This window comes from Chanodichthys erythropterus, chromosome 13, assembly GCF_024489055.1.
Source record: "Chanodichthys erythropterus isolate Z2021 chromosome 13, ASM2448905v1, whole genome shotgun sequence".
In the NCBI taxonomy this organism is placed as follows: domain Eukaryota; kingdom Metazoa; phylum Chordata; class Actinopteri; order Cypriniformes; family Xenocyprididae; genus Chanodichthys; species Chanodichthys erythropterus.
This window is the reverse complement of record NC_090233.1, coordinates 38,106,913-38,395,270: the sequence shown is the minus strand read 5'-3', so window position 1 is coordinate 38,395,270 and position 288,358 is coordinate 38,106,913. Positions and strand designations below refer to the sequence as shown.

Sequence of the window (288,358 nt, the reverse complement as noted above, 5' to 3'; positions counted from 1 at the left end):
CAAACAGGACCTCCAGTGTTCTCATTATTAAAACAATTTTACATCCAAAAAATGAAACACATATTTATATGTTGCATAAAAATGGCAAGGTTGCATGTTTTCTTCAAACTGATTGGTTAAACTCTTTAAACACCTTTTCTAGACTACAAAAACACAGACCACTTTTAGTATACATTTGCTCCATTGCCCTCTATGGCTGATTGCAACATAAATTAAATAAAGTTTAACTTCCATATTTCTTAAGCACTTTCATTAACAGTCTTCTGAAGAACATATTTCATTCTTCATTAAAAATTTCCACCACAGAAAAAGCAGTCTGTAAAGCAGTGTGTAAAGTTCATTGGAAACCGTTTTTGTAGACCTGTCATATTTTGTAGAAGTTCAATATTACATTCACAAAGTTCATGAAGGAAGGAAAAGGAAGGTAAAACCGTTTCAATCAGAAGAAACTGAATCCATTTCAAGATTCAGGATTGTTAGCTGTTTACATACGGACAGTTTTTTCAACATGATAATGTCTGTGTTCTTACAGGAGGGAATGCGGTCTAATGATTTCACCACAACTCTCACTGTCTTTGGCCTGAAACCAAGATCAGGTAAATCTTTGGACCCATTTACTCTTCATTTCACTTAATGAGATTTTACTGATCAAATAGCTATCCGATCTGATTCATTTACACTTGGCCACATTAATGTTTCACTACAAAACTCCAAAAAACCAAGTTCGCATCACCAAATGCAACATTTATGCACCGCAATTTATTTTTCATCACTGTGTTGAGCTTTCAGTATGTGACGCTGAACATAGAATTTCATTTGCAGCAATTTGCATCGGAAGCGGAAGCTGGTATAACAAGCTATCGTGTTGATTTATTTATTTTTACCATTTTGGTAGGAGTAAAATTTACACATGTGGCTTCAACAACCAAATGCATTTACACTTGTCCAGTTTCATCTGGAATGCATCTCAAACTACCTCCTAAAGTGGTTTGATTGATTTCAGAGGGCGTTTATACCCCATCTTTTCACGATCTGATATCCGATTGCATGAAGTGAACCCGCCCCCCCCCCCCCCCCTCCCCTCACCCACACACACACACACACACATACACAAAAAAACTGCACTCAAATTACACAATCTCTTTAATAGAAATAAATAAAAAAAATAAAAAAAAATCCATTACTCTTGTTTAATGGGAATTTAGAGGTCAAGAACAGCTTTTCTTTGGAAAGATGTCATCATGAACTGTGGTCTTGAACTTTAGTTATACCAAGGTTTGTAGAAATAGGTGGTATTTCTTTACAATTTTTTTCTCATGACTTTGTAATTCAGTGGAAAGCATAAGGAAGGTCTGTGCTTCCTGTCTCACAGAAATACAGTTGACCTGCATACAATACCAAAACCGCTTGTTTTTGCAGTGTAATCAGTCTCACAAATGCTTCTCTTTTTATAATCTGAGTCCGTTATATTTTAAAGCATCTTGTGCTCTGAGACCCACCAATAGCTGCTGCAGAGGTAGTGCTGCCATGTGAACAATCATTAAATCACCTTTTGTTGTTTATCATTTGCATAATCATAAAAACATCAACAAAACATGCCTCTTTATATTTTTTGTTCATGTAAATTAGGCCTCACACACTGTTGCAATGAGAAATACGTGTACCAAATGCTGTGAAAAATGGAGTGCTGTAAATCCATGTAATTTTATCCAGTAAATCTGGCTTGAGCAAAAATACCACAAACAGCTGAAAACTGTTTGAAACTGTAAAGTCTATATGTGAGGTTAAGTTTTTTTTTTTTATTATTCCACATCAAAGTGTGTTAATGCACATTTATTTGTTTTAACCAGGGCTGCAACTGCAAACTGATTAAAATGTTTAATTATGGAGTTATTCAACAGTAAATTTCATTATTGATTTGTAAGATGTGCATGAACAAACTTGATCTTTGAAGGGCAACCATGGGAGACTTCTATATAAGCTAATGAACAGAAAGGAGACATTGAGCTACCAGGTTTACACAGTGTGCAGATTCAAAGATTTACCAGACTTAAAGATCAGACAGGATAGTTCATAAAGGAAAGTTTGAATGAAGAAAAACATGATGATGATGATGATGATGACGATGATGACTGTGTTTACTACTCAGCCTTCTCCCGTGGAAACCGTCAAGACTTTAGCTCCACAGACCCAAGCTTTACCATGAGGAGAAAGATGGAGCACCTCAGGGAGGAGATGGAGCAGATCAGACTCCTGCGGCAGGTCAGAATTCCACCGTAACCTCCCTTGCATATTTTACAAAGTTAAAAGTATAAGCAAAAATGATTGATTTATATCTCTATGGTAAGCCAAGTGAAGCCAATTAAACACGCAAAATTCCCTTTAAATCTATTATTAGTGTTTTTAAAACCCATCTGTCATAACAGTGATTTCTTGTTTTCTTTGGATAGTCTTCTATTTTAGCTGCTCCATGTTTCTACTTGTCTCTGTCAAGCTGTCATCAATAGTGTTAAATATACTTGAGTCATTAAATAAGAAAAGAAAGATCTAAGGCATTAATTAATACCATGTAATCAGACAGGCAGGAATAAACATTTCCTATTTAATTCTGAGAATGGGAATGAAGATTAGATTTTGAAGCACTGTATATATGGATTAAAACAATTTTTTGACATGCGCTTCACAGGAGGGGTGCTATTTGAGTCGCTGCCGATTCAGAGCTTCAGTTCAGTTCACCACAGTTCATCACTTAATGTATAGCATTGCATTTCAGTTAGGGTGCTGTCTTAGACAGTAGCTCCCTATTTAGGCAGCAAGACAGACAAAATTGCTCTCTTTGGTGTGGAGTCAAGAAATCTGGAAATATGATTAAAAGAGGAATATGAGACAAAAACATATAAATGTTTTACCAACTAAGAACAACAGCACTTTGTGTGAGCATCAAATGTGAGCATAAGTATTGAGACAATTTAACTTAAAGGTTTAGTTCACTTTCTAATTAAAATTTCCTGATAATTTACTCACCCCCATGTCATCCAAGATGTTCATGTCTTTCTTTCTTCGGTCGAAAAGAAATTAAGGTTTTTGATGAAAACATTGTTTTGGGGAGTTTCTGCCTTTAGTCTCCTCTTCAGCTAGTGAAAAGCACAGTAAGATTTAAATCTGGAGATTGACCTAGCCAATCTAAGACCTTTCATTTCTTTCCTCTGATAAACACCTTGATTGAGTTGGCAGTGTGTTACGGTTCAGTGTCCTGTTGCAATACCAAGTGCTTTTCTACGAGTTTGGTTACATTTCCTTTAACATTGGTAGCCAGTATGGTTTTGTGCACTTGCGAATTCAGTCTGCTGTCACCATCATACATTAAGGGTGCGTTCACACTTGGCATGTTTGGTTCGATTAAAATGACCTGGTGCGATTGCTCTGTTGGTGCGGTTCATTTGAACATGTGTGAACGCTGCCATCCGAACCCTGGTGCGTACCAAACAAGCGGACTGAAACCGCTGAAAAGATGGGTCTCAGTCCGCTTCCAAATGAACTCTGGTGCAGTTTGAATGATATATGAATGCAACACAGACCAAAGACATGTAAACGAACCAAAAACAGGAAGATGAGACCCTAAAAAGTACACAATACTCACGCATATCGTTTTTTTCTTGTCATAGTCGTGAATATGGTCATGGCCAACCTGGTCATTGTTGATTTTCTGAAGTCGCTGGTGGAGACAGATATACCTGACTCTTATTTGGAATCAAATGAAGTAAACTGAGTGGTTGTGTGTGTTTTCAGAACCTCGAGTCTAGGTTGAAGGTTTTGTTGCCAGATGATGTGGGTGCTGCCCTAATGGATGGTGTTGTTTTATGCCATCTGGCCAATCATATTCGCCCTCGTTCCGTGGCCAGTATCCATGTACCCTCCCCTGCTGTGGTAAGTCCCACTTTCATTTAGACTTTCCTGGATCTGTATTTTTTGGAAATGATTAAGGAAATGTCTTACATTATTTCTGTGGGTTCAAATTAGATTCTCTGCAGTTGTAATTAGCATTCAAAACAAACTCATAAATTGTTTAATGTTGTGTGGATCTGTTTAGTGCTAGATACTCTACTTTCTGAAGGGTTTATAAAGGACATTGTCTGTGTCTGTCTCTAATAGCCAAAGCTGAGTATGGCTAAGTGTCGGCGGAATGTTGAGAATTTCTTGGATGCTTGTAAAAAGCTTGGAGTGCCACAGGTAGGATTGTTTATTTCTTCATTGTATGAATGCATGATATATCTGTTTTCATCTGATATCTGCATTTTTTTTTTTTATCATGTAATCTGAAATCAAATATTTAAATCTTTATTTAAATATTTTAGATTCTACATATTTTAAAATGAGAACATAATCTATTTTTTACTTAAAGGGATATTGATCGATAGAACGTTAAAGATGTTTCATGCATAAAAAGTTTAATTATTTATCCATCTGTCATACAGTATATATTCAAAGGTTTAAGGTCAGTAAGATTTTTAAGAAATAACTACCTTTATTCAGCAAAGACACTTTCAATTTATCAAGAGAGAGTATTTATGTTGTAAAGATTTTTCTTTCAAATAAATGCTGAATCTTAAAAAAACGCATCATGGTTTCCACAATAATATTTGGCAGCACAACTGTTTTTAACATTGATAATAATAAGAAATGTTTAAGCAGCAAATCATCATATTTAAGGATCATGTGACACTGAAGACTGGAGTAATGACAGCAGAATATTCAGCATTGACAACTCAGAAATAAATTTCATTTTAATATATTCGAATAAAAAAAGTTACTTCAAATTGCAATTAATATTTCACAATATTACTTTACTGTGTTTTTGATCAGATAAAATCTTTCGAGGGGAAAAAAAATAAAAATCTTACCAGCCCCAAACTTTTGAGTGGTAGTGTACATTATAATGTTGTATTGAAAAACTTATTTTTGTTTTACTGTTATCATTTTTATCAAGGTAGTATAGATTTATAATATTGGCCATTTATCTGATCTATATTATCTATCTATATTTATGTTTACATTTGTTTGTGTGTTTATGAACAGGACAAGTTGTGTTTGCCACATCACATCCTGGAGGAGCGAGGTCTGGTGAAAGTTGGTGTCACTGTACAGGCACTGCTGGATCTTCCATCATCAAAGCCCAATCAACTTTCTACCATGTAGCATCACTTGATCATGGGACGTCCCTTCACCCTGCCTTACCACCTCATCCTCACTCCTCACTCTCAGTGCTGATCTTTGACCTATTATGGGGAGGTCATGGCCCTAACTCAACTGTGGTCGACAGGCCGGCTTCCCCCTACCTCTTATAAGCCTCTATGGAGGGGTCTAGACATTTTAAAGCTCCAATATTGTGCCCTATTGGAGGGAAATTGTACGTTAAAGCCACGCATTTCATTCTGAGAGGAAATAACTGTTTCTAGTCCACCACTGGCTATGCCATCTGTCCCCTCTTAATGCTGGACACCTCTGTCTCCTTTCTTTTGTATCTCCTCCTCATCGCTCTTGTTCACTCTTCTCTTGGACCGGTGAGCCCAACAACAGGCGAGGACATGGGAAAAGTTTGCAGCTTTCTGGCTGATTCTGGACCAGAGGGATGGTGTCATTTCAGTGTCACTCCAGCCCTCTCCTGTATGAAGTCACTAAGAGCTGTCAGTCATCTCGTTACATTCTGTCTGTTTCCTGTCTGTCTGAGGAAATAAGTGGGTCAGAGACATGTATTGATGTACATGTAATCATAACCAGACCAGCGATGAGGACACCTGCAAAGGACCAACAAAGATGCTGCCATAAAAAATGATCATGGCTGTCATAGCTGTTGATACTACAGTCAGGTGAGTCACTGGAAGTGTGTTAGAAAATATGAATTTCTTCCTGCATCCCTGAACTGTTTTCTTTTAACCGTAAAGACACTGCTCACATACTATCTTCTTTTCTTTGTACCTGCAAATGTTTGTTTTTATTCATCACTGGTTTCCCCACAGGTTTTAATTTATTGCTTCAGTTCTCGTGAACAGTATGAGTCAGGTATTTACAACAGAATTCTTGAACGTTCTGCACGTTCTGGTGTAATTGTTTGTTTTGCAGGTATGAATAGTTTCAGCAATAAAAATAGACCCAAAAAAATTTATTGCAACACCTAATTACATAGAGTAGAAAAGAAAATGTCTCATGGATAAACAATTGCTTGGAGAATTTAATCAAGTTGTAAAGGATCTGATGTGCAGCAGTTCATTTACTCAAGACTTTTTAGAAATTTTAGTATGTACAAAGAATTATTATTTGTTTTATTAAGAAATTTATTTATTTACCTTTATGTACTTTTGTGTGTTTTATTTATTTCTTTGAGGTCTGTTTACTTCATCAACCTCTGAAAAACATTAATTGTATTGCCCAAAAAATCAGCAATACCATTCAAAAAGTCTTGAGTGTAATATATGTTTCCAAACAAGAAAATCTGAGGAGGCATCTTGACAGGTTTTAGCTCTTGAAGTTGCAATTTCTGCAGAACTCTGTGTTTACATGCACACCAGAAAGCCGTTTATTGTGAGAAAGCAAATTAGGATCAGATGAGAAATCAACATTCACATGCCAGGTTTTATCCCATTATTTTCACATCAACCAAAAGTTGGTGTTGGTGTAAACCAACTTTCATGCCTTAAAGGATTAGTCCACTTTTAAATAAACTTTTCCTGATAATTTACTCACCCCCATGTCATCCAAGATGTCCATGTCTTTCTTTCTTCAGTCGAAAAGAAATTAAAGTTTTTGATGAAAACATTCCAGGATTTTTCTCCTTATAGTAGACTTGAATGGACACCAAACAGTTGAAGGTCAGAATTAGTTTCAGTGCAGCTTCAAACTGTTCAACACGGTCCCAGGTGAGAAATAAGGGTCTTATCTAGTGAAACCATCGCTCATTTTCTGAAATAAATTGAAAATTATATAAGTTTTAACCTTAAATGCTCATCTTGAACTAGCTTTCTTCTTCTCCTCTATTAGAATTCCAGCAGTGTAGACACTGCTAAGTGTATGCCAAAGTTTGAACTTATTGTTATATACTATTGAACTAGCATATTGCATATAAAAATTTGTTCAAACTTTGGCCTGTGGAGGGCAGTATTACGCTTAGCAGCATCTACACTGCTGGAATTCAAATAGAGAAGAAGATGAAGAGCTAGTTCAAGATGAGCATTTCTGGTTAAAACTTACATAATTTTAAATTTTTTTCAGAAAATGAGCGATGGTTTCACTAGATAAGACCCTTATTTCTCATCTGGGATCGTTCTGAACAATTTGAAGCTGCAGTGAAACTAATTTTGACCTTCAACTGTCTGGTGCCCATTCAAGTCTACTATAAGGAGAATAATCCTGGAATGTTTTCATCAAAAACTTTAATTTCTTTTCGACTGAAGAAAGAAAGACATGGACATCTTGGATGACATGGGGGTGAGTAAATTATCAGGAAAAGTTTATTTAAAAGTGAACTAATCCTTTAACCCTCTTTCTCATAGTAAACAACTTTAGTGTGCATGTAAGTACTGTCACTCAACATTTGCCTTTTTTAAGCTTTTTCTGCTCACTACCTGATCATTATCCATATCAATAGCTTTAACAGATTCAAGTCAGCATGAAACATCAGTCTTTCTTTCCTATTGTGACAATTCCGATTGAAACCGATTCTCGAACAAGAAAAATTGTAGGGCGGGACCTGATTTTGTCCATTGGGAATTGATTGGATCGTTGTGTTTGCTATTGCTGTGATCTCATGTGATTTGACAATTTGTCAATCACATCAAGCCACTGAACACATCATCATATGAGATGTTGCTGCAAGAGGAAGGGGAAGTGCACATGAATTCTAAAATTATAATGATGCGCACGGATAAATCTTTTATAATAAATACTGCGGTATGAAATAAATAAGAATTGTTAATTTTGATTACATGGTGACTTCAATAGGCCTGTCTATCTGTATCGGAGGTCTAAACACAGTTTACAATCTTTTACCATTCATAACTTTACAGGTATACAGGTATTTTTGCCTCTCATTGCTGTTGTGCCTGAATAACACATCTTGTACAAGCACATCTGGTAAGTTAGCCTACTTGATGTTTTGAAGAGGCTGATGAGTAAATATTGATTTATGCCTTTCAAAAACTCACATGCTAACCTGGCGATGGGAGCAGCTGTTGACAACTTTTCTGTGGAAAGAAGTTTCCAGGCATACATTTCCAATAATTAGTAATGTTGCTCCTCTACCATAGTCCATTTATCATAGCAGCTTTGCTTCTGGTTCAAGTCTGATTGGTGATGGATTGATGACTGCAGTTCCTCAGGCTAATTGCCTCCTTGACACAATCTCAGCCAAGAATCTAAAATGTTTTCTACAGTTCTTCTCAACAAAATATTTATATAATTTTTTTATTTTCACTCTGTCACCCCCATTAAATAAGATCTGTGTGAATTTCATGATAAAAGTACCATAATAGATCGGTTTAAAATCTAAGTTGGCTGTTTCAACCTGTTTAGCATCTACATTTATGACAAGATTTTCCAATTAGCCATCTGTCACTCCTACACACCCATGTATGCTGTCACTTACAAGATTCCACAAACTGGTTTCCTTGTACAAGGTATAAATTGCATACTGCATGCTACTTTTTAAATATGCTATAGTACTCAGTATGCAACAGTAATGACTGAACTGTAGAAGAGATAATCTTTGCCATAAGACTTAAATTGACTAATTTAATGCTGAAAAAGTTATGACAGACTTAATTCTTTGTGGGAAACAAGTAGACAGCTCATGCTGAGTATGCACATTTACACTGTTGATTGTGAGGAGTATGACAGTATGCTGTTTTGATGAAAGCCATTCTCATGCTATTTTTGTCCCCTTTCCCAATCTTAGCAAAGCTTTGAAATGATCTCACCTGTCAGCTCTGATTCTCATTCATGTTGATGAGAAAATGTTCAGTTTGTAAAAAGAAGTCTTGATTCAAAAGTAATAGACAGGAGATGCCTCCTATGCAGTGTGTACTGTATGTATAGATGTTTTTGTATGACACAACTGGATTGCATGTCTGGATCATACCATTGTACATAATCTCTGTTTCAACACATTAGGATGTTTCTTAAAAAGGAAAACTGAAACATTTCAAGGGTCAAAATACTGGAATAAAATGACCTTTTACAATGTTTCATTGTGTCCTTGTCCTTTGCTTTGTGCTTCTCTTTCACTGCAGGAATGGTTCTTCATAACCCTTATAAATAAAATGTACTTCAAGTTCATTTTATTAAGTATGCTTAACTAAGTAATATCAATATATTAGAAGTATACTTGTAAGTGTACTGTCACTGTATTAAAGATTATTATTTCTTTTATTTTTTGTTTATCATCCTTTCCCTGCTTTGCCTGAGGCCACGTTCACACAGCAGCAGAATACGGTTATCAGTCCTATATTTGAAGTACGGTTATTTACGGGTGTGACAACCGCATTCTATAACCGAACTCACAGCCGTATATTTTCAGGACTCACAACCGCATTCTCGGAATATTCGCGCTGTGTGAACGGAACCGGACTGGACAACTACGTTAGTTGTCTGTCACGTCATACAGTGTGAGAGAGCCGCTCTGCTAAGGTGTTTTAGTGTGGTGGTTTCGCTTTCGGTAACTTACTGAAACAGAGATGTGAGCTGTGCGTCATCTTAAGGTGCTAGATCCAGTCACTGTTCTCCACCGGAGCGGCTCATGTCAGTTTTGCGTTTCTTTTCAAATGCCGTGTCATGCACGAGACGTCGCAAAGGACGTGATAGGTGTGCACTGCAGCGGTTAAACACTCCGGCTAGTGCATGTTGCTCTTGGTTAATGAAGTTTTGATGGATGAACTCGCGGTTCAGTTAGTCTCTTGTCATGTGAAAAGTGATAATACTTTTCAGTTTTATGGACATCGCCATCTTTAATATTACGTTGGTCACCGTCGTTATGGTTACTATTAAGAGAATGTGACAGAGAGATGAGCTGAGCGTCATCTTAAGGTACACACCGGAACGAATATCGCACACGTTTATCGCCAGTGTTTTTCGAGACGTTTTTTGTGTTCATCATACCCAAGCGATTTTCAGTGGCGATGCGCAAAGTGATCATGCAAATTCATTTCCTGACAGTATGTGGCGCTTGTGTAAAAATAAAAATACAGCAATAATACACATCTATTGGTGTGGCCAAGAACTGGCAGAGCACCCATAGTGTGCATCTCAATCAGCTCTCTCTAGTTCAGTAGTCAGGGCACTGATCAGGGAGTTGGCCACATTCAATTACACGGTACACTGATACACAACCTAGGAAGCTAGGGAGCTGTTTGAGACGCAGGGATAGTTTGTAGGGGCCTTCCTCGTCTACTTACTTTCTCTTTCGTCTTTGTATCAATGTGTGCTCGGCAAGACCGTTTTGTGCTTGAGTGCCACCAAGTCATGTTTTACTGTAACTTCAGCAGCTCCAGGCACGTGAAAAAAAGCGCCAATCTCATTGGTCTGCCAGTTTTTAACGCGGCATGTCAAACCAAAAAAACTAACCCGATGCGTTTTTTTTTTTTTTTTTTTTTTTTAATGACGCTTTTATTCCTCACGTTTTCCGCGTTTGTGTGCACACTCACATTGGCGCCTTTGTTTAGTCATGAGGCATTAAACATCGGCAATAATCGCGCGCGATATTCGTCCCGGTGTGTACAGGCCTTTAAGGTGTTAGATCCAGTCACTGTTCTCCACCTGAGTGGATCATGTCAGTTTTGTTTCTTTTACAAATTCAAATGCTGTGTCATGCGCAAGAAGTCACAAAGGACGTGACACGCGTGTGCAACGGTTAATAAAGTTTTGATGGATGGACATTGCCATCACACTCCTTGCACGTTCATACAGACAGTGTTCCAGACTCTACTGAAAGTTGCTGTGTGAATGAGACATTTCATGAATCCTGTAAGTAAATGCGGTTGTCAATCCCAAAAACTGACAGTGTGAACGTCAGTGAACTTAGTCTTGGTTCCTCCCCAATTAGCTGCTCAATGATTTGTACACACCCTCTGTTAATTAGCCATTCACTGCAGCCACATACTAAAGCCCAAGTACTGTTGCACAGTGAGAGAGGTTCAAAGACGCCTGTTTTCCCAGTCTTGCGACCAAAGATAGCCTACAATAATTTTCTGACAGTGTCAGAAATTCAGCTCGATCAACAAACAGCGTTTGCTGCTACGACCTACATTTACTGACCAGCCAATAAAAATGCGACATGAAATCAACGCAACATGGTGCTAAAACAGAAAACTGCTTACCTCAAGCTCTTTTCCCTTCTTCTTTTGCAGCTTCCTTTTTTCCCCCAGCGCACATAAAAACTACAACTGCCAAAGTGTGATTCAACATGTTTTTTTGTTTACCACTAGCCCATGCTGATAACGTTTTATTCTTCTATAGAAACTAGTGTCATCATCGTACAGTCTACATGCATGTCATGCCCAAGTTTAGTAGATCCATGTCGCACAGTGTGATAAAGTAATGATCTTATAGGACTGCTAAAATCGTGCAGTGCATCCGGGGCTTTTCACAGGGGTGTCTAAAGTCCGTCCTGGAGGGCCACTGTCCTGCATTTTTTAGCTCCAACTTTCTAGTATGCCTAGTAGATCTTGATTAGCTGGTTCAGGTGTGTTTAACTTGGGTTAGAGCTAAACTCTGCAGACACTGTTGCCAATTCAGGGATTTTGTCACAACAGACTGGGAGATTTTGGAGCTGCCTGATGTTTGTAAGGTGTGTCCGTATTCATGAGCAATGCACATTTGTTTTCTTTGTTTATATTGTGTGTCTTAGACTGTGTAATTTAGATTTAGATTTAGATGTTTGTATTTCTTTTTTTGTTAAGAAACCACACACCAACCCATATTCACATGATGTAATCCCTGCTTATCTTTGCTCTACCTGCTTCAGTGGACGAATAAAGTGGTCATATGGAATTGTATTACTGGACTCTGTGTTCTAATAGATGCCCCTGCTGGACACAAGCCAGACTGTAGTAATGATCAAGTTTGTCATGGAAGGAAGAGGACAAGGGTCGGCTTTGACTGTTGACTGAGTTTTTATTTCACCAAGAAAAATAAACAAACCAAAGTCTGTGCAACGCATAATCAAACAATCCACATCTACAGACGGGCTTCACTCCAGCATTGATCTCCTGATCAGCTCCAGCAGTCTCAGTCAGTAGTCCCTCTTTCTCGCACACAGCCATCTGAACACCCGGCCTGTGGACCACCTTGAACTTAAAAGGCTGTAAAGCCAGATACCAATGAGTGATCCGCACGTTGGTACCCTTCATGTGGTGGAGCCACTGCAGAACACTCCTTCTCCACAGTGCTATACATAGCTTCCCTCTTAGAGAGCTTACGGCTAATGTACAGCACCGGCTGTTCCTTCCCCTCTATCTCCTGGGACAGGACAGCACCCAGCCCCCTGTCCGACGCGTCCGTCTGCAACACAAAGGGGAGAGAGAAATCAGGAGAGTGAAGCAATGGCCCGCCACATAGAGCAGCCTTCACCTGGGTAAAGGCCTGCTGGCACAGCTCCGTCCTCTGGACCGTATCTGGTGCATCCTTTTTAGTTAGATCAGTCAACAAGCTGTAGAAGGTACAAACCTTCTATAATATCCCGCCAGCCCGAGGAACTGTCTAACCTCCTTTTTGGCCTTGGGGAGTGGACAGGTCGCAATCGCTGCTGTCATATCAATTTGGGGATGCACCTGTGCATGTCCCAAGTTGGAAGCCCAGATACCTTACTTCCACGTGCCCAATCGCACACTTCTTCGGGTTTGCCGTGAGCCCGGCTCCTCTCAGCGATCTCAGGACGGCCCTCAAATGCTGCATATGCTGCTGCCAGTCATTACTGAAGATAATAATATCATCCAGATAGGCAGCAGCATATGCACCATGGGGGCGCAAAATTTTATCAATGAGATGCTGAAAGGTAGCCAGTGCCCCGAACAGCCTGAATGAAAGTGTAACGAATTGGTGTAATCCGAATGGCGTCATGAAAGCTGTCTTTTCTTTGGATAATGGCGACCAGGGGATCTGCCAATATCCCTTCGTCAAATAAAATCGAGCCGTACCGAGCCGGTCAAGCATTGGATACGCGTAGAATTTCGACACTGCGTTCACCTTGCGATAATCCACACAGAACCGAACTGAGCCGTCCAAAACTGTCGGGCTCGCCCAGTTACTGCTGGATTCCTCTATTACTCCCATTTCAAGCATTGCCCCTAATTCTGCCTGAACTACCTTTTTCTTGTGTTCAGGAAACCTATACGGCCGGCTGCGAATCACCACGCCCGGCTCCATCTCGATGTGGTGCTGAATGAGGTCTGTACGACCCGGTAGGGGAGAAAACACGTCAGCAAACTCTGCTTGTAACTTAGTCAAATCAGTGAGCTGGGAGGGCGAGAGGTGATCTCCCCCTGGGGCCAGAGCGAGGGATTGTTTTTTGACATTCGCTTCTGGCCCGAGATCATCCTCTCCGCTAATCACCGTCGCCAGCATCACTGATTCTGCCTCATTCCATTTTTTAAGGAGATTGAGGTGATAAATTTGACATGCTCCTCTCCTATCCAATCGTATTACCTCATAATCGAGATCACCAACTTGCCGTGTAAACTCAAACGGTCCTTGCCACTTTGCAAGTAATTTTGAGCTTGAAGTGGGGAGCAATACAAGCACTTTATCTCCCAGTGAAAATTTGTCCAGATTAGTTCCCCTGTCATACAACCGGCTCTGTCTGTCCTGGGCTTGCAACAAATTCTCCATAGATAGCCGCCCCAAATTGTGGAGTTTTGTTCTCAAGTCCAGCACATACTGAATTTTATTTTTAGTTTGAGACGGTCCGTCCTCCCAAGACTCTCTTAGGACATCCAGCACCCCACGGGGTGGCGTCCAAAGAGAAGCTTGAAGGGGGAAAACCCCGTGGAGGCTTGCGGGACTTCTCACACAGCGAACAACAGGGGTTCCAACCATTTATCCCAAATTTTGGCGTCTTCCTGATGCTCTCTGCCATTGCAGACTTTGCTGAACCACGCCCCCCTCGCCACACAGACATTTCCTGAAATCTAACCTCCCTTACATGGTCTTTTGAGTTGGCACTCACTGACTAGCAGCAGGATATGTCCAGTCAGTCAGCCATCCCTTTCCCATAATGACCGGCCACGTAACCAGATTCAACTCCTAGCCCATTTTAATGAATTTGTGATGAAACATCCTGTCTTATCACATTCACCATTGGCTAGTGGAGAGTTTTCTCCTGAGGATTGTGATGCACAGTATCATCCACAGAAAGAGGAAGCCACTCATCCTTCTCCTGTACACTCATCCTTCTGCAGTACACTGACAGAAATAGGGGTACAGTAGGAGTCCATTTCTGTCCCCTAAGGTACAATCTACACTAACATACACCATAGGGCTTGTTATTGGACCTCAAGGTACATGTATGTACCTTTTTGGGGTCAAAAAGGTACATATATGTTCCCAAGCATATGCCAAGGGTACAAATGCTGTAACCTTGAGGGTACAGCCCCAGTGACAAGCCATTGTACCCCTAAAGGTACAATTATGTACTTTATTTTCTGAGAGTGTAGTCACAGAACCTGACCGTCAAACTGAAGCAGTTGATTACAGAAGTCAAGATGCAAGGTAGATTAATCCAACAGTGCATGAATGCTTCAAGGTCCTCCCCCTATGAACATTCTACCCCTAGACCTTCAGAGCCTGTTTTTGTTCCACCACCTAGTAGAGTTATTCAACAACTCTCACCTAAAGGTTCAAGCTACTTTCCAGCTTCAGTCTCCACCTCCTGTAAATCAGTCTTCTGCTTAGATCTAATCTCAGACTGAACAGTAAAAATATCACGTTTTGTTGGACCATTTGAACGTGAATCAAGCTAAGAGACTTGCATTGGCTTATGTCCACACACCTCAATCTTATACTCAAGCCATCAGAGCTCTTGATGAATGTTATGGTCAGCCAAGACAGCCTGCACTGAAAGAACTTTGAGCTATTCTTGATATGCCAGCTCTTTGTCCTGGAGATGGTCAAGCATTAGATCAGTTTTCCCTGAGTGTTCAAGCACTCGTAGGACTTCTTCAATCCATGGGCCATGATGGTCTTTCTGAGCTCACTTGTGGCTCTCATGTAGAGACTTTTAGAAAAACTACCTAGTGAGCAGTTCTGTGAATCCAATAGATCCATGAAAAGATCCAACCAAGGTCCATTCTCTTACAATCTTCTAGATTTCTCCAATTGGTTACAAGTTGAGTCTTGATGCCAGCCAAAAGGAATATGTCTGCCTCCAGCTGATAGACAAAAGCAGGCATCTCATTCAGTCAGAGCTACAACCGTTCTTCATGGTGTTTCTCATGGTGATTCTCAGAAAGAAGGTTTTTTTTTTAAAAGCTGAAGTAAAGTCTTCCACAGTGAGTAGTATTACCCCTCAACTAACTTCAAAGCACCTTCCAGTTTGTGCTTACTGCAGTACAACTGAGCCTCATATCAGTAAATGTGATGATTTCCTAAAGCTCCCTAAAGATCAACAAGTCAATTGGATTCAGCAGAAAGAAATGATGTTGGCAGTGTGCCCTTGATCATATGACAGTATACTGCAACCTGAAGGTTACAAACCCTTGTAACCTTTGCAATGGGAAACACTTGCAGATTCTTTGCCATGTTAATCAAAGGCACATTCAAAACCTGTACCTTGATCATACTAGTGACAGAGTGCTGTTAAAGGTAGTAGCAGTAACGCTGACAAATGGGGACAAAACTTTGGATGCCATATTAGACAATGGGTCTGAAAAGACAATCATCTTACAACCAGCTGCTCAACAACTATGCTTTGAGGGTAAACTAGAGATTTTAACATTGAGAACTGTGTGTCAGGATGTTAAGACCCTTGAGGGTACAGCAGTAAGTTTGGCCCTCCCGGAATTCCTGCAGCCATCAGAACTTGACTTGTTTGGACACTTCAGGGCCAGTTTTCCAAAACCCACCTGCACATGGTCTAATTACACCTCTCTCAGCTCTCTGTCAGATGACTTCTCTAGGGATGTAGAGAAGCAGTAGCAATTTGATGCTGTATCACCAAGGAGTGAAAAAGCTATCCGTTCCAAGCAAAATCAAAAGGCAGTTCAACTTCTGGAAAGTCAGACAACCCGAATTACAACAGATGGAATTGATAGGTATGCTACACCTCTCATTCATTCAAGTATTTTGGGCATCCCTGAGAGTCCCAATAAAGGAAGTCTTGTCCCTACTCTTTTCTTTGTTGATTCCCTTTAAGACACTATAAGGCCCAGTCTGACAGGTCAGGGCTTAGATTAAACCGGGATTAGGCCTTAGTTCAATTAGGACATTTAAGAAGTTTTTTATAAATGTGCCTTAGAAAAAAAAAAACATTACTAGTGTGCATCTTGAGACACTTCAGGCAGCTCCATATACCACAATGCAACACGATTGTGATGTCACCACATATTACATTTAATTTACCCCCACCACATTTTTTTTTAAATATATAAAACAACCCAAACACGTATACATATAGAATTCTGGACACCAAAACCGTTTTCCGTTTTTAGCTGAAAACAGTGTCGTGTAAACAGCCCCTCTGTTCCTCCCCAATTAGCTGCTTATTAACTTGTATGTACACACCCTCTGTTAACTAGCCAATCACTGCAGCCCTATACTAATGGGGTCGTGATTTATAAATGCCTGCATCGATGCACAATAGACTAAGAGACTTTGGAGCTGTATTTTTGTAAGGTGTGTGCGTATTCATGAGCAATGTAAGTTTGTTTTCAGTGGGTTTCTTTTGTTTATATTGTTTATCTTTGAATGTGTAATCTTAGTGTGGTTTATTCGGATTTAAGTGTATTTCTGTTTTTGTTTAGAAACCACATACACACCCTCCCATAGGGATGGAAAAATAAAGCCTCTTGATTCTTTGAAGCTTTTCTCTGAATGTTTTGGGAAAAGATTCGAAGCACCAGGAGTGTTGAAAACAGTGCCATCTTGTGGCAGGTCAAATTTACAGCAGCCATAAACCACACCAAAGTGGGCACTCCCACTTGTCATTTTTAAGCAGGATGCCAATAGTCTAATCAGATTCAATGAACTATGCTAAGCTATGCTAAAAGTGGTACCGCCAGACCCAGAGATCGGCAGAATGGATTCGAAAACGGTAAAAATCAACTGTTTAACTCTAGGGGAGTTGGAAAATGAGCCCATTTTCAAAAAAAGTGGAGTGTTCCTTTAAGTCTACAAGAACGAAAGTCCATAGAAGTGTGCCATTTGGGATTCAGCCAGAGACACCTCTGCTGCAGACATTTCCTAAAATCTAACCTCCCTTACAGTTTCAATACTACTTGGACTAAATTGGCCCATTTTTAAGTGTATAAAGTATACTTTTATGCGTAACAGTTGTAAACTTTGAGTACACAACTATTTTACAACTAAGTTTTTTTTTTTTTTTTTGTACTATAACTGTACTACAAGGTATACTGTTAGTTTACTAGTCAAATACTTATAGCACATTTATTTTATGAAAGTACACTTTGAAGTATACACTCAGCTGCTAGTTTAGTAGTTTTATACTGCAAGTATACATCTAAGTTTTCTTTAAGTGAACATTATAGTTTACTATTTATATATTATTTTTGCAATTTAAGTATACTATGTTCCTATTTAGGTATTAATTTTTTTATACTTGAAATTAACTGTATATATATATATACTATATATACAGTTACTACTATATACTCTATATATACTAGCTTCATGCATCCTTTTTTTTATCAACAGTAAACTAAAAAAAAAAAGCATTTTAAAGAAAAGGCTAAGAAAATCGCATTTTTGTCAAAGACTATCAGCTATCTATTTAACCCTTCCTGGGTCAATATTTCATTCAGTAATATTAGGCAGTTTTAAACTTATGCGGTTAAATGTTTGATGATTGTGTAATTTTACATTTGCTTAAGCAATTTTTTTTATCACTTGTTTCTGCTTCTTCTTCATCATCCGTGTTTTGATCCAGAGATTCTGTACTATTTCAGAAGATGTGTAATAGCACCACCTACCGCATAACAGTGAAAACATGGATAGCCTGAAAATATGCATGTTACCAGTGGACTAGTCACAGCCTCAGACGTCATGGCACAACCACAGACTGCTGGCTGAACGTGTGATGCATATGGCACGCATAACTGGAAACACTTCAGGATTTTCAAAGTCGTCATCTGATTGGTTGAATCCAACAGGATGTCCAGGAGAAGAGTGTGTTGCATTCTTTAACAGTCTGCCTGGAAAAAAAAGATGCCATAGAATGAAGCCATTGTGTTTACAACTGTGACAATGAACACTTATCAGGATCAACTAAACGGTGGACTTTCAAACGTATATGAAGTATGCAAAATTTGCGGCATGGACTCTTTAAAATACGTCCAACACACACCAGTCTGTTATTGCAGGGACATTAATGTTGCATTTTCATGCCCCTAAACATGACCCAGAACAAAACGAATTGTGACTGGTTGGATGGCCTTCGGGCAGTCCTTGGCCAATGAAAGCTATTATGGAGTCCAGATTTTCTGCCTTCAGCCTGAAGATCTGGTGATGCAAGACAACCAGTGGACTAGCCAACAAAAAATTCAGATACTCAGAATTAGAAACATACTGTATCTGTTTTCTTTCAATCTTTTTTTTTTTTCGAACAATGTAAGTTTATAAGACAGTATGTAAAACTATCTGGAAAAAATATTTAATAGGCTACTCAATCAAAAGAGTGAATACAACTACAAACCAAGTTCAATCATACTTTACATATATCTCGATCAAAAGATTGAGTTAGTGTAGGTCAAATATACTTATTCTTGACTTATACTGACAGAAAAGTCTACTTAAGTGCAATTTTAAGAATATTTCTGAGAAATACATATTTCTGAGAAGTATATAAAGGCCTGTCCCAAATGGCACCAGGCCACGGACTTCCTCTGAGTCCGCACTTTCACAATGCCGCTTTGACTGCCGGGTAAAGTCCTCTGGGTAGCTCACAGTCTTGCGGGCTCAGGGGAAGTGCACATCGAGGGCGCATAGCAGCCGCAAAGGGGACGCTCATGAGCACCCTTCTTTAAGCTTAAATGACGAATGGTATGAATGGGTCTTGTGGACTTAACGGACATGTGTACTCAGCAGCCATTGTAAGTCCACAAGACCGAAGGTGCACATGTACTTTATTTTTTAAAAGAAGTATACTAATTGCACTTGAATAAACTTATTTTTCATAATGGAATGGGAGAAAATACAAACACTAAGTGACAAAATAAAATATGAATTGTTTAAAAACATCAAGCAATAATGTACAATAATATCTGACCATTCTTCGCTCTGTGTCTGCTTGATGATTCAAGAACTATGAATCCATTTCCAAGTAAAGCTTTTAACTCTCGTCCAAAGAATCAATCCCAAAGAAGGCAGAGGGTCAGGAAGGAAGTGCTGTGCTTTCTCGAGTTACACTCATGAACAAAGATGAGCAAACAATATTAACTCCACATTGTTCACAGCTCTCATTTGGGAATTTTCAGGTCAAACCAGAGTGTATCAGAATAATCTGAATAATTTAAAACCGCTACAGATGACAGTTTTTATCAATGAACAAAATAGAGAAAAAAAATAACACTATTATCCAATACAATTTGTAATTATAGGAAATTATGAGGCCTATTTATGAAATATGAACCCATTTATACAAGCATTAACAATTTAATTTTACCACATATATTTGTTACTGCAAGCTAATTTTTGTTGAATTTATGCCATATTTTGGATACTACATGTGTACTGCTACAACCACTATATATTATTTTATATTAAAGGGATAGTTCACCAAAAAATGAAAATTGGCAGCACCTTAAGTTGTTCCAAGCCTGTATAAATGTATTTCTTCTGCTGAACACAGAAGATTATGAAGAATATGGGTATAACCTAAATACTATGGAAGCCTGGAAGTCCCAGAGGATACATATTTCCATTTACGAAAATAAATGTCTGTACTTCTGAGAGCTAAAACGGCTCAGTGCTCATATTCAACATGAACATTCCTCTACAAACAGATTTTTTTTTCTTGCTGCCTTGTAGTGGCCATTATGCACACAAGGGGTGAATAAACAGAGTAAATCTAAATAAATACTCTAACTATTAATGATTCACAGAGCAACACACACCGACGGAACACAAATGATCTGTGCCAATGGAGCTGCAGCAACAATAATCATTTGTTACAAATCGTTCATCTCGAACGATCAGTTAAACATAACAGTTGACAAATATCAAACGACAAAACCAAAAAGTATTTTATTAAACTTTCAACAGTATCCGTTATAATGCGTTTAAAAAGTCACGTGTATGCGGTTCAAAAAAGAAGTAGGTATATAGGCTACTAGGAAGACAGTCTGTAGATAACAGCGTGCTTCCACACACGCGCGCGCAGACGCACAAATGACGCACATTTTACACACAAGAGAGCGCTGTACGACATTCAAGAACCATGAGATGATTTCATTCAGTCCAACTATATATGAGCTCATAACATCAGGAGTTTCTATCACAGGACAGTGACAGTGAGTATACTTTTTCCTCTAATCTTTTGTAGCTTATTGTAGCCTAGTAATTGTTTGTTTGTCATATGAGGATATTTTGTCTTCCCATTTATCAACATAGGTTTTTGTTCTTTATTCATAAAGGTTGATTTTAGTTGAATTCACTCTCTCTCTCTATGTTTTTGTGTGTGCAGATATCAATATTGTTAATATATAAAATAGCAGCCTTTATTATAACACATTATATATATGGCAAGGCTATGTATTATAGGCTATATAATGTACATAATATAATGTATAATGTACATTTTTTAAAAACCAGAGCTCCTAAAAAGAATACAGAATAACAACACTTATAACTATATAACTGACACAATTTTTATATTTTTTCTCTGATTCTCTGATCATTTTTTTTAAATTTTGACCATCTTTTCATTTTGAACACAAAAGAAATTCTAACATAATATTTGATATAATATCGTAATATTTGTGTATTTTAATTTATATAAAAAAAATTGTCACATCAATATTAGATTCTAACAACATATTAACATTTGTTTTTATGTATTTTCCATTTACATGCTGAATTAATATGGTTTGTAATTTGCTTTCCCTTATACGTTGTATTAATATATAAAATCATATTTGCGAATGTGTTAACGGTTAGTTCACCTGTAGTCAATATGATTGAAATATGAATTTTTTCCCTTCTTTTTTTCTGTGCAACATTAAAGAAGATTTTTTTGTCCTTCTCTGTCCATACATTGAAAGTCAGTGGACACTGAAACTTTTTGGTTACCAACATTTTTTAAAATATCTTATTTCATGTTGTGCAGAAGAAAGAAAGCCATGCAGGTTTGAAAAGACATGAAGGCAAGTAAATGATTTTCATTTTTGGTTGAACTGAGAACTAATCACAGTGATCCAGAACAGCTGTTTTAGGAATAAGATGCCAAAGAACTGACAAAATATTGCTCAGACTATAAACTCATCTGGCTACAACCAATAAAGGTGCCACACCTTATACGTGAACATTTAATGCGTTCGAACATTTAGTCATTTTCAAACCACATGGATGGGAAAAATGATGGGTGACTGTGTGGGTGATTTAAACACCTCCCTTTCAAAAAAAACCGAAACAATGCGCTGTTTTGTTGAGCGTTTAGATCACGGAAGCATTCCGTCATCTTGAAAAGGAGTTCAAACAAGTGTTAAGAGAGATAACTTATGTAGATGTTCTGTGTTTAATCTCTCTCTAGATACAGATAAAGAACATGTTCCTGCGGAATATTGTTCCTTTGTGGCTCTCTGCATTTATTCTGCTTATGCTGACTCAGGTCTCCACATCAGAGGTCACAGCCTGTGAAGTGGCGGGTAAGCTTCCAATGAAATGGTTAAACAAATAGGCACAATTCCAGACTTTTGCCCCTGCAGAGTCAGATAAATACAAGACAGTTAAGTATTTGCATGAACATGACATTTATCAAAGCTTTAGTAGGTAAATACTAGCAATTAGATAACTTATTTGATATTTCTCAAATATAGTCTATACATTGTCTTCAACATTTGTTCATTTGTTTATACAGTACAATACAATGATTATTTATATAGCATGTTTAAAAAAACAACCAAAGTTGACCAATGTGCTGCACAGAGAATAAAAACTGAATGAAGTTTCTAGAAAAAAATGGGCAAGGTTAAAGATTAAAAACTCATAGAAACAAGGAATATTAAACACCAGTGAAAATAAATATGTTTTAAGAGTAGATTTAAAAATGCATATAGTTGGGGCAGTTCAAATGTAAGACGAGATACTATTCCATAATTTTGGTCAAAAAGCACAATCACACCTCTATTTTTGAGTTTAGTCCTGGGAACATAAAGTAATTCCGAATCACCTGATCTAAGTGATCTCAATTGAGTGTACGGGTGCAATAAGTCAGATATTGCGGTGCCTGGAATTTAGGTATGAATTTATGTTTCCTTTGACAAAATGTTCTTGATTGCCTAACTTTATGACTAGACAGACAGAGGTTTCAGCATGACATACAGATCACTGATAATTTGGCTGAATTCACTGGATTTCACAACTGTTGTCCTAATTCACACAAAACAGTTTGACTCAAGCGATTGACTCTTCTTGAGCTCAGAATTACTGCACAACTAGATGTTTGTTGTAGGTGCTTGGTCTGTCTTCAAGCCAAGTGTTATCGTGTTCATAGACATACAGTATTAATTTTCCACAGTGGATCCACCTGCCGATATTGAGATAAAAGACTCTGGCTTCCTGGGTTACCTCAGTATTCACTGGACTCGGCCAGCCAGTCTTCAGAACCTTACAGATTGCAGAGTACGATATCAACTCCAATACTATGACACCTATGAGGAACGTTGGAGGGTGAGAATCCTTGAGAATCAGCAAAACACCCCGTACACACACTTACAGTAAATATTTACTTCTCAGGACAAGTGTATTTCACACTTAATGCATGCTTCGCTTGTCATTTATAAATGTTTTGAAATAACTGTGCTCTGAAAGTGGAATTTGTTTAATTTCTGTTAAAACATCGTGGACCTGACAGTTTTGTCAAATTCAATCTGTAATTAGCATTTAGGCTGGTTTCAGAGCCAAGTCTCATTTCATGCTGTAAATGGTCCATTCTATAAACAGAGTTCCGTATTCCATGGAACTCCTAAAAATTCAGTCTAAACTTGTTTATCTCAGAGCCAAAAATCTGTTTTCATTTAATGCAACCACTCTCCCTGAGGTGATATACTTAGTATTCTGGAAAGACACTTTTGTTCTACAATATCCTCAAAACAATTTTTGATTTGTGCCCTCTTTTTGTGTTGTACAGAGTGTCCGAACTGTTAAATTGACATATGCTGCCCAGTTTGACCTTGAGAAACCAGTCAAGGTGAGAATGCTCACTATGTTAAAGTGTGCCTGCACCAATGGGACAGAGGTCCAAGGGGAGGAGACAGAGAAAGTGTACACACCTGAACCTACAGGTAAAGATTTAAGAACTATTCTACCCCATTGAAGTGAACAAGAGCAAAGACCAGCCATACATAATTTGTTATTGCACGTAATCTAACTGAAACTCTAATCAAAATCCTTATATTGCTTTGTAGCTTCTTTTAAATATGTACTCGGTAGTTTAATTAAAATAATTTTACCTCTAAAAAATTGTACTTTAAATAAACAAAATGTTGAAAAATCATGCAAAAATCACTCCAGTATGTCATAAAAGCAGCTTTATTTGACATACAGTGGGTTGTCTCATTGTGGTTGAGATCACATGACCAGTCGAGTTCATTTTCATTTTATCTTTATCTTATGACACTTTTGGTGAAATTATTACTCATGGTGGCAAATAGCACATTTCTACAATCGTATCTTTAACTGTCAGGTTTTTTTTTGTTGTTGTTTTTTTTGCGAGTATCTGATTGTAAGATCCAGATAAAAAACAAAACAAAAAAAGGAATAGAAAAGGTCAGTCAGACAGACTTCACAGGAATACTCAACAAACATCAACAAGGCATGTTGATACCTTGGCTTCTTTGTGTGTGGCGTAATGACTTTCAGATGTATACATTTAATGTTGAAACATAAATAATTACACAAAATTGCAATCTAAACTAATGCATGTGAATATTTTCCACTTCTCTGTTCCCATGCGGCCTTTTTAATCGGAACTTGATTGCATAAGCAAACTACCAAAAAGAACATTTTTAAAAAATGCTAGTTTAAACACCCATCTGGAATCAATTCTATCTTGTTTATAATAAAAAAATATGATTTTGAAGAGTGAAACAGCTGTTGAACCATTTAGTTTGAGTCATTCTAAGAAATTGGTAAAAAACTATAGCTCTGACTCTTTCAGATTACATGTTACCTTAAATATAATTGATGGTGTTTGAGGAAACCATGGTTCATTGTTCATCTGTAAGCAGAATTGTCATTCCAAAGTTATCCATACTGTTAGAGCATAGCATCACTCTAAAAACTGCTGGGTTAAATATGGACAAAACCAGGGATTGGGTTGTTTTTACCCAGCCATTTTTTTCCAAGCAATTTTGGCTGTATTTTTTTAGCCAGCAATATATTAATATGGTAAAAGGCATGTTTTTGCTCATCCCCAAATAGGGGCAAATTTGTGGGGTATTTTAAGCTGAAACTTGACCAGACCAGAGACTTATATTACATCATGTGAAAGAGGGCATAATAGGTGCCTTTTAACCCAACCTGCTGGGTTTGTCCATATTTTACCCAGCTTGGGTTGTTTTTAACCCAGCATTTTTTTAAATGACATGAAGAGTGAATTCTAATCACAAGTGAGTATCCCTAAGCCTAAGGAGTCCTTGAAGTTTGAAATCTAAACGGAGCATTCATTGTTGCAAATGAATCTACATTATAATAGTTTTTAAATTGCCTTTGTGTCTTGAAATGGCTTACTCTGTTTTTATATTATATTTATGTTGCTTCGCTTTATGCAGTGTCACCAAACAATTAATCTGAAATGCTTGTTTGATCTACAAAATATATTTTCTGTTTAATTTCTATTTTAAGTATTCTCATTTAACTAAACATGTTCTCAACTGTGGTTTTGTCCCAGGTATGGCAGGATCAAGAATAAGAGATTTTCATTGTGTCTACTATGGAAAGGAGTACATGGAATGCACCTGGGAGTCAGGACCTGTCCAGCCTCCAAATTCACAGCAATACCTCTATTACTGGTGAGCTTTTCCATGTGAATGTTGCTTAAAATAAACCATTAAAACATTCCAGTTTAACAGATGGATTAAGGGTTGTAGTGCTGTGCCTCAGGGAGAGGAGAGGACAGGTTGAAGCACAAGTCATTTTACTTGGAATTACCTGAATTTGAGAGACGTTATAGACTAAAAAGCTTCTGCTGTTTTATCTGTTCCATGGAACAATGCTCACTAAAGTATACACACATTTGAATTTAGCAAAGTTCAACTTAAGCCAATTTGGTTGTGGTCATGGATGAACCTTTATGATCTAAGCACATTCCACTGCACTACAGGTCAAGACAGGACTGCCTAGCTGTTTTTGTTTTTGTTTTCTGTGAATGCATGTAAAAGTTGGTAATACAACAGAATCTTCAATTTGATGCCAAAATACCATTTATAACTCAAACAAATATTCATATTCTGAAGGGCCATTTACACAACACCATTTTCAACTAAAAAAGTGAAACTTTGTATGCATTTTGGCCGTTCATTTACAAGACAACGGCATTATGGAGGCATGAAAACACAAACGTTTTAAAAAGTGGGTTTCAGAGTGCAAGTCTGTGAAAACGGTGATATGTTCAGTATGGAGTGCTACAGTCAGGAAGTAAAAACTCCATCCCTAGGGTAATTGATATTGAACAAAATCTTTTAAACCTTTAAAGACATAACTATTGTGCGCTACGAGGTTGTTAAACCATGGTGTTTCTGTTAAATCCGTCAGCCCGCATTATTTCACCTTATTTTTAAAATAATTATATTTAACAGCATCATTATAGTGAAAAACTACATTACCCATGATGCTGTACAGAAAATGACACCAATCAGTGAGTCGAAAAAAGCGACATGCTAAAAAATAGCTCTTTAGCTCCGCCCACTCAGTGAATCAAGTCGATCTTTTTAAAGGTCCCGTTCTTCGTGATCCCATGTTTCAAACTTTAGTTAGTGTGTAATGTTGTTGTTAGAGTATAAATAAAATCTGTAAAATTTTAAAGCTCAAAGTTCAATGCCAAGCGAGATATTTTATTTAACAGAAGTCGCCTACATCGAACGGCCAGTTTGGACTACATCCCTCTATTTCCTTCTTTAATGACGTCACTAAAACAGTTTTTTGACTAACCTCCGCCCACAGGAATACACAAAAAACGGGCGTGGTCTTGTTGCGCTCCCACGGAGAAGAGCAAGAGTTGCGTTTGTAGAGTGTGTTTGTCGCCATGTCGTCGAAACGGTGTTATTTTCATCCCGCAGTCCAATCAATTTATGTTTAACTCGGTTCCCGAAAATTATAATTGTGGTATCCTTACTGCAATAGTTAATGCTGGACTGCAGTGCACATAATGGCCACAAGAGGGGAGTATGTTTATGTATATGGCTGTTTTCCGTATAAAGTACTCTTCTGAGTGAGTGCTAACGTTGTACGTTTTCTGTCGCTGCTTGTGGAGATTAAAGAGTTCAGTCTCTCGGGAATTATTGTCTTTTGAGTTCATTCGGCACAACACCACAATAATCCACATGTAAAACTATGTGCAGCACACGTCATGGTAAGAGGCATGACCTCTCCGGGCAAGGTGCGCTCTCTATGGCTCTGGGTGCGCTAAGCTGCTGTCGAATCACAACACAGGAACCGCTAGCACAATCAGAACTCATTACGTATTTCTGAAGGAGGGACTTCACAGAACAAGGAAGTCATCAGCCCGTTTTTATGACAGTGGAAACAGCGGTATACAGATAAGTAAATTATGTGAAAAATACTGTGTTTTTTTACACGCGAAACATGAACACATGTTATATTGCACACTATAAACACAATCAAAGCTTCAAAAAAACACGGAAAACGGACCTTTAAGCTCTCTGAATATTTAAATATTTGTATATATGCATATTTTGCAATAAACTTAAAATATGTTGTTTATATATAAAGGGGGTGGGAACTGTCTTAAAAAGTGACATTGTTTTGACAACGTTGTCGTCTATATGCGAAAAACGCAAAGGAAAAATGTTCTCTTTTTAGTATGTTGTCGTGTTCCCTGAATATAGTCATAATTTCTTGCTAGGGTCAATGACTTGCACCATTTTCTCTTCAGTGATGCAAATAAAATACATATCAGTTTTATGTTGATATCCCACATTTTTGAATAGCGAGAACGTGTGTATCTGTTTTCCAGGCACAGGGAAATGGATGAAACAAAGGAATGTCCAGAATACATCGTATTATCTGAGGTTCGGAGAGGATGCAGGTTTCCTCGAGAATCGCTCTTAGAGTTCTCCAAGTTTAATATGTGTGTAAATGGATCCTCTCCAGCAGGAAGTCTGAGAACAGCCTACTTCTCTATTGAGGTTCAAAATCATGGTAACTAGACAGTTTTATACCTGACAGAACAATTCTATATACTACAAGTCTATATACTGCAAACTTGACTAACTAGGGAGATATACAGAATGAGCGCCTGACTCAATAATACAATGCATTAAAGAACATATTCCTCATTTGCTTCTTATTTTCTTTCTCTCTGCAGTAAAACCAGCAGTGGTATCCCCTGTGCATGTCTCAGAGATGGATGGACTGTTGAAGTTAGCTTGGTTGCCACCTAGTGGTCTGGTACCAGAACACTGCTTGGAATATGAGATAAAGAGCCGCACTCTAATGGCAAATGGCAAAGAAAAGCAGGTATTCCAAACATTCTATCTTCCTTTCATCTCAGTTCATCTATCAGTTGAGATTATAGAGTAGCCGGCCAATGAGCTGATATGAATCAGATGTAATATATAAGGGATACATCTAAAATGCCTTCAGGAACATGACTTAGGAACACTGGTGACAAGAATCTCAAAGTCGTTTTATTGCTTTGTAACATCCAGTAATTTGTAAACAACACATGTCGACATGAATAACTGACATTCAGTTCATTTCATTCTGAATCTTGGCATGCACCGTTAAACCAAGATCTGATTTAGGTTGTGTGCCAACTCAAACAAACGAAAAAAGAAAAAACAGGAATCCTGCCTGTCAAACACATCTATGTTATCTTTATGTCCCCTTCAGCAAAGGAAGATTCTGGAGAATGTAGTTCTGGACACATCTTATGACCTCCGGAAAGAAGCAGAAAGTAAGCAAACTTGCTTTCAAGTCAGGTCAAAGGTGAACATGTACTGCGCTGATGAAGGATTCTGGAGTGACTGGAGCCAAGCAGAGTGTATAGGTTAGATTTACTGATTTTGTTTTTGTGTGTGTATGTGTGTGTGTGTGCGCAAGTGCATATTATGCTGAGAAGTAATCAAGCAAATCTTGGACAAATTATGCAAAGTCTGTTATTTCGATCTTTTAAAATGTTCATAATTGAAGTGTGTTTTTTGACTATTTAAAGATAGTTATTGTAGCTCTATTTAATGTGCTCTTTTAAGCTTTTGAAAATATGTATGCTTAACAAAGCAAAGGTAGCTCCTTAGATGTTAGGACATTAGACATTATCCTTTGATTGTAAATAGTCCTTTGCATTTTACACTACTATGATAGTTTTAATCATATGTTGTTGTTTTTTTATTGCCACCATCAGAAGAGGAGGAAATACAATGCTTTTCAATATGGAATCTTCTCAGTCTGGTTGGCCTGGTTGTTACTGGAGTCCTCATCGTCCTTTGTCTTTCATTATGGATATTAAAGAAGATGTAAGTATACGGCAAATAGTGAATAAATAAACAGATGCACATCCAGATTTGTTGATAGGTTTATACTTCATTGATGATGTTTTAGATTGACTCTAAAACCCATTTCTGTTCACCACAGTTGCATAAAAAAGAACAGCAAGAAGGATGCCCTATACACTTTGTACAAGCAGAAGGTCAATGAGACCGTGCCCGCAATCCTCAGTCCCATTTTCAAGTGATCTCCCTATGACCTGCTATGCTGCATTACCGTTCAGCAGTTCTAAACTGTACCAAAAGCACATTAATCAGAGAAATAATCACAAGGATTGACACTTCAATGCCCTTCCAGAGTTTATGTTGTAGTGCATGTACTGATAGCTGTTAAGACCACAAATCTTGTGGAACACATGTGGACCTGACTGAACCACAGCACTGACCTGAATGTATGAGGCACTTTGTTTACCGAGCCACTATGCTACCTGATGTGTTTACACACATAAAATGTCACTTAAAGTTACTCATAGATTTTTCAAATGCCAGTGATCTTGCCAATTTTGCCTCTCTTTATTTTTCTATGAGCTTTTTTTGCTGTTTTACCTTGATGTATGTCTTTTTCAATATTTTAGGAATATTTTAGGTTATTTTGTCTCATACATCACGAAGAATAAGATTATTCATTCGGAAAAAAAACTTTCATATACATTATTAAAATCGTTAAATACGTTTTCTGTTATGATTTGTTTGTGTACGTTTTTATAATACATACAATCAATAAGAAGTCTATAAAACACCTACTACAGCTAATGCAGTGCACACACGGTTACAAAACATATTTCCATTCACACTCACTTCCTAATCAGAACATTTCAGCCCTTCCTGGTGGACATCATCATTTCCTTAGCTGACTAAGTCTAGTGAGTATGTATGGTGACTGGAATGATGATGTTTGGGTCATGACAGTATAGATGATGCACTGCATTACTCAAAGAAACAGTGTCACTGTATTCGCAGAAAGCTTCTTCAAGGGAACAAGCAGTGTTCTTCTGAGAATGTTCCACAGTTGTCCAGCTAAACCAATTTACTTTCTAGCCTCTTGATTTAATATTTGTACATTCTAGAGTGGTATCCACACCCTACTCACGTCATGAAAGCTTGCACCAAGAAGTCATTAAAGAGTTTGATCTCTTACAAATTCTGTCATCATTTACTGTTATCATTTACCCTCTTGTTCTTCCAAACCTGTATGACTTTCTTTTTTTCTGTGGAACATAAAATAATTGTGTTTGTTGTTGTTGTTGTTTTGGAACCCATTGACTTTTATTGTATGGAGAAAAAAAGTTAAAATATTGTTCAAAATAGCTTTTTTAATTTCTGATTGAAGGTAAGTAAATGTATGTAAACATATTCCAAATTACCATATTGCTCTATGTGGTATGTCTAAGCTAATATCTATTATTTGAAATCAGTTCTTATAAAATGTATATTAGGTAACAGCAATTATCATCCCGGACTGCCTCTTGGTAATGAATTTCTTTGAACTATTTTTGATTTTTTTGGCAAAATGCCTCTCATTTGTTGGCCAGTGTGTGGAACAGATCTTTGGACTTGTCTCATTCATTGTTAGAATTAGAGTCTTAAAACTTTTTTTTTTTATTTTTTTTTTTTTTTTTTAGGGTAATGGAAGTACACAGCTGAACGAAATGTATAACACTGTGCAAGTGGTTTTTGGATATTTTAATATAAAAATCTTACATATTGTGCCTTTAACAGTCATATGTATGTAAAGTAAAGGGAGCTCTGAAATGCAGGCAAGCATGTCAAAATAAACATCAGTGAAACTGTACACTCAACCTTAATGCTTCACTGGTTCATATTCAGGCATCACACAAACTATTAGTTAACCTGAATTGATAAAGATCATTATAATACTGTAAATCTTTCATCCATCAATCTCGCATATCAACTATCTTGTTCACCAAGAGCTACAGTATTCACTGGAATAAGGGAAATGAACATTTCCAAGTAAAGCTGCACATCAACCTTGACCTCCAGCAAGCACGACAGCTACATGCGGGTGACCATTCATCAGACAGTAGAAGACAAAAACATTGAAATGGTGACTCGAGATGAGCGGAAGATGAGCCATCTAGTGTGACAGTACACTCACAAATGATGATGCGATTCATGAGCTCAACACTAAAAAATAATTCTCAAAATGAGCCAGGCTCTGCTATCAGCAGCTTGAACTTCACCCTGACAACAAGTAGGGTGAGTCATCTCAATTGCAAAAAGTGTCCCAATCATTCAAAAAGCTTTGTATTTTGTTAGGATGACCAAAAAAAAATTATTTGAGATGGCCAATCAAATCAAAGTAAGCGGGATTTGCTGTTCAAAGAAGCAGGGCGTGAATTCCAGCAAGAGGCGTCTGTTTAGCGTTAAGAGTGAGGTAAGATGTAAATAGCTAAACATTTAATGTAAACTGTTTTAGGAAAATGCCTGTAGAAATGTCAAATAACCGACCATTGATGCACTCTACTTTTTTCTCAAATATGGCCGTTTTGAATTGAAAATGTATGCTATTGATGTAACTGCGTGTGATGATACAATTAAGGAATACAACAAATACTGTTTGTCAAGTCAAGTCACCTTTATTTAGCTTTTTACAATGCAGATTGTGTCAAAGCAGCTTTACAGTGATAACTGGTAAATAATTTTGGCTGCACAGCAGCTCTTAAAGAAAATGGTGGCATTGTCCAGCTTAAGTAAATTCAGTATTGATTTATTCAGTTGTAAAAATCAGTAGTTATTTATTTAGTTAATTTATCTATATCAGCACTGGAGAAAACAGTGATGTTATTGTCCAGCTCGGTTCTGTTCACATACAAGGGTGTCAATGCAAGCAGATCAAAAACATTGTTGAATATCAAGTGTCCCCAACTAAGCAAGCTAAAGGCGACAGCGGCAAGGAACCCAAACTCCATCAGGTGACATCAGGTAACCAACAAGTGATTAAAATGGAGAAAAAAAAAGAAACCAGGCTCAGTTCTGGCCAACAGCGAACAGTGTGTGATTATGATTCAGGCAGCTTTAAAGGTCATAAGTCCAACTGGGATTGCAACAGTCAAATTATTTAATCCAGTTCCATCTAGTTGAAGATCATTTGTGCATATTTTAATGCATATGAATATTATTTGCGAATAGTTCAAAATGATTATTTGCCAAATAGAATTCAGCCGTGACTTATTTACAATACAGCACAGCCTCTCGTACCTTATTGCTTTTATAAAACGGTTACCACATAATACAAATATTAAAGCAAAAAATATGTATCAGCGCAACTTTCATGATGTAAACTTTTACTAAAAGCCTTCCTTCCGCCAGAAAAAAAGTCCCTGACTGTGAACAGCAAAAGAAGTCACATTATTACACCATTAGATGGCGGCAAAGACTGTCTTTGTGAGTGTGTCAGTCAGTAGCGAAGACTTTTACACTGAAAAGACTGAAATGTTGTGAACACGGAACAAGACGCAACTTACAAAAGCTTTGTCTAGCGCTGTCAGTCATGGGAAACCGTTAAACTGTTAAAAGGACAAGATAATACATCGGACATTTAAACAGATTTTTTATTATTATTATAAACATAGGACTGACCTGAAGGAAAATGCTAAATCTGAATGAAGGTAATACACTCGCTCTCTTTTTTTCAATACTCTTCTACATAGTACTGTAAGCTTCACTGAACAATATCAATTGAGAACATACAGTTTGCGTTGCTAACAGTGGTTGCTAAGGATGTTGTGTAGTGATACACAGAACCATTGGGTGAAGCGATCATAGCCGTGTTTTATCGTGAATAAAACACAGTTATTGACCAATCAGAATCAAGGACAGGAACTAAACGTTTTACAAGTAGTTTACTATAGCCTATTCTTACTAAAAAGGCGGAACGATTAGAATAAATCAAGTCATTAAAAATACAATAAAATAAAAATGACGAACTATAATTATCATATAGTTATGATATTTTTAGTGTTTGCCGGAAATAAACTTTTTGTGTGACTGGCGCTTCCATGGCGGCCTCTTTTTCTTTTTCTTTTTTTTTTTTTTACTTACACGCTCAAGACACGTTAGTTTAGCTCCGAACGGAAGAAACCCGTTTGGAGTAGGTGTTTAGCCTACATCATACGCTTTCATTTTACATAAAGGTAAGTTATGCGGTTTATTTACTACGTGTAAGCCAGTTTTACTCTCGACTGTTAGAAAGATGATGAATTATTTTTTGCTGGGTCCTGTTGCTGTTGTGACTGCAGTTTTTCGGTGATGGTTGATGTAATTCTTGATAGGAAACAGCTTATTTATTATTTTATTTATTACGTGCGCGCGTTTGTGTGTGTGTGGGAGAAAGAATGCTTGTTATGATATATATGATGTGTTGAACATCGCTTTAACAATTTTTCACACTACTTTTAATTTCATTTCTTTGTGCAGTACAGAGAAGTTCTTTAGGCCTGTGTATTTCTACAGGGAGCTCGCTATGTACATGGGGACATTGCGTCATGCTGAATTAGAAATGGGTCTTTCCAAACTGTTGCATGTATCGTTTCACTAGAATGTCATGGTGCAACATAAATATTTGTTTGCACTGGGGTTTGAACTTTCAAAATTACAAAATTCAACTTTCAAGTTCTTAGCACATTTCACAATTTTTCACATTTTATTAGTATACATTGAAACAAAAATAATTTAAATAAAAGGAAACAAAAAAAGTTTAACTTAAAATTAAAGGGCATCATAAACATGTGTAAAATTTATTTAGCAGAGATTTACTGGAAGAGCAAAACTATTTAAAAGGGGGCTTTCCCGTGCTTTTGGGTATAAAGTACAGTCCTGGTGTGTATTCCAGAAAGCAGGGTTAACTTACTGTCACATATACCCTGAACTTTCGGTTGATTAACCCAAACCTTGCTTACTCGTGGTATGCTGTTTCCAAAACTGCACCCGGGAGTAGGCCTACGTTCAGCCAACCCAGAGTATTGCTGCATTCCAATTCGCCTACTTATAGTACGCCCTAAAAGTATGTACTCTTTCTGTGAACAAAAAGTACTTACTTTTGAGTGTGTAGTAAAAGCGTAGACAAGCTTTGGGACATACTAACACGTCATACAAGTTGCTATGGTTACCCGAAAAGTTACCTCCGTTTTTTGGAACCGAAAGTTGAGGTTATCCGCTTACTTACTCTTAAACATAGCCAGGTATGTCACATAACCTGCTTTTTGGAATACCCCCCTGCTCAAAAGTTTACATACCCATGTTAATTATTTAAACAAAATAAGAGGGATCATGTAAAATGGGTGTTATTTTTTATTTAGCACTGTGCTGAATAAAATATTTTGCATAAAATATGTTTACATATAGTCAAAAAATAGCTGAATTTATAAAAATGACCCATTCAAAAATGTTCATAGCCTTGATTCTTAATACTGTGTGTGGTTAGCTGGATGATCCACGACTGTTTGTTTGTTTTGTGATGGTTGTTCATGAGTCTCTTGTTTTTTCTGAGCAGTTAAACTGACCAACTTTCTTCAGAAAAAAATCTCCAGGTCCTGCAAATTCTTCAGTTTTCCAGCATCTTTTGCATATTTGAACCCTTTCCAGCAGTGACTGTGTGATTCTGAGATCCATCTTTTCACACTGAGGACAACCGAGGGACTCAAACACGACTATTAAAAAAAGGTTCAAACATTCACTGATGCTTCAGAAGAAAACATCATGCATTAAGAACTGGGGGGTGAAAACTTCTTGAATTTGAACATCAAGTTAAATTTTACTTAATTTGTCTTCAGGGAAACATGTGTGTATCTTCTGTAGCTTCTGATGGGAAGTACTAAATGAAAAAAAGTAGATATTTAAACAAAATAAGACATCTATCATTTTGGACATCTTCATCTTGTTCAAAAGTTTTCACCCCCCAGTTCTTAATGCATGATGTTTTCTTCTGGAGCATCAGTGAATGTTTGAACCTTTTTTAATAGTTGTGTTTGAGTCCCTCGGTTGTCCTCAGTGTCAAAAATCACACATTCACTGCTGGAAAGGGTTCAAATATGCGAAAGATGCTGGAAAACTGAAGAATTTGCAGGACCTGAAGGATTTTTCTGAAATGTTCAGACAAACAAGAGTTCAGGACAAACAAGAGACTCATGAACACCATCACAAAACAACAACAAAAAAAAAGTCGTGGATCATCAGATAACCACACAGAATTAAGAATCAAGGGTATGTACTTTTTTGAACGGGTAATTTTTATAAATTCAGCTATTTTTTGACTATATGTAAATATCTTTTATGCAAAATATCTTATTCAGAACAGTGCTAAATAAAAATAACACACACTTTGCATGATCCCTCTTATTTTGTAAAAATAATTACCCCTTGCAGAAAATGCAAAATGTAAACTTTTGAGCACAGCTGTATGTATTCTAGCTCACTGTGCATAACTGATGTAGCCTACTTGTGCAATATCAATAATAAAATACAATATCAAGGTAAGCAATTGACAATAAAATACAAATATCTTTAGCTCAGTAAACATGTACTTACTTGAAGATTTGTAATTGTAGTATGATGAAATGTTTATTCTTCATCGAGGTTCAGCCAAGGGCAACAGCATCCTCTGTTGGTGACTGATTTAAGTTGTAGGTTACAGTTAACAAAGGGTTTTGCTGGGTTACCAAAGAGTTCTATTAAACACTTACAAAGAGTTCAGAATGCAGCAACACAAAAGCTAACTCACATAAATGAGATACTGACTGCCTGTATCATTCAGAACTGAAGAGATTCAAGATCCTCTTATTAGTTTTTTTAATGTCTTCATGGTACTGGCCCAAGGTACCTTTCCAATTTGTTGAATACATTTAATCCAGCTCTGAACATCCAATAGTAACTTGTTGGTTGTATCAAAAACACGGCTTAAAATTGGTTAGTCAGCCTTTAGTCATTTCGGTTCCACGCTATGGAACTCTCTTCCTGATAACCTACAAGCAATCGCTCACTATGCACCTTTAAAAAGTATCTTAAAACACATTTGTTCACTAGGGCTTTTCCTTGATTTATTTTATTGTTGTATTTTGTTTGATTTATGTTATTTCTATTATGTGTGTATGCATGTTTTTTTTTTTCCTTCTCTGTGAATGCACATGTATTTCTCTTCTGTAAAGCACTTTGCAAACACTGGGTGCTATATAAACAAAGCTTTACTTACTCACAAAGTTTGTGTGTCTGTATTTACATAAACAAACAAATACAGTGTTGTTTATATGAATTACATTATTTAATAGCATAGAAACCATGCTGAAAGGTCACTGAACCTGTCACTCTTTTTTTTTAGATTGGTGGTATGAGGAATGTTACTGTCACTGAATATAACAGCAGGGGGCAGCATAGGACAGATAATGTGTCCATGCTTATTGTTAACACCCTTACCACATGTTTCTTGTTGTTTTCACAGTGGTCATAACAAGTCGTTTAGTTGCATGAAAAATACTTTTGTTCTGTTTGATTAAGCATCAACCACAAAATCATAATCATTATATTTTCCCGTTATTAATGTTCCTTCTTAGCCTGTGGGTTTTTGTTCTGGAAGTTGTTGTTGTTGTTGTTTTAACATGAATGCCATTGGAATTTTTTTGTTATGTAATTCTGGTTATCTGCTGAGCCACCATAGATGCATGTTTAATCATATGATGGACAGAGTAGGAAGTGTGAAGGCAGGATGTAGAGAAGGAAGGAAGGGGAGGGCGAAGGGATGTCAGTAATAAATGTTAAGAGTTATAGAGTTATCAGATGTGTTTTTCTTGTTTATTTCTTTTGTATTGATCACAATGACATTCTATGCGCTTCTGAGAATAGTGTTATTTTAGTTACAAACTATTTTTTCCTGCATCCCCCTAAAAATAAAACATTTAGACAAAAACCCATCATGTCAGAATACTCAGGGTCATAATGTGACTTGATGTATACATTCAGGACTACTCTATATCAAACCTTTTTTTTAATATATATATATATATATATATATATATATATATGGAAGTAGCAACAGATCTTATCATCCATATTGTGATGTACATCTGGGTGAAACAGATTATCAAAAAAGACTTATTCAATCCATCAATTGTTGATTGGATGGAGGCAGATCTAAATAAGATCTTGTCTGTCATTTCACCAGAAGACTAAAAAATGAGATTTTGATTAAAAATAATTAAATAATAATAAAAATGCATGGACAGATTGGATTAATAACATCAATAACAGGATGAATTTCCATTTCATGCAGACTTTAATTCAGAGACTGTTGTGGATTAGATGTGTTTGGCTTTGTTTTAGGAGGTATGCTAATGAGTGGACATTGATCAGTGTGTTTAAAGTATAGTGAATATATAACTGTATTTGAGTGTGCAAATATACCCTACCAGTCAAATGTTTGGACACCCTTGACTGAACATTTGTTTATAATGATCTTGAAAACCTTGGTGTGAAGGCATGGAAACAAATATAATTTGTGCCAACATATAAAATCCTTTAACCCAAAATTTCAGTTTAAAGAAACTGAAATTTTTGTTACAATTTTTGTTTATGGAAATGGTTCAGAGAGTGGAGAGCTCCTTCATCCATATGAACTCCTTCAATACTTTTTAATAGGTATCACATGATGCATCTCTTGTTGACTGAGAGAATGAAGAGTGTGCAGAGCTATAATCTAGACCAAATCATTAGCATACCTCCTAAAAACACAGCCAAACACACCTAATCCACAACAGTCTCTGAATTAAAGTCTGCATGAAATGGAAATTCATCCTGTTATTGATGTTATTAATCCAATCTATCCATGCATTTTTATTATTATTATTTAATTATTTTTAATCAAAATCTCATTTTTCAGTCTTCTGGTGAAATGACAGACAAGATCTTATTTAGAAAGATAGTATTGATTTGTGTAGCTTTCTATCCCTATATAATTCCAATGCCATCCATTAATTTTATTTTATGGTTTTATAGACTTATTTTAAAATGTAGTGGGAAAGAATTAATAAAGAATTAGAGTAGATTTAGAGTAATTGTTTGTAAACTTTTGACTGGTACTGTATGTGTGTGTTAGTCAGGATCAGATAAAAAACTCTTTACTCTCATGTCCATGAGTTAATTATATTGCGCACATTGTTGCCATGGTACTACTGGTTTGACTGAGAAAAATAATGATTGTAGGGGAAAAAGCTGGACTCCACCCTCAAACTCCGAGTACAAATTTCCCCATGTTTTATAGCATTTTGCAATTGCTGTGGCATTCCAGTCAGTTTTCACATCTAAGATCTGCCTCTGTCTCACTCCCTCTGTTTCTGTCATGTGTAGTAAAACATGCACAAAATCGAATGGAGTTCAGGGTCTTTAAATAAAATAAGAAGAATACACAGGAGAATGAGAACAGCAACTACACAACAACATAAACAAGACAGAAAAAAGAAATGAGGAAACTAAGGGCTTAACACAGGGAGAGTTAATTACGGTTGCGGGATTAATCAGAAACTGATGAGCAAGAAACGCAGGCAAAATGGGAACAGGGAAAACTAAACCAAAACACAGTGAAACTAAACAGACATAGGCATAACCCTGACATTACCATGAGGAGGAGCTGGTGGCGGGAGAAACCTTACTTATGGGTAGGGTAAGGTTTAGGGGTATTTAGGGGTATGGTTAGAATTAAATTTTCCGACAGGAATGTTGTTCCAGGATCAACAAAATATGTTGACCCAGGAATACGTCTAACTCTGCAAAATCAGGATATGAGGAGGGAGGTAGTGCAGCCAAAAGACTGGAAGTCCATGGTGTAGGCAGAGTGATGACTGACCAAGGCGAAGCTGGAGGGATGATGGAGCCCGATTAAGCATACGGATGTCAGCCCCAGGTGGAGCCAAGTGAGGAAGGAGCCAAGGTGGAGTAAAGTGGTTGACGGCTGATGGCAGGGCCAGGGGATCCCCTTGCCAAGGTGGAGCTGGAGGCTGGAAGACTCAATTCAGATCCACACAGCACAGTGAAGGGAACCAGTGCAGGCAGGCCCAAAGGACTGTCTGTCTTTGGTACAGGAGGTGGGGAGAGGGATGCTCACTTGAGACACAGGAAACTTGGAGCTGGGCAGAACCATTGGAGAGGCTGGAGACTTGGAGCTGGGTGGAACCATTGGAGACTCAGGAAACTTGGAGCTGGGCGGAACCAGCGGAGATGCAGGAAACTTGGAGCTGGGTGGGATCGGCAGAAACTGGAGACTTAGGGTATTATCCTCTTCAAAAACCTCAATAACCTCAGAGTCCAGCTGCAGCTCAGCCTCACTGGCAGGAGTATGGGCAGGGCTCCATTCCATTCCCTCGTACCCCACGAGCAATCCCAAACAGATAGATGATGTAGCGGACTCACACACCTGGTCAGACTCGTTGTCAAGTGCAGGCTCTGGGGTGACGGTGGTCGCAGGCATCTGCTCTGGCTTTGGCATCACAGCAGGCTCTTTGTCTGCGGTGGGCTCTGGCTTAAGGCCTGGGTATACTTCATTTTCAGCGTTCTGCTCCATCTCGCGTACAGTTGAGTGTGTGAGCCTTTCAAAATATACTCCTTTGGCTGTGAGTGTGGAAAGACGCATTTGGCATGTGCACACTATCTAGTGGATTTTGTTTTCAAGCACTCAAGTCACTCGCACATGCGCTGCTGTACATGGACCGTCCGCGTGTTCTCAAAAATTGGGCTGCACGTGGATGAGGTTTGCGGACATCTGCGGATCCTCCTGATGACAAAAATTACATCATGTGGACGGTGCGCGGACACGGATGGCCAAAGTATACTTTGGGCTTTAGACTCTGTGCAGAGTGAGTGAGGCGGCTGGCTGGGATCAGGATTTGGAGTGGTGTCCTCTTCCGCTGGGCAGATGGTGAAAGGCCAGCACCCACTCCACATAGACAGTGAAAATTTCCCGGGGACCATCAACGGGCAGGAATGCCTTGGACTTCTCGATGAGGGTGGTGTAGTAGAAATTGCAGAGCGAGAGGTCCAGGTTGTGTGTGAGGCACACCAGACAGAGAAAATTCCTCATGTGGTCCTCCAGGGAATGGTCCTTCTGCTTTGGGCAGAGTAGCTGGATGGCAGGTAAATCCATAAGGAGGAAAAAAGAAAAAATGTTGTCTTTCGGTTCGGTCTTGAGTCATGTAGTAAAACATGCACAAAATCGAATGGAGTTCAGAGTAGAGGTCTACACGGGCTTTAAACTGAAGCCCGAGCCCTGTCCATAACCAAGATCATTTTACCCGACCCAAACCCGACTGGTACTGTTAAAATTTAGACTGAACCCGACCTAAACCCGAAATCCATCGTTGTAGTGATGTACCTGTATTCTTGCTTCCATAAGCCAAGACAGCTTTGTAAGACATACACTGCACATAACTGTTATTTTTTAATCTTTAATTTTGTACGTTTCAGAGAGACGCACAGAGACGGTAACGCGACTGTTTGACTTGGTCTATCGCATTTCATTCATATAGTTTGCATTCATTCATTTATCAAATCGTGTTTTAAACATTTAAATACATAGGTCAACTAGTAGAAATGTGTTTTAGTTGATAGCAGCCTACTTTTGACAAAACTGATTTCTGAGAGACCCGATAAAGACACGGCTATTGATTTTACGATAGCGCTATTTTATTGATGGTAGGCTACTCTTGACAAAGCTTTCTGAGAAACATGAGATGATGGATTTTGTGCTATCCCTTGGCTCACCTGTTATTCTTCTTCAACCGTTAGCAAACGCTTGGACAGGGTTTATCCTGAAGCCAATAAGCTGCTGTAGGAGCCGCTGGCTCACAAAAGTTTTATACAATGTTTTCCAGTCTTGGCGGTTAAAGGATTTATATTTGGCATCAGGGAAGCTAAGTTGTTTGTTTTTAAGGTCAGTCTTGATCAGTTTTGCCCAGGTTTTCTTGGGTGCCATTTGTCGAACCTTCCAGTTCGTTCATTCAGCATACAGTACGTCACCAAACCACTGCAGCCTGCGCTGTTGGATTTCTTCTTCGACTGTTGGCTGATTCTCACACCTAAGTCTGATATTATCATTTCAAAGTCGGTCACATAAAGAGACAGGAACAGCAAAAACTAAACCAAAACACAATGAAACTAAACAGACATATACATAGACATAACCCTGATTCCTGAACCCAGTTTCTTCTTCAAAATTCAGTTTTCTTTATTTCGAAACTAAAACATGGATGTTGTCACTAAAAGCAGAAAGCACAGACTGGATAAAGAGAGAAAGTGAAAAATCTGTTGGGATTAAAAGGGTGAGAGAAAAACTGTTATCTGGCATCTGTAACTGCCAACATTTTTGCATAGCTCTCAGTGGCAAAGAAACTAAGCCAAGGCTAGAACACAAATGAACACAAGGGGATTTCAGAATGTAACTGAATTTTATTAGCAAAATCAATTATTAGTGACTCATGTACAATGTATTAACATATCAATGAAAGGGCCTAGATTCATGTTGATTTGTAGATCAGGGATGTAGAGCGAATTTGGAGCACATCATACAAATCAGATCCACAGAAAGACAAGACAAACAACTGACTGCAAGGCCGAATTCCATTTACATTCATTTTGTTCCCATGGACTGCAGCAGAATGCATTTCTTTGGAATGTATGTAATAGAATAATGGAATGTATGTCTGTCTGCGCCCTAATAGAATTTAAGGCAGACTTGATTCTAGTGGAATGTATTGGATGTCATATGTGGGGAATGGTTGGTTACTGAGGCAAGTTTTAGGTTGAAATGATACAATGTGTTTGTAAACTTTGGTTTAAGCTGTGTTCTGTTCATTGTTGTTGTCCAGCTGGGGTTTGCCGAAGGTTTAAGTGAGACTATACTTCTGGACCACCCCCAAGAAGGATAGATCACTGGTTGTCAGGTCTTTATTTGTTGTTTAAGATCTGTCGAGGTCGACCATAACCAGTCATGCCTGCCTGTGATGCCCCTTTGTTAGTGCCCATCTGTAGGCCGATTACACTCTGACCCTCTTTCAGCTGATCCTCAGAGAACTCTCTCTTGTTCTCCTGGGCTTTCCTGATGTAAAGATTAAAACAAACAATTCAGTACGCACACATACAGTAGTGTACCATTCAAAAGTTTGAGGTCAGTGAGATTAAGGATGAGCTAAATTGATCAAAAGTTGACAGTATAGACATTTAGAATGTTACAAAATATTTCTATTTGGTTTAGAAAAGCATTGTTCTTTTGAACTTTCTATTCATCAAAGAATAAAAAAGTGTATTACGGTTTCCACAAAAATCTTAAGTAGCACAACTGGTTTTAACATTGGTAATGTATAAGAAATGTTTCTTGATCAGCAAATCAGCATATTAGAATGATTTCTGAACGATCATGTGACACTGACGACTGGAGTAATGATACTGAAAATTCAGTTTTTCCATCACAGGAATAAATTACATTTTGAATATTAAAATAGAATCCAGTTATTTTAAATTGTAATAATTTTAAACAATGTTACTGTTTTACAATGTTACATAGTGAGCATTTCATCGACCCCAAACTTTTAAGCAACTTTTACTCTTGGCTGCCAATGAAGTTATATTTGTTTATAACTGCTGTTTGTTTATAGCCATCTTTTCTTTTGAATAAAGTTTTATAATACCATATTTCTGTGAGACTACCGTAATGCTGCGTCCCAATTCGCATACTATGCGTCCTAAATAGTATTCGAAAAAAGAATTAGTATGTCCCAAATCGTAGTATGTTGAAATGAGTATTCCAAAGATACCCGGATGGTGTACTTTTTCCGGTTAGAATTCGACGTGCAGATCCGTGCACACTTCTAACGGCTAATATTGCCCATAACACATTGCGCTGATTAGAACTACAAATACGAATAAAAAGTGTTTAAAAACTACAAACATGACAGATGTGCGATGTACAACGGTTAAGGTAAAGGGGCTTGAATGATTAATAAGCAGTGTCTAACCTGACAAAAAGATATTTATTAAATGTTATCCACATTATATTTCATCTGCAACAGCATTGTGAACTTTTATAACGATGTGTTTGGTCATTAACTTTTAAATGCATCATAATGCAAAGATGAGGAGAGTTCTCTGCATGAAAGACCCATGACTAGCAGATCAACGTGCGACTACATTTCTCTCCGAAACGGTAGGAAAATAAATTTAATTCAATGTGGAGGATTTTAACTGTGACAAGATGATTGACAGGGTAGTTTAAACAGTTACAGGTTGAGTAACTAAGCAACAGAACGTCCATTAAAGACGCAGTTATGACGAGGTAGTATGTCCCAAAACTTGCATACTCTTCTACTACACACTCAAAAGTATGTACTTTTTCTTTACAAAAACAGTACATACTTTTAGGACGTAGTATAACTAGGCGAATTGGGACGCAGCAATACACTTATCTGTGTTTCCTGATCTCATTTTGGACACATTAAAAATATCTGGCCAATAAGTGTTTGTAATCATGTTGCTATGACGATAAGCCACAGCTGCAAATCGGCCAGTACAGTGGCTTGTTTTTGTTATCTGGTTGCTATGGTGCCGGGGCAGCCGGTTCATTTTGCGAACAGGAAGAGGAAACTACAACAACACTTACTTGTGAAACCAACTGGGGTCACCGCGGTAACAGCCATCACCCTTAGTAACAGCCAGACTCCCCAAAGACATCAGCGTCATTTGTACAGCGGCAAGGTCCTTACCTACCCAGACACAAACATGAAGATCAACAAATGATTGCCATTTTTGGCAGTTCCTGATTCAGACGAATCAATTGTTGATCTGATTACTTCATGATGTGAGAACAGGCGCTCACCCTCCCAGAGGTCAACAGTTTGAAACATGTCAGACTTGGTGACTCCATAGCGTTCAGCAGCACCAAGGAACTGAGAGATCTGCTCCATCTGTTTAAAAGCCATTCCAGAAGCTTGGATCTTTTTCACAGGCTTTGAATCCTTATGGAGACTGTTAATCAGCTCACATAAAACCTACAAAGAAGGAACAGAAAAAGAGATGATTATAATTTTGAAACGGTTGTGGTGACATAATGTAACCCCGTATAATTTAAAGATTTCAAGATATAAAGATATAAAACTTGAATGTTTCTCAGATACACATTGACTGTGGTGACTTACACATCCATCCTTAAGCCACTGCTGAAAGCCTTGTTTTCCAGGTTGAGGTCTTCCTACAGAATCCCCACACTGAGCGACTATCCACTCCACCAGCCGCTCCTCCAGCTCTGGATCGTACTTCTTGTCAATCTTGCTCTGCACCTCGCGACTCAGACCATAGGATGGACCTTTATTTGCCATTTTGACTGAGAAAACACACCCCTTTTTAGTTTTTATGAACTATAACACTGGACCAAACCTGTACAAAAATAAGTAGGTGTTCTTTGTGTTTTTAAGCTGCCACGCTATTTTGCATGATCTGTTCAGGCAGGTTTGGTTTTACTGTTAAAAAGACTGAATCTGTGTAGGCAGAGGATTGAGCTTTGTAAGAAATATCTAACTGTGACGAATACCATGAAAAAAAAAAAACGCAAATATTGGATGCACTGTTCACTGAAGTGTATCTTCAGACAAACCATGTACTTAACAGAGCATGTAGCAACACAACCTCTGAACTAGCAAAGAGACGGACATCTCAGATTTTAATCAGAAACTGATGACCGCTGAGTTTTAAGAATGCTGCAACTTGCTTTTGTGTCAACATGTCCTTATGACCTTTCAGCTTTTATATTGGATTTATCAGGCCTTCATTTGAATTCATTACTGTTTCAGGCACCACATCATGAACTAAAATGCAAACACAACAGTATAGGCAAACTCATACAGATAGAAAGAGAGATACGAGCTAAAACTCGAAGGTGGATTTGTCAAAGTCCAACCCTCATCAACTAAGGAAAATTGTGGCCTGTTTGCTAGTCAGTGAAGAGTCAAAACTTCCAGCTGACTCCTTCTAACATTCAAACATAAAAAGCATACACTCTGTCTTGCAATTTTCCTGCCGTTTCCTCCTTTTTCTGCACTCTGTTTATTGCACTTTGCTATGGGTGAATATGCACAATGACAAGTTACATCTTGCCCTGCCCATGTTTGGAGGTGTGTTGTGTTATGTTGTGTTGTGAGAGTGTGTGTGTGTTCCTTTGTCGTGATGAATTAAAAACTGTGCATATCACAGTTCAATTTGTTCACATCCGGTGAGCATTTCCTTTATTTGTAAGCCGTTGAACACCATCTGTTGGGCCATGTATGACTACACACACAAGCACACCTGGAGTCTCTGATGCAATCTTGATGAGTTACTAAACTTGCGTAAGAATTTTCACCTTATCTGCTGTTTGGCTTTAGGCTCGATATCATGCAACTCTACGACTCCCTCTTCAATAATATTAGCTGTGGATGAGGTGTGGTATGTAAGGAAACACTTCTGAATGGTAAAAGCAGGGACAAATAATTAAGAATGACTTTATGTGATATTCAGTCTAGTTATGGTTTGTCAAATCAAAAAATCAAATTGTCAACTGAGCTTTATCCACTAATACTTAGTCTTCAAACACAGGAAACCAGAGGCTATTAGAGGAACTGGTTTCAGAACCAAAAGCATTTTTGCAGAGATCCGATACTCTCACTTGAATCTCACAAAAGAGAGAGAGAGGAGTAATAAGGACAACCCTCATTTGCAGAGAAAAAACATGTGCGTCATGTAGCCAGATTATTATTCAGTTTGGTAAGATGCAGTTTGAAAATATGTGTGCACGTGAAAGACAGAAAGAGCTTGCAACATGTCATCAGCTACTGCCAATAAAAAAAACTTTACAAACACAGAACATGTGAAAAGAGGCAGAGGCATTTGTCAGAGAACAAACTAAGATCATGGGATTTCTTCATTCTTGGCTATAGACCACTAAAACATCACTAAATACTTTCTTTCTTTCTGTGTCATTCTTACTCTATTGTTCACTCTGTCTCTCTACCTTGGTTTATATGACATATTTATTCCTTACAAAATAATTTTAACATAGCAGTACGTAGGTTTATATGAAAGTACTTACCAGTTTATGTGTAGAAACCCTGCTCAGTAGTCTTAATATGGAAATGCGTATTCTGTGGTGCACACAAACTGTGTGTTTATATAAAAGAGAATCTCTTCCTCTTTATGACAGAGTTCAGCGTCCAAGCTCAGGGAGTGCCACCTTCATGGAAATGACTTCACCAAGAGCGAGCCGGAGCATGAGAGCGAGAGGGAGTGAAGGACAAGAGCTAGAATGGCAAAAGAGGAGGTAACCACATCCATAAAAGGTCATGACTTTTTTTGGAGTCTCTCTCTCTCTCCACCGTTTTCTGCCCCTCCCTTCCTCTCTCATTTCCCTGTATTGCAATGTGCGTCCTTATTTGGGAGAGGGAAAAGAAGCGGTCTGGACAGAGTGAGGAATTTCTTCACATGCCTTCTCCTCCACTCCGCCCAGAGCAGAGTGAAGAGGGTGAGAGGAATGACATGGGCATGAATGAGAAAATATTTTAGCATTTTCTGTGGAGGCTGATGATTAAAGGGTTTGATGAAACAGGAAATCACTGAGTGCACACATGACAGCTGACAGAAAAAATTAAACAAGCCTCAGAAAGTAACTGTGGCAAAAGTGAGAGAAAGAAAGAACATCAGACAGACATGCATACCATTCCTGACATGTCATGACATCACTGGACAAGTAATGATATCATCATCTGACTTCTGCTTCTGTAGCAACACAGAATTGAGTCACTTCCCTTTGCTTTTATGTTTAGTTTTGATGACCTTCTGGTACCTTGTCTATTCTCTGTACGTTGTTATAGGCTACATTAGGTTTGTTTTCTAAGCATCAAATATATCGTCTCAAGTTTAGGAATATGATTAGTTCAGTATCTATGATATTCAATAAGTCCAGAGTTTTCCGTGTAGGGGGTTTTGGACTGATAAATTATTTACCTGTAAATTACTCTATGTCAAGGTGTATTTGTCAACTTAGAGAGTGCAGTAAATGAAGGCTATGAGACTGCATTGTTGGTTAATGTAATGGTTTAAGGATGGATATAGGCATATTAAGTATCTATTGTTGGAAATCAAGTAACTTTTAATTGTAGTTCATAAAATGCTGTTCATTGTGTTAACTTGTAAACCAGCACGTTGAAGTCAAGTCTCACGCTGAGCTTGTTCCTGTTGAGATTCATGAGTCGCAGGGGTGTGTGTCATTCACTGGTCTGATGTGAGATGAGATAACACAGTGGCTCTGGGTGTGGTTCCCCATTTACACACAAATGAGGGTTTCACTACACTGTCATTTAAAAATGTGGGGTCAAATACGTTTTTTTTTCTTTGAAAGCAATAATTATTTTATTCAGCATGGATTTAATTCACCAAAAGGGACCGTAACATTAAATAAATTCCTAACATTAGCCTGCAACTGTGTGAAGAAAAAAAAAATCTGCTGTGATACAACTGCATGTGTGTAAATGTATGTCTGAATGAATGTATGTCTTATGAGAGAGGTGTATATGTCTTAAAGAGTAAACAGAGGCCATAACAATGAGTTTGTCTCCACTAGTCCTAGTTTAATCTATTGAACATAATGAAAACATTACTGTCAATGTGTCTGTGTGTGTTTGGAAGTGTTTGCAGCCATTTTGTGCTGTTTTAGCTCTCAGTAGGATAAAGCAAGTATCCGCTGAAGATGTTTTGGCCCCACATGTCCCCGCAGATTTCTCTGCCGGACATGAGCTGTACATAAACCTGCTCTCCAGCACTGAGACTGAATAGGACAGTTTGGGTGGCGCTGTCTTCGGCATCCTCTCTGTTGTCCTCCCACGTAGAAGCCTCAGAACGGCCCTGTCTCACTAGTGCCACCCGCTGGTACAAACGCTGTCCTTCAGATCCCTTGTTTGAGTACACAGTGAGGCTGAAGGAGAAGACGCCCGCACAAGGAGCCGTGAAGATACCTGAGTGAGTCAGACACAGATTGATTATCTGTGCATTTTAATACATTTGTGTGTGTGTGTGAGAGAGAGAGAGAAAGAGATGCATCATATCAAATTACCACATTTGTATGTGTACACTAATAACGTTCCTTATGTTATTAGTGTATTTGCTGATTTATTTATTCGAAATAATTTGTATTTAATATTATTAGCATATTTATTTATTCTAATTTTGTTCCATATATATTTTATAACATATTGATATTTGTTACTTTATTCTTTATCAGCGTATTTATTTATATATTTTACTTTTTTAACAAATATATTAATAGTGTATTTAATTTTAACATTTTAACATTTAAAAAAAGTATTAGTTTATTTATTTATAATTTTTGTTTGTTTGTTTGTTTTTTACCATATCCCTTTTTTCTCCTTCACATCCTGTGGGCCTGTATCTTTATTTTGATTTCTTTATGTTTTGTATTGTTTATTTCAGTACTATAAGTACTGTATACTCTTTGCCTGTATTATATATGTTTACCAGAGAAGCTTTGTTGACTTACTTAAAGGAGACCTATTATGCCCCTTTTTACAAGATGTAAAATAAGTCTCTGATGTCCCCAGAGTGTGTCCCCACAGATGATTTTTTCATAGTATGTTAAAATTGGCACTTTTTCGGGGTGAGCAAAAACAGTTTTTGTGTGTGTCCCTTTAAATGCAAATGAGCTGTTGTTCCGGCCCCCTTTCAAGAAAAGGGTGGAGGTTCAAGAGCTCATGCTCCAGCATGCAGACAACAACAAAACAAGACAATCTCACGCACTGAAAATGTCAGAAACTGTCTGTAGCGGTGTTCAGTTTGAACCGGAGTCGGTCAATGATGCCTACAGAGCCAGAGATTATAAGATGCATGGAGATAGAACAGGTGTAGTTTAGTTTAATCACAGTTATAACTTATGTTGATCTTGCTTTTATCCACTATTAGTACAAGCCTCTTGTAGGGGACCCCATCTGAATGATAGCCAAAACTTTACTTATGAGTTTTATGAAGTTTATTGTACATCACACAAAAGATGACACATCGGTTAGTGTTTTCACTACAGAAAATCACCGCAAGCGCTGAATAAAACACAGTACAAGAAGTGCGCATTAAAATCTTCGGAAAAACTGGTAAACTTTATATCCGTAAAACAACTCATATGAACTGTAATAAAGTGCATGCTCTCCCTTTCATTGCTCCCATAACCAGTATCGCTTCGGAGACTATAAGCTGGATCGTGAACAATTGAACTTTTTAGCGAAACCGGTGTTTTTTTTGTATTTACCCTTTGTCTGGTGTAAAATTATTCACGCAGACATAAACGAATTTAGATATATGGGGGCGCATTCCCTTCAAAAATAAAACTAATCAACTGCATCTTCAGCGGCTCTGATGCCTAGAGTACATGAAGACCGTTATGTTCACTCTTACATCCAACAACAAAACACAAGAGTTGCTTAAGAGACATTCTTGTCGCTACAGCTGCTCCAGCCTGGAGAAAATGGTGGACAGTGCACAATTCGCTCAGGGTGGAAACTATGCTAATACGGCAGAGACTGTCAGCAGTCGTGGATGTTGGCCTAGGCATGTTGTCGTCAAAAAACAGCTTGTTCTGAAACACTGCTTATGATTTATGGGGATAAAAAAATAAGTGGGTGGATTTGTATCATTATAAGGGGCCATTCAAATGTCGCGTCCAAAAACGTGTGGAAAGCATGGCCGTGCCATTTTCTCCTTCTTTCCAAAGCGCTCAGGAGCTTGCGCATTCTGAAAAGTTGAGATTTTTTTCATCTCGATGCACCTGGAAAACCCGAGCGCATCTTCTGTTTTGAAATAACGAACTTGAGTGCTCAAAAGATGCAATATTTTAACGGCCCGATAGAGTAGTTGTGTACGCACACTGCAAACACACATTTATGTTCAAACACCATGTAAAAGTGAATTTCGCATAATAGGTCCCCTTTAAGAGAGAGCGAGATAGAGGTGTTGTTGTGTACCTAGTGCAGGGTTGTATCCATTGCCGTGGTTGAGTGTGACATTGCCATAGGGAATGGGCACATCACAAGTAAAGGGGCCAAAACATCCAGACATCTGAGACATAGTTGCAGTAAATGCCACCATTCTGCCACCTGCAATAACAAATAGAGAAACGTAAACTTTTGATAAATAAGAATCAACAGATTCATGCATGTACATAAAGTTGTGTCATATAAACATCAGATAAACACAATGTGATCTGTAGAAGGAGTCGAGTGACCTGCTGTCTCCATAATGTGCTTCTCAAGCTCTAACAGTTCAGTCCAGACGTTCATGAGGCGATTAAAAATGTACTCCTCAAGATTGTCCATCATTGCAGCTGCACAACAGCAGCTCTGCTTGCTGAACGCGCACTCACAGTTCCAGCCTCCACACGGCAGAGAGCCCTGCCATGCATCTGAAAGAGAGAGGGACGAGGGGTCAGTGATGTTTAGTTAGAAAAGAGAGAGAAAGAATGAAAGATTCAGACCTGCTGCTGCTTGCAGTTCTGGAGAAATGCTGGCTGTCTCTCGGGTGACAAACAGCACAACCGCCACACACACACTGATGACTGCGGTGTTCATCTTAACATCCAGCAGTGCTTGAAAACACACAGATGAATGCAATGACAATATTCATCTTTTTACAGTTTGAACATTTTATTTAAGCTGCATGTACTTTCTTGTGTCATTTGAGTTACCGAATGGAATTGCAAAAAAAAAAGGTTTTCGAACACCCCTTTGTCCTTAATTGGTGGGTCAAACACATAATCCCACCCTGGGGCATCACTAGACCTATTTTTTAAACTGATAAATCCTTGCCTGACAGTGAAGATTACCATATAATATAGTGTCATTTTCACTGGTAAAATTTCAGCACTCATGCCGTGTGTTTTTTTTCTGTTAGCTGTTTAGAATCAGAACTAGCGATGCTAGATTCAAAAACGAATCACTCTTTTGATCTAATCTGTAAGAAAAGGTATGAAATTGTTTGTGATTCAATTTGATTAATTCAGACAGTTCACTCATGCACTGAATTGTTTGCAGCAGTACTTAAAACAGAAAAAAGAACACTCTATGTGATGGACATATTTCCTCGATTTTAGGAAACAAAACTTTATGGTCAACCATAAAGCAGCTCTTTATTGCATGTACACCTTGTGAACATTTGCACATGATGACACTTTATATCCATAAATGTATATAATTTGACTGTACATCATTTGACTGTATATAACTGTACATAATTTGAGTAACAAGAGTGACCTCTTCAGAGTTGCAGTTCATGATTCAAAACAACCAAGTCTGAAATTGTGCTTATTTTACTGATATTCAAAACTCAAAATCTTTCAAATATATATACATATTCAAATATACATGTACATTTCTCCAAATTTATTTGCAGCTTTATCTTCAAAATGGCATTACCATTCATGCTACAATTTTAGTCATTTGTGTTAACTGAATTATATTATCGTCATCAAATCTATTTTGGTGACTTTGATAAGAAAGCCTACAAAGAATAATTGATCATATATACACACATTTTCTTTGGAATACTCACCTTTTCTGTGACCTAGTGTAACCTTTTACTCCAGTCAAATAGCTTTGTTGTTTTTGGCGGTGTTTAGGTTTCTTCAAGTCCTTTGTTAAGTTCACAGCAATGGCACTCCTTATTGGTAAAAAACACCCCTGTTAAACACCCAAACTGGCTTTAAACATATGAAGAGTCCTGCTCACTCACTGTGTGGTGGAGGTGTGAAGAGCAGTGATATCTGCTCTGTTCATTGTTGGTGCTTATAGCTTTGATTTGTGTTGATATAGGGCACAGAGGGCCGTCCCACCCTGATGCCCATCAAACTTGATTGTGTGTATGTGTGTGTGTGCATATTTGTACACATAGCTGCTCTGATATAAAATCCCAAGGAACTGCAATAAACTCCCAGATGTGTGTTATGAGGAGATGAGAACTGATAAAAGGAACAAGAGTATCAGTAGGTCAGCTGGTTCTGGTTGCACATGTGTTTGTGTGAACAACTGGTTGATCTTATCCGTTATGGGTGTATCAACAGCATTATTATCAATGGAGCAGTAATGTTTTGTTCTTTAGTGAGATCAAAAATAGTACATGTTTGTGTATTGTGTTGTTTGGTGTAAAATGGTTCATCCCAACTTGATCTGCGTAATGTTAAAAATATTAATCACACAAAAGTTTCTCAAATTTCAGCATTATCATATGGCAGAATGAAATGGGAAATGAGAGTAACTGGCATTTTGTGTGTTAGTTTAGACTACTGATGCCACTCAGGAAAAAGATAGGTAGGTCTCTATGTTGATCAACATTAGCCATAATGGCATAAATAGAGACAACCAAAATATGGACTGTAACATAGTTTAGTGATTTTTTTCTTGCTTTCTAAAGACATTTTACAAAAGCAAACATTGTATAATGCTGCCTGTTGTTGGTGTTTTTTTAGTTTGTTGTTTTATAAGTGACAAAGTGTTTGTTGAATGACAACTTTTGCTATTTTTATGGATGAATGAGTTGATTTGACACATGTATGAAGTGTTTTGGTAGTTTTAGTGCATTTTGAATGTGAACTTTTTTTCAACTGTTTATACGCATTTTCAAAACTTTGCCTAATTTTTTCAAAACTTTACATACAAATCCAAGAATTGCACACACAACATGCAAAATTCCTCAGATCTCTTGCCAAATGAAGCACTGAATTCAAAATATCACAAACACATCTCAAAAGCAAACATTTGTCTTACATTGCAAACACTTTTGCCATAAGATTGAAACCAAACTATTTTTTACTGTAAACATTTGTGGTTGTGATTACAGTATTACACAGTACCAAAGAAAAGAAATACATCAACCATGTGTAGTTAGACAGAAATAATGGTTGTGTTTGAAAAAGGAAATCAAGATACTTCCTGTTAGATTTTTGTGTTACATAGAGAACTGTGTTGTGTTTTGAAAAAAGTATTTCATAAAATTGAAAACTGAGTCGAAGGCCGAGAATTAGTGTATGTTTTTGCAGATTTGGTGCGGTTCTGGTGTTTGAGTGTCAGGTTTCAGAAATTGTGTGACAAGTAAGGATTTTGTGTGTAAGCAGTAAAAAAAAACAACTGTAGCTGCTGTGCCAAAGTTGAAAGTTGGTTAGGAGAACTGTGTGAAGAGTTTTGTAAAAAGTGACCAATAAGGAAATGTATCGTATGGCAATTGTAAAAAAACAAAAATAACAACAACAAAAAATCTGTATTGTGTTCAACTACATGTAATTGTTTTGATAGTATTTTATTTTTTTGATTCAGAATATATTTCAGTATGGTATATTATTTTGTATTGTTTTTGTATTATGTTTTCAACTTAAGTTTACAGTTTTGAGTTTTGGTCGTGTTTGCGTCTGAGTGAAAAAAAAAAATAAAAAAATCATGTAATTTATAAGTAGTAGTCATTGAATGCATTTCGTACCAAAGCAATAATAAATGATCCACACTTTAGCCCACATACACTGTAAAAAAAATCCCAGTAAAATTTACGGTAAAAAAACAGCAGCTGTGGTTGCCAGAACTTTACCGTAAAAAATGTGAATGTAAAATGTAAAATTATCCAACCTAATGAAGTACTAATATCTGTTTTGTACCTTTATAATACACTGACAGTCACCAAACACAGTGGTGATAAGAGTCACATGATGAATCAAAGTTCATCACAAGCAGATTTTCCACAAGCTGAGAAGGACAACACTAACATATAGAAGGTGCACACAGTGTCATTCACACACACACTAAACACCATCATGGTAACATGCATGAAATTTTAAAAATGCAATAAACATTAATTTAACAACATTAGATGTAACATAAAACCCTAATGTACATAGCTGATTAGAAAAAAATATTGAGTTATTTCAACGAAAATATATGTGAAGATATGTATATTTCAACAAATGTGAAGTGTCACGCAGGGAATTGTGGGAATGTCAATTTACGGTTATTCATTGTAAATTTTTCACTTCCAAAAACTGTGAATTTGACGGTATTTTACCGTAAAATTACATTAAATGTACCGTTAGATCTATTACAGTTATTCACCGTATATACAGTAGTACAGAAACTTTGTTTTTCACCGCAACATTTTTACAGTCTTTTACTGTTAAAATCACGGTCATTTTTTACAGTGTAGACTGATGTTGTGCGAAGGGTAAAATACAGTAAAATAAAAATATTGACAAATGTACCTATAGCTGAGTGATTAATTATTACTAAGTGAAATGAATGAAATATGGGAAGTTTAGGATCTTAGTTTTTTTTTGTGTGTGTATTGACTTTTACCTTTTGGTATGTGTTATCACAAGGCCAGTGATGTCGGAATGTTTTGTTACATTTACTTACTGTACATAAACCATAATATTAAAATAATATAAGAGGCATATTTAAAATAGTAAATCTAGTTAAAGAGAGGATGGGTATACAGTATCAACCAAACATTTTATATAGAGATGAAATACTGAGGGAAGGAGAAAGTAAATGACGACAAAAACAATTACAAAATGTCAACATTTTATTAATGTTAGTTCAACATCTGTGCCTTTTACAACATTCTTCTATCTTACAATAAGTGTTTGTGAGAGAGTATGTCAAATAGTTGAAAACTACCCTTACAAGTATATTGAAATATGCTGAAAAGTGATGACATTTAAAGTCAACTTTAAAAAAAAGTGATCCTCACAAACTGAAACTAAATTTTCAAGTTTTACTTCAAATTTAATAGCGTCAACAGGTTTGTGTGATATTTAGGTTTTGGATAAATGATCCTAGTATGAAAACCATTGCATCTATGAAAGCTCCTCACTAATATAGGTTTCATAGTCTATGTTTGTGTGCTTCACTCTGTAGCATACAGCAGAAATCCACTGAATGTGTTATAATGATTCTGATCGTCACAGAGCCAGCAGCCAGGTTGGAGACTGATGGTAATACGGTCTCCTACGCCGAGCTGCGCAAGTAAGACCGCTGTGGCCTGGTCCTCCTGGTCTTGAGCATACACCTCCCTAAGTGCTGCTAGAGCCACACCATTCCTCCTGATACTGGCACAGACGGAGAGCAGTGCACCGGGTGAGCCTGCGTCGCTGAACACGGTAAATGCCAGGTTATACACGCCTGACCGTGGAACCGTGAACACACCAGTGGATGAGTTATAGGCCTCTCCAATGTTGATAAAGATGCTCTGATAGACGACATTTATCGCCGTCCTCGCTGGACCAACACAACGTCTCCTGTCAGTTAGAGCGACAGAAAATGCCACTCGATTCTCTAAAGAGTAACAAAGAACATGTATGACACACATGTAAAAATATAAACACAAAATAAGGATCAGATGCAGTTATTTCTAACCAATATATTGTTTTCTTTTAAGAAGACTAGTCAGTTTGTGCATCAAATAAGTCTGCCAATTTTATTTTGCCCTAGTTAAATAAAATATCTGCTCTCTACATTTTAATATGTTTTTTAAAAAAAACTAAAGATCCATGGAGTCCGTTGAGCTTAAGATGGTGTCTGTGCTCAAAGATAGCAGTGTGTGTGTGTGTGTGTGTACCTCTTATGTTTCTCAGTGTGTTTTGTGCTCTGGCCAGCGAATCCTCCAGTGAATTCATACTAGAGTTTAAATATCCTTCTAACTGCCATTTTTTCCTCTGCATCACACAACAACCACATGAGTCCTGGTCAGTCAGGCACGCTAGGTAGAGAGGAATAAAGATATTAGTCGCTAAAGGTATCTGTCTCTGCTGTTAATTTACACATTATTACAGTATTATAAAGACTTTCAAGGAGACTTGCGAGGATTCTTACGGTTGATGGGATCTGGGGGGAGGGTTTGTCCTGGCGTGTCCCAGTTGAAGGTCCTTTGCTGGCCGAGCACCAGCGGCAACACAAAGAACAGCACAACACCTTTTCCTGATTAAAGTTTTCACAAAGGGTAATTGCATGCTGTCATAACTGTGATGATTCCATTATACATTCTGTATGGCTCCGAGTCAGTTTAGTTTAAGCCTCAGACCTCATGAAAACAGAACTATTAGACACATCTGTCACTTGGAAACTACATCTGCAGACTTCCTCTTGAGCATAATTTAATCATTCTTTCAGCTACCAATAAGAGTGCAGTCATTTCAGTTCCATTAAACACATTTTGCGAAAATTGATTCCATTAGAATTCCACATATTTTTTCCTACCAGAATCTGAGAAGTCTGCAGATTCCAGCACAATATAAACAAATTGAAACAACAATATTATGCTTCTGCCTTTTAATTTTAGATGCGTTTATTAGTGTTTAAAATCATTCTTGATGGTTTCCTGATGTTTATTTTGTTAAAACTGTTTTTTTTTTAATTAATAATTTCTGAAGTATCTGTGAGTTTCCAATAGACGAGTTTCAGAATTAATTGTAAAATAACATTTTATATAAAATATTACCAAAATAAATATTATATTATTCAAAACTATATTAATTATAAGACACACAAGCAAAATCTGAATGGTATTTTGTCCCTGAATGTTTATCAGGTCCTATGATTTGCCAATTTAGTTAGGTTAGGCACTGTCCGAATAATTATTTCTGTACAGAAAGTGATTTTTTTGTATTTTTTTTTTCTCTCACCTTTCATGTCTCACAGCTGTTTCTGCCTTCTGAGTCTCAGTGGGAGCAAGTGAAAATCAGAGTCTGTGTTGTGTTCAGCTTTATATCCTGACAGCACTCCTCCTTCTGTATTCAAGGAGGGAGATTCAGGTGTATGTGTGGCAATATGAATTAAAAAAAAAAAAAAATTCAACAAGGGGGAAATCAGTCTGTGTAACAGTGGGGTTTTGTATTTCAGTGCAAGTCAGAGAGTTTTAAACTATAACACCACACAATACAACACAATGCCATGTATCAAAGCCATGAAATATGATGAAACTGACCGCAAACTGCTATCTTTTCTGAGCAATCAAACAGGCTCTTTCCCAGGAAAGGATCTCTGTTTCTTATTGAATTAAGCCCCAGAACAACTTTTCAAAGGAACGCACCACACCTCTGTCTACAATACAACACAAGACTGTCAGAAATGATGCAAAACATCACAATAATGTGTTGTAATTTAAGTCAAGTATTCCCACGTGGCATTTCTTTATTTGACTTTATTTGCGTCGACTCAGTTTAGTGTTTACAGTCTGATAGAGATCTCAGTGCAACAAAGCTAAAACACACCATAAAGCTCATTTATCCAGCAAACATATTAACCCCAGCAGAAAGACAGTAGCACTTAATGGTATAGTTCAACCAAAAAATGAAAAATTTGCCATCATTTACTCATCAAACCTGTAAGACTTTCAGGTTACACTTTATTTTAAGGTGTCCTTGTTGTAGTGTAATTATAGATATACTGTAAGTACTTTGTAATATTAATTAACAACATGTACAGACTATAGGCCTAGGGTTAGGTTTGGGATTTGGTTTATTATGTAATTATGCATAATTTATAGTTATTACTAACTACATGTAATGAACAAAAAGTACACTGTAAAAGTATTACAGACTTTCTTTCTTCTAAATGATTACAGAATTATCCCTTCAGCTGTTTTTATTTGGTTTTATTTAGTCTTAGACTTAAATGATGTTAATTTATGAAAGGCAAGTCAGTCAGAGACAGTGCTTTTCACCACATGGAAAACTCAGTAAGATGATGATAGATTGTTGTATGACTTCACATGTCAACTCCAATCTGTTGCTTATTTTAAAAAGGAGTGCTGCTTTATGTGTTGAATGTTTCACTCATGTACGCATTTGGCAAACGCTTTTGTCTGAAGCATTCAGGGTATTTATTTTATGTTTTCACTGGGATTGAAATCAATGTTATCTGGGTTGTTAGCAGGAACTGAGAGACAGGTTGCTATGGTGGTAAGAAGAACCGGTCTCAAAACAAACACAAGCATCACCAAAGGGTATTTATGATTTATAACGGCAGCACACTATTAATTTTGAAGTACTCACTGATATAAAAGTCATAAAGACACAGGTATCCGTGCAAAGTTTTAGCCAGGGGTTTGTTTTTGCAGGCAAGCCATGACTGCTGAAATAAAACCAGGAAGACTTCAGACATACACATTATGTCATGCATATTATTCGTCCTTTCCTCTCTCATTTGTCCTCTTTTATTTTGCTGTCATAGGTGCCTTGGCCTTTGTATGTCGAGACGTATCCACTGGTGTCAGGGATGTCTTCCCTCCCAACACGGCCTTTTCCTTTTCCAGACGCATCAAAACGCTCCTTATGAGAACCGGTGAACTTACTGCTGTCTGTTAGCCTGTCCACAGCAGAGGCTTTTGCCACTTTCTGTGGAGAGAAACAGATTATGCATGGTTATTGTACACGGTTATTGCTTAATCTATGAAAACAGACTGTTTTGATTGGCTGGTATACTCACAGTGACACCAAAGTTGGCAGGTTCTTTGCCGGCAATGAGACCGTAGAGAAGCTGCACTGCCTCTTCCTGGCTCTTCCCTTTAAAACGTTTTGTAGCCAACTCGGCCATGGCTTGAGTGAACTGCTCAAATGTGATGACACGTGCTGATTTAACCCTAAGACACATGAGCAGACACAAAGTTAGGCCCAGTCATGCACACGTCCATTGTAATGCACAGGATTCTATATAAAACTGTTTGCAAATAATCGTACTTGACTTTGCTGAAGACGATGTCCACATCCGTGCTGGTGACATTTTTCCCATCAATGACCTTGCAGTCCTTACACAGCTTAACAAAGTTTTTCCCATTCATCTCATTCCCTGTTGCTTTGGTGTCTCCATAAACTGCAAATTTACGAAATGCTGTCTCCAGCTCTGCCAGGGACACCTCACCTGAACCCTCAGCCATGCTGTCAGATCTAGCATGAGAGAAAAATGAAAGATGTTTTGAGGGTTTTTTATGTAGTATTATGATGTTTTATTGCAACTGATCTTTCCAGTCTTGGCTTTTGATTGGTCAAGATTTATCTTTATATAGCCTACTGTTATAATTACTTTTACACTATTATTGTTACTTGGAATTATTTATTATTATATACTAATATATCTTTACTAATATCTTTAATTGGCTTTTTTTAAGTTTAAGGTTTTCATGTACTATTTATATTTTAATTTTATTTCAGCTTCATTTCAGTTTAAAAAATAATAACAACACTGGTCAATACAGCATTCCAGCTGTACTGAAATATATGATATGGTAACATCTATAAACAACTGTTCATCTTATCAGTATACATATCCTTAGCATTTTGTTATGTGAGGGATTAGATACTGTAGCAAAAAGATAGCGAAAAGGCCCTCTAGCGGTCAATAAACAGAACTGCACGCGTCTTGCGGAGGAACATTCTAGCCGGAGCTACTTTTCTCTGTGTATGTCTATGGTGAGTCACGCAGTTACTGTGATACTCTGCGGCGAGTCCTACCAGTCTGGTCTGAAATAGTCCGAATATAAACACTTATTATAAGTGTACCGTAATGATTCAGGAAAAGACAAACACACGGTTTGGAAAATGGATTCATGTTGTATATTCTCATTATATCATTTTTGTAAATTTTTAACACCAAAAAAGTTGCGGACTGCAGCTTTAATGAATTTAACATCTTAAAGGGTTAGTTCATCCAAAAATGAAATTTTTATCATTAATTATTTACCCTCATGTCGTTCCACATGCGAAAGTACTTTGTTCATCTTCTGAACACAAATTAAGATATTTTTTATGAAATCTGAGAGGTATATGACTTGTCTATAGACAACAATTTAACCACCACTTTCAAGGTCCAGAAAGGTAGTAAAGGCATAGTTAAAATAGTCAATGTGACTACAGTGGTTCAACCTTAATGTTATGAAGCGACGAGAATACTTTGTGTGCAAAAACAAAACAATTTCTTCTCGTCTGTGTCATTTTCATACGCCGCTTACCTTCAGTGCTTCCAGGTTCTACATCAGAACACCAGCTCATTATTGGCCGATGTTGGTCACGTGAAGAGCACGACACATGCGTGTGATACTGACGCAGGAGCCAGACAATAATGAGCCGGTGTTCTGATGTGTGCTGGTTAAATTGCTGTCTACGAGTCATATACATCTCGAATTTCATCAAAAATATCTTAATTTGTGTTCTGAAGAAGAACGAAGGTCTTACAGGATTGGAACGACATGAGGGTGAGTAATTAATGACAGAAAGGCTGTACTACTTTATCTCATTTACTCCACACACACACACACACACTGAGGCACAGTTAAGAGCAAGTGAGTAGCGGGACAGTATGGTACAAGAAGATCACTTATATATCTTGGTGTACGGCCAGACAATGCCTTGTAAACAAACATAAGGATCTTAAAACCAACTCTAAATTTAATGAGAATCCAGTGAAGGGATGCTAAAATGGGTGAGATGTGGTCCCTCTTTTTAGACCCAGTCAGAAGTCTTGTGGCTGCATTTTGAACAACTTGCAAACGTGATAATGAAGACTGAGGGAGACCAGAATAAAGAGAGTTGCAATAATCTAAACGTGATGTTACAAGAGCACGAATCACAACTTCTAAATCTGTGCTTGAAAGAAGATGCTTCAACTTTGCAATTGATCTTAAATGGAAAAAACTTGTATAATAACTCTAATAACAGCACTAATTTGTTTATCAAAAAATAGTGAAGAGTCAAAGAACACTCCATGGTTTGGAGACCTAACTGGGCTTCCAGAGCAGGAGAGGAGTTTGCAGGACAACCTAGAATTAAAACCTCTGTTTTATCCTCATTTAGGTGCAAAAAATTGTTTGCCATATTGATATCATTTACACATTTTAATAGCACATCAGATGAACCAGTGGTGTCAGGCCTTACTGGAAGGTAAAACTGGGAGTCGTCTGCATAACAGTGATATGAAATGTTGTATTTCTGAAAAATGAGGGCCAAGGGAAGCATATAAAGACCACACAACACACCACACAAAACAGGTGCAGATGAGGAGGAGAAATTCCCTAAATTTACAGAAAAAGTCCTATTCTCGAGGTAAGAAGCAAACCATTGCAATACAGTGCCTTTGACACCTACCATGCATTCTGAATGCTATGGTCAATGGTATCAAATGCTGCACTCAGGTGCAGCAAACAAAACCAGCACAATGCAAGAGCCTGAATCCAGTGCAAGCAGGATATCATTTGTGACCCTCAATAGAGCTGAGTGCTATGTAATGATCTAAAACCAGATTGGAACATGTCCAAAATATTAAAAGAATCCAAATAAGACTGAAGCTGTGAAAACACTACTTTCTCCAAAAGCTTAGAGATGAAAGGCAGTTTAGAGAGGTTGATTACTGGACATTTCTGGATCAAGCTGAGGTTTTTTCAACAGAGGTTGCACAATTGCATGCTTAAAACTAGCTGGAACAACACCTTTGGCTAAAGAACTGTTAACTATAGCTGTTACCATAGGACTAATAGTAGAAAAAACATCTTTAAAAAGTCAAACGGGGATAATATCTAACTTGGAACCAGAACACTTCATTGTAGAGATTATATCTGCTTACTGTATTGGAGAAACAGGTTGTAAGTTATACAGACAACTCATAGGGCAAGGCAGTTGCAATTGAGAGTGAACAATAGAGAATCTAATATCATTAATTTTTTGAGTGAAGTGTTTTAAAAAAATCATCACAAAGGCTTCAGATAACACAACTAAGTACCTAACCTACCCTTTACCCAAAACCTTATCCCTAAAACCAAGTCTTGACCCTCATACAGGCCTTTAAAGGTCTCAGAAAGTGAATGTCCTCTCTTTACTCTCTTGGTCCACATTCTGATCTTTGATTATGAAAGTGAAAGTGCCCTTTGCGGTCGCATCGCGGTGCCCCCACGTTCCCATTTCTCCTGCCCTCGTGAAGGTGTGTGCACACCACTGTTTTATGGGGACACATTTCATAGACATAATGTTTATGTATATTACTGTATATTATATCCCCTAACCCTATACCTACCCATCATAGAAAACTTTGCAGTTTTAAGTTTTCAAAAAACATCATCAATGATGAAAAAATATCCCCACAAGGACAAGTATTTTATATATTGATATCTTTGTGGGGAAAAAGTAGGGTTTACCAGGAACAGACACACACACACACACACACAAATGTATATTACTCACACTAAAAGCCGTAATTTAATGAAGTCCACTTTACTAAATTAGCTTCAGCTTTCTTTGCTCTCTCTCTCTCTCTCTCTCTCCCTCTCTCTCTCTCTCTCTTTCTGAGTCTGAGAGGGTTGGGTGTCCGAGGGTTCCCACGTGGAGAGGGCGACTTTTTGGTTTTTTCTATTACTATTCTTTCGTTTTTCTACTAAAACTAAATTATTTTTTTGTAAAGGAGATTATAGTTTATTTTTGAGGGTATTTGTGTTTTGTTTGGGATCGGGATGGCGTCCCTCTCCATGAGGGTGACGCCACCTGTGTCCCTCCGTCATGGCGTCAGGTGTGTTCCTGCGTCAGGTGTGGCGGTGGAGGATGTGTTGGTCGCGGTAGGAGAGGAGATTGGATATGAGAATATTACATCTGCGTCTCGTATGAATAAAGCGGTGGTGGTGTTTGTGAAGGAGGAGGTGCACGTAGGCCGGTTGATTACAAACGGGATTGTGGTAAGTGGAGAATTTATTATTGTTTCACCGCTTGTTGCTCCAACCACAAAAGTAACCGTGTCAAACGTGCCTCCATTCATTCCCAACGAGGAGATTGAGCGTGGACTTTCGCGCTACGGGAAATTCGCTAGTGCAATGAAAGCGCTTCCACTCGGCTGTAAGAATGAGTCGTTAAAACATGTAATGTCTTTCAGAAGACAAGTGTTCATGTTCCTAAACGAGCCGAGTATTGACGTGTCGTTTAGGGTGATGCATGAGGGGAAGGCTTACATGATTTATGCCAACACAGGGAGTATGAAGTGTTTTGTATGTGGGGATGTTAGCCATAAGCGATTAATGTGCCCACATAAGGTTGGTGTTAGCGGGGAGAACGCGTCCGAGAACGCCGGGCCGAGTGCCGCGGGCGTTGGGGAGAACGCGTCAGAGAACGCCGGGCCGAGTGCCGCGGGCGTTGGGGAGAACGCGTCAGAGAACACCGGGCCGAGTGCCGCGGGCGTTGGGGAGAACGCGTCAGAGAACGCCGGGCCGAGTGCCGCGGGCGGCGGGGAGAACGCGATAGAGAGCGCGCTGCCTTCAGCTGTGGAGGAGCGGGAGGATCACAGTGGAAAACAGGCAGAAAGCGTAATTAATGACAGTCATACTGAGGAAGCTGGTGCTGAACCAGAAGCAGGTGAAAACAGTGTAACGAAAAACGATGTGAGTGAACGTGGAGATACTAAAATGGAAAGTGTTGATCTATCAAAGAGTCAAGAAAACTGTGAGACAGAAATGAAAGATGATGATACTTTTTCTGAGGTTTCTGATGTGGGCTCGCAGATAGAAAGGGACGTGTACACTCTAAAAGAAATAAATGATTTTCTAGACATGACTTTTGGCAAGGCTTTCGATGTCACTGATTTTTTCCCAGACCCTGAGAAGTTCATAGCGTCGGTACTGTTATTTCAGAGAACGGTTAGTTATGAGGCTTTAGACAAGAAAAAGAGGTTTAGACTGAAGAAAATGGTAACAAAATTGAGAAAAGATAAAGTTGTTTCCCAAAGACACCAAAATGTTTAAACATCACGTGGTGAACTTTACTTTTTACTGTCTCTTTCTGTCTCTGTCCTCTTTATTTTTATATTCCTACATGGATGTTTTAAGGGTGGGATCTCTAAATATAAACGGTGGACGAGACCGGGGAAAACTAGGAATGGTTTCTGAGTTTATTAAAATTAAAAAGGTTAACGTTTCTTTTTTACAAGAAACCCACACTAACAAGGACAATGAAATTGAGTGGGGAATGTGGTGGGAAGGCAAGTTTGTTTTAAGCCATGGCACAAACAACAGTGCAGGAGTTGCCATTTTATTCTCTTCCAACATGAATATCAACATTTTAAATATAGACAAGATTGTTGAAGGCAGATTGTTACTAACAGAAATTGAATATGAAGAAACTGTGTTTGTGCTGGTAAATATATATGCTCCCAATAACGGTCCAGAACGCAAGGATCTGTTTAGGAAATTAAGAGATGCTGTCCAGAAGTATGATGAGAGTGTGTGTCTGGTAATTGGTGGTGATTGGAATTGCACAACTGATTTTATTGTAGACCGAAATGGTGAAGAGCCTCACAGTCAATCTGCTGCTACCCTGTTAAGTTTTATTCATGAATTTCAGCTAATAGATGTGTGGAGAACAAGAAACACGGGTGTGAGACAATACACATGGCTGAAAGTGTGTGATGATAGAGTCTCTGGAGCAAGATTAGACCGGTTTTATTTGAACGAAATGTGGAGTAATAGAGTTATTGATGCTTCTATTTCTCCCAATGGTTTTTCAGATCACCACATGATTACTTTGGTTTTAAACATAAAGAAGACACAAAAGTGTAATTATTACTGGCTTTTAAATGTTAAGTTTTTAAATGATGTTTTATTTTGTGAAAGTTTTAAAGTGTTTTGGAGCAACTGGAAGTTGAAAAAGTCTTCATTTGAAAGTCTGTGTCAGTGGTGGGATGTGGGAAAGGTGAACATAAGACTTTTCTGTCAGAATTATGCTTCCCAAACATCAACTATAGTGAAAAACACAGTAAGGACTTTACAGAAGGACATTGAGTCGATGGAAAGAAATCTTGTATCCAGTAGTGAAGCTGTGCATTGCGATGTTTTAAAAAAGAAAAAACAAGAACTGAACTCTTATTTGCAGGAGCAGGCAAAGGGAGCGTTGATAAGAGCCAGATTCTGCTCTGTCAAGGACATGGACGCTCCAAGTGCTTTCTTTTTAATTTAGAGAGAAAAAGTGTCCATCAGAAGCAAATGTGTCATCTCCGTCGGCAAGATGGATCGGTGACTTCAAATCCAGCTGAAATGAGGAAGCTAGCGAGAGACTTCTATAAGCAGCTGTTCAGCGCTGAGAGCTGTGATGCTGCAAGCGTTGAGGATCTGCTGGAGGAACTGCCTCAGCTCGAGCACCAGCAGAAAGAGGCACTGGACACTTTAATCTCTTTTAAAGAACTCACGGAAGCAGTGCATCAGCTACACACTGGCCGTTCTCCAGGGATTGATGGCTTATCTGTGGATTTTTATCAGCAATTCTGGGATATAATAGGACCAGATTTTTATGAAGTATTGTTGGACTGCATCAAGAACAAAACACTTCCCACAAGCTGTCGACGAGCCGTCCTGTCTCTCCTTCCAAAGAAGGGGGACTTGGGATTTTTAAAGAACTGGAGACCTGTATCCTTACTGTGTTCGGACTACAAAATATTCTCCAAATGCTTATCAAACAGGCTGAAAAATGTTTTAGACCAGTTGATTCACAAGGACCAGTCATACTGCATTCCTGAAAGATCAATTACGGACAACCTGTTTTTATTAAGAGACATGATCGACATTAATCAGTTTTATCATGGAAATCTTGGGTTTTTATCGTTAGATCAAGAAAAAGCTTTTGATCGAGTTGATCATGAATATCTTTTTAAGGTTTTAAAGTGTTTTGGATTTGGTGACAGTTTTATATCTTACATTAATTTGCTGTATTTTAATGTGTCTGTGCTGGTGAAAGCAGGAGGTGGTTTGAGTGAGCCGATCCTGGTGTCCAGAGGCATCCGGCAGGGATGTCCACTGTCTGGACAACTATACAACCTGGTCATAGAACCTTTGTTGTGCAGGTTGAGGAAGAATCTTAATGGAATAGCAATTCCTAATTCACAGGACAATTTTAAGTTATTTTTATCAGCATATGCAGATGACATTACTGTTTTTATTTCAAATCAGGATGACATCACAATTTTAAATCAAACTCTTGGTTTGTATGAAAGAGCTTCCTCTGCAAGAGTCAATTGGTCCAAAAGTGAAGGTTTTATTGTTGGTGGGTGGGAAGGCACAGGTTTTCCTCAACTCCCGGGTGTGTTACGCTGGAGACAAGATGGGTTTAAAGTTTTAGGTGTTTTTTTAGGTAATGAACAGTTTCAGAAGAAAAATTGGGAGGGTCTGCTGGAAAAGGTGTCTGCCAAACTGACAAAGTGGAAGTGGCTGTTGCCACAACTGTCTTACAGGGGGAGAGTCCTGGTGATCAACAACCTCGCTGCATCGATGCTGTGGCACAGGACTGCAGTCATGGAGCCACCTGAAGAACTCATTTTAAACATTCAAAGGACACTGGTCAACTTCTTCTGGAGTGGACAGCACTGGATCCGTGCAGCTGCCCTGTATATTCCAGTCCAGGAGGGTGGGCAAGGCTTGGTGGATTTGAGGAGTCGGATCCGAGCCTTCAGATTACAGTCTGTGCAGAGACTTCTTTATAAAGATGTGACATGGGCCAAAACAGCAAGTGCTTTGCTGAAGCAGGCAGGAGGACTTGGTCTAGACAAACATTTGTTTTTAATGAAATTAGAGGAAATAAGCCTGTCAGAGCTTCCACCGTTTTATAAGTTTATGCTGCAGACATGGAGAACTGTTTTTAAAGTGAAACGAGACATAGATGAGCAAGAACACTGGACTCCAGAGGAACCGTTGTTTTTTAATCCGTTGATCCAGACCCGATTGCTCTCCTCCGTGACTGTGCGGAGAGGCTTAATAAGGAATGGCATCTACAAACTTGGACATCTTCTTGATGAGAGGGGCTGGAAATCTACTGAAGAACTCCAAGAGTTGACGGGTTTAAGGTCCTTGCGTCTTGTTTTTAAACTGAAAGAAGAGATCTCCAATGCGCTACCAAGTGGCTGCAGGTCTTGGATTGCACGGAGACAAACACTGGACATGAGAAATAACCAAGACTTCCCAGACATTAAGATCTCACCTATCATAAATGAGGAAGATGGTGAAATTGCGGACTCGATTTTATCTTTCACGACCCCCCAGCTTGATCTTTTTAAAGATGCGTCTAAGAAAGCCTTATATTGCACTTCAGTGAAAATGACACACCAGGAATCACTAAAAGGAATAAAAGCATCTAAATGGCCTGAACTGCTACAGCCAGACTTCCTGGTGCGGGACAGGTGGAGGACGCTGTACAAACCCCCGGTGGAGAAGAGAACGGCAGACCTCCAGTGGAGGATCATCCACGGGGCCATCGCTACGGACCGGCATGTGGCGCACCTCAATCCAGCAGTGGGGGGGGAATGTCGGTTCTGTGGGATTGAGGAAAACCTGGAGCATTTGTTTTTAAAGTGTAACAGATTACAAGGTCTTTTTAATTTGCTTGAGATTTGTTTTAGAAGATTCAATGAGGATTTTTCTGAAGTAGTTTTTATTGGGGGTCTGAAATACAGTTTTTTAATGAGAAGGAAAATGGTTTTACTAAATTATTTGATAGGAACTGCCAAACTGGCAATCTGGAAAACCAGAAAAAACAAAGGTTTGCAACTCTCTACAATAGATCCTGAGATGATGTTTCGGCATCTGGTGCAAGGAAGGCTGAAACTTGAATTTGCATATTACAAACTTACTAATAATTTGGTGTGGTTTTGCGATGTTTGGTGTTTTAATGAGGTGCTATGTACAGTTCAGGATGATCAGCTTGTTGTGAATTTTTAGGAATTTTTTTCTTTTTTCAGTAATGTGATGTAAGGTGTAATGGAAAAATAAAGTGCTTTAAACCTCAAAACCTCTCTCTCTCTCTCTCTCTCTCTCTCTCTCTCTCTCTCTCTCTCTCTCTCTCTCTCTCTCTCTCTCTCTCTCTCTCTCTCTCTCTCTCTAATATTGGGTATTTTGATTCGTAAAAACATTATATAATCCGTAAAAGAGTCATAAATTTGCATCTGCATTTACCTTTATAGACCTACAGAATAATAAAGTAAAAATACATTACATCACTCAAAAATTACTCAAAAAATGCATGAAACTCTTGCATTATGAGAAATTAAAAGGTTCTGGTAAACCAGTAATGCAGCCTATTTTCCTTTTATTCTGTATGTTCACAATACATAATCAGATGCTCTGTATTATCTGAAAACTGTACTATTAAAACAAGCTAACTATGTCTCAAGCATAAATCCCTGCTGGGCTTGTTTGGCCTTGTATATATAACACAAAAGCTTCCGGATGGGTGTGTGTTATTGAGAATGAAAGAGAAGGAGAGATTCAGCCTACCTGACAGTGAGGTGGACAATCTTAGATACTGATGCTAAGCTGCTACTGAAAGGATGCTGAATGTGGGTGTGTGTTTCTCTGTCTTCCTCTCTGCCCGTTCTAAGTGTGTGTGTGTGTGTGTGTGTGTGTGTGTGTGTACAATGACGCAAGACAGAGGGGAGGAGAGAGCACAGCCCAGCACAAATGATGACTTCACTCACTCTTCTCTCTTTCTGCCACATGTCCTCTTGTCTTCCCGCTATTTAAATTTTCTTCATATTTGTCCTCTTTTTTTTTTTACTCAGCTAAGTACTCCTTCACTTTCAACCTTCTGTCCCTCCTCCTTCTCTCCTCCTTCTGTCTTTGTTTTTGTCTCTCTCTGCTGCCACACCCTTTCCCATCAGTCTCAGTGGAGCAGCATTCAGATGTTACACAGTGAACCCACACACATGCACACATGTTGTTGGACTGTGATGCTCTAAATGTTATTTGCTCTAATGGCTTCAGTGCATCTCTGTCTAATGGCTCTGAGCAGCTTACTGACAACACAGCCACAGATGGAGACCCACTTACAGCAACTCATCATTTCTGACAACACAACTAGAGGAACAAGACTGTGTACATGCACGAGAAAATTCTGAAATTAGGTCATATATTCCAGTTAATGTAAATGTGTGTAACATGTATGATATGTTTCATTGTGTTCATCCCTGCTTACCAGTGTGTCCTAGTTTCTAGTCAGTGTCAGTTTTAGTTCGCCTGTTGTTCGTTAATTAGCTCATTAGTTTGTTTGGTCTTGTATATACAATATGCTCCCTGTTTGGAGAGATGAAGATTCATTACAGTTAACCTCATAGCCTGTAATTTGTAACTCACGCTGTGTTATTGTTAAGGAAACAAGTGAAAAATAATGAGCTAATAAAAGTACAAAATAACTAAAATGCATTAACAGAGATTGAGAATGAGCATTTCCAGTATTTCCTCTGACATTTAACCATAGTATAAATGGTTTGTTTATTTATTTATTTATTAATATATTTGTATCTGAATAAATATATTTCTTCTGCAGTGGAACAGTTTAAAACCAGTACTGGAAAAAGACCTTGCTGAATTATAAACAAACATAACATAACCTTGCTTTGCAAGAACTGCAAGAGCTCCCTCTACAGCATGCCAGAAGAACTGCTAGCATATTACATCCAATGGCAGCAAAGACAATCTGAAGAAGCCTGAGGGTCAGAATTATTAAAAACATCCATTCAGGTCATAGGTTACAGTATTATTTGTTCAAGCTATAGATAACCAAGGTGCAAGAAGCTTTAGAAATGTCTACCCACATACTTTCTCTAAAAACATCAAGAAATGTCTGTGCATAGTAAAGAACTGTTGCATATTGAAAACATGAATATAAGAGTACTCACTAAAACTAAATGTATCAATTTACTAACAGATATTACATACACATGCAATTTTGACTTTATTAGGTACACATTTCTAAAACTGGGTAGGGCGTTGACCCCAAAATAGCTTAATTATTGGTGACATGGATTCAACAAGGTACTGGACATATTCCCTGTGAAAAAAGAAGAAAAAAAGCATTATGTATGTATAGCTGCAGCATATTCAAGAAGACGGATACTGTGATAATGAAAGGATGCACATGGGCTGCTACATAAACAATGCTCAAATTATATAAGGGGATGTTAATGTGTGCAAAGAATGTGTGTCTTTTCTGTGAAGTGCAGGTCTGGCAGCTCATCCAGATGGCGGCTCAGCATCATTTACCATTCCCTCCCTGGACCTGCATGGACACCATTGTGAATGCTCAGGGACACGGATTATTAGTAGGCCTAATATATCCACGTTATTTTTAACTTTATTGTGCAAGGCTTCCGGTATCATCCACTTCCAGTTATTTTAAAGGGATAGTTCACCCAAAAATGAAAATTTGATGTTTATCTGCTTACCACCAGGGCATCCAAGATGTAAATGACTTTTTTTCTTCAGTCGAACGCAAATTATGATTTGTAACTGCAACCGCTGCCGTCTGTCAGTCAAATAATAGCAGTGATTGGGAACTTGAACAATAAGAGTCGAAAAAACTTCCATAGATAAATCCAAATTAAACCCTGCGGCTCGTGACGACACATTGATGTCCTAAGACACGAAATGATCAGTTTGTGCGAGAAACCAAACAGTATTTATATAATTTTTTACCTCTAATACACCACTATGTCCAACTCCGTTCAGCTTCCGGTTAGTGAGGTCAGATCGTGCTCTGACAACGGAAGTGATGTCTCGCGCTCATTGAAGTATATGGGCGAGACATCACTTCCGTCTTCAGAACGCGTTTTTTGACCTCCCTAACAGGAAGCTGAACGATGTTGGACATAGTGGTGTATTAGAGGTAAAAATTATATAAATACTGTTCGGTTTCTCACACAAACCGATCGTTTCGTGTCTTAGGACATTAATGTGTCGTCACGAGCCGCAGGTTTTAATTTTGATTTGTCTAAGCAAGTTTTATTTACTGTTATAGTTGAAGTTCCCATCTACTGCTATTATTTGAGTGACAGACGGCAGCGGTTGCAGTTAAAAATCATAATTTGCGTTCGACTGAAGAAAAAAAGTCAGCTACATCTTGGATGCACTGGGGGTAAGCAGATAAACATCAAATTTTCATTTTTGGGTGAACTATCCCTTTAACAACAGTACAAAAACATTGTTATTATTATTAGGGGTCCAAGCACAAAGTGCTAGAACCCTATTGTATTTGTTTTTAGATAAACCAAATTTGAAACAGACAACAGGATTTTGAGGACACACACAAAGATTAAAAAAAAAAAAAAAAACACTAATAGGGGCGCTACAACTGAAAAACACTATAACTCTGCAATAGTGTGATCCTGAGGTGATCCAAGAAAATTGGTATGCATCTTCTTGATCCCTTTAAAGGGTTTGTTCACCAAAAAATGAAAATTCTCTTTAACTACTGACCCTCATGTTGTTCTAAACCCGTAAGACCTTTGTTCATCTTCTGAACCCAAATCAAGATATTTTTGATGAAATCCGAGAGCTTTCTGACTCCTCCATAGACAATTTAATTATCACTTTCAAGGCCCAGAAAGGTAGTAAAGACATTGTTAAAATAGTCCACGTGACTACAGTGGTTCAACCACAACCAAGTGATGAGAATACTTTTTTTGTGCGCAAAAAACAAAAATAACTTAATTCAACAATTTCTTCTCTTCTGTGTCATTCTCCTGTTTACATTCAGCACTTCCAGGTTCTACATCAGACCAGGAAGACTGTCGTAATGTTACAATATAGCCAGACGGAGACAGCAGGTAAAAGTTAAGGTGGTTTATTAGACACAAACAGAGTGGATTCAGAAGACAGGTGAGTAAATGGCAATGGAAGTTTAGATGAATGAACGGATGGTAATACTGTCCTATGTATTTGCAGGTAGATCACTGGAGAACACAGAAGATGATGCTGGCGGAAGACACTCACACACAGACTTGGAGCACAGGAGGGAACACAGAGACAGGTTGGTATCAACTGGAGTCCTTAAGGTAAACATAGAGGGAAGTATCCTGTACTGCGAACAAGACCAGACAATGTGACTGTGTGTGAGTGTCTTAAGTAGTGCTGGTGATGAGCGTGATGATGAGATGCAGGTGATGGTGATTATTACTCAGGGGAAGGTGCTCGCTGTAATTGGTGGAGCCTGGCTTGTCTGTTACACGTAAGACAAGAGCAGAGAAATATGCTGAATTTCCCTTCGTGACACCAGACAGTTTGACCTTGAAATTCTTCCTCTCTCAGATCCAGCATGTATGTGTGTTTGTGCTCTACCTGCATGACACTAGGCTGTGTGTACAGTACACACTGTGCTGTCATGTCACAGTGGTTTACTCACAGAACACAAGCGCTGACTAGACAAATTTATTCTAACCTCTTTCCATGTTTACAGACAAAACAGTTTCACATTTCGCTGCAGTGCATGTATGCAGAGAGAGGTTATCTTTGAGTTTTATTCGAATTTGCACTAGTAGAACCTTAAAGTGCCGAAAAATGAAACTTCTGTTTTCATGGCATTCCACTTTCTTTTGTGTAATATAAAAGAAAATATTTTGGACATATCTTTTTTTTTTTTTTTTTGTACATACAACGAAAGTCAATAGGATACGGTGTTGTTTTCACTGTATAAACAAATACATTCTTCAAAATATTTTCTTTGGTGTTCCGCAGAAGAAAGAAAATCATACAGGATTTCACTGTCAGTTTAATGCTTGCTATAACAGTTGCTCTAATTGTTATAAGTGACTATAAGTGACTGTTATAAATGTTATAAGTGACTTCCTGAAACAGGATACATGTGCCTCATAAACCGTCATCTAATCTCAAACTGTGTTTGTAGTTCAGCACTATAAATACAGGTGTGTTTCAGCTTCAGTTGGTCTTTCAATTCACCTGTCTTTCTCACAGCTTTCTTTTAGGAAAATGGCAGAATCCGAATACCTGGACTACACCTGCTCACTCTGCACAGACACCCAGCAAGACCCCGTCACCATCCCGTGTGGAGACACCTTCTGTCTGGAGTGCATTAAGATCTACTGGGACCATTCTGACCACCTCGGCGTGTATAGTTGCCCGCAGTGCCAGGCGACCTTCACTCCTCGGCCCATACTCAGACGTAGCGTACCCCACGTAGGTAATCCGGAGCCTCGGCCGCCCCCACGTGAGCTCAGCCCGTTTCCGTACTTCAAGCGAGACGCGCTGTGCGATTTCTGTACCGGTCGGCGGAGCAAAGCGGTGAAGTCGTGTCTGATGTGTCTGGCCTACTACTGCGAGACGCACATCAAGCCTCACTATGAATCAGCCACGTTTAAAAGACACAAACTGGTGGACGAGACAGGACACCTAGATCGGAAGATCTGCCCACAGCATGAAAAAGGCTTAGAGCTTTTCTGCCGCTCAGACCAGATGTGCATCTGTGTGCTGTGTACAGTAAGAGAACATCGCAGCCACAACATAGTCAGTGCAGATGATGAACGCACAGAGAAACAGGTGAGACATGAGGAGAACATAATGTCGCAAGTTGTCAGAGGGGCCATATCTGAGAAACTATTCAGTTTTTGAGTCAAAAGTCCAATTAAACAAATATGCATTTTCTCTATCAGTAGTTTTATATGTTGCTTTCAAACATCTTAAAAATTAACTGAGAATAATCTTGTGATTTTGTGAATTTCAGGATCATATTTTAGTCAACTGTACACTGAAGGAAGATTTTAACTGAAAGGTTGAACTGTGTTCTCAGGATAAGATATTTTTCCATAAACGTCAATGTTCTTTTTGTAAAAGTCAGGGAAAGCTGTCACAACTGGCTTGAACTGGTTTATACCTGGTTGTTTCCCGGCAATAACAGTAGAAATAGCTTTTTGAAGATAAATCTTTAAGGTATCTGCCTTGACTTTGAAAAATTAACCTATCCAGAGAAATTTTCTAGATTTAAAAAATCAATGGACAACTAGCCCTACTCTGTGCCACTGTGGACTGTCACAGGTTTAGATGTTCTTATCAAAAGTGTGTACTGTAAGAATAATTTGGTATATCATTTTTACAATGTAAAAATCACTTTTGATCAATGTAATGCATCCTCCATGAATAAAATTATTAAAGGATTAGTTCACTTTTAAATGAAAATTACCCCAAGCTTTACTCACCCTCAAGCCATCCTAGGTGTATATGACTTTCTTCTTTCTGATGAACACAATCGGAGAAATATTAATAAATATCCTGACGCAGTGAGCGATATCAACAAGTATGAAGCTGAAGAAACTGCATCCATCCACATCCATCAGAAACGTACTCCACACAGCTTGGGGTGTTAATAAAGGCCTTATGAAGAAAATCGATGCGTTTGTGTAAAAAAAAAAAATCCATATTTTCTTCAAGTTATGAAGTAAAATATCTAGCTTCCGCCAGACCGCCTTCTGTATTCAAGTTACAAAACGGAACTGGCATCGCGTCAGTTAAGCTTTTTCCGTAAATTGAATTGGGAAGGCGTAAGACGTATAGCGTAAGCTTTTTGAACTGCGAGAGGCATTGCATTTTCTTAAGTTGAGTATGGCAGGCGGTCTGGCGGAAGCTAGATATTTTACTTCATAACTTGTTAAATATGGATTTTTTTTTTTTTTACACAAATGCATCGCTTCACTTCAGAAGGCCTCTATTAACCCACCAGAGCCGTGTGGAGTACACGTTTATGATGGATGAATGTGGATGGAAGCACTTTTTTCAGCTTCACTGCCATTATAAAGCGCAGATGCGTCAGGATATTTATTAATATTTCTCTGATTGTGTTCATCAGAAAGAAGAAAGTCATGTACAACTATGATGGCTTGAGGGTGAGTAAAGCTTGGGGTAATTTTCATTTGAAAGTGAACTAATCCTTTAATTTTTCTTTGATGCAGACCTAAAGTATTATCATAACAGTATTCTATTATTGATCTGACTGGATTAATATTTTGTCTAGCAAACAGCTTCTGAAATGAAGGCTCTCTTTTTTTCATATTTTTTTGTGTGTGATTATAGAAAATCTTGGTGGTGACTCAGACAGAGGTTCAGCACATTATCCAGGATCGAATGAAAGAACTTCAAGAACTCAGACACAATGTGGATGTTCTCAAGGTTAGTCCAGTCAGGAGAGTCCCAAAGAAGCTTTGGAGTGAAACTTTTATGCTTTTATGTTTAAGTAGGTCTGTACTTCTTACTTTTTAGACAAAACCACAACACAAACCCTAACCTAGACCCAAAAGTTCAATGAGATATTTTATTATTGGTCCATTATTGCCCATGAAAAGATTTACAAAAGTAAAAAAGTCAATTTGAACATGGTAGTAGGCCTACATGGAAAACACGAAAGCATTGTTAGCCAACTATGGTTGCAACTTCCGTCATTACCAACATAGCTGTGATTAGAGGCATAGTTTCTTGATAAAATGGCATGTGGAGTTAAATAGATCATGATCTTGTGCACATTAAGCAAGCTAATCTTCAGTACATTATATTTAATTTTATTTACTGTAAGTATATATAACAAAAGGTTGAACGTCACATGACCAAACTGGAAAACTGGTCTCATTGCATCCGCTTGTCAGAGAAAGTGTTAACAGCAGTATGAATTGACAGCATATCTATGGACCTTTAAGGTAATCAGCGAAACTACCTAGTTCACATTGTTATAGGTGTGTTATTCGTATCTAAACATTAGTGTGAAGAAGAAAAAATTAAAAAAAGCTTTTAAATATCAATCTGCATATGCTGGGGACATCAGTTATGCTCATCTTTGCTCGTTTCTTTTAAGTTATCTTGAAAAAAACAGCAAATTTTTTCATGAAGCGCATACAAAAGACTTAAACCAGAAGCGATCTGATCGGTTTTACAGAATACAGATAACCCCTATCAGTGTCAACAAACAGCATGTGTGTAAAACATGCAAGGCAACTCCAGAGTATGACATATGAAGGAACCTACGATGAATCAAACTTCAAATAAAGCTAAAAAAAAAAAAAAATTAAATAAAGCAAAATGGAACAAAAAACAGTGAAGTAGTCATTAGGTGCCCTGTTTGTTACAGAAGCATTTTGGAGACCTCGAATAGATTAATTAGCTAGCAGATGTTTTCCTCCTTTTCCACCTGAGCGTGATATATTATATTGTGGAACCAATGAGGTTTAAACGAGAGAGGTGCGAGCATGTTAATATGATTTCAGGAATCACTTGTGACTAGTTGGTTAGTTTCTTCAACAATGCCTCGTACTATGGTAGTTAACTTTAAAAAAGCGGATGAAATGGCTGTGTGGATTAAAAGGGTAGTTCACACAAAAATGTAAATTTTGTCATCATTTTGTCCTCAAGTTCTTCCAAACCTGTATAAATTTCTTTTTATGCTGAACACAAAAGAAGATATTGTGAAGAATGTCAGTAACCAAACAGTTGATGGGCCCATTAACTTCCATAGTATTTTTTTTAAACTATTTTGCTTTTTCTCTGTAGGAAAATGCACAGCGGGCACAGACTGACAGTGATAAAATCTTCAGCGAGATGTTACAGGCGGTAGAGCGGTGGCATGCTGAGATAAGACAGCTCATACAAGCCAACCTACAGGCCTCCATGGCTCAGGTGCATACACATTACATTCAGATGAGAATGAATTCAAATTAGTGATGCATTAATTCCATCCATTTAAAACCTCAGCTGCTTAATGGGGATCTGTAGTGAGAAAAACTATGTTTCACACGTACTGTACTACTACAGCTGCTGTTCCCCGCTCTCAGACTGTGATAGCTTTAATGTACTGACAGGCTCAGGGCTACATAGAAAGACTTGAACAAGAGATCATGGAGCTTCAGAGGAGAGATGCTGAGCTACGTCAAATACTTGACACAGAGGACAACATTCACTTCCTGCAGGTAAAGAACAGCCAATCACATTTAACTAGTTTTCTTTTTTATCATTCTGGATACTTATCAGTGCAGATTTTGTGAGGTGTCCTCATTATTTGTGCAGAATTTTCCCACACTATCAGTTGCACCGGAGCCCATGGTGCCCAAAGTGCTGATAAACCCAGAGTTTTCCTTCAGTGAGATCACCAAGACCGTCTCCGACATGAAAGAACACCTGGACGACATCTGCAAAAAAGAGCTGGGAAACATCTCCAAACGAGGTAACCACGAAGAATAATGTTTAATCACTGAGAGGCTAAGGAATAGACATGGGATCTCTTTTGACTTTTGTAATATCTACATCTAATATGCACAAAATAATAACTATTGAGTAGAGATGGAAAGCATTGCTCCGCATCACATAGACAAGAGTAAACAAAATGTAATCAGCTCACCAAGGCTGCATTTTTTTTTTTCAAATACTGTAAAAACAGTAATATTGTTATACTATAATATACCAGTAATTTGAACTGTTTTCTATTTCAATGAGCGAAAACTAGTGCTCACGTGAAAACGGGTCTGTTGCTGTTGGTCAGCTTTTGTCAGTGCAGTGTGAATTGGCCTTAAAATGTAATTTATTCTCCATCAGAAATCATTCTAATATGCTGATTTGGTGCTCAAGAAATATTATATTAATATTTTTATGGAAACCATTAATCATTTTTTTTAAAAGATTCTCTGATTAACAGAAACGGCATTTATTTGAAATATAAATCTTTTGTAACATTATAAATGTCTTTTAATCTTACTTTAGATTAATTTAATGCATCCTTATACAGTTTACAATATTAATAAAATATTATTTTTTCGACTCGACTTGTGATCATAGTGTACATAATGCTATGTTTTATCTACTATTAATTTTTACATGATTTTTCAGTGAGTGACACTTCAGTCTATGTCCTGATTCCGAGGTCTGGAGGACGTTTGAATGGTAAGAGGACTTCTTGAGGTTCTACATTTCTGTTTATTTAGAATAAAGTATGTTACAGCACAACATTGCTCATTTATGTATCACTTATACTTTATTTTCAGCTTCGATAAGAACTGACCTCCCAGAGCCTAAATCAAGACTGGATTTCCTCAGATGTGAGTGTATAGACAATTAACACGAATGAATTAATAAGTGCTAAATGCTGAATGATCCTATTTTGTTTTTTTCTACAATTTTATTTCACAGATTCTTGTAAACTTACATTTGATCTCAACACCGCCTATAAAGAGCTAGTTCTTTCAGATGGGAATCGTCGGGTGATCCGGAAGCGAACAACCCAGTTCTATCCAGATCACCCGGAGCGGTTCGATGGGTTTTGCCAGATCCTGTGCAAGGAGCCGCTCAGTGGATCACGGCATTACTGGGAGGCAGAGTGGAGTGGTGAATTTTCCATCGGAGTTGCCTACAAGAGCATCAGCCGCAAAGGTAAGAACTCCAACAGCCTTCTGGGATACAATGATAAATCCTGGAGCCTCCTGTGCTCAGACTCTGGATACTCCGCCTGGCACAATAAGATGGATAAAGATCTGCCGAGAGCAGCTCGTGCCACACGGATCGGTGTGTACCTGGATTACGCTGGAGGATCTGTAACCTTTTACACTGTGTCTGAGACAATGGAGCTCATCCACAGATTTCAGGCTAAATTCTCTGAACCGCTGTATGCTGGATTTGGCGTTGGATCATCTGTAATTCTGTGCACGCTGGAGAAGAACAACCGAACATACCGCTAAAGGGTTCTGAGCTGACCTTTGACCCTGAGCTCTTTTACAGATTAATCAAACAGAATCTTGGGAGGGTGTAATTAAAATGAAAAAATAAAAATCATATTGAATTTAAGACCACACTGAGTGGTAGGGGATGGGGGTTAAGATGATTATTGTGACATTTTCAGAAGAATTATTACTGTAATGCTAAATACATTCTGTAATATTTTTAATATGTGATACTTTATTTTTTAACTTTAAATTAATAATAAACACTTCTGCTCCTCACAGCCTCATTTTCATTCCTGTCAAAAATATGGCATGGTTTAAAAAAATGAGAAAAACAGAAATGGGGGTAGAATGTGCTTAGTTGTCCTAAAAAAGGGACAAGTACTACAAAGTTGGTTGAGTGGCAGTAAATAATATTTAAAAAAAATATTTCTTAAAAAGGGTAAGTGTGTATAAAAAGGAGAGATGTTTAAAAATAACAATGCAGGCTAATTTCTTTTGAATGAAGTGTCATTTCAGAACCTGCAGACATTGACAAATATACATTCCACAATATTTCAGTTCAGATAAGACAGAAGATGCAGCTACATCAAGAGAAAAGTGTGTATTTGAGTGATTACGTGCATGAGACAAATAAAATAAGTCTTCTCGTCATTATTGTTTATTGTCCATTTGAATGGTTTTTAAGAGCTTTTCAGTCATTTCACCCATCACCGAGTAAACAGAAATATGTACAGATGAGAGGAAGGATGTCACTCTACTCTGTTTGTTTAAACATGGATTACAAACATTCGAATGCAAATCCAGCTTCCCCTAATATCACCTGTCCCTCTCAACGTAAGACATGACTACACTTGTTTCATTAAACCCTAAATGTTACTCCCTCCTCGCTGTTTCTTCTTACATCTATAATGACATATTCTCAATGGATGAATAACCATTAACACTGTAATTTAAAACAGGACAAACTTAATCTGCTCAATAGTATACAGTCAACTCACAGAGGACAAGTACCAGTCGATCAGGAGCCCTGATTTCCAAAGGAGTGGCTGTATTACCAACAGAGGGCACCAATCATTGAGAAATTTTCACGCTCACCCCAACAAATCTGTAAAATAGGCCTAAAAACAGGTGACTGTATATGTCTACAACCATAATGCCCCAATAGCATCAGTGTGAGTGAGTGCATAGAGATCACGCTCTACTTTTGTAACAATTGAAAACAAAACAGCCTGTCAGACAGAACCGGTTTAATCAAATCTGATTTTTTTTATATTATATATTTTAAATAAATGCTTTAATAAGACAAGAAAAGTAATTGTGTTGTCATGCATTTAATGTAATTTGGAATGTTTGTTAGATGCTTCACAGTTCAAATAATATGTGTAACTGTAAGCGGTTAGTTGAGTCTCTTAGATCAAGAATTTAGCTCTAATTCTATTTCTTTGCATTCAATCCAAAGATTTGAGTTTTGTTGTCATTTGTATTGTAGAATTTTATGACGTCTAATTTTTATCCATTTAGTTTATTCTCTGTCTGACCTACTATCCGTCTCTGCATTTAGCATTTCCACCTCTTGTCTATCCTATTTCAACCATAACACCCATTACATGTGAAGAAAGAAGGAATAAACATCCACTGAGAACACACAATAGACAACTGGGAGGTCACCATGGAAACAGTGACACTCCACTCAAAAAACACAGCCAATAGTTGGTTTAACAGTAATAGTAAGTTAACAGTTTATTAAAAACCATTCATTTTCTCTTCAAGATTTCCTCAGCTAAATCTGGCTAATAATTTAGTTTTAAAAATAAAGAAAGCAAGCCTTTATTGTCATGTTGTGGACATAACTGATCCACCCACTAGTGGGAGTATTGCAGCCATGCTGCTTGCCTAAGGTGTTTACTATCATCCAGCAAATAAACAATCTTAAAGCGATAGTTCACCCTAAAATGAAATCATTAACTCGTCCTCATGTCATTCCAAACATGTATGACTTTATTTCTTCTATGGAACACAAAAGAAGATATTTTACCTAAAGATTTGATAGATCTGTTCTTTTCAATCTTCCTCAGAAGACAGAAAGTCATTCAGGTTTGAAACATTATGAGGATTAGTAAACGGTAACAATATTCATCTTTAGGTAAACTACTCCTTTAATTATGCCATACACAAGATGAGCCAGTGAGAGGTTTTACTAAATAAAAAGCTGCCTCAATTGTTATAGCTTTAAAAAGACTTTGCGTGATGTCAGGCTTAAATAACCTAGATCCTCCATGTCTAACAGAATTTAGCTATGTATTCGTTTGAACCAGAAGCAGCATACTGACATCATACTGTACCTTAAAACAAAATATACACACACAGACACACATAATAGCCTCCACCAAAAACACTCAGACACCACAATCGTTCAGCTGGAGTACAAAGGGTCTAATGGCAGAGTAGTGTCCATGTTTTACAGCTACAGCACTCGCTGTCCATTAATGACGACATCATCAAACTCCTCCTGTGACAGACAGAGAATTGTTAAGTAAAGAAACATACTTTTAAGCATCCTGTTAGTAAATGTGTGTGGATTTGTCTCGAACCTCCTCACTCTCTATGTACTCGTCCTCTTCCTCATCGTCCTGTGTGTATGTGGCCCCATAGACACTAAGTAGGGCCTGCACCTCTTTGCTGGGTCTGTAAAGGGCACAGTAGTATGGGGTGTGGCCTGCATATGAGCGCTGATTCACCAATGCGCCAGCGCTCAATAATAACTCCACTACCGCTGACCTTTGACCTTCCACCGCCCAGTGCAATGGAGACCGACCTGACCCCAAATCCTACAAAGCCACAATTCATGATTTTTAAAAAAAAGCTTTGAAAATTGAAATATAACACACAAGAAGAAGATTATATTCTTTTATAAAAAAAAATATGGTTGCATTTAAATTAGGCATGTCAATTTACACAAATTCCCATGATCGATCATCATTTAAATTAACGATCAATTAATCGATTAATCAGCCTTTAAGTCTTCGTGAAATCAAAACTGACCCTATTTACTTTGTTAGCGCATATAACTAGTTTTGTGGTGAACAATTAAAGGGATAGTTCACCCAAAAATGAAAATTTGATGTTTATCTGCTTACCCCCAGTGCATACAAGATGTAGAAGACTTTGTTTCTTCAGTAGAACACAAATGATGATTTTTAACTCCAAGACTGACAGACGGCAACGGTTGGAGTTAAAAATCATCATTTGTGTTCTACTGAAGAAACAAAGTCTTCTACATCCCTTTAAAGGGTTGGTTCACCCAAAAATGAAAATTCCGTCATTAATTACTTTGTTCATCTTCGGAACACAAATTAAGATATTTTTGATGAAATCCGAGAAGTTTTTATCTCGTATTGAAAATTAATAATTAGTAATTACAGTCATTCAAGGTGCAGAAAAGTGGTAAAAACATTGTTAAAATAGTCATGCGACTGCAGTGGTTCAACCTTAAATGTTTTGAAGTGAAGAGAATACTTTGTAGGCGAAAAACAAAACAAAAATAACTACTTTATTCAACAATATCTATTCTCTCCTGCCTTACTGCTATGCTGTTTACGTCCAGCGCTTCCAGGTTCTGTGTCAGAAAGCAGACTCAGTATTGTCCAACACTGTAACACTTGAGCAGCATGACGCATTCGTGTGAAGCTGATGCAGGAGCCGGCTAATAATTAACTCCTGCTGTGGATGTGCTGAAGCACGGCAACTAAACTAAGCTTTAACTCTAGCCTTTTAATGTAAAATGGCTTTATTTTTCCTTGTGGTTGTTTTGTGGTTGAACGGCACGCATGTGCATGACCTTGCTTAACTGACGATCGATAAGTTTCGTAGATTAAATTATTATCGACAATTAATTGTCGATTTATCGTTAGCATCCCAAATTTAAATCAAACAGTAATTAATCACCCTTTGATTGGCATCTGCTCCTGCCTCCAGCAGCATTTTGATGATGTCACAATTGCCCCTATGTACAGCCAGGTGCAGTGCACTCACACCTTAAAGACACAGATGGACAGAGAAAGGGATAGTATGGATGAATGGAAAGGACAGATTTATATTAATAAAATTAATGAGATTAAAACATTAATCAGGGTGAAAATGTGTTTGCTTGAGTTTGTACCTGCATAATTGGTGATGCTTAGGTGCTCCGGTGGGGTCCGTGTGCAGCTGGTGAGCTCTCTCACACACTCTGTGCGAAGCTCTCGGACAGCCAAGTGTAAAGGCGTGTTGCCGCCCCTCTCTTGGATCTCCGCGCTGGCACCACTCCACAACAGCGCCCGAACACACTCACTCCGGTCTACGATGACTGCTAAATGTAGAGCGGTCTGAGTGAAGAGAGCATAAAAAAAAGTTACATTGGTGGCACAAAGAGCAAATGCTCAAATAGCATTAAAAAAAAGCTTCTTTTTCAGGCTGGATGAGCCAGTGCATATGTGCAGTCCTAAGTGTGGGTCTCACAACGCTGACTGTTTCTATAGCAACCGGAGCTTCTTACGGCAGCTGCAGTGACGTGATGGCTTTATCAATCAGCGATTGGCTCTTTTACTTAGAAGGTGGGACGTATTCCGCCATATTGCGTGTTGCAGTTTGTCCCATTCATAACTAACAGGAGTGAACCGTCTTTCTATATACAGTTGCGTCCCACATGACGGACAATACACTATGCACTTATGCACTATTCACTCATCCATCTGTTATTACAAAAAAGGCTAAATCGCCATCTATGACACATTTAAAGGAACACTCCACTTTTTTTGAAAATAGGCTCATTTTCTATTAAACAGTTGAGTTTTACCGTTTTCGAATCCATTCAGCCGATCTCCGGGTCTGGCGATACCACTTTTAGCATAGCTTAGCATAGTTCATTGAATCTGATTAGACCGTTAGCATCTCGCTCAAAAATGACCAAAGAGTTTTGATATTTTTCCTATTTAAAACTCGACTCTTCTGTAGTTACATCGTGTACTAAGACAGACGGAAAATGAAAAGTTGCAATTTTCTAGGCTGATATGGCTAGGAACTATACTTTCATTCTGCCGTAATAATCAAGGAACTATGCTGCCGTACCATGGGTGCAGCAGGCAATTTTGAGCAAGATGCTAACGGTCTAATCAGATTCAATGAACTATGCTAAGCTATGCTAAAAGTGGTACCGCCAGACCCGGAGATCGGCTGAATGGATTCAAAAACTGTAAAACTCAACTGTTTTGAGTTGGAAAATTAGCCTATTTTCAAAAAAAGTGGAGTTTTCCTTTATGAAAGAAACCCGTTTAGACAGATAACAGGGTGCCTGTCTTTTGAAAGAGAACTAACAGAAAATTAGAATTACAACGATATTATTTCGCATCTTAACATGCAAAACCCAGCTGACGCCGACTTGTTTAGTACAGACATAAGCCATACAAGGTAAGCTATGAGTAGGCTTTTAGTCTGGCCCGCCATGGCATGGTTATGAAATACTTGCATTTAATATTTGTGAGCAAAGAGTTTTCAGAAATGTATTTATAGTGCAGGGACCAGTTTATCATTTTCTTCTTTTAAATTAAAACACAGTTAAAAAAACATGGAGTGATGCGAATTATTCCAGCCCACCCATCATCCACCTTATGCATCCGCCACTGGTTGTACGTGAAAGAATTTTAATTATCTGTGCAGGAGTTAATGAAATGAATTAGCATGAAATGGGAATTGCACTCATCTTTACATATGAGTGAAATGGCTTCTCGAACATGAAAAAAAAAAAAAATGCAATTTTGCCTGATTTAAAATGCATTATTTTATGCAACAATAAATCAGATTACTGGAAGTAAAGAAAGTCTTCTTGATCCTTAGGTGTTGTCCAGTCAGAGCAAGATGCTTGTTTTTCTAGAAAGATCTGGCAACACGGTTTTGCGTTTACCTGGCCCAGGTCATTTTGGATGTCCAGGTAAGGAATCCATGTCTTGTCCACCACAATTTCTTCAAGCAGGCACTGAACAACACCCCACTGCTCATGAATCAGCGCCAAATGAAGTACCCTGAGAGACCAAAAAGAAAATGTACAAATATTCTAAGTACAAATGGCCTTCCAACCTGAACAATGTACAGAGGCAACAGAAAACTACATAGGCTTACGTGTCACCGTCCTCGGACAGAAAGTTGAGCGTGTTGAAGAGTTCTTCTCTCCGCTGCCGAGTCTGACTCTCCTCAGTGTCAGAGACCGCCAGTCTGTCTGTACCTGCAGGCTCGCTTAGGATCATGGTGCCGATCCCGTCGGACAGACACCCCACCACCGCATCCTCATTAATCGAGTCCCCAATGGCAGAGTCGAGCCTCTCTCCGCCGCCAATCGACACACAATCCATGGTGCTCCTGTTGTCGGACTCGTCCGAAGGTGGGATTTCAGACACAGATCGACCAGGTGTCCACATCTCTTCGGCCTCTGTGTAAGTGCCGTAGGGACCCTCAAAACCGAGTCCGACCCCGCTTAAGGAGTCTAGCCCGCTGTCACACCAGTCCTCCGGGGCTGCGTCCACGGCGCCCCTTTTCTCCACAGTGAAGCTCGGTCCAGGCCGTGCATTATGTCTTCGGGATTCACCGTGAATATCTTGCGTCCCCTCCATTTATATATGAATCATCCGTTCAAATGACGCCAGCTGTAATAAGAGAAACTGCTTTTCTTGTCAAACGGCGATCTGCTTGCGCCGTTTTCGCTTCAATCCAGATGGATCGTTTTTAGGGGAACAAGATTAGCTCTTTCTGGACAAATTCCCACACAACAGCGGCAAGCGCTGTCGCACAAGCCTCAGATTCCCTCCATGTCCGGAGCATTATAAAACTACAGATTGCTCACCTTCTGAGCGGCTTACTGTTGTCCAGTTTGTCCAGAAAAGGCCGTGTGTTTGCGTAGGTGTTTTCCTGGGGAATTCCCAAAGCCACACTTGTAACCAGACACCGTGTGGGAGTGCGCATGTGCAGGGGTCGAGGCGCGCATGCGTAGCACGCACATAATTAGTTGTCAGTTACTTGAGTTTCTTTGGGAATTCCATCGCGTTGCGTTTGTTGGGGGAATTTCAAGTGGTTATTAATTTGAGCTGTCATTAAATGCAAGGCACATAAACGGCGTGGCCATTTGATCCATTTTTTAATTGTTTGTTTTGTATTATATGCAGCCTGGGTGTGTTAGATTAATAGCATAACAGGCTACTTAGACAACAATAAGGGAAACTAGGAATGCGTCTCAAACTTCCTGTTCCCTTTTTTCTTATCTGCCAGGTAGATAGGTAGAACTATAATTCAAATAATTATATATATATATATATATACACAATATGTGTGTGTGAAAAAAGAAACCCTATTGTATTCTATGGTTTTATGTATCGGTTCCTGTTTAAACCGTTACTGCTTCCGTAGGAATGAAGAGGGTAATGGTCAGGCACTGCTAATCAAATACCTTGGATTTATTGATCATCAGCAACATGTGATCAACTCTATAAAAGCTGCAGTTTTGGCAGTTTGCTGGTCTGGAGCCTTCAGGTGTGTTAACACATTGCCAAGGAGGAAAGACATCAGAAATTATCTTGGAGAAGCAATTGTTGCTGCCATCAGTCTGTGAAGTGTTATACTGTCATTTCCAAACTATTTGAAGTCCATTATTCTGAAGCAAGAAAGATTATTCATAAGTGGAAAACATTCAAGACAGTTGCCAATCTTCCCAGGAATGGACGTCCCAGCAAATTCACCCCAAGGTCAGACCGTGTAATGCTCAGAGAAATCTCAAAACACCCAAGAACTACACCTCAGACTCTACAGGCCTCAGTTAACAATGTTAACAAGTATGGCATGTTTGGAAGGGTTACCAAGAGAAAGCTTCTTCTCCCTAAAAACACAGCAGCACAGCTTAGGTTTGCAAAGATGCATTTGAACAAACCACAATACTTCTGGAACAAAGTCATTTGGACAGACAAGACCAAAATGGAGATGTTTGGCCATAATGCACAGTGCCAAGTAGGCGAAAACGAAACATCTCACAAACAGCACAAACACCTCATACCATCATGCTGGTGGAGGGTTGATGATTTTGGGCTTGTTTTGCAGACACAGGACCTGGGCACCTTGCGGTCATTGAGTCGACCATGAACTCCTCTGCATACCAAAGTATATAAAATCAAATGTGAGGCCACTGTCCAACAGCTAAAGCTTGGCCGATATTGGGTCATGCAACAGGACAATGATCCCAAGGGCACCAGTAAATCTACAACAGATTGGCTAAAAAAATAAAAGAATCAAGGTGTTGCAATGGTCCAGTCAATGTCCGATGCAAGATACTGTCAAACAGAAAACGATTCCTTCAACTTTTTGCTGCTAAAAGTGGTTCTACAAGCAGTTGAATCATAGTTTGTTAGTTTGTCACCCATGGCTTTTCCATTTGGCTTTATCTTTGTTCAATAAATAATGACATGGTTTAATATGTAATTTGTTGTTTTACATAGGAGGTTGTATTTTGTACCTAATTTTAAGACCTGCTAACATCCAGATGACTATAAACTTCTAAAGGGTTAAAGGGTGTTCATTCTTTTATTTATTTTTATTTACAGCATAAAAAGCTTCTCATATATATATATATATATATATATATATATATATATATATATATATATATATATATATATATATATATCATTTATATTTCATACAGAGTCTTGAAACTTCTGCCGCCATCCCAGAAGGATGGTGGTCATATGTCATTTCTAATTGGTTAAACTGATGGTGTTACAATTCACCCCCTGTCTTACAACACTCCCTGGCCTCTACTATCTAGATTTACCTTTGTCAATTATCTGCACTGGCCGTTTTTCATGAAAGCTATGAAAAAAAAGAAAAAAAAAAAAAACCTCACAGAGCAACGAAGTGGTATTTTAAACATATCAGACACCAGGTGGCAGTGTATCTATTAATTTCATATTTGTGCTGCTCTCTCTAGTAAACAAAAGAATTAATCCTTACCAATGACAGGATGATGTCATTGTTCATGTTTTTTTTTTTTTTTTTTTTGTGCTCTATTTTGTATTTATTAAGGAAAACTATAGGTGTGTGTGTGTGTGTGTGTGTGCAGATAATGTTTAATGTATACTGTTTGAAAGTGTGTATGTTCCACACCAGAAACAGCACAAAAAATGGTTCAAGGCAAGGACAATTTTTTTTGCCCTTTATTAATCATAAGTGCCTCTGTAGATTGAGGGAAGGATGATTCAGAGTGACTATGAAGCTAAATGGAGAGTGATGAAAGAAAGAGTCATTGAATATAACAAAAGGTGTTTTGAAGGTCTCTTTCTCTCTCTTTATCTCTCTTTATCTGTGTGTGTGTGGGGGGGGGGGGGGGGCAATTTTGGGGCATTTTGAGGAATAAATGTCAACGCAGAAAGAGTAAAACCCTAAATCATTTACATTAAGAGTAGCCAATGGTCTCTACAATGAAAATGGCTTAATAAAGACAGTAAATAATGATTAATAAAAATCTAAAACATGCAGAAGGTTTCTGTGAGGTTTAAGGTCACGATTATGGGATAGAAAATACCATTAGCTCAGTATAAAAAAAAATCTAAGTCAATAGAAACTCCCATCAGGATCCTAAAAGGTATTGGACTGAATGGGATGTTGATAGAATTTGAGGGGATTGCTGACAGAGTTTAAGTCTGCCTCTCTCTCTCTCTCTCTCTCTCTCTCAGTCTCTGTGTATCTGCATTGCAGTTTTTTCAGTGGGACAGACTCCTTATGCTTCTGATAGGAAACCCACTCCCATTCCCATCAATCTCCTTCAAGAAGAGAGGGAGTGTGTGTTAATAGAGACAGAGAGACATGATAGGCATGTTTTTACTTTGATTTAAGTTGTTCTCCCCGCACCTCGGTGTGCTCTACTGCTCTGTCAATCGCTCATTGCCTGTGGTCTCTTCTCTTTGAACTGTACCGTAAACTGTGCTTTGCTCTGTTCACTGTGACGTCCTTTGTGCTGTGGTCTGTACTGTGATGGATGTTTGCAGTCTCTGTCAAGAGCAATTAGGAAATAAGATTAGCCCTGCAATTAATTTATGCAGCTTTACAGAGACCACCTATTGATCTCAGTATGGAGCTGTGTGCAACATTTTCCTGAGAGAAGTGCAACCAATATAATATAAAATGATATTATAATATAATATTGAACAAATGTAAAATAATTATACAGAATATATATAAATTATAGAATGTAAATACATTGTAAAGTTTAGGACCCTTGAAACCAGATATGTTGAATAAAGACCCGGAGTCAAAGTTTAAAAAAAAAATAAATTGAAGAAAAATTTAATGAAGAGTAGTTTGCAGTTTCATCAGCAGAAGCCAGCTTCAAGTCTCACAAGGAGTTCGTAGGCCGCTCCGCGTACATTCATATTTCCACAACAATTATACTCTAACAGAGTCCACTAACTACGTCATTACTTCAGGTTGGATGATTCTGATTGGTTAAGGAAAATAGACAAGATTAGAAATTTTCCACACGTGGACAGATAGTAAGAAGCATATCTCCCTTCGTCACGGTGATGACGAGGGGGACCCTATAGGTACCGGATGTCCTTTTTGGGTCATGATGTGGCGTCTGCTGGTCTCAAGCAGAATGCCAGTTGTCCAGTACAAAGGGACCTGCACAAAACACTTAGGGCACATACACAGATACACATGATTCACAGCTTCTTCAAGGCTGAAGTTGATCTGAGCTCTGCTCTGAGCAGGAAACTTTCCCAAAACATACTGATAACATGTTCTTTTCTCTCAGTGAGAGGTACAGAGGAAAATAGATCCTTTAACATACATTGAAGAAGTCATTCAAATAATTTAACAGAAATATAAATGTTGATTTATAACTTAAAAGATATATATTGAAGCGGCAGTGGATTCCAGAATCCACCCCTTCAGTAATCTTTAATATGCTACACACACACACACACACACACACACACACACACACACACACACACACACACACACACACACACACACACACACACACACACACACACACACACACACACACACAGAAATATATATAGGTTATATTTTACATTTATTATAATGGGTTAATATTGTTCACTTATATTAAAAGTTGTTTTTTAATTTTCTGTAATTGTTAATACAAAAACATCTGATAAACAAATCTGATGATAATATAGGCCTGGCTTTCAAATGCTGTAATATAATTACTAATTTTATCCAAATTAAAGAAAAAATTTTAGGCATCAGTATCAGTATTGGCATCAATGAAACAGGCCTTCATTCACATTACCTAGTTATTTTTTTTTTTTTTTATTAAATCACTAAATTGATCAACAGCCCTAACGGTGAAAGAAAATCCACATATTCTCTGTGTGTATGCACACTGAATGGGTGTTGCTCAGTATTAAGTGTGATAATGTGTAATGTGTATGTTTATCTCACACATCTTTAATTAGCTTGCCTGCACTGGCCATTCAAAAATATGTGTGTGTGTGTGTGTGTGTGTGTGTGTGTGTGTGTGTGTGTGTGTGTGTGTGTGTGTGTGTGTGTGTGTGTGTGTGTGTGTGTGTAAAATTGGATGCAGAACTAATTGATTGTGAAAGTCTGCTTTGTGTGTGAATGTAGAAGACATGGGCAGTTCAGGTAATATCCTGTACTGTTCAAATTTGCTCAGCATGAGCATGCGGATTATTGAAATAGAAGCGAGGAGCTGAAGGAGAATCCCTCTCTAGGGGTGGGGTTGAGATTTGACGGGGGGCTGATGGTGAATGCTGAGCTGCAGACCAGATCTGCTGCCGCTGCACTTTTCTCTGGTCATTCCTCAAGGCACACACTCGCATACACGCACGCACACACACACACACACACACACGCACACGCGCACACACACACACACACACACACACACACACACACACACACACACACACACACACACACGCGCACACACACATACCGCTTTACACCCAGACTATAAGAAGCTCCTAATCTCAGTTACACTCTCAGTAATGTATTAACTCTGAACCAGCACTGCAGTGCTGCACTGCGCTATATATACAATCAACATTCCCACACAAAAGGACAATATTGTAAAAAACATCCAAGCCTTGTAACTAGGGAATTGTGTCTAGACTGCACAAAAGGAACCCCTTGCCTGGAGTGTGGTTTTATGGTGTTTAAAAAGAATATTTTAAACTGCTTGGTTTGTTTACACTATAAAAAGCCTCTGGACTTGGAACGATGTGCTAGCTTGTGAATGTTGAGTAGAGGAAAACTAGCTCAGCCCACACATTCAGAGTCCATCACAGCACTGCAGAGAAGACCCAACAAGTTCATTATGATAAAGACCTTCTCTTCAGGAAAACAGCAATCGTTGATTTATCATCCAGGTGTGTGTACAATCAAATAATCATCACACAGATGTTGCTTTTCAGTCAAATATTATTTTGTACAAAAGCAACATTAGTGGGCTTTATACGTTCAGTAGAAAACATGCAATGTTTCCCATCCTGATTGTGATGATAAAGCTCATATTTATCCATGTGAGATAAGGTGAGCTGTATCGGCATTATGTAACTATTCCAGCTGCTGTTATACCTGACTGCTCCCGTTCTCTAATTCACTAAGACGCCGCCATCTTGTGCTCTCTCTCTCTGTTTCTCACTTGCTTTGCTTTCTTAAGTATACACACTCACACATATGTTTGTTGGTAGGGATGTTCTATTGACTTCTATTGTTTTGAGACTGAGCAAATGATATTTGCTATCCCTATAGGGGTGTGCGATATTGACAAAAATTGATATTTTGAAATTTTCTGCAGGGATTTTGTTGATAAGACAATATTTTGGTGAGTGTTTTTGTGCTGGTACCATTGTTGATTTAGGCTGGTTGTGGACTGCTGATGCTGAAACTTTTCATATTCCTCATTTTCTGTGCTGTGGTTAGTTTACAGCAGTGACAGGATTGAACTTTTACTTTAAGGGCCAATATATTGCCTTACATTGATTTCCAGGGTCATTTTTACAATTTTTATGCAGGTGCTTTCTTTCTTATTAAATATGTTACCTCGCATTTATAATTGTAATTGTAACTCGCAACTTGTGATACACACACACACACACACACACACACACACACACACACACACACACACACACACACACACACACACACACACACACACACACACACACACACACACACCTATTTCCTACCTGTAAACTTCATTTAAGCTCACACAAATCTTTATAAAACTGATTCTTTTTTTATCTATTATATACCCAGCATTTGCATTTGTTAGAGTTTGGCTCCTCTTTTATTTGCTACCCCTGGAACCTTAATGAGACTTTAATTTATCTTAATGTTCATTAAAACAGTTGATAACACTTTATTTCTATAGTCCACTTTAGACATTCTACTGTAATTAACTTCTACCAACTATAAGCAACTAGATGTCAACTAGCAGAGTATTAGTAGACTGTCTGCTTAATATCTGACAACACTTTATTATGCTCCCCCAACAGACATTCTGCTAACTAAAAGTGAATGTCAACTTATTCTACTAACCCCAACAAAACAGTCTACTAATACACTAATGAGAGTTAGTTGACATGTAGTTGCAAAGTTACTATAGTTGGTAGAATGTCTAAAGTATCAAAATAAAGTTTAACCAGTTTAACCAAAATATCATGAAACTTATCTACAGTATGTTTTTAATATCTTTTCTGCAAACCCACTGCAGTACAATCACATACTATTTTTATGCTAACCTTTATGTACCCTTCAGTCCTGTATAGAAGCTAAATGAAGAAATAAACACATTACTCTCTCTGACACGTTGATTATAAAGAAGGTCCCCTGAGCTTAGAAGTGACCTAATTAAGACTGATAATGACTATTGTCCACTATAGTCCACTCTTCAAAAACTCACCAATCACATCACTGCTCACAGAATTTGTGTTAGAATCTCTTCCCATGTTGCAGTGACCTTGGCAGTCAAGCTCTGTATATGTTTGTTTGCATCTTGATGGCCTGTCCATGTGCAGGTTATTCTGCACCATTGATAAATCAATCTAGCACTAAACAGCTAAGCCACTATAGTCACCTTATTTTCCCGTAAGAGCGGGCGCTGCATTTTAAACTTGAATGTTCAAGGCTTCCAGTGTCAGCTGGAATGTTACAAACTGGTATTTGTTATCATATTATTTAGATTTATTATCATAGTCAAAACCACACTGGTTTGTATCACAAATAGATTTACCACTTACTGCACTTTGTTGGTCTAGTTATAGCGTCTAATCAAATAGAAGTCTCAGACTTTCAGGAAATAGCTTATGCATTGAAAAATAAGGTGGGCAGATCACTGCCTCACTTTTTTTTTTTCTCTTTTTGAGGTATATGGGCATTTAGGGAGAATTTATGTCAAATTGAATCAGTCATATAATGTAAAAAAAAACCCTGCATGAAAGCTTTCAGTCCTTTGTTGACAGGAAGTTTGGATGGGCCTTATCAAAAGGCTCATTCCTTTTTAGATCACAAATAGGCTTTCATTACGTACTGTATGTTATAGACTTTTAGGAACCACTTTAGAATACTGTTCCATCATTAATGAATTACACAAGAACAAATGAGTAACACACTCAACATTCTACTATTAACTACCAAAGTAATAACTATTTTTTTCATATCTCACAGAGTACTACAAGAACTACTGTACACAGGCAAGTGAAGGCCATTGTAACCCACAAGTAATGATTGAAGTATTACCAGAAATCCTTCAAAAGGAATTATTAGCTTTTGAGGTTTTTGTAAAGTTTTGGATTATAGTGAGTTTTACTTGATCCTTCTAAAGGAAATACTAATTTTTTGGATCAGTATTCTAAAGTGTTAATCCACTAATGACTCAAGTGTTTCTAAATCTATTTAAATTACTATCCAAAACTGTACAAAAAACTCAAAAGTTTGCAATGACTTCAGTCATTACTAGAGAGTTATGCTTTTCACTTTAGCCCTCTCTGGGACTAATTACAAAATCACAGCTAGAAAAAATAACTATATATTTTGCATATATTTAATTAGCATTATATTATATTTTGAATATTTTGAATATATTTAACTTTTCTACATCTGACCTTTGACCTTTTTTGGGTTTCATCCTATTAGGGTAAATTATTTTTGGCAAATTGTCTGAAATGTCACACATTCAAATTAATTTTCACTATCTGACTAGTGAAGCCATGTGTTTTAAAAAAATCTTTAACATGGATTCATTCCTGTATTCCAAACTGATGATGTGTGAAAATCAACAAGACTCTTCTTTTTCAGTACCCCACACTTTCCACCATAACTCAATTTTAACCTGTTTTATTTCTGGAGCATTTGTCAGAGTGAGGCCAGTAGGCAGTGGCTTCTTTCCTGATGTAGTGTTGATCACATCTTCCAAACGGGCATAGGATAATATACCAAAATGCTGACTTCCATAGCAATCAATGATTTATATTCTTCATTTCTGCCATCACCCTCACTGCTTCCAGGGCCGTCACAAGCTTGGGGCGTATCCCAGAAATGCTATCCCCCCCCAAAAAAAATGCTATTTCAGTCATAAAGAGTTATCATGTTTTTCACTTTAGAATACTGATCCAAATAATGAGTAATTCCCTCTGAAGGATTTCTGGTAATACTTCAGTCATTACTTCTGGGTTACAATGACCTTCACTTGCCTGTATATAGTAGTTCTTGTAGTTCTCTTGGAGATATGAAAAAATTAGTTATTGATTAGCATATAGTGAAACTGCCATATTCGACTAAGCACTATTACTAATTCACTAATCAGAGATTCTTGTTGGTAGTTACTAGAGTGTTAATAACGTGTTACTCATTTGTTCATGTGAAGTTGTTCATTAATGACGGAACAGTATTTTTAAGTGTTAAAGGGTTGGTTCACCCAAAAATGAAAAGTCTGTCATGTATTACTCACCCTCATGCCAAAAAAACAAAAACAAAATAACAACTTATATCCAAATCATGATTCGATACGCTGATTCATAACTATCCGAGGCTTCCTGAAGCAGTGTTTTGAAATCGGCCATCACTAAATAAGTTGTTATTTAGTTTTTTTTTTGGCGAACCAAAAATATTTTTGGTGTGAAACGGCATGAGGGTAAGTAATAAATGACAGAATTTTCATTTTTGGGTGAACTAACCCTTTAACTACTTTCATTTTGATTTAATGGGGTTTTTAAACAAATGTGTTGGTTGTGTGTGTGTGTTATTGATGGGTGTATGTAGTCTTCACCTTAAGATCCCTTTCTGAATCTCAGGACGTCTTTACCGTCTCTATCTATCATCTCTCTCTAAGTCAGTCTCTCTCCCGCTTCCTCTTTATCATTCACATGAGTTATGTAAGAAAAGTATAACGTCTGGTTCTGCTGCTCAAGTACAGCTGGGCTGAGACTGTGACTCTGCCTCTCCTGGTAAATATTTGATGCTGTTTGCTATTATATACCAGTCTGAGCACAGTTTCATCACTCTGTGGTTCTTGTGCCAGAGAATAAATATTTCTGGTGTTTGCATTCTGTTTTTAGTTCTAATGTGTGTGGTTGTGTTTATACTTCAGGCAGAGATTCAGGATCTCAAGAGCACACTGGCACTCACAGGGGAAATCATGAGAAGTCTAGATTACTTAAAGCACTGTACCTGTGAAGCTGAAGTGACAGTTTGTTAAGCGCTTGTGTGTGTATGCATGACTGTGCAGTTTTGTCTGGGAGTTGGAGCGCAGCAGATTAGCTGTGAGCACTTAGGTCTGCTTTCTTCTTCTGATGTGATTCTTTCTGATTTCCTTTTCTCTCCTTTCTTCTTTCATCTCTCTCTCTCTCTCTCTCTCTCTGGCGAATCTCCTCTTCTCAGATCACTTAGAAAGAAATTCTTTGTGATTGTTTGCATCTAAATGAGGGAAAGACTTGTGTGTTTTTGCACTGGTTCATAATATATATATATTATAAATAATTATAAGAGTGTTTTGCTGTGAAAGCATCAGGAAATCACAAAGCAAAATGACATTGATGACCAAGTCTCTACTGTTCCTCTTGCTTACTGTTGCTTTACTGCTTTTCATTTAAAGAAATAGATTTTGCTTCAGTGTCAAAGGTCAGCAGGATCAAAGGTCAGATAGGTTCCTGTTTTTCTGTGCATCTTTTATTCTCACTTGTTTAGCAGGCAAATAAACACCACTCTTTCTATTTCATTTGTAGGAGCACACACACTGCCTTTGCCATACTCTTTCACTCTTCCAGTAGAGTTAATTTTTAATGCTGAGTCATTTGTTGTGTACAGGAGGGTGTGATTGCAGTATCACTGTTGTAGTGTAAATAATAGATGTTTCTGGTATTACTGAAACATTAAGTGTTCCTCGGCACAACTTGGTGCTCACAGCAGCATGCATTTCTTAGTAAGGACGTGAGTCACCAAAAAAAAAAAACTGATGTCAGTGTTGACGCAAAGTAGATTTTATGCTAAGAAAACAGCTTGAAATTAATTTAACAGCTATTTCAATGAAAGGATTTCTCACTGAATATACCGCTGCAGAGTTTTCATTTGGGATCCATTTGGATTTGTTTTACAGTTACTAACCAGTTTTAAAGGGTTAGTTCACCCAAAAATTTTAATTCTGTCATTAATTACTCATCCTCATGTTGTTCCAAACCTGTAAAACCTGTTCGTTCATCTTCGGAACATAAACTAAGATATTTTTAATGAAATCCAAAAGCAATTTAATCACCACTTTCAAAGCCCAGAAAGGTAGTAAAGACATCATTAAAATAGTCAATGTGACTACAGTGGTTCAACCTTAATTTTATGAAGCGATGACAATACTTTTTGTGCGCAAAAACAAAACAAAAATACTTTATTCAACAATTTTTCCTCTTCCCTGTCAGTCTGTTATGCAGTTGGCACAGTGAATGCACTGATTCATAAAATTAAGGTTGAACCACTGTAGTCACGTCAACCTTTTTAACAATAACTTTAGTACCTTTCTGGACCTTAAGAGTGATGATTATATTGCTGTCTATGTGTAACGGAGGCCAGCTAGTAGTCACTGTGCGAGTAAACCTCACTCCTCTGATCTCAAGAGATGCTCTGGCGCTAAGAGTTGCAGCTTTTAGCCTCCTTGTTAGAGTTTCTGACTCCCGCGCCGGAGACCAAAGTTTGAGGCCTGCACAGGGTGGGGCGAGTAGGACCTGGGTGAGTGGTTACACTATAATAATATCAATAATATCTTATTTCTATATTAATATCAATAATATCTTAAGAATTCTGTGTTCCGAAGATGAACGAAGTTCTTACGGGAGTGGAACGACATGAGTGAGTAATTAATGACAGAATTTTAATTTTTGGTTGAACTAACCCTTTAAAGAAGAGCTCTGTTAGAATAATTGTGTGTATGTGTGTTTGGATCAGGTTTGGTCTATATTGACCAAAGGAGGAAAATTGTTTAATAAACACAATAATGTCTAAATGAAAGTAACAAAGTGCAGAAAGGTTCATGTGAGGGTTAGATTTAGGGTTAGTGGAAAGAACATGTCACAAAGATGGCAATATCCAAAATCTTTGTGGGGACATTTTTGGTCCCCATGAGGAAAACAGCTTTATAAAAAAAAAAAAAAAAAAAAAAATATATATATATATATATTTTTTTTTTTTTTTTTTTTTAATGTAAAAATGCATAAGGTTTTCTGTGATGGGTAGGAGGTATACCATTTGTGCAGTATAAAAATGATGTCTTTGGAATATGTCTTTCCGATAAAGTTTATTAGAATTCTGAGAAAGACTATAAATATGATAGAAGACCTATTTCCAAACATTTATTTAACAGTATTAATAATTTAAAATTGAAATAACTTTTAGGACAGCACTGATCCTGAATAGAACATAGTTGCAGTGCAAGATCTTTTATATTCCATACGAAGAGAGATGCCAGCAGCACAGACAATAGGAGCTATACTTAGCTTGTTTAACAGCTCTGACTCATTCCACATTAGTTAGCAACTATTACACTGTCTTATCTATACTCATTTTCATTTCATTTCAAATGTCTTAATTTAGCAGCTTCTCTTTTTACTGCTAATGATTCAGGTAAGGTCATGGATTCATTTGGCTATTCATGGCACTCATCTGTTCCTATCCAACAATAAATTTGCAAATTCTGAATTAAGAAATCCTGAATGTAAAAGCTAGATATGTGCATAAACTCATAAAATTCCTAATTATAGGCTGAGGTGGATTTTCTCATGTCAGAATTGAGCTGATGGAGAAATTCATTTTTGACATTTTGACTGTTTGGAAATGCTGATTCTCATAACAACAATGGCGACAGAAGAGGGTCCTTTAAATAAAGTGAATAGCTTATAAAAAGTAATTCACTTAAAAATGTGAAACATTTAGATGGAAACCCAATTAATGTCAGCCTATTTAATGTGTGCTGATTTTCCAACTTGGTCAAGGTAAAACACACACTCTGTTCATCTATATTTTTCAGACTATCTGCATCAGGTGATCCAGTGCTGTGTATTGGTTTGAGAGAGTCTGTGATTTATGCTTTCACTGCCTGCAATGATTGCAGTCTGGATAAAAACCCTCCAGCAACATGACCACTTGGATGGAAATACACCTATGTCCACACACAAATAAGTAAAGAAGAACTCTCCATGGCACTATATTTCATTTATTTCTTTAATAGTTTATTCATTTATTTTTATGACATATATTTATTTATAATTTATATATATCTTTATATATTATTGCTGCATTGGAGCCTTACTTGGTATAGACTCTCTCTGCCATTCCCATAGAGCTATAGATCTCCTCCCGCATGCTTCAGAATACACCTCAAAAATACTGGGTGCAAAAAAGAAACCGTCTGTTTCTATACACAGCTCGTAACACTATCTAGCCATTCTAATGATGCATCGTAACATGCCTTTGTCTGGAAATGCCCATAGTATAAAATCACTATTTTTCCTGTCCATTACAGAAGAAATGCAGATAAACAACACAATTATTGTTTTCTTTTCTTTTTTTTTCTTTTTCTTTCTTTTCTTTTTGGCAATCAATGTGTAATTCTCTTTAAATAATTTCAAAAGCTACACTTCAATGTGTGAAATACATGGATGTTGCAATATTAATATTCTAAGATATGTACAGTAATGATTGGGGGGCTGGTGAAACAGAGGAATTTGGACTGGGGACTGTGGTGTGCCAATGTTGATTTTTGCAGATGGAGTCTCATATGGCCCTCCGGCAAATGTGAGGGGTGGCTTATCAGAAGATGTATTTTCGTTTTCTCTTCTTGCCTTGTATACTTAACAGCTATATCTATAAAACTATGCAGAAAGAGACAGAGAAAGAAGAAAGAAAGAAATGATATGAAAGAAAGCAATTGGGGGAGAGGCGTAGAGGAGTCTGTGCTGAGGTACATTTTTATACTCTTTTGTTGTCCTCCTTTTTTTCTCGTTCTGGCTGTTCAAAATGTGAGGGATGTCTCAGCATTGACCCTAGAGAAAATTGTTTATATTTTACAATGATTCTGAGTCACATGCTGAACAGTCCCTCCATCTTTTTCTGTTTCTATCTCTTTTGACATCAAGCAACTCAATTTTGTTTTTTAAATTTCTCTTTTTCTGTTGGAAGACTTTTGTTGTTCAGCGGGGCTCAGGGATATCAGTATATGTGCGTGTGCATGTTTGCGGTGTAAATGTGTTTGTGTACCAAGTATGAGCCCTTGTTCTGTTCCCAAGCGCTCATCATTAAAGTCTGAAAAAGCAGTTTTATTCTCCATAAAGTTTAGAATCCCAAATCGGATTTTTTACAGTCCTCACTGGTTCATTTGCTTTTTTATTTTCACCCTACCCTTCTCTCACCCTGTCCGATCTATGCATAAAATTAGCAGTGTCAAGTCTGCAGCACAGGGCATGGCCGTCGCCTCAACAGCCACTCCCACCCTCGTCTAAGCCCCTCCCCTATTCGCTGTCAGACATAGGCTGATTCGCTAGACTGGGTGCGGCCCAGGTTGGGCACAGATGAGAGGTGGGACACATCCTTTTTCCGGATCTCACAAATGGACTTTCTGCGAGCCTGAACGCCACGGATTGCCGCCTTAATCTTCCGCCAGCCCAGATGGTTGAGCTCGGCCAGGTTTAGGACCACGCAGATCCCGCTAACAGCGAACATAAACACCAGGAAAACTGTCTTCTCCGTGGGACGTGACACGTAGCATTCGACCTCCTTCACGCAGGGGTACCGATCGCACTCAAACATGGCGGGAACATTGAATCCGTACAGGAAGTACTGGCCAGCTAGAAAGCCAATTTCCAGAACGTTCCGGAACACCACCTGTATGACGTAGAAACGGGAGATGCCCTCCTGTTGACGAATCTTGGCACTTTTGGAGTACGTGACCCCCTGCGGAATGTTGGGAATGTCTTTCAAATCCAGACAGTCGCGGTCATCTTTGCTTTCCGGGTGCACCAGGATACCGTTGATGTTGCGGAGCTTGCGGCTCGGCCCATGTCCGTGGTCGATGTACGGGCCGTGCAGGAGGGTGTAACTACGATCTTTGTGCTTGGCAGACTGGTGCACTGAGTAAGTGATAAAACAGAGGCTGGGCGTGCACACCAAGATAATCTGGAAAACCCAGTAACGGATATGGGAGATGGGGAAGGCTTTATCGTAGCAGGCCTGGTTGCAACCTGGCTGTAGCGTGTTACAGATAAACATAATCTGTTCGTCCTCATACACCTTCTCTCCCACTATACCCACAATCAGGATCCGGAATATCACCACCACTGTCAGCAGGATCCTTTGAGGGAGAGAAAGGAAGTGACAGAAAGAGGCAAGAAAGAGGAAGGCAGTGGTAGAAACAGGATTGAAGAGAGAAAGGAAGAAAAAGTGAAAAGAAAAAAGGATTAGAGTTCATTTTTGAAGAAGACTGACAAATAGCACACTGTTAAATTGCTTTTCTCCCTCTATCTCACAAACGCAGACACATGTGCACAAAAAATGACAAAATAATGAGTAATTGCTGTAAGGAGCAGAGGTAAACAGGTATTTAGCATTTCTAAACAGCTTAAATGTTTAATTTTTTTAAGTTAAAAAACATTTGTCTATTTCAGTTAAAAACAAAAAAAGAATTTAAACCGTTCCCACATTCCCTAAAAAAAGTGTAAACCGTTTACACTTTTTTTTACTTTGACCAGCCCGACATTGTAACACTGGTTCAACCAGTGGTGTGAGAATGTGGGCGGGACTATCTGTTTGTACAACCAATGGAAGATGGGTAAACCTGTTTGAAAAAAAGTCATTAGGTGTGATCAAATTCATGTGGTGTGTTTGAATACAAACAGTACATGTTGATTTGAAATTTTGTCCGACTTGAGACAGCACTGATGCCATGGTTAGACTCACCGGTAACAACAATGACATTTGATGAACACATTGAATTATGTTTACTCTGACTGCTTCAGTTCTGCTAAGGCCAAGCTAACGCTACAGGACTGTAAGACTACAGCTGAATTGCTGTGGTGCTTATACTACACTACACACTAAACAACAAGGTTTCTTGTCACCTGTCATCGTCCTGTCATAGCAGTGCAAATACTACACAAGACAATGCTGATGAGGTGCACAAAACTTCAAGACATTTGGTCAAGACAAGAGGCAGTCCCGACCAAAAGCGAATTCATGCAAGTGATTATGAGATTTTTACAATTATACCATCTGCACTGTGATTGGCTGGATTAGTTCCACTTTGTCGTAGCATTGCACACCCTACAAGATCACGAAAATATCGCAGTGTCTGTGACTGCTCAAGACAGGCTCCGATCACGTCATTGACCTGCTCATACTTAATGAGCATCGACAACCGCAACAAGCACTGATTTTGCCATGATCCGGGGATTTTGTCGCAGACCTTGGAAATCTATCTGCAACAGCAAAATCCAAATTTGGGTGTGCATAATGGGCGTGCCGAAAGGCCTTTATCATTGGTCATGAAAGCTGTCTGTCAGGGTGTGGGGTAGGATTAAGGGTTAGTTTCTGCAATTCACCTTTTGGCATGCCCCCTTTCAGCACACCCATTACTCTGACCTGCAGCTATCCCTGTCTTTGCAAAATCCAACCAAAAGGTGTGTAGTGTGACACAAATAGGATCTTCTGATCCTAATGTTTTATTGCGTAGGGATTATCAAAATAAAACTGCTAAAAATATAGACCCCACTTTATCATTATTTAAATAGTATTCGCTTATGTTGAACTCTATTCTTGTACATACAGGAACTGTATTAAGCAATACAGAAAGTATTGAATGAAAAGTGTTTCTTTAGAAACATGTTAACTTCTGTTATTTGACAAATACTACATCTTAGCCACTACTTCTGTGATAAAGAAAACAACACAGTGCGAGTGGAAAAGTGTCCAAATTGACGGCTGCCCTCGGAAGAAATCGTGTTCCAGGGGGTGGGAGAAATGGGAATGCGTTGGCATCGTGATGCGACCGCAAAGGGCACTTTCACGATCAAAGGGGCAGGGGCTCAAGCCCCCTCGGATCACCCCCCTCCCCCTCGCCTTTGTGCACGCCACTGGCTGAAAATATCTGTGTAGGTCATTCAAGAGCACCTTTCATGTTTCAACATTCATTCACGTGTGTACGTGTGTGTGTGTGTGTGTGTGTGTGTGTGTGTGTGTGTGTGAAGGCATATGTGTCATGATGTTGATAACTGGGGCATACTGCATCAAGACCATTAGAGTTTGTATTGGACTGTGCATGTATGCATTTATATCCTCTCTTATCAGCTTCTTGTAAGTTTAAATCTGTACTCAATGGAAAAATAAATGGAGAAACATACACACAAATCTAGACACAAAAATAGACTCATGCGATCATAGTGACAGATAAGAACAGAGTAGATGTGCGTGAACAAAGTTCAGACACCAGTCCCTCAATCACACATGCAGCATACTAATGTGACATATAACACACAGCGTGAGTGTCCTGATGAGAAGCACAACACCTTGAAGCTTTACGCATAGCTGGGTCTCCTGTGAGTGTGCCATTTAGAGCGAAACATCTCCACCCTTCTGTCTCATGCACATTCTCTCTCAACAGATGTAGCTCGAGCACACAAATTTTCCTCAGTCTGTCTAACTCTCATCCTCGCACACAACTACACACACACACACATTTGTGCTGAGACCGTCCTTCACTCACAATAACCTTGCTCTAGAACCAGCCATGACGTTATTCCATTGCAGGCTGGTCTTGATGCATGAGTACATACATTTTCTTACACACACACACACACACACACACACACACACACACACACACACACACACACACACACACACACACACATTGCAAGAGCAAGTACATATATTTTACATTCAGTATTGTGAATGACGTATTTAATCTAGGCCCTATCGGCTGTGTTAAGCTAGCGCTGCAACAATGGCATTTTCTGTTCATCCTTAAAGAATGATTCATATAGCCCTCAGTCCAAGTCCCTCAGCTTATTTTTAGCGTATTGGATGGTAGCTTAGTGGTTGAAGATCTGGGTTGGTTAAAAAAAAAAAAAAAAAAAGGTTGTATGGGGCAATGCTTGAATTATGTGTCCTTGAGCAGGTTTCTCTACCGAGATTGTCCTTATAACTTAACATAGTGCCATTCTACAGTAAAGTTGCATTAAATTTGTAGAAACAATGTGCACTAGCCTTATAAATAAACAATTATTCTTCATTGTTGTGATTCTATTGGCATATTAAGATACAAGATATACATATACATTAATGTTTAAGTTTGGCCTTGGTAAGATTTTCTAATGTCTTTGAAATAAGTCTAAAAAATTTAATATTTTTGTGGAAACGCAATAGTGTTTTTCATGATTCTTGGATGAATATAAGTTCAAAAGAACTGCATTTATTTGAAATAAAAATCATTTGTAACATTATAAATGTCTTCACTGTAATGTTTATCAATTTTGATCAATTTAATGCATCTTTGTTGAATGACTTAAAGGATTAGTCCACTTTTAAATGAAATTTTCCTGATAATTTACTGTCTTCCAAGATGTTCATGTCCTTCTTTCTTCAGTCGAAAAGAAATTAAGGTTTTTGATGAAAACATTCCAGGATTATTGTCCTTATAGTGGACTTCAATGGCCTCCAAACGGTTGAAGGTCAAAATTACAGTTTCAGTGCAGCTTCAAATGGCTTTAAACGATACCAGATGAGGAATAAGGGTCTTATCTAGCAAAATGATCTGTCATTTTTGAAAAAAATACGTAAAAGTAAGCTTTATATAAACAAATGTTCGCCTGCTAAGTCCCTCCACCAAAACCGCATTTCGTATTCTCCAAACAGTTTACGCTGTATGTCCTACGCCTTCCCTACTCTACTTACGGAACAAACACACCGCTAGTTACATTTTTTCCATACATAGGCGTAGTCCATTATAAGCAAAATAATCCTGGAATGTTTTCATCAAAAACCTTAATTTCTTTTCGACTGAAGAAAGAAAAACATGAACATCTTGGATGACATGAGGATGAGTAAATTATCAGGAAAAGTTTATTTGAAAGTGGATTAATCCTTTAACTCCCCCAGTGATCCACACTTTTGAATGGTACTATATTTTACAAGATGGCACACTCAAGAAAAGAGAGTGATGAAGGCAAACAGGTTTTAGTTTCTAGTCTCAAGTGCAGGTTTCTCCTCCTGGACTTAATTATAATGAATAAAGGTGGAGTTGGAGTGGTGAAGGAGATCCTAATTCATTTTCAGAATTACTTCAGCAGAGCTATTTATACATTATTAGCATTGTGATGGGCAGTCAACACCAAATGTTAAGATATAGAACACAACAGACCAGTTTTGATATTTGTGGATATCTGAATAAATTTAATGTAATTTATATGCCATATACTTTTTCATATACTTCAAATAAACGTTTATAATGCTGTGAATGAAATCGCTCTAGAGAAAATGAATGTGAAAATAATGACAACTAATTTGTGCTCTGAGTCTGAATCAGAAAGGCTAATGTTAGCTCAGTGCTGTCTAGTTAGCGCTGGTTTTAATGGACATATGGTGAACATTTGCGCTGCGCTAAGTAGGACAGTTATGACTCTTGATCAAACTCAGTGACACTTTACTGTAGTATAACAGCAAGAGATGTTTCTCAGTTCAAATGGCAGATGGTGTAACCTTTATTTAACAATTATAATAATTACATTAGAATACAAAATATCTAACGTGCCTGTATCAATGGCTAACAGCCCTGGTGGGTCTTTAAATTAGCAGCACATCCCCCACTCCCTGCTGCCGTTACTATAGTAACCACATAGTGAACCACTCAGCACTCTGCACTGTACCAGAGAGAGAGAGAGAGAGAGAGAGCAATAAGGAGGGGAGGAGGAATGATTGATGGATTATTGGGAAAGAGAGAGAAAGAGAGCAAGTAGGCGTACCAAGGGCACAGGGCAGACACAAACCTACATACCAAGAAAGAGAGGAAAAATGAGTCTGGAAATGGGGGATGATGAAAAACACATAGGGACGGAGAAAGACATCTCAAGGTGAACTAAAGAGAGAGAAAGAAAGAGCTTGAATATGATGAGAGAAGGAAGGAGGGAAGAAGAGAGGCAGATGGGCAGAGGCAGACTAGAGAAGCAACTAGAGAAACAGACAGATATGGAGAGACAGATGGAGAGAGAGCATGTACTGAGAAACACAACGTATTTATGAAATAAAACAGACTGAAGGGTTCATTTTACAACACCTGGTGTGTGTGTGTGTGTGTGTGTGTGTGTGTGTGTGTGTGTGTGTGTGTGTGTGTGTGTGTGTGTGTGTGTGTGTGTGTGTGTGTGTGTGTGTGTGTGTGTGTGTGTGTGTGTGCACGCGCGGTAACATGCATATTGTGTGTAGCGTGTCAGTTTGCAGCAGAGTAATATACAGTGAATGGTGTATTTGTGATGGTGGGGCTTTGTGTGTGTGTGAGATCCTGGTAACCCCTACATTATGGGCACAAAATGTTCCACAAAGACGGCAATATCCGAAATCCTTGTCCTTGTTGTCATTTTGTCCCCATGAGAAAAACAGCTTACTTAGTGTTGTTTTTTGAAAATGTAAAAATGTTTTCCAGTACAAATATCTAAATATTCTTAAATATTTACTTAAGATGCAAAATGTCTTAAAATATTAAAGGGTTAGTTCCACCAAAAATGAAATTTCTGTCATGTTTACGTCACCCTTAACCTCTTCCTTGTTTACGTCCGAATGCCAGCTTATTATTGGCCAGATCCTGTGTCAACATCACATGCATGCATCGTGCTGCTCACGTGTTCAGCTTCAGCCAATACTGAGACGGTATTCGGACGTAAACAAGAAAGCCTTCACTGAGTTCACTACATATGACAACGGTTCAAATTGTTGAATAAAGTTGTTATTTTTGTTTTGTTTTTGCACACAAATAGAATTCTCGTAGCTTCTTAACATTAAGGTTAAACCACTGCAGTCACGTGGACTATTAACCATGTTTTTGACTATCTGTCTGGACATCAAAAGGTGCAATGACGTCGCTGCCAATGTGTGGATCAGATACCCTCAGATTTCATCAAAAATATGTTAATTGTGTTCCGAAGATGAACAAAGGTCTTACGGGAACAACATGAGGGTGAGTAATTAATGACAGAAATTTCATTTTTGGGTGAACTAACCCTTTAAGTCTTGTTTTCTTAAAAAAATAAATAGATGAAAAAAAAAAAAAAGTAAGTTTAAGCTTAAAAGAAGAATAAATATATGCCAGTGGGGTAAGAATGGGTTTCTCTTTCATTTAAGTTTATACACACACACACATACACACACACACACAAACAACAAGAAGTTTTATAGGGGTGAAATAACATTCCAAAAATTTTGTATATTTATTTTTATGTATCAGAAAGAACAAGGAAAGTTTACTAAAACTAACAGCATCTCGCAGGTTTTCTATTATTCATGAACTTCAAGAGCTTTCCAGTGATTTTCAGCTCACATTCTGTGTCTCTTTCCATTTTCTCTCTTTCTCCACATCAAAACACACATTTTGCTCTTCAAATAAACAATGTCCCTGGTAAGAAAGCATTTACTCACAACAGCCATGTATTTATAGCTGACCATCTCATCTGACCTCTGTCATGCGTCCTAGTGCCCCCTGCCTCTCCACAGATAGAGCTCTGAAGTGCCTAGTGTGCGGAACTTTTATGCTTTTCTCATTTATTTTCGTGCAACAATTGATCATACACATATAGAGACCAACACATGTACTCTGTTATCTGTTACATCATAGACTTCTTTTGTTTTTATACAAAGCTAACTGTTACTTTAACCCTAGCCCTACTCTTTTATTTATTTACTTATTACAATTTTTTAATTTTTAGGATTAAAAAAACTTTATGAATTGATTTTCCAAATGCAGGCGTCCTCAAATGCCCTCAAAGAGAGATTTGATCATATTTAAATAACTAGACACACGTGTCTCCAAAGAATAGCTAAATAAACCCCAAAACACACACACACTTATTCATACATGGAAAATGAGGACACCGGGACAGATATGTGTTTGCAAATGACTAGCACTCTAGAGATTTACCTCATATGCTCTCTATCTCTTCCACTAACTTTCTCACTCTCTTTCTTCTCCTTTGCGTCTCCTCTGTGTCAATAAAGACTTCCTACTTCAAACACGATACAACTAGTAATGCCCTACATCCTGAGTGAAAAAAATAATAAATTCTCGAGAGACAAACCCTACCAAAGGATGAGAAAATGTGGGGTAATGTATGTACGTGTGGACTATGACTTCAGAAAACAGTTTGTACAGACTTTATCAAAGCATTCTGTACACACTCACAATGCCTGAATATGTGTGTGTGGTTTGATAAGAGAGAATGAAGGGCTTCGAAATGATAGTTTTCACTTTTAAATAGTGTTACTGTAGCTCAATCAGTAGAGTGTGGAGCTAAAAACAGCAAGGCCATTGGTTTCCAAGGAATGTATGAATTTTGGGTAACACTTTAGAATACTGTTCCGTCATTAATGATTTAATCATAACTACACAGGAACAAATGAGAAATGCAATATTAACATTTTAGTAACTACTATAACTAACACAAAACTCTGATTAACGAATTAATAAGTAATAGTGTTCAGTTGAACTAAAATATACAGGTTCATGATTAATGTGAATAATGCATGATGTAGGCTAGATCAAGGACCCACTAGGAATGACTTTAGGATTAGTCCACTTTTAAATAAACTTTTGCTGATAATTTACTCACCCCCATGTCATCCAAGATGTCCATGTCTTTCTTTCTTCAGTCAAAAAGCAATTAAGGGTTTTGATGAAAACATTCCAGGATTTTTCTCCATTTTATAATGGACTTCAATGGGGACCAAACGTTTCAAGGTCCAAATGACAGCTTCAGTGCAGCTTCAAATGGCTTTAAACGATACCAGACGAGGAATAACGGTCTTATCTAGCGAAACGATCGGCCATTTAAAAAAAATATATAATAAAAAAGTTTAAGTTTTATAAGCACAAATACACGCCTTGCTCTGTTCTGCGATCCGCGTTCGTGACGTCACGTAATACGCAATTATGTTGAAAAGGTCTCGATTGACGTAGACGGAAGTACGAGTCGGTGTTTACAGATTGAAAGTCAAACGCCGTTTACGAAAAAGGTAAAAACAACAATGTCGGACGAGTTTGAACTTTGAGGAGAAGATGAGTTTTTCGCCCTGCCGGAACTTTTTGAACTGGAATACACAGAGGAAGAAATTAGGCAGATGGAAGAGACTGCTGCGGCGACACACACCTCTCAAGCATCGGGCAGACGAAGACCTAACGAGACGTGGTGGTGCACATGTGGCAAATGCCAACCATTGCCAACAGAGGAAGAATCTCAATGCTGCCACGACTGGACCATTTCAATCCCGCCATTAGTATCAGTCGGTGAGTCCCTGTTTCCATCTCGTTGCATTACCGGACAAAATGGATTTCCACCGTTACTGAGAAACCGCGTTTTAAGGGGGTCACACACCGGACGCGAAGCTCAGCGCTGCGCCACGTCTTTAAAATCCAAACGCATTGTTTTCTATGAGTGTACGCACACCTGCGGCGACATGTGGCGCCTTTCTGCGGCGCCCAGTAAAATCCTGCCGTGCCACAGAGCGCCATGTACTTTGTTTTACATTAAATTTATATTATATTCCTCTCAAATCGTCGTTAATGTACTTACTGACTTCACCCTGTGCTGCAAGATACATTAGTTTTACATTTTTAGTTTAACAGCTTGAATAAAGTCCAAAAAATGTATAATAAACATAGCCTTTTCTGTAAAACACTCCCATTGAAGCTGCACTGAAACTGTAATTTGGACCTTGAACCGTTCGGTGCCCACTTGAAGTCCATTATATGGAGAAAAGTCCTGGAATGTTTTCATCAAAAACCTTAATTTCTTTTCGACTGAAGAAAGACAGACATGGACATCTTGGACATGGGGGTGAGTAAATTATCAGCAAAAGTTTATTTAAAAGTGAACTAATCCTTTAAATATTACCATAACCTTCAGAAGGAATTACTAGTTATTTGGATCAGTATTCTAAAGTGAAAAGCATTATAACTCTCTAGTAATTACTAAAGTTATACTAAAGCTTTTTAAGGTTTTTGTAAGGTTAAAAATAGTAGGCCTAGTTACTGATTAGCTAATAGTGAAAAGTTACTAGGATTTTAATATGGCATTGCTAATTTTTTCCTGTGAAGTTATTCTTTAATGACAGAATTCTAAACTGTTACCATGTTTAAAACAACTGTTTTCCATTTTAATATATTTTAAAAATGTAGCTAATTATTTCAGCAGGCATTACTCCAGTATTTAGTGTCACATGATCCTTCAGAAATCATTATGTCATCTGCTGATTTGGTGCTCAAGATTATAATTATCATTATAATTATAATGTTGAAAACAGTTGTGCTGCTTAATTTAGTGATATTTGCAATGGTGTTTGTTTTTTTCAGGATTCTTTAATGATTAGCTTTACTGATTATCAAAAGAACAGCATGTTTTTTGAAATAGATTTTTTTTTTTTGTAACAATATAAATGTCTTTACTGTCACTTTTGATTCATTTAATGTGTCCTTCCAGAATAATAATATTAAAAACTCTTGCTGACCCCAAGCTTTTAAATGGTATTATGTACACAAATACTGAAAGTTTTCATTTAGGAATGGGGTTAATGATAGATTGCTAAGTAATTATGTAGGAGCTAATGCTAATGTTAGAGATATGGGGCTTGTTTATTTCACTCTCTCTATGAGCACATTACTCTCTGTACTTCCACCTCACAGGTGCCGCTTAATCATCTGCATTTGCACAGGATGTGTGTGCATGTGTGTGTGTGTGTGTGGCAAGAGATTATGAAAGGTCGAGAGACTGATGATTCTATATTTAATCTGTGAAAGAATATTAGTAGATTTCAGCATGGATATAGCCGCAGACTATAGAACGTGGGGATGTGTTATAGTAATGAAATGCAAAGAGAAAGAAGAGAGAGAGAGAGAGAGTGTGTGTGTGTGTGTGGTACAGGTATGTCCCCTCAGTGACAGTTATTCCAGAAATTCTTGTGGGGACATTGATGTGGGGCTACCTATATATATATATATATATATATATATATATATATATATATATATATATATATATATATATATATATATATATATATATATATGACTTTTAAAATGTTGTTTTTGTGGGGTCCGACTAAAGGACCCCACAATGTCGTAAATTCCTCATCTTACTATCTTAGTGGGGTCACCCCACAAAGTAGTATAAACAAGGAAGTGTGTGTGTGTGTGTGTGTGTGTGTGTGTGTGTGTGTGTGTGTGTGTGTGTGTGTGCGCTGACCCAAACGATCTCCTGACCGGACAGTAAATGGTGAACGGTATAGATTACAATGTTGTGACCACTCAAAACAACTGCTGAAAGAAAACACTGACTGGTTGAAACTACAATAGATCATCTATCAATTGCAAGCACGCACATACAAGTGTTTTGCCAGAATTAGCTTGGTACAGGCAGATCAAACTGCTCAGCACCATTTAGACTCTCTCCCTGCGAGAAAGAGAATAGACTGTGTGTGAGTGTGTGTGTCAATACTCATAAAGCCTGGGACTGAGCGGATCTGAGCTGCAGTGTGTTTGTCTTTATGTGTGTTCTGAGGGAGGGAGGGATTGCAGCAGCTGATGAATGATAGTAAAGGCTTTATTCATCTCTTCATTCATTTATTCATTCTGTCGCTATGATTCCAGCCTCAAGTGCTTGATCAGACCTCAAAGGAACAGAGCTGATTACCTCACACGCTCACACTGAGACACACATACATCAGCAGACACGTGTTTTCAACAACACTACATTGCCATGCAGATTCCAAAACAGCTCCAGCTTTTGAAAAATTAAGGGATTTTGTGTGCATTTGCATCAGTCTATATGTGTATGTGGGTCAGATTTTGCCAACATGTTGAGAACATTCTCTTAGATGAAAAGGTTCTATATAGAACCTTAAAGGGTTCTGTCAGGTGATTGATATATAGAACCTTTTAGGGGTTTCCATATTAGATTATTTCATAAATGTAATTTTAATTAATTCATTTAGTTCTTTTATTCAATTTTAACTACAATTTATGAATTAAAACGCTAGTAAATATACTGTATCACTAGAAAAAATTTAAATAACCTGTTAAACATGAAAGTATTATGCAATAATTAAAGACATTTCTCCTTATATAGCTTAAAGGGTTCTTTAAAATTGAGTCAAAAACCCTAATGGTGAAAACAAATCACTTAATTAACCCTCTATATATAATGTCTTGATGAAAATTTAAACATGCAGAAAGGTCTCGGTTTAAGATTAGAGGACAGAAAACAATAGAGTCGAAAGTTTTCATTCTGATAGAATAACAAATGGTATGTCTGTGTGTGCATTTCCCTCATATAAAGTGTTGCATAATATATGAAACAGTTAACTAACCTCAGACAACCCCACATTAAGGATTCATTAAATGAAGGCAAGTCTGCATTCCATTATGTGTCAGATGTTTTGTGATCGATTGATGTGAAGTGACTGACTGCTGGTTAAAGCAGTGCTGGACTGATGGAAGTTTTTTACATCACCTGAAGTGAAATCAGTATTCTTTTACAGGCTGCAGTTTCATTAAATGAAAAACGGCTTAAAAAACATCTAATGAGAAGCTAACACATTTAACAAATATACTGAGTAAAGTACACAACTTAAGTTAATACATAACCTAAGATGTTGACGACTCAGATGGAATGCCCAATAAATTGACATTGGAGTGAGTAAAGTGTCTGTTTATGTATCTTTGTGTTGTAACATTTAATTGACTAGATGTGAACATTCTTCTCAAAACCACAGAATTTTATTTTCAGTATGTCTGTGTAGAAATGGAATATATAAACTTGAGTGTCCTGCACACACCCACTTACTGTAGATGCCCTCTGTGCCACAACCCACACATACACACATCCTCTCACAGGAGAAGGACGTGCCCTTGATGTGGGGCTACCTGCAGTTAAAGTTAATGAGCACAGCAGAGAGTAATGCTTACTCAATTCTAACACACACACACAAACACAAAGGTGCGAATTTTAAGCTCCCAATCTCACATTGTCTTCATGACACACACAGTTAATGTGGGTGGGTGCGTGTTTGTGTGTTAATGGGAGTGTAATGTTCTTCCTAGACATTTACAATATGCTTTATATCAACCATTCATTTTCAGCAGCCATATTTGTTATCTCTCTATTAATAGAAAATCACTTGTTCCTGAGTCTTTAAGGCCCATAATGCAGCCTATTGATTACTGACAATTTACTCGTGCATCAAAGAGAGAGACGGAGAGGAATGTATAGGCTACAGTCTAAAATCACCAATTTTTTTTTATATATATATATATATATATATATATTATTATTATTATTATTATTATTATTATTATTATTATTATTATTATTATTATTATATTTCTTTAATAAGTCTCTGATACCTGCCAAGGATGCATTTATTTGATCAAACATGAAACAATTGTATTGTGAAATATTATTACAATTTAAAATAACTGTTTTCTATTGTAATGTATTTTAAAATGTAGTTTATTCCAGCGATCAAAGCTGAATTTTCAGCATCATTACTCTTCAGTGTCACATGATCCTTCAGAAATCATTCTAATATGCTTATTTTCTGCTCAAGAAACATTTATTTTTATTATCAATGTTGAAAATTGTTGTTGCTCTGCTTAATATATTTGTAAAAAATGTGATACATCTTTTTCAGGATTCTTTGATGTCCAAAAGAACAGCATTTATTTGAAATAGGGTTTCTTTACTGTCACTTGATCTGATCAATTTAATGCATCTTTACTGAATTAAAGATTTTGAGAGATAGATAGATAGATCCCATTTATAATTACCTCATGTTAATTTATTAATTAATTTACAACTTGTTAAAATGTTCACCAAATGTATTAAATTAATATTCACCTAGATGCGTTTACTAATGTGAACAAATTGAATTTTAATATATAAAGTGCTTTGAGCATATTTGTATTGCACACTCCCATGCACACAGACACAGTCCTTCTGTGAGGTGTGTGTGTGCTGCACTACAGCTCTTACCTGCCGATCATAGTAGAGTGCTGCTGAACCGCAGCCTCCAGCAATCTCTCCAGTATAGTCCACTCGCCCATGATGCCGTGCTTTTTACTCTCACTCTGCCTCTGCCCTTCAGCCTGAAGTGTCACGACCTCTGCCCTCGGCAACTCTTCCAGTGTCCCTCTGTTGACCTTTGAACGGATATTTCGGGCTCCTCTCGAAAGCCGCAGCTGTGTGCGTTTGTGCGTGCGAGCGTCTGTGTGTGTGTATGTGTGTGTCAGGGTAGCGCTCTAGTGCGGAGATGAGCTAGTGTAGCATCTGCAGCAGAAAATCTGATGATGCTGAGGCACAGAGACTTCAACCATACTGCATCTCTCAGTCTCTCTCACACACAAACTGTCCACATTCACTGCTTTATCTCTCTCTCAGGGTGTAGGACGCTTTACCTGCTCTTGCATGGTACCCTGTGCTACAAATACACACTGTCTACACTATCTGACCTTTTCTACCACATGCACACTTAACTCAAGCTCACACACATTCACTCACTTGACGGTCAGTGCGGACTCTGTTTTCCCATTAGTTGAGCTGAACGCTAAAGGAACATGCATGCAGCAGCACACGGATGAAGATGCAACTCTCTGAATCTCATAGCAACGCCTGAGCGCACCCTCGCACACACACACGCACACACACACACTATCGCCTGTGCTCCAGTGTGTGGTGGCAGCAGCAGCGGCAGATGAGGATCGTCAAGGTTACGTCCGGTTGAGTGATGAGCTTGTGGTCATGTCTGCGGTTCAGTCTTCCTCAAACCTCAGCCTCTCTTCTCTCTTTCTCGTTCGTTCGCTCTCTCTCTCTCTCTCTCCCCACACCTTCCCCGTTCCTTTCGTCTTTGTGCTGCACTGCTGTTGCTGCTGATGATACCTTTCCCTCTGCTCCTCCTCCTCCTCCTCTTCTCTCTCTCTTTTCCTCTGTCACATGCCGTAAGCATGCCACCCACCCTCCCTTCATCCCGGACCTGCTCTCCTCTTCTCTCCCCTCCCCTCTTCTTTCTCTCGTTCTCCTATGCTCTGCTGACTGTTTGACTTGTGCTGCTGTTCAGGTTTATCTGTGCTGCAGGAGTGAATCCTCATCTCTCATTCTGTCCCTCACCATGTACACATTAATAATAACGACACATCTGCACTTTCAGGAACTTTTTTTTCTTTTCTTTTCGAATTTAGCTTGTCTTTAGTGTCAGGAGTATTATTGGGGAATTGGGATTCTGCACTGCCTAACCCCATCTCTCTTCTTCTATTATTTTGGTCAGCTCTTTTGTTCTTTATCCTTTTTCTTTCCGTCATCTATATCCAAGCCCCAATGGGTATCACACACCTCAGGCTTATTGAAAGACATTTTAGGTTAACATGTAATTAAAGTAAGGGATAATGTAATGCAAAATGTATTTGAGTTGCCAATGTTTTATAATTTTACCTGTATGTTATCTTCAAGTTCTGCTACAAAAACTATACAAAACAAATGGATGAGCAATAAAGTGAAGATTACAGCAACATTACAGTAATATTAAAGGTGCCCAAGAATGCTTTTTCACAAGATGTAATATAAGTCTAAGGTGTCTCCTGAATGTGTCTGTTAAGTTTCAGCTCAAAATACCCCCCAGTTTTTTTTATAATTTTTTTAACTGCCTATTTTGGGGCATCATTAACTACACACCGATTTTGGCAGCGCGCCGCCCCTTTAAATCGCGTGCTCCCTGCCCTCCCGAGCTCTCGACTATTAAACAGTGCATTTACAAAGTTCACACAGCTAATATAACCCTCAAATGGATCTTTACAAGATGTTCGTCATGCATGCTTCGAATTATGTGAGTAAATTTTGATGTTTACGTTTGATTCTGAATGAATTTGAGGCTATGCTCCGTGGCTAACGGCTAATGCTACACTGTTGGAGAGATTTATAAAGAATGAAGTTGTGTTTATGCATTATACAGACTGCACATGTTTAAAAATGAAAATAGTGACGGCTCTCGTCTCTGTCAGTACAGTAAGAAACGATGGTAACTTTAACCACATTTAACAGTACATTAGCAACGTGCTAACGAAACATTTAGAAAGACAATTTACAAATATCACTAAAAATATCATGATATCATGGATCATGTCAGTTATTATTGCTCCATCTGCCATTTTTTGCTGTTGTTCTTGCTGGCTTACCTTGTCTGTGCACAGATCCAGACGTTAATACTGCCTTTCCTTGTCTAATGCCTTGAACATGGGCTGGCATATATGCAAATATTGGGGTCATACATATTAATGATCCCGACTGTTACGTAACAGTCGGTGTTATGTTGAGATCCGGGTGTTTTCCGAAAGTCTTTTAAACAAATGAGATTTACATAAGAAGGAGGAAGCAATGGGGTTTGAAACTCAATGTATGTCTTTCCCATGTACTGAACTCTTGTTATTCAACTATGCCAAGATAAATTCAAATTTTGATTCTACGGCACCTTTAACAAAAAAGTCCTTTGAGGTGATTTTCACTACAATCAATAATTGAGACACAAGATGGCGGCAGTTGCGTTTGTATGAAACACAACAGAGCACAATGTGATACAAAAGACATGAACGTAGCAGAGCAGTTCATATATATACAGTTGCCATGAATGAAGCAGAATATTTGGAAACATCTGAATGCTGGGATTTACCAGTTAGAATACAGTATTTCAATAAACATGATTTTAAAGGGTTAGTTCACCAAAAAAAAATTAAATTCTGTCATTAATTACTCACCCTCATGTCATTCCAAACCATTGAATCTTTGGAACACAAATTAAGATATTTTGATAAATTCCCAGAGGTTTTTAATCTCCGATAGAAAGCAACGAAATTACCACATTCAAGGTCCAGAGAAAGACATGGTTAAAATAGTTCATGTGACAGTGGTTCAACTTTAATGTTATGAAGTGACAAGAATACTTTTTGTGCGCAAAAACAAAACAAAAATAACAACTTTATTCAACAATTTTTTCTGTATCCTGTCAGTCTTCTATGCAGTTGATGCAGTGAAGCGGTTCCGTGTTTACGTCCGAAAGCCGGCTCAGTATTAGCAGACGCTGTTCACGTGAGCAGCACAACGCATGCGTGTGATACTGACGCAGGAGCCGGCCAAATACAGAGTCAGCGTTCTCACGTTGAACACAGAAGCTCTGCAATGTGTCTTCAACGTAAACTACGGAGAAGACTGACAAGGTAGAGAGGAAATTGTTGAATAAAGTCGTTATTTTTGTTCTGTTTTTTGCTCACAAAAATGTATTCTTGTCACTTCATAACATTAAGGTTAAACTACTGTAGTCACATTGACTATATTTAACAATGTCTTTACTTTTCTGGACCGTTGCTTTCTATGAGAAAAAAACTCTCGGATTTCATCAAAATATCTTAATTTGTGTTCTGAAGATGAAGGTCTTCCGGGTTTGGAATGACATGAGGGTGAGTAATAAATGACAGAAATTTCATAATTTTTTAGGTGAACTAACCCTTTAACATAATACAGCATTAAATCAGCACATAATAATACTCCTAATAGCTCCTTAAAGGGACAGTTCAACCAGAAATGAAAATTCTGTCATTATTTACTCAACCATGGCTTCATTTCTTCTGTAGTACCTAAAAAAAACAATCCCTTTTAAGTAAAACATTGCAGGCTATCACTTTTTACAATGTAAAGTGATAGCTATTTCATGTTATATTATTTAGGGGAATAGCTGCATGTTCTAGATTATCCCATTTCTGTAGCATGCACCCACATATTTAAAAAATTGGCTCCATCACTGCCTGTCATACACTTATATTCCATTCAGTTCATTTTCTCCCATCTCTCTCTCTCTTTCCTCGTTCCATGCATTGCCCATCACTGTGGCCACATGACTCTGAGTGCTGCATTTATTTGATTAATATTTTGGGTTGACTCCCTCCCCTCCCCCTCCCTTCCTCCTTCCCCCTCCCCTCCTCCTGCACATTCCCTAATTTCACCTTCGCAATGTTTCATTTGTAGACTAGGGGTGTGAAGTCAGGGGACAAGGGAAAGAAAACGATTTAACCAACATTTAAAGGCTTGATGTCCAATCAATTTTAATAGAGCACCTACTACAATTTTAATGAATGCGTATTTGTGCGGTTCTCTGTACCTGCTGTGTGATGACTGATGCATTTATACTGTGTGCAGGCATGTGTGTGTGTGTGTGTGTGTGTGTGTGTGTGTCAGTGTCATGGTAACATTGTGTATAATTACATTAGTCTTGTACTGCACAGAGAGAGGAGAGGAGTTCACTATCCACATAAGCAAGCAGCCATTAACCTTTCCCACACTCTCACTGCCTGAGTGACTCCGAAATGAAATAGTTAATCACAGAGCAGCAATGTCATTATCAGGGGGGCATTATGGGTAAGGACACGCTGACTTTGGCTATGTCAGGTGTTTTTGCTCTCATAATGCACACACGCATGAGCACTCAAGATGTTAACTGTGGAGGTGGAGGAGGGACGGTTTTTGCTTCATGGTCAAATTGTCAAGACTGCTGTTTGTGGGAATGTACACTTTTGGAAATTATGGGTTGTCAGGTTTTGGGCGATGTGTGGGCTCGAAGGCAAGAGGCACAGGTGTGTCATCTGTGACCTAGAACAGCTATTTCTCTTTTGCTCTCTCTCAGACACACATACAGTTAAATTACATAAACATGAGTAAACATGAGGGTATTCAATCTGGACTCACGTGCTCATACAAACATGAGTTCACTTGAATTTTCCCTCTGGGAAATCTATCTAAATCTCTGTCGTCTTTAGGGTCAGCGTGTTTTTTATTCTGCAGTGATGCATTTGATCTAAAGTTACACTAAAGACATTTATAAAATGATTTCCATTTATAAAAAAGATCTCTATTTCCAATCCTAATGTTCTTTTGAACTTTCTGTTCATTGAAGAATCCTGAAAAAAAAAATTTTTTAAATAAATAAAAATCAACATTGATAATAAGAAATGTTTCTTGAGCACCAAATCAGCATAGAATGATTTCTGGAGGATGAAATATTAGCATGCTGGTTTAATTAATGTATTTGAAATATAAATCATATTTTTGTAATAATATGTAAGACATTCTTAGATGTGGAAATTGAATCATAGGGTTTATTTTTCCCCAGGAGCAAATGTTACAACACAGGCATTTCTCAAGGCACTGAGACTGACAGGCACATGTTTGCAGTTGTACTCTTATAGCCATTGTACTAATTAAATGACATATAGGGATTTTAGGGTCACAGAAACACAATCTAAATGGAGGATCAATTGGGTCATATGCTGAGTTAGCATGCGCTAATCTATACATTTTCTTTAACTGCAAATGAGATTCACCTATAGCCTGCTACAGAGGTTATAGTAATGTGAAGTTAAATATAGAGCTGGTTTACTCTGCTGGGGTACCAAATCAGGCCACTAGCTGAAATGGGGTTGGAAGGAAGTGGACCCGTGTGCACAAGGCTAAAAGGGGAAAACATCATGTGGATAAGATTTTTATGATTTTATTGCATTATAGCAAGAACATCATTTGTATTTAAACATGTCCTGAATCATTTTATCCTATAAAAAAGACATCTCATGAGAATTTCATGAGGATTATCAGTATTCTGTCAGGGATTGCTAAATTCTATTAACAAAGTTAATTTAGCATAAAGAAATGTAATGACTAATTGTTTCTGTTGCATGTGTGTTACCACAGAATATTAGTATTACTGAAATTGAATTGATTTTTATTGCTTCCTATCAGTTTTACTTTAAAAAGAGACATGACAATGACTAATTGCTGTACACCCATGTACAATTTGGTGTCATTGAGATACTATTTTACTTTTTTATTGCAAATAATTTTGTGTGTGTGTGTGTTTTTGTTTTTGCCATTCTCATTATTTTTTTATTTTTATTTTTTTTTTAAATGTCTATATAGTTTTTTTTTTTTTTTTATCTTTTTTCATTGATTTTAGGACATAACATTTAATTAAATTAAAATGTTGCCTTGGCAGTTACAGTTTTTCTTATTCGCTTTTGTGCATTTCTCAGATCACAACTGAAATTCTCAAAACTACTTGTTCAACCTCCACATCATCTATTCTAACCACTTGTGCACATCACAAAAGCAATTTCTCATTCTTCTGAACAAATTGCAAATGCTTTGGGGTTCATTTGTGCAACTGATTATGTACAATTGTCTGCTGTTTCCTATATTATCAATTGCTTATGTCATGTTGATCAAAATATATGGTTCCCTCTTGAATAGTCTTACCCCTCAAAACATTTAGGCATTAGCCAACGTAAATGCAAAATGGTTCAACTAGTTGCCATAAACTGTTAAGCATATTTTTATACATTTCTATTAGACTTTTTTTTTGTAAATGTGTCCTGAATTGATAAATTGCGAAGGTGTATTTTAAATTTCACTAATGAAGGGAAATGTAAAGTACTAGATCATCCAATGATCAACCAGTTATAAGATAGCTCACTCATATATAGAGAGAACAACACAGTGTTACAAATTCTGACAATGGAAGAACAACAAGGAAACAAACAGCCAGGAAGACGTAAGGATGAGTTGTTGTAGACACATATTTTCATGGAAAGCCTCATGATCAATCCAACACAAGCTGTTAGTTTAAAACTTCTGTGCAACATGGAAATTTGAACACACACAAAGGTCAGCAGCTTTGCGCTTTACATTGTTCAGACATTTCTAACATACAGGTCTGTGTGTTTTCTGTTTACTGCATGTATGATGTACCATAATGCACTAAATGCTTAGTTTAGCCATCATTAAAATAATAATAATAATATTCCCCAAAACATATATGCCATAGTAATTTGAGAATACCAGACTCTGCATTCTAAGGACATGATCCACAACAGGTTTAGCTCTGAGACCAAGAACAGAGCTTTGTGTTTTTAAAATATATGCATTTGTGGGCAAGATAGAAACCAACATGAATCCCGCTGGGGGTTTTCTTACTTATCTTTGCCATTTAGCAGATGCTTTTAATCCAAAGCTACTTACAGTTCACTAATTGCAGGCATAGTCCCCTCCCTGGAATAACATGGAGCAAAGTGTTTGGCTCAAGGGCACAAGGAGCAAGATCGCATCTCTTGCATCCAAATCTCTACCTTCTGTCTTATAGTGGTCTTGGTCCATATCATTGTACCCCAAATACAGTGTGTGTTATCATTTTAAGGGGAAAGGATTTAAAGGGTTAGTTCACCCAGAAATGAAAATTCTGTCATTTATTACTCACCCTCATGTCGTTCCAAACCCATAAGATCTTTTTTCATTACACAAATTAAGATATTTTTGATGAAATCCGATGTCTCAGTGAGGCCTGCATAGACAGCAATGGTTCTTCCTCTCTCAAGATCCATAAAGGTACTAAAACACATATTTAAATCAGTTCATGTGACTACAGTGGTTCAACCTTAATATTATAAAGCGACGAGAATATTTTTTGTGCGCCAAAAAAACGACAACAAAACTTTCAAGTGATGGCTGATTTCAAAATACTGCTTCATGAAGCTTTGGAGCTTTACGAATCAAATCAGTAGTTTGGAGCACCAAAGTCATGTAATATCAGCAGTTTGATGGTTTGATATGCAATCTGAATCACTGATTTGACACAAAAGATCGTAACTATCCGAAGCAGTGCCTTGAAATCGACCATCACTAGATATTGTTAAAAAGTTATTTTGTTTTTTGGCGCACAAAAATATTCTCGTCGCTTTATAATATTAAGATTGAACCACTGTATTCATATTTAAATATGTTTTAGTACCTTGGATTTTGAGAGAGGAAGTACCATTGCTGTCTATGCAGGCCTCACTGAGCCATCAGATTTAATCAAAAATGTCTTAATTTGTGTAATGAACAAAGGTCTTACGGGTGTAGAACGACATGAGGGTAAGTAATAAATGACATTATTTTCATTTTTGGATGAGCTAACCCTTTAAACCCATGCTTAAACAACAGACTGGCAGCTCAGCAAACATGTCATTCTATTTCTGTATTGCAGTTAATAGAGTGTAATTTAGTGCAAATTCCGCATTTAAATGCAATTAAATTTTTGTGTTGAATGGAAGTTATTATGTAGCTGCCAGGGATGTGAAAATTGAAGGACTGTAGTGATGGTTGTGCAATTTTTTACCACAGTTCTCTGCAAGCCCAGATAGAGCAGCTGCCATACCATACTGTGCTATAACTGCTGACCACGCTCATAAATGTGGTCATTGTTAAACCTTACTTACTTACAGCACTCCAGAGTTCCTGCTATTAACTCAGCAGTATCATGCTGCCAAACAACACTCTCAGTTTAGAATCTGACTGGGTGAATACAGCTGTTTTGGGAAATCCCTCAATAGTAAGGATATGCTCTTAAATGGCACACTGCACATCAGAGGTTTTGGAAGAAGTCTGGACCAGAACTGTGGGGATGGAAAAAGGTGTTGTGTGTGGAGATGAGGACATATGGTCTGTAACTGTTTTCACACTGAGTCTCACCTTGCTGTGATACCTGGCTGACCTTTCAGAGCACACAGGCAATGAGTGTGGGTGGAGGATTAGGCTGGATTATTGTTTGCCTTATTTGTGAACTAAAGCTGTGTATATAATATATCATTCTTATGATGTATATGAAAAATGTTGGGCAGAAATTCTAAACATCACATTAACATTATAGACATTTACAGTTATGTAAAGGTACAAAAGCTGTCACTGGGGCGGTACCCTGTTAAAAGGTACAAATGTACCTTTAAGGAACTTTTTTGCACTCTTTAGAGCGAAATAAAGTACCAAGATGTAAATTTTTTGAGAGCAATAGGATGTGTTTTAATTATAATTACATGTTGTCACTACTTTAAGGTCTCATAGAAATGTTTCAAATGTGTGCTAATATTCTCATAAAATATGTTTAGGCTAAATACAATAGATACTGATATGAAAAATATGATTGTCTGCCACAGAGAAGACTGCTTGTTAAGATAATTTTTATAAATGAAACAGTTGCCTGTGTTCATTAAGCTGGCTCTTCAACAGTATAGCAGTTTGTATGAATAGGTCCATAAAGGTTTCTCCACTACCTCCTTTCCTAATCAGATGGTCTGTTTGATTTTATCAGGAGGACAGTGCTCTCTGTTGTTTGTTAAAGGCATTGCAGTTGGTACCAGGAAAAAGCATTGAATGAACATTATTTTCCCATAAGCACAAGGAAGTGGAATGAAAAATACTGCAGTAAAATGGCTGAATTTGCAGTATTACTGTACCATCTGTATTTCCATTCTACATCTCAGTGGGGCATCTCATGTTGTTTGTAATTAATCTCACAATAATAAGAGGTGGACATCTGCACTCATGGTAACAGTGACAGATTCACCATATGTAGTTGCAATTTTCAAAAACAAAATAGATTACAGGTTATGTAATTATTCATATTTAGGTGTGATTCTATAATTTGAACTAGGTTTGGGGAAGCATAAATATTATTAAATATTATTAATTCTTTCAAATTACTTGCATTTGTAAGGTAATCCTTCTGGCCCACAATTTATGGGTATAAGTCAAGTCAAGTCACCTTTATTTATATAGTGCTTTTTACAATGTAGATTGTGTCAAAGCAGCTTTACATTGATAACTGGTACATTATTTTGGCTGCACAGCAGCTCTTAAAGAATAGTGTCAATGCAGGCAGATCAAACCACTGTTGAATATCAAATGTCAAGTCAAATATCAAGTGTCCCCAACTAAGCAAGGAACCCAAACTCCAACAGGTGACATCAGGTGGCAAACAAGTGGCAAATAGGTGTAAAAATGGAGAAAAAAAAACCTTGGGAGAAACCAGGCTTAGTCGGGGAGCCAGTTCTCCTCTGGCGAACAGTGTATACGTCAGTAAGTAAGTAAATAAATAAAAGACCACTTTGCTTCTACCCAGCAGTCAGAGCTAATCTGTAAATGTTTTTGATACATTACCCACTTTATACATGAATTAGAGAGTGTGTCATAATAAAAACTTCAAAGCACTTTTAGCCTCTGAGATTCACTGATCCTTAACTAAAAGCTTTTAGGACCCTTGAGACAATCGCTCAACACACCAGATTATATTACAGTCCAGTCAGACTTTATAGCCTAAATACAAAACTACATTTAATAGCAGAGTACAGAGTGCTTTTCCACATGTGCAACTATTACGAGGCACATAATAAAAACCCAATGTGTTTTGGTATAGAAAATGGGACATCCTTCCTGAAATGTCACTCAAGCCTTAAAGATAGTGACCATTAGAGAGAGCAATGAAGCCTTTGGTTATGATAGAGTTACTGCGTGGCTGGAGGGTGGTTTTGAATGTCAGCCTAAAATAAGTAAAACATTGTATGAGTGACTGATCTAGGATCATCTATGGCCAACAAGCTATGTCTGAGGCATACATTAGAGCCCCAAAACAATTCTGTATCCATACAAAATATCAGGGCATGGACTGAAATACCTCAAATCAAAGGGGTCAGTGTTAAATTAAAGCTATTTTTGTATAGTAAATTGATAAATAAAGGGAAAATGTTTAAAATTGCTAATAATAATATAAAACGTAGTTGTTGTTGTCATTATCATTATATAAGTGGATGAACCCATCGGCCCGTCTCCTCGAAACCCAATGACCTCCATTAAACAAAAACAGAAAACAAAGGGATTGCTGTAAAACCTCATCTGAAACGCAGTACTTTAGATAACTCATATTAATCACTTTGTTTACATGCTAGATAAAACGGATAATCATAATTGGAATTGTACTGTAAAAATAGTCAATTTTGTGTTTGGTTTTATTGAGGTGCATTCTGGGAGAAAATGATTGACATCGCGGCCATTTTGGCTCTGGCCGCCCTGCACCCATTGTGTGTGAGATAGTAAATACTGACACTGCCAGACAAGCCGAGCACATATTTCACTGCGCGAATTAAAACACGTTCACCTGAGGTAAGTGCCCCAATGCATCACTGTCTTCTCTCTGATATACTTTTCAACAGCTTTGTGAAACTTTCCTGTAGAATAATGTTGATTTTGAGCGTTAAAACGTTAAAATCTCATCGTCTGAAAATGAGAAAGCCGATGGCGAGACGCGAGAGAAAATAGGCTCTCCTTTTCGTGTCGGAGGACACACTGAAATCCGTCCCACTTTCGCATGTCTCTGTTTACTTCGGTTAAACGGCGTAAATTCGCGGCAGATATTCCTTCTAAGCGACTATTTAGTTGCCCAAGGATGCCTGCTACCGTACTGTGTTGTTGGTTTTGCGGTGTATGGGTTGGATTTTCAATTTTATTTCAAAGTTTACGTCCTCCCCTGTGCCTCAATGCACGGACTCCCTTCAGTTGCCGTTCAAATTGCAGCCATAATCTTGCGGTTTAGGGCGGGGATTAGACGGACTGCTTTGCCCCCACAACTGGCAGGACGGCCTGAGATTGGTTCGTTTTTTAGGCTCCTCAAATGCTACTGGCTCCTGCTTTATTGTTGTTGTATGGTCGTCTGTGATTAGTTTAAAGGCTGTCTCAGTCCAACGCTGAGTGGTTGCTTTTATTTATTGGGTTTAACGTGACGTGCTGGAGGAAGTGGCCTGAAATAGCATATGAGGCACTGAGTCAAATACCAAAACAAGTGTAAAACAAGCGATTCTATTTTTAGTTTACTCACTTTTATAGCTTAGTCTGTCTGTGTATGAGCCTCAATACTTAAGTTTTTACTAGCTTAAAAACTTACTAGCTAAAAGAAACACTGTTCAATTATAGTAAGTAAACTTGTATGTCCTAAAAGTGCCCATGATTTACAGACTTGACTGTATTCTAAAACATTAAGCATTTTCCTTTTTCTCAGGTGATATCAACTAGCAATGGCCCGTACTAAGCAGACTGCCCGTAAGTCCACCGGAGGAAAAGCTCCACGTAAGCAGCTGGCTACCAAAGCTGCCCGCAAGAGCGCTCCCTCAACTGGAGGAGTTAAGAAACCTCATCGCTACAGGTGATATTCCAGGCTTGTAATTGTGCGCACCAAAAAAAGTTTTACTATAACGAACCCTGCATTAAGCATCTTTCCTGTTTCCAGGCCCGGTACTGTGGCTTTGCGTGAGATTCGTCGGTATCAGAAGTCCACTGAGCTGCTGATCCGTAAGCTGCCATTCCAGCGTCTGGTTCGAGAGATTGCCCAGGACTTCAAAACTGACCTGCGTTTCCAGAGCGCCGCCATTGGTGCACTGCAGGTGTGTATAGCCTGTTACCTGCTCTTTTTATTCCTTATCAGGGCTCAACGCTAAGGATTCTTTTCTACTGGCCCCACAACAAAAAATTTATAAAAGTAAAAGACAAGAAAATGGACCTATAAAATAAGCATAGTTATTGTTCTTATTGTCTTATTGTTGGTGTTATGACACCAAAAGCTACTAGATTAATTTATATTTTAAATATTGTTAGACAAATAAACAGTAAGTAATAAAAGTAATAGCACAAATAAATACAACAGAACAAACATATAAATGAAATAAATGGTGCATTTCAAGTTTTTCATGTAGGTTTAAACAGGAGATTTTCAGGTACAGAAATTGTAATCTAATGTATAACTATAGAATAGATTAAACTTTATTAAAGTTAATCAGTCAAGAGCAGTTACAGATGCATAAAAATGTTTTTAATGTTGAAAATATATAAAATGTTAAATACAGTTATTTGAAATTATTTAAAAAAAATTAAGACACTTCAAATGTGAAATGAAACCCGCCAGTAGGTGGCAGCGAATCACTGTTAATGAGCGAATCATTGAGATTCAACCGTTTCATTCAAGCGGCTGATTCATTCAGGAAGTGTTGCTCAGAGACGCAAAACAATTCTGTGGACTTTGCAACTATTTTCGTTGGCGAAATAGAGCGAAACAGACGATTTAGTTTTTAAAATGTAAGTCACTTGATATTAAGTTCTTATCAAGAAAAACAGCGCTATTGGTTAACTACATTAAATTATATAAATATGAAATATATACAGGGGCATTTTTTTGTCAATGCGTGTGCGCAGTGAATGCGTACACTCTAAATATGCACGCACACTAGTCTAACCTACTAGACTACGTCACAGTGCATTCGTGCACTCAATGAGTGTGTCCTTGTTTGTTTTTTGTAAAGTGAGGGACATACTCGATAATATCAGATCGTTAAATCAACAATTACTATATCATAGACGATATATAACGCACACCCTACAGCACCGGCGCGATCAGGGAAGTGACCGCTTGGTTTACTGTCCCGAGCTTGGTTTGAGCCCTGCTTATGTTGAACTTTTTAAATTAACAGACCGATTTTGTGTGTATTTTTGCAGGAGGCCAGTGAGGCATACCTGGTCGGTCTGTTTGAAGACACTAACCTGTGTGCCATCCATGCCAAGCGTGTCACCATCATGCCCAAAGACATCCAGCTGGCACGCCGCATCCGTGGAGAGCGCGCTTAAACTCTCCCGTTCTTTCTATCGCCCTCTTTATTTCTTTCTGTCTCTCCACTTGTTCTCCTCCTGCTTTTCTTGATAGAGTTTAGAGTATCAGTGATGGGGAGTAACTTTGTCTCAGTCTGCTAGTGCTGTCTAAATTACGCGTAGGGTACATATATGTGCATGTAACAGGTGCTGCTGATCACACACACACACACACACATGCACGTGTATAAACACAAACACATACTCTCACACATTCACATTTGGAGCGTAAACGAGGTCCACTTATGCCCGGTTTAGGGCTACACATTCAACATACGTGTAAGGAGAAGTCATCTCACCCTGCGCTCACACTTACTCCACTCTCCAGAGAAAAACAGGGGGGGTGTCTGGGGTCAGTCTGCTTAAGGGGAGCGGAAACTTCCACAGCAGGGTGCTACTAAAACTGCCTCAGTTCACCTTCCCGAAACCTGTCCTCGCCAATCTCCTTCAGAACCCCAACTTTGTTTTAATCCCACCCAGTTTCCCCCCCCCCCCCCCCCCCCCTTCCTGATCCATCCAGTCCTTACATGTCCTTTTTGAATCCTTACTCGCCCCTTCATAGTGGAGGTGAGTGTGGAGCCAGACTTCTTCTATCTGTGAGTGTCTGTGGGTGATGTGATCAGCAAAGCAGAATCGTATTCAACTGCAAACCAGCATCTATTGGTTAAAAAGTTGTTACTTGTAATATTGATGATTACTATTATTGTTAATATGGTGTCTTTTTTTTTTTACAATGCATACATGAATTGTTCTTTAGGGAAAAAAAGATTAATCCGCCGAGAATCAGTTTGAATTCGTTTTTTTTCTTTTTCATATTGTAGTGAAAGCCGATCCTGCTCCTCCTGTTATAACTTCAGGCAGCCACAGGGGGGCGCTCTAAACCAGCCTCTCATTCAACCACACTGTTCAAATAACATCCTGATCTCCCTTCTCTTTTTTTGTCTTTCTCACTCTTTTTCTGTCGTTTTCCACTCTTTCAATTCCAGTTTTGTCAAATTAAAGATCGGCATTAGAGTCACAGAGTGTAGCAAATAATATTCTTTACGTTTAGTACTCTAGTTCTGAGTCACTTTGTTTGGGTAGAACTTTGCTCCTTCCCTCTCTTTGTGATACACAATGTAACCTCATGTTTGTGCTTCTTTTATTTTTCTTATTCAGAAATTTAAATAAGCTGATCTTTGTATTTTCCAAATTTCTCATATTCTGGTGGTAATAAATAGATGTTACACAAACTGACTTTTCAGTGTCGTTTATAAACGCACCCGAACACATACCTGGACACATGGCCTAGTCCTATGATCTAATGTTTATAGTAACTTTTAATTGATTGAAAAATGGTCGAAAGTTGGATCGAGCTAATTTTTAAGAAACATATTTTTTAGTTTATAAAAAATAATTACTTAAAAAAAACATGCTAAACCTATGTAGAGATACCCAATTTGATTCCCTATAACTGCTGAAATCATTGTCACATAAGATTTCTAGTTATACAGGTGTAGCAAAAAACTAAAATGTTTAGGACAATCCCTCATTCAACAACTGCTGCTTTAACAGGATTACATTGTAAGCGAATTATTGATGGATGAGGATGTGAAACTGGTTATTCTACTGTGTAATTTCTTGTGAATTTCCATCTTGATTGTGAATTCCTCTTGGTGAAGCAAAGCATCTCAGTGTTTATAGTCTTTAGAGAAGTCAAAGCTTAGTTTTTTGTTTGTCCTTATATATTAAACATGGCATTTTAACATTAGAACAATGATAGGGTTTACCTTTAAGTAGTAGTATAGAATAAAAGACACTGGTCAAAGCCACAACTTACAGAGGTTAATTGAGTTTCGCTAGTGTTAAAGAAAAGAAGAAGAAAAAAAAAACTAAAATCTGTTTTATGTATTGCACCAATCTACAAACATTTGTGTGCTACTACTTCTTTCTGTAGTAGATAAGCCTCATCATATAGCAAAGCAAAGGCAATGATGAGAGTTTTAAGCTATTTAATTGCTTGCAATAAATAAATAATAATTTAACCAAAGAAAAGTGAATGGATTGTAATTTACAGGAAGAGATCATCTTGCACACACAGCTGTAAATTCTTTTCTAGCATTCACTCATATAATTAAAATACTCATTTGACACAATAATATATACACACTTTTGACACATTGGCCTACACATTTGACTTTCACCATAACTGTGAATACAGAAAAAATGTCAGAATGATAGTGATCCTTAAATAACCAGGCGTTTGCTGGTTTAAACCACAGGCAAGAGCACACTGGAAAGTTATATTAGCTGTATTGACGTCCCTCCACTGAAACTCTATTGTCACAGCAGAGGGAGCTGTTTCTTTCCAGCGGGATTCTTAAAGCAGAACAGTGTCAGACAGGTAGTACTCTTTTGAAAAGACATTCAAATTTATTTTACATCCAACACCCAGTTTACTATTCGACATCTGAACTTGTGTTTGTACTCCCATGATACATTGCGTGAGGGTATAACAAACTCATTTTGTTTACCGTTATATATGAGCTTCAACAGCATATCAAGTGAGTATAGCAGAACAGAACAGAAAAATTACCAAAATTTTCTTTCTGCCTGGTCACTTCAGTCACCAGGTGGAGCACTTGTAACTTCAACTGTAACTACAATAAAGGATTAGTTTACTTTCAAATAAATTTTTCCTGATAATTTACTCACCCCCATGTCATCCAAGATGTTCATGTCTTTCTTTCTTCAGTCGAAAAGAAATGAAGGTTTTTGATGAAAACATTCCAGGATTATTCTCCTTATAGTGAACTTCAATGGCCTCCAAACGGTTGAAGGTCAAAATTACAGTTTCAGTGCAGCTTCAAAGGGCTTTAAACGATACCAGACGAGGAATAAGGGTCTTATCTAGTGAAACGATCTGTCATTTTCTAAAAAAAAATTACAATTTTATACATTTTAACCATAAATTCTCATCTTGAACTAGCTCGAATTGCGACAGTGTGGACAGTGCTACGTGTATTACTGCCCTCCACAGGTCAAAGTTTGAACTAAATTGTCATGTTCAATATGCTAGTGCAAGTGTATAACAATTAGTTTAAACTTTAACCTGTGGAGGGCAGTAATACACTGAGCAGTGTCCTCACTGCCGCAATTCTAATAGAGAAGAAGAAGAAGAATAGAGCTAGTTCAAGATGAGCATTTATGGTTAAAACGTATATAATTTTTTATTATTTTTAGTAAATGAGCGATGGTATCTCTAGATAAGACCCTTATTCCTCGTCTGGGATCGTGTAGAATGCTTTGAAGCTGCAATGAAACTGTAATTTTGACCTTCAAATGTTTGGTGCCTTTCATCCAAAACCTTAATTTCTTTTTGACTGAAGAGAGAAGGACATGGACATCTTGGATGACATGGGGGTGAGTAAATTATCAGGAAATATTAATTTGAAAGTGAACTAATCCTTTAACACCCACCTATCATTCAAAACCTATATTGCCTCTTAGGTTTCACTTTTAGCATTGTTTTAAGTGTATTCAAACAGTTGCATAGTTTCAAGTCTATGTGTGTGGGAGAGAGAGATGAGTGTATCATCATCGTAGGGTAATGAATTTGTCTGGTTAAGGATCATATGTGTCTACATTGCTGGTTTGTGGGTTGTGTGTAGTGTGTGTTGTGTGTGATTTGTTAGATTTGAAGGCTCAGCAGCTTCTCCTTTTGTCTTCTTGTATGAACTGCAGACAATCTGTCACAGAGAGAGATTAATATCTGGAGAAACAGGGGGAGGGTGAGAGGAAAAGAGAGTAGATAGAGAAAGATAACAGATAGATAGATAGTACATGCATAAATACATAGTTAGAGAGAGAAATGGTGAGTGAAAGAAATGTAAATATTGTGTAATTTTTACTTATTAATTTTTAAGCAAAGTTACACAAAAGTGTTTAATTAACTTTTCAGAAACAAAAATATGTTTACTATATATATATATATATAAATTTGAAAACAAACATACACCCTTCATCCTGGTACAGTGCATGTGGTTTTATTCAGGTCAGAGTGGGATTATAAAGCACTCAGGAGGGGTTGGGGTTGGGGAGGGGGGTGGAGAGACAACAAGTGAGAGAGGGCATGAAAGATGGCACAGAGGAGAGAGAGATGCCTGTGAGTATGTTTAGAGTGACAGAACTCCAAATCTTTTCATTTCTTCATATAGGGATACTTATTAAAGAGACAGAAAGGAAAAATATGGAGAAAGCAGACATGAAAATGGTCTGAAAAAAATGGTGTAGAATAAGAAGTAATTAGATGGAGGTCGTTACATTTAAATTGACCTTGGTTACTGAGTGAAATTACAGTGAACACTGAATATTTGTGTGCTTTTTAAATTAATTTTATGAGAAGTCCTGTGTAAATGTACAATATGTATGATTCTTTCATGTATCTGTTGTTTATATATCTGTTGAAAGGTAAGTTGTAAAGTAAGCTCGGAATTTGTTACCATGCTTGTTCTGCGCAAGGGACAGATGCAACCCAATTTATTTATATATATGTTCCACACTGTTCGGTACAATTCTTTCATGTATCTGTTGCCAATAAGTGCCAATTACAAATAAATGATTCTAAACTGAATCCTTTCAGTTTAGATGGTTAAATCAATTCAGAGTTCATTACAGTTTGAATTGGCAGTTCCCTTGCTGATACCAGAAAATCCCCTATTAGAGTCATGAATGGATTTTGTGTTTTATTTTTTAGTATTTATTTTATATTCATAAGTTTTAGTCTTTATATATTTGTACTTTACATTTTGTAAAGTAAGCTCTGAATTTGTTATTCTGCTTGAGGGACAGACGCAGCCCACTTTATTTAAGTTTTGCACTGTTCAGAACAATTTTTAAGAGTTAATGTACAAAATGTACAATATTTTCATGTATCTGTTGTTTACATATTGTAAAATGTTTTTTCTTGAAAAGTACATTTTTAACAAATAAAGGTTGCAATGACATACAAGAACCTTTCCGAGAACATTTCTTTAATAAAAAAAAATTTTTTTCTTAGTGTGAAGACCATTCTGATAATCTAAAAAGAACCTTTTGTGCAATGGAAAGGTTCCATGGATATTAAAGAATCTTCATGGAACATCAATGCCACTAAAGAACACTTTAGTTTTAAGAGAGTACATGCTTGTACTATATTTCTTCTAAATTCCTTAATTTGACATTTTTTATATAACCTAATACAAAGACATTCATACAGACAACTGTAATTCTAATACCGATTCTAATTTTGAATCTAATTTGGGACCAAGATAAAGAATGATGGAATAATCATAGTGAAGGAATCACAGCAGAGAGAGCGGGAACTGGAATCAGCAGGAGGAGAGGTGTGGAGGAGGGAAAGAGAGAGAGAGGGAGGTTCAGTAATCCTGTTTAATTGCTTTAGGTTAGTGTTCTGTCGACAGTAAGGAGATTGAGGTGCTCTCTGGGTCATTGGCTAAAATAACCCCACACACCCGGCTATATGGGCGGGGCCAGCCACACCACACCATCACAGCAACACGATTAGACAACACCATCGCAACAACCTTGTGGACCCCAGATGCCTCCACCGTGTGGGCCACCTGTGTGCTCAACCCCAGGGTGTCAAAAAGGAGAAGATGCTGGAATTATGTGAATCTTTGCACTTCATGTTTCTAAACCCAGTGTACTGAACTTTGCAAGAGCAATTCACCTGCTTAAAGTTCATTACAGTTTGAATTGCCAGTTCCTTTACTGATACCCCCCCCCCCATATGCTAAATTACTTTCCAGCCATGATTTTATTAATGACAGTATACTTCATCTTGCATAATCAATAAGAAACAAAGTTAGACAAATCTTGTTCGACACTTGTTAAACAAAGCCACATTTAATTGTGTTAAACTAAAGAGTAATTTTAAAATCTTTAGCTCCCATCTGAATGTATTCTGTCAAATCAATATAACGACAATTGTAAACACCAACATTTTTCAACACAAAGTCACCCAAATAGAAAATATATATCAACAGCATAACTATAATGCCATTAAATGAAGTTTAATTAAGTAAGTAACGGTTAACTGAAACTAACAGAAAACAACATTATTTGTTACAAGTTAACATAATTTAAAAATACATAAATAACAGCAAGCTAAAAGCACAACACAAGAACTCCTAATGCCTCCCAGTACAGACAAACCAACCAAACTTATGAAAAGAGTAGAAAGAACTTTGTCCCACAAGAAGCTCGTATCTGCAGAGAAATCGAGAGGTTCCCCTCCAATTATGTGCATGTCTTTGTGTGGTGTGTGTGTGTCAGTGAATATCCTCAATGTGTCGTGAAAGCTATATGATTGCATGTGTGTGTATGTGTGAGGTAAATGGTTAATAATGATGACTGATCAGTAGACTTGAGGAGTCCCTTCATTCTCAGCTAATCACAGAGAAGATCTGGATTACAGAGGAACAGTCTTCACTTGTTCCAAAATGGGCACCCCTTTTCACCTCTGTGATCACATGAATTCTGCTGATTCAGTCCTGTTCATCATCAAAATGTCTCCGGCATTTCAAGCAATAGTTCTGTTTCATTTATTCTTCATGCGTCTTCTTCCTACTTCTCCTCTTGCTTTTTTTCTTCACTCACTCACTTTCTCTTCTACAGCACCTGGAATTTATGGTCGAGGCAGTCCACGGTGCTGAAGTTGAGCTTCCAGGCCTGCTGGTCCTTGTAGTCCAGGCAGTCTACGGAACTGAAACCCAGTGAGGAGGTGCTGTATCCTTGGGAGGAGAGGGAGGGTGACTGGCTGAGCGAGCCGCCCATGGAGGGCACGGTGAGGGGAGAGAGGGCGCCCCCACTCGCAGACAGCTGAGTGGTCATGGGAGAGAGGTACGGGCTGCAATCCAATCCACTGAAGTAAGGAGAGGAGCTGTAGCCCTGGCTATAGGTGGAGGGCTGACCGTAGCTCATGGGATAGGGAGCGGGGCGCTGCACGCAGGGCGTGCCGGAGCCACACAATGGATCGGGAAGGGGGGACAGAGAGGTGGGACTCCACACAGAAACAGGTGCTGTGCCTGCGCTGGCACTAGGGGGCACTGCCTGGGCTGGGGCAGCCACCACAGAGGAGCTGGCGCCAGGGTCAGATGTCAGCTCAGGGGGTGGGGAGGACTTCTTTTTGGGGGGACGGGGCTTGGGCTGACCGCTGGTCTGCTGTTGCTGTTGGCGGCATTTAGCACGACGGTTCTTAAACCACACCTGAGAGAAATAAGAGCAGGGTTGAAGATGAAATAAATGTTTGGCTAATTTCTCTATAGATCAAAAAGGTTGTGTTTTTCATATATATATATTCTATAGAAATGATGATCTCAATCTGGATATTCTGACCTGCATTAATAATGGGCCTCACACATATTGACTTTCACTATCAGAGTTGGGGTCACTTTCAATGCTTGTGACTTACCAAATTAAAAATGGATTCAACTTCAAACACAATGCACATATTTGGTTGCAGATAAACAGTTGACCTTCTTTGCATCATAGCATGTGCTGGGATAAATGCATTTTATTTTACTTGAAGACCATTTCTGCTGCATCAGACATTAGGCCAGGTGTGCTTATGTTATGCAGTCAGAGATGTTTGTCTCAGTTTGAGGAAGACAGACTCACCTGAACTCTGGACTCGGGAAGGTTGATTTTCAGAGCCACCTCTTCTCTCATGAATATGTCTGGGTAGCGTGTTTTGGTGAACAGGGCTTCCAGAATGTCCAGTTGGGTGCGTGTGAAGGTGGTGCGCTCCCGACGCTGCTTCCTCGGAGTGGCTGTTTATAAAAACATGGACATCGTACAGTAAGAAACATCTTCATGTTTTCCAGTTGAAAAAATACATGTACATTTATTCACTGTAAGAAAAGAAAATGTTTAACATGGCAGCATCATCAGTGTTAATCGTTTAATGTGAGCTTGTAACAGTCATTAATATGGTTGATGTTTGTGAGAGGAAAAAGGGAGGGTTTTGGACTATCCATTGTCATCATATTAGATAGATAGATAGATAGATAGATAGATAGATAGATAGATAGATAGATAGATAGATAGATAGATAGATAGATAGATAGATAGATAGATAGATATTTTAATGTATTTCTTGAGTCCAGTCAGTGAGTGACTGAGGTCCGTCACTAAGGCAGCTCATATAAACAGTTTCTGACGTCATTATTTTTAATTAGTGATATATTGATATTTACATATTGATATCTAATCCATTCATCCTTGTTTTTATTATTAATTCAGTACTATTAGTTTATTTGTAACAAAACGGTCGAATAAAATGGACGAAATATTAAATTTTTTTTAAATTACGCTTTTCAGAATGGGCTATAGAATATATTTTAATAAACAAGCAAACATACCATCACATAAAATTAAAATTTGAAAGAAAAATTTAGGTTTTATAAAATTTTGTCTACAGACGAAATTTAAGATGCATTTTGTCATCAATTTTTTGTATAATTCGTTTTGTTAGAACGGTTCGTTTCTACTTGAGCAAGTTCAGTTAACGTGGCTATCAACTGATGAAATTATATTCACTTTGCCTAAATTAAACGGGGGAAAAGGGGACAATCATGTCAAACGAAGCAGGAAAGATGAGGCTACATTTGAGTTTTTCTTGTCGCCTCTTTTTTTTTTACTTCAGCGACCACCAAAATTAATAAAAAGTTTGACACAAACATATTATAAATGATTAATGAGAAAGAACTGACCTGGGTAGCCGACGGCGGTGTGGAGCAGGTCCATTCCTGAGGCGGACAGTGTTAACCCGTTCACAGCATAATGGGGTTGCTTTATGTAGGACATCATTCTTGGGACGGCCGCGTCTCGCGTACACTCTCTCTATTGCTCTCTCTCCCCCTCCCTCTCTCTCCCCTCTCTCTCACTCTCTTTTTCTTCTGTGACGCTTTTTTTTTTACTGGTCGGGGGTCGCGCTCTGCCCCTGACGGCCGCGTGTCTGTGCTCGCGCCTGGCGCGTGCGGTGCTCCTTTAGTCTCGCGGCTCCAAACACCTGTAGATGTTTCCCCGCTTCTCGGTGTGTAGAAACAGCTTACACTCTTGTCCAAGTTTAGCTATGTTAAAGAATATCAAAGAGCGTAGTCTTTTAATGTGAGGAAATAGTAAAAGTAAATTTACTATTATAAACAAAGGTTTTAGACTCTTGGTCAGAGTTTTGGCGTTGGTTAAGGCGCGTGTCCGGACAGGAGCGGGACACTATGAGAAATAAGAGACAGAGCAGCTAATCAAGGGCATCTCTCACTCTCTCTCTCTCTCTCTCTCTCTCTCTCTCTCTCTCGCTCTCCACCTTTGACGTGTATCTTAACACGTGGTATGACAGTAAAGAAAATTATATTTATTTTAAACTTTGAAACCGATTACAAAATAAAAACTCTAAAGATATAAGATATAAATGTGGAGAATCTACTGAGCACGGTCAGAAGATTTCCGGGGCAAAAATGCAATGAAAGATGCCCCCCATTTTTATTTATTTTTATTTTTTTTAAATAATATTTTCTATAAGTAGTTAGCCTGTCGGTTTTAGGAACCGTAGCAGCTATTAAATACATGATTCAGTGAATCGTTTTAGCCTATATAAATGTCTTTGACACGCTGCGAGTTAAAAATGTAAAAATTCTACAGAAAACCAATTTCAGGAGGCAGAAATCGTATATAGCCTATATATTATTTATAACGTAAATAAATGAAATGCTTATTTTGAATGCTTGTCTATGTTTGTTCTTAAAATAAGTTACATTCACTTTACATTTTGCATCATTAAGAATTCGATTTTTATTTCTATTTTATAAATTGTGTAAAGCTATTGACTAGTTATTTAATTAGCTGAATGATTTGCTTTTCGTTTATTAGGCTAGCTATGTATTTTTTGCAATATAAATGGCTTAAACGCAAATGTATTTGAATCCCATAAATTAAGATGACTACACAGAAATTTCATTCGTTAAGCGAATGTTTTGTTTTATTCGGATATGAGCTAAATGTTTCTTGTGGACATTATCTTGTCCTGTCCTCTGCATCTTGCATAATATAAATCATTTATTTGTATCATAATTTAGTTGTACTGTTTATTGCTTGCAATTGCCTGAATAAAATATTGTATAATTTCTTAAAACTAAACACTAAACACAAAACAACCGCATCACTGAAATATTTGACATCCGACATAATGATTTGTAAAGCATCTAAAATTAGCATTACTCTTTATATTTTATTTTTGCCCTAACCTCACACACACACACACACACACACACACACACACACACACACACACACACACATACACACACACACAGACACACACACACACACACACACAGGTTTGTGTTCCTATCTTTGTGAGACATTTCATAAGCATAATGGTTTTTATACTGTACAAACAGTACAGTATTTTTTTTTGATAAAACATTTTTTAAATATTAATGTCCTCATATTTCATGTTTACATCATAATAGTGTAATACCTATGTCATTATACAAATCAGTGTCCTGATAAATCACAAACACACACAGCTGAATTATCATAATATGCTTTATAGTCCCTTAACCCTGGATAAAGAGAGGAAAGAGATTTCTCATCAGTCCATAAGAGAAGAGTAGACAGACACAATGTATAAATACCACATGGAAAAAAATCACAGGACCCAAAGGGGTGAAAAGAAGAAGAGCTCCGGAATATGGATAAATGATGAATAAAACAAGATGAAGACAAGGACAAGTGTTATCTTGTCCAGTGATGGTGGGACTGATAAAAGAAGAAAGGAGAACAACCATTTGGAAGGATGTTGACCAGTTCTGACAAAGGAGAGGATCTCATCTGAATTTGCTGTAATGGAGCTGTTTGAAATTTTAAATAGTATGTATTATATAGAAAGAACATGGTACGTTTTATTTGAAAGGATTGTTTGTTTAAGTGTAAATATGTTAGCGACAGAGAGAGGGAGAAAGGTGAGAGAAAGGCATCAATTGGCATTCAAGATGAACTGAATGTGATACGTGGCTTTAAGCAGACACAGTTCAGACAGGGTTATTTGGCTGTGACTCGATGTCATCCCTCTTAAGTACAGCACAAACTCCACAGCCAAAGGAACAAAGGGCAACAAAAAGTCTTCAGATTCCCTTAATTATTATGCCAAGCCTTTCTCTAAATGACGAAAATGATAGATTTAAATTGAATTCGTCTTGCCTAAAGAGGTGTATGTATGCATTCTGAATACAAGAATGAGAGTTTAAAAAATATCTGCTGTATACGGTGACAAAAAGAATCAGAATATGACTCGCTGACACTGTTGCTTTGGATTAGCTATATAACAAAAAGGACTATTTTATTATCCTTTATTTTATTTTATATACAATCAAAGTATATCCAATTGTCCACCCCTTCCCAGCAATGGCTTTCATATCATTTTTTTTTTTTTAATATGCAAGTAATGAAATTACATGAATAATTATTAACCAAATGAGCTACAATTATTTCATTTGTATAAACATATATTAAGGACAGGAAATTAGACAATATCATTCCCAAACAATAACTGTTTATTTACTTGTTTTTCTGTTTATTTATGCGACAAATTAATAACCAGGCTTCTAAACCCTGTTTTCTTGTAATTCTTTTAATACTTTCCTCAGATTATGTTTTTCAGTGGTGGTTGTTGTTTTTTGTGTAAAAGCTGTAAAATTATGAAGAGATGATTTGTTGTTGTTCTGTGTCGGAATAGGATGTTTGTATGTTTATGTGTTCAGGATCTGGGCTTGTGCGCTTGCAGAAGGTGAAGTTCTGTGGAGGGTGATGCAGAGGGGGGTGGGGGGACCAGTCCGTCCATCTGGCAACAACCAGCTACGCAGGCACAAGAGCAATTATGGAAGTGGACTAAACTCTAATCCGCAGGCACACACACACACACACACACACACACTCCAGAACACATTAGCACAGAAATACATAGCCAACACAGTGACACTGCAACAAACATTTAATCTGAGTGGAGAGTTAGATGAAATAAACAAAATGTTCCTACGCAAATAGTAGTAAAGGAAAGAAATGTGAAGATGGATTGGGGTGATGAAGGGCGAGTGAGGTGACAGATAGATAGAAAGAAAGAAAGAGAGAGAGAGAAGGAGGGAGGGAAAGAGAGAGAGGGAGAGAGAGAGGGGTAGTGGGCCGCATCATTGCAGGCACACTGCATCAGTTAATCCAGATTAGGCAGTCTAAAAAGGAGCGGCTTAATCTGCAGGCCAGCCAGTAATACACAGACCACTGTCAGCACCAATCACTCACACAATTCTAATCCCCAAAGAAACACACATGCTGGACACACACACACACACACACACACACACACACACACACACACACACACACACACACACACACACACCAAACAGTGTGAGTTAAGCATGCATATATAAAATATTCTGCACAATCCGACAACAGAATAATCAAAAACTTTGAAAATGTGCTAATGATATATATATATATATATATATATATATATATATATATATATATATATATATATATATATACAAAACTCTTCTTCTGATGACTTAACCCTCACAAACCAGTGACTGTAATCACTGTATAATAGGTATTTAAAACAACTGGTGAGCAATTTCTAATGCAGAGTGTAGATGTGTTTTTATGGGAAGATGTTGTGATGAGGCAGTTATTTGCTGATAAGCACAATATGTCCCATGTGGACAGACTTTGGGTCACAGTCAGATTAAAAGGGTTTTAATGTCAGTGGGGCTGTATGCTGAAAAGGGCCCCAATAACCAATTGACAGCTTGTCTGGCCCTCTAGTGGAAATTATGTCCATTTATCTCAAATCAATTCAGTTCAAGAAGTTTTAATGATAAAAAAAACAACAACAAAACTTTACATTTTCAGTGCAAACATAATGTACACACATGCAATAATTGTAATAATAATTAATATGTTTTTGCTATGTATACATGAATTTAAGTTGCCTATTGTATCTAAATGAGCAAAAATGTAATGAAATGGATTCATTGGCATAAAAAAACAAATATAGGATCTAATAGTAAGGTCTAATTGGTACTAATTGGACGATGCTGGATATTTAGTTATGATTTTTACATTTAGATGGCCTTTGTGATCATACACTTCGAATTTTGTTTTTATTTGTTTGTTGGTTGGTTTGGGATACTTATCTTTTCTTTTTTTTTTTTTTTTTTTAATTTCATTGTATAATTCATTGTGATGGCTGCTAATTGAAATTGAAATAATAATTCGTTTTACTGAATTTGTAAATATAATTAATGGTCATTTCGCCCCCTTTTGGAGGTCCCGGTTCTTCCTCATCGGAGACAGAAATTTAACTAAACGAACAATAGCAATAACCTCGCATTATTTTAATTTTAATATGTTCTTAACCACAAAGACTAAGTCCGATGGGAAATGACCAAGAAACAAGCTAGTGTGGAATATTTGCACTTAATAAACTTAAGTGTATCGGTCTTTGTCAGGTGACGTCACACTCGTGAAAACCGAAGTGCATTATGGGTGTCGCCGCCATTTCTGAGGTATCCAAACAATCTCTGTATCAGTGCAGAGTTGTTTCTTCTTTGGCTACTTTTCATTGTAAAAATGGCACACTTTTGTTGTGTGAAAAGCTGCAATAAAATGTCCCACGATAGAAAATGTCAAAAACTTTACTACGAGATTAGATTTAGTCGGTTTCCTACTTGAAAAAAGGCTGTACGGAGAGTATTTAGAGGCAATAACAGAGGCGCTGGATCGCACGGGTTGCCGCGGTGAGACGCAAAACATCACTTTCGTCAAGATATCTCCATTCATGTATGTTTGCTTTGTACATTTCACAAAGGTAAGTTAGAGGTTTCTGTTTTCTAAAGCAGAAAACGTTATAGCAACGCATTTTTTTGGATTGTATGTGCTATGAAACAAGTCAATTTAAACTGAATCCCTTTACTTGAATATGTCTACATTTTTTTTCTTAATTTTGCTACAGCATTTTTATACTTAAGGTACGACATTTTTGCTCTGTATCCATATACTGATTCTAATTTTCTGACTACTTTTTACAGCTGTGGTCTGTGGACCTTTTCATTTCATTGCAGATCAGCCTGCTTAAAGATTATGGAGACTGACCCCAACTGGACACCTTCCCTCCCTACATTAAGGCCACATCAGCATTAAACACAGGCTGTGTCTCAATCAGCTCCCTAGTTCATTAGTTAGGGCACTGATCAGGACTGTCTCAGTCACAAAATTTGTATACACAATATACTGATTCAAGAGCTCAGAGCTGATTGAGATGCACACACAGACACTAAGTAAGGAAAAACAATCCAGTCAGCTACTTGGGTAAAGTTGGTTTTATATTTGCACATTCAGACTTCTGATAAATTCAGACTTTCCAATAAATATGCAATAAATTAATGTTTGCGAATTTTAAGCAGCGACATGATATTGACAACCAACGATTGTCAACTTATAACATTTTTCACAGTCGATCAAAATAGGCAAGTATTGTTTAATGGCATATTTACTTGTGAATGTCCACTGAATGTCCAGTGTAGTGTGATTAACAAGGCTATTGAATACGGATGTGCGAATATAAAACCAACTTTACACAAGTCAGTCAGCTAACACTATGGTCCATCAGGCTGGAGAGAGTGATCATCTTCACACTGAGAAGATGCAGGAGGCTGGAGGAGATGGTGATCTGCATGTGCAGAAGTAAACCGACTTGATATGTACAGGATGTCTGATGTTTGTTTTGGAGATGATGATGTTAATGTACTATACAGGTCTGCCAAACCTGGGAACCTTTATGGCGTTATTCCAATTTTTTTTTTTGTGCCTCTGATTCCAGACGCAACAAATACAAATTTCAAATGCTTCTGTGAACCTTAATATACCTCAGATTTGATCTGCCTGCACAAAACTTCTAATGTTTCCCCTGAGACGGTATACAGAACAGTATACAGAACATTCAATGAAACTGTCATATCTATGCAAACCTGAAGCTTTCAGCTGTATGGGCAGACAGAGATGATTTGCACAGAAATATGTCTCCTGTGTTTAAATACAGAGTAGCAGAGATTATTGACTGTTTTTAGATTTTCACAGAGAAACCATCCAATCAGCGCATGTTTGAATCTTTTGTAGAATTGTAGTGTAAAAATGTGCTGATGCTTTATCCAGTCTTGCATGAACAATAAAGCATGTATAATTAAATTTTTCAGGGTGATTTGTAGATTTAGGTTATATGCACTTATAGTATTAACAGTATTACACAATCTGTAAATCAGATATTTAACTTGCATGACATACCTTTGTTTTTATTATTATTAAGGCCTTTGGACAAAAAAAAAAAAAAGAAAAAAAAAAAAAAAGACTCATAATGTCATTGACCCAGACAACACAGAGGTAGATGGAGGACAATAATTTACAAATTATTTTGGCTCTAAAAGGTATACTATATCAGAATGTACTATAATAAAATACACTATTAAATTCTACATACATCTCTGATGATGCCTTGTTTATTGGAACAATGTTTATTGTGGTATACATTGGTTTATGTACTTAATGCAATAAAGAAAAAAAATGCATGAAAAAAAGGGTAGTATTAGTTCAAAATTCTTCCTGATAACACTAAACCATCCTTAATCATGCACTTGTTATATAGTTAACACGACATCATCATCATTATCGTTACTATACTGTGTTATTGCAGTCCTTCCTTCAGAACATAAATAAATCCTGCACCCATTAGTGAAATATCTGTGGGCTTCGAGGGATTTATAGTTTTTAAATTGTTCACTATGCGTTTATGCCATAAACAAGACAGTTAACAATATTTAAGTATGATGATTTAGGTAGCAATGCGGGGTCAGTAGCACTCCAACTTACTGCAGTCAGTTCGTACTGATCTATGTTATGAATGGATGAAAATTTCTCCAAATAACGGTCCCTGGCATCTTTGGTGAGTTTATCGCGATATGAAATTTTAACTTAGTTCTTGTGCTTCTTCATATTTGCGAGTTATTTGCTTGTTATCTCAACTCGTGTAATCTCTTTCATTCTCACAGTCAGCAGGGATACCACAAATATGGCGCCGCGGTGACGTCACACACAACAAAATCACGTGTCTGACAAAGACCGATTGGTATCGTTGTCGACAGCTGATGACGACTGCATCATTTGATTTGTCAAGCGGTTCGAGAAACACAGATGATTGGTTAAAAAACTCACAACCCGCCCATACCCGGATGTTGTTTTGTCACTAGTAGTGTGGCAGTCCAGTAAGATCCAGATAATTTTATTTCTGTAGTGATCATCTGTAAGATGTTGCCGGATATAAAAGGCTTGTGTCCATTTGTGGAAGACAGTTTTAGTCGTTTTCCCTCGCAGAGTAACATATATGGACTATGTCAGGCAGGCGAGCAGGAGCTACTGGCAGCGACTCTGAAGGGGAAAGTGGTCTGCTTCAGATACCAGGACCTGCAGAAGAAGATCAGACCTGTGACTAGAGAGATTCAGTTTACATACATACCAGGTGACAACCTGTTCGTTTGCTTCGAAAGTCCTATGTTTTAGCTGTCTAATGCAAAACATGTTTCTCGTTTTGTTAATAAAGTTGACGCCGAAATCGTCTCCATTGACGCCTTCAACAAATCAGCCCCTAAAAGAGGACTGGTTGTAGGAATAACCTTCATCAAGGTGTGCTTCTTCATTAGCTGGCATAAGTAACTGGTTTCAAACAAGACGGAAATTTGAACTTTCTCACTCTCTTTCTCCATCCATGATAGCTGACTTTTTTTGCTGCATGTGTTTTATGTTGATCTCTTTCCTCTCAGGACTCAGGAGATAAAGCAACTCCTTTCCTTAACATTTATTGTGATTATGAACCAGGGTCAGAGTTTAATCTGGAGTCTATTGCACGTGAGTTTTTCTTTAATTTTTTTAAAGTGAAGTCTAAATTCACACATTACATGGCTTAAATGATACTATATGCTACATATTATATGGTAATCTGATTGAAATGTGCCCATACTGTATAACCTGGTTTCATCTTGTTTGACAGAAAGCTGTCTGAACCTGGAGCTCCAGTTCACTCCCTTCCAGCTCTATCACACTGAGTGAGTGTGTCATTGTGTTGTTCATTAATTCATTCATTCATTGTTTCAATGAAAAAGAAAGGGTAAGGTCTGTATAAATAGATGTCATGCAGTGTTGTGTGGTATTGATTTTCAGGGTGCATTGTGGAGATGGATCCAGCGAGACCGTCTTTCTCCTCAGTGGGCATGATCAGCGCATACATCTTTACAAAGAGGTCAGCCCAGCTGATACATGTAGTTAGAATAAGGTACTGCTTTGTCTCTCTCTCGCTCTCTCTTATTTTCATACTAAAGATTTGAAGTCCATTCTCTATGTCTGATTGGTAGAATGCCTCTTTGCACCAGTTTGAGGAACAGCCAGTGGAAAGACTCTTTCCCGAACTGCAGGAGTTGCCAAGCAAGTGAGTTTTTACTTTTCTGATGATGAGACGTGCTGTTATGTGAGATGTTTGGTGGTAATTAATATGCCCTTTGTGTGCATTGCAGTGTATTATGGTTAGATGTCTTAAGTATTGATCAAAACCGGCGCCTCACTGCATTTGGATGTCAGAACGGTTCTGTGGGTCTTTCTCTTGTCAACCAAAAAAAGGGACCCGGTGAGAAACACACTTTTCACTTTTTTCTCTTCTCTTCTTAAAATGTAATATAGTCTTATAAAAGTTCTGGCTTTCCTTGCATATTTGCCTTATTAGAGATTCTCCAGAACTGGCGTGTTCAGCATGACAGTCCCGTCTCCACTGTATTGCTGTTCCCTTTGAAAGAGCAGCACCAGAACACAGAGACGAGCAGTGAGTGATACCGATCAAATGATTACCAGTTATAAAGAGTATTTAAAACAAATAGAGTATTAATGTCTTTGTCTAACATGTCTAAAGTTATGAAGCTCACATCCAGAACACTGTGAGAATATGGAGTTTGAGAGCTTATACTTTGAAATTCATACACTACCATTCAAAAGTTTGGGGTTGGTAAAATGTTTTACATGTTTTTGAAAGAAATCTCTTATGATCATCAAAGGCTGTATTTATTTGGTCAAAAATACAGTAAAATAATATTACAATTTAGTATCACTGTTTTGCATTTGAATATATATTAAAATGTAATTTATTCTTGTGAGTCTTCAGTGTCACAAGATCCTTCAGAAATCATTCTAATATGCTGATTTGTTGCTTAAGAAACATTTCTTATGATTATCAATGTTGAAAACAGTTGTGCTGCTAATATTTTTGTGGAAACTGTGATACTTTTTTCAGGATTCTTTGATGTATAGAAAGTTTAAAACACATTTGTTTCAAATAGATTTTTAATGACTTTAGTTTAATTATTATTTTTTTTTATGCAAGGTTATTAATGCCTGGTAAGTTCTCTGGACCAGTGATTCCCAACCGGGGTTATGTTTCGTTTACCCTGTGCTCCTGTAGCTAACCTTAATTAATTTTTCTAGTTTTTAAACATTTTTATTTATTGCATTAAAGAGTAAAATAAAAAATAAAGGCATTATTCATAAAATAATAGAGATCATTGTAGTATTGTATGACTGAGAACAAGATGCTCGCTGTATCTCTCTTTTCACACACACATGCACACTCTATAAATGAGTTTTAAATGCTTATGTTGAACAGTTAGCGGTAGTTTTTTTTAGCTTTGGCTTGAATGGATGGTTTCTGCAGAGTTAAACAGTGGCGTATGTACATAGCTCATAGTTTTTTTGTAATGCAGAGCATTACAATATGGAGCTCTAATTGGCATATCACTGTTATTTATAGTTTAATTATCATTTAGAGGATTTTAAAATTTAATTTACATAAGTTTTACATAATATACAACACTGTTAATCTAATGAGGATGGTGGTTTTACAGATGGGATGCTTTTTTGTCTTTTCTTTTTTTCAACAAGGGGGATGGCATCCCCTGCTCTAGACCATTGTTATTAATCTCTCTTTATCTGTCTTTTTTCCCACAGGTAGTCAAAGGGAAACATTTAATCTGTTGGTAACCAGTGCGATAGAGATTGCTGTTGTTTACAGGTTAGAACCTCTTTAGTATGTTGCTTGTTGTGCGCCATGTGTCTAATTAGGTGTAAAATAATTTGTGTGTGTGTGTTCAGGGATGTAGAGCAGTATGGACTGAGCAGACAGCAGTGTTTGGCAGAAAGCGACCAGTGTGATGCAGTTCTCTGTGCTCTCGTTGTTGATCTGGACTTCGATGGACAGCATGAGTTGCTGCTGGGAACGTATGGACAGGTAGAATGCTGGATTCAAAGTACAGAAACACATGCTAGGGAACAAAATTATGCCACAGTGAAAGAGTTTATAACACTGGTGGTAATTTGAAATGTAAGCAGCTAACCAGTATGCAAAATGATGTTTTATTTGTGATCTATAGGACCTACTCTGCTACAAATTTCCCCAACCAACAGGAGCTTTTGAGGATAAGTTACAGATGTTGTGGAAACGGAGTTTTAAAAGTCCCTTGCTGTCAATGATTTATCTTGACCTGGCAGGGGACGGACTAAGAGAGTTAGCTGTTCTTACCTTAAAAGGCCTGCATATACTTCAGGTGACAATCACTGAGCTGATTTCTTATTATTATCTTGATGTTTTTAGTTAATTAAGCATGTTTATTTTCCTGTCATTTTTCCTCCAACAGCACAGTCTGAAAACAACAGCAGATCTCGTTCTTCATCGATTGTCCACTTTAGCATCAAGACTGCCTGTTTCTTCAAAAGAACAGCCAACAGATACTGAAGAGCAGTCCATTTCAATCAGCAATGAACAGAGAGCTGCAGCCACCTAACACTTGACTTTTATGTGAAAGATAGTTATTTTTATTTCAAAAGTGGTTAAGAATGAGAAATTGTATGAAGAGCTAAATATTCTGTTTATGTAAAAATCCATGCCATTATCCATCTAACAGGCAGTTCTTCTAGCACTGAAATGAAAATTACTTCTTGCTGGTGTCATGTTTGTAGCCAGACGTTTTCAACCTTACGTCCTAGTGACCACGGGTAGTTTTTGTTGAATTTGGGATCATAACGTGGCAAAATAATGATTTCATTCATTGCTATTGATATTTGGTAGCTGGTAGCAGGTGTTATTAGAGTCAGGGGAAATTTACATTTTATCTGTAGTAATTACAGGGGTGTATTTTTATTTATATATATATATATATGAAATATCAAAAGTAATTTTAGTCAATTTTTAATGTAAAAGAATTTCTAAACACAGGCTTTGGTTCCATGAGATCTCTAGAACTATCAAAGCTCTTCAGGCAAGTGCTGTTGTGTTTTTGCCCTATCCTCAGTAGAGGGCGCCTTCAGGCAGTTAACACTGAATCAGTGTCGCTGACACAACTGAGAATCCTGAGATGCTGCGTCGAAACGTCGAAAATGTTCTTGCAATTATGCGCAGTTAAATGGCTTCAGATCTCCGCTTTGTAAGCGCATCCTAATTAATGTCATTAACATATAAAACAGCACCAGTCAACGTCCAAACCCTTTACTTGAGAATGGCGAGCGGCAAGAATTGCTTAGATTTCTAAATACCTGCAGTACTCCAGCTCAGCCACAAGGAAAAGTGCAGATGAGGGTAGGCAAATTTTATTAACAATAAAATGTGTAATACTGGTTGAAACTCTCTTCACATCCATATAGCAATCAACAGAAGTGGTCTAAATATTAAAACACATATAACTTCTGTGGAAATATCAGGGAAAAAAATGTTCAACGTCCAATCATTCGATCCAATTATAGATACCTGCCTGTCAATGGCTGTACCTTTTTAATTGATTATTAAATTTAATTAGCTTTTATACAACCTAAATAATGCACAAGAACAAACCTTTTCCAGAAGCTTAAACATGCTGTGTAACCAATGAGGTTCATTCTCATGAGTTACGCAAATAGTTTGAGCTTCCGGAAGTTTCATCTTGGCTGCATCCGAAACCGGTAGCTGACTTGCTGCCTTATCAAGCAATGACTTGTAAGTCAGCGTTTGTGCATGGAGGCACCTCATGAAACAGATTTCGGACAGACTTCTGAGGCAGCATAAGAGTTTAATGATCTACAGCAATATAGCGCAAACTTTGGTGAGAACTAAACAAATATTTAATTACTATAGTAGTAATTTCTCGTTAGAAATTACATCAAAAGTGGAAAATGTTGGTCAAAAATGTACATTTACTCTCAAACTGGCCAGCAAACGCAACTTTCAGATGCCATCTTTATTTTTCTAGCTCATCTGTCACAAAATGGAAAGCACAGGATTGTGGGATATCAAAGGCAGCTAAGGATACATCCATGCTTCCTTCAAAAATCGATCTGAGGAAGGTATCTCATGAGACAGGAAGTGAAGCTAACATTGGGTTCGGACGTGCCTTCCCAGCCAGCACAGCTATGTGGGGCCCAGATGGGTGTCACCTGGGCTGCCTAACTGAGGCCCAGCCAACTTTGTCCACGGTTGGCAATTAGGCCCCAGATGAAATGAACACTGCTCAGTGTGCACACTATATACAGGCTGTTAAATGTAACAGAAACATGCTGGAGTTAATGAGATAATAAGGTGATAATGAGCAGAATCACCGAAGGACAGAGGAACAACAAGAACTACAACTTCAGCCACAGCCTTCGATGAAATCAACTGAAGATAAAAGACATTAAATCTCTCAAGATCTGATTAAACATCTCCACAAACAGCATTACCAGCTTCACTTATTACTAACCAGACTGACTTTATTTCTGACATACATCTACAAAAGTTGTTATTGAGAATTACCAGAGGTTTAGATAAAGATGATTTGAATGTATGTCACCATGATCGAGGCCAGCGCTTACTTCAGTTAGGCAGTTTGACTTTACTAGTGCTGGTTTTTCCCTGGCTGCTCTAGCTGTTTGTTATTGCAAGAAAGGTAAGAGGAAATGTATTTAGCTGTTGTCAGCAGTTTGATGATAAGAATACAACTGTTGTCATGTAGCGGTTTTATTCACTGATCTAATGACTGAGCTTTATGAAAAAATCATTATGACTTTGTGCTGGAGCTTTTCTAGAATAACTAGTTGAGTAAATCAGATCAAAATAATACAGACCTTAAAACTCCTGCAAGATTTATTCACACACAGACATCAAGAATCAGCGTATGAATCTCAACAATGCTGACATGCTTTGTGCTGCAATGCATTCTGGGTGTCTCATACAAAACTCATCCATGGCTCCCAGAATGCATTGCAGCATGAAGCATGTCACCATTGTTGAGATTCGTACGCTGATTCTTGATGTCTGTGTTTAAGTGACTCTTGCAGTAGGTTTAAAGTGTTTAGAGAACAATGTGTTTTTCAGATTTTCTGATTAAAATGGTTTTGTTGTAACTCTAGAAGAGACCCAGCACAAAATTCACATTTTGCTCATAAAAAGCTCAGTCATTAAATCAGTGAATTAAACCACTAAATGACAATAACACAGCAGTTGACCACATTGATTCTTATTTTTCTTACCATAACAAACAGCTATAGCAGTCAACGAAACGCTAACATTAAAACAGTTAAGAGTCAAACTGCCTAACTGAAGTAAGCGCTGACCTTGATCACGGTGACATCAATCCAAACATTTTCAACAAATCATCAATATCTAAACCTCTGGTAATTCTTAATAACAACTTTTCCAGATATATGTCAGAAATAAAGTTAATCTAGTAATAAGTGAAGCTGGTAATGCTGTTTGTGGAGATGTTTAATCAGATCTTGAGTGATTTAATGTCTTTTATCTTCAGTTGATTTCATCGAAGGCTGTGGCTGAAGTTGTAGTTCTTGTAGTTCTTCTGTCCTTCAGTGATTCTACTCGTTATCACCTTATTATCTCATTAAGTCCAGCATGTTTCTGTGTTACATTTAACAGCCTGTAGTGTGCACACTGAGCAGTGTTCATTTCATCTGGGCTAACCCATGTGGGGCCTCCATGGAAACTGTGGACAAAATCGGCTGGGCCCTAGTTGGGCAGCCCAGGGGACACCCATCTGGGCCCCACAGCTGTGCTGGCTGGGTTGATGCCTTACTACCTTGAAATGTTTCCTCTGAAGGCAGCATTTTCCAGTTTTCGAACGCAGCCCTTGTGTGATATTCAGGTTAGGTTGAGCTTCTGCAGTATTGTTCGGTGGTTTTAAATTGATGAGGCAGAGTCCTCATTTATGTCCCTGTTACACAATTTTAAGTTAACATTACATAAAAAGAGAGCCAAATACAATTATATTTTGTTATTTTTACACTATGTAATGTTCTATTTATTAAAACAGGCATAAATTTCACCAGGTTAGTGTTTTTACGCATTTTTACATTTATTCCAAAATAATAACTTAACCCTCTACCACATAGTGTTGCCATATGGCAACATACTCTTTATGTTCATTTCCTTGCCACCGTCTCTTTAAGAGAACATTCTAGTTTTTTTCATTGGTAAGAGAAGACCTTAATTTAGCCAATGATGTGCTTTGGTTAAGTCACATGACATGCAATTTTTTTCTGTGACGCGATATCTGACAGACTGCCATCTCTTGTCGGTAGTTGCTGAAAGCAAACTAAAACGTCAGTAACAAACAAAGACCCGCCCATGTCACATTCACAAATAAAATGTTAACATCATCTCAGGTAAGGTATGATGACATATTCACCACTCAAAAATGTTTTTATGAAATTAGTTTTTGGTAAATCGAGAAAATGTCTGTGTTGCCATATGGCAACACTGCGCAATAATGGAATGGCATTAATATAATAGGTTAGATAGCTAGCAAAGATCAGCTGCAGTCTGTTAAGCTATAACAATAAAAACATTAATGCTAGTGATATAATGTTGATTAGTCATATGTCAAGGACTGCCATGGCATTTGTATTATGGATTAAATCAACATCAGAGATCTGCCATCACAGCCATGTATACTGGCCCAGACCTACCACTTTTCTATCATGGTGTCTCAAAAAGGCAGGTGCAAGTGGCTGTAAGTGTATTGTAAGTGTGAAGAGCACCAAATGTGATGTCTACATGTGTCTCACCTTTGAAAAAAAAAAAATGCTTTTTGAAGTTTCATACAGAAAAAAGGTGAAATTTAAAGAACATAAAGCATTATTCAGCAAAAGAGAATGGAAAAACACAAGATGTTGGAAAATAAGTATAAGGTATTGTTTATAATTACTGCTAAAACTTATAATAGCACTAATTGATTCAATACAAACAACATTTCTGAGGAAAAATATGAACTATATACACTTACACTTATTCTAAGTTTTTCCACTATTGTACGTTGTTGCCATATGGCAACGTATAATAAAGTACCTTAAAATAATATTTTTTTCCAAAAAATTTTTTTACAGCACTTTAAGTTAATCCATTCTAAGAAAAGAAAAAGAGTCAAATATTTTTTTTTATAGATTTATCATAATGCGTGCGGTAGGGGGTTAAGGCAGTAATAAACAATGAATATTATTTATATTATTATTAACTAATATTCAGCTTTTCTTTTTAATAGTCGATTTATTTTCAGCAGTCCTCAAGCTTGTACACACTGGTCAGTGGTCTCAGACATGAAGATGTACCTTTAATTTCACCAGGCTGATTACTCACTAAAAACTCATTATGTTTTCAAGCCATTTCAAGTTTGATTTTAATGACATAAAGAGGTGATATGTAAGTGACATATCACCTTCTCAATTACCCCCCACTAAACCCACCGCACGCTCTGCTTTATTTCTATGAGCTGAAGGGAGGCAAAAGAGACGCGGACTCCCCGCTGTAACTTCACCTGCGTGACAATTGTTTACTTACTTTTTAATTAGTTTTCCCATTAATGCCATGTCTTCATTCAGGCCGATTCGACGAGAACGCGCACAAAAACAAGAGGCAGGATTTATCGCACAGTCCAGTCATAACGGATCATATCCAATCATAGCGCGATGGAGGCATTGCCTTCTCTCACGTGACTTTCCCCCATTCATTCTCAATTACCCCCCACTAAACCCACTGCACGCTCTGCTTTATTTCTATGAGCTGAAGGGAGGCAAAAGAGACGCGAGGCGTTTCTCAATGTCAAGGAAGGATCCTCGGAAGCCAGAATTTCGAGGATGCTACGTCATCGACATCCGTCAAAGGACTGTTCCAATGTCGAGGATCCTCGGAATTTCAAACAAGGACTGAGTCCTTCTTTCGAAAAATATCCCATACACAGGAAAGGATGCATATGTGTATCCTTCGCGCTCTTCGCGCTCTCAAATCACCCACAATCCTATGCGTGCAGCTTTGCAATCTTGTTCAAAAATGTTTTAAAAAAATGTTGGACGTTAGCGGGCAATATGCTTTCAAATGTAAGTATATTTACGTTACCAAACATTTGTTATAACAGTAGTAAATATGTCAGATAAATAAAGTTTAACGTTTAAATGCCAGTACAAATTACTACAATATTGATATTATAAATTATACAAATACAAATTACGTTATTGATGGCTAACTGAACCGGACCGTTGTTAGCTTGTTTGCCATCACCGGCATCCTTTATAAATAACTAGTTAAGTTGTCTAAAGTAATTTAACGTTAATATTATACCATTTATACCATTCACAGCGTTATTCATAGCTTTCTCGTATTTTTTAACAGGGACCAAGGAACAAACAGAAAACATAGACTGTAAAGGTAGAAAACAAGCAGCTGTTTACCGGGGGGTAATGACGCAATGACGTGCACTTGCTAGTCTGTTCCATTTACGTGTTCTCTGAATGCTAAAGAGGAGCCTCTCCTAGACTCTGAAGGAAGTGACTTGGAAGGACCAGTCCTGCCAAGGAAGTATCCTTGACATTGAGAAACGCCTGCGGACTCCCCGCTGTAACTTCACCTGCTGGTGTCGCTGTTTGACAGTGTTTCTTAGAAAAACAAGTGACTTTTACATGAAATTAGGTTACTACAGTCATCTTCTAACCTAATTTGTGGCATATGTACAGAGGTATAAAAAGTACTCAAAAATGTTACTCAAGTGAAAGTACAAGTAGCCTACTGAGTGAAAATTTTACTAAAAAGTAAAAGTATCTGGCCAGAATCATACTTGAGTAAAAGTAAAAGTAAAAAAGTACCATATTAAAATTGTACTTGAGTATTAAAAAAGTAAAAGTAACAGCGAGAATGAAAACAAAAATCTCTAAAAACATGAAGTGAATAAACCACAAGGTTTTATCCTGCTTTAGAACTGTTGTGTTTAATTGTATTTAATCAAACTATAAGACTAGGCTACTACCTAATGCCAGTATGCTCAAAGTTGCAAAACCTTGGATTTAACTTAAGCAGAAGCTAATTTTCAAAACTGTGAGTGTCAAGCTCTTTTGGGGCTAAAAAGCAATCCTGCAGTGCCTGAAACACAGGCCAGATATCCATCCAACTCTTTGCTGGCTTCATACACATGTGTTGTCAGTTTCAAAGAAGTGAAAAAATCTTCATGATCAGATGAACCGTTGGCCACGGGTGCTCTTGATCCTGTGGCTGATTTTGGACTGTGTTTGCAGCTGAATCATGTTCTTCCTCCATTTTCTTCCACTGATTGACTGTTATAATTTCTATAATTTCCAGGTCAACAAAGTGTATAGAACCCAAGAGGCGACACTCTGATACTTTTTAGGCAACAGTCAAGGTGGCGCTCCGGTAGTGCGGACGCCATTATGTGGTGAAAATACTAACTGGACCATAGAATCTTTCACATCTTATGCACCCAAAATCGAATCGAACTTCACTGCCAAATCAGAAGCGCAATAGAACAGGTTTTTTTTAATTAAGTTGTATGGCTCCTACAATACATTTTGTATTATTTATTTTACCAGTTGTGGAATCAAACCATTCAACCATCTGAGGTAACGTATTAGCCTACTTTATTGAGTATTTCCATTTTATGCAACTTTATTAATAGTAAATTAATACATTTAAGATCATCATATTACAGCGAACAGTAGGCTATATTTCAGACCTAGTAGAGTAATAGTAATAATATCTAGGTCTTAATTGAAATAGGCTATATTAGATGTTTTAATGGATCACGCTTCCTCAGCTGCATGAGTGGCAAAAGAACCTTCTGCGTGACTGGATTTAATAGGGGAAACTGCGAAAACGTGAGTAGAACAAACAAATTACACTAAAGGTTGGGCTCGAAAGTGTTCCTTACAACTTGTCAAATAAACCTAATCCATGGATATTGACATGCAGCCAGGAATCGTGTTTCCTGACATTTATATGTGCCTGATTTCGATGCCGTGGAAACACATAGGCCTAAAGCAAATCTGCCTGTGAATATTTTATATAACTACAATATAGGTTTAAATCCGAGTAATCACTTATATCAATGTTATATGTATCGTCATGTTGTCGAGCCCTGAAACTTGTATAGTTTTTGTCATTGTTAATTTAAAAACACCCAATTATGCAGAATGTAAGATGGTATTTAATTGATGAGTTGTCAATACAATATATAACAATACAATACAGTATGATTTTACCTCAAAATCCAACAATTTGACACAAAATGATAACTGCAAATCCTGGAGTCGAGTTGTTTCTGTGAATTGCAGTGATCCATTTGCCTCTTTTTTCTGTAGCTTTCGGCACTCTTTAAATAGGCTACCTCAGATTTTTTGTCAAAGCTATTTGTACGTCACAGATCCCCCCGTCCCGGACTCCAACTCCCATCATCCTCCTCGTCTCTCACCTGCACACACTTCCCAATCAGCACTCCATCACGGATTCCCCACACCTGGATCACCTCATCATATCCCCTTTATAATGGACTGTCACTCTGCACTCCCTTGTCGGTTATATTGTTTGCTTTATGTTGGTGTGTAACGTTCCTTTGGTAATTAAACCCAGTTTCTATGTTGAAGTTCGTGTCTGTGCTTCTCTACTACACACTACCATAACAGAATAACTGACCAAAACAGTGAGGACTTCAACAGAAGAAGACATGGGAATTTTCCTCGTTCCAGTGACCCCAAAGCACAGCAGACATCAGCTCTCGGCGGAGGACCGCCTCTGGACAGCCAGACAGGACGGCCGCCCGCTGGAGAAATATGTGGAGGAAGGGCTATCTTTTAAGGTAAGCTGGCCAGATGCTATTTTGAATTCCTGCTTTCTGAGGGGTTTGGACGAGGATACGATTCACTATTGTGAACCTGAATGCCTCTATACCTTAGTCAAATCTATTAATCTGGTTCTATTCCTTAATGGTTCAGAGTTTGAAATTGAAGAGGTTCATAGGCGATCGTACTCACCTCGTCCTGCTCCCTCAGAAGCAATGGTGGCCTGGCCAGCTAACCAGCCACAAATTTCCTCCACCTATCGCTCCAGTGAGTGTGCACCAGAGCTCCAACCAGAGGTCACCCCCTAGGTAATAACAATCTTAGGTAATAACTAGATAATAACATCTTAGGTAATAACTATCTTAGGTAATAACAAGATAATAACATCTTAGGTAATAACTAGGTAATAACATTCTTAGGTAATAACTAGGTAATATCAATCTTAGGTAATAACTAGGTAATAACAATATTAGGTAATAACTAGATAATACAATCTAGGTAATAACAATCTTAGGTAATAATTAGGTAGGTAATAACAAATCTAGGTAATAGGTAATAATAATTTTAGGTAATAACAATCTTAGGTAATAACAATCTTAGTTAATAACTAGGTAATAACAATCTTAAGTAATAACTAGGTAGGTAATAACTAGGTAATAACCAATCTTAGGTAATAACTAGGTAATATCAATCTTATGTAATAACTAGGTAACAACTAATCTTACGTAATAACTAGATAATAACTATGTAATAACCAATCTTATGTAATAACTAGGTAGGTAATAACTAGGTAATAACCAAAGATTAGTTATTACGTAATATTGGTTATTACCAAGTTATTACCTAGTTATTAACTAAGATTGACTATTACCTAGTTATTACCTTAGTTTAACATCTGTAAAGTATACTACAGTATTTATTACAGTTTATTTGTTCACTATAGTTAATAGTACAGTATGCTGTAGCATACTAGCATTCATTAACAAACTGTTGTAAATACTATAATTTATACAGTACACTACAATTTACTAAAGTATGGTTCAAAAACACTATAGTATTTACTATAAATTACTATAGTATTTTTTCACCAGGGGTGCCACAGGTTTGTCAACTCTCAGGCTCTGTCTCGCTCTCACCTCAGGCCAAACTGGCAACCCTGCTTTGATACAAAACAAAATCTCAGCTTTCAAATTGTGTAACATTCTTCCAAACAAACCAGCACTGTCCTGTCAATGCATTTGAATGGGCTTAAGCAAAAGAGATGACAGCTTCACTTCACTTTTATAAATGTTAAATTGTGAAGTTTTACTGACTTAAAGTATACTAATGCATCTATCTATTATTAAAAAAATAATAGTTGACTAAACTGTGGGGATTACTACCTAGTGTGCTTACTACTTAGTGTGCTTACTACTTAGTTTGCTACAATAACCACAAATTCATTTAAAATATAGATATAATTTAATATGTAAGGTAGTAGTTCTCATCTATGGTTTTAATATTTCACAAATAATTTTATGGAATTATGTATAATAAGAAAAATGCATTTTAGCAATATGAACATGCTTTGTAAAAAGATTTGACTTGCTGTAGCAAGTAGCCACATTGTAATATCCAGTTTCTGCATTATCTACACCTACATTACTCTGCAGTATAAGAGCTAGTGTCAAGGCCCAGCACACTAAGTAGTAAGTAGTAAGCACACTAAGTAGTATCCACACTAAGTAGTATCCACACTATGTAGTAAGCACACTAGGTAGTTAGCAAACTAAGCAGTAAGCAAATTAGTTATTAAGCAAACTAAGTAGTAAGCAAACTAAGTAGCAAGCACACTAAGTAGTATCCACACTAAGTAGTAAGCAAACTAGCACACTAAATAGTAAGCACACTAAGTAGTATCCACACTAGGTAGTAAGCACACTAAGTAGTATCCACACTAGGTAGTAGTAAATAGTAAGCAAACTAAGTAGTAAGCAAACTAAAAGCAAACTAAGTAGTAAGCAAACTAAAAGCACACTAATTAGTAAGCAAACTAGCACACTAGGTTGTATCCACACTAGGTAGTAAGCACACTAAGTAGTATCCACACTAGGTAGTAGTAAATAGTAAGCAAACTAGGTAGTAAGCAAACTAAGTAGCAAGCACACTAAGTAGTAAGCAAACTAGGAAGTAAGCAAACTAATTAGTATCCACACTAGGTAGTATCCACACTAAGTAGTATCACTTGCACACTAAGTAGTAAGCACACTAAGTAGCATTCACACTAGCACACTAAGTAGTAAGCACACTAAGTAGTATCCACACTAGGTAGTAAGCACACTAGCACACTAAGTGGTAAGCACACTAAGTAGTATTCACACTAGCACACTAAGTAGTAAGCAAACTAGGTAGTAAGCACACTAAGTAGTTATATAAGGAAGTTCAATGTTCTTTAAATATGGCCACTGAGACAGCTCTTCAGGTCTGGGAATGTTGTCTGTAGTGACAGGCATTTCTTTCTGTGTGAAGATATTTGCCGCTACAAAGTCAAAGATATCCCGTGGATTCGTATTGGACAATGGATATAGGATCGTTGCAACTTGAATATGAACGTGAACATAGTTTTGATGCGAACGATTAACAATCTTAACATCGAGGTATGCACTTGAACTATTTTAAAGCTGAATGAAGAGCGTTGAATGAAGAGTCGCTGTTTTAATGGACTGTTAAAGTCCCTGTAAAGTCAATTCTGAGAATTCTTTCTAAACATATTATAAATGTTACAAATGTATTGCTGAAACACATTACAAAGACTGTGAATTGTGTAATGCTTAATTGTGAAGTTAGAGTGTTAAACAGTTTTTCACCAAGTCTCTGTTCAGGATTTTTTGGGCGGAGCTAAAACGGGGGTCTGATGACGCACTGGAGCCCACGAACATGGCCCCGCCCCTAACACTATAACACTATTTAACTGTCGATGACGCACCGAGTATGACACCGCCCATAACGCTACAGCGGCTCACCCATTCAATCTCGAGTGTCATTACAGTCATACAGCCTTTTGCACCTTTAGCTATTAATGCCTTCGTCACGCAAATGCATATTACATGGTTGTTATATTCAATACAGCTCGGTCTCCTTATTTAAATTTCCTAAAACGATGATATGAAGGGGTGGATTAATTTAGTCTCTAAAGTTATATCGGTCTACACCGGATAGTTTTACAAACTTTCATCAGACAGCTGGGATTCACAGATAATTCGCTGTTTTTGGTGAATGTGACTGAATAGACTTAGTATACTTTAAGTCAGTAAAACTTCACAATTTAACATTTATAAAAGTGAAGTGAAGCTGTCATCTCTTTTGCTTAAGCCCATTCAAATGCATTGACAGGACAGTGCTGGTTTGTTTGGAAGAATGTTACACAATTTGAAAGCTGAGATTTTGTTTTGTATCAAAGCAGGGTTGCCAGTTTGGCCTGAGGTGAGAGCGAGACAGAGCCTGAGAGTTGACAAACCTGTGGCACCCCTGGTGAAAAAATACTATAGTAATTTATAGTAAATACTATAGTGTTTTTGAACCATACTTTAGTAAATTGTAGTGTACTGTATAAATTATAGTATTTACAACAGTTTGTTAATGAATGCTAGTATGCTACAGCATACTGTACTATTAACTATAGTGAACAAATAAACTGTAATAAATACTGTAGTATACTTTAGTTTTTCTACAGTAAACTGTAGTGTATTGTATAATATACCCTATAGTTGTAGAAAACCTAGTGCAGTAATGGGTAAAATAATTTGTTTACATTACTGTAGTTGTTATATTACCACAGCATCTAGCCTATAGAATTACCACAACAAATGAATTCAAGTACTTTACTATAGTACGGTTAAAAAACACTATAGTATTTTTTTCCACAAACCTGACGTTTGAAAAAAAAAAAAAGACCGACTTTAATACGTTTAATTGGATTTAAAAAAAAAAAAAAAAAAAAACATGTCTCTAAGTTACACTATTTACATAAGTATACATAACTTTACATAAGTATAGCTGCTCAACTCATCAGTCAATCACTCCTGCAGGCATCACAAAATACGGCGACATGGTCCGCGAGACCACGAAAGTGTCAGTGTTTCGCGACAATGTCAGTGGCATTCCACTATCCACTGATACATGATGCCACTGAAGACTGATAGTGCCACCGCATGTGCCACCGCGTCAGATGCCATATCACTTTATGTTAATACTGCTGCTGTTCTATTGAGTGTTGCTTCTCGTTAGTGTATATTCTTTGAGGTCAAGGTGCTGTGCATTGTGGTAATTGATGCAACATGACGTTACTCCCAAAGGACCAATGAACATGTCTGACCAATTTCATGGAATTTGAAAATGAATCTCATTAAAAAATAACCTTTAAATTAAACTGGGCATCAACGCAATTCAATTGGTTTGGTAATAGCAAGGCCAAATAGAATGATCTCCAAAAACTGTACTTTTTGACTGTAAATATAATTGTAAGGAGTAAAAAGTACTTTTTTTCTTTAAAAATGTAATTAAGTAAAAGTATTGTTTTTAATTGTACTCAAGTAAAAATCCCCAAAAATATTACTTAAGTACAGTAATCAAGTAAAATTACTCAAGTACTTTACACCTCATATGTACAACTATTGGGTGCACGCCATTCGAGCGGCGCTAGTATTCCACTATGCTGACGGAAGTGAGGATCCACTGCTTCAAGTCCAAACGGAAGTTGTGTGATGTCATGTCAAAAGGGCCTCGGAAATTGTCTACCCTAGCATTAATGAGGCCATAATCTCCACTCTTACGGTCATACTGCTGCTGTTCTGAGACGGTCATGAATACTTGTGAGAAAATCTCTGATGTCAGATTCAGCACAATGGATAGCTCCCATCACTATAATTACTTTTCCAAGAACTGTGTATACTACAAAAAATATAGCACATTATGTATTCTTTAGGAATTTTAAGGACTGTTTACAAAGAACAAACCATCTGCAACAATACAACTATCGTTTTTTTACTCACCACGGCTGCATTTAATTGATCAAAAATACCATAAAAAAAGAAATATTGCAAATGATTACAACTTAAAATAACTTTTCTATTTTAAGTTTTTAAAATGTAATTTATTCCTGGCAAAGCTGAATTTAAGTCATTACTCCAGTCTAACCTATTCTTCAAAAATCATTCTAATATGCTGATTTGTTGCTCAAGGAACATTTATCATTGACAGTTGTGCTGTGATACTTTAAGGATTCTTTGATGGATGCAAAGTTAGAAAGAACAGCATTTATTTGAAATAAATATTTTGTAACATACTGGCACCAAACTTTTGAGCAGTAGTGTACAAATGTATTACAATTCAAAAACTTCAAGTTTTGAAACTACAAGAAAAGGTCTACTGAATTCAGCTAAGTGGCTACCTTACGGTAACCACTTACCACAAATGTGTATTGATCTCCATTCTGTTTGGCTAAGTTTGTATTCATTTTGTGTTAAGGTTAGTTGCTTGGCTGTCTGTTTCCATGGCACACCATCAATCCCACTGTTTTGATCCAAACTACATGCACACGACAAGCAGTTCACAATGATGTCTTTACTAATTTAATACATTTTCACACAACGTTACTGTTATACAAGACCGGTCAACAGAAAAAAAGAAAAGAATATTAATAACAATTTAAAAAAATTAAAAAAAAAAAAAAAAAGAAAAAATACAAAACATTGAGTCCAGTCTTATTCTGGAAATAACAGTCCCATTTCTTTCCCTCCAGGTCAAGAATTAAGACAGGTCACTGGCAAGGTTAGTGGATCATTATTGGTTTCAGTTGGCGTGCTGTGCAGTTGAAAAACACAGTTTGAGAGTGTATGGGTAAGGCCCGCCTGAGGGAAAAAAAGAAAGAATATTTAAGGAGCATATTGTGACTTACCGTTAGAGCAAAACAGCTCAGAAATAACTCATAACAGTACAAAAATGTGTAGTTGCCATGACCACAGTACAGTCACAGTGCAGTAGCGTTAAAGTGTGCTGGCTGGATGTCTACTTAAGACGAGTGCTTACTAGGGTTCTTCATCTGGTAGTGGTTCATCATGGCAAGAGCCTCCATAGCATCATTAACCGACTCCCACTCCAACAGACCAGATGAACTTCTCTCACCTGCAGTTCCACCAACACACACACACAAACAAGTGTATTTACACAGAACACTAAAACTTTACAACATAATTCACACACAATAAATGGACTGTTTATACAAACACATTTAACTAATTAGTAACTCACTCTTGCCAGTGAACAGCTTGACGCTGGCTGGGCTCTTTATTCCCAACTCATCACAAATCTGTAGATGAAAATCCAGAAAAGACCATTAAACACACACCCAGATCATTAAAGCACAAAATATCTTTGTCCGAATGACTATTTTTGAGTTGCATTTATTCGAGTAAAATGGCTAACAAGGGAAAAAAAAAAAAAGTCAGAAACATAGCAGGGAAGGACACAATGTTTTTATTAAAAGTGCACCTATATATTCTTTCTATATTATATTATATTATATTATATTATATTATATTATATTATATTATATTATATTATATTATATTATATTATATAAAGAGTACAGTCCAAAAGTTTGGAACCACTAAGATTTTTAATGTTTTTAAAAGAAGTTTCGTCTGCTCACCAAGGCTACATTTATTTAATTAAAAATACAGTTAAAAACAGTAATATTGTGAAATATTATTACAATTTAAAATAACTGTGTACTATTTAAATATATTTGACAAAATAATTTATTCCTGTGATGCAAAGCTGAATTTTCAGCATCGTTACTCCAGTCTTCAGTGTCACATGATCCTTCAGAAATCATTCTAATGATGGCTCAAATATATCATTCAAAATAAACATGGCAACCTTAATGACATAATATCTCTGACCTGACTGAAAACTTCAACAGTGCTGTCTGGTTGACTGTTGAAGAAGTGCAGTACATTGCTGGGCTGCTGGATGCGGTTCTTGGCTGCCTGCTCAGCAGTGGTGAAACGGTTGTTTCTGTTCCCATGGAAATCCTTAAAACTACAACTGCCATCTTCCAGCTGGTATGACTGACCCGGCATTATGGCCTGTTGTTTGGATACACTGCAGACCAACAGACAAAAAAAAAAAAAGTACACACAAAGAAAGCATGCAGATTTAGTTTTACTTGTCTTGAACGGAGAAGATAACTTTAAGGTCTAGTCCTTTTACTAATTATTAAATGTAAAAAGATTTTTTTTTTTTTTTTTTTTAATAAAATGAACAAAAGGCAAAATAAATAATTGTGTAATAAAATAGATATATAATGGATGTGCATGCTCAAAAAGACTTTCTACTGTACACACCAGACATTGAGTTTTTGTCCAAACAGCATGTTGTTGTTAAGGTGTGAAATGGCTCTATCCACAGCATAGCAGTCTCCCATCTCCACCATCGCAGCACCTGGTTTACTCTTCATAAACTTCACCTGAGCACACACACAAAAGGCATTTAATGGTAGAAAAAACTATTTCAAACAAATGCAGTTCTTGGAGAGCATAAGAGACTTCACTCAAAAACACTTTAAATAAAAAAAAAAAAAAAAAAAAGAAAAAAAAAAAAAAAAAGAAGACCAAGTATGCAGAAGCCTCGTAACTTAAGGTTTGCTTGACAGAAATATAACCAAGTAATGGTTGAAAGCAATTAAGCCGCTGTTGAACCTACAAGTTCTTAATCTGAGAATCATGAGATCCACTCACCCTTTCCACATTGCCATAGAGACAGAATATATTAAAGACTCTGTCCGCATTGATCTTGGTGGGCTCAAGACCATACACCATGACCACAGGAGAGTCAGCATGAGCGCTGTAGTCTGGTGGAGGAGGTCCATGTCCATACTGTGCCCCACCATACCGGGGTCCGCCACGGCCACGTCCCATTGGGGGCCCCATGCGCCTGCCCTCGTAGTGAGCGGGTGGAGGAGGTGGTCCATAGGTGTCATCATAGTGACCGTAGCCACTCTGAGGACCAGCTATTTTTATAAAAATATAAAAAGTATTATTATTTACAACCCTCTACAATGTGAGTAAATCACTCGCATATGCTAAATCTTCACTCTGGGTGACTAAATAATGCCTATTAGCCAATTCTTAGCCTCCAACACATACACAGGCAAGTAAAATCTACGTGATATATAATATTATATATATATATATATATATATATATATATATATATATATATATATATATATATATATATATATATATATATATACAGAGAGAGAGAGAGAGAGAGAGAGAGAGAAAATTGAGAATTGAGAATGAAATGTACAAAATAAGCACCTATAAAAGCTAAAGGGACTGCCTTTATTTGGGCAGTTTGTTAATGTGAGTATCAAACTGACCATATTCAGGTGGATGATCCCCTAGCAGGGCTGGCTGCCTCTGCCGCTTGTTTGGGTTAGCATTGGGGTCTGAAAGAGAACAACAATACAACATCTCAACCACTGTGAACAAGATTGCAAACAAAAGAAACAGGAAGGGCTGTGCAATTCAGTGAGTGACATGCAGTGAAAGTTAGGTGTTAATACTACTAAATCACAATTACAGCAATTCTACAGGAAGCCATAATGGAGATTTTTCATGACAAGAGAAATCCAACTGTATTTACATGATCCAAGAAAATCTTTCATACACAACCAAACACACACCTTGCGAATTGTTCCAATTGCCATCTGCATCGGTATCTGCACAGACAGGTATACACACAAATCAGATTAAAATAAGTAATAAAAATAAATACAAGAACATGATTAAGTAGTCAAACTTCAAAAACTAAATATGCATTTATTCATTTGACTAGGTTCAGACTGTTAAACCACAGGTCCCAAGAGAAGTTCTAAAGCACAATATGTATTGATTAATTGAAGGTCTGTGCCAGAAAAAAAAGGTCTGAATGAAGAATAAGCACTTCAGACAAGTGGCCTGGTTCTAGATATGATCAAGACAGTTTTATCTGTGCCTGCGAGGACAAAACAAATGTTCTTCTCAAAATAAAATGACACCCAAATTACATCAATGTCAAAATACAAGAGTTCACAGAAAAGGAGAGCAGAGACTACTAAAACAATACATAGCGATATTTACCTACATTTTAGACAGGGATTTTGGTAAACACAGAATGAATTTTACTTAAATTTTAAAAAAATAACAAAAACTTTAGAAAGTAAAAAGGGAGTCGAGTCGAAGAGAACATTAAAGTATTTGCAACCAGTTTTACTTTCTTTAATCTTACTTATCCCAGTGTTCTCACTGAATGTCCTATTTTATGTGGAAATAAATGTGCATTTGGAACATTTTTAAAATGTGCACAAATAAATAATGGACAATAAGCTAAGAAAAATACATTAAAAGTAAATGGGGGCAATTATGATTTCAAGTTGACTAGACAAACAAGGCTGCCAGTTGGCAAGTGGTAGGTCTTCTAGATTTCTAAGTCATGATAAAACTGAGGGATCTTTTCTTCTGTATTGTGACATCTAAATGAAACAGATAATCAGGGGAAAAAGTAGGACAGGTTCTTTAAATCGACTGTAAGAAAGGGACTAAATGATTGGAGAGTCTGGCATACATCACTGGAAGATTGAATTATAACATTGATTTAAACTTACAAGGTCAAAAACAAACAACTAAACATAAACGGTCACCGTGATTTTGCCAAGAAAGATGTGTCAACATCTGTTGATTCTGAAACAACATTCCAGTCTGAAAATGTTGTCCTAACCCTACCCATAATTTATCCCTAAATTCAGGGGGGAAATAATAGGTCAAACCACTGATGTAGAAGCACATAACCCTGGTTGTAAGCCTTAACTTGACAAACTGTAAACTTGTCTCAAATCTGATTAGTTGACTGGAATGTTGATCCAGGAACATGTTGTACTTCGTGAAATCACAGTCACCAAACACACACTGATTAATTGTTCTCAAGATCAATAACATGCATTTACAAAGTTGAAAGAGTGAATGCATTTCATTTTGTTATTTTCTGATTTAAAAACGCTTGCTCAGGACAATCAGGAGTATTCACTTCCACAGGAAATGTTAACTGCTACAGACAACATTATGAATATCAGTCACTTGTGACATCAACCAGACTCAAACTCTCCCAAAATAATAAAAAGTTAGAGATGCATATGTCCACCACCAGGGGAAAAATAAAAAACAAAAAGAGGATTCTTCTGTGGCCTTTTAAGCCTAAATAAAAAGTGTTATTCAAGGGTCTTCCCTCCATGCGAAAAATGCTGTAAAATATCTTACCAACAAAGTTCTAGCTAATCCAGCCAGGATGACGAGTTTGAATGAGCAGTGTGCTATATGCTCATTTAAAAATAAATAAATAAATAAATGCAGCAGGCACCATGGTGGAAGTGTGATATTCTTTACCAGTCGCCCTTTTCCTGATGATTTCCTTTTCATTTAGTTCTTTAAGATATTCCTCCCAGTCCACTGCATGTGCTTTTGGTGCATTCCAGGCACATAGGTGCTTACCGTAGTAGCAAAGGTGGATAGCAGACAGCAGACGGTGTCGAGTTTAGAAGAGACGCCACACCAGCAGTCAGACTTATCCACACCTGCGTCACACAGGGGGCGTAACACAGGGATCAGAACACGGTCAGCCGTGCCCAATGAATAAAACAGATTTAACACAGAGAGGAAGAGGAGGAGGAGGAGGGATGAAGAAATGAGAGAGAGAAAGCACTTCAGTCCACAAAGAGACAGGGCTTGGGGAGGGAGAGCTGAGGATCTGTCTGTATGATCGGTGGGCAGCTGCGGTCCTTCCCGTGTGTTATGGCGGTGTTTTGTCGCAATTGTCACCCGTAGTGTCTTGTCTGGTGCATTTCACTATTGTTAGCAAGATGGCGAAGGATGTGTTTGCAACAATCTCACGTTGATGTCAGAGCATGCGGCCTGCGATCATATGGTTTTGGATGTGTCACGGTGTAAAGTCGATGTCATCTGTTCGTTATGTATAGACAAATGTCTGTTCTTGGCCGGGTGAGTAGTGACGATCTCAACTTGTCGTGCTGCGCGCAATGAGACCACCGCCGCGGTGTTGGAGCACTCTTGACTTGTGTCATGATGGTAATGTCAACTTGCCGTGTTGTCATGACGATCTCTGCATAATTCTCAAGCGATTTGTTTGATGGTGTGTTGTCATGGCAATGTCAGCTTGGCATGTTGTCATGGCGATCTCTGACCAAACCCAAATGTTGTAGCAATCCTGATCTTGTGTGTTGTCACTGTTATGTCAGTGCGGCATGTTCGCATGATGTTCTCAGGAAAGAGGAGAGAAGCGAGAGCAAAAGTAGCCCAAACACCCAAGAAACATGACGACATAAGGCAGGGAACGAGAAGAAAATATCTGTGTAATTCTTCTGTCATTCTGTGTATCTGTACCACTTCCCTTCATGTGTTTGCTGCTTGATCAGTCGCTTGGTCGGTGTTGATGTGTGAAAGTCTTCGGTGATGGGCTGTAATGTGTTATCCAAAGAGATTAGACTCATGCCCCTAAAATGTGTCGTTAATTCAGAGAGATGTCCGTCACCTTTGTAGAGAATGGAGTGGAAGGATATCTTGAGTGTTTTCTATCCGTGTGACTTTGATACGAGTGAAATTGCCGTCTTTGAAGTGTTTAAAGTTGCCGTGAGTTCCGTTTTGCTGTCCCATGTGGCCTGCTGAAGTACTGCGAGTGTGTCTTGCAGAGAAACTTAAAACTGAATGTTTTGTTGGATGTAAAATGTGTTCAGCAGCTAGCTCAAGCACAGGAGCTTAATGTATCACATCTCAGGAGTAAAAATGCTCAGCAAGTTTACCCTGTGAGACGTGATACATAGACATTTTGCTTAAGAGCAAATACATAAACTCTGGCAAAAGACAAACAAGCTCAGCCTTGAAAAAAAAAAAGAGAAGATATTCTGAATGCAAAATCTACCATAAAGTAGCTACTCAATCTGGGTAAAGTTGGTTCCTGAATGATCCGTTAAATTTTGCCTGGCCCATTGTGAATCCTATTATATATAGCCGGGCTTTACAGCCTTGTTCAGTGAAAGTCTGCTCTTGGAGAGCCAACCTTCTGCAAAGTTTAGCTTCAACTTGCCACGACACACTTGCCAGGAAATTTCTAATGATCCTGAAGACCTTGATCAGCTTGTTCAGGTGTGTTTAACTGGGGTTGGTGCTAAACTCTGCAGGACAGTGGCCCTCCAGGAGCAGGACTGGATACCCATTTTCTATTGCAAAGAAAAAATCAAATCTCCATCATGTGATATTTGCTAGATGCAGTGTCATGCTTAGTGAGTACAGGTGAAATTAGTGCCCGCTTCTCAGGTTGTGTGTATATGAGAAACACTTGTGCTTTAACACGAGACAGGTGACGTGCAACAGACCAGTGTACGTCAATACGAGCTAAGAAGCATGTGTGCTTCTGCTGTCAGTATGACAATCATGCCCTAAAAGGCGCATGTTCTTTTTGCGTATGTGCAAGAATGCGTGTCCATGTAAGAATGTCTATTTGCAACTACAACGGTGTACATACTTTGTATTATAATCCAAAGAGAAGGAACGCAAGAATGAAGCAGCATCACTTAAGTGACGTACTTGGGGAAGAAAGACCTACTATTCAAGTTACTTCCCAAGGGCGTCACTTGAGGAGGCCTGTCCACACACCCATCCCCATAAAACATAAGGAGCAGCACAGACAGAGTGCATGAGCTGTACAGTACCTTGGCCACTCAGATTGGGGTTGGTGTAGTCCCATGTATCCTGATCGTTTTTGAAGACGTTGAGACGGGTTGGCTGTTCAATAATAAGTGAGATTTCATTAGCAATCAGTTTTTACAGCAATACCTATCTCATGTAGGTTTTTTCCAGTTGTTTTATATAATGACCAATAGGAGGTGCTCAAGGCTTATTTTTGTTGTCGTTTTGTTTTCCCTGAAGACATAAGTGATGGAAGTTTCCTTGCATTTTACTGTGAAATGAATGTTCCGTGTCTTTAAGTCCAAGAAAGTCATGACTTTTCACTTTACACTTACCATTGACTACACATAAGATTTAGTCTCAGACATGCTTTTGACATGCTTTCAATGTTGAGGCCCCTGGTTGAGAACCACTGGTCTATACTTTTTAATAAAGAAAAAAAATGTAAATAAACACACCTTTAACAGAATATCAAAGGGTTAGTTCACCCAAAAATGAAATTTCTATCATTAATTACTCACTCTTATGTCATTCCAAACTTGTAAGACCTTCGTTTCATCTTCGGAACACAAATTTTACAGATATTTTGAAATCCGTGAGTTTTTGTTACGCAGTTGCCATAGTGCTGCGTTTCCATGTTTAAATCCGAACACCGGCTCATGTATAAATAAACTGTTCATCATATAAAGCGATCAAGTCTCTTCAGAAAATTTGGACCAAACCACTTAATTCATATGGATTAGTTTTATGATCTCTTTATAAATTTTTTGAAGCATCAAAGTGGTAGTTGCATAGCTGTCTATGGAGGGACAGAAAGCTCTGATTTCATCAAAAAGACCTTAATTTGTGTTCTGAAGATGAAGAAAAGTCTTACTGGTTTGGAACGACATGAGGGGGAGTAAATAATGACAGAATTTTCATTTTTGGTCAAGTATCCCTTTAATTTGCCATATTGACTCCAGGCCTGCAGAGAGCGCTGTACAGCACAAACATTTTAATACATTACAGTTTGATGTCATTTTATGGGGAACTAACCTTGGCATACTCAATTTTAAGGGTGCAGCAGCCCGAGTAGATGTCAGCTCCATTGAGAGAGGCTTTGGCTCTCTGTGCACTCTGGACAGAGTCAAATGTGACCAAGAATCAAGGAGAACAATTTTCCTATTGTAAAGCCCCATACACTAATCATAAAACACATTAGTGAAGGTTAAAGTCATTTTGTTCAAGGATATTCGACCATGGCTTGAACTCCATTTTTCCTGAAGATCACAATCCTTTGCACGGGTCCGCAGTTATTACAAATGGTGTACAGAACATCCTATGGACAAGAAATGAAAATGTATAAACAGATGTGGGGGGGGACTAGCAGCAGTAGACAATAGTCTACTCACGACACCATCATAATACATGACACCATGATCAATATATAAACAACTTACTGTGGTAATGGGGTAGATGGGGTTCATGATGGTGAGGAGCAGTACATTGTTGACACTCCGTGTATCATCAGAGTCGCTGGGCCGAGAGATTTTCTGACTGGTAGAGTAATTGATGTAAGACGGCCGGCCAGCGATGTAGATTTGATTATTGTTAGCATATGTTACTGCATTACTGGAGCCGTTCATGTCCTCAAACTCCACCAGTGCCTGACGCTTCTTTGGCATCAATACAACATAACTGGAAGACAGACACATGCACACACACACTCTAAGTAATAACTTTGAATTCGAAATGGTGCAAAATGCAAATCAATGAATAGAAAAAATAATAACCCCCCCACCCTTATCTTGAATAATGGGTTACGTCATGGTATTAGAACATTTTTTAGTGTACTATTACTGGTTAAACAAGTTAGTTTTCCTTTAATACCAATGAAGTTTATTTTTTATTTAGTCAGATATTAAAATTTGCTTAATTTAAAGCAGTGGTTCTCAACCAGGTGGGCTCAGCAAACTTTACAGGGATAGTTCACCCAAAAATGAAAATTTGATGTTTATGCATCCAAGATGTAGGTGACTTTGTTTCTTCAGTAGAACACAAATGATGATTTTTAACTCAAACCGTTGCCGTGTGTCAGTCGTATAATGCATGTCAATGGCAACACAATCTATACAAGGACAAATCCAAATTAAACCCTGTGGCTCGTGACGACACATCGATGTCCTAAGACGCAAAACGATCAGATTGTGCGAGAAACCATCAATGTGCCGTCACGAGCCGTAGGGTTTAATTTGGATTTGTCTGTGCATGTTTTTTTGACTCTTATAGATGGAGTTACCATTTCAATGCATTATACAACTGACAGACGGCAACGGTTGGAGTTAAAAATCATCATTTGTGTCCTACTGAAGAAACAAAGTCACCTACATCTTGGATGCCCTGGAGGTAAGCAGATAAACATCAAATTTTCATTTTTGGGTGAACTATCCCTTTAAAGGGGGCCACAGGATGACTTAAAACAATTTAACATATATAAGTTTTAAAACAAAAACAACAACAACAAAAAAAAAAAAAGATGTAACATATATGTTTTAAAACAAAAACAACAACAACAACAACAACAAAAAAAAGATGTAAACTTAAGTCATTTCTTTTCCACCCTCATTTTTTATTTTTATTGAAATACATATAGGCCCGGTTTCACAGACAGGGCTTAGCCTCGACCAGGATTAGGCCTTCGATCAATTAGGGCATTGAAGTTGATTTTATAAATGTACACTAGAAAAAAACATTACTGGTGTGCATCTTGAGACAAAACAATGGATCTGACATATTTTAAGATATGTTAGTGCAAGTTGCTTTCAGTTAAAACAGCTCAAACATGCATTTTAGTCTAGCTTAAGCCTTGTCTGTGAAACCAGGGGATAGAATCAAAATCTTGAATCTTAATTCAGATTTTTTAATTAATATAAGCACTCCCAGTCTGAAAACACAAGCAGTGCATTCATAATTACATCAGAAATACAAGAGAAAATACCGGAGCCTTGGAATATTGTGTTAGACAATGGAAGGGTCTTTGAGCCAAAAAGATTGAGAGCCAATGGTTTAAAGGAACTTTTGTTATCAGTGTTCGAAATTAATCCCAAATACACCCTTTTATAACTTATCTCTATCACCAAAGTAAGGACTCGAATGAGTACAGCCAGGGCTGAGGATACCATTTGGGACAGGGACAATTCTTATCCACCATGAACGTTACCTTATAGTGCCAAACTCCTGTAGCGCCTCCACCAGGTCAGCCTCGGTAATGCCGTCGATAAGCCCCCTTACATGCACCACAAGCGAGGGCAAGGTCTTGTGCGGGTCACTGTAACCCTCCTGCACATACAAAGGAAAGAGCAAAAGGTTAAATCAACCAATAGTATAAAACTAGAATCCTTGTGAATGCTTAAAACAAATATACAAAAAAATAATATTTTTCTTCACTACGTTAGCCGTTATATAAAAATCAGTGCTGTAAGACTGTAGTAAATAAAGGTTCAAACTGATCAAACGGATCTGATTAACGTTAGCAGCATCACATTCAGAGTGCAGATACCGTGATGAAACTATTCTAGCCAGGTTAAAACAGTTCTGCTTTTGAGTTGAGTTTTCTCGAACACTTTACGACAGTTTCCATTCAGTCTGTAAGCTTGAGTATGAATGGTTTACATTAGAGGCTGATCCGACTGACCAGAACAATGAATGAGCATTGAGTAAAGCACTCCTAGCCGAACCACAGGGACCAATTAGATGTATTAAATGATGTATATTATTTATATCACCTAATAGGTAATACCTGTATCCTCCACAGTCGCATTATTATTTATCATAACGGAACAGACTAACTGGAACGTAAGCTACAAGCTAGCCTTATAGCATCACGTACTGAATAGAGAAAAATGCGTTTTAAGAAAAAAAAATGAATATCTAGCACCACAAGCATAAACCATGCAATAACATGAATGAAATTAAAGTACCGTGGCCATTCCGTCGCTGTCTGTTTTCTGTCTTTTTGTAGCTCTGCCTCCGTCGCCGTAATAATGGCCTGCCGCAGCAGCCATGTTGTCTCGAATGAAATGTTATAAAATGGAACACGCTACTACTGTAGCTACGGCAACCCGCAGGGGGAGGTGGAAACGCGAGAGGAAAACAAATTTTGGGATGGCTGCGCTTCAACACCTATAAAGCTCCCTACATAGACAGCATTTTAAGGCTGCGTAGTCGTGTTTTGGTGCACCAAAATGCCGTTTAATGTGTAAACGAGAGGTTTTAAATGTGTCCTGATCACACATATGTAGTCTTTAAAATGGTTAGTTCACCCAAAATTGAAAATTTTATTTACTCACTCTCTTGTTGTTCCAAAACCAAGGTCAATGGAGGGACAGAAAATTCATTAAAAAGATCTGCAATTGTGTTCCGAAGATGAACGAATGTCTTGCATGTTTTAAAAGACTTGAGGGTGAGTAAATGACAAATTTTCCTTTTTGGATTAACTATCCCTTTAAAAAAAAAAAAAAAAAAAAAAAAAAAACACAACATGGTTGAGGCAGCCAATGCTTAAAACTAAAGGACACTTAACTACAAAAATATTTGGTTTGTGCAAACTTGCCATGCTCCCCCCAATAACAGAAAAGAGTACTACAAATCTACGTAAAATGGCTTAATTTGATATAAAATGCTGACTCAAGAATGGTTGGTCAAGCACAACTTTGTTCAAGCACTGGCCACACACACGCATTTCTTTCAAGACATGGCTAAAAGCTGCACACAAAAAAAAACATTAGTTAAGTGCAGTTTAAGAATATATTTTTTATATTTCAATCCAATTTTATTTTGCAGTATTGATATCACTATATAATTATTTGTGCTCAAAATAAGGCAGTTACAACAATACCAAAATTCTCTAACAATTCTGAAACCACAGCAAAAATACTAAGCTAAAGTAAAGAGACCTCAAACAATTACTTAAGTAAACAAGTAAAAAACAAAAAACAAAAAGCAACTTACAAACAAGACAAATGAATACAAACGGTTAAGGTTGAAAATGTGCCATTTTCTCCATTTAAAATAGTATACCACAATCCCTTGTTAAAATGAATAAAGAAACTTCAGGTCAGCAAAACTATGCACTGAAACAGTTGGGTTTGTAAAGCTTTACTTTATTAAAAAGATTGTTGCCATTTTCAATGCAAAAAAAACCCTTCTACAAACAAACAAATCACAGCGTACTCTTCAATTCATATAATACACTGACTAAGTCACAACATAGCTCATTCACCACCTTACCCACAAATCACTGACCACAGGACACTGGCTCAACACTGAAATTAAAACAATGGAGCTCTTAAAAAAAATTTAGAAGTAAAGGGGAATATGAAAAAGGGAACGAAAAAAAATATTCATGAGCTGCTTGAGATGAGAGTGACGTTTTTACAATGTGGAGAAGCTTCTCACTGAATTGTGGGGAGGGGAGGGAGAAGAAAAAAAAAAAAAAAAAAGCTTTGTAGCTAGCTACAGTAGAACCAGTATTGAAATCATGGGCAAGATAAAATGTATTTTAGCCCTGAGGCAAAAGTGGGGAATAGGGTGAAGCATCAGTATTCAGATCAGTCAGCATCCGGTGTTGGACTTCTCCTTGGGCTGGCAGACCTGGAATGACTAACACACACACAGCATCAGTATCCACACATTTTTGACCTTGAATGACAAATGAAATGTGCTAATGTGTAAATTTGCATTTACCCATCTTTCTTGTGACTGACCGAACGAGACCGAGAGCGAGATCTGGACACACTACGTTCCCTCTGTCTGGAACCAGACCGTGAACGGGAGCGTGAGCGACTTTAAAAACAAACAAGATTTAAACTGATTGCATCTAAAACACTTGTACATCTCATTTTATAAATGTTGAAACTGAAGTAAATCAGCATGAGTAAGTTGTGTACGCAGTACCTGTCTCTACGGACAGGCGTTCTGGATCTGGACCTCCGGACAGGGCTTTTTGACCTGCGTACAGGTGAACGCGAGCGGCGCACAGGGGTTCTGGATCTGGAGCGGGCCGGGGAGCCTGACCTAAAACACAGAGGTGAGGTTTAAAAAAAAAAAAAAAAAAAGCACCCTGAGATCAATGACAAAATTGAGAAAGTCAAAAGGTCCCATATAAAGAGTGCTAAAACAGTGCTGTGGCAAACCAATGTATTAAATGGACTTATTGCAACTAGAGTTGGTAGAAACCATAGTGAACAGATAAAGCTCACCTGCTTCTGCGTTTTGAGTATGAAGGTGAACGGTATTTCCTGAGAAGGGGGCGGGGGGAGAGAGCATGAAATCAGACTGATGCATCTAGACTGTAAAACTTTAAGCACAACTGGAGTAGTGTGAGGACTTACCTTTCATTACTACGGCTACGAGAGCGGTAGCGCCGTCCACGAGATCTGGACCGAGAGCGAGATGTTGATCTAAAAGAAAAACAAAATGAAAGCCTTAACACAACAAGGTCAGGTAGCAAGGCCATAAAAATAAAAGATTGATTCTTGTACCTGCTGCGACGGCTTCGCCTCTTGCTGAAACGATAACAGTCATAGGCATAATGACCACTCTCCCCACACTGGTAACAGCGATCGTTGGGGTCAAATTGCCTGCGGCTGGGACGGCCATAACGGGACTTTCTGGACATACCAGTAGACAGCTCAACTCTGACACGGGCTCCACAAAGCACCCTGGGATATTATAGATCAGAAGGTTATTTGTTTCCCTATGCCAAACAAAGGTGCGCATATATGTGTGATCCAGCTGTTGAAGCATCCCAGACTCCCCCATGTTAGCCCGCCCCCCACACACACACACTTTTTTTTTTTCAGAGCAACACATTTCACCTAGATGCAGGTAAAGTTCAGACAAATTAAAAACAAACTGAACTCAAAAACAGACTACAATTGACCTGCATCCAGGAAAATGCCTCAAAAGTTGGGGCCTTTGTGAGCGGAAAGAGAACAGTGAAACCGCCGACACTCACCCCTGCGGGTCTGAGCTCCCTGAAGAGGTCAGGGGGTTAAATGTGCTGCAGTAGCATCATGGCAAATGTAGGCAGGTAGAACTCAAGTTGACTCACTTTCCATCCATCCCCTTTACGGCATCCTCTGCATCTCTGGCATCCTCATACTCTACGAAGGCGAAACCTGGAGGGTTCCGGGCAACCCATACGCTCCGTAACGGTCCGTAGTAACTGAAGGCTCGTTCCAGCTCACCTTTGGCTGCACCATTGCCAAGGTCACCGACATAGACCTTACAGTCGGTGGCGCGAGAGGAACTTCGGGATGAGTAAGACATCTTGCACCTGTAGTATGGACAAAAGTAAAGAAATTAATTGATGCCTAATTGAGTCAGGACATTTTTTTGCAGACCTTAATTTTAAACTGGCTAATGTTTGAAACACAATACAAATAATTGATGTACATTTACTTTCAAAAGAAATCAGGTTTTCAACCAGGGGCTCAAACTTGGGGTTTCTTAAAGTACTCAAATACTGTAGAAACAGAACACCACATTTCTAACTACTAAATATTGAACCCAATCTGTTAAAGGGACAGTACACCAATAATAATAAAATTTACTCACCTTCCTACAGTTCCAAATCTGTATAATCTTTTGTGTTCCGCAGAAGAAAATACCTAATGTTTTTCCCCCCAAAACAATGAAGGTAAATGGTCAGCGAAACAAAGTCATACAGGTTTGGAACAACATAAGGGTGAGTAAATGACAATTTTCATTTTTGGGTGAATTTTCCCATTAAGCATTAAAATAATGCAGAAATACAGTAGCAGTGTGCCTAGTTTTATACAATAAATCTGTGGTTCTATAAAAGGTTTAAAACTCATTTCCTTATAAAATGCAGTTTCTAGTATACATTCATTAACCGGGTGCGCATGCAAGTACGTTGGTCTCTAGCATATAGTTCAGCCCAGCATTTGCTAAAAACATCGCAACTCGCGGTCAGCTGTTCCCGTATCACGTGGATGTATCCAAATCGGTTAAGGCTAAAGACGTGAGTGCTTTTGGTATAGCTTTGTTGCTACACAATGTAAACTTATGCGTTCTCTCAAGCATTATGTTTTGGTTTCGATTTGATGTGTGTAACACCAGTCACCCCAACTAACGAACTACGGCCATGACGGACTGCTCTATCATGTTTATCAACATGCTACTGAAATTAACCAGACTCAAACAACCAAAACCAGAGCAGACAATATGCTAAGGTTTTATAAGCACAACATAAGTGAAAATGTAACAAGTGGTTTGATTGCTAACCAATAAACAAGATTAACGCCATTAATAAGTGCGCCAGAAACGCAGGCCGCTCTTTGTTTGGCACGTTCCTGAATCAAACGATAAACCTACCGAAACACAAAGATCCGCCAGCGGGCACCACCATTAAAAACACGAGCTCTCGTATAAGATTTAGAATCGCATGTGAAGAGAAAAGCGTTTGAAATAATACTAAATAAACAACGCTATCTGCTGCACGCGGACTTACTGTGTGACTCGCCGTCCTCGATTCCGTGAGGGCGCGTGGACGCTTCTTCTTCCGGTTGATTAAAGGCGCTTCAACCAAACCTTGGCCAACAGGGGAAAACAGCTAATGAATACTAGTAGATACAAATCTAATTCATCTAACCGAATAAACAATGTATGCATGAATCCCAAAATAGAGCGCTCACCAATTCTCTTATCTCATGCTCCTCACGCTCGTGGCCCGGAAGCGTCACCCGTCACCGACTGCGCGAGCTTGTCCTTCACTTCCCAGAAGAGGCGGTGTCTTTAATGCTTACACATGATTGGCTCTCACTGATGTAACTCAGACTAAAGGCGCGTTTTCTACTGGGTTTTACTGGCTGTGATTTTCATTCATTCCAGTAGTTTGAATCTTTTGAATCTGTTCACTAAAACGATACATTCATTAATTCAAGCGACCCTTTCAGCTTCAGTTATATATCGTTGAATCTGTCACTCAACCGATTCGTTAAGAACACCGAATAGTTTATGGAACTAACTAATTATTTATTAATAAATCTACCAAGAGTAGGAATTGGGTCGTTAGGGTTGCTAACTTTAGCAAATGAATATAAGGGACACTCAAAATAGTTTAAAAAAATACTCAACATTAAAAAAAAAACCTAAAAAAAAAACTGCATACAGTACCACAAGATATTTGTTATTATAACCACCCAGAGCCGATGAAAATTTATTTTATTTAATGGCTCTGGGACCACCTATATCGGATTGCTCATGACGTCATAAAAATTGAAGCCACTGCACTGCCATATTGGTATGGTATCCAATTTTCAAAATGATTATTTTTCAAGGATTCAATGATTTTTAGTGCCATTCCATACACAAGTAGCTACACGAAGGAACGAAATTAACTAAGTACTGGGGTCCCGGTCAAAACAACAAGATAAAACATTAACCAATAAAAACATTAAAATCTAAGGCCTATATACTATTATGGGTGTATATTATTATTATTATTATACTATTATACCTATGGGGCATGTTGTCACATTTAACTTCTTTCAGGGTAGATAAAGTAAAAAGTATACACTGTCATAATGAAACAAAGCCACATACCAGACATGTGTGAAATTAATGTTCAACAAAAGAAACTCTCTGAACCCTATGCAGATTTACACAAACTGAGAAAAAGTTTGTGCCCTGCTCTACACTACTATAGAAATCAAGTAATTAAATTTAAAATAACACTGGATAGTCTTCATTGTAAAAATTAAATACAGATGAATCAATTAAAGTTACAAAGAGTCAAAGAGCAGCAAGTGATTTTCTCTTTGTCTTCTGTTGCTTGTTGCACATTTATTAAGCTGCTTACTCCAGTATGCTTTTTCTTTCGGAACTGTTTACGTTCACTTACGACGATTGTGCTTGTGTGAATCCTCGGCAAGATGGACATTGTGACATTATTTCTCTGTGTATTTGACCATTTAAGCTCGTTTAGCACTCGCAAACTGTTTGAGAGGCGGCTTTATTTGTATGCTTTGGATGTGAGCATGGGAATAAAAATGACCAACCTTTCTTATGATTTGCATTTTTACTATCCATTTGTGTGTGCTCTTTGTTATTATTAGAGACATCAGAGATTGGTGGTATACACTTTATACACATTTTAGCAATTTAAAAATGTTTGAAGGATTTTTACACTGCACCCCAGCTCTCACCAGATGGCACCCCGGTTGGGAATTGCTGGTTTTAAGAAAAAATTACCGTGATTTTAACAGTAAAAGACTTTAAAAATGCTGCGGTGAAAAACTGTTAATTGGTTTACAGAAAGTTTCCGTACTATATACGGTGAATAAATGTAATAGATCTAACAGTACATTTAATGTAATTTTACGGTAAAATACTGTTTAATTCACAGTTTTTGAAAGTGAAAAATAACAATTCATTGTAAAATTTACAGTGAAAAACCATAAATTGACATTCCCACAATTCCCTGCGTGACACTTCACATTTGATATATTTTTGTTGAAATAACTCTGTTTCTTCTTAGTTTTTCTCATTTTTTTCTAATCAGTTATGTACATTAGGGTTTTATGTTACATCTAATGTTGTTAAATTAATGTTTATTGCATTTTAAAAATTTCATGCATGTTACCATGATGGTGTTTAGTGTGTGTGTGAATGACACTGTGTGCTCCTTCTATATATAAGTATTGTCCTCCTCAGCTTGTGGAAAAGCTGCTTGTGATGAACTTTGATTCATCATGTGACTCTTATCACCACTGTGTTTGGTGACTGTCAGTGTATTATAAAGATACAAAACAGATAGTAGTACTTCATTAGGTTGGTAAATTAATATTATATCAGTTAATGAAATATATTATTTTACTGTAAATATTACTGAGGTTTTTTTTTTACAGTGTACTGAAATCCAATGTTATATATACATATTTAAAATGTAAAATTCACATGTAACTCCGTAAGTATGTTTATGGTTTGATGTCATTTTTACAGTATTGTTCTGGTAACCACAGCTGCTGGTATTTTTCCATAGAACAAACGGGATTTTTTTTACAGTGTAGAGAGAAGAGGTGGTTTAGATGTCCGAGGAAAGAGAGGAGGTTGCATTTGAAAATTTGTGGAGTGGAGGTAATATTTTGGATCATGTGTCACAGTTATGTTCAGTTTGTTTGTTTTCATGGATTTTACGTTCATTTATGACATCTGTTGCCTTTGTTCTAGTTTCCCACCACTCATCAGTCACCATGGACACTAACACTAATCACCACTGTTCATCACAATCAATCATCTGTTTGACTTTTAGTTAATCATCACTGTGTATTTAACTGAATCTCGATTTGACTGTATTGACAGGTCCCTCAGTTTTCTTCAAGGTGATTGGGATACCTAATAAATCCGTAATTGTTTTTTTTTTGAATGGTGGTGATTTAGGCAGCTGGGGGATTTTTGCCTCGTGATTGTTTGCGAGGATCTAGCACAGGGCTTCAGATAGTATGTCAAAGATTTTTGGTCTGCTTTAACATCCGAAGGTCAGATGGACGGCAAAATAATATTTGTCTCGCCAGCACACTCCAAAGAGATGCCAGAAGTCGGGGTTTATTGGCATAACTTTGAAGGCTTATGTTCTGTCAAGTTTGGCTAACCATGCTCTGTGACCAACTGATTTAATTAGCTGAATTGCCTGGTCTGTGTCATGAAAGTGCAAAGAGAACTCGGACAGAGGGATTAGGGTATTAATGCTTGGAATGAAGGAGTCATGGGGAGTGGAGAGAACGATAATGATTTCCTTTTTTCCTGAAAACCTTGGTTGCTATTCCAATGGGATTGATGCAGTAGACGTCAAATGGGGGGGAATCGAATGGGCCGAATCCACCTCCTTTTGCGAGGAGGGAATCTACGGTGTCCAGATCTGTCAGGGCAGATTGTGAATTATAACAAACTAAAGTCTGGTAGACTTTCTAACCTGGGACCGAAACCTTGTTGTAAAAAAAATTTAGTAAGTAAATTGCTTGTCAGGGTGGTTTTTAGCTCATATGCTAAGAGAGCGACATTAACAGGAGAAGAGAGGTATTTTTTTAAGGTCGTTATTGTTTTTTGCTGAAGATTTGTACATGGGACGGATGGGGAAGGTGTGTGCACCGCTGCAAAAATGACAAACACAATCTTTGTCTGAAACAATAAAAATCGCTGAAATTGTTAAAGACTTGGCGATTTGAACTGGATAAACAATGTCTGTTTTGATTTCCAGAAAGAGAGTGGTCGAACCCAGACTGTGACACATATGAGGTGGATTTGACATTGACGGAGGTTGGCTGAGGGTTTGGGGGGTTTTGGATTTGAGGGCAAACGTGGGACTGATAATTGAGGGACATAAAATATTGTGGCAGCCCAGGTTAAATAATTTCTTATTGTATACTTATTATCTACAATAATTTCTTATTTCTTGGGCTTCACTTTTTGACTTTCTTTGTGTCTTGGGATTTTTCCATTGTGCACTTCATACCTACTTAGACAAAACAAGAAGTAGTAGTCCTTGGACACACTGACACTCACACACAACCAGAAGTTGAAGACACACACACATTTACGCACATTCATTTCTTGAAATGCCATAAATGGTAAGGTTTGATTCTTAAGTCAGCCATCATGGAGATTGTTGTTTGACCTATGTCTATAAATATGACCTGAAATATCTTCCTGAATAAATCTGAGAATGAGAATGCTTTGTACCACACTTGATCTGTGTCCTCTTGGTCATTCTCCCGAGATCTCGTGCTGCTGCTGCCACACATAACAGACTGAACAGATTACCTCGGAATATTTTACGAAAACTAGGATGAATTCTGCTAAGGAAAGGATGAGATTCAACAGGGTAAATTTTAAGGAAGAGGGAAAAGGCAGGATGCAGAGGAAGTCCTGGAGCGGTTCCTTGTTGGATGAAAATGGGGCGGGTTCTACTACACCAGATGATGTTTAGAAGAATTCTTCAGAGGTAAAAAGCTGTAGGCTACTTCGTCGGATTGGAATATGTTTCACGGAATAGGGCGGGGCCGAATGCTGGAAGAATTTGTCAATGGGAAGACGCAGAGTATGCTGCTTATATACGCTCATAATGATGATTGACAGGACAATGATGATTCTGCTCTTCTATGCACAGAAAGAAGACCTTCTAAATGTTGAATCTATTTAAACTTAAGGCAGTCGCATGCACAAAAGTTGTTGCTGTTTCTGAAAACCAGTTTGCTTTCATTTTTACATTTTATATAGAGATACAATACATTGTATCTCTGTGTGTTAAAGATATGATTTTTTAAAATATTAATTATTCATGCAGTTGAACACCAATAGGCTACAATGAAAGGGGGTTTGCTAAAGCCCCAGGGACCTATGTGTTCTTAAAGTGGGCCTGGTTGTGACGTACTCTCCCCTCTCCGTCTGCATGTATTCTATAAGCAACCAAAGCATTTACAAGATACATCCAAGGAAGAAATTATAATTAATTAGTGTAAACTGTTGATGTTTAATGAATAAAATAATTAATTCCATTTTTCATTTCTGAAAGCAGCATGTTCCAGTCAGAATACAGAACAATAAAAACAAACATTTCAATTTATTAATGATTTTACATAAATTTAAATGCTGAAAATATACATTAGACACATATGACATAGACTCATTATTTTAGTAAATATATTAATGTGAACTGATTTTTTTTTTCACATACATTATTTCCTTGATCCTAAAATGAAACTAGCAAAAGAAGTTCAGTTTCTCTTTTTGGGTCATTTCTATGGAGAGTCATATGTAGCTTCTCTCTCAGAGAGAGGCCTAGCATCTCTTTACAGGTACATCAATTACTGTCATGAGTCTCAGCATATAAAATTACATCACAGTTCTGTCAAAAAAGTGCTACATCTTGCAGTGTGTTAAACTCCTCCATGCCATTGAGGGTCTGGTAGTGTCAAAAGTTCATAATAACAGTTAGAGATGCCCCTGACAGCTGTGCAGTCATAGAATCTTGCTCTCTCTCACTCACTCTCTTATTTTAGGTATGTTTTTTTTTTTATACAGAGAGTGCATACCTATACCTACTTAATGTACATATTACCATGGAACATGGTACATTTCTCTCTCAGCTCAGTTTTCACAAAACTCTTTTAATCTGAAAGTCATTAGTGTTAGTGTGTATGTATGTTTATTGAGTCTATATGTCTTCTCTGTCCTCAGAAGCCAGTGATGTGACAGTAGGCCTCTAGGCTGGAGAACATGATGTAGAGAAACCACAAACCGAGGAACAACATTGAAGTCAGAACCTTTAGCGTTTTGGGGCCACCCAGCTCTCCACCCACTGATGGCCGCCGCCGTAGCATCAGCACACCCATGTTAATGAAGGCGAAGATGGTGAAGAGTGTAACAGAGAATGCAAGTGAGCCAGGGTCTACATAAAACACCTGACCTTTGACCTCCCAGTAAATGGCTGAAATGGACCAAGCCACGCCAATCCCAAGGAAAACATTAACGGCGTTGCTACCGGTTACATTTCCAACTGAAGCATCTGCATACTGATCCTGTTGAGCAGCGACCTTGCTTGCAAATGTATCTAAAAAAGGAAGGAAGGGAGAAGAGATATGACTGATTGATAAAATGATTTTGGCCACGTTCACACAGCAACAGAATACAGTTGTCAGTCCTGAATTTGAGTCCTTATGTTCACACAAAGTTCAGGTATTTACAGGAGTGACAACTTCTCGGAAAACCTGCGTTGTGTGAATGGAACCAGATTGGACAACTGGTTGTCTGTCAGGTCAGAGCCACTCTGCACAGCACAAACGCATGTCTGTTGTGTGTTTTTATGTGTTGTTTCGTTTTCAGTACCTTACAGTGATAGAAATATGAGCTGTGTGTCATCTGAAGGTTTTAGATCCAGCCACTGTTCTCCACAAGTTGGAGCTGCTTCTGTCAGTTTAGTGTTCTACGCACGACTCAAATGTATGGAGTTAATATAATGTGGCTCATTTATTTTTATTTGTAAAACATTACATATATTTGTTACTCCACTGCGTTTTCGCTCAAACTGACCTTTGTATTTGCACATAACTTTCTGTTTGTTTGCGAGTCGAGTTTTTCTTTGCAAAGCAGATCATGTTTGTTTGCAAAATGCTGGATTTGTTTGTTTAAAGGGGTGGTTCAGTGTTTTTTTTCTAGGCTTGATTGTGTTTTTGGGGCACAGTTTAACGTCTTAATGCTTAGTTTTTTTGAAAACGCTGTATTTTTCATATAGTTTACCTTTATTCTACACCTCCGTTTCCACTGTCATATGAACGGCTCATTTGACTTCCTGCTTCTAAGATACCACTCCCTCCGAAATACGCAGTGTGCTCAGATTGGTTAGCAGGTTGGAAGCTGGCCCAGTGTATCGTGATTCGCTAAAGCGTCCGGAAACGCCACGCCCCTTACCATTTGTAGTTAGTGCTTCAGTGAAAATGTAAATAATAGCGCCTATATTGCTGTATCAAATTGAGCCGAATCAGACCCAGATGAAGAGGGTCAAGCAGAACCTCTGCTTTCACGGCTTTTAAAGGACATTTATGAATGTTATTTAATTTTGTATTTGTGTCAAAGTGTTTAGATCAGTGGTCTCAAACTCAATTCCTGGAGGGCCACAGCTCTGCACAGTTTAGCTCCAACCAGCTCCAACTCACACCTGTTTGGAAGTTTCTAGTAATCCTGAAGACCTTGATTAGCTGGATCAGGTGTGTTTGATTAGGGTTGGAGCAAAACTGTGCAGAGCTGTGGCCCTCCAGGAATTGAGTTTGAGACCACTGGTTTAGATGCTTTCACTGCTGTTTGTTAACTTTCAATATACAGTTTTATCCTGATTAAAACTTTACTGTAGCCGAATACATGACTGAGTAGTAGCATTTTTGTAAAGGTATTGTTTAATTTATTGCATGAACAACTGTTTGTCTATGAACATAGATGTTTTTTGGAGAATTTAGCTAACTGGCTAGCGAAGCAAAAACGAGTTGCTCTTGGTTTGTTTACGTCCTTGATGCAACCAAAAATAGGAACAGAACTATAAGCTTAAAAGACATGTAAAAACAATAAAACGTACTTACAGTTTGAAGCCAATAAACAGCAGCTTCTGCTTTTAAAGTGGGAACTGCTCCATCTTTCAGTAAAAGCCTTTGTGCAAATCCAGCATTGAACTCATGTAGATTCTGGAAGCTGTCTTCAGCGCCGCATCCAGTGTAGAAAATATCACAGATTATAATGGGTTATATTATCTTTTGGACGCGTTGCGCCGCTCGCGTCCGGTGCACACAACTCTTCCTCTTCCATTATGCTGCGTGACGTGGCTTCGCCCACTTTGTTGCATGTTCCCGGGGGGGTGTTTTGCAGGGTTTATGATGTCACCAACCCGGGAAGAAGCTTGTTGTAGTCCAAACTGGTAGTTTTTGTAGGCATTAAACTTCCATAACTTTAAAAGACAATATCTCCGTTTGCATTGAACTTTCAGCGCAGTAACTTTGCAGATAGTGTTTATGCTCAAGCAGCAACATTACACACTAACTAAAGTTAAAAAAGTGAAATCGCATTGAACCACCCCTTTAATTATGGCACAATATTAAATCCATATAATTGCTCCACTCTTCACCCAGATATAAAAGCTGCTGTTGGTTAATGAAGATTTGATGGATGAACTTGTTGCTTGAATGGACTTGTCTTTGATATTACATTAGCCACTGCCACTATGGTTACTGGTAAGAGGATACAGGCTTGACTCCCTTTGTGTATTCATACAGATTCATACAGTATTCGAGACGCTACTGTAAGTTGCTGTGTGAATTGGACATTTTGACTCACACTTGTAAGTAAAAGCAGTTGTCAATCCCCAAAACTGGCAGTGTGAACATAGCTTTTGTTTCACATATCGAGGCACACAATCTACCATACATGTTTACCTGGTATGGATGTTCCTAATGCAACAAACACTACAGCAGTGACAGTGTCACGGAGGCCCACTGTGCAGCCGAAATGAGACGCCAAATCTCCGATGACAGCAGTTAGCATCCCAATGACCACAATGGACACAACGAAGCAGGCCCAGCCATTACAGTACTCTGTAGGTGGAACGAACGCAAACAGAATCTTCCAGAACACTGTAACCACATGCATGAAATAATCACAGCACGAAGGCTGCTGAGGCTCCCCTCCTTCCTCATCACCTTCTCCTGAGAAAAAGAAAAAAAGATAGGAATAAAACATTATCATCACCTGAAACAAACTCTCATGAGATTTTATGCACACAAACACAGCATAATTCATTTCATATATATAAAAACACAGAGATGATTTGATTCTACCTGCACTGACTGTTATAGCCTCAATGAACTGTTCCCTCCAGGAGTGTGTGCCAATTACTTCAGCAAGATTGGTATCCTTCAAAAGACGGTCTACTGTATTCTAAACACATATGCACACCATGGTGGAGCTCAGTGATTGAGAAATAAATCCATTACAGTAATCCAAAATAAATCCAAATCAGCAATCAATCAGACTTCATCAGTTGCTCTGTACAAGTCATTACACCTTTTGTAATATTGACAGTATTCCAGATTAATTTGCACAAAAGGACTATTCTTGCGTAATGGAGGCTATAGCTAGTAAAGAGCTGTGCAAGTAAACTTCACACCCCTGGCCTCAATAGGCAGGGCTTGAGGGGGCCCCTGCGACGAAGGACCGAGTGGAATCCCCCATCCCCCCGGAACATGATCACGACGGACACCCCATACTTGGGACAGCCCTGTCAATAGGGGCACTAGTGAGGTTTACCTGCACAGCTCTTTAATAGCTGGCCTCTTATACTTAGCCAAATTTACATTTTGTTTAAAGGTGCCATCGAACGTTTTTTTTTCAAGATGTAAGGTGTCCCCTGAATGTGTCTGTGAAGTTTCAGCTCAAAATACCCCATAGATTTTTTTTAATTAATTTTTTTAACTGCCTATTTTGGGGCATCTTTAAATATGAGCCGATTTATGCTGTGCGGCCCCTTTAAATCTTGTGCTCTCCGCCCACGGAGCTCGCGCTTGCCTTAAACAGTGCCTAAACAAAGTTTACACAGCTAATATAACCCTCAAATGGATCTTTACAAAGTGTTCGTCATGCATGCGGCATGCATGCGTCGGATTATGTGAGTATTGTATACTGTTATATTGTTTACATTTGATTCTGAATGAGTTTGAGGTTGTGCTCTGTGGCTAATGGCTAATGCTACATTGTTGGAGAGATTTATAAAGAATGAAGTTGTGTTTATGCATTATACAGACTGTTTAATAATGAAAATAGCGACGGCTCTTGTCTCTGTGAATACAGTAAGAAACGATGGTAACTTTAACCACATTTAACAGTACATTAACAACATGCTAACGAAACATTTAGAAAGACAGTTTACAAATATCACTAAAAATATCATGTTATCATGAATCATGTCAGTTATTATTGCTCCATCTGCCATTTTTCGCTGTTGTTATTGCTTGCTTACCTAGTCTGATGATTCAGCTGTGCACATCCAGACATTAATACTGGCTGCCCTTGTCTAATGCCTTTCATAATGTTGGGAACATGGGCTGGCATATGCAAATATTGGGGCGTACATATTAATGATCCCAACTGTTACGTAACAGTCGGTGTTATGTTGAGATTCGCCTGTTCTTCGGAGGTCTTTTAAACAAATGAGATTTATATAAGAAGGAGGAAACAATGGTGTTTGAGACTCACTGTATGTCTTTTCCATGTACTGAACACTTGTTATTTAACTATGCCAAGATAAATTCAATTTTTCATTCGAGGGCACCTTTAATTGAAAAATCATATAAGTTGTGTATAAAGCTTTAGTTTTAATCTAGTTTTAAAGCGTTCAATTAGCAAACACACAGATTAAAACAGAAAGAGTTGCAATGAGGAAATGAAATTTAATTGCATCACAATCTTCATGCATCTAGGTTTGATTAGTTCAGAGAGTGTTTAAAGGTTGAAGTTAAGGGCAATCCCAAAACACACTTCACACTGAGGCAAGTGGTCTACTACCGCATCTAAAACTCCATTAGGGGCCATTCCCTGTCGGACCTATATGAGTGGAGGAATATATACAGCTTATACAGTTTCTGTAGCATGTGACAGACTTAATTGGGCACAGAGTTTCATGTGTATGTTAATATATGCATGCATATGATGTGTATACCTTAAAGGCCATGCTCTCCTCTATAATGACCTCTAGCCTGCTGTGTTCTCCCAGAATGGGCTTCCCCTTCTCTGCTATACGTCTGGCATCCTCCACTTCTGGACCAGGAGTGGCTGGGGAAAATGAGAGGGAGAGCAAATGATAAATACTGAATGCTCAGATGTGAGGTGTAACTATTCTTTGTGTAGACAGACAAAATTGCATATACACTGCATAAAAAACAGGACAAAAGCACGCACAACACTGGCAAAGTGCTCAAGTTGGGTGAAGAAAAAAACAAAAAAACAAACAGAAGTCAGAAAAGTGTGCCCACTTATATATATATATATATATATGATGTATATGAAGAGTTTGTAAAATCATCTTACCCTGATTCAACAGCAAATCTACTTGCAGCATGCAAATAGAGAATGAATGAATAAATTAATCAATTAATGAATCAATCAATCTACACTACCATTCAAAATTTTGGGGTTGCTTAGTTTTTTTTCATGTTTTTTTTTTTTATTTGAACAAAAATAAAAGCAGTAACATTGTGAAATATTATAATTAAAATAACTTTTCTATTTGATTTTTTTTAATGCAATATATTCCTGTGATGACAAAGCTGAATTTTCAGAAATCATGCTAATTTGCTGATTTGCTCCTCAAGAAACATGTCTTATTATTATTAAATGTTGAAAACAGTTGTGCTGCTTGTTATTTTTGTGGAAACCTTGATACATTTTTAACAGTATCTAATCATTAGATAAATGAAGGAGGCTCCAAGTAGTTGATTAACTCACTAATGAACCTGGTGTTAATTCTCTCTTTAACATTCACTTTTATTGGTACACATCGGCTCATATTACGTACACACACACACACACACAAGCTTAAGTGTGTGCGTAGGCGAGTTGGATCTAGTTACTATGAGTGACGCATGTCTAGTTTGTCCCCCTGTTGTGCTGTTGTTATTGATCTGAAACTGGACACTGGTCATAGAAATATGTATGCCTGAGAGATGAGTAGGAGGCTTTTGGCATCTCAATAGTCTTAACAAATGAAAATATAAGTAAGCATTCATAGAAATCTCCCACAATGAGAAAATACTATAATATCTGTGATAATTAACAAGGATAGGTACACACACAGACCTGAGATGCCTCTCTTGAGCCATTTGGGTTCTTCAAGTACAATGTAGAAATTTTCTCGCTTCTCATATTCCTGCATGTTAATGATGCGCACCTGTAGTGTCTTACTGTGGATACACACGTACACAAAGAGCAAAGGACAAATAATCATTTCCTCTTGGTTTTACCTCTGAAATATTAAAGGAGACCTCAGCATTTAAATCACATCAGAGTTGGGCCTGCATGAATACTTTAACACACAGTGCATAAATAATTAACCCACACAGACGAACTGAGATGAGCTTTCGGTTGTGTACATGTTCTCCTCTCCACAAACCATGGCTGCATTGAGGGTTTAAGATTTATCTTATTTGTTTTAACAATAAAAGGTAGAACACATTTGTTCAATGTGTTTACGTGGCATGATTCTGGTCTTTGCCATGTACTCTCTGAAGCTTCACTGTACGGTTGTACACTACCTGTGTAGACAGCACAGATTTCAACCTCATCAGATTTCACATACACACTAAATGAATGAAATACTAAATAAAATCCTGTCAAAACTAAATTCTGTCAGAAAAAAAATGCTATTTAAAGTGATTTTGAACCACATTGTTCATCAAAATGCAACCTATCATATATGCTCTATTTTATTTATAATATAATGGTGTTACTATAAATATCTCCACATGTACAACTTAAGAACCAAAACAGAATTTGTTTATGAGAATATATGGATCTATGGATATATGGTGTCACTTTGTGTCAATGTAAACCCTCTAGTCCAGGATGTCGGTTAAAAAATTATTTTTGACTGAAAAGACATTTGCTGCTCAAAATCCAATATTAGTGTAACAGAGTCAATCTGGAAGCACACACAGGACACTAGAGAACATCTGCTGAGATGTTGTACAGAAACACATCCTCTCAGAGTATAAATTACTAGGCAATTATAGACCAAACAGCAGTAAAGGTAAGCACTGGGGAGAAAGAGACCTCTAGTGGTTCAAATGAGAAGTGAGGGCATAGTGACGAATAATAGAGGTTGTATGTATGCTGATGGCGATGTACTACGAGGCTTAAAAAAACTACAGCTCACCTAGTATTTCAGAGTAAAGGATTTCAACTAAAGTCTTTAATAATGCTTACTGTGTGTTTTGAAAAACAGTAATTAAATCATATAGTAATTGCATATGATATATAAACTGACATACACTACTGTTAAAAAGTAAGATTTTTTAAAGAAATGTATTATTTTATTCAGCAAGGATACATAACATTGATAAAAAAGTGTCAGTAAATAAATAGTTAAATGCAGTCTTGCTGAGCATAAGTTCTTTAAAAAACAATTTAAAAACTTTCCAACATCAAAAAATTTTGAATGGTAGTGTATGTTAATTTATAATACCTTATAATGCATTATAACTGCATTGCATATATTAGTAAAGTATATTAATGTGCTGTAATGGTCCACAAAAGCACATAATTAGAGGTTTTTCAGTGCTACTATATTAAACTACTATATAACCAAGACACTCCACCATCAATTTAACACAACAATAAACCAAACCACATTTGTTTCATACATACAATTACCTAAATTTTTTACATAAATTCAAACTTTGTGTTCATGTTAGAAGTAAAGAGAATATGTAGGTAAAGTTAAAATAACTTAATTTTAATTGAATGTAAATCTTTAGTGTGGACATTTACCTAGTCTGCTCATTGGTAAACTCCAGCTCTCCTTGTGTGTGCTCATAGTCAACACCCTGTCTAGCAGAACCGTCCTCTGTGTGATACGGAATCGTTACGGTCCCACGCATACCGGATGTCCGGTTCACAGGCACCTCAACCACACCTGAACATTCACCCACGCAGAGCTCCCGCTGACCAAATGCGAAGACTCCTGCATGGTCATCGTCCAGAATGGTTACCGTGGTTACGAGGGGTTCAACCAGTCGTGCCCCATCAGTGTTGGTCCCATCCTCTCCCTCTCGCAGGTTTGAGAGACGCACAAAGAAGTGTTCGTCTTCTTCGAACACATCATCATCAATAATGCCCACCTATAAAATGAACACATACACACATGCATCTTAAGAATCTCGAATATATGCACTACTGTTCAATAATTTGAGTTTGGTATGATTTTTTTTTTATGTTTTGCAGTTATACTGTGGAATATTATCACAATTTTAAATATTAAAAAAAAAATTCTATATGAATATAGTTTAAAATATAATTTATTCCATTGATGGCGAAGCTGAATTTTCTACATCATTACTCCAATCATCAGTTTCACATGATCCTTCAGAAATCATTCTAATATGCTGATTTGCTGCTCAGCAAACATTTCTTATTATTATCATTATCTTTTTTGCTCACCAGCCACTGTGGCTAGTTGTTTTCCAAAGTTACTAGCTACTCACTGGCCACAATTTTGACATCGATACCATGGGAAAAAGTGCCATTATATATATATATATATATATATTTAATAATATCTCATAATTTGGCAGCAGGTATATTAGGCTGCTGTCACTTTAAGACCTGACGCACGTAACCATTATACTGTTACACATGCGTTTTCTTTGTCCAATGTTTCCGTTCACTTAAAGGGGTGGTTCTGTGTTTTTTTTCTAAGCTTGATTGTGTTTATGGGGTGCAGTTTAACATAATGCTTAGTCTTAATGCTTAGTTTTTAAAAAAATGCTGTATTTTTCATATATTTTACCTTTATTCTACACTGCTGTTTCCATTTTCATTTGAATGCCTGGTTTGACTTCCTGATTCTATGAGACCACTCCCTCCGACATACGCAATGGGCTCAGACTGGTTAGCTTGCCCAGTGTTTGTGATTCGCTGAAGCGTCTGGAAACGCCACGCCCCTTACCATTAGTTGTTACATGTGCTTCAGTGGAAATGTAAATAATGGCGTGTATATTGCCATATCAAATTGAGCCCGAATCAGACCCAGTACAAACAATAAAACATACTTACAGTTAGGGGCCCATAAACAGCAGCTTCTGCTTTTAAAGTGAGAACTGCTTCATCGTTCAATAATAGTAATAAATTCAGTTCATTGCAAATCCAGCATAATACTCATGTAGATTCTGGAAGCTGTCTTCCGCGCCGCATCCAGTGTAGACAATATCACTGATTATAATGGGTTCTATTATCTTTTGACGTGGCGCATCACGTCGCACACGTCTGGTGTAGACAAGTCTTCTGCTTCCATATGCTGCGTGACATGGCCTCGCCCACTTTGTTGCATGTTCCCGTGGGCAGGGTTTATGCAGGTTTATGATGTCACCAACCCGGGAAGAAGCTCGTTCTGGTCCAAACCAGTCGTTTTTGTAGGCATTAAACTGCCATAACTTTAAAAGACAATATCTCCGTTTGCATTGAACTTTAAGCACAGTAACTTTGCAGATACTGTTTATGCTCAAGCAGCAACATTACACACTAACTAAAGTTAAAAAAGTGAAATCGCAATGAACCACCCCTTTAAAACATAACTAGTTTGAATAGCAGTGAAAAAGGACTCAATTTAGTACTGAGAGGCAGCTTTATGTGCATGCACTTTGGATGAGAGCACACAATCTACGGGAATGAGTAAAATATGAGCAATATGCGCAATCCCACGCCAAAATTCAAACCCTGTAACACTAACAATATTTATCCGGAGAAAATGAATCAAGTGAATGAGGCAGGTTTGTGTGTCAGAGAGATGAGAGAATGAGAAAGCCCAGCTGGTATCATGTATCTATTCTGCGGAAAATGAGTTGTAGAAGCGTTTCAGATATTTCAGTATTGGTATCGAAAAAATCTATATTTTGACAACACTACATTGCCCTTAGTTTATTATTTCAGATGTCTTTTTAAAAGCCTACAACTGAAAAATGTACATATTATAAATAAAATTCAACAAACCAAAGTGGCTAGCAGGAGTGACTGCCTTACATGCCACTGCTGAAATCCACTTGCATTTGGCAGGTATTAATGTCAAGCCCTGATTATTATGGTTTAAAAAAAAAAATAAAGTTCTGCTTAATATTTTTGTGGAAAATGTGATATATTTGTTTCAGGGTTCTTTAATGAATACAAAGTTCAAAAGAACAGCATTTATTTGAAATAGAAATATTTTGGACCATTATACATGTCCTTACTTTTATTTAACAAGGACACAAATTGATAAAAAATTACAGTATTCATGTCTTCCAAAAAAAATAAATAAATAAATCTTTTGTGTTTTCATTTGCCATTTGAATCATTCACATCATTCCACTGATTTTTTAATTGAATCACTTAGAAATAAATGATTCTTTTTTGTTCATGGATCAGACATCACTACTTTCTCACCTTTATTTCCTTGCGTGTCTCTCCAGGCTGAAATACGATCGTTCCCTCACAGTACTCATAATCTGCCCCAGAACTAGCTGACCCATTCTCTGTCCTGTAATCGACGTGGAAGGTTCTGGTTCCAGTTCCCCCCTGTAAACAGACCCATAGACTCACATTCCCACAGTTCTCACTGCACTGATACTGGGCCTGCTCAAAAGCGATCTGAGAACAGGTGGCCAGGTCATTCTCAGTCGAATCTCCAGTGACTCTCTTTGCCTGTTCAGCTGCGGCATGTTTCTTCAGTACGTTCCCAGCCCCGATCATCATGCGTGTTGCCTGCACACGGTAAAATGCCCGGCTCTTATGCTGTTTCTGCATGGAGGCATAGTTTGCCATTTCAATCAGCTGATCCAGGTCTTTGTCCGGATGCTTCTCTCTTAGTTCCTTCAGCATACGGATCACCTACAACCATAGACAGTCTCAGTAACATCTAAAAACCTTTCATTTCTGAATACTCAATCTTTCAACATCTTTCTATGTAAGGTATGATATTCAATCAATCATTATCGTAAAAATCTCTGGTAGAGTGATCAGGGCTGGTATCACCCTGTTTATTTTGAGATAATGACCGGCTTACTGTATCCCACTATATAGCTACTTAGCAAATAAATAAATGGACATAAAATATTGATTTGAGTTAAAAATGTAGGAGATAACTACACATATCTTAATACTAAAGTTTGAGATCAGTAAGATTTTTTTTTTTTATTTCTCTTATGCTTAAACAGTAAAACAGTAAAAACAGTAATATTGTGAAATATTATTACATTTTAAAAGAACTGTTTTCTAACTGACTATTCCTGTGATGCAAAGCTGAATTTTCAGCATCATTACGCTAGTCTTGAGTCACATGATCCTTCAGAAATCATTCTAATCTGATGTTTTGGTGCTCAAGAAGCATTTCAAAGTTAAAAACAGTTGTGCTGCCTAACATTTTTATTCAGGATTCATTGATAAATATAAAGTAAAGAGCATTTATTTGAAATATAAATGTTTTGTAGTATTATAAATGTCTTTACTATTATGTTTGATCAATTTAATGTGCCCCTTGCTAAAAGTATTTATTTCTTTCAGGGTAAAAAAACTTACTGACCACAAAGTTTTAAACAGTATGTGAAATGGCGGAAACTGCAAAGTTCTATGAGAAATATAAAACTGTCAATATAGGAGATTGGTTGCTATGGACAACGGTCAAATGTGCAGTCAATATACAAAGATATTTCACCATAGAATGCTGTGACTGACTGATTAGAATAAAGTAATTTTTTTATGCAAAGCAAATAACGGCATTTTTACTACTCTCCTTGTAGCATATGGAACCCATTTGGAGAACAAGAACATTCACCCCAATTTCACTCATAGAAGGAACATCTCAATAAGGATTTTTTCTGTTTATGTTTTGTTTTGCCCTCTCACCTCCTCTCTCTCCTGTTCGGGTTCTTTGGTTTTCTCAATATTAATGCTGGTGGTGTTGTTTTGATATTTTTCACCCATGATGGCATCAATGCCTCTGGGTGCTAGCTCACCCTCCATCTCCACAATGATACCATGACGTTTATCAGCACGGTAACGTTTGTGCAAGTACTTGTAAAAGAGCAGGCGCCGGTCAGCGATCCACGCCATTAAGACACACACAGGGAAGAAGAACAGAGTGACCAGAGCCTCCCAGACCTCACACACACACATAAAAGAAGTTAATAAAATTTACATCCACATATAAATATCAACACACACATTATGCAAACATTTTCTGCTTACACACACACACACACACACACACACACACACACACACACACACACACACACACACACACACACACACACACACACACACACACACACACACACACACACACACACACACACACACACACACACACACCTCTACAATGCCAGGGCTTATGACTGCCAGGATGAGGTAGAGCCAGATGTAGGCGAAGATGCTCCAGGATGCAGTAATGAAGAAGACTCTGAGGTGTTTAATCTTCCTCACCTCTCCATCAGGTATCACCCACACACACACTCCGATTATCACGAACATGTTAAATGCAGCACTGCCCACTATAGTGCCAGGACCCAGTTCTCCGGACTCAAAACCATGTCCACACACCTGTTACACACATACAAAGCAGAAAACAAAGCTACCATGTTTCCGAAGCAATTATTAATGCACAATTTAATATATACATTTTAAATTATGACATATGAATACATTTTAGGAGTTAATAATTCACTTAGGGACTTTTGAAGACAATTTTTTTCAGTTGAATGTCACTGATTTGTAATATCCTACAGGTTGCTTTATTTCTCCAGGTTTTAGGAGAGACTGAATTTTCATAAAAATTAGTCATTTCTAGAGAATAATTTCTGAGTTCTCCAGAATCATTTCTAGAGAAGTAAAATGAGCCATGTCTGGCAGCTGAAAAATTTAACTGACCATTCCAGTGTGAAACTTCATTGTGTTAAATGATGTCTTTCCATGGTTGAATAGCGGCTGAAGTCATCACTTTAAAGTTATGAGGTGAGTGTATGTGTCAGTCTTTTAATAATTAAACTGAAAAAAGAAAAAAAAAGCTAGGCCTTCATCTTTCTTGTGATAAACTACTGAGCAATGTGAGTTGCTGGTTTGTTTTGAAGTTGTGTGCGCACCTCTATTACAGACAGTAGGATCTCAGGGGCTGATGAACCCAAAGCCATGAGTGTGAGGTTGGAGACAGTTTCATTCCAGATTCTTACTGTCATTACTGTCTTCTCTCCATTTGCACCTGTCACAGTCACCTCCTTCTCCTAAAGGATACATTAAGTTTACAAAAACTTCATATGGGTGGGCTGTATGACAAAAATCTTATTTCATTTTTAAAACAACAAAGTATATTAAAACATAGTAATTATTTTAAATAATTTATTTTTAATAACCATGTAGGAATTCCAATTAGTGGATAGTCAAGTGAGTTAAATACTTTATAAATAAAGGCACTTCATCTTATCTGACTATTTTCTCTTTCCATTTAGAAGTAGATGGGCACAAACAAGAACCGTAAGGATTAAACCATTTGTTAAATCACATAGTTTTTCCTCTTCTAGAAAGCAGTTCTGCTCACTAATGTCCCTGACAACATATCTACATTGGAATAAAGAATATCAAATTATATAATTATATAATAATATATAATAATATATAATAATATATATATATATATATATATATATATATATATATATATATATATATATATATATATATATATATATATATATATATATTACACTATATTGCCAAAAGTATTGGGACACCCCTCCATGGCCACAGGTGTATAAAATCAAGCACTGAGGCATGCAAACTTCTTCTACAAACATTTGTGAAAGAATGGGTCGCTCTCAGGAGCTCAATGAATATATGCGTGGTACTGTGATAGGTTGCCACCTGTGCAATAAGTCCATTCGTGAAATTTCCTCACTACTAAATATTCCACGGTCAACTGCTATTAGTGGTATCATAACAAACTGGAAGCAATTGAGAACAACAGCAACTCAGCCACAAAGTGGTAGGCCACGTAAAATCACAGAGCGGGGTCAGCGCATGCTGAGGTGCACAGTGCGCAGAAGTCGCCAACTTTCTGCAGAGTCAATAGCTACAGACCTCCAAACTTCGTGTGTCCTTCAGATTAGCTCAAGAACAGTGCGTAGAGAGCTTAATGAAATGGGTTTCCATGGCCGAGCAGCTGCATCCAAACCTTACATCACCAAGTGTAATGCAAAGCGTCGGATGCAGTGGTGTAAAGCTCACCGCCACTGGACTCTAGAGCAGTGGAGACGTGTTCTCTGAAATGACAAATCACGCTTCTCTGACTGGCAATCCGATGGACAAGTCTGGGTTTGGCGGTTGCCAGGAGAATGGTACTTGCCTGACTGCACTGTGCCAAGTGTAAAGTTTGGTGGAGGGGGGATTATGGTGTGGGGTTGTTTTTCAGGGGTTGTGCTTGGCTCCTTAGTTCCAGTGAAAGGAACTCTTAATGCTTCAGCATACCAAGACATTTTGGACAATTTCATGCTCCCAACTTTCTGGGAACAGTTTGGGGATGGCCAGTGCACAAAGCAAGGTCCATAAATACATGGATGAGTGAGTGTGGTGTGCAGGAACTTGACTGGCCTGCACAGAGTCCTGACCTCAACCCGATAGAACACCTTTGGGATGAATTAGAGTGGAGATTGTGAGCCAGGCCTTAAAAAATCAGTGCCTGACCTCACAAATGCGCTTCTAGAAGAATGGTCAAAAATTCCCATAAACACGCTCCTAAACCTTGTGGAAAGCCTTCCCTGCAGAGTTGAAGCTGTTATAACTGCAAAGGGTGGGCCAACTCGATATTAAACCCTACGGATTAAGAATGTGATGTCATTAAATTTCATGTGCACATAAAGAAGGCAGGCGTCCCATACCCAACATGTGAGTGTGTGTATATATATATATGTGTATATATGAGAGAGAGAGAGAGAGAGAGAGAGAGAGAGAGAGAGAGAGAGAGAGAGAGAGAATAATTTATTGAATAATGGACTTTTTTTTGATTATCATTTGGCTGTCACACCTGTGAAGTGATGACCTCGATGGCAGCCATGAAACGGTCAGCAATGATAGACACACCCAGGAACATGTAGAGAAGACATGTGAAATAGATCACTGCTCTTATTGCCTGCATTGCCAGTGGGGGATCATGTGGAAGCCACACAGGAAGTAGAATCCCTGGTTGACATGTGACTTTATCAGAACAAGGTTTCTTGGGGGCATCTGTACTACTGCTGCTGTTCCCTCGAGCACTGCCGCCCAAACACACCTGTGGAGAGAAGAGGAGAAGGAGGAAAAGGTGGAGGAGTAGAGGAGGAGCCATGACAGGATATGGCGAAAAGAAAAGCTTCCTCTTGAGGTTGGGAGATTGACAGGGAGAGAAAAAGACAGTGGGGATTATTCATACAAAGCATGATCAATCAATCATGATACATATTTTTGTTATATAATGGAACGGTCATAAGAATGGTTTTACAAATGATTTACACAGAAATTCTGCTTGTGTTTTATGAATGAGGCACATACATGCATGTGAAGAACAATGTGAGTGAGTGTGTGTGAGGCCATCTCAGTCTTAATAATGGTTCATTAATCATGCCTGGCCCACACTGGTCACAGGCAGTCCAACTTAATGGATCCATGAGACTTAAGACTGGGACACACCAAGCCGACATCAGGCCATCAGCAAAGGTCTGTCGGGATAGTTTTTGCTGTGTGTTCCACACGTTGGGCTCACGTTGGCAGCAGTTTGCCCAATTCAGCATGTTGAATTGGCATTGGGGCCGTCGGTGAGAGTGGGAACTCTAATTGGATGTTCAGTTTAAAGAAATTGAGTCAGTGTACAAGAATTAAACTGAAAGTGATGAAAGAGAGCAAGTAAGTCAAGACAGCACAGACAAAAGGCTGGTCTAATGTTATGTTATCCTACCTGAGCATTCCAAAATGTGAATATTTTCATAAACATGATCTGCTTGAAATGAAGAAAGTTATCAATAACTGATATTCAAAATGGTAAGCAAAAAATATTCTCAACACTTCATAAAATTAAGGTTAAACCACTGTAGTCACGTGGACTATTTTAATGATGTCTTTAGTACCTTTCTGGACCTTGACAGTGGTTGTTGCTGTCTATAGAGGAGTCAGAAAGCTCACGAGTTTCATCAAAAATATCTTAATTTCGAAAGAAGGTCTTACGGGTGTGGAATGACATGAGGATAATTAATAACAGAATTTTCATTTTTTTGGGTGAACTAACCCTTTAAATACAGGCAGAGAAACAGAGACCGACAGTAACATACAAAGATGAAGATAAATGTACTACTGTTCAAAAGTTTCCGGTCAGTACGATTTATTATTTTTTTTTAAATAATACTTTTATTCACATTCAATTGCTCAAAAGTGGTAGTAAGGACATTTATAATGTTACAAAGATTTCTATTTCAAATAAACGCTGTTCTTTTGAGCTTTCTATTTATCAAAGAATCCTAAAAAAAAAAAAAAATCATAAAAATCTTTAGCAGCACAAAGTATTGCAACATTAAAGGGTTAGTTCACCCAAAAATTTAAATTCTATCATTTACTCACCCTCGTGTTGTCCCACACCTCTAAGACCTTTGTTCATCTTCAGAACACAAATTAAGATATTTTTGATCAAATCCGATGGTTCAGTGAGGCCTGCATTGACAGCAAGATAATTAACTCTTTCAGATGCCCAGAAAGGTACTAAAAACATATTTTAAACAGTTCATGTGACTACAGTGATTCAATCTTAAGATTGAGAATACTTTTTGAAGCTTTATGAATCTTGTTTTGAATCAGTGATTTGGAGCATGTATGAAACCACCAAAGTCACATGTACCATTGAAATTTCGAAACTTGTCAAAACACTTATGACGTAACGAAGCCTTATTTACTGAAATCATGTGACTTTGGCATTTTTATACACGCTGAAGCATGAAGTAGTTTCACTAGATATTGTTGAATAAAGTTTTTTTTTTTTCGACGCACAAAAAAGCAACATTAAGGTTGAAGGTTGTTTTAAATATGTTTTTAGTACCTTTCTGGGCATCTGAAAGTGTTAATTATCTTGCTGTCAATGGAGGATATCTTAATTTGTGTTCCAAAGATGAACAAAGGTCTTACGGGTGTGGAACGACATGAGGATGAGTAATTAATGACAATTTTCATTTTGGGTGAACTAACCCTTTAATAATAAGAAAATGTTTCTTGAGCTGCAAATCAGCATATTAGAATGATTTCTAAAGGTTCACGTGACACTGAAGACTGGAGCAATGATGCTGAAAATTTAGTTTGCCATCATAGGAATAAGTGAAGTTCCTAAACGTAATTTAGGGAGGAGAGAGCCCATCTAATCTTCCAATCAACAGCCAAAGTATTTAAGCAGCTGCTTACCTCTCTTAAGTCTCAGCTGTTCCAGCATCCCTCCACCTCCCCAAACTCCACCTTCATCTCAGGTACCTTGTCCTATGTAATCATATACTATATTTTTTCACTGTGGGGGTATATCAGAGCTCGAGTTGAAGCTGCTTCATCGAGCCCCTCATCAGTGGACAGCAAGCCAAACTAGCTAAACATAATACCTTTAAGATTATATGGGCAAACAAACTTGTTAAATTACATTAAAAAAATGTAAAATACACGCAGCCTTGGTGAGGATAAGAAAATGTATTAAAAATCTTACCAACCCTAAATTTATTAATGGTGTATAATACAATTATAATATAATACAAATATAAACTCATTTAGAGGTCTTTAGAATCTCATGGAAAGACAGCATGTCCTGCTATAAAAAGGCTTTAAAAGCTGCCAGGGCCGAGCATCTCTGCAAGTGACTTGATTAACAAATAAACAGACGTCACCTGAATTGAATATTCCATCATAGTTTAGTAGTAATGACTTTATTAATTTCTTCACTGAGAAAGTTAAAAAAGAATCAGAATTACAATTGAAAATGTACAACCTTTGACAGCATTTAATGATTCAGCCTCAATTACTGTCCCTCAAGAACAACTGCAGTGCTTTACAATTAAAGACGGGAAGAGTTAAATAAAATTATCATTGCATCTGAATCAACAACATGTTTATCAGATCTAATACTAACTAAATTACTGAAAGAGTTGTTACCTGTAGCAGAAGAGCCTCTTCTCAATATTATTAAATCCTCTCTATCTCTAGGTCATGTCCCATGACTGTTCAAGCTAGCAGTTATTAAGAAACCACAACTAGATCCAAATGATTTGGCAAATTACAGACCCACTTCAAATCTTCCATTTATGTCGAAAATACTAGAAAAATTTGTGTCCGCTCAATTGTGCTCCTTAATGCAAAAAAAGAAAAAAAGAAAAATCTATGAAAACGTTCAGCCAGGGTTCAGGCCCCATCATAGTACAGAAACTGTGCTTGTTTAAATTACAAATTACTTACTTCTAGCTTCTGACCAAGGCTGCATCTCAATACTAGTTTTACTTGATCTTAGTACTGCGTTTGACACTACAGATCATGACATACTCTTGGATAGAATACAAAATTACACCGGAATTCATGTTACAAAAAACAGCCTTCTTCCACCTCAGAAACATTGCTAAGTTATGGAACATGTTATCTGTTTCTGATGCAGAAAAGCTAGTTCATGCATTCATGACCTCTAGACTATATTACTGTAATGCTTTACTAGGTGGTTGTCCTGCATCCTCAATAAAGAAGCTACAATTAGTCCAAAATGCAGCTGCTAGAGTTCTTACCAGGTCAACAAAATATGATCATATAACCCCGATTTTATAATCTCTACACTGGTTACCTATTAAATTCAGTATCGATTACAAAGCCCTAAATGGTTTAGCTCCAGTGTATTTAACCAATCTTCTATCGTCCTACAATCCATCACGCTCTTTAAAGTCATAAAACTCAGGACTTTTGGTACCTAGGAAATCTAAGTCCACTAAAGGAGGGAGAGCGTTTTCACATTTGGCTCCTAAACTCTGGTACAGCCTTCCTGATAAATGTTCAGGGCTCAGACACACTCTCCCACTTAAAATTAAAGACATCTTAGCCAAGCATTCACATAATGCACCTCATAACCTTGTACCATCTAGTTATATCAGATGAAATGCACATGACTATCTTTTGCTTGAAACGTTATGAACAGCAGCTATGCTAATTATTTTTCATTTGCTATTCTGTCTCTACCTCAGATACCCAGAGAGTAACTAGAGTACGGCAACTCCAGTTTGGATCCAGCCTGTGAAAATATGATGCCAACCCCTGCGAGGACTTCATATGACGCCAACTCTGAATCACTGCCAAATTTTCTATATACAGTAATCATTATGATCACAACTTGTCATAATTGCTTTAATAAGATAATTGCTTCTGCCTAAATACATGATATTAGCTAACTGCTTGATTTGTATTATCTTAAAACTGTGCATTTTTGACATATGGACACCAACGCTTAGAACACATTACATTACACATTCTACATTTTAATGTAGAAACATGAACACTATGCAATGTGAAAAATGCAATTATATTTTAGTGCAAGAGATTTTACTTTAATTTTAAGATTTTTCAATAGAATGCTGCCATGCACCAAAAGATCTGAATCTTTATTTCTCTCCTTCTTATTTTCCTCTGACCGTCATCTGTGTGGTAGAGATTGAGAGGGACCTGCTGGACTGAACCGTGCGTTCATATTTCACTTTCTAAACTGCGCTATGGTTACCTGGACATCAGCTTTGCTGTGTTACTCTACACCACTCTCCAAAAATAACCTGCCCATCACACCTGGCCCTACAACACAAAACACACACATACTCATATGTACGTGTATGAAAGTTTCTTGTATGTTATTGTAGATGTTGGGTGACAGTGTGTGTTTGTTTTTGTGTATGTGTGTAAAAGTGAGTATGTGTTACTCTCATACAGTTATGTGTGTGCATGTATGTGTGGAGGTGTGTGTGTGTGCTGAAACTGAAATGTCTCAGATTACTACAATGACACTGTTTCAGTCTGTCAGTGCCGCTGATAAGTGATTGGCCGGATTGGTTTACACACAGAGCTCTGACAGCTTAATAGGAGTTAGCACCTTTTAGTGGTTAAGATTACCACCACCAGAGAGAGAAAGTGACAGAGGGAGACAGAGAGAGAGATAGAGGGAGAACGGCAGAGGATCCGTTCTAGGAAACGTGAGAGTGACAAAGGAAAATGAAGAGGATGGTTAGGTAAAAAGTGAAAGGGAAAAAAACATGGACAATTTAGCTGATTTGCTAAAATACACATTTATTTAATCAACTAATTATAATGTGATAATTAAAAAAAGAAAAGTTTATTAAATAATGACACTACTCTTATTTGACCCAAAACTTTAAGGTAAAATAAACCATTTAATTTAACTTCATTTAAAATTGAGTGATTTCAACATTTTTTTACATCATCCGTCTGATTTTTTTTTTATATAAATTAAATTAATTAATTTTAAATTCTCAGCAAGCACACTGACAAATACTAAACTGTTGCCCTGTGGAATGAGAGGCACGAGTGTGCTTTAACACCTTCTCTCTCTCTCTAGGAGGCTCTATCGTATTTGCCATCCAATACTGATTACACACGCTCACACACACTAGACAACATAATAGTGGATGGACAACGTGGAACAATTGAGCTGAAGTTGTGTAAAGCAGCCACATATACAAATACTCACAGAAAGCACGACATACCGCATACCTCACCATAGCCTCAACCTATGTAAAATAACAGCAATACTCTCCTTTATGAATACTTACACAAACAATACAAAGCCAAACACACAACTAAAAAAAAATGAAAAATAATTTTATGCAAAGTTAATTTTTATATCTGTAATATCTGAGATATTTTGGTTCAAATGTATTGTATAAGTCTGTCTGTCTGTCTGTACAAGTCTATTCTAATGTTTTAACCAATGAGTTTAGTTATTACTGAACCTTTATTCAGTCATAGAATTCTCTCAAAACATCCATCAATCACAATAGCACTTAACCGTAGCCAATCAACTTCACTTGAAGCTGTCCATGTGTAACCCACAAACAAAACACCATTTAAGTCAGTCTTTTAAAAATGAGTCCTAGCACACGGTGTTCCAGCTGTCCAGACACACACACACAGAGAGAGAGAGAGAGAGAGAGAGAGAGATCTCCTTTCAGCATCATTACACAATAATCTCAGTACCTTCCCCCTCTCTCTTCTGCTCTCTCTACTCACCAGAACACACACTCACCAACACCCTAATTATCTTATTGTCATCTTTAACTGTCATTATAAACACTACAACCAACATAGTCACACTTTATATTAAATGTCTTTACTATGTGATTGCATACAAAATGTAAGGTACAAAATACTTATGTTAATGTTGCATTGCAAAACACTTTTGCTGCAATTGAAGTGGTATTTGGGTAAGGTTAGGGACAGGTTTAGTGGTATGGTTAGGTTTAAGGGTGGTTAAGAGAATGGTCAACACTGTAATGGGGGGGGGTTATGCACAACAAACTTCCGTATCCTATAAAAAAGGTTGCATCGCTTCCGGTTTAGGTCTTTTGTATATGCTCCCATAAGCCAACAATAGATTGTATGGGCATTTGAAAATTTCCTACAGTAAATATATATATATATATATATATATATATATATATATATATATATATATATATATTTGTAAGTAATATGCGTTGCTAAGGACTTCATTTGGACAACTTTAAAGGCGATTTTCTCAATATTTTGATTTTTTTTGCACCTCCAGATTTTCAAATAGATGTACCTCGGTCAAATATTGTCCTATCCTAACAAACCATACATCAATGGAAAGCTTATTTATACAGCTGTCTGATTATGTAATTTAATAATTTCCTAAAATTAAAAAAAAAAAAAAGATCCTTATGACTGGTGTTGTGGTCCAGGATCAGATTGATATCTAAAAGTTTTTTGTTTTTCTTCTTCTCACTAACAATTGGATATTTAAAAATGCCAACAATAAAAGGCCTAGCTAGGTTAGATGATTATCTTAAAAGTCCATGCTGACAAGCAGATGCAATGAGATCTTTTTTCCTGTTTGGTTCAGTATAAAGCCTTTTACAGATGTAACCATAGAAATTAATTTAATAGTTTTAAATATTATTTTAAATATTATAAATATTTATAAATATAGAGTTTATAGATAATTTAAGTACACTGAAAAAACATGTATGTTCTCAATAAGTGCATTGTTTAAATGAATGACACAAACACACACAGTCACGTGCACACACTCACCAGGACACATGCACACAGACGGTGCAAGTGACTGAGACGCTAACATGGGCGTTTGGATTGAGAAACTCTACTCTTGCTTTCATGGTCTCCATCCATGCATTAAATAATTAACCTATTGCAGATCGATCTAAGATCAGGTGGTTAACTAATGACAGGTTTAGATCAAGTGTTCGGATCGGAGACTGAGTGTGATCATTTGACCTGGAACCACGTGATTAGCCTGTTACAGTTTTGAATGTTACATGTTACACGCTACCCTATAAGTAGGACGTACCATACAGAGACCAGCGGATCACCTGACAGACATAAAACAGGTGAAGCAGATCATCAAACATGAATATGTGAGAGAGACATACCTGCTCACACATACATAGAGAGACAAATAAACCAGACTGTATGTGTGAGACATACACACATACATACACACACACTCATCAGACTGCAGCAGGAAGGCTGAGAGCTCAGGTCTTGTGGTGTGTGTTACGGTGGCCCCTCATCCTGGCCAGCGTTACTCTAGAAGGATCCGCAGTCTCAACTTCACCCGCCACTCATCACGACACTGCCGTTATGCAATATTTAGCACAGCACACACACCAGATACACACTCATGCTCAGACAAATGCCATCTAAATCACATTTTTTCTGTCTGACACATATGAACATAAACTTGCAAACACAAAATATTTGTGGTGGGATGACACTTTTTAGTGAACAGTGTACACGGTTGTAGGCTGAGATTCATGTGCACCAGTATAGGTGTGTTGTTGACTTTACTAAGATGACTGACGCCTTGATTTCCTCCCAAATTCTTCAAAGAAATACAGAATATGTAAATGCAGTTGATGCAGCTCAAGTCAAAACAATCTCAAATGACTTACTAGTGCCTCATGGGGTGGTATTTTGAGGTGGGTGGACTCAGGTAACCTCAGGAGGGTAGATTCAGGTAGAGCTCTTTGTGAGAGCCAAAGCAATGGCAAGACTGCAGCAGCAGAGCTTCAGCTCAGAACCTGCAGAGTTTCGTTATCATCCCACACTGAAAGAGAGCAACTGGAAGTCAAGAGTGTGTCTGTGGAAGAAGCTGTGGTAGAAGCACATCAAAGATTTAAATTTAGTAAACAACAACCTGCATGTCACATACATATTAATACAACAGAAATATAGAATGATGAAATGTACAGTACAGATACACTACCAAAGTCTGAAGTTTGAAAATGAATACTTTTATAAAACATGTATGCATTAAAAGTGTCAGTAAGGACATTTACATATATATTTTTTGGGGGTTACAAAAAACTATTTCAAATAAATGCTGTTAATTTGAACTTTCCATTAATAAAAAAAAGTATCTTATTAATCAACTTATTAATCAACAAATTAGCATATAATGATTTCTGAATGATCATGTGACACTAAAGACGGAAGTAACGGTATATATTAAAATAGAAGTTATTTTAAATTTTAGTAATACATCATAATATTACCGTTTTAACTGTATTTTTGAAAAACAATCTATCACTAAGAACTTTATTAAACAATGAGCAGCATAATTATAATTAAGTGCTTTTGCAAGTGAATTTTTGTTGGTTATTGTTTGACATTTGATTTCAATATTGCAGGGCTTACATTACAAAACAAAAGATGCTTAAATTCTGGCCAACATTATAAGTCTTATAAATCTATACTACTTTGTTAAAAATGACGATTAAAATGCACTAAAAAACTACAATTAGTTTAGTAGTTTATATGCTACAAGTAAATTTAGGCATCTCACCATTAGTGTACAGTATAAAAGATGGATAAACAATCCTGTTGATTGATATATATCATATTGATAATGGGCAGAGTACTTGGGTGCCAGTTAGATTCAGAAAGAGCTCAGAGAGTTATAATCAACAGATATGAATTATTGGGTGTTATATAACAGAGTTTGTGTAACTATAAATTTCAAAGGAGCATTAAAACTTTTTTTTCACAACTCTGTCATCACGCACAGCAAATCATTACAATATGCGGAGTGAAAGGAAAGTGCTCTTTAAGGGTTAAATCTTTGCCATAATCCATCGGCATCTCTTTAAGTTGTTGACGTTCAATATCTTAAAATACATATAAGCAATAATAAAAAATAAAAAAAATCAGGTGATAGCGTTTACACTTACAGATAGATTTCTGAAATGTAATCATCATTAAATACTCTTTCTGACAACCATTTCTACAGGAGGAGCATAATTCTGCATTAGAGTAAAGTATCCTTCACACACTCACTCACCTCCACAATAACAAACAAAGTGAATCACAGTGCAAACACACATTCCATCACAAAATGCCATATTTTTCACATGCATTTATTATGTATTTGAGTGTATTATGCGAGCCGAACCACCAAATAGTCTCATTTATTCACAACATTTCATCCCTTCTGTCCATATTTCCTCCAGTGCAGATGAACTCTCTAGAGCTCAATTTCAGTCGTACCTCACTCCCAGAGTATCACATTCTGCAAGGCAATGCAAACACTGCATTACCTGTCCAAAGAGCAGAAAACACACCTGTCTGGCTGCGTGCTCACAACAAACCACATCCTACTTTACAGCCCTGAACAGGGAGAAATAAGTAGTGTGTGTTCATGTGAGTAGGCCTGTCACGATAACTACTTTTGGTTGTTCCAGAAATAATTGCGATAAACAATATTATTGTCATTTTAAGACCATTTTATGCCATTGAATATATAATCATAATATATTAATGCAAGTAGGCCTACACACTTGACAAGTATTTTAGATCATTCTTTAGATCAAAAAATGTAATATCCTAAATAAAAAACAAATAAATGGTAAATATTTAAAAGTAAAGTTAAAAAAAAAAAAGCACTATGGAGATTTTAGCAGTCAGATACATCTCCGACATGTCCGTATGAACAATTGCGGCATTGAAATCGAGAGCATTTGGACTTGTTGTTCCAAAATGTCTGTAGTTGTCAGGAAAACCGTATAACGCCTCAAATAACGCTTTTTTTCACCTGTCGATGACTGCTCTGTGTAGGAACTGCAGATGACAGCATGATTGGCAAAATGTTGCTGAGATTCATTATCATGTAAACAAAATAAGCGATATATTGCGTCACTAAAAATTATTGAGGTCATGTACGTATATTGCACGATAAGTAGATATATTGATTATTGCGACAAGCCTACATGTGAGTGGAAACAGGCAAGACAGAAAATGGGTTGGAATGGTTTTGTGAAATCTCCAAGTAGTTATTCTGTTGCAACTTCACTATCAAACAAGGTGCTTGTAAGTACCAAACCATATATAAGGTAAACCAGCAACACTTTTTTCAAAATGAATTTATTAATCACAAAACTGAGGTGTTTTGGCACACAAGTTTTCATCAGGGAGTGAGTGAAAAGAAATCCTTTACATTGACCAAAAAGGTAAAAACCATCTGCTAGAAAAGAAAAAACTGACAATTCTGTTCTTAAAGGTTTATTAAAGATAAGTTGTTTTTAGTTTGAATTTAAAGGATTTCATTATTTCTTCTAACTCTGATGAATACCTGTGCACCAAAATGCATTAGTTTAAAATAAAGTGCTTATAAATACATTTTAATAAAGTGTTGTTGGTTTACTTTTTTAGAAGGAAAGGGTGGATAGAGATATTACGTTTTGTCATCATCAGTCTCAAGTCTCAACTGTTCAAAATTTTGGGGTTGATACATTTTTGAAAGTCTCTTATGCTCACCACAACTTCATTTATTTGATCAAAAATACAGTAAATACACTAATATTGTGAAATATTATTACAATTTAAAATAACTGTTTTCTATTTGAAAATATTTCAAAATGTAAGCATTCAGCATTATTACTCCAGTGTTCAGTGTCACATGATCCTTCAGAAATCATTCTAATATGATGCTCAAGAAATGTTTCTTATTATGATCAATGTTGAAATCAGTTGTGCTACTTTTGAATGCTAATGTACGCACATCTTTGACTCAGTAACACACTGAGTTTGTCTACAGTGTGCTGATGTAAAAATGGTCTGTCATACAGGACACATACCGAGTCTCATGTTTCTGACTGTTACAAAACTTCAGGGATACTTTACCGTTTAAAGGTGCCCCTTCATCCGAGGGAGGTTAACCACTAACATGTGAGTGTGTGTACATACATGTGACCATGTGGGAGATGTTGCTATTGAATAGTGTCTGCTTTGCTTGTATTTCCATGTGAGTGCTCTGTAGGATTTTCTCAGAAACAAAACAAGAAAATGGAAGTCAGAGCAGTCAGTTGGGAATGCAGATTCTAGGACTAGAGAACGTTAAAGTAACTAGAATGAAAGGATAAATGATTGAAATAATGGAACTACTTTCTCCAGTATTGACCTGAAACCACACTTTCTCATTAAAGAGAGTCTTCAGGACAGAATCACTTCATCATCATCTTCACCACGACACACTCATGTGTGCAATCTACTTGCAGTCACGTTTACCCATGTTACTGACTGACCGCACCAAGGATTGTAACTAAATATTCTGTTTCTTTTTTCCATTTCGAAAGACAACACCTTTTCTGAGCTAGACAGGTTACCGTTTAATCAGTTCCACTTTGACCGCACACAGACTTCCAGCAGACAATCGTGACTTTCATGTAATCCAAGACTTTAAGTATTACTCTGCTGCAGAAATTTTTAACAGACTGCTTTAACAGTGACACAGATGATCCACTAGCCGAGAGGACTTTTTATTTTCAGTTGCATTAAGTTTATTGTTAGATCACATATACTCGGTATTAAATACACAATCAAGAGTGAATTAAAAAAAGATACTTCAATCTATCCATGTTTTCCATCTGTGAATTTTTAATAGATTAAAAGGCAAGCAGTGAATGTGAGAGCTGAGTGGGGGTATCTCAGGCCATCCCTGTGTTTGAAGAGTACCAATAGGGGGGCTGCTCGAAATACCCACTGCATGTTTTCACGTAACCTAAAATGTGGTAACATCTAAATAAACTGGATTTAATATGACTTAACATGAATGAATCAAACTACTATAACAACAATAGTAATTTTAAGGGTCAGTGCCAAAAGAAACTCTTCCAAGGTAACAACTGCCCATCTTTTTCCTGTGTTGGGTGAAAACGACTCTCGTTTTTAGCTTTCATCAACTCCTAAATAATACAAAAGCAGACCCAAGGTTGAGCGGCTCATTAATAACTTGTGTAAAACAGCCACAGACTGAGACTCGTGCGACTGCTAACAGGTGCGACTGTGAGGTAACTTAACGGTATAAAAGACACCTAAACACTAGCAAATAAATAAGTTTATTTACTTTTAAACAAAGAAGCTGTCAAAAGTAGTAGCAATTAGTAGTGGCAATTAGTAAACCAATGTGTGTGTCTGAACACCAGCAATAAAGTAGGCTTACTATTAAGCCAAGTGAGTGTGGTTTATTAAAGGTATTCAACAGAACTTACCTTAATATCTATGGCAAACCTGGGGTGGCTGGGACGGACATGACCGGAGGCAGTAGAGGATGCTTTTCGACTGCTCAGGAGAATTGCGCCATTAGTTTTCGTGGTGTATGTTTCGGTCCTGAAGTATGCCAGCATCCCAAACAAGCGCGCATCCTCCACGCGCACAGCACGCGATAGACTGCTCAACAGCTCAACGCGACGCTCTGATTGGTGCGCCAAAGCGTGTCGCCCTCAAAATACCTGAACACTGGCCTTTATATACACAAGCCAGAGGGTATCACCTAAATCCAATCCCTCTATGGAGCATCGTCATTTATAAATGACGCACAAAAAATGCATTTAAAATAAAAATTATATATATATATTTTATTATATTATATTATATTATATTATATATATATATATATATATATATATATATATATTATATAATAAAAAAAAAATATATAATATATAATATATTTTATATATATATATATATTATAAAATATATTATATATTATATATTTTTTTTATTATATAATATATATATATATATATATATATATATATATATATATATATATATATATATATATATATATACAGTACAGTCCAAAAGTTTGGAACCACTAAGATTTTGAATGTTTTTAAAAGAAGTTTCGTCTGCTCACCAAGGCTACATTTATTTAATTAAAAATACAGTAAAAACAGTAATATTGTGAAATATTATTACAGTTTAAAATAACTGTTTTCTATTTGAATATGTTTCACAAAGTAATTTATTCCTGTGATCAAAGCTGAATTTTCAGCATCATAACTCCAGTCTTCAGTGTCACATGATCCTTCAGAAATCATTCTAATATGCTGATCTGCTGCTCAAGAAACATTTAATGTGTAATTGTACAAAATATTTGTGTACAATATTTTTTTTCAGGATTATTTGATGAATGAAAGTTCAAAAGAACAGTGTCTCTTGTAACATTATAAATGTCTTTACTGCCACTTTTGATTGATTTAATGCATCCTTGCTGAATAAAAGTATTAATTTCTTTAATTTCTTTTCAAAAAAATAAAAATAAAAATTCTTACTGACCCCAAACTTTTGAACAGTAGTGTATAATGCTACAGAAGCTTTGTATTTCAGATAAATGCTGTTCTTTTGAACTTTATATTCATCAAGGAATCCTGAAAAAAGAAAAAAAAAAAAAAGTACACAACTGTTTATTGAGCAGCAAATCAGCATATTAGAATGATTTCTGAAGGATCATGTGACACTGAAGACTGGAGTAACGATGCTGAAAATTCAGCTTTGCATCACAGGAATAAATTACTTTGTCAAATATATTTAAATAGTACACAGTTATTTTAAACTGTAATAATATTTCACAATATTACTGTTTTTACTGTATTTTTAATTAAATAAATGTAGCCTTGGTGAGCAGACGAAACTTATTTTAAAAACATTAAAAATCTTAGTGGTTCCAAACTTTTGGACTGTACTGTATATATATTATTTATAGTGATTATATATATATATATATATATATATATATAATTAATATATAATGTATATATAGACTAATTGTACATCTCCTTCAGCCAATAATATTAAAATCTGTGCCACGTGCTTGACATTTTTGGCAACAAGGAAGTGAAGGAGACCTTAGACACATGCTGTTAAAGCACCATAGTGAGTTCATTTTAGACTAGAAAATACAAATAAATTACATTTTTAAAAAATATCATTGTACATCCAATTGTGTTTTCTAACGTTTTTGCACATTTTGTAACTCAAAGACCAAAAAAATAAAAACAAAAAAACACTGACCCTGTTCTTTATGCATAAAATGACAAAAAGGCTCTTTTAGGGGATACATATTTTATGTGTAGCTGGCACTATTGTTCATAATAGCATTTTTGCCTATGATTTAGGTTGATGTTGGTAAGTTTTTTTAGAAGACAGAGAGGAAAAGCTGTACCTTTTCCAGAAAGTAGTGATAATGATGGCAGTGCATCAGAAAATACTTAAAAAAAAAAAAAAAAAAAAAAAAGGTCAGATGAAGTAATCTAATCATGGAAAATGATTTTAGCCTTAATTATATGTAAAATATAAAGTCATTTATTTTTTTTATAGCTGTGATTTCATAATTAGTCCCATAGAGGGTTAAAACCTTAAAAGGGATTTCTATTCTTACAGTAACTGTTTCATGCAAAAGAGTTAAAAATGTTAAAAGTTATTATACAAGTTACATCTTAATCTAGATATTAATATTTTTGTATGTATTAAATAGTTACATGTTGTTTGTTAACTCCCCTTACAATAAATTACCAGTTTCTACTGTCCCTAAAAATAAATACAGTCACCACTGTCATCAAAAACAGAAATACAAGATTCTAAGTTAAAGAGCTGAGTATATATTAATTTACAATTTTACAGAAGTAAAAATAACTGTAGCAACTATGGTATTTTCATAGAAATTGCTTTTACCTGGTCATTTATGTACAGATCATTTTCACAATGAGTGAGCGCCATCTGCTGGCCTGAAATACTAAAATATAATAGCCCTTATATTCCTATTGTGAATACATAAAAGAAACAGTGTCACAAAATGAATGAGGAATGTTTTATTACATCATTATGCTGCTAGATACATCTTATAAAAGTGCAGTCAATTTATATAGCATTTGAGTCGATAGTTCTTTGTTCTAGTCTACATCAACTATGCATCCTACCAGTTTATTTGCTGGTCTTGATAATAATCGAGCTCTCTGTGACTTTGGTATCAAAGAATTCAACCATGAACTGGTTCTTCAGCTTGTGGAGGAAGTGAATGTACCTCACCCCTGGTCCATACTTGGAGAATACATGGGAGACCTATACACATAAACACGTTATGCGGACACATGTATATAAATTATTTATGAATATAAATATATGAATATATACACATGTGTGTGCTACCTTTTTCCAAGTGTGTGAGTAGTTCTCCAGGTTCTCTTCAGGGTTATATGCATGCTGCTTAATGACCGTCTTAGCATCGGCACCCAAAAGCTTGACATCGAGCTGATAGATAGATTTATCAAGCTGGCTTTCCTCATACCTACACATGAAGGGAAACACCCAGACATTGCAAGTGAAAGGGCATATTAAAGCTGCCACTTTGTCTGAAATGACAATGTCTAAAGCACTTTGACCACCACAGACATGATGTAACCTCAAACAGTGCTTCTAAAATACAAAATATAATTATGTTACAGATTAAATTGTTCAGATATCTCAGAAATTAATTCAGATTCCTTTGTGCCTTTTGTCCCCTTTTCTTTAGCTGTAAACCATTTGAATGTGTGGACAGGGATAGACTGCATAAAAGCTAGCTTGCTTTGTTAAAACAGCTTTTAACTGATATCTAGTTTAATCTTTGACTCTTCTTTGCAGCTCAGTTTGCAATAACAGTTGTGGAAAAAAATGCAAATACTTAGTTTTATGAGTATTTCACAACTCACCAGTCCTCAATGACTATCTCAGGCTGAAACTCGTCCAGCAGTTGGTCCCAAAGACCCTCTGCCTTCAGGTCAACCTGCTGCTCCAGAGAAAACCACCTGAGGTAAAGATGCACAAAGGCTATATCAGACAGAATATATGACCTTCTGCTCACCCTGAAGAACTGACCAAGCCAAGGTCTCGCTCATATCTGATTCAAATACAAAGCCATATATATATAATATATATATATTATATATATATATATATATATAATATATACATACACATATATAGCAAACACATATTGATTATTGATTGTTATGTATTGTAATCCGGGGGTCCTCCTGCATTTAAATGGCTACAAAAAAGAAAGTTAAAGGAACACTCCACTTTTTTTGAAAATAGGCTCATTTTCCAACTCCCCTAGAGTTAAACAGTTGAGTTTTACCATTTTCGAATCCATTCAGCCGATCTCCGGTTCTGGCGGTACCACTTTTAGCATAGCTTAGCATAGTTCATTGAATCTGATTAGACCGTTAGCATCGTGCTTAAAAATGACCAAAGAGTTTTGATATTTTTCCTATTTAAAACTTGACTCTTCTGTAGTTACATCGTGTACTAAGACCGACGGAAAATAAAAAGTTGTGATTTTCTAGGCTGATATGGCTAGGAACTATACTCTCGTTCCAACGTAATAATCAAGGAACTTTGCTGCCGTATCATGGCTGCAGCAGTGCAATGTTATTACGCAGCGTCTCTCACAAACGTCTCCATGGTTGCAAGGCACGTTCCCTGTGCAAGCAGGGGCTCACGGGTGCTGCGTAATATCATTGCACTGCTGCAGCCATGGAACGGCAGCAAAGTTCCTTGATTATAACGCCAGAATGAGAGTATAGTTTCTAGCCATATCAGCCTAGAAAATCACAACTTTTCATTTTCCGCCGGTCTTAGTACACGATGTAACTACAGAAGAGTCAAGTTTTAAATAGGAAAAATATCAAAACTCTTTGGTCATTTTTAAGCACGATGCTAACGGTCTAATCAGATTCAATGAACTATGCTAAGCTATGCTAAAAGTGGTACCGCCAGAACCGGAGATCGGCTGAATGGATTCGAAAATGGTAAAACTCAACTTTTTAACTCTAGGGGAGTTGGAAAATGAGCCTATTTTCAAAAAAAGTGGAGTGTTCCTTTAAACAATCTGTTAAATTCTATATAGTTTATTAATTTTTTTTTTTCTTGAAAGTTTTTGCTAAATGGCAAGTGACTAAATACAATTACCTCTATTGTACTGGAACATGACCAATGTTTTGATAAATTTTTGGGACAAAGATCATTTTTTTTTTCACAAAACTGGGTTTCACCTGTGCTGAGGCAGCTGGCAGACCACAACCCCGGGGGGAATTCCACTAGTGTCATATGGCAAAACTTCTGTACTAGTTTTCCAGCCAGAAAAATTACCTGCAATTAACATCCAGGTATAAGATTCAATTTTCAATCATCTTTTTTATGCAACCAAAGATATGGCAAATATTTTGGGTGTAAAGTTCAACCAATTTAACAATTCATGTTCTTGTCAAATGTCAGATATAATATAATTTTACATTGTAGTGAATGTAATATTCAGCAGTGGTGAGCTTTTTAGGAAGCAAACACTTCCACTTGTGTCGATTGCTAACTCACCATTGGGCTCTAACTGAGGTGGCTGGTCTGGAGGGGGTGGTATTTCCGATCGATGGGGTTCAGGTGGTGGCACAGAGTGGTTTATACCTAGTTGTTGAGCAAGAAAAAAAAAAAGTTGAATATGGAGTCAAATTAATGCCTTAAAGTTTTGCACAAAAATAAAGTTTTGCAAAACACAAAAAAGAATTGAGCTATAAAAAAATGTTTTGCAAACAAAAATAAAGAATTGCAAAGGAAAATAAAATATTGAGCGGAAAAAAAATAAGTTTTGCAAACAAAAATAATAAATTGCAAAATAAAATAAAGTAGTGCAAAAATAAAAATATAATCAATTACAAAAATCAATGACAGCTGTAATCCTATTTTATCTTTGCCACATATTTTTCATGCTCAAACCTACAAAATCATTTGTAACGCTCATTTTATTCTGCGTTTCAGTCAAGCGTGCGCTCACGATACCGGTTTTCTTTTGCGCTGCACTGTTCTGTGCGGATCTCTTTATGGCACTGGTTTGACGTGGGGGTGGAGTCAAGAAACGGGGGCACGCCCCCGCGAAATACATTGGAAGGGAACGTAATCGGCGACAGGTGAAATAATTCTTTGACATGGTGAAAAATAATGCATGGTTTGTTTTTGTTGGTTTGTTTAGCATATGCTGTCACCGATTACGACCCCCTCCAATGCATTTCTTATAGTAATATGACCCGTTGCGCTCTGTCTCACTGCCTGTATCCACTTTTGTGTCCTTAAACATTCGTTTTTTGGGGTCGACTGCTTATAAAAACGTATTTCTGTTTTTTTTTAGCTTGTTAGCTGTACACCTTGTCACACAGCAGCTTTTAGGCATTGTTCTGTTTATTGTAATGAGTCAGAAAAGACAAGAAGGCAGCCTCACGCAATACAAAGTCAATGGAGACGGTTGGATTGTTTGTCCCCCGGTGGGCGTGGTTTTCAGATTATAATAAATGCGCTCTGTCTCTATGCTTGATCTGATCTGGGTAGCGTTTCCCAAAAGCATCGTAAGCCTAAGTTGATCGTAGCTCCATTGGTTTCCAAAAGCTTATAATGCTTTTGGGAAACGCTGCCCTGTTCTGTTGCGATCTGCGTCTCCTGCCGATGACGTGTTTCGCGGGGGCGTGCCCCCGTTTCTTGACTCCACCCCCACGTCAAACCAGTGCCATAAAGAGATCCGCACAGAACAGTGCAGCGCAAAAGAAAACCGGTATCGTGAACGCACGCTTGACTGAAATGCAGAATAAAATGAGCGTTGCAAATGATTTAGTAGGTTTGAGCATGAAAAATATGTGGCAAAGATAAAATAGGATTACAGCTGTCATTGATTTTTGTAATTGATTATATTTTTTATTTTTGCACTACTTTATTTTATTTTGCAATTTATTATTTTTGTTTGCAAAACTTATTTTTTTTCCACTCAATATTTTATTTTCCTTTGCAATTCTTTATTTTTGTTTGCAAAACATTTTTTTATAGCTCAATTCTTTTTTGTGTTTTACAAAACTTTATTTTTGTGCAAAACTTTAAGGCATTAATTTGACTCCATAAGTTGAGTTTAAAATGATTTGCATGATTATGCTTATATGTAAATTATCCATGTAAGTTAATATAAATATCCATTCAATTTAAAGGCAACTTTTGAATGGTGGTACATTTTGCTGCAAATTTTCATCATTGCACAGACTCAGTATTTTGAAAGTAGCTTCTTTCTCTCTTACGTATAGGTATTATCAACCATCCCCAGAATTAATTAGAATTTACCTTATTCATGAAACATGACTTTGATACTATGAAGATAATATCCTACCACTTTACCAACTAGCCCTGTGATTTTTTTTTTCATGAATAGATCAATTTAATTGTAGTCCATGCATACATAAAATCACTGTTTTTAATTAACAATAGCCTAGCAACACTATTAAAATAAATCACATACGTCTTCGAGGATGTTTCGTTTTAGAAAAGTAACCATTATAAAATTGACAGCTATTATTCCTCGTGAGGCGTAAATTACTATAATTTCTTTACTTTGGAATGTAATGGTCACTTTTCTGAAATGTTGCAGTTTCAATGTGCTGCCGATAAACGCGACCTACGCAGGGGCAGCCTGCGCAATGGGACACAGCAACAGTACAGTTTCTATGGTCACACTAGTAGGGTGTTGTTCAGGCATGATTCACCGCTGTGCCTAATTTCTCAATAGTTAAAGTAACGGTGTAACAACCACATCACCGGTCCCCTCTACTCTATCTCAACGTAACAGTGTTAGAAAGTTACAACAAAGTTCAATAGTACAGATTTCATCAAATTACACACTGCTATTTTTATTGCCAAGAACAAACAAACACTGCGAACTAACGTTAGCAGCACTAGCTTTATCCGTCTGTGTGACGTCATTACCGTAAGGCGAGGGGTTCTGCAGTAAGTTGCGCCCAAACGGCTTCTTTTCGTACACCGATTTCCAGTCCACGCTGTCAGGCATGGGGACGCCGTGAGCCCCCAGCTGCCACTGCGAATCACACTTCTTTTTCCAGTCCGCCGCCATTTCAGACTGTTTCCCTCGCAGTCGACGAGGAAGCGCTTTATTATGGTCTGCTCCACCCAGAAAACTGGCTCAGAAGAGTCTTGTGCAAGATTGCCTACTGCACTTTACTGCACTTTACTCAATAACGAGTGTGCAACTGTGAGTCACAATGCGGATACGGACCGACAGACCACTGTTACACAACATGATTCATGAATGGTGCCAAGATACTTGATCAGTTTTACCAATATACACAAGCATAGACATTGACAAATGTCAAGAGTAGCCTATTTTAAACATTTCATTACTGATGGCCTTGTTTTACACAAAAACGAACAGGCTGGGGCAAGATAGAATATATAATTAATGATCAGCACACAGGTGAACTAACTTATACCACACCCATAAAGACAACATCAAGAGCTTTATCATGTCAGCAAAGATTTAAAGTTCAGTCCTGAACAGGCAGGGTTCAGGGTTGCCTTGCCTTGCCAAATCCATCAGTAAATCTTTCAAATAAATGTAACAGTGGCTTGGAAATGCACATGAATAAACTCTGGATAATAATCATAAATAGTTGAAAATGATTATGCTACAAATCTATATTAAATATAGTAAACATTTCAAATTAAAATAAAGATTTTATTTGTTAAAATAATGTATTTTGTTTGTTACACTCAGAGCTGAGTAGATTACTTATTATAATTTGTAATCAGTAATATAATCTCTTAGATAACACATTTTTGGTAACGATTCTGACTAGTTTTGGATTACATTTAGATTACTTTTGTGCTAACGCTTATTTGATCTTGCGTGTATTGTAGGATAATCTTGGTTTTTTGACAGATAAGAAAAATATATTCCAAAAAATATGTTCTATTCACCAAGAAGAGCCTCAATAGATTCTTTTTAAAGTGCAATGTATGGACAGTTAATACCTCAAAATACTAACACTAATGTACCTGTTAGTGTAGTGATAGTAACACTGAATAAAACCAAATCACATTTTATGGTTTTGAAACATATTTAAATAAAATTAAGTAAATTTAGAAAACAGCATTACAAAAACAAATATTCTTCTTGTTGCTGATTTCTGTGCATGATTCCTCACCACCGGAAAAACTCGAAGAATCACGAATTTATGTAAGCGGCAGGTTTATTATGAAAAAAATAAACGTTAAAAAATGAAAAATTAGAAGAATCAATTAATTTTGAACAACTTACTGCTACTGTGTAAAGAATATGTAATCATGTAATCCATAAAAAAGTAACTGTAGTCTGAGTATGAGTATTTTTAAAGTAGTTTAGCTTACAAGTACTTTATTTTTTGAATCTGATTACGTAATCCAGATTACATATAATCCATTACTACCCAGCTCTGGTTACAGCTTCAATTATTGATTAATTTGATCACATCAACAACCACATCTTTTGCAGCAGTAGAAGAGGGAAAATCACAACCCAGAAGCCAACATTGGAAAAAGCACTTCTGGATGACCCTCTTAACCACAATCACGTCAGTTGCTGTGGTTTTTGTTCAAATGGATAACATATACTCACTGCTTAAGATCTAACTCCCTGTTAGATGAAATCCTGAGCCCTGCCAAACAAACAAAGGCCTGGGACTTTTAAAACAATCTGAAGACAAACACCAAACCATCTGTTCCCACAGACATCCACTCATTAATCATCTATTAAACAAGCATACAGAGAAAAGAAACATTCTCACAACACCATCATTGTTATACAGAGTTTAGTCAGTTTCCTGTGTTGCTTAAGGATGTCATAACACAGCAGAGTCAAGGTTAGTTTTGCAGGCTGTATTTAATAAAATTTTCTAGAGCAAAAGATAAAGGGAGCTTCTATGGAGCAAAAGGGACAAAACAAACTCCAGCAACAAAACTTCCTCATTATTTAATTCATAAATCAGTAGTTAATTATTGATTAATAAATGATTAATGATGCACTCTTTCATCTTATTGATTATCTTATCACATTCTCATAATCCTCACATCTCTCTCCTTTCTTGTTTTCAGATTGCAGTGGCAGCAGATGGCCATCAGGGAGAGATGGTTGTTCTGTCTTTGAGGATTGGCAGCTGTAGGATTCTCTATCTACAGGGTATGAAACACAAATATAACATCACTTTATATGGTTTAATTTGCACTCATTTGCTGTCTGAGCTCAGAACAAACTTCTAAATGCACCTGAAGCCACACAAACATCAGTAAAATCACTTGGATGTGGTAAACCATGCATTTCATGAGGAAAGTCCAGCAGTTACACATAATCACGGAGAGCGAGAAAAAGAATGTGTCACAAAATAAATAAGCATACACATCAAACTAATTATTTAAAAATAAATTGCAATAAAATAATTTCAGGTTAATTTTAGTTTTTTTTCTTTTGCAATAGACTTTTCAGTCATTTTCAATTTGGGATATTGGTTAAAAATAATTATGATTTCAATAGGCTATTTTTTTCACACCCAGCAATATATACAACAAATTTCAGGAAAAGTAAACTAAGCTTAATAAATCCACAAATAAAGCTGTACATTTTTTTTCTCAAAATCTACATATTTCATATGCAGTGTAAAATTATTTAGAAAAATCCTGCGTAATTATGTAAATAATATGTAAAGTTGGTCAAGCACACTGTGTACTGGTGGCCTCACGGAGTTGCACATTAGTACACTCAGTCATATTGCATTTCATACAACACATGCCAAATGTACACACGATACACTCCTTATGTACTTATGTAAGTGGCTAGACTGCAGTCACACACTTAGAGATGTGAAACAGTATGAACCAGGTGTCAGAATAATTATCTGTGGGTCCATTAGCAGACTCACACTACTATGGATATGAAAGGGGAATATCTATCTCTTTGTATGTGAGTATATTCTTGTAATGTATTCTGACTTTTTCAGACCGGCTTAGCTGTTCGCAAGTTCATGAACTATCAACTGCACATGTGTAGTGAAAGTCATTTAAAGCACTCTTAACATATAGTTTTACAATTATACAATTATTAAAAACTCAGTTTCATAGTGTGCAATCATTTTGCTTTTTTTTTTTTAAATAGTTTACTTAAACTGTATTCATATGCATAAACTGCTGGGTTAAAAACAACCCAAGTTGGGTTAAATATGGACAAACCCAGCAGGTTGGGTTAAAGGGCACCTATTATGCCCTCTTTCACAAGATGTAATATAAGTCTCTGGTCTGGTCAAGTTTCAGCTTAAAATACCCCACAAATTTGCCCCTATTTGGGGGTGAGCAAAAACATGCCTTTTACTATATTAATGTATTGCTGGCTAAAAAAAATAAATACAAAATTGGTTGAAAAAAAATGGCTGGGTGAAAACAACCCAATCCCTGGGTTTGTCCATATTTAACCCTGCATTTTTTAGAGTGTAAGTATTGCCATTAATCATAAGCATCAAATTCTGATTTATATCAACTTCACTGATTGAGTCCTTTGCTGAGTCAATGCAATACAACCCAGAGAGACACAGAGAGACGGAGGATGAGATGGAAGAGCGTTGTAAAGCGAGAGAGATAGAAAGAGAGATGCCACCCTTCTGATGCCACATGCTTGAAACAGTCACAAAATAAATATGGACGCTTACTGTTTCTCGGATATTGCTGCAGTTCCATGGCCGGATGTATACACAGCCTAGACTAGTGTTACTCGTTAGTCATCATTCATGTCATTTCACACAAAATGCTGTCAATTAACACGTTTCTAAAATGCTTCAATTCTCTTTTCATAAAAGCTTACCCCATGCCAAAATCATGGATCTTTCTCATCTTGTTTACAAATGCGTAAACACAGCAAGTCAGAAATGGGTTAATTTTAATTAAGCAATACAGTAATTTTTAAACAATAGTTGAGTTAAATAAAACTACCCAGCAGGTTGGGCAAACATTTAACCCTACCGCTGGGTTAAAACAACCCAATTGCTGGGTTTGTCCATTTTCAACCCAACTTTTTTTTCAACCCAGCATTTTTTAGAGTGTACAGTTTTTGTTCTGTTTTTTTTCCAACAAAGGTTTTCACAACAACCAAAAATGAAAGTACTGAAAGGTTACAAATGACATCAACTCAATACTGTACATCAGAGTACTATACTTTACAGTACAGTATACAGTAAATGCAGTAACACAGAAATAATACAAAAATAAAACAAAATACACTACTGTAAATACAGAAAAACAGACCCACCCCCAGAAAGAGATTTCAACCAAATGAAGTTCTGCATAGGAGACACATTTGACCAGTGGCTGCCTAGAGCAATACTTTCTTCTTCTTTTTCTACTGCACATTCTACACTCTAAAAAATGCTGGGTTAAAAACAACCCAAGTTGGGTTGAAAATGGACAAACCCAGCAATTGGGTTGTTTTAACCCAGCGGTAGGGTTAAATGTTTGCCCAACCTGCTGGGTAGTTTTATTTAACTCAACAATTGTTTAAAAATTACTGTATTGCTTAATTAAAATTAACCCAAAGTATGTTGGAAATGAACATTTATTAATGTTCAATGAATAATTATTAAACAAACATTAATTAAATTGCTTGTTAATAATAAATAAATATTAATAAACTATTAAATTTATATTAATAAAATATTAAATCTTATTAATAAACATTCACCTTTTGTCTATTATTGTTGCCTCTAATTGCATCTGGTTTTTAATTTCCCAACTATTTTGGGTTCATTTTTAGCTAGCCATATAGCAATTTTTAAACAATAGTTGGTTTAAATAAAACTACCCAGCAGGTTGGGCAAACATTTAACCCAACCGCTGGGTTAAAACAACCCAATCGCTGAGTTTGTCCATTTTCAACGCAACTTGGGTTGTTTTTAACCCAGCATTTTTTAGAGTGTATAAACTAATGTCTCATTTACTTTTAGTACTTTTAGTTCTCATTTACTAGATAGTATGTTGGCAATAATGCACACATTTAACACTCAACCAAAAATGTAGAATGGCTTACATGTAATCAATCTACTTTTACTGCAGTAAAAGGAAACTGAATTTTAAAAACAATGGATTTCATATTTTCTGCAGGTAGAACTGAAACATTAATGCAGTTTTCATAATGCCATTAACTGTTAGTATTTTGAAAGTCATTGTGCTATGTTTGACTACATGTTCATGTTGGATAGAAAACTAGTGCTATAGTGTTTGACAGAACGACTCGATTTTGAATCAGGTTGTTTTTTGAAAGAGTAAGTATATGTAGAAAAAGGTTTCTTAGCATTTTGAAATGTAGAGTTTGTATTTATTTAACAAAATATGGTTTTGGGCAGAAAATTAACTGTTTGGCTAATTGTGTGATGTAGGTGTGTTGTGTTAAGAGTTTAGAAAAAGGTAAGTATTGGCAAATGCTTGTTAGCAACTGAAAAAAACTGTAATGCAATTAGACACAGTGTGTACCGTTGTGCATATTTTATCCCTACCACTTCTGTGTCTGATTATTATATGAATCGAAAATTAAATTCAACTCCATTCCAGGTGACCTGTGAGACCTTCAGCTCATTCAGCACCCGACCGTCTGTACAAGCATGTACAAGTACACATGCACATTTACACATATTCATTATGCAACAAATGAAGTATGCAGTAAGTGATTCATCCTAAGGAGACAAAGCAAAATTGTGCATAAAAGTACAAGTTAGAACAGACATGCATACATGCTCTACCTTAAAAACCAGCCTTGGCTGAAGGTCATATGGAGTGTTTAGACTCAGGTTACCTGCTGCCCTTCCAAAGGCCAAGTATATTATTAGCCACCACTGCTTGTTAAGAGAGACTACAGAACATGATGATGACATGGCCTCCCCGGACCCACAGATACATATACACAACATATAATTCTCCATGGAGATTCCATGCAAGACATTCTCAAGTCCAAGTCTCACTTCCACTTCCACATTCTGTATGTGTAATAAGTACAAACGACATTCTAGCTCATTACCTAACCATGCATCTTACACCACTTAGTGACAATATTTCTTTGCTGGCCAATGTTTTACACAGATAATTTGAGGCTTTAGTTTCTATGTTTCTCAGTTAACTTTAGAAAAAAGTAAAACCTGATATTGCACACTAGGATTTCATAGCATGTTCCAGTACATAGTCGCAAGAAATGTAAATGAGAAAAAAACTCTCTCTGTCTTCACTTTTTGTTGTGTAACTGTCCGGTAGTAGCTGAAGCTGTAATGAGGTTCTGTCCTTACACTGTATATGCAAGCACACTAATGTTACACAACCTACCCCCTCTCCCACATACACACCATTCTGACACCACTTCACAGGCCTAGAAAGAGAAGACATGACTATACACAGAAAATAGTCAACAAAATAATAGTCAGATGGGAAGGCATCGCATTCACTACCATTCAAAAATTTGGGCTGTTTTTTTTTTTTTCTTTGAGGAAATTAACACTTTTATTCAGCAAGAATGCATTACATTGATCAAAACTGAGTAGAGTAGAGAATTTATGTAACAAAAGATTATATTTCAAATAAATGCTGTTCTTTCTTAGCCTATTTTAGACTGATTTCTGAAGGATCATGTGACAGAAGTAAGGGCTGCTGAAAAATCACAGGAATAAATTACATTTAATATACATAAAATACATTAAAATAAAAAAAAGTGAATTGTAATAATACTTCACTATATAACTGTTTTTACTGTATTTTCGATTAAATAAATGCAGCCTTGAAGAGCATAAGAGACTTCTTTCAAAAAACATTACTTACTGACCTGAAACTTTTGAATGTCAGTGTTCCTCTAAAATACTTCTTAATACTTCTAAAAAAAAGTGTTTTTTGATGTAATAAATGTAATTTTAACATGATTAGATAGATAGATAGATAGATAGATAGATAGATAGATAGATAGATAGATAGATAGATAGATAGATAGATAGATAGATAGATAGATAGATAGATAGATAGATTTATAGATTGATTGATTTGTGCAGGACAAACAGCAGACAGCTGTGTGAGTAAGGGGACATGGGGTGACACCAGAGGGCAAGGCGACGGTGAACGGCCCTCCCCAACCAACCAGTCTTTAAATATTGTTATTCAAATATTAACTGTTTTTCAAAAATATGTCTGGAGCCACATTAAAGTTAGCATGAAATCAATTTTTTTTTTATGGAATATTACAGTGTTTATGATTAATGATTTATCAATGCATGCCATTATTTTTTTTTAATTCATGTGTCCTAAATCTTTAATCACAATAAATTCTCCTCCCTCTTCCAGTGACATTTTTTCTCTTCTCTGATGATATGTTTACTGGTGTGAGGGCAGGACAACCTGTCACTCTCATGAGATCACAGCAATAGCAATATTTCTAACAAATCCAATCAATTACCAACTTAAATACGGGAAGAAATACTATTGCAACTTCTGTTTCATTTCGACTTTATATCTTAAAGTCAGAGTCAGGAATGCAGTATGAGGAGCAAATAAAAAAACTTTAAAACGTTCATCTCTGTATGATAAGCTGTTTTGATATGTGTATGTGTTGCATGCTTGACAGCTGCTGGGAGCATGTGAGCCATGGCAGGCCTGTTATTCACAACTGGTGCCATGTTGGAGACACTTAGACTAGCATTAGAGTCCTAGCACAAAGATAAAATGAAACTATGCTGTTAAACTTAAATCTTTACAACGAATTACATTGTATCACTATACAAGTTGCAGCTGAATGTATTACTAGACAGATACATTGTGGGAGGGGTTTACCCATAATATCCAGTGAGACTCTAGTGCTGGGGACACTATCGGTGCCTCCCTGAGTGAGAACATGTATGCGTGTGAGTGACAGAAACTTGAGAGATGGAAATACCTCTGTTTGAATTACAATAACTTAAAAAAGACACAACAGTGTCTGAATAGAACAAACACTAAGAGTTCAAGATATTTTATGATAATGATGCATTTCATAAAAACACTCTCTCTGCAACAATTAGATCTGTAATAATTTGCACGAGGTGGCACAATCGTATGATTTCGTCTGATCATATGAACATTTTATGTTTGTTTTTATTTACAATCATGGTTAGGGTTAGGGGATGGGGTTTTTGCTTGTGTTGTGTCAAATTGACTTAATTTCTTGACACACTTTTAGTTCATTCGAATGTGTCTGATGATGACCTTTTACCCCCAATGCATACATGCTGCATCCAACATGAACAGATAAGTAAATTAAATGTGACACTGCAACAAACTTCACCTGCAAAACTACTAAGTGAATTTGCACCAAGAATCATGTGATGGACTGAGCCTACCAGGTGATTTTTTTCCAAAGCCATTGGCCTGACGTGAGCACTTCTGATATCCATGGTATGTTTGGCAAAAGTGCTGCTCAGCCTTTTTAGCATGGCAGACCCTTCATGCCCCATCACCCCTCCTCCAACCTAAACCCTACTGGAAAGCTATGTATGGGGTGGGAAGTGTAAATGGATATGCGAGTGGAGGGGGGACACAACCCACAGCTGCCACCTCATCTAAGATTCCTAGGATCTAAATTGAAGCCTTTCTTACACTAAACAGGGCATAGGAGACCAGGGCCAGCCAATCATATTTCAGTGAGCTCTAAAATGGGCCAGCCAATGGCTTGCAGGGTTTGGAGGTATATAAACCCTAATCGGACTGTTCTTGCTTGGGTGACCCCTATTTCGGCTTTGGTGAACAGGATCTGATCCCAAGGACTGTTACCACTTTTGTTGTCTACTGTGCAGGTAAAGACATCAACATTCTTGAATAAGTATCATTCACTGCAAGGAGAGAAGTATAATAATACTAATAATTAAAATTAAAGAAGATAAAATGACTGAGAGAAAAATGTAAGAACTATTCTAGTGGAATATTCCATAAAATAGAAAAGCAAAATGTAAGTGATTTATGGGGCTGCATAAAATTTTAAAATCTTCATAGTCAGATGCTCTTTGATTAAAACATAGCATATTTACTGTTATGATACACACCAACATGACAGCAGATGCATGCTCTTTTTCAAAGGCATCTGGATTTACTATGAAAATGTTAATATATTTTTAATTTTGTGCATGTTTAAATATTTTGGATGAGGGCTCTCGGTTTGATTGACCTGTGCTTAAATGTGGGAGCAGATGTCAAACTTGTGATATGCAGCAGCTCGGATCAGATACAGCCATAAAAAAAATGGGATGTGCTTCTGTTTCTCTTACTGACACATATGGGATAGGTTCCCTCTGCTGGCTATTTTTAAAACAAAATCTTGTGGTAATCATGCAAGAATATTCTGATAGTTGTATATTTCACAAAACAGAGATGAATTCAAAAGAATTCAAATGACAATGTTATGTTTTGTATGTGTTGCACAGGACTTTATTTGATCAAAATGTTATTATTACTCAACCATGACATGATTAACATGAGGAAACTCTGGTCAGACCATGTAGGAATACTTGAAAAACACAAAGTTATGTGACAATTTATGTGGAATACATTGCAATGTTTTTTGCAGAGGTTCGAGATTATTTGAAAGTAATGGGAGGGAGTGAACACCACAGTAAAAATAGATCTGCCTAGATTTAGACCTGAGAGCGTCTCTCCCATTCCTGGTACAATCAGATATATCATATAACAAGTGAGGACCTCGAGTGGGGGTTGCCAGGACACCAGGCAGACTGTTTTAATGTGTGCAGCTGTTTTTCACAGGTGTCTCATTCTTCCAAATCCAATGGAAGCTGATGTTTAGCAGTTAAGGTTCTGCACTGAATGCTGTAAACACATTTTGAAACCATTTGGGTATACTAAAATAGAAATTTTATTACTTTTTTATACATATAAACATGAAGCTGTAGTGTTTGCAGCAATCAGGCAGCAAGGTTTAACACACTTGGTTGAGTAAACTTTTCATCCAAACTGACCAAGCAGAATTAATAAAATTAAGTTGAGATGTGCATGTTTGGAAGCAATATATGAAAATTCAAGAAATCAAATGCAAATAATTTTTCTCACTTTCTCTTTGTCCAATGCGCAGTGTTAGAAACGCAATCATGCCTTTCGGAAACACCCACAACAACTTCAAGCTGAACTATTCAGCTGATGAAGAGTATCCAGACCTTACCAAGCATAACAACCACATGGCCAAGGCGCTGACTAAGGAAATTTATGCCAAGCTTAGGGACAAGCAGACCCCCACTGGGTACACACTGGATGATGTCATCCAGACCGGTGTTGACAACCCAGGTGAGCAAACACATCAGTTTCACATCCTTACCACATACAGTATTTACCTCAAACAAACCAGGATTTGTTCAAGAAGGACAACATGTTTTCTTTGGCCTATATACTGAAGAGATGATATTTTTCTCCAGGTCATCCCTTCATCATGACCGTCGGCTGCGTTGCTGGTGACGAGGAGTCCTACGAGGTCTTCAAGGAACTCCTTGACCCCATCATTTCCGACCGCCACAATGGATACAAGGCAACTGACAAGCACAAGACCGACCTCAACTTCGAGAACCTGAAGGTACAGAACAGAAATAAAGTTAATATCAATATACATAGGCTACAGATGATCCTTGAGAAGAGACAGCAGTAAGCTAATTAAGTCTTCTTGACCTCAATTGTTCATTTACTTGAATAATTTGAAATATGAGCTAGTAAATAAATATCTCAAACCACATGGGTTTTCTAAACTAATCAGAATCTATTATTTAACAATAACTGGGACTGTTCTGAAATGTAAATTTGTAGGGTGGTGATGACCTGGACCCCAACTACGTTCTGAGCAGCCGTGTGCGTACCGGCCGCAGCATCAAGGGATACGCCCTGCCCCCCCACAACAGCCGTGGAGAGCGCAGAGCTGTGGAGAAGCTGTCTGTTGAAGGTGTGCCATCATTACAGCACACATCTGTGTTATTTCAGTATTATTATACACTATTATAGTATTGAAAAGCATTGAATATAACAATGAAATCTGAAGAATGCATAAGAATCAGTATAAGTTTAGGCACTCTTTACTTCTCTAGCTCTGAACAGCTTGGATGGAGAGTTCAAGGGCAAGTATTACCCCCTGAAGTCCATGACTGATGCCGAGCAGGAGCAGCTGATCGCTGACCACTTCCTCTTTGACAAACCCGTCTCCCCCCTGCTGCTGGCTGCTGGTATGGCCCGTGATTGGCCCGATGCTAGAGGCATTTGGTGAGTCGAATCACAGTTATGTACTGCTGTATTTCATTTCAAAGGTTGCACACTTGACAGCCCTATACACTGTTTAGGTTTTATCATTTCAGGAAACCATTATAAAAATGACACATTTCTTTATTATTTTGAGACTGCCTCACATTAGAAATGTAACCTTTACATTCCAGAGTAAGAAAGAAATAACAGTCCATTTTATAATGGTTACTTTTCTGAAATGAGGCAGCCTCAATGACATATGAGGCCAACAAATGTGACCTTTGAAATGAGACACATCATATTAGTCAAATGACTAGACAAAGGTAATATATGATTTAATTAATATTAAATAATAGAATGTAGAATAAATAGAATGCAGTTTCTGTGATGATAGCCACACCAACAGCATGACGGCGAGTGTAATATCAACATTAATATTGAGTAACTCACACTTTAGAAAATATTGCCAGTTACTTTGTTTTTTCTCTTTTAACAAAAATAATTCTGCACAATGCCACATGTTTGGTGTCTGGTAGAAGGCCATTTATATTAGCTGGGTGATATAAATTAGGTTTTGTAATGTAAATGGATATGCTTCAATTACAGGCACAATGAGAACAAGACCTTCCTGGTCTGGGTGAACGAGGAGGATCATCTGCGTGTCATTTCCATGCAGCAGGGTGGCAACATGAAGGAAGTGTTCAAGCGCTTCTGCGTTGGTCTTCAGAGGGTATGGAGAACATGCACACATAAATGCAGACACATAAACCTGTTGTCACCTGCAGAATGTGAGCATGTGTGTGTTCTGCTTTGACAGATCGAGGAAATTTTCAAGAAGCACAACCATGGATTCATGTGGAACGAGCATCTTGGTTTCGTTCTGACCTGCCCCTCCAACCTTGGCACAGGACTGCGTGGTGGTGTCCACGTCAAGCTGCCCAAGCTGAGCACACATGCCAAATTTGAGGAGATCCTGACCAGACTGCGCCTGCAGAAGCGTGGCACAGGTATACACACACACAGAACATACTATACAAATGCCAAGGCATAGTAAAACGTTAACATCAGTGTCATTTGTTGAGTTGTTCACTCGTTCCATCTTCATTTGTTTCTCTCAGGTGGTGTGGACACCGCTTCCGTCGGTGGAGTGTTTGACATTTCCAATGCTGACCGTCTGGGCTCTTCAGAGGTTGAGCAGGTGCAGTGTGTGGTTGATGGCGTCAAGCTGATGATCGAGATGGAGAAGAAGCTGGAGAAGGGCGAGTCCATCGACAGCATGATCCCTGCCCAGAAGTAAAGCGGGAACCCTTCGATTTTTTTCGTCTTTGTATTTTTTTTTTTTTTACAGTCCATCATTGCGATCTAACATCAATGCAGAGGAAACTGCTGCTCAAAAAGACAGTCTAGCCTTTGCATCTGTCTTGCTTTCCTTTTCCCCTTCTTCTTTATTTTCAATGTCATTTTGCCATCAATTTTTTTCCACTTTGTTTCCTGTTCAGTCGGTAACATCTTGGGATCAGATTCCCGGCGCAGGTGCGAGTGCCTGTTGTCGCGGCTTCACCTCAATTTCAACCTTGGTTGTAAAGTGTGAATCAATCAAGTTGTATTTAAATAAACATACCCCATAAAACACATAGACATTTTGTATTTGAGCATATTTGTGAGAATATATATTTCAGTTTTTTTTTTAATGAGAGTTCAGTTTAGATAAAAATGAAAAATAACTGAATTGAATTGAACATAACCATGATACAAATAATTCCATCTCTTGTAATCAGGTACCAAATAAAGTACCAATAGAAAAAAGGATAAAACACAAACACCAAACAATAACTGAACACAAGCAAAGATGCCAACATCAGTGAAGTTTATTTTCTCTCAAGATCTTTTGTTTCCATTTTAATATTTGGCCAGAGGTGCAAACACACCTCTGGGGGAAAAAAATTACTTTCTGCAAACAGCATCAATGTTTTAATCTCTCTGTCTCTCTCTTGCTCTCTCATATGTATATAGTTTGTCCACCTGACTTCTGTCTTGTCATATTGCATATTAGCTAAATGCATCATGAGAAACCCAATGTCACAGCAGACAGTTTACGTCACAGACAGCACAACACTGAACTGGAGGGATTTGCCATTCAGACGTGACGCGCACGGCACACCAGCTCGCAATTCTCCCTAATACTCTTTTTAATGCCTTTAAATGACATTAAGAAAAGCTCATTCATACGGACACACTTTCACTCCAGGTCAAGTACGGCTGCCAGAGCAAAAGTCTGCCATAATCCTCTCACACAAACATTTCCTACCAGCAGAGAGAGAGAGAGAGAGAGGGAGGCAGGGCAAAAGAGTAGCGCAATACACAGACGCACACATTCACACATACATGCACACGCATACACGCTCTCTCTCTCCCTCAAATTCTTTTGCTTTTGCCCATTCTGTTATTTCACATATGTAGTCTCTCTTTCTCCATCCTTGCTCTGAATCATGCAGGATTGCAGGTTAGTGTTTCACTTCAGCACACATAGAAACGTCTGGAGAGCTAGCAGAGGGTCTCTGCTCTAGCTATGAATTAACCTGGAATTCTAAAATACTGTATATACTATACTCACAATATTATCATCAGTATCATAATCTTTATATACAGCCAGAGTCTGACTGATATAAACCATGTATTTTTTCTCCCAAGATAATTATTCTAGAAAATAAATTAAGTACCTGTGCAAATATACACAAATCGAAGTGTTCACATTTAAGACATTGGCGCCTTCCAGTGGCCAAACATGGGTACAACCCCACAGAGCTGTAGGATGCAGCTGATTCAAGTCAACATGAGTGCACAGAGGTCTTAATGGACGTCGAACAGATACAGATCTCAGCAGTCCAAACCAGACAGAGCCGGTCTGATGCGGAGACCGGGTCAGACTGGTCCAGGACGTGCAGTCTTTACCCTGTTCAGTTTGAAACAGGAAGTGTCTCCACAACAGGAGTCCAGTCACAGAGCAGACAGAACAATGACACAAGGATTTCCAGTGACTCAGCAATCGGACGAGGAGAAACTGGGTGTCTTTGTGAATGTGTGGCACAAAGGCAGAAAATAAAGTCAACAACAAAAAGTGGATGGACGATGAGATGGCAGACCTGCAAGGTGGGCTGGGAGGCTCACTGTCTGGCTAAAGGTCAAAGGTGAAGCACCACAGCAATACCTGTGGTGTCAGTCAAAGCATTTGACATACTTGCAGCAGACAAAATCGAAATCAAGTTTCCTGTACCATAATCCAACTCCCTCTCATGAACAGAGGGAGATGCCATCACAAACATGGAGAAAGTGGCATATAATCCTTCAGTATCTACAACATATTTCACACATGACAGCACAATGACTCCTCGATCAAAAAGTAACAGACCAACCATATCAAATCAACATGTTTATCCAAACTGAACTAGCAAGTGTCCTATACACCTTCCTTACTAAAAACCAAATTGTTTAAACCCATGTACTTGCTCAATATCTCACCGTCCACAGGCTGGCAGCACCAACAGGGCCAAAGCATGGCTTTACACTAAGGTAGAAACAACTTCTAGACATGACAGTAACATCTATTGCTATTGCACAATTATCACCACTCACAATTACATTTTGATCACCCTCGGTTGTTAATTGCTGTTCGTTTTGTGCTTGGCAAATTGACAAATATTGCAAAACTAGGCCTCGTTATACAACAAAAACCAGAACTGGTTTGGTCAAAAAGCAAGCCAAGAGGATTATTTGAAAAAACAGATAAGCTCCAAACAAACAAACCTATTTCTACCCATAAAAACAATCTGAAGCAGCATATATCCTCGATTCAGGTCTCAAACCTGCAAATTAAATCTCTGCTAAATTGATAATAACATTCTTACAATCTGTTAAAGAGACAAACTTGTGTATGGCTGAAAACCAACATGAGTTAGAGCAAAAACAGGGCCAGTCCATGACGCAACGTCCATTTTTAAACTGCATTTCTGTTTGTGTTACACAGCATTGTTAATATTTTGCAATGAAAACCATACAGATGCCATATTATTACAAGATTGCAAGTTCAACTGATCTTCAATCAAAAAATCACTTATTTCAAAGCCCTGTTGGTGCATTTGCCCCAAAAAACATTTCGTTAGTAAGAGCACTGAACTTCTTCCAGCATGAAAACATCCTGCATTTTAGATATCTGGTGCCAAAATGATTGGGTAAGGGATCAAAAGATTTTTTCAATACTAATTTAGTCTAATGTACTAATGTAAATCCTGGGAATTGTAATGACAAAAAACTGACTATGCTTTAATGTCGGCAATTACAAAGCCACAACATATTTTGCAATGCGAACACCATTTCTGTATTTGTTTAATACTCGAGGTGGTGGAGAATCTATTTTTAATTTTTCTACTGAATACCTAGATTGACGATTAAATAATATTGAATAGGAAAGGTGTTTTTCTAGACATAAAAATTAATCAGATATCTACAATGCAGGAAGCGTGTCTTCTTTATAACACTGAACACTAAAATCACTCATGTGATAACCTCAACTCCACTAAGACCGGGGAAAAGGAGAGGTGACTATTTGCAAAGGATCCCTAAATAGGGATGAAGGATTAACAACCAACCAATCAACTAGCCTGTTCGAGAAGGGTCAGAGAAAGTCATTTGGCATTAAATGTCTCTTCTAAATTAAAAAATGATAGGAAGTAAGTAAACTGGCACTATACATCAGAAAAACAGATTTTCTAGGGAATAAAATTTAGCTTGGACAATCTCAAAAACAAAGTGTAGATGGTTGGCTTGCAGCCTGATCAAATTTGTGGTCGCCAGCGAATGTGATGTAGATTTGGGTGGGCACTGTGAGCTATGATGAAGTTAGGATACGTTTGCCAACTTCACATTTGTGCATATAGTTCATTGGCAGCTACAGTCCTACATTGTCAATGATTCAATGTTCGACTCTGTATTAAGAAATGTAAGACACATCAAATCACAAAAACATAAAAATGATGACCCGTTTAAAATGTCAAGACTTGTTGAAAACATACAAAAGTGGTTAAAAAAAAGAATGACATCAATTATTGAAGTAAGAATTTCATGACTATAATGAGAATAAAAATACTAAACTGGATTCAATCCAGATCCAGTGAATGAGGCTGTTCAGAGTGTGTGTGTGTGTGTGTGTGTGTGTGTTTGTGTGTGTGTGTATCTGTGTTAAGAAGCGCTCAGGTTTATGTTGTTCATGGTAGGGGTGTGCTTGTTTTTGTATTTTAGATTTCCATATTGAGTGTCCCGTGCTTTTAAGGTGACTGTGTTTGTTTACATGTATGTGTGTTCAGTGTTGACTGGAGGAGGGATCAGATTTAGTTTTAAGTCTATAACACATAGGTGGGGGGGGTCAACGTCAGTTCGCTATAACAGCGGATATAGTGAGGGGACGTCTACGAGTCTCCTCCCCCGTCCCCTCAGAGCTCCACCTCTTTAGAGATCTGCGATGCAATGTGCCTGAAGGCGAGGGGGGCCCCCCACAGGCGTGTGTAGCGTACTCCATTTGCCTCTGCGGGACCCACACTCAGTTGGCACACCTCAGCTTGGAATGCGACTTTTGACCCTGCTGACCCATGACTGCAGCACAGCAGAAACGGGCCAGCGTGCCGGACCTGGCAGCCGCATCCCCTCGCTGCCTCACGCAAGGCCAGTACCACTTCTGCAGGGGCCCGGGGGGGACGAGAGATACGACACCTTACATCCCACCCCCCTCCCCCGCCCCAGGGCTCGGACGCTTTCTGATCCCCAGATAAATGGCCACTAGGAAATAGAGAGAAAGAGAGCATGAGAACTAGAAAGACCGATATAGATTTACAAAACAAGTTGCTGCAAAACTCATATTTGATATTCACATATTCAGAAAGAAGTCATTGCTTTCATCCCCATTGTTTTCTTCTGGTTTATTTTATTTTTTATGTAATTCTATAATGCTATTAATATTCTTTACTATTACTAATTATTAATATTATTTTTATTTTAATTATTGGAAGATTTTTTCCCTGTCACTTTGTGTATGTGCTTTGGCATTATTTAAATGTATAACAATTATGTTATAAAATATCCACAGCTGAAGTTTATATTATTCTATTCAATGCATTTTGTTGACAAAGTCTGTTCTTATAGTCTGCAAGAAAAGAAAATTCATTTGGATATTTCTCGATCTTAACCTGTAGTATCATATGAGGACTCACCCTGTGATCGAAGATCTGCTGACTCCCTCAGATTCATTTGTGACCCTGCAAAGAAGTACACATCTTGAGATGATCTGCATTATCCCAACAATGTCCGATCCATGCAACACAAGTCCAACATAATTAACAAAAAGGCGAACATGCGTATTTGGACCTCTCAGATTCTCTCAGTTAATTTGCAATTAGGTCAATATAACTGACTAACCCAATGCTGACCTGGGCAAAGTATAACGGGTCATAACGAATAAATTTTTTTTGCATGTTCCTGGATGCATGCAAAGTTGCAAACTGATTAGGGACAAAACCTCCATGCAGCATCCTCCAAGCTATCCTCACCCCCACATATTTATCAGACATGCACAATTCTGCAAAGGACACTGCATGCAGACGAGCATGCCATTTGAAGAGACAGACGGACGTGCAGCGGCAACAGACAGGCAAACAGAGGCATACAGGGAAACTTACTAACTGTTTTGGATCCCTGTGGAAGAGTGCAACCCGACACTGATTTATTAGAGCCCTGGCGTTTAGAGGGGTCAAGATTGACCCTAGAAGAGAGAAGCACAATGAGGAGAGCAAGAGAGAGAAAGTCAAAGACAGAAGGATTGAGTGATAGTAAGAGCAAATGGGGAGAACAGAGGTAACAGAGAATTAAGAACAAAGAGGGAGAGATTAGGAAAGGTACACATTTGTAAGCTTGGAAAACTTGAAAAAAGGCAAAATGCCAAGGAATGATGAAGGTGTGAAGCGAGAGTGTAAAACCAACTTTTAAGCTGAGAGAATTCCCCAGTGTTATTGGACAAGTAGCACTCTAGAACTTTTTTTAAAGGAATCACATTTTTTGCTGCAGTAATGTGTTGAGGAAAAATCATTAAGTGGTAACATTTTACAGTCGGGTTCATTTGTTAACATTAGTTAATGCATTAACTAACAAACTAACAATGAGCAATATATTTGTTACCGTATTTATTATTCTTTGTTAACGTTAGTTAAGGGGGGGGGGGGGGGTCTTATGTTATTTCATGCATTCTGACTTATTTACACTGTTAAAGCCAAAGTTTCAAAACACGAGTTGGACATATGACAGAGTATTTCTGTGCCAAATACACTACTTCCGGTTTCGGGGAGTTTTTTTTTTTCGAGTTTTTATCACCTAATAAAGGGCGGAATTCCTTGTATGGGCCCTTACTGATAAGCGTACACGCACACATCAACCAGAGCAAGAGCACGCCCATCAACACGCTTCGTTGATTTTTCAGCAATGTCACCAAAAGAGTGTGTTTTTGGTTGTGAGGGAAAGATTACCTTTTTCAGCTTCCCAAAGAACCCAGCGTTAATGGTGCGTTCACACCAGACGCGACTTGCGCAAATATAAATCGCGCTATTCGCGTGTAGTTGGACGCTTGAACATTTTGAGTTTACTCGCTTCATTCGCGCGTGACATTCGCTTCTTTCGCCGAGAAATTCACTTCACAACAGATGCGAATTCGCGTCATGAGAGGGGCTCTCCCGCTTCAGACACTTCCACTTCTTTCTGCACACTTCCTCTGAATAAACACAACTTGTCAGCAGGAAAATAGTAGTAAATTACAGTGAATAAGCTCAATTGGTTGGCTTTAGCAAGCTTGTAGTCTCAATATGTATATTTAAATAGCCTAGCTCAAATTGAGTAAAGACCGTTTTTTCAACTTGCCAGATTATCCGACCTCCTCACTCACTCACATCGCGCCACAGGATGTCTATTCGCGTCTTTGCATTGACTTAACATGTAAATCACACGCGCTTAACGCTTTATTCGCATCTGGTGTGAACGCACCATAAGGGAACAGTGGAGTTTTTTTTGTTTGTTCCCAGAATTTCGGTGATGAATGCTTTGTAAACAAGTCCCAGTTCGACGCTGGATTTGCAGATCGCGGGCGGTGAATAAAACTGCATCAAATGTCTGTGTTTTGTTGGCAATCGGCACACAAGTGCATACAATGTAAACCACATGAAAGTTTTTGTTCCTCTTTTATTTATAATGACGTCACAGCTTGCAGATGATCTCTACACAAAAGCTGCGCACGCTCGTGACTCTTTAGCTCGGCCCACGGCACTGACGGCAGGCACGCCTCCAGAAGCTCAGCTTTTTTTCTGAAAGACTCGGTACAGCATATCTATCTTTTATAAATGTGATAAAACTAAAGACTTTTCGGAGATATGAAGGATTCAATATTACTCTATATGTACTCAAGATTAACATGAGACTGGTAGAAACTGTGTGTGATAACTACCCTTTAATAAAAATACAGCTGTTCATAGTTTGTTCATGTTAGTTCACAGTGCATTAACTAATGTTAACAAATACAACTCTTGATTTTAATAATGCATTAATAAATGCTGAAATTATAATTAACAAAGATTATTAAATGCTGTAGATGTATTGTTCATTATTAGTTTATGTTAACTAATGTAGTTAACTAATGTTAACTAATGAACCTTTTTGTAATGTGTTACCCAGTCTATGCATTTATTTGTTACAAGAATGTGTCTGTCAAAACCATATTTACAAATTTAACCATTTCAAGTATTAGCTAAAAGCTACTTGCAGTGACTGACAAAGTAACCAGAAGTCATTAATTTTCATTAACAGTTGTTGATTTCCTGTTACAAGAGTGCCAGCGATTTGATTCATTTGAGAAAAGTTTACATTTATGCAAATGAGCACAATGTAATGATTACTAAAGAGTGAAGATAGTGGAGCACTGTCTCTTGTCAGATACTGTAGTTCAGTGTAGGCGAGATGGAGGAAGTTAATTAGTGATGAGCTGAAATAAATTGTTTGTACAATTAAAATTAAAATTTAGCAGAAAGCCAAAACCAAAAATAAAATTTTATATATCCAGGGCTCGACAATAAGGACAACAGTCGAGAATGGCGATTGGGACACAACATGGAAAAGTCACTTGCCCAATTCGGCAGCACTGGCATCGTTACGATAGCCTTGTCCATTTAAATATTCAAGCGCAACAAGACCCGAAGGAGAACACAATCTGTACTCACACACTGTGTGTGAATTTTTGTGTGCGCAACACACATCTGAATCCGATGCACAGAAAGCCGCACCTCAAACAGCGCACAAATACTTAATTGACCTCTCGTCCACGTCTGCTTCAACTTGAATGAACAAATTTACACAAAATTATGTGAAAATGCCTGTATTTAAGAGTATCATAGTAAACATAGTCAGTTATGTGTTAAAGGTAGGATAGGCAATGATTTTCATAATCACTTTTTGTTATAATTGTTGAAACTCTCTTCACATCCTGATAGCAATCAAAAACAAAAGTGGTCTAAATATTAAAACGTACATTTCTATTCTGTTGAAGTCTCAGGACCAGGTCTAACCTATGTATTACCATACCTACGTGCACCCTGCTCGCACAGACATCACACATCATTAGTGCATTCTGTAAGGTTGCAGAGTTGTATAAAGTTGTATACAGTCACCGAGCACCACAAACAAACCACAGCCACCTTTTACAGTTCCTCCAGAACCAAAACAACAAGCTTACGCTGCGTTCATGCTATGTCATAATAACCACAATTAAGAAACGGCAACCCGTGACATACGTTGATTATTACTGTAATGTTATGTGCTTTGAAACATGAGGTCATTTAATGCTGTCTTTCATGATGTTTTGCAGACTCTGCTGTGTGCGTTCATGTGTTTTGAAGGAGGCGTGGCTTTGGAGAGTACTTTGAAGGGAGGGTGGGATCTTATGCTTTTAAAGCTAGCTTGCTATTTCTAGGCTCTCTGAAATTGTCTACCCTACCTTGAAGTGAATGTAACAAGTAGAGAAATAAAACGCATCTATAACAATACATTGGATCCGTACAGCAAAATGACAGCAGCCTAATAAACCTGCTGCTGTCTGTCACTAATGTTAATCAGTTAATTTTACAGTGAAGAATATGCAGTGTTGTTTTACATTCAATTGACTTTATACAATTTCTGTAACTTAAAATAACTGTTAGACCTACCTGAAAAATCAATGCACCGTTTATTTCGTTTATGTTTGTTCTATTGTATTTATTGGTGCTATTGCTTGTAATTTGATTATCTGTATTTTATTACTGTTTACTTGTCTTAATATTAAAAATTTATATGAGTTAGGTTAATAGCTTTTGGTGTCATAATCTTATTTATTAAAGGGTTAGTTCATTTTTGGGTGAGGTCAAGTAAAAATTTGAAAAAATCCTTAGCGCTGTACCATGATATCTGTACATTAAAGGTGTCCTAGATTCAAAAATTGAATTTACCCTGGCATAGTTAAATAACAAGAGTTCAGTACATGGAAATGACATACAGTGAGTCTCAAACACCATTGTTTCCTCCTTCTTATATAAATCTCATTTGTTTAAAAGACCTCTGAAGAACAGGCAAATCTCAATATAACACTGACTGTTACGTAACAGTCGGGGTGTACGCCCCCAATATTTGCATATGCCAGCCCATGTTCCTAACATTATGAAAGGCATTAGACAAGGGCAGCCAGTATTAACGTCTGGATCTGTGCAGAGCTGAATCATCAGACTAGGTAAGCAAGCAAGAACAATAGCAAAAAATGGCAGATGGAGCAATAATAACTGACATGATCCATGATATCATGATATTTTTAGTGGTATTTGTAAATTGTCTTTCTAAATGTTTCGTTAGCATGTTGCTAATGTACTGTTAAATGTGGTTAAAGTTACCATTGTTTCTTACTGTACTGACAGAGATGAGAGCCGTCGCTATTTTTTTATTATTAAACACTTGCAGTCTGTATAATTCATAAACACAACTTCATTCTTTATAAATCTCTCCAACAGTGTAGCATTAGCTGTTAGCCACGGAGCATAGCCTCAAACTCATTCAGAATCAGTGTAAACATCAAAATAAACACTGTACTTACGCGATTAGACATGTTGCATGACGAACACTTTGTAAAGATCCATTTTGAGGGTTATATTAGCTGCTTGAACTTTTTTTATGTTGTTTAAGGCAAGCGTGAGCTCTTGGGGCGTGGAGCACCAGATTTAAAGTGCTACACACCCTGAATCGGCTCATTTCTAATTATGCCCCAAAATAGGCAGTTAAAAAATGAATTAAAAAAAATCTATGGGGTATTTTGAGCTGAAACTTCACAGACACATTCAGGGGACACCTTAGACTTATATTACATCTTTTTAAAAAAAAGTTCTAGAGCACCTTTAACCTCCTTTTTGGTCACGGTGAAATGTGCCCACATTGCTTATCTGTTGTAGCTTATCCACTGTATGCATGAAAAAACGCTAGTTAAATGTCACTGTTTTGATCGTTTCGGCCCTCCAAAACAGTTTTGGCTGAACAGTTTTGTTTCAGCTGAATATTTTTAGTTTGATTATTATATAATGCACTACACACTGTTGCATCCAGCAGCCCAAATGCCCGGTAGTAAATAAAAGTACAGTGACCTACCAACCTCAACCAATAAAATCTTTGTCAGTGTAAACAGCTTTATAATCACTTACCTCTGGATCAGAGACAGCTTTCCATTCTAAATTAAGCTTAACACTGTTTTCTGTCATGATGTGAGATATTTTAACTATGCATACATTTTAATTTGTATGATGAGAGCTTCTCGTCTTACCTGCGTGTGAGTTTGGAGGTGAGTTTGCTGAACAGGTTAGAGGTGGCCCGGCTGCGGGCATTTGGCGGCAACGCTCCAGCGTCATGACTAAGGGTGGGCGACGTCGGCGGAGGTCCATAGGTGGGCGGTACACGGTCACGGAGCTGACCCCCGTGGAAGGTGCTCCGGATTGTGGATCCACGTGTCAGCCGACAGCGCTCACCTGAGGAAGAGGAGGAAGATGCTCCCGCTCCAACAATACTGAGAGTGGAGGGAGAGGTGGGAGGGAGGCGGTGAGACAGAGAGCTGAGGAGAGACAGACACAGACAATGAATGAGAGCCAGACAGTGCACTGCAATATGCAGCACAGTGACAGAGTGTGACTGTGTTTGTGAATGTGTGTGTTTGTCACCTGTTGTCTTTGCCGTTCTGCAGCAGCGAGTGTCGGTCAGTGCTGGAACGATCTGTACATACGTACGTGTTTCTGCGGGTCATAGTACTTCCTGGGATATTGTTCTGCAAGGAAGACGGCACACAATATTTCACTAATCCCCCACAAAATAAAGAATATCAATACAAAACAAAATGCTACACATATACACATAAAATGGGATCCAACAGTCTGAGACCATCTTGAAAATCTAGAAATCAAAATGTAATTAAAATAAACAAAGTTATAGTGTTAAATAAAAATAAAAAAGAATTATGATGCAAAATTATTATTTTTTATATTTAGGATTCAGTCTATTATGCTCATCAAGGCAGCATTTATTTGCACAAAAATATAATAAAAATGGTGAAATATTATTACAATTTAAAATAAATTTTGTATTTTACTATATTTTTTATTATAATTGGTGCTCAAGAAACATTTGATACATTTAATTTGAAAGAGAAATCTTTTGGAACATTATAAATGTCTTTTCTGTCACTTTAGATCAATTCAATGTGTCCTTGCTGAATAAAAGTATTAATTTCTTTTAAAAAAATCTTTCTGACCCCAAACATTTCAACAATAGTGTATATATAATAAAATAATAATTAAATTATAGAACTTTCTCTCACTGTGGTGGCGGTCATCTCCTTGCGCCGATCAGGTATCTCTGCCTTATTGGGGTTGTTGGCGGTGCTGACCATTGGACTAGATGGTGGTAGGGTTCGGCTGCCCATTACACTACAGCTGGCCTTCCTCGGCGGCATGCGGCTCTCACGCAGCTCACGATCTCCACCACTGGTCGGGCTACGCTTAGGGTGCATCACGGGCATGCTAGGACCACCTGCAGAACAAACTAGTAATGATTATAATCATTAACTATTAGGAGTATGTTTGTGTTTAGAGTCGAAGGTCAAGTGTCTCTTACAGAAGTCACTGTGCCGTCGCTGACGGTGGTAGGTAGAGGCGCTGCGCTGAGTCTTGCTGTGTGAGGATGACGAAGATGATGAGGAGGAGTGTTTGTTGGTTCCATTGGTCATTGGGCTTGGACGCACACGTGGCAATGTCATACTGCCGCTAACTCGTGACTCAGCGCCATCCTATGACCAAACGGCAATAAAAATAAATAAATAAAAAATAAACTCTCAGAATCCAAGTATTTGTTTACCTCATGTATTATGTATTACCTCAGTCTTCAGGCCCAACAGTAGATATGTAGCCGTGACTTCATTATATTTCTGATTGAGTAAAGAGTCCTTAATTTCTTCTGTAGTAAAACCCATCCCAACCATAATCTCTGGAAAGACAAAGAAATCAGTGAGAACAGACACAATCAGTCTCTTTATTCTATGCATCACTGTAACAGAACAGTTAGATAGAAATAGTAGTAAAATACTTTAACCAGTTTCTTACTGGTCTACATGCTCACCAATGCGGTTGGGGTCACTATAGTCCTCTGCTGGCTCAATGTGGGGCTTCAGCTCATCGCCCTCATACCCTGCATTCATCCACTTATCCTTCATCACTTGCTGTGGAGAAAATACCAGCATCCTGACTACACAGAAACTTCTTAGCTCAGTCATTTGTTTGCATTGACTTCATACAATAATAATAGATTTTGGCGACTTCCACCAAATGCACGCTGTACATCCTACAGCACAGACATTTTACAGAGATATAGCTCAGCAGAGAGGGGTCATATAATGTATCTGGTATCAGCTTTAGGATTTGGTATGGTAGAGTGTATCAATGAATGTGAAAGTAGGCACCTCCAGAAGAGGCAGTTTCTTCATTAGGTCGATAGGGTGACGGACCACCAAAAGTGCGAAATGGACATATTTTTTCAATCGCATTCAACCACAGAGTTACACTAGCTGTCACTGTTGTAGACTCTTTGTTCTGCCTCTGGATATATAGTCCAATCAGCGTCAAGTCATGTTCTGTGGAGTACCGCCCCTTTTTGGGGATTCGCCAGAGTGTTCTCATAGACTTAGATAAAGATTTTTTTTTTCAAACTGCACACATTGCAGTGCAATCTCTATGAGTTTCGGGAGGGCTAGCACCTACAACTAGGCTAAGTGTAGTGTAAGATAGCAGTAACTTTAAAGTGACTATTGTAGGGTAATCAAAATAGCCTAATAATTAGTCTGTGCTTTTATTTTTATCTATTTTCATTTTTAGTTTAGTAAATTTAACTTCTGCTTTAAAAAGCATTATTTTGTTTTTAGATTGTAATGTTACAATATTAGAATGTAATGTGATTTGACCCCTCTTTCAGCACATAATGTATAGCATAGACTACACCGGTTACATTAATTATGTTCAATTTGAACATTGTTTGCATGACAATATTAGGCAGGATGTGAAATAATTTTTTTTTAAAATTAAATACAGTTTTTTTTAAAAATTCAAATAGAAAATATATAAAATACTGAGATTATACCGTACATTGCCATTCAGCCCAAAAATACAGAGATATGATTTTTTTTTGACATATCACCCAGCCTTATATTACGGCATGCTTTAAATGCTGATTTTCCCATGTTTTAGATAAGCAGTAGTTATACATTATTATATCACTTTATCACATTCAATCCTGCATTACTAATTCGGCATCACTGACCTCTAGAGTGCAACGTTTGCTGGGATTAAGCACAAGAAACCTGCGCAGAATCCCCTCACAGTCTGTAGACATGTAGAAGGGTACACGGTACTTCCCTCTCAACACTCGCTCACGCAGCTCCTGGAAAACACATGCATCAGCAAACAGTGTGACAAAGAGAAATCAGTGTGGTCTTTAGGGTCGTGACACACCAAGCCGACGGTTGGCCATCGACCAACATCGGGCTGTCAGTGAGCATCTGTCGGGCTAGTTCTTGGCTTATTCAGCATGTTGAATTGGTATATTAAAAATTAAAAGTGTTGAAAAAGCGAGCAAAGAAGTCAAGACAGCACAGACAAAAGGCTGTTCTAATTTTCTGTCATCTAACCTGAGCAGTCCAGTGTGCAAATATTTTCATAACAGCATGAGCCACATGGAATAAAGAAATTGATCAGCATGATTGATATTCAAAATGGTAAACAAGAGCCGCTTTGAAAGTTTGTGTATCTATAACCAGTTTTGGTTTCTCTATTTGAATGACGCATATAGACCATTGAAACCCACTGATATAGACAGTTATTTCCTTACACGCAGGTTCAGAACGCATGTGCTAGTTGACAGTCGCCTGTAGTAGTTGCAGTGTGTTCAAGCACAGCTTTTTGCTTGAGATACAGCCGACGAGAGGTGACAACACAGTCAGCTTCAGTCGCCACTAGTTCTTTGACTTTGGCTAGGTGTGTCACAGACAGTAAGATACTAAAGAATTTAGAAATAAGGATTTAAAGAACTTTAAATTAAAATGTTTAAAACAAAGTACAAACAAAGTTCCTCTGTAAGATTTTTAAAAAATTATTATTGGTCCCACTTTATATTAGGTGGCATTAACTACTATGTACTTACATCAAAAAATAAGTACAATGTACTTATTGGGTTCATATTGAATTGCAAAACACTTTTGCTGCTTTTGAGGTGGGATATGGGTAAGGTTAGGGAAAGCTTTGGTGGTATGGGTAGGTTTAAGGGTACACTCTAAAAAATTCTGGGTTAAAAACAACAAACCCATGGACAAACCCAGCGATTGGGTTGTTTTGACCCAGCTGTTAGGTTGAATCTTTAACCCAACCTGCTGGGTAGTTTTATTTAACTCAACAGATGTTTAAAAATCACTTTATTGATCACTTAAAACGAACCCAAAATAGGTTGGAAAATAACATTTATTAATATGTTTAATTAATAATAGTTAAATAATAAACATTTATTAAATTGCTTATTAATAAATGTTCATCTTTTGATTATTATTGTTGCCTCTAGTAATTATATGTCTGATTTTTAATTTCCAACATATTTTGTGCTCATTTTAAGCCAGCCATATAGTCATTTTTAAACAATAGTTGAGTTAAATAAAACTACCCAGCACAATGGGCAAACATTTAACCAAACCGCTGGGTTTGTCCATATTTAACCCAACTTGGGTTGTTTTAACCCAGCATTTTTTAGAGTGTAGGGGTAAAGTGTAAGGGATGGTCAACAGTGTAATTATAAATGTAATTACAGAAATTAATTACAGATGTAATTACATGTAGGTGTTTTAAAATATAAGTACAATGTAAAAACATGTATGTACACAATAAGTGCATTGTATCCAATGATTAATTTAAATTTAAGTACATAGTAGTTAAGGCCACTTAATATAAAGTGGGACCAAAATATATTTAAAATAAATGTGTTTTTTTATTACTTTCTATTTATCAAAGAATTCTGGAAAAGATTGTAGTTTCCACAAAAACATTAAGCAGCACAACTGTTTGACAATGATAATAATAAGAAATGTTTCTTGAGCATTAAATCATCATATTAGAATGATTTCTGAAGGATCATGTGACACTGAAGATTGGAGTAACTGTTGCTGAAAATTCAGCTTTGCCAACACAGGAATACATTCCAATTTATACAAATGCAGCCTTGGTGAGTAAAAGAAATGTCTTTAAAAAACAATAAAAAAAAACTTTCCAACCTCAATCTATCGAATGGTAGTGCATTTTTGGTGTCAGTTTATCAATCTGAGAATATTGCAATAAGACACTGTATCAATTCTTTCCCCGTAGGATGTAAAGTGGCAGCAATGTATCATTGTGAGTGTAGGAACAAAGTAACTGTACCTTGAGGTTCTGTCCATCAAAAGGAAGAGACCCGCTGACCAGCGTGTAGAGGATGACACCCAGGCTCCAGATGTCCACCTCTGGCCCATCATACTTTTTCCCTTGAAACAACTCTGGAGCTGCGTAAGGCGGGGAACCGCAGAAAGTGTCCAACTTATTCCCCAATGTAAACTCATTACTAAAGCCAAAGTCTGCTATCTTTATGTTAGCATCTGCATCCAACAGCAAATTCTCTGCCTACAAATACAGAAAGACATGAAAGAGTGAAGGAGACAAAAAAAAGTTGTACAGATGAACTGTGTGAAGGAGAGAAAAACAAAGAGAAACAAACAGGACAGAAAATGATATGAACACATACTACAAACACTAATACTACTTTATACTTTTACAGTACAGTGCTTGTCCAGTTGTTAAAAATTAGCTTTTTATTATTGTTATTTATTTACTTTTTTTTGCATCTTTAAAAATTATTCATTAATATCAAAACTGAATAAGATTTAATGGGATTTAAAATCTGAATAATTCAAGATATATTCTCTCACACAATTGCTTCTCAAGTAAATGAAAATTGTGTTAGGGATGTTAAGATATTTTTTGTGAAAAACAAGACAAAAAAATGCAGATTTGCAGTGTAAAGATTCCAGCTTATACCTTCAGATCTCTGTGAACTATATTCTTCTGATGACAGTAATGAACAGCTGACACAATCTGAAACATAATTTTTTTAAAATTACAACCCAGGTAAAACACATGAAACTGGAGCTGAAACTGTAAACCAGGGGCTTGCACCTTGATCTTAAACTGTATGTGCTGTAGTGATGAGGTAAATGTCTCACCTGTCTGAATTTGGCTCTAGCCTCAATTTCTTTCATTCTCCCATGAGACACCAGGTAATCAAACACCTCACCTGGAAAGCCAAATCACACATGAATAATGTCCCAAAATATCATAGTTGCACCTATAAATGTTATAAGTATCAAAGGTCTTTTTGCATTATGTTTCAGCTCTGGAGAAAAACCAAATAAACCACCCTATAGTGAACACACACCTCATAAAGTACTTTGTATGTACATAGTATTTACTAGTTTATAGTTACACAATGTAGTATACTCTATACTTCAGTATGTACTTTAGAGCTCACCTCCACTTGCATATTCCATCACAAGATAAAGCGTCTTCTCTGTTTCAATAACCTCAAAGAGTTGCACTGTAATACACAAGAGTAGCTGAGATTAAATATTTTTGGAAAGCTTACATTTAAACAGCATTAGCTAATTATTTTGCATAGTCAGTATTATAAAAGCAGCATTCATGCATGCATGCATTTGTTGCATTTTAGCAGATCTTACCAATGTTGGGGTGATGGAGAGTCTTCATGATCCGCACTTCTCTGAACAGCTGCAAGAGAAAAGAGAAAGAAAGTACGAAAGAGAGGGTGGTGTGATTCTTCAGTGATTATCAATAAAAAATGGCATTTTAATTCTGTTCCCAGAATATATTGATATTCTTATCATCATCAACATGAAGCCTTAAAGGTGCCATAGAACGTGTTTTCAAAAGATGTAATATAAGTCTAAGGTGTCCCTTGAATGTGTCTGTGAAGTTTCAGCTCAAAATACCCCATAGATTTTTTTTATTCATTTTTTAAACTGCCTATTTTGGGGCATCATTAAATATGTGCCGATTCAGGCTGCTCCCCCTTTAAATTCTTGTGCTCCCCGCCCCTGGAGCTCACGACTGCCTTAAACAGCATAAACAAAGTTCAAGCAGCTAATATAACCCTCAAAATGGATCTTTACAAAGTGTTCGTCATGCAACATGTCTAATCGCGTAAGTATAGTATTTATTTGGATGTTTACATTTGATTCTGAATGAGTTTGATAGTGCTCAGTAGCTAAAGCTAACATTACACACTGTTGGAGAGATTTATAAAGAATGAAGTTGTGTTTACGAATTATACAGACTGCAAGTGTTTAAAAATGAAAATAACGACAGTCTTGTCTCCATGAATACAGTAAGAAACGATGGTAACTTTAACCACATTTAACAGTACATTAGCAACATGCTAACGAAACATTTAGAAAGACAATTTACAAATATCACTAAAAATATCATGATGTCAGTTATTATTGGTCCATCTGCCATTTTTCGCTATTGTTCTTGCTTGCTTACTTAGTCTGATGATTCAGCTGTGCACAGATCCAGACGTTAATACTGGTTGCCCTTATCTAATGCCTTGAACATGGGCTGGCATATGCAAATATTGGGGGCGTACATATTAATGATCCCGACTGTTACGTAACAGTCGTTGTTATGTTGAGATTTGCCTGTTCTTCTGAGGTCTTTTAAACAAATGAGATTTATATAAGTAGGAGGAAACAATGGAGTTTAAGACTCACTGTATGTCATTTCCATGTACTGAACTCTTGTTATTCAACTATGGCAAGGTAAATTCAATTTTTAATTCTAGGGCAACTTTAAGGTAGGACAGTAAAATACAAATAGAATATATACTGTCTCTCAGTATGAAGGGAGTACCCAATATACCATTCCTGTTGCTGTGGAAACCCCAGGATGCACCTGCACCAATCTGCATCTTTCCCATAATACATCTCACAGATGTGTGTTCAGAAGTAATTGCTTTGATACACCCCTAATTCACGCTATTAAATAATACATATATGTACATGAAGGCACACACACACAAACACACACACACATACACAAGTGAAAATTTAACAGATTAAATCAGTCTGTCTGCTAATCAACACAGAGGTCTAATCAAACATAATCAAACATTTAGGAGGAGCTCGTATATCTAATCATGTCAATCATATCACAAGAATGATCATATCAGCTGTTTTCCTCACTTCTGTGACTTACTGAGGCTTTTCAACTTATAAGCCGATCACAACACTCTTCTCTTTTTTATCACATTGCCTCATTCTCTCATAATGACTAAGCACAATATTGTGTTAAAACAAAACAAAAAATCACTAAATCTATTTAATAACCACTACTGTCGGTTTAAGTTGGCATGAAATGGAAATTCACATATTTTCTTAATGTTTGTTATTGATCTTATTGTGAACGACTCATCTATGTTTTTTTTTGGTTTTTTTTGACCTTGTAATTTTGCTTAGTCAAAATGTCATAACTCCATTGTACAGTGAAACAACAGATTTCTTTCTGGTGACGTATGCTGGACTTCTCCAATTATTCGATCCATTGAAACCCACTCCGTTCTTACAATCGACTGCAAGCTCTTATTAGACCCGCCACAATTCAATCATCCAGTCAAAAACCAGTAGATAGAACAAAGTCCTAGCCCTATGTTTTTTTCTTTTAGATACTCTTGTTATATTGCAACTTGACATAAAATAAAAATGTTTAACATTTAAAACTGTCTTGTTGACATAAGAGCTCAGAGATGTTTGAATTAACTGAAAAAATATGCAAATCAGAAGACTAGAAAAAGATTAGAAAATGCCTCTTTTGCGGACAGCCACATGCTGTAAATGAATGCTGTAGTGAGCCATGTCACATGTAAACATACTTTTAATTAAATTTTTTATGGGTGATAAAACAGGAACTATCATCTAGCACAAGGGTTTTCAAAGTGGGGTCCGTGACATAATTTGTTATACTGTATTGCTGGACTACAAGTCACCTTTTTTAATCATCTGAAACATGCTACAATTTATATTCCAAAGTGACTTATATAATGCATTTAACTAGCCTGGATGCCAGCCGAACTTAGCCCCGCCCACAACATTTTGAGGTCGGGGAGTTCAGTCTGGACTCGATCCGTAGAGGAGTAATTATGCCCGAACAGAAACTGTTCGGACCAATCACATTTGTCAGGGCGATGATTGACAGATTATCACCAGAAAAGCAATCAGCCACGTCATCAAAGAGCGCTTGGGTTGAATTAGTTTACAACAATGATGGCTGTTGTTGAAGAACTGAGATGTGTAGATTCCGCCATCGCGTCTGTTGTAGAAGATATCGACAGCGCATTAATTGGCAAGTACTCCGTGTATACAATTTTCTTTTTACAACACCGGCAAAGATTGTTTACGCTCATCTTCTACTAGTTCCAGCATGTGTGCAGTTGAGTTCTGTTGACAACTATGCGTCGCTCAACATACATCACTTACTTTGTAGCTCTGACTGGTTGTAGGTCTATCCAATTGAGGTCTTTCCTGGATCGGTTGAAATACGCCCCCATAATCAAAGCCCAATGGAGCAGTATCAGACTCATATTTGAACTAGAATTGAGTATGACCACGTCAGGCTAGCATTTAACGTCAAATCAGCAAAACGTAGACACTTTCTATATTCTATATATTTCTCATGTCTGTGTGAAAAGTAGGCAGTATTCACTGCTGAGTCTTGGTTCATTTTTGTTATGTGCTTCAGGAGCATTTTGTTTTGTTTATTTTCTTTATTTTACAAAAGTATGACATTTTGCTGTTATTTTGAAGGTACACAAATTAAAATAGACCCTTTATCATTTTGAATGATGTCTTACTCTTATCTGTCGGGGTATTTTAAATGGTTTCCACTGATATAAGGAATCCAAAGTCGCTTTTCCACTGCGTTGTTCTACTGAGCTTGGCTCAGTACGGCACGGCTCAGCTTGCTTTACTTTCGGTATGCTTTTCCATTGCAGTTAGTACTGCTTCAAAGTGGGTAGTGAGACTGCACTTAAATCTAGCAGGTGTGGTGTTTTGTGTTTCAAATCCAATGGCGCTGATAGTGACGATTCTCTCTGACCAATCAGTGATCTGCAGTGTTTACACGTCACATTTAGCATTGTTACGGCTCGCTTGGAACCTCTACCAAGGTGGCACTATTTAAGCAAGCCGTACCATTCCGCACCGAGCCATCCCATGCAGTGGAAAAGCGCCACAAGTGATCATGCTGGTGCCTCACATGCACAGACACAACATCAGTTCTTCTTGCATCGCTAACTTGACATCGCAGCCTAAACTCAACAGAGAAACATAAAAGACAACTAAACATAGAAAGATTATTCAGACACTCAATTTAATTTGTCTCTTGTACAATATGTAGGCTGTGTCACTCAGCGTGAGCATGTCGTAGTGTTATTCCAAACACATTTTGTGCATATGTGAAGAATGCTATTTTATGTGGACATTGGGATTTTTGTTTTATACATATATTTTAATTTTTTTCTCTTTTCTGAATAGGCTTACCATTAAATTTAAAGGATTTAGAGAGAGGGTAAGTAAAATACATGTTTATAGTGTTTAGACTTAACATTTCATTTTATTTACCAGTATTTTGCATTATTTCTGAATCTAATAATAAAATGCGACTTACACACCTATCGATACAAATTATCTGTTTTTTTTTTTTCTCTCTCAACAATGCAAGTTTGACCTGGTGCATACGAATCATGACACAATATGACACAGGACAAATCTCTAAGCTTTTCTTTATGTGCAACACTAAAGGGCAAGAAAAGAGGGATGGGACAAACACTTAATATGACAACTGGCAAATCCTCAGCTGACCAGTGATTCCAGCATTATAACAGCTCATATCAGCCATCTGAGTGATTAGAAAACCAAACATGACTTATGTTCAGTAAGAGTGGTTCATGGTTTGGGTACAGTTTAACTGTGTGTTACAGAGCTGAGCTTTAATCACGGTGGGGCATTCTGGGCCTGTGGAGAACCGCAGCTGTCGACCTCTCCTCTCCAACACATACACCAAGCACACAAACAAATGATGCACTTTGTAAACAAGACTGCCTATGGCCAGATTCAAAAAGATAAGCCAAAGGACTTGAGAATAAAATATACATAATATAAACTAAACAGTGCATGGAAATACAGTAGATATTTAGAGAAAAATATTTAATGAACTCGCACACCAATGCTTGCCATAAAAAAAGATTCATGCAGTATCACTGATGTCCGATGCTACATTTCAAATTTTGCACACAAAAAGGCGGAGCCCTTGAATTAAACAGTTGTCTGTGCTAAGATTTAATGTTAGTCCATCCAGATGATTGAAAACCACTGATTTCACAAGTGTGTTCAAAGACAGAAGCATATCAAGCATAGGTTTGTCAATAATCAATAAAAATCTTGTTGTATGCTCAAACTCAGAGCAGTGTTGGAGTGGTGGGCTTCAATGGGAGGAAAGAAGGCCGGAGATAATCTATTACGAGACAGATGAGTCACTGGCATACAGGAGAGAGCACAGACTCAACAGAGACACTAAACACTAACACCACACACACATTACTGCAATACTTTCAGGAGCCTCACACCTTTTTAGATCAGCATATATAGTTATATATACACTGCTCAGTTGAGGCACTTAATATGTGATACATGGATTTTCTGGACACTTGGTGGTATTTATATAGGGTGTGGATATTTTTCCCATTTCTGTACTAAATGTGTTAAAATGACATCATTGCGACAGTTGTCTTAACAAAAAAAATGTCTTGAAAACATAATTACTAAAAATGTACATAACTGTCTTACCTTTTGTAGGCTGGTTGGGTTCAACTGTGTCTTGTCAATAATCTTTATTGCAACCTAAATATACAATGCACAATTAGTGATTTGACCTCCAAAACATACATTTTTCTCTATGCCAGGTAGATCATTTGACATTCATTAGTAAATGACAACTTGCTAGAGGGACTGGAAACCAGTTTAAACAGTTCTTGGTTATGAAAAATGACAATATGTACACTACCATTCAATTTTTTTAATACTTAAAGAAGTCTCTTTTGTTCAGCAGGCTGCATTCATTTGATCAAAAACACAGTAAAACTGTAATATTCTGAAAAATTATTACAATTTAAGATAATAGTTTTCTATTTCGATATATTTTAAACTGTTATTGTGGCAAGCAGGGCAGGGCCAAAGGTGCATTCACACCATATCGTAATTACTGTAACTGCGTGATTCTGGCTCACAAAAAGCATTAATGTCCTTGTAGAGCTCGTAATTACAGTTTGTAAGCTGGGAGATTTCTGAAAGCACCCATGTGTACCACATGGCCGCTGTACCACCTGACCGCTGTAGATTCATTTAGGCGTTGATAGTGGTGCCATAGAAACGCATATTCCCAGTCCGAGGACGTGAACAGCTCCGAATATAGCATCACGTGTTGTCATCTCAAGATTACGGTAATTACGCAATTTGAGTAAATGCAGCACAAGAGCCATGGGAAGGAGTGAGGCCACTGGTGCGATTGCTAATGAGCATCATCTGCGTGCCACACCGGTCTCAAGTCTCACGGAGGAGCTCCTGAAGGAGTGATGACAGTGAAGGACGAGAGAGGACCAGGCCTGGACTTTATGTCCTGTTTTATTATGTTTGTATGCGGCAGTCGTCCGTGAGGGGCTGCTGCTTTACTTTCCTTTTGTTGTTTGTTTATTTTATTATTAAAATTATGTAGAACATTCGCCGGTTCCCACCTCCTTCTTTCCTGAACTTTAAACATTGTTACTGTAATTTATTCCAAAGCTGAATTTTCAGCATCATTAATCCAGTCTTCACTGTCACATGATCCTTCATAAATGTTTATTTGGTGCTCAAGGAACATTTAGTATTATTATTACTATTATCAATGTTGAAAAAGTTGTGCTGCTTAATATTTTTGTGGAAACCATGATACATTTTTTCTCGATTCTTTAATAAATAGAAAGCATTTATTTAAAATATAAATCTTTTGGGTAACACTTTACAATAACAGTACATGAATAACCATGAACTAATACCTAAATTAATAGTTACTTCAACATGAACTCATGATTAGTTAAGATATGAACTAATGAAGAGTGATCCTTAACTACGACAGGAGTCATAGGGATTCATGCATGAAAACAGCAGCCTTAACTATGCGTTAATACATGTTTGATAATTAATGCATTAATTAACATTTAGGGTAAACTAAATAAATCAGCCTCCATAAGAGTTTTTTACAGTTCATTTATATTTAGTCATAGCTAAATAGTCATAGTTTATTCCCGGAACTAAAGTATGTAGGGTTTGTTTCTGGCGGGACACTCATTAGTGGCGCACACTAGGTGTTCTCTTGTCGCGTTTGTTGTGTTGCTGGCATTTTAAACTAATAAATGTTGACTGCTTTGGTAAGCCGAATTAATAATTAAAGACATATTTACATGTATGTTTTATTGGGGTTTTCAGGAGGTTATGTGCCGTTATTAACTGTATTTGTATTTTTGTCGTTTAAATGTATATGCTTTGATTAACATTAGCTTGTGGACATGCGCTATTTTACATGTAAATGTACCTTATGTGTGTCTTTTCAGGTATGTTTATGGCTTGCTTTCAAGTCCATATATATGTTTAATTATATAAATAAAAATAAAATACAAATACTTTTTATTTTAGTTTTTTTGTTCCGGGGTGTAAAGGAATAAGGATGGCACTCTATAGTGTTTATTCATATATTAGTTAATGATGTGTGATATGTGCATCATGTCATGACTTTACTTGAGGGGGCACAATCATAATTAATTCATTATTAACTAACCATATACTAACATCAACTAATGGTTTGTTAATGTATACTTATGTCATGACTTTACTTGAGGGGGCACAATCATAATTAATTCACTGTTAACTAAGCATATACTAACATCAACTAATGGTTTGTTAATGTATACTTATGTCATGACTTTACTTGAGGGGGCACAATCATAATTAATTCACTGTTAACAACTTACCAAATTCAGCTCATGATTATCATTAACTTACTTTCAAATGCACTTGTACTAACACAACTATATAAGTGTTCAGCCCAGTTAAGTGATGTTGTGTGACTTTTCAAAAGTCAGAGAATGGAGGTACAGTATGATCACGGCCTGCGTCTGGATGGAGAGTGAACTTCTGAATCTGATCCCAGCAAACGCTCCCTGACCTTAGTTCATGTTTCCTGTTTGGTTATTTTTTTGGGAACCGATTCCTCAGGAACTGATGTAAGTCACAGTAGTTTAGTTTGATAGGAAAGAATATCACAAAACAGATTAAGATAAACCTTTTAAGATAAATAGTGTATTTAGTATTTTATATGTTTGATAGGGAGGGTCAGTGAAAATAATTACAAACTAATCCTGTGCCTTTCAGTGATGTTTATAACGAAGCTGCTGAAGTCAGTAGTTTAAATTCTGACAAGAATAAATTGTTTAAATTTATTTCAAAGTCCAAATATGTATTATTACTTCTTATAGAGACTGTTTGATTTAGTTTACCCTAAATGTTAATTAATGCATTAATTATCAAACATGCATTAACGCATAGTTAAGGCTTCTGTTTTCATGCATGAATCCCTATGACTCCTGTCGTAGTTAAGGATCACTCTTCATTAGTTCATATCTCAACTAATCATGAGTTCATGTTGAAGTAACTATTAACTCAGGTATTAGTTCATGGTTATTCATGTACTGTTATTGTAAAGTGTTACCATCTTTTGTAACATTATAAATGTCTGTACTGTCACTTTTGATCAATTTTGATCAATCTTTGCTGAATAAAAATATTAATTTCTTTTAAAGAAATATCTTACTACACCCAAACTTTTGAACAGTCCTGTATGTATTTGACTCTATTATTAGCATACTACAGAAGAAGATAGATAAGAAAATATCATAATAATATAATATATGAAGAGAAATCTGTGTCAAGGTTTTAAAAGTTCAGAGTTTTGGTCATTTTCAGGAGTGACAACCATATTGAATAAATGAAAAAATTCCGGTAGTGATAACAAAATTTAATCATTAAATTTGTAGTGTGAACAGCACCCAACTGCAAAACTAGTTGTAAATGCAGTGATGTATTGTGTGTGTCTATGTCTCTTTTCTTCTCGTGTGGCGCAAGTCAGAGACAGAGCCATGTGTCTTGACTCATTCGCAAATTCTCATACCAGTCTGTCTCTTCCGTAGCTACTCCCACCAGCCATGTGGTCTAGGAGTAACTCATACTGTACACTTCAGACAGAGCACATGCTGTTAGTAACAACTTAAAGAGTATAAACAAAGCACACAGTTAATGGGTATTTTATTAAAAACTGTATCTGATCACTAACATTACTTTGATCAAAAACTTTTACCATTCATGTTACCTAATTTATGGTCACAACAGTGGTTGTGTCAACCATTGTAAGTCTGGGAGTGACAATTGTATTCCGTACACACACACAAAACCATAATTAGGGGATTCCCATCTACATTTGAATGCAGCTGTCACTCCCAAAAGTGTATACGTGGCTCCAGACTACCACACATAAGTTCACTATTTATTGTGCATGAGTTTTTAAACTTTCTATAATGGTATTTAAACTCTAGAGTTTTATAAAAATTGTAGAACTTTAAATATTTTAACACTGTATGCTGGAACAATTCTTTAAACATCACATTCTATTATTATCGAAGATTATTAAAGCTCTCCGCTGCCCACTAACAAGTCCACCTAAATCACACTTTAGCAGCTTTGGTTTATAAAAAGTAAACGTGGGCAAGGAAATTTTCACACTTAAGTTGGACCACTTTAAAAAATATACTACCCAAAGAATTACAGCTCACAAGTGTTCTGATGAGAATAAACATAATACAGCAGCTACCTTCATCTTATCACACCCTTTTCTGGTTTTACCTATGTAAACTCTCTCTCTCTCACCTCTTTGCCTGTGAGGATGTGGCGGGCTAGTTTGACTTTAGCAAAGTTGCCCTTGCCGATGGTTTTAAGGAGCCGGTAGTTTCCGATGTGTGGCAACTCGTCTGAGCAGGAGGCCATGGAGTTACGACACCTGGCACCCAGTGAACGACTTGACACATTCGTCCCCTTCTCTGAACGACTCGCCACCAGAGACGCATGCTGAATGGAGAGACAGACACAGAGAAAATGTATTAAGATGAATTAAATACAAGTTGTAACAGTTAGATTGGATTAAACTGGGGATACATGTTGATGTTGAAGCAAACAGAAAAAAAAATGACCTAAAAAAGACAGTAGTTAGCTCAGATCGCAGAAACTGCATGTAGAAATTCAGAAGCAGATTGAGGAATAGGACAGTTTTAAGAAGGAAACTATAGTAAAACAGACTAATGCTACAGCACTAACCGACTGCACCAGATTTCTGAATTAAATCCTCATTTACTGATTAAGCCTCTTACTACACTGACAAAAATCAGTCAACTCTTATGCAGATGGCCACACAACTGTTGTAGTAGATAGTAATTAGTGTTTTATAATACCAATGTTTCGCTTTCTTTGGCCACTGCAACACTTTGTTTTTTATTGATTCATTTAACTTTAGTGTGAACAATTCTAAAAAAGACCAATGTCACAGTTGTGTTGCTCAAATCTGGGATTAGGCAATGTTCACTGGTGATGCACTGGAATTTCGGCAACCTAAAATATTCGGACGAAATAGTTTTGGTGGGCCAATAACACTGCCACTGAAAAAGTGACATTTCCTTAGTGTTTCTCCAATGATGTGTTTCAACCATGTCAGAGTCTATTTCTGCACACAACATGAAAAACCGACAACAGGTAAACATGTCAGAATGCTATAGCAACTTTACTTTACTATGACTGGTTTAATTTATCACATGAAAACACGACTCCCTCGACTGCATACTAAGTTCAATTACCCAATTAGCCAAATTTAATTACTCAAACTTTATGTTCAGGTTTAGTTTTTAGGCTAAATGAAAACTTTAATTTTGGTTTCAGTGTTTTGGTAAAAAAAATTCAGTTCACAGCTTTGATTATACACACAATGAAATGCAAACAATTGGTGCTAAAATAATAAAATTAAAAAAACATAATTTAAAAATAAATAAATAACTTTCTTAGCCTTCCTATGTGTGTTTTAAGTGTCCGAAATTATTTAGAAATATGTTAATTTGAATGGAAATTTAGATAATTCAGCTTGATTATCATGATAAAAATAATTTTTAAAATTCACAGTGAAACACAAACACACAGAGCTGTACACATACAAACACATGCACAACCGTAATAAATGGTGACTGAAATCATATGATCATTTAGATCGCTAATGTGATGATGGTATACGAGAGCGTGCAGGAAAACGGAGGTCAGCATTGGTGTGTGAGTAATTCTGCCCTATAATACAGGATTAACTTACTTTGCCATGGAGGTTTTAGTCTGTTGCAGCTGAAACTAAACTTTCTATTTAGATTAGCACATTTAAACCTGACTGAGCCCTGAACACTCAAACTAACATCTGGTAAAATTTACTGAATGGCTACAACTGCCCTCCTTAAGAGGGGAGAGGAAGGAGCTCACACAGAAATCAAAACATGCCCAGGTCCCCATCTGCACCGCCAACCATAAGATTACAGCTCAGGGATTGAATAAATTACGAACGATGCCCTGCCATACTCTTACTGACTCACACACACACACAGTGTCCTACACTATATACAAAAATTCTCACCAAATAAAAATAGCATAGATGGTCCTGTTTGAAAAGAGTCTGCTGGGAGAATCCCAACCATGAGAGAGAGCATGTGTCGGCACTCGGGTGGGTGTTAAGCAAGCGTAGTCCAGTTCTGGCACACATTTTCACTATATTTCTGTTCTGGTTGTTTTATTTTATGCATCCTGCACAAAGACCTCATTATGCCCCAACTTTCCATAATATATGGTATATTATGGTCAGAACATATTTGCTCAATAAAATGTACCATGCACATTATCTTAGCTCTGTATCCTAAAACTGTGTCCCATGTCAAAGGAAGCATTATCTGCAACAGAGTTACCTGTAATAACCACCAGATTATTGTTCTCTAAGACTGTGTGAAAACTGAAAAATGCTCTGCATTTGCAGTTTATACACAAAAGGTAAGAAGTCAACATTTGTGTCACATGCTGTTTAGTAAAATGTCTTCATCTGGTTGGTTTTTGATGACATAGATTTATCCTTTGCTGTCCAGAATCCTGTGCATGTTTCCGCAGTTGGTCTAAAGAATAACAATGCTGACTGAGGGAGAATTTGAAAGAAAGAAGTAATTTTTATATACTCTACCGTTCAAAATGATTGGGGTCAGTAAAAAAAATAATACTTTCATTTAGCAAAAGGATGATCAAACAGCAGAGACATTTATAATGTAACAACCGATTTCTATTTCAAATAAATTGTTCTTTTGAACTTTCTATTCATCAAAAACATATCACTGTTTCCACAAAATGTTTCTTGATTACAATGATTTCTGAAGGATCAATGACAATCAAGACTGGAGTAATGATATTTTTAATTGTGAGGAAGACACAGTCCAAATGCAAAAAACGTGTTCTTAGTTCCATCAACAACCTGATTCTTTACATAAAATGTGGTTAGTTGAACATACCCTAATGAATTACCTGAAACGTTTACCTTGGTGCTTGCTTTAAAATTTACAGCAAGTAAAATTATATTCATTAAGCGTTATAAAAATTATATTCATCAGCCGAGTTTGTTTTTTTATTATCATCATTTTGACACTGTTTTAAATCAAGTAGTCAAACATCAGATAAATTGAATCTCTACTTATTTTACATTAACTCTTTTAATAAGTAAATTAATTAAGTAAAACCATAGCTGTTTTATATTTAGTTTACTAAGTTATCGAAGAAACACTAAATACATTAGCTAACACAAGTGTAGGTCAGTTAACCACACTGTAATGTGATGGCGCAGAACTGCTAGGCCACTCCACCAGCCAGTGCGTCTGATTATGGAGCAAGCAACGGAGACGGCTGATCACAGCTAACGCTAAAACCTCACTCCCACCCTCCCTAGATGACTCTGGTGCCCAAAATGGTTATATTCATTTTCTAATATGCCGAGACAGAGTGCTTAGAGTTCCTTGCTATTCTCCCGCAAATTCTGCCAATGAAGCAAAACCGCTCTCTGGGAGAGGAGCGCGCGCTGAGAGAGCATGGCGCTCGTGCGCAGATGATGCGCTGATGTGTACACTATGCGGATGGCCTGCGCTCTACTGCCTGAGCGTTTCGCAGCGCCTCTTTTGCTGCTTTGCACATTCAAGGATGCGGCCCATTTTGCCAAAGAACCTGCTACGCGTACATGGGCCACTATATCCTGCCTCTCCATCCTCCCATGAACGATATCAGGCAATAAATTCATATTCAATCCCGGCTGCAAAAATGACCGTGCACCTGACGTTATTTAGGCACTGGGCGTTGTAGAATATATCTATGAACGGAGCGCAGAGTTGATATATTACAACAATAATAATTCATTTGTAATGATGATACTTACATGATCTGTGCTCCGGTCGTTCGCAGACGGTAAAGCAGACCGAGAGGACATTTTCCCTGAGATTGCAAACGATTAAAGAGGAATAGCGCGAACAGTATTTACAGATTTAATCTCCCCCGGTAAACGCTGCCCACATCGGCCGTGCTGCTGCAGCTGGGGCCGTGCTTGTCTCACACCGCCTGCTCGGTAAAGCCTGCGTCTGTCATGGCAGCGGCAACAGCAGTCCGCAAATCTCACAGATGTCCTCGAGACAGCTGCATTATTTTTCTGCGATGCAAACCGTGACGATCAAACGCGTCTGTTGACGATATAAACGCAAGCGCGGCGGTATATATGTGCTAAAACAGAGTAATGCTTGGCCGGAGCCCAACGATTTTGTAGCGACTCGCTACCCCCCGCCTCATCTCCGCGAGCAAAACAAATACGGCTCCGACAACCCCGTCCTCTTTTCTCATAATAATACCGATTATCTATCCGCTCCCCTGTACCGCACACTCTTGCGCGCGCTCGCTCTCTTGTCGCATCTGTGTGTCATGGGAAAACAGAAGCTCTGGCCGGTGACGAGGCCGAAACCCGTTCACATCCTAAAGCAGCCGTTATATTCCAGCGGCAGATATGTGAGATGCGCCACTGCTGCCTCCGCTAGCGCTCGTCTCGGTACTGACACAAGCGCGCGGACGCACACGCGCGCGCACTGATGGACAATTTAAAGAGCTCCACACAAGCGGACTGATAGAGACCTTACTTATGTCCACATTCTCCGTGACTGTAGAAGTCTTTAAATTCTTAATCTTTATTTTTCATAAGCATTACTTATTTAAATGTCTATTAAGAGCTAAAAGGGGAATAGCTAAAGCTGTTTCAGCTATCAATCTTCTTATAAACAGTGAAATTGTAATGAAAATAAATGACAGTGCAAAACTGTATATTTACAAGCCAGTGGCTAAAAAACTAAAGGATGAAACAGACTTCTGATGACTGTTTACTGTTTCTGTATAGCTGAGCATTTGACTGAATAAAAGCAATGTGATTAAACGCCGTCAATCAAGTATCTCCATTTTAGTAATTGGTTTCTGAAACACCCAAGGGTGGACACACACTTGAACACATCATCTGTGATGACCCCAGGGTCGTATGGTGTTTTGGGTCTTAGATCACCAGACGTAGATGCCACCTGAATCATAATCAAAGTGTTTGTTCATTAGCCAGATAACTGTCTCCTGACTGAGCCTGGTTTCTCCCAGGTTTTTTTCTCTCAATTCTGTCACCTGATGGAGTTTGGGTTCCTTGCCATTGTCGCATCTGGCTTGCTCAGTTGGGGACACCTAATATTCAACAATATTACTGATCTAACTGCACTGACACTATTGTATGAGAACTGAACTGAGCTGGATGATGACATCACTGTTTTTTCCAGAGCTGGTGTATATATAATTGAACTAAATTAATATCTAATGACTTTTACAACAGAAATGAATCAACACTGAACTTACTTATGCTGGACAATGACACTATTTTCTTCTAGGGCTGGGAAAATCTATCTCCCGATTCGACACTATCACAATACTTGGGTGCCAATACGATATGTATTGTGATTTTTAAGAACTGTGATTCTACAAGTATTGCGATTGTAATTTTAGTTTGCTTTTTTTTATATCCGTAGATGTCTCTCCGTCCACCATTTTTCACTTTGTTGTGTCCTCTAGTAATAAACAAAAATTAACAAAATAGTTATTGTCTTAGTTGTTTTTCACCAATAACCTTAATAAATAAGGCTGTGACACCAAAAACTACTAGCCTAACTCATATAAATTAAAAATATTGTTAAAGACAATTAAACTGTCAATAATAAAATAAGAACAAATAATAAAGTTACAAGCAATAGCACAAATACAATAGAACATACATATAAATAAAATATGCTTTTCATGTTTTTCAGATAAGTCTAACAGTAATTTTCAGTCAGAGAAAATGGATGATCAAAGGTAAAATAGCACTGCTGGTTTCTCTTAGCATCTTAAGATTAATCCTTATTAAAGTTGCAAAAGTTATTTAGTCAAGAGCAGTGAGTGATTTTTTTATTTTTCCTTTATTGTTTGAATAACATTAAAACAAAGACAACAGCAGGTTTATTAGGCTGCTGTCACTTTAAGGGCTGCACAGATCCAATATACTGTTACACATGCGTTTAATTTCTCAACTATGTTCACTTAAGATATAACATATTATGTTTACTAGAATCCTCTCCGAGACCAGCATTTTTTGTGTGAATATGTCCGTTCAATTGTAAGAAGACATGAAGGAAAGCTCAATTCAGCATTCGCACGATGTCTGAGAAGCGGCTTTCTGGGCTTGCACTTCGGATGTGTGCAATAAAGCAATTTAATATGAATTAATATTGATTCTAGAATTAAAAAAAATTAAAATAGTAAAAGAAAAAAAAAAATTACAATAGTAAGGTGAATCGATTTTTCCCCCAGCCCTATTTTCTTTTAGAGCTGCTGTACAGCCGAAACAAACTTTGTCTGTGTAATTTTCCTGTTATCGCTGTAAAGTTGCTTTGAAACAATCTGCATTGTAAAAAGCGCTAAATAAATACCTCTGCTAGGCAATGCACCAATGCAGGTTGGATGGGCTTGGAAGGACATAAACTGACGGGATCAGAAACTTGAGCATATAGCTGGTTCTGTCTTCCAAAGTTCTGACCAGGAAATGCACCTTGCAGTTTGCTGATTTGGTGATCAAGAAACATTTTATTAGGTCCCAATTTTTATTAGGTGGCCTTAACTACTATGTACTTACGTCAAAAATTAAGTACAATGTACTTATTGGGTTCATATTGAATTGCAAAACACTTTTGCTGCTATTGAGGTGGGATACGAGTAAGGTTAGGGAAAGCTTTGGTGGTAAGGGTAGGTTTAAGGTGTAAGGGATGGGTCAACAGTGTAATTATGAATGTAATTACAGAAATTAATTACAGCTGTAATTACATGCAGGTGTTTTTAAAATATAAGTATGTAAAAACATACATGTTAAGTGCATTGCATCAAATGATTAATTTAAATGTAAGTACATAGTAGTTTCCTTTCAAGGGAACTTGCGCTGCGTAGTCGCTATGGGAACACCTCTGCATGATGTCGTCATGAAGCACGTATGAAATCTGTCCAATCAGGAGACGGTACGTCATAGGCGGGTGACGTCACTGACCAGGAACTATAAAGCCGGCCCAAACACACTCACGTTCAGCTTCTGTGTCTTCAGCAAGCACTATGTGTGATCTTGTCTGTCTTATTTAGTGTTGTCTGTCTACCATCGTTGATTCATCACTGATATTATGGCGAGCGAGCAACAGCAGCAGTTTAGGAAGTTTGTTCATCCCTGCCCTCACTTCATTACGAGTGGGGATTCACACGACCTTTGTGTTGCCTGTTTGGGAGTGCAGCCTGCCCAGGCAGCTCTCGAGGGGGCTGCCTGTGTGCACTGTGAGCAGTTTCCGCTGAGGACGCTGCGCTCCCGCCGAGCCCTCTTCGAGGAGGGTGGCTCGGTTCGCACTCCCCAGGGCTCGGGCCCTGCTTCTGCTGAGGCAGGGCGGTGTCTCATGTCCTGGGGTTCGCAGATGGATGTAGCAGTGGGGTTAGAGTTGGGCCCAGCCTTATCTCTGCCCTCACCAGCTGCATCCGTTGTGTCAATTCGGAGGCAGAAAGTACGCATTGCGGTTCTTCCGAAGACTCGCCACTTCCCTCTCCCACGAGCGAGGAGCTCATGGAGGTGCTTACTCGCACTGTTGCCAAGCTTAACATTGACTGGCGAGCCGAGAAGCTAGAGCAGCAGACCCGAAGTAAACTTGATGAACGCTTCCTACCATCAAGGTCTGCTCAGCCTCCACGTCGGGCACTTCCATTTTTTCCCGATCTCCACACTGAGGTGTCGAGATCGTGGAAGAGACCGGTATCATTCCGTGTTTTCACCCCTCAAACCTCCACCTTCAGTAACGTGGTTGGTATGAGAAAACACGGGTATGGAGCGATGCCAAGAGCGGAAGAGACGCTTGCGAGCCATCTCTCTCCACAGGCGGCATTGTCTCTTAAAGCCCCGACGTTGCCCACTAAGCCACTGAAGACTACCTCGGCACTAGTGGACAAAGCGTACTCAGCAGCAGGTCAGGCTGCGGCATGCTTGCACACTATGGCTATCATACAAGCATACCAAGCCGACCTGCTGAAAGACTTGGGCAACAGTGATGAGATGAGGGCGGATTTCATCCATGAGCTCAGTCAGTCAGAAGATTTAGCGCTCGTTCCACTAAGGAGACTTCCAAATCCATCGGCTGCACTATGGCAGCCGTGGTGGCCACGGAGCGCCATCTGTGGCTAAATCTGTCTGACATCAAGGACAGGGATAAGTCCTTTCTTTTGGGTGCCCCACTGAATCCATCTGGCCTTTTCGGTGACGCTATCAACATCATCACAGAGAGGTTTCAGGAGGCGAGGAAGCAGGCTGCTGCTATGCAGCAGTTTCTTCCTCACCGTGCACAAGTCCCTTCAGCTGCTGGGCAGGAGCAGCCGAAGCTGATTGCGAGCTCCTCGCACCAACACAGGCAACAACAGAAGCAGAGTGTTGCTACCCGTACTCCACCTCCGAAGAGTTGGGAGGCGGAGCGACGCTCTCAGCTAAAGCCTTCTAAGGGCAAGACAGATCTGAGGGCTCCCATTGCGGCTAAGAGGGCTTCGGCAAAGAAATCCTGACGCCAAGAGCGTCAGGATCTGGAAGGTGGTCCCCTCCGGAGACAAATGGTGTTCACCTCTTCCAATGGTGCCCGTGAATCTTCGGTGCCCTCAGGGAGGTGCTCTACTAACCCTGCCAACAAGTCGGGACGCAGTAGTTCCTCGCGTGTCACCTGAGGGTGGCGCACTTTCTCTGCAGTCAGTTCAGTTGTTCCCTGCCGGGGCTCCGCTTCAGGGCACTGTGCTGGCTGCCCATATTCCACCAGAGACCAGCCTCGAGAGGCTGGTTCCCTTAGTAGATTTTTTGTCAGAGTGGAAAAATCTGTCAAAAGTATCACAGTGGGTCCTGCACACAATATAAAGAGGGTATGCGATTCAGTTTCGAACACGCCCACCCCAATTCAATGGGGTCCTACCCACAGTGGTGGGCCCCGAGCAGGCTCTGGTGATGGCACAAGAAGTAGAGACACTCTTGCGAAAGGAGGTGATAGAAAGGGTTCCTCCTCCCAGCAGGGAGTCAGGGTTTTACAGCCGCTATTTCATTGTGCCAAAGAAAGATGGAGGGTTTTAGATTTTTGTCAGCTGAACAAGACAGCAGCAAAACTCAAGTTCAAAATGCTGACACTCAAACACATCGTGTCACAAGTCAGATCCGAGGACTGGTTTGTCACGATAGATCTAAATGATGCATACTTTCATGTATCAATCCTTCCGCAACACAGGAAGTTCCTAAGGTTTGCTTTAGGGGGCGAAGCTTACCAATACAGGGTTCTTCCCTTCGGCCTAGCACTGTCACCTCGAACCTTCACCAAATGTGTAGATGCGGCTCTGGCACCCTTGCATATGCAGGACATCCGCATACTGAACTACATAGACGATTGGTTGATTCTGAGCAGATGGCGGTTCAACATCCAGATGTTGTTCTCGCTCATATGAGAAGGTTGGGGTTGTGACTAAATGCAAAGAAAAGTGTGCTTTCTCCAGCTCAGAGGAACACTTATCTAGGCGTGGTATGGGATTTGATGATTATGCGGGCCTGTCTATCTCCGGCGCACATGACATCAATTCTATCGACTGTCTCAGACATAAAACTAGGCCAGTCACTCACTGTCAAACAGTTTCAGAGACTGTTAGGTCTTATGGCAGCAGTGTCCAACGTGATACCTTTTGGCCTGCTGAACATGAGACCACTACAGTGGTGGCACAAAACCAAGGGGTTCTCACCGAGGGGGAATCTTTTTCGTATGATCAGAGTCACGCGGCGATGCTTACGTGCTCTAGACATATGGAAGCAACCTTGGTTTCTGTCCCAGGGACCTGTGTTGGGGGCTATCAGTCGTCGCGTCATGCTAACGACGGATGCATCCCTCATGGGCTGGGGGGCGATCATCTTTCGTGGCACATAAATTGTCTGGAGATGATGGCGGTATTTCTAGCCCTGAAATACTTCCTTCCAGACCTCAGAGATCATCATGTGTAAGTTCGATCAGACAACACAGCAGTGATCTCTTATATAAATCATCAAGGGGGTCTGAGATCACGCCCACTTTACAAGTTGGCGAATCAGATCCTCCTGTGGTCCCAAGGGAAACTACTCTCCCTCAGAGCAGTTTACATCCCAGAGTACCTGAATGTGGGAGCAGACATCCTGGAGAGTTCACCCAGAGATAGTGAAGCTCTTATGGGAGAACTACGGCGAAGCCCAAGTGGATCTGTTTGCGTCTTGAGAGACGACTCACTGTCCACTGTGGTTCTCAATGTCAAGCCCAGCACCTCTTGGGCTGGATGCTATGGTACAGCCGTGGCCGAGGCTGCCACTGTACACATTTCCCATGATTGCACTGCTCCCAGGAGTTCTGGAGAGAGTACGCCGAGACGGGGCCCATCTGTTATTAATAGCCCTGTTCTGGCCGGCTCGAGTATGGTTCTCAGACCTGATATCCCTTCTCGACAGGTCTCCGATGGAGATTCCGATCAGGAGGGACCTTCTCTCTCAGGCGGGCGGTCTAATATTGCACCCCCACCCGGAGTTATGGATGCTGTGGGCGTGGCCTCTGAGGGGGCACAGCTCATAGATTCCGGTCTCTCAACTGAGGCTGTTAAGACCATACTCCAGTCCAGAGCTTCCTCCACGAGGAAACTGTATGCCTTGAAGTGGAAATTATTCACTTCTTGGTGTGAAAATCACCAGTGGGATCCTGTTAACTGCCCAGTCAGCGCAGTTCTGGATTTCCTGCAGGAAAGATTTTCTTCAGGGTTATCCCCCTCCACACTAAAGGTGTACGTGGCGGCCTTAGCTGCTTACCATGCTCCTTTCAGTGGAGTATCTCTGGGGAGACACCCACATATATCTCATTTCCTTCATGGCACTTTGAGGCTCAGACCTGCAGTACGCACGAGAGTACCAGCTTGGGATTTGGCCGTTGTGTTACAGGGCCTGTCTATGGCACCCTTCGAGCCCCTTGAAGAGGTGCCAGAAAAGTTTCTAACACTTAAAACAGTGTTTCTTTTAACCATTTCGTCTCTCAAGAGAATTGGAGACATTCAAGCCCTGTCAGTTTCTCCATCGTGCTTAGAAAAGCATTTTTACATCCCAGGATAAGGTACATCTCTAAGGTCCTCACTAATCCTGTGAGACCTATTGTGCTGTAGGCATTCTGTCTGCCTCCGTTTGCGTCACCGGACCAGGAGAAGCTGAATCTGTTGTGCCCAGTTCGAGCACTGGATGCTTATGTCCACAGAGCTGCCATGTGGAGAAAATGTGATCAACTATTTGTGTGTTTTGGAGCACCAAGAAAAGGTCTCCCAGCGTCCAAGCAGAGAATGAGCAAGTGGGTGGTTGAGGCCATCTCACTTGCTTATGAGTCAGTTGGACAGCCTTCACCATTGGCTGTTAGGGCTCACTCTACGAGGAGTATGGCTGCCTCTAAGGATTTTATTTCTTGGGCTTCCCTATCTGACATTTGTGATGTGGCAGGATGGTCACCATCACATACATTCATGAGGTTCTATAAACTAGACCTCGGCTCCACTCCAGGGGTGCAGGTGCTTCTGTAACGTGTGCACCTCGGTTACACATGTACGGTCACTTGCTCATATGGTGAAGTTGGTATTGTCGTTCCAATAGCGACTACGCAGTGCGAGTTCCCTCGAAAGGGAACGTCTCGGTTATTGTAGAAAAGTGTCCCCCTTTGATAAATGGACTCTCCCAGGCACCCTGTCATTCAGCGCAAAATGGACTATTCCAAAACTTTCCACCAGAGTTCGCGAAGTGACAGAGAAGAGATCAGGTGGTTGATAATGGGAAAGGGAGATCGGCTGAATATTGTATATAGTTGTAGTTTAAAGTAAATAGTTATAATCCAAATCGGAGGAGGTTTTTATTGATTGTGCGTGTGCGTGCATCTCACTGTAAGTAATCATTACGGAGCATTCTCAGCGCATGTTAAGATGAACGCTGTTTAGCCTGTATAGTTTAAATTGTCTGATTACTTGATTATGTTCTGCTGCTATGACATTACTGACATTCCATATTTATGTATGCCATTCGCTGTCAGTATTAGTTATATTTGTAACTTATAAACGCATATGCACGGTCGCATTTCAGGTAGCGCGCATGCGCTCCTAATTTGTTTACATCTTAGTTTGCACGGGCAGCAGCAGCCATGTTCATGTGCACAGCTCATGCCCAGTGTTAGCGCACACACATAGTTTGCATTGTATTGAACACAAACTCCATTTATTCAAGTATTTCATAATAGATATTGTAATAGTGTTATATGTTTTCCATTATTGATCAGTATTTTATTAAGTAAGCTTTATTAATATTGTGTTTGTTTTATATATGTTTATATCCATATTTATATTTGTATTTTGTATTCACAGAACCACACATCTATGCACATGTAATAAACCAAGATTTGGATTATAATCTGAGTGAGACATCCTTGTTCTGACCGGACAAACTGTAGCCTTCAACCAAACCTGGACTAGCAATTAGATAAAGAATCACAAGATTTTTCATGGTCCTTCGAGCCGGATGCAGTGAATTGCTACAGAGATGTCTCAACCCGAGATAGAAGCCCCTGTTGTGCGTCCACGAAGACGGATCAACCCACCAACTCATTTAGTGGATTACGAGCTTGGTGAGCCATTGCCACATCGACAGCCACTCCCAGACTGCAGCCAAAGCAGAGTCCAGTCACCAAGTATGGTAGCACGCACCAGATCGACTTCTCCTGTCAGTCAAGAGTTTGATTATGATAAGTGGACATTGAGAGATGATTGGCAAAGTGCATCTGATGGGCGAGGAGAAGAGGAAGTAGAGCTTACAGCCATGCTGCAGTTGATGAAACAAGAGAATGCAGACTTGCGGCGACAAACCAGTCAGCTTCCAGAGGTTATTTCGGCGTTGCAGGAGATGCGACAACAGAATGCTATGTTACATCAGGAGCTTCAAAGTCTTAAGTCAGAAAGAGAAGCCCACTACAGGCCAGTGACTTCACAAGTGCCATCTCCAAGTCACTTTACTCCATTGGTGAGCCCTGAGACTCCACAACGGTTCCGTCCAATTCCAGCCCCCCGGACAAAGCCACCATCGCCACCTACTTCAATGAGAGAACTGCACCCAGCTACGATTGATGAGGCCCACGGATTAACTGAGGATTTCAGAAATATGGACATTTCTGGTTCAATGCGTGAGAGAGTGTCACCACAAGTGCATTACAGCGACTCACCTCAGCCCAGGTACTCTCGTTCCTCCCAGTACATTCCATATCCTCAGTCCGAGACCCCAGCATATGAGTGGATGGCACCTCCTCATCTAGACTACAGACGAGCTTATTACCAACCTCCATCAACTCAAGAGAAAATGTACAGAGGCCCTGCTCCAACCATTCCCTTCCTAACATCCTCTGATCCTAGAGAGTTCTCTAGACTGAGAATAGCATTGGAGAACATTCTGCCTGAGGATGCAACCGAGCGATTCAAGTACCAGATCCTCACTGACCATCTTAAGTTGGAGGAAGCATTACTTGTGGCAGACTCGTACAGCAACTCAAGTTTCCCTTTCACAAACACCATGAGAGCCCTCAATAAGATGTATGGCCAGCCCCATCAGTTAGCCTTACAACGCATTGCAGAACTGATGGATGGACCAAACATCCGCAGTGGAGATGTGAAAGCCTTTCGCATGTTTGGACTCCAAGTGCGTTCCCTGGTTAGTATGTTGGAACAACTGGGCCAGAAAGGCAATGTCGAGCTGGAATGCGGGTCACATGTATCCAGACTGATGAGCAAACTGCCACATGACCTCAGGTCCAGTTTCAAGAGGTACACTCATCCACTTCATGTCACCATCCCCACATTGCTAGACTTTGCAGACTGGCTTGAGTACGAGCTTCAAGTTCAGGAGGACCATACAGATTATACCAGTCAGTCAAAGGTGTCATTACTACAGAGAAGGGAGATGAGGAGAGACTCCAGGCAACCCCGCAAACCCACTACCATCCTCCTTGGTACAGAGAAACCAAAGGCCAGCCCAGCATCACCAGTTCATCCACCCAAACCAGCTGCTGCTAAGAGAGAAGGGGTGAACGCTTACTGTCCATACTGCGACAACAACAGACATTTCCTGAATGGCTGTGAAAATTTCAAGTTACTCAGCAAGGAGCAGAAGGTGACTTGGATTAAAGGCCAAAACAGATGCTGGCGCTGTGGGCGTGGTCATCATGCAGCCAACTGCACACTGAAAGCCCTTTGTCCATCCTGTAACAGGAAGCATCTCCAGGCACTACATGAGGTAAACGACCAAAGTAGATCCACAGAAGAAGCAGTTCCAGCCAGTGCAGTCTTGTATGTGGATCGTCCAACTAGTGACAACAAAATCCTACTGAAGGTGACTAAAGTTCTGCTCCAAAATGGTAACAAATCCATGGAAGCATATGCAATTTTAGATGATGGGTCAGAGCGGACCATTATCCTACACGAGGCAGTGCAGAAGTTGAATCTAAAGGGACAGCCAGAGGACTTGGTTCTTCGTACAGTCAGGCAAGACACACAGACCATTCACGGGGCGGCTGTGACCTTCACTGTGTCTTCAGTGACTAACCCTTGTAAGGCTTTTAGGATACGGAGTGCCTTCACAGCCAACAGCCTGAGTTTAGCAGAGCACACGCATCCTGTCCGGGTACTCCAGAAGAAGTACAAGCACCTTGCAGGCCTGCCACTGCAGCATCTTCACAAAGTGAAACCAGTAGTCCTCATTGGCTCTGACTGCCCTCACCTCATCACACCCATAGAACCAGTCAGACTGGGTCCACCTGGTGGCCCTGCTGCTGTGAGAACACGCCTAGGATGGACACTACAGGGCCCAGCACAAGAGCTAACCAGCAGGCTTTCCCCACGGCAATGTCTCTTCACCAGCTTACGGTCCAGTAACGACCTCTATGCAGATGTGGAGAAACTGTGGAAAATGGACATTCTTCCATATCGGAACGAGAAAGTACTGACAAGGTCAAGGCAAGACCAAGAGTCCATCCAAATTCTCCAGAACGAAACCGTGAGAGTGGATGTTAAAGGAATCCAGCGCTATGCTACCCCTCTTCTACGTGCCAAAGGTATGCCATGTCTACATGCACCAAAAGAAGCTGTCCTGCCACAATTAAGGGGAATAGAGAATCGGCTGAACAAGAATCCTGATCAAGCGGCAGCCTACCAAGAGGAGATAGTCAGGTTACAGCAAGCTGGCTACATCACAAAACTCTCTCCTGAACAAGTGGACCATTCCAGAGAAAGCTGGTACATTCCACATCATCTGGTAGAGCACAATGGAAAGAAAAGGGTCGTCTTCAACTGCTCATTCACTTACCAAGGACACAACCTGAATGAGTACTTACTCCCAGGTCCACCACTCAGTCCTTCTCTACTGGCAGTACTTCTGCGTTTCCGAGAACATTCCATTGCCATTAGTAGTGACATTCGTGGAATGTTTCACCAGGTACACCTTTTGCCTGAAGACAAATCGCTACTGAGATTCATTTGGAGAGATCTTCAGAGAGACCAGGCACCAGATGTCTATGAATGGCAAGTTCTACCCTTCGGAACAACGTGTAGTCCTTGCTGTGCAACATTCGCTTTACAGAAGCACGTCTTGGATCACAGCGAGTCTGAAGACACACGGTTTTCAGTAGAGAGATCTTTTTATGTTGACAACTGCCTTCAGAGCTTCACCTCAAATGAAATAGCAAAAGATCTTGTTGACAGACTCCGCAGCCTCTTAAGTTCAGGAGGCTTTGACTTAAGACAGTGGGCGAGTAATGATCCATCAGTCATCAGCCACCTGCCAGCTGATGCTCGATCTCAAAGTAGTGTCCAGTGGCTAAGCGAAGGTCATCAAGATGCACAGGAGTCAACTCTTGGGTTACATTGGCATTGCTCATCAGACACCCTCTCCTATAAGCAACGTCAGACAGACCACCCACTTCCAACTATGCGGAGCATATACCATATCCTCGCTAGTCAATATGACCCCATTGGCTATATTGTGCCATTCACAACACGAGCCAAAGTAATTGTACAGAGGTTATGGGACAAGAAAAGAGAGTGGGATGATCCCAGACTGCCTGAGGAACTGTTGAACTTGTGGAAAGCTTGGGAGAGTGAGCTGGATGATCTACAGCACATTGCTTGGCCAAGGTGTTACTGCAGTAAAGAACTGGATTACCCTACCAGCATAAGGCAGATACACATTTTCTGCGATGCTTCAGAACGAGCCTATGGTTCTGTGGCTTATTTACGAACTGAAAACTCTGAAGGTAAAGTGGAAGTAGCCTTTGTTGCTGCTAGATCTCGGGTAGCCCCGAAAAAACAGCAAACCATTCCACGGTTGGAGCTATGTGCAGCACTCACAGGTGCACAACTCGCAAAAGTCCTAAAGACCGAGCTGACTTTGCCCATCCACAGTGTCACTCTGTGGTCTGACTCCACAACTGTTCTTACCTGGCTACTATCACAATCCTGTCGTTTTAAAGTGTTCGTAGGCACCAGAGTGGCAGAAATCCAGGAACTCACAGAGTCTGATAACTGGAGGTATGTGCCATCAAAGGAGAATCCCGCAGATGACATCACCAAGGGAAAATCTCTCTGTGACATAGGCCAGAAAAGCAGATGGAACAAAGGGCCAACATTTCTTAGACAAACAACTGACCACTGGCCAGAGACGCCGCCGTTAAAGACCCTTGACCAAGATGGTGAACTGAGAAAACTAACCTTCTGTGGTCTATCAATCTCCTCCCCACCTACTCCCGATCCACAGAAGTACCAGACACTTCCAGAGTTACTTAAGGCTTACATCCACCATGTCAACGGGACGGCCACTCATATCCCAACAGCAGATGACTACAGAAAGGCAGAACTCGCAGTCCTTCGTCAAAGCCAGACTGAGTCATTTCCAGAGGAACTATCCTACCTCAGAGCAGGTAAACCTTTGCCAAAAAATAGTCGTTTGCTGTGCTTAGCCCCTGAATTTGATGAGGACCTCGAACTCATACGAGTTGGCGGTCGCCTCCGTCAGACCAGCCAGCTAGAGGAAGATACTATACATCCTATTGTCCTTGACTCCCATCATCCGATCACCAAATTGATAATCAGGGACTATGACAATCAGTTGCATCACCCAGGACCAGATAGGGTGTTTGCTGAACTTCGGAGGAAATACTGGATGATACGGGGACGTGCCGCAGTACGAAACCACCAACGACAGTGTCCAGAGTGTCAGAGATGGCGGGGACAACCACATCCCCCCAGAATGGCAGACCTTCCACCTGCCAGACTGAGGATCCATAAACCTGTTTTCTACTCAACAGGTGTAGACTGTTTTGGACCCTACACCATAAAGGTGGGACGCAGGAATGAAAAAAGATGGGGGATCATCTTCAAATGCATGACTTCCCGTGCCATCCACATTGATATAATCACTAGTATGGACACAGATTCCTTCTTGATGGCTTTACGACAATTCATCTCCAGACGTGGTAAACCCTTTGAGCTGCTTGCAGACCAAGGTACAAACTTTAAAGGAGGAGAGAGGGAACTAAAAGAGTCATTTAGCGCCCTTCACCCTGAGCTCCAATCCCAACTCGCCAGCCAACAGATCAGATTCATCTTCAATCCACCCAGTTCCCCTCATTTCGGTGGATGTTGGGAAAGAGAAATTCGTTCTTTAAAGGCTGCACTGTATGTCACCATTGGTGCCCAGACTGTTACAGAAGAAGTGCTGAGAACGGTCTTCATAGAGATAGAAGGAATCCTCAACTCCAAACCCATCGGCTACACCTCTTCGGACATTGCAGATCCAGATCCAGTGACTCCTAACATCTTGTTGATGGGGCGGCGAGATGCCTTATTACCACAGGTGATATACCAAGACTCTGAACTCCTGAGCCGTAAGAGATGGAGACATAGCCAAGTCTTGGCTGACCATTTTTGGAGGCACTTTATTCGGCACTACCTACCCAACCTACAGATTAGACAGAAATGGAAGACGGAAGAAGCTGACCTGCAGGTCGGTGACACAGTCATGATCGTGGACCAGCAACTGCCCCGTGCTCTTTGGCCTGTAGGGAGAATTGTTCAGGTTTTTCCTGGGTTAGACAAGAGAGTCAGATCTGTGGAAGTAGAAGTTAAAGACAGAACTTACACCCGGCCTGTAACCAAGATTATTTGTCTGCCCCCTCTCCCTGACTAACAAAGACACTTTAGGTTGGCAAATTCACACTGTGAATTTGGGGGCGGCTGTAGAAAAGTGTCCCCCTTTGATAAATGGACTCTCCCAGGCACCCTGTCATTCAGCGCAAAATGGACTATTCCAAAACTTTCCACCAGAGTTCGCGAAGTGACAGAGATCAGGTGGTTGATAATGGGAAAGGGAGATCGGCTGAATATTGTATATAGTTGTAGTTTAAAGTAAATAGTTATAATCCAAATCGGAGGAGGTTTTTATTGATTGTGCGTGTGCGTGCATCTCACTGTAAGTAATCATTACGGAGCATTCTCAGCGCATGTTAAGATGAACGCTGTTTAGCCTGTATAGTTTAAATTGTCTGATTACTTGATTATGTTCTGCTGCTATGACATTACTGACATTCCATATTTATGTATGCCATTCGCTGTCAGTATTAGTTATATTTGTAACTTATAAACGCATATGCACGGTCGCATTTCAGGTAGCGCGCATGCGCTCCTAATTTGTTTACATCTTAGTTTGCACGGGCAGCAGCAGCCATGTTCACGTGCACAGCTCATGCCCAGTGTTAGCGCACACACATAGTTTGCATTGTATTGAACACAAACTCCATTTATTCAAGTATTTCATAATAGATATTGTAATAGTGTTATATGTTTTCCATTATTGATCAGTATTTTATTAAGTAAGCTTTATTAATATTGTGTTTGTTTTATATATGTTTATATCCATATTTATATTTGTATTTTGTATTCACAGAACCACACATCTATGCACATGTAATAAACCAAGATTTGGATTATAATCTGAGTGAGACATCCTTGTTCTGACCGGACAAACTGTAGCCTTCAACCAAACCTGGACTAGCAATTAGATAAAGAATCACAAGATTTTTCAGTTATGTATATAACCTTAGTTCCCTGAACAGGGAAAGAGACGCTGCGTTGCCATGCCATACTCCCAGCATGCCTGTAAGTGACTTGCTTCAGTATTTCAGAAGCTGAATGTGAGTGAGTTTGGGCTGGCTTTATAGTTCCTGGTCAGTGACGTCACCCTCCTATGACGTACCGTCTCCTGATTGGACAGATTTCATACGTGCTTCATGGCGACATCACGCAGAGGCGTTCCCATAGCGACTACGCAGCGTCTCGTTCCCTATTCAGGGAACTAAGGTTATATACATAACCAAGACGTTAAGGCCACTTAATATAAAGTGGGACTAATTTTTTCAGGATTCTTTGACGAATAAATGGTTAAACAAAACAGCATTTGAAACTAAAACATTTTTGTAACAATGCAATAGTCTTTACTGTCACTTTTGATCAATGTAATACGTCCTTGCTGAATAAAAGTATTAGTTTATTTTTTAAAAATCTTACTGGCCCAAACTATCATACATTTAGCTAGCAAGAGTAACTGGATGAAATGAATGTACTATATTGTCAAAAATTTAACTGATAACTCAAATAATGTAACAGGTCCAGGGAACTATTGCACAAAACAGTAAAGAAATGTGTGGAAAATATTTGTAAACTTTGTGGCCAGAATTACAGTCCATCCAAAAGTTAAAAGTAGTGATTATGTCACAGACATAACAAAGAGGAATACACAGCTGTGCTCAGGATATTCCATTGGCTTGCTATTAAGCATGGATTTCATTTAAATCCGATGACGCAATCATAACCAACTTTTGTCAAGTCCAATTAATTTTTCAGTGCCCTCACTGTAGGAGCTTAAACAACCACATTTCCCCAGCATAAAACATGTGCACATGGAAATTGCATAAATGCAATCATATCTGTAGGACCTGGTGATTTGGAAAACCTTTTGCTATTTTTGTGAGCAATATACACCAAACATGGGTATGCTGTCTGAGTCATGACTATATCTGAATCCTTATCAGGTACATCCTGAGGTGGAATGACAGAACGACAAGGTGTCTTTCTGTCATTCCACCTCAGGATGTACCTTTGTGTACCAGGGTGTCTTTTTCCTTAAGACAAATACACTTGTTTCATATGTCCATATGAAACAAAAGTTATGACCGACTTTACTTCAGTATTACGAGTGAAACGGAATATTGAAAAAAAACAAACAAGCCACAGCTTGATTTTAATGCACCTCCTCAGCATCTCTGCCTCACAGCAAACTGGCAGTTGGGTGGTTAAGGATATTTTGATTAATTGTTCACCACAAGACTAGTAATATGTGCTGCTAAAAAGTAAATATTGCCTTTTTTACATGTAGGTTTTTCTTTATTTTATTTTTACAGGACAGTATGGAGAGCAGAGAGCAGGTCACAGCCATTAGAAAGCCCACAAAGGTACTACAGACAGGAAAATCTATTTTGAGCACCCAACAAACACTAAAGTAGAAAAGCCTCCTAAGGAAAATAGCCTTTTTAAAGTTTTTAAGTTTTTCCAGTTTTATGCATTTGCTGTGATTTCTTTAGAATTAAGTTCAAGTTTAAGACACTGCTTACACAGCTGCCAAAAGCCTTGACCTTCATTAACCTGAATGCATCATCAAGACACACAACCCAACCCTGACCTCTATTCACATCACAGCCACACATGTATCCACCACAGCAGCACCTTCACCACCTCAGACTTCTGAGGAAGTTCAGGATTCCCCTTCAGAAAGGTAATTTTTACACCACAAGCACTCTCTTACACAGCAGCATCACATCCTATGTTAGAAACAGTACATCTCAGGACTGCAAGGCCATGCAGAGATTGAAACACTCTGCTAAGTGAATCATCAGGGATTGATGACATATAATGTGATGACACCTTATATGATGACACCTTATATGACATATAATTCAAGAGGTCCAGGACAAGAACCAGGAAAATCACTAAGGACCTAAACTATCCAAACATTAAGGTCTCTTCACTGCTGCACTAAAATCACCAGTGGCTCAGGAGTTTAATTAGGATCCTGCAACAAAATTTATAAGCACATTCAGTCCAATATATTTAACACAATTATCCCCAATATCTTTTTAACACAAATCAATTCTAATTCGTACAGTTTTTGCACATTTATGTCTTTGAAATGTTAAACTTACTTACACAAGAGTCGGTCCACTGCAAGTGTTCCACTTGCTACATAATTTTAGGACATAATCCCCCGGTTTCGCAAGCAAGGCTTAAGCTAGTCCTAGACTTAAAGACTGAAAGAAACTTGCTCAAAATATGTCAGTGAAATTGTTTTGTCTCAAGATGCACATCAGTAATATTTTTTTCTAAGACACGTTTATAAAAGTTATTTAAAAGCCCTAATTGAACTAAGGCCTAATCCTGGTTTAGGATAAACCCTGTCTTTGAAAATGGGCCATTAAGTACCCATTGGAAGTTTGCCAGGGCCCCCTAGTGGGCACCATCCACCTAGTTCCTAGTTTTAAAAAAACACTTCTAGACCTCATTGATAAACATAATAACTGTAAAATACACTATTCATCTTTATTTGTTAGGTTCATAGTACAGTACATCTTTGAATGTATGAACTGAATTGACATGACTAGGCTTTTCCCCAGTCTTCTACTATCCCTAGATCTGTAAGCATACTTTTAACATTAATGCAGCCATAGAGGATTTATATCTGTGAAAATATCATCTTCCTATCTGGTTCTTAACACCAGAGATAATCAACATGAATGTGAGATTATTATTATTATTATTATTATTATTATTTTTTTTTTTTTTTTAAATGCATGTTCTTGTCACCATAAAAAAGAACACTCTCAACCCTGACATGTTCTGCATGTCAGCTATACTTACCTAACATAGGAATGTAACTCGAACCCTTCCCACTGATTACAGCTGACATATTGAGTTTCCCCTAAATAACCACAATTAGTAGTGGCATGACACAAAGACAACCATAAATAAGTAAAATAAAGAAAAAAAAACTGGTGTCATTACATACACATAGAGGGCAATTAAAAATGGTCAAGTAACCTCCATTTTGCATGATGTGCTGCTGCACTTATTTATGCTTTTTACTTTAAGATCATTTTCCTAAACAACAAATATGGCAGTGTTTTTTTTTAAACTGACACCTGTTGCCATGATTGCAGAAATATTTTCGGTCTAGTTAGAGACATGGCTCATATGATATAGACCACCAGGAAGGGACAAAATATACAGTATAATAAGCTACTGAATGTTCCATTAGTTTTGATAGTAGGTTTAGACCATCAAAACACCACTAGATGGAGTTCTAATATCATGTAATTAATCCCACCAGGTGATTTTTGTCCATGGAGGCTCTTCATGGCTCATGTTCATAAAGAAATAAGAGCTAAAGACTGTCACTTTATGTTTGTAGAATCAGCAGTGCTCATTGTGCTAAACTCAAATTACATTCAGCAAATTGCTGACCTATGAAGAGTGATTCTGATTGCGTGAACACACAAAAGCCCCAGTGAACTGTCTAAAGCATATATAAAGATTAAGGTCAGGTTATTATTCCTTGGCAATGTACCCCACATTGAATAAACAAAGACAAATACATAAAATAAAACAGTGACAAACTTAAAAGGTAGAAATAAAGTATGAAAAAGTTTATTACATTTAAGTAAATCTTTGTGGAAGTCATAGCCTATATGCTTCCGTGATGTCGTAGTCTTAAAGTGTGTAAAACTTATGAAGTCTGGACCATTTTTATATTTGCTTTAAATAAGTATATTAAAAACAAATAAACAAACAATTCACATGAAAACACTCTCATCATGAGCAGAAAACAAAGCTATTAGTTGTAACTAGGTATTACTAATAATTTCAAAGTTTTAGTTGTCTTACCTTGTCGTTTACAAAAAATGTTCCCACTTATAGTGTACAACGGGGCTAAAGGCGCACCGGGGTAAAAGGGGCATTTGATTTGATTTTTTTCTAAACCACTTGATGGCACAAAAACTTGATGCAGCACTTTCCCAAACATCCGCTTTTTAAGATGCATATGGAAATTTGGCAGATCGTTAATGGGATTGCAGACAACAGCACAAGGTTGATTCTGTGCTAATTTGATTTAATATTTGATGTTTTTTTGTTTTTTTTTTTAGTTTTTTGTGACTCATTAGATTTATGTAGCTAATGAGAATCGCTAAAATTCTCGAACATACTTTGAGTCAAAGGTCTTTCAAGATTTTCAAGATTTTTGCTCAAGGTGATTAAACAACAGTTTTTCTAATGGAAGAATATGTAAAAGTATGGTATTTGGGGTAAAAAGTGCCCCTGCTGTTGAAGCTAAAGGCACAATAATTAGCATGATATTAAAAAGCTGGCTGAATTTTCCATTTGTTCCACATGACATGGTTAGATTCAGATGGTAATATCATATATTAAGTTGAGTGTCCATCTTAGAGATAATCACCATATTTAGAAAATGAAACCCTCATTAAAAAATATTAAATTAATAATATCATATAATAAAATATAATTTATTGTTACTACTGTAAATCTATATTAAATTTTTGTTGGATTTCCTTCAATGCTTTCAGAGTCTTTACTGTAAAAAAAAAAAAAAAAACTTCTTTCTGTATTTTTAAAATATATTTTTTATATTTACATATTTTAATTAACAAAAATATTAATTCTGAACAAAAATATATTGTTTTATTCATCAAAATAAACAGAAAACAAACTTTGCTAAAGTGATTGTTTTGAACAAGTATTAGACATTATAAAAAAATAACTTTATGTTAGCTAATGTATTTGTATAAATAATGTGTGCCTTTTGCCCCATGCTGGTGAGCCTTTTACCCTGTGTTTGGGATAAAAGGCAAATGCCCACCTTGCCACCTCTACATTTATAAGATTTCGAATCACTTTAATGATTTATGAAGATCAAATCATTTTTATGATTTATTTTAACTTAAAATATGTTGCTCCATCAATGTTCAGTAAACACACACACACACACACACACACATACACACATATATATATATATTTATGCAATCATACTATGGGAGTAGCCTAGTAGTGAAAAGTACATTTTTATTATAGGTGTAGTAGGTGTTCTAGGAAATGCTAACTTTAGCCTGCTTACGTAGAGGGTATGCACATAATGTCACAGTCACTGCCCTAGTCTCGCTAGCGAGGAAAACATCATCGGCGAAGAGGAGTGACCAGGGGTGGGGCAATTGCAGGTTGGCTGTGATGGTGTCCATACAGAGGATGAAAAGGAGGGGTGACAAAGCCGATCCTTGGTGGACTCCAACGTTGATTGGAAAGGGCGGTGACAGTCCGGCTGCGCACCTAACTGCACTGGTGACACCTATGTAGAGAAGTTTGATCCACTCGACATAGGCCTCAAGGACTCCATGGGAACAGAGGGAATGCCAGATGAGGTCGTGGGGAACTCTGTCGAATGCCTTTTTGAGATCAAAAAATGCCATGTGGATGGTCTGGTTCTTCTCCCTGTGCTTCTCCAGGAGGATGTGGGCGGCATGGATAGCGTCAGTTGTTGCACTTCCTTGGACGAAGCCATATTGGTTTGGGGTGATCGTGATGATTTTCCGAAGTCGGGCATCGATAGTTTGCTCGAATATCTTTATCGCGTGGCATAGGAGGCGGATAGGGCGATAGTTGAAACATTTGGTCAGGTCTCCCTCATTTTTCCAAATGGGTAGCGTGACGCTGAACGACCAAGCCGAGGGGACTTCTCCAGTGTAGATGATTTTGTTGAACAGTACTGCCAAGATGTCGGTTCCCTGGTGGCCAAGAAGCTTCCAGACTTCAACTGGGATGTCGTCCAGTCCAGCTGCTTTACAATTCTTCATTTTCTTCATGGCCAGTTCTACTTCAGCCTTTGTAATAGGCGGTACAGGTTCAAACACGGTGGCAGCGCTCTCGATTGGCGGGTGTAGGAATTCTTGGTTGCTGATCCCCGAGAATTATCCGCTCCAACGCCATAGGATGGCGGGCGGATCTTGTAGGACCTGGTGATCGTCATCCTTGATGCTTTTGATCTGGCCAATATCTTGCGTTGAACGGTGGTGTGCATTCGCAAGGCGGTAGATCTTATTTGCCCCTTCTGGCGTGTTGAGGTCGGTGTAAAGCTGATTATAATGGGCTGATTTTGCTGTTGCAACTGCTCTCATTGCCGCTGACTTGCAGAGTTTGTAATGCTGGTAATTGGTGTCTGCAAGTGACTGTCGCCAGTTCTTGAACGCGGCCTTCTTTTCCTTGACGATCTTCTTCATCCCACCACCAAACTTGTTTCTCGATAAAGCGTGTACCCGGTTTGTTCTGTTCTAGTACGTTGTTGGCGGTTGTTTGAATCTGTTCGGTGATGTTATCCCAAATCGTCTTCGCTGGCTGAGTGAGGTCGATGTCCAGCTGGTCGAGCCATGCCTTGAGATGTCCTTTGTATCTTGGTAGTTTCCACCATTTGATATGGGCTGGACCGGTCGTGGGTTGCTTGTGTCGCCTGCGGGGAAACCCTAGCTTTTCCCAAATTTCGACTGTCAATTGCCATAGATGGACGATTTGAAGCTTCGATCGATGTGTCACAGCCTCTGACATCGAAGACCATCACCATTGGTTGGCTATCCAGGGGGCACCGCGAGGAGGGGGTGATTGGATTTTGCCCCCCTACAGTATATATATATATATATATATATATATATATATATATATATATATATATATATATATATATAGATATATATACACACACACAGTATCTCACAGAAATAAATACACCCCTCACATTTTTGTAAATATTTTATTATATCTTTTCATGTGACAACACTGAAGAAATGACACTTTGCTACAATGTAAAGTAGTGAGTGTACAGCTTGTATAACAGTGTAAACTTGCTGTCCCCTCAAAATAACTCAACACACAGCCATTAATGTCTAAACCACTGACCACAATAGTGAGTACACCCCTAAGTGAAAATGTCCAAATTGGTCCAAAGTGTCAATATTTTGTGTGGCCACCATTATTTTCCAGCATTGCCTTAACCCTCTTGGGCATGGAGTTCACCACTTGAGTCCTCTTCCACTCCTCCATGACGACATCACGGAGCTGGTGGATGTTAGAGACCTTGCGCTCCTCCTCCTTCCTTTTGAGGATGCCCCAAAGATGCTCAATAGGGTTTAGGTCTAGAGACATGTTTTGCCAGTCCATCACCTTTACCCTCAGCTTCTTTAGCAATGCAGTGGTCGTCTTGGAGGTGTGTTTGGGGCCGTTATCATGTTGGAATACTGCCCTGCGGCCCAGTCTCCGAAGGGAGGGGATCATGCTCTGCTCATTCATGGTTCCCTCAATGAACTAGCTCCCCAGTGCCGGCAGCACTCATGCAGCCCCAGACCATGACACTCCCACCACCATGCTTGACTGAAGGCAAGATACACTTTTTGCACTCCTCACACACGCTTGACAACATCTGAACCAAATAAATTAATCTTGGCCTCATCAGACCATAGGACATGATTCCAGTAATCAATGTCCTTAGACTGCTTGTCTTCAGAAAACTGTTTGCAAGCTTTCTTGTGCATCATCTTTAGAAGAGGCTTCCTTCTGGGATGACAGCCATGCAGACCAATTTGATGCAGTGTGTGGCGTATGGTCTGAGAACTGACAGGCTGACCCCCCACCCCTTCAACCTCTGCAGCAATGCTGGCAGCATTCAAATGTCTATTTCCCAAACACAACCTCTGGATATGACGCTGAGCATGTGCACTCAACAACTTTGGTCGACCATGGCGAGGCCTGTTCTGAGTGGAACCTGTCCTGTTAAACCGCTGTAAAGTCTTGGCCACCATGCTGCAGCTCAGTTTCAGGGTCTTGGCAATCTTCTTATAGCCTACGCCATCTTTATGTAGAGCAACAATTCTTTTTTTCAGATCCTCAGAGCGTTCTTTGCCATGAGGTGCCATGTTGAACTTCCAGTGACCAGTATGAGAGAGTGAGAGCGACAACAGCAAATTTAACACACCTGCTCCCCATTCACACCTGAGATGTTGTAACACTAACGAGTCACATGACACCGGGGAGAGAAAAAGGCTAATTGGGCCCAATTTGGACATTTTCACTTAGGGGTGTGCTCACTTTTGTAGCCAACGGTTTAGACATTAATGGCTGTGTGTTGAGTTATTTTGAGGGGACAGCAAATTTACACTGTTATACAAGTTGTACACTCACTACTTTACATTGTAGCAAAGTGTCATTTCTTCAGTGTTGTCACATGAAAAGATAAAACAATATATATATATATATATATATATATATATATATATATATATATACACACACACACACACACACACTCATTGTTATTGGTGTATTGGTATCATACTCAAAACCTCTACTCTTGTCTTATTGCCTGTCTTTGATATTATTGCAAGGAATTACAACTGAACAATTTTGATCAAATTAAGTAAACTTATATATCATGTGTTCACTGTGCATAGTGAACACTTCATAGGGGTACTTTAAATTGGACCAAAACATTAGCAAGTACAGTTTTGAGACAATCTAAACTCAATATCTTCACAATAAATGTAAAAAGAGGAGAAAACTGTAAACCTATTTGTTTGTGCTCAGTATCAAACATATTTTGATCCACTTGCCTTGATAGGCTCCTTGCATGAGTAATGGCAGGACTAGCCTGCAGGAAGCCCTCTGTTAAGTGCCTTGCTCTAGGTCACGATGACAGTGAACAAAGGAAGGCCAGTGACATTAGAGAACCAGCCGTTCTCGCCTACAGATCCCACATCTTTATGGGCACACAATGTCAACATCCTCAGAGTGCTCATTTGGGACTCGAACTAGTAACCTGTGCTGTGAACTGTATGCTTTGAGGTTAACAGAGAATGTGTTAGACTAGATAAAGAATAAGAGAATGACGTGTGTAATTGTGTCCGCCCTACTTTTGTGTAATCAACTGTCTCTTTACATGTGTGCATGGCATGTCCTTTTGTAGTTATTCTGTGTGTAGTGGCAGTTTATTTAGTGTATATTGCTAAGTGTAATGAGGTGATGTGTAAATGAGTGTATGTTTGGGTGTGTGTGCCTAATGTCTTGAGTTTTGTCCTGTTTCAGACCCACGTTTCCTGCGGGACGTCCTCCTGACTGGCTGGATGATGAAGCAAGGGCCCATTTGCGTAAATATCCATGAAGTCCTGTGTGAAGGGGGCAGAGGTCAACCGCCCAATGCAATATTTCAGAATGCATGCTATTGTTTCTTTTTCTCGTTTACTCTGTCTCATTCTCCCCTGTCCTCCCTGTTCCCCTCTCCCCTCACTTCTTTTCAGGAAGGCTTTCCTTCTCCTTCTACCCTTGAGACACTATAAATTAATACATGACTCTAAGTCACAGACATGTTTTTGGCTGTGCTCAGCTCTCAGGTGGACTGTCAAAGGTCATGAAAATGGCATATGTGTTTGAATTAGTGTCTGTTTACTTGCAATTTTTCAGCCTCTTGAATTCATCCAAGGCAACAAAACAAAAGGTCTTTGTCAGGATAAGAGCTCTTCCAAGTTTATTCTTGTATATTTAAATAATAGGTCCTAGAATGTTCTAAGGACAGTAAAAAAAGAACCACCCAAAACACAAACCTCCAGCTAACCTCACTCTTCTTAATGACCAACTACATAAAATCACATCAAAATGAACCATATTAACCAATCATATTGCTCCATTAAGCTCCATAAGGGCTTAACAAGCTTATTGTCATCAGTATCTTCTTACCATTAGTTTCCTGTAAACATTCATGTTTATGTACTGAAGTAATTGACTATAGTCTGTTAGCCAAATCTTCAAACCCTAATAATATTTAATTGCATTATATTTTATTCCTTGGGATTTATCTGCCTCAACCAACACACTGGGGCCAATTTGAGGGCCTTAAACTTTCAAAGGGGCCTCAATATAGCTTCAAATTATTTAAAATATGATAAAACAAACAATAAACCAAGATGAATAAAAAATCAAGATATTTCTCATTTTAATTTACCTCCTTAATAATGAAAAAATCATGAGTTTTGTCTTTGAAGAACCAGGATGCCCACAGTCTTGAAAAACCTAATATATATAGTGTGTGCACCAGTAAAGTCAAAGTCCTGAATCCTGATCACACCTGATTTTACAAAAATGACCAGCTGACAGCATTTCTGACACAATTCCGTAAAAATTATATCAGGGTCTGCTAGCGTTCAAGTATATACACCGAGCCGACTGTCTCACTTTTTGCAGGAGTTCAGTGGGTTTGGGTGTTTTCTGTGTTTTCGAGATGTGCTGATGACGCGGTCTGTCTTCCTGTAGATTGACAGCCTAAGACAAACACTACACACATTCATCTGCCTACAGGTGTAAAAGGGGCAAAGGTCAGAGCACAGAAAGGAAAGGGAGATAAGAGAGGTGTATGTTGTCTTGAGACTGGGAGAAAAGAAGGGAAGTTGTATCGGTGCTCTGTGTGTGAGAGAGAAAGAGAAAGAGTGATATAGATAGAGTTTGAGAAAACAGAACTGTCCTCACACAATTGACCTCTATAATTTCCTGTTGACTTAAACTAATGTGAAACTGACTTTAGGGCAATACAGTTAAGATGATCTATTACTCAGTTATATAATATTAAGAGTATTCACTCTTAAAAGGAAGAGAGGGATTATGCCATTTGGCATTCTCCCATTTGTCTGTTCTAAGAAATCTCTACAGTGGGAATTTCTGTCCACTGTTATACCCACCAAACACACACACACACACACACCCTCACCTTCTTTCTGCAGCTACATCACCTATTTATAGGATCTTCAAGTCATTTTTCTTGGAGCTCTTGAGTTGTTTTGCAGTAAGTCATACACTGTGACATCCTATACCAATAGTGTTTGTTCATTGTTGTACAGTTGGTATGTTTATTAAAATAGTACGTGGCATATTTCAGATGCGGGTGTTTTACGTCCTGTGTGTATATAAGTTTGTTGCCCGCCAGGTTGGCTTAGGGGATGTGTTGTCATAAATAAAGCTCTTTGTGCGCACACAGAGACATAAACCATTTGTGTGCTGTATTCCCATGGTTATTCAGATGTCACCACTGTTTATTCAAAGGAAGAGACACATCAGCCACCTCACCGTCTGTTTATGGTGTCTCTGACATCACCATCATTATTTATGGAGCTCTTGTCTGTTGTACGCCCAGACAACATGCGCCTGCGTTAGTCACTATTATTCCCGTCTTTCAATTATAATGCATCAGAAAGGGATGCGCGTCTCATATATTAGATGAAAAATAAAGGAAGTCCTGGAGAATGAATCAGATTCCAGTGGTTTTCAAATCACAAAACAAAACAAAATAACTAACTCCTAACTAATTCGAAAGCCATTATTTCTTTGTTATATTTATTTATTTATAATAAAATATGTATTTTCTAATTAAACAGTATAGTTGTATATTATGATTATTATTAGAGATGCACAAATATATCGGCCAATAATCGATATCGGCTGATAAAAGCAAATATTCAGCTGATAGCCAATAGTTTAAAAACAGCCAATAGTCAGGGCCGATATATCCTGTCAATCAAACAAGGGCAGGAAAATGCACTGAATTTGTGCTTTGTGTAAAGAAAATGTTAAGAAACCAATCTGATGTTCAATATTAATAGTAATTATATGAATTAGTAACATTCAGAAAGTTAAGAAATATTAATTTAATCCTCAGAATTTAGTTAATGTGTTAATATTAATTTGAGTAATGTGTAGGACTGACACCAGTTACTCTGAAACAAGTTGATGAAATGGAGAGAATAAAGTTTTTATTTGCATTTCTTTCAAAATATAATAATTACAAATATAATTATTAATAATAATTATAATGAAATTATCATTAATTTAAAAGAAGATATAAAAGGCAGAACCCCAAACTATCAGTATCGGCAGATATTACGAATAATCGGTAGAGAAATTTAGTATTGGTGCATCTCTAATAATATTTTTTTTTTATAATAATGAGGTACGAGAACATCCTTTACACATTCACTTGGTTATATAATCCAGTAATATCAAGATAAACTGTATGAAACATAGATGTAGAATCAGTGCTGATAAAGCAAAATATTAGACAATATATGACTGGGACTTCTTAATTGTTGTAAAATATTTGCTGTCTGATGTATGTGCAAATGTACTGTAAAAAGCATTTTTTTTTTAATACTTTGTACAGCAGTGGGCCGTACATAATACACAACATGTGTATGTGTGTGCAAGTGAATTTTTTTCTGATAAATAAGGATGTCCTGTTTGCTTGAATACACACCTCCATTGTTCAACATAAGTGGTGGCACAGAGGCGAACAACTGACTGACTTTTTATCCTCAGGAGAGTAGAATGCACGTGTATGTGTGTGTGTGTGTATGTGTGTGTGTGTGTGTGTGTGTGCGCGCAT

At 37.9% G+C, this 288,358-nt stretch overlaps 18 protein-coding genes across 40 annotated transcripts in view; 6 read left to right on the top strand and 12 right to left on the bottom strand.

Annotated features, from left to right (window-relative positions):
- The window catches only part of lrch2 (leucine-rich repeats and calponin homology (CH) domain containing 2), an 88,617-nt gene extending 70,323 nt beyond the window's left edge, over positions 1-18,294 (top strand). For 4 of the 6 annotated variants that reach the window (XM_067408058.1, XM_067408057.1, XM_067408056.1 and 1 more), the window contains 5 exons: positions 533-596; positions 2,150-2,262; positions 3,790-3,927; positions 4,153-4,230; positions 5,077-6,735. In XM_067408058.1, coding sequence (XP_067264159.1) covers positions 533-596; positions 2,150-2,262; positions 3,790-3,927; positions 4,153-4,230; positions 5,077-5,196 — 513 coding nt within the window. In that variant the 3' untranslated portion in view covers positions 5,197-6,735. Of the gene's footprint in view, positions 1-532; positions 597-2,149; positions 2,263-3,789; positions 3,928-4,152; positions 4,231-5,076; positions 6,736-18,161 lie in introns of those variants that run through there. The other 2 variants (XR_010896997.1, XR_010896998.1) reach the window with 2 other exon arrangements.
- A 2,292-nt stretch (positions 18,295-20,586) lies between these two features.
- il13ra2 (interleukin 13 receptor, alpha 2) lies at positions 20,587-30,949 on the top strand. The gene is made up of 10 exons (XM_067407835.1): positions 20,587-20,723; positions 21,962-22,076; positions 22,949-23,100; positions 23,561-23,714; positions 25,322-25,442; positions 27,626-27,810; positions 27,977-28,128; positions 28,504-28,660; positions 29,015-29,126; positions 29,245-30,949. The coding sequence occupies exons 2-10, from the start codon at positions 21,977-21,979 to the stop codon at positions 29,342-29,344; spliced, it is 1,233 nt and encodes a 410-aa protein (XP_067263936.1). The 5' UTR covers positions 20,587-20,723; positions 21,962-21,976; the 3' UTR covers positions 29,345-30,949.
- Positions 30,950-41,597: 10,648 nt separating this feature from the next.
- tagln2 (transgelin 2) lies at positions 41,598-46,465 on the bottom strand. Its single transcript, XM_067408297.1, has 5 exons — positions 46,267-46,465; positions 44,342-44,526; positions 44,023-44,194; positions 43,807-43,909; positions 41,598-42,249 (listed from the first exon to the last, which is right to left on the bottom strand). The coding sequence occupies exons 2-5, from the start codon at positions 44,519-44,521 to the stop codon at positions 42,099-42,101; spliced, it is 606 nt and encodes a 201-aa protein (XP_067264398.1). The 5' UTR covers positions 44,522-44,526; positions 46,267-46,465; the 3' UTR covers positions 41,598-42,098.
- A 1,417-nt stretch (positions 46,466-47,882) lies between these two features.
- On the bottom strand, positions 47,883-50,800 carry LOC137034990 (cerebellin-1-like). Its single transcript, XM_067408234.1, has 4 exons — positions 50,707-50,800; positions 50,458-50,634; positions 50,198-50,329; positions 47,883-48,184 (listed from the first exon to the last, which is right to left on the bottom strand). Exons 1-4 carry the CDS (start codon positions 50,798-50,800, stop codon positions 47,883-47,885), a joined length of 705 nt encoding a protein of 234 aa, XP_067264335.1.
- A 4,139-nt stretch (positions 50,801-54,939) lies between these two features.
- LOC137034989 (cerebellin-1) lies at positions 54,940-56,893 on the bottom strand. Its single transcript, XM_067408233.1, has 4 exons — positions 56,887-56,893; positions 56,078-56,182; positions 55,824-55,964; positions 54,940-55,540 (listed from the first exon to the last, which is right to left on the bottom strand). Exons 1-4 carry the CDS (start codon positions 56,891-56,893, stop codon positions 55,113-55,115), a joined length of 681 nt encoding a protein of 226 aa, XP_067264334.1. The 3' UTR covers positions 54,940-55,112.
- A 530-nt stretch (positions 56,894-57,423) lies between these two features.
- Positions 57,424-68,781, bottom strand: tppp2 (tubulin polymerization-promoting protein family member 2). Of its 2 annotated transcripts, none has more exons than XM_067408298.1 (4): positions 68,684-68,781; positions 58,942-59,148; positions 58,691-58,844; positions 57,424-58,599 (listed from the first exon to the last, which is right to left on the bottom strand). In XM_067408298.1, the coding sequence occupies exons 2-4, from the start codon at positions 59,136-59,138 to the stop codon at positions 58,405-58,407; spliced, it is 546 nt and encodes a 181-aa protein (XP_067264399.1). In that variant the 5' UTR covers positions 59,139-59,148; positions 68,684-68,781; the 3' UTR covers positions 57,424-58,404. The 2 variants fall into 2 exon arrangements, with proteins under 2 accessions (XP_067264399.1, XP_067264400.1); XM_067408299.1 differs by lacking the exon at positions 68,684-68,781 and adding an exon at positions 68,484-68,573.
- Positions 68,782-72,832: 4,051 nt separating this feature from the next.
- Positions 72,833-78,792, top strand: ftr84 (finTRIM family, member 84). The gene is made up of 8 exons (XM_067408300.1): positions 72,833-73,535; positions 75,063-75,158; positions 76,527-76,652; positions 76,835-76,942; positions 77,040-77,196; positions 77,856-77,909; positions 78,011-78,064; positions 78,156-78,792. The coding sequence occupies exons 1-8, from the start codon at positions 72,969-72,971 to the stop codon at positions 78,698-78,700; spliced, it is 1,707 nt and encodes a 568-aa protein (XP_067264401.1). The 5' UTR covers positions 72,833-72,968; the 3' UTR covers positions 78,701-78,792.
- A 542-nt stretch (positions 78,793-79,334) lies between these two features.
- Positions 79,335-85,672, bottom strand: nfkbib (nuclear factor of kappa light polypeptide gene enhancer in B-cells inhibitor, beta). The gene is made up of 6 exons (XM_067408294.1): positions 84,839-85,672; positions 84,624-84,741; positions 82,845-83,049; positions 82,631-82,719; positions 81,277-81,513; positions 79,335-81,194 (listed from the first exon to the last, which is right to left on the bottom strand). Exons 1-6 carry the CDS (start codon positions 85,324-85,326, stop codon positions 81,150-81,152), a joined length of 1,182 nt encoding a protein of 393 aa, XP_067264395.1. The 5' UTR covers positions 85,327-85,672; the 3' UTR covers positions 79,335-81,149.
- A 14,079-nt stretch (positions 85,673-99,751) lies between these two features.
- Positions 99,752-113,635, bottom strand: gjd1a (gap junction protein delta 1a). Of its 2 annotated transcripts, none has more exons than XM_067408295.1 (2): positions 113,509-113,635; positions 99,752-100,580 (listed from the first exon to the last, which is right to left on the bottom strand). In XM_067408295.1, exons 1-2 carry the CDS (start codon positions 113,577-113,579, stop codon positions 99,752-99,754), a joined length of 900 nt encoding a protein of 299 aa, XP_067264396.1. In that variant the 5' UTR covers positions 113,580-113,635. The 2 variants fall into 2 exon arrangements, with proteins under 2 accessions (XP_067264396.1, XP_067264397.1); XM_067408296.1 differs by lacking the exon at positions 113,509-113,635 and adding an exon at positions 108,094-108,212.
- Positions 113,636-124,416: 10,781 nt separating this feature from the next.
- h3f3c (H3 histone, family 3C) lies at positions 124,417-128,308 on the top strand. Its single transcript, XM_067406885.1, has 4 exons — positions 124,417-124,530; positions 125,423-125,566; positions 125,651-125,804; positions 126,910-128,308. Exons 2-4 carry the CDS (start codon positions 125,439-125,441, stop codon positions 127,036-127,038), a joined length of 411 nt encoding a protein of 136 aa, XP_067262986.1. The 5' UTR covers positions 124,417-124,530; positions 125,423-125,438; the 3' UTR covers positions 127,039-128,308.
- Positions 128,309-133,710: 5,402 nt separating this feature from the next.
- On the bottom strand, positions 133,711-135,909 carry crx (cone-rod homeobox). The gene is made up of 3 exons (XM_067407599.1): positions 135,813-135,909; positions 134,719-134,870; positions 133,711-134,307 (listed from the first exon to the last, which is right to left on the bottom strand). The coding sequence occupies exons 1-3, from the start codon at positions 135,907-135,909 to the stop codon at positions 133,711-133,713; spliced, it is 846 nt and encodes a 281-aa protein (XP_067263700.1).
- Positions 135,910-143,379: 7,470 nt separating this feature from the next.
- Positions 143,380-148,820, top strand: kptn (kaptin (actin binding protein)). Its single transcript, XM_067407066.1, has 12 exons — positions 143,380-143,665; positions 143,747-143,829; positions 143,967-144,051; positions 144,194-144,248; positions 144,364-144,442; positions 144,555-144,628; positions 144,714-144,823; positions 144,920-145,015; positions 146,191-146,254; positions 146,335-146,470; positions 146,613-146,786; positions 146,877-148,820. The coding sequence occupies exons 1-12, from the start codon at positions 143,455-143,457 to the stop codon at positions 147,021-147,023; spliced, it is 1,314 nt and encodes a 437-aa protein (XP_067263167.1). The 5' UTR covers positions 143,380-143,454; the 3' UTR covers positions 147,024-148,820.
- Positions 148,821-160,698: 11,878 nt separating this feature from the next.
- On the bottom strand, positions 160,699-172,138 carry hnrnpl (heterogeneous nuclear ribonucleoprotein L). 2 transcript variants are annotated; one of them, XM_067407356.1, is made up of 14 exons: positions 172,055-172,138; positions 171,295-171,413; positions 169,535-169,772; positions 169,328-169,413; positions 169,131-169,227; positions 168,119-168,191; positions 164,045-164,080; positions 163,739-163,807; positions 163,092-163,363; positions 162,699-162,820; positions 162,255-162,456; positions 161,602-161,659; positions 161,380-161,487; positions 160,699-161,201 (listed from the first exon to the last, which is right to left on the bottom strand). In XM_067407356.1, exons 1-14 carry the CDS (start codon positions 172,136-172,138, stop codon positions 161,143-161,145), a joined length of 1,623 nt encoding a protein of 540 aa, XP_067263457.1. In that variant the 3' UTR covers positions 160,699-161,142. The 2 variants fall into 2 exon arrangements, with proteins under 2 accessions (XP_067263457.1, XP_067263458.1); XM_067407357.1 differs by having other exon boundaries at positions 161,380-161,475.
- Positions 172,139-172,935: 797 nt separating this feature from the next.
- On the bottom strand, positions 172,936-176,872 carry srsf7a (serine and arginine rich splicing factor 7a). 3 transcript variants are annotated; one of them, XM_067407766.1, is made up of 10 exons: positions 176,795-176,867; positions 176,611-176,690; positions 175,695-175,747; positions 175,189-175,413; positions 174,617-174,796; positions 174,467-174,535; positions 174,335-174,373; positions 174,030-174,149; positions 173,820-173,918; positions 172,936-173,735 (listed from the first exon to the last, which is right to left on the bottom strand). In XM_067407766.1, exons 4-10 carry the CDS (start codon positions 175,404-175,406, stop codon positions 173,684-173,686), a joined length of 777 nt encoding a protein of 258 aa, XP_067263867.1. In that variant the 5' UTR covers positions 175,407-175,413; positions 175,695-175,747; positions 176,611-176,690; positions 176,795-176,867; the 3' UTR covers positions 172,936-173,683. The 3 variants fall into 3 exon arrangements, with proteins under 3 accessions (XP_067263867.1, XP_067263868.1, XP_067263866.1); XM_067407767.1 differs by lacking the exon at positions 175,695-175,747 and having other exon boundaries at positions 172,937-173,735; positions 176,611-176,699; positions 176,798-176,812; XM_067407765.1 differs by lacking the exon at positions 175,695-175,747 and having other exon boundaries at positions 172,938-173,735; positions 176,795-176,872.
- Positions 176,873-181,623: 4,751 nt separating this feature from the next.
- Positions 181,624-211,363, bottom strand: slc8a2a (solute carrier family 8 member 2a). Of its 11 annotated transcripts, none has more exons than XM_067407759.1 (14): positions 211,281-211,363; positions 205,613-205,767; positions 197,452-197,781; positions 195,518-195,655; positions 194,751-194,978; positions 194,283-194,537; positions 192,825-193,268; positions 190,179-190,528; positions 188,484-188,593; positions 187,722-187,739; positions 187,354-187,466; positions 185,477-185,576; positions 185,075-185,344; positions 181,624-182,709 (listed from the first exon to the last, which is right to left on the bottom strand). In XM_067407759.1, the coding sequence occupies exons 3-14, from the start codon at positions 197,749-197,751 to the stop codon at positions 182,333-182,335; spliced, it is 2,703 nt and encodes a 900-aa protein (XP_067263860.1). In that variant the 5' UTR covers positions 197,752-197,781; positions 205,613-205,767; positions 211,281-211,363; the 3' UTR covers positions 181,624-182,332. The 11 variants fall into 11 exon arrangements, with proteins under 11 accessions (XP_067263860.1, XP_067263858.1, XP_067263854.1 ...); XM_067407757.1 differs by lacking the exon at positions 211,281-211,363 and adding an exon at positions 210,206-210,457 and having other exon boundaries at positions 205,613-205,812; XM_067407753.1 differs by lacking the exons at positions 205,613-205,767; positions 211,281-211,363 and adding exons at positions 197,955-198,232; positions 198,358-198,943.
- A 1,434-nt stretch (positions 211,364-212,797) lies between these two features.
- On the bottom strand, positions 212,798-218,027 carry nccrp1 (P1, F-box associated domain containing). The gene is made up of 6 exons (XM_067407768.1): positions 217,770-218,027; positions 215,355-215,441; positions 215,036-215,132; positions 213,692-213,787; positions 213,150-213,288; positions 212,798-213,062 (listed from the first exon to the last, which is right to left on the bottom strand). Exons 1-6 carry the CDS (start codon positions 217,912-217,914, stop codon positions 212,925-212,927), a joined length of 702 nt encoding a protein of 233 aa, XP_067263869.1. The 5' UTR covers positions 217,915-218,027; the 3' UTR covers positions 212,798-212,924.
- Positions 218,028-226,512: 8,485 nt separating this feature from the next.
- ckma (creatine kinase, muscle a) lies at positions 226,513-230,738 on the top strand. The gene is made up of 8 exons (XM_067408434.1): positions 226,513-226,669; positions 227,956-228,164; positions 228,293-228,447; positions 228,675-228,807; positions 228,950-229,121; positions 229,707-229,830; positions 229,918-230,107; positions 230,219-230,738. Exons 2-8 carry the CDS (start codon positions 227,972-227,974, stop codon positions 230,395-230,397), a joined length of 1,146 nt encoding a protein of 381 aa, XP_067264535.1. The 5' UTR covers positions 226,513-226,669; positions 227,956-227,971; the 3' UTR covers positions 230,398-230,738.
- A 33-nt stretch (positions 230,739-230,771) lies between these two features.
- On the bottom strand, positions 230,772-261,089 carry mark4a (MAP/microtubule affinity-regulating kinase 4a). Of its 3 annotated transcripts, none has more exons than XM_067408433.1 (18): positions 260,495-261,089; positions 256,882-257,079; positions 252,715-252,768; positions 247,537-247,585; positions 247,329-247,394; positions 247,024-247,094; positions 246,839-246,895; positions 246,188-246,424; positions 244,050-244,169; positions 242,856-242,955; positions 242,614-242,723; positions 242,355-242,526; positions 242,059-242,270; positions 241,406-241,509; positions 241,015-241,299; positions 235,826-235,908; positions 235,337-235,405; positions 230,772-234,960 (listed from the first exon to the last, which is right to left on the bottom strand). In XM_067408433.1, the coding sequence occupies exons 1-18, from the start codon at positions 260,543-260,545 to the stop codon at positions 234,587-234,589; spliced, it is 2,412 nt and encodes an 803-aa protein (XP_067264534.1). In that variant the 5' UTR covers positions 260,546-261,089; the 3' UTR covers positions 230,772-234,586. The 3 variants fall into 3 exon arrangements, with proteins under 3 accessions (XP_067264534.1, XP_067264532.1, XP_067264533.1); XM_067408432.1 differs by having other exon boundaries at positions 234,716-234,929; positions 235,361-235,405; XM_067408431.1 differs by lacking the exon at positions 235,826-235,908 and having other exon boundaries at positions 230,772-234,929; positions 235,361-235,405.
- Between the last annotated feature and the right edge of the window lie 27,269 nt (positions 261,090-288,358).

What these genes read in the sequence shown, in the direction of transcription:
- LOC137034990 (XM_067408234.1), bottom strand. Translation starts at nt 50,800, where the DNA reads ATGAACACCGCAGTCATCAGTGTGTGTGTGGCGGTTGTGCTGTTTGTC. An exon ending in AGAACTGCAAGCAGCAGCAG is followed by an intron (nt 50,635 to 50,706) that starts GTCTGAATCTTT and finishes TCTCTCTTTCAG; the next exon opens with ATGCATGGCAGGGCTCTCTG. An exon ending in GCACATTATGGAGACAGCAG is followed by an intron (nt 50,330 to 50,457) that starts GTCACTCGACTC and finishes TTGTTATTGCAG; the next exon opens with GTGGCAGAATGGTGGCATTT.
- nccrp1 (XM_067407768.1), bottom strand. Translation starts at nt 217,914, where the DNA reads ATGGCGGCGGACTGGAAAAAGAAGTGTGATTCGCAGTGGCAGCTGGGG. An exon ending in TGCCAGCTGCCTCAGCACAG is followed by an intron (nt 213,788 to 215,035) that starts GTGAAACCCAGT and finishes TCTTTACCTCAG; the next exon opens with GTGGTTTTCTCTGGAGCAGC. An exon ending in ACTCACACACTTGGAAAAAG is followed by an intron (nt 213,063 to 213,149) that starts GTAGCACACACA and finishes TTATGTGTATAG; the next exon opens with GTCTCCCATGTATTCTCCAA.
- tagln2 (XM_067408297.1), bottom strand. Translation starts at nt 44,521, where the DNA reads ATGGCAAATAAAGGTCCATCCTATGGTCTGAGTCGCGAGGTGCAGAGC. An exon ending in AACTGTTGACCTCTGGGAGG is followed by an intron (nt 43,910 to 44,022) that starts GTGAGCGCCTGT and finishes GTGTCTGGGTAG; the next exon opens with GTAAGGACCTTGCCGCTGTA. An exon ending in GACCCCAGTTGGTTTCACAA is followed by an intron (nt 42,250 to 43,806) that starts GTAAGTGTTGTT and finishes TCTTTACATCAG; the next exon opens with GAAAGCCCAGGAGAACAAGA.
- tppp2 (XM_067408298.1), bottom strand. Translation starts at nt 59,138, where the DNA reads ATGGCTGAGGGTTCAGGTGAGGTGTCCCTGGCAGAGCTGGAGACAGCA. An exon ending in ATCGTCTTCAGCAAAGTCAA is followed by an intron (nt 58,845 to 58,941) that starts GTACGATTATTT and finishes CATGTGTCTTAG; the next exon opens with GGTTAAATCAGCACGTGTCA. An exon ending in CTGCCAACTTTGGTGTCACT is followed by an intron (nt 58,600 to 58,690) that starts GTGAGTATACCA and finishes TTCTCTCCACAG; the next exon opens with AAAGTGGCAAAAGCCTCTGC.
- il13ra2 (XM_067407835.1), top strand. Translation starts at nt 21,977, where the DNA reads ATGTTCCTGCGGAATATTGTTCCTTTGTGGCTCTCTGCATTTATTCTG. An exon ending in CAGCAATACCTCTATTACTG is followed by an intron (nt 25,443 to 27,625) that starts GTGAGCTTTTCC and finishes TCTGTTTTCCAG; the next exon opens with GCACAGGGAAATGGATGAAA. An exon ending in TATTGAGGTTCAAAATCATG is followed by an intron (nt 27,811 to 27,976) that starts GTAACTAGACAG and finishes TTCTCTCTGCAG; the next exon opens with TAAAACCAGCAGTGGTATCC.
- mark4a (XM_067408433.1), bottom strand. Translation starts at nt 260,545, where the DNA reads ATGTCCTCTCGGTCTGCTTTACCGTCTGCGAACGACCGGAGCACAGAT. An exon ending in TTGATGGACAGAACCTCAAG is followed by an intron (nt 244,170 to 246,187) that starts GTACAGTTACTT and finishes TGTGTTTTCCAG; the next exon opens with GAGCTGCGTGAGCGAGTGTT. An exon ending in ACCTCCAAACTCACACGCAG is followed by an intron (nt 235,909 to 241,014) that starts GTAAGACGAGAA and finishes TCTCTCTTCTAG; the next exon opens with GGTCAATCTTGACCCCTCTA.
- ckma (XM_067408434.1), top strand. Translation starts at nt 227,972, where the DNA reads ATGCCTTTCGGAAACACCCACAACAACTTCAAGCTGAACTATTCAGCT. An exon ending in GACCGGTGTTGACAACCCAG is followed by an intron (nt 228,165 to 228,292) that starts GTGAGCAAACAC and finishes ATTTTTCTCCAG; the next exon opens with GTCATCCCTTCATCATGACC. An exon ending in CCTGCAGAAGCGTGGCACAG is followed by an intron (nt 230,108 to 230,218) that starts GTATACACACAC and finishes TGTTTCTCTCAG; the next exon opens with GTGGTGTGGACACCGCTTCC.
- kptn (XM_067407066.1), top strand. Translation starts at nt 143,455, where the DNA reads ATGTTGCCGGATATAAAAGGCTTGTGTCCATTTGTGGAAGACAGTTTT. An exon ending in CTGCAGGAGTTGCCAAGCAA is followed by an intron (nt 144,629 to 144,713) that starts GTGAGTTTTTAC and finishes TGTGCATTGCAG; the next exon opens with TGTATTATGGTTAGATGTCT. An exon ending in TGCTGGGAACGTATGGACAG is followed by an intron (nt 146,471 to 146,612) that starts GTAGAATGCTGG and finishes TGTGATCTATAG; the next exon opens with GACCTACTCTGCTACAAATT.
- srsf7a (XM_067407765.1), bottom strand. Translation starts at nt 175,406, where the DNA reads ATGTCTTACTCATCCCGAAGTTCCTCTCGCGCCACCGACTGTAAGGTC. An exon ending in CGTAGCCGTAGTAATGAAAG is followed by an intron (nt 174,374 to 174,466) that starts GTAAGTCCTCAC and finishes CCCCCTTCTCAG; the next exon opens with GAAATACCGTTCACCTTCAT. An exon ending in GTCAGTCACAAGAAAGATGG is followed by an intron (nt 173,736 to 173,819) that starts GTAAATGCAAAT and finishes TGTGTGTGTTAG; the next exon opens with TCATTCCAGGTCTGCCAGCC.
- slc8a2a (XM_067407753.1), bottom strand. Translation starts at nt 197,996, where the DNA reads ATGGCCTCACACACACTCACTCACATTGTTCTTCACATGCAT. An exon ending in ACATTGTTCTTCACATGCAT is followed by an intron (nt 197,782 to 197,954) that starts GTATGTGCCTCA and finishes CCCAACCTCAAG; the next exon opens with AGGAAGCTTTTCTTTTCGCC. An exon ending in TCGAGGTCATCACTTCACAG is followed by an intron (nt 195,656 to 197,451) that starts GTGTGACAGCCA and finishes TGTATCCTTTAG; the next exon opens with GAGAAGGAGGTGACTGTGAC.
- h3f3c (XM_067406885.1), top strand. Translation starts at nt 125,439, where the DNA reads ATGGCCCGTACTAAGCAGACTGCCCGTAAGTCCACCGGAGGAAAAGCT. An exon ending in AAGAAACCTCATCGCTACAG is followed by an intron (nt 125,567 to 125,650) that starts GTGATATTCCAG and finishes TCCTGTTTCCAG; the next exon opens with GCCCGGTACTGTGGCTTTGC. An exon ending in CCGCCATTGGTGCACTGCAG is followed by an intron (nt 125,805 to 126,909) that starts GTGTGTATAGCC and finishes GTATTTTTGCAG; the next exon opens with GAGGCCAGTGAGGCATACCT.
- LOC137034989 (XM_067408233.1), bottom strand. An exon ending in CCCCCCAGATCCCATCAACC is followed by an intron (nt 55,965 to 56,077) that starts GTAAGAATCCTC and finishes CTCTCTACCTAG; the next exon opens with CGTGCCTGACTGACCAGGAC. An exon ending in CACACTGAGAAACATAAGAG is followed by an intron (nt 55,541 to 55,823) that starts GTACACACACAC and finishes GTTACTCTTTAG; the next exon opens with AGAATCGAGTGGCATTTTCT.
- nfkbib (XM_067408294.1), bottom strand. Translation starts at nt 85,326, where the DNA reads ATGGAGGGGACGCAAGATATTCACGGTGAATCCCGAAGACATAATGCA. An exon ending in TCCAAAATGACCTGGGCCAG is followed by an intron (nt 83,050 to 84,623) that starts GTAAACGCAAAA and finishes CTCTTCACTCAG; the next exon opens with ACCGCTCTACATTTAGCAGT. An exon ending in GAGCAGATGCCAATCAAAGG is followed by an intron (nt 81,514 to 82,630) that starts GTGATTAATTAC and finishes GTGGCTTTGTAG; the next exon opens with GATTTGGGGTCAGGTCGGTC.
- ftr84 (XM_067408300.1), top strand. Translation starts at nt 72,969, where the DNA reads ATGGCAGAATCCGAATACCTGGACTACACCTGCTCACTCTGCACAGAC. An exon ending in TACAGGCCTCCATGGCTCAG is followed by an intron (nt 76,653 to 76,834) that starts GTGCATACACAT and finishes ATGTACTGACAG; the next exon opens with GCTCAGGGCTACATAGAAAG. An exon ending in AAGACTGGATTTCCTCAGAT is followed by an intron (nt 78,065 to 78,155) that starts GTGAGTGTATAG and finishes TTTATTTCACAG; the next exon opens with ATTCTTGTAAACTTACATTT.
- crx (XM_067407599.1), bottom strand. Translation starts at nt 135,909, where the DNA reads ATGATGTCCTACATAAAGCAACCCCATTATGCTGTGAACGGGTTAACA. An exon ending in CACCGCCGTCGGCTACCCAG is followed by an intron (nt 134,871 to 135,812) that starts GTCAGTTCTTTC and finishes TTTTATAAACAG; the next exon opens with CCACTCCGAGGAAGCAGCGT. An exon ending in TTCCCGAGTCCAGAGTTCAG is followed by an intron (nt 134,308 to 134,718) that starts GTGAGTCTGTCT and finishes TATTTCTCTCAG; the next exon opens with GTGTGGTTTAAGAACCGTCG.
- hnrnpl (XM_067407356.1), bottom strand. Translation starts at nt 172,138, where the DNA reads ATGGCTGCTGCGGCAGGCCATTATTACGGCGACGGAGGCAGAGCTACA. An exon ending in GGATCATCCACCTGAATATG is followed by an intron (nt 163,364 to 163,738) that starts GTCAGTTTGATA and finishes TTATAAAAATAG; the next exon opens with CTGGTCCTCAGAGTGGCTAC. An exon ending in CTACCAGATGAAGAACCCTA is followed by an intron (nt 161,202 to 161,379) that starts GTAAGCACTCGT and finishes TTTTTCCCTCAG; the next exon opens with GCGGGCCTTACCCATACACT.
- gjd1a (XM_067408295.1), bottom strand. Translation starts at nt 113,579, where the DNA reads ATGGGCGAGTGGACTATACTGGAGAGATTGCTGGAGGCTGCGGTTCAG. An exon ending in CACTCTACTATGATCGGCAG is followed by an intron (nt 100,581 to 113,508) that starts GTAAGAGCTGTA and finishes TCTCCCTCAAAG; the next exon opens with GATCCTGCTGACAGTGGTGG.